The sequence below is a fragment of the Crotalus tigris genome, unplaced genomic scaffold (genome assembly GCF_016545835.1).
Source record: "Crotalus tigris isolate CLP2741 ecotype Arizona unplaced genomic scaffold, ASM1654583v1 scf7180000017666.379230911805:20528666, whole genome shotgun sequence".
Taxonomy (NCBI): Eukaryota; Metazoa; Chordata; class Lepidosauria; order Squamata; family Viperidae; genus Crotalus; species Crotalus tigris.
The window spans coordinates 18,225,859-18,514,216 of NW_024096552.1; the positions used below are offsets into that span (position 1 = coordinate 18,225,859).

Here is a 288,358-nt window from a genome sequence, read left to right on the forward strand (position 1 = left end):
AATATTAATTATTCTTGGTTTCAGTATAGACAATTATTAGAAAGGTGGAGGATAGATCAAAAAGTGGGTTTGATTAGGGAGGATGTGATTTTGTTGAAACAAATTAAAGACCAAAGTCGAACTCATATAAAAAGAATTTATGGTGTTCTAGTGGAATTGGATTCAGAAACAGAATTAGTTAAAGATTGTATGGTTAAATGGGCTCAAAATTTTGAAGAGCCGATCTTATTAGACACATGGGAGATAATTTGGGTGAGGAATGTTAAATTTACACAAGCTCAAAATTTACGAGAAAATTTTTACAAAATGTTTTATAGGTGGCACCTTGATCCACAGAAGATGTCTCGTATGTATCCAAATTTGCAGCCTAAATGTTGGAGATGTGGTTGTTTGGATGCAACGTATTATCATATTTGGTGGTCATGTAAAAATATAAAGGCTTTTTGGATTAAGATTTGGTGGAATATTCAAAAAATTTTTAATAGAAGGATAAAATTTACACCACAATTGTTTTTGTTAGGCGTTATTGTTGATTGTGATGATAAAGAAATTATTTTAATGTTGAATTTAATTACAGCGGCAAGGCTGTTGATAGGGCAATACTGGAAGAAGGACTCTTTGCCTACTTTAGAGGAATGGTTTCTTAAAGTTTCTTATTTATCTGAAATGGCAAAAATTTCGGCTTATTTGAAAGATCAATCACAAGAGAAATATTTTTGGGTGTGGAAAAGATGGGTGAATTTTATACAGCACAAATATGAGATTAAAAAGTATTGTCTAGCTTTTGAATAATTTATGTTTAAGGTAATGATTAGAACTATTGTTTTGTTTTGTTTTTATATATTGGAGTTAAAGTATTTAAAATTTTGTTGTTTTTTTTTAATGTATTTATAATTGTTTGATGTTTATTTAAGTTGTAAGGGTTTTTTTTAGTTTTTATTAACCCTGTATTCAGCTCTGGGAAGAAGGGGGGAGGATGATGGGTGGGAGGGGGGGTGGGAGAGGGGGATTATTTTATTGTAAAACTTTAAAAATTTTCAATAAAAAAATCATTTTTTTCAAAGACAATTGGATGAATTTTATGTACACAGTTTTTTGTTGAACCAAAAACATAACCTTTACTGCAGCTTAAATCTTTGCAACAGAAAGTAGAATCTGCTGCCAATTAGTTTCTAACTGGAGAGGGGGCAAATCTTTTTTTTCTTTTCCTCTCTGTTTCCTACTTACTGAATAGCAGACAGTTGTAGTCTTGGTTGTACTAGTATATTACCAGTTTAAATAGGTAAGCCCATTGCTCCTTTTTCACATCTTGTGGCAATGTATCTAGTTGTAACTATTTGTAATAATATCTGTAGTAATGATCAGTTTCATATTAGTAAATATTTCATTTGATAACAATAAATTCTAATTGAGTTAGAAGTGTCTACTGTCCATTTTTTCCATCATCACAAAATGCCTGTTGTTTCCAAATATCCATATGTTTTTGATGTTGCCTGCACAACCTATATTACAAACAAACAAAACCAGATGATTTGCTCTGGGTTGTTATTTCCTCCCTCTTGCGCAACAGGGAAGCCGTGCAAGAATCACTTCAAATGCACATCTTCTAATAACATCCTATCCCATAACCTTACTTGGGAGAAGTAAGTAAAAGAAATCACCACCCTTCCTTCAGGGAATCTGATTAAACTGAATGTAGAACAGGCTCTGCTCTGTGGGAGCAGAAAAGCAGCTAATGAAGGTGGCAAGCAGAAACCTGTTACATGGAACAGCAGCTGAACCAAGACCTTCGTGGTTGAGAGAAGTAAGTGTGCTTCCTGAAACAGTTTCATTCTTGATTTCCCCAATGAATTCCTCAGTGGTTTTATTGATGGTAAACAGGATAATATTTAGGGGTATTACAGGTAACATCAAGAAGTCATGCAGGTTTTCTGAAGCAGTTTACCTGATAATTTATACTCCTCTTGGGTTAGTAATTCATTTAGGCTGTGATCATACATTGCATTACATCAGTGTTTCTTGATGTTTTTTTTTCCCTCTCAGGACTCTTTTTCCACTACAAAAGAGCTTTTTTTTTTTTTACACAGTTTATATTTATCAATATATACCATATTAAAAAAATTGTCACTACCGATTCCCATGATTGTTGGATGGAATTTTAATATTGTATTATTTTCAATATTTAATCCTAAGAGAGTTTTGGGAGATGCTCTGGAATCCTCGAACTACACCATAATGTCGTTTCTTTGATTTGTTTCAGTGGGATGGGTGAACTCAGTACTTGTAATTGGTTAACTCCTGCTTATGTGGTAGCAAGTTTTGTGAATCTGATCAAATGTGGTATATTCAGTAAATGATGGATAAACAAATCAGGGTTAGCATAATGAATGAACCAGATTTCAGTGATCTTAGTTTGCAGATATAGTAGTAAATCTTAGGGAATTAAATGGAACATACTTCTTTAAAAACTTTTATTGCTTCACATTCCTCATGAAAACAAAGCTTGCTTACTTACCTGTTCATTTATCTTAGCAATTTCTTGGAAGCAGAGGTGGAAGCAATTATGGTACAGAGTCCAACAAGAAAAAGAAAAGGGTGTTGGAGGAGGGGAGAGGTGTGTTTGCATAACATTTTGAAACAACCCACATAACATTTTAGCAAAACACGGTGTACAAATTCAGCACAGGTGCTTTGTTTCAGATAACACTGATGCTTGTAGAATTATTAAACCCCAACTTCAAAGTTTAAAAAGTGAACATTTTGCTGCCATCTAGTAGTTGCTGGATTTTTACAATCTTGACTTGGTGACTCTAATTAGTATCTTACAAATTCAAAAAATTGAACTGAGTACACTATGAGTAAACTAGGTAGGTGTGTTGTATAAACAAAATCAAATTCTTTAACTAGGGAGGAAAGAGAACAAGATAAACATAGCTGTAGAGAAACCATGTATTTGTATTGGTGGAAGCATATTTTCATAAGTGGTTCTTGTAAAATGGTAAGGAAAAATATTCATTTCATTTATATCTACCCCTAGTAAACCTTATACAATTCATATCCATCTGTTTTCAGTTGGTATAAGTTTATTCGCTAGCAATGTTCACATGGCATATATACCCTTACTTATCTTAGCCATAATTTCTGCAATTACATGAGGCTCATCAATGCAAATATATCTATCAAAATGTGAACTAATAAACTTATATTTGTTTTTTTGTTTGCATTTTTGTATACTTGGAAGAATGTATCGTCTAAAACAGAAACTCATAAATCTATTTTTTGTCAGATTTCTCTGATATGAAATTTAGTAGCTAAACATATGTATTTAGATTACATAGATAATTGAGCAACATATGATGTCTGCAAACATTTAAGACAATGATTTCATTTCCTAGTTATGCCCAAATATCATCCGTGGGCAACCAGTATAATATTTTATGGCTATTTTTGCTTTAGGTACCTAGTCACGATTAATACCATAACTATTAATCATTATGGTTTATCTAATGCAGTGGTTCTCAACCTGTGGGTCGGGACCCCATTTGGGGTCGAATGACCATTTCACGGGGGTCGCCAAACAAGGCTGTCCGCCATTTTTCCCCCTTTTCTTTGGCCAGGCCCCTGGCACCCGGTGATGTATAAGTGTTTGGGGGTCACCACAACATGGGGAACTGTATTATGGGGTCACGGCATTAGAAAGGTTGAGAACCACTGATCTAATGCAATCAGTTTCCTGGGTTCAGACTATAGGGTCAGAAATTAGACATGTGAGCTGGATTGGCACAATAACCTAGGCTAAAATGTGATCACCTAGATTGTGGGACAGTGTGCTGTGTCATGGATATAAAACACTTCAGAGGTTTGCTCTATCAATACATATGAATCATATAACAAGAAAACTCTGGCAGGTTTCTCTTTGGGACTTCTTATACTTTCTTTCTCACATTATTTTTTAGTATTTTTAGAATTAAAAATCTTAGCTCATTTACCTTTTAATCCTCACTAGTATAGCTGACAGTGTTTTTTATTGTAGTTAGAATAATAGAATACCTTTAAAAGCACAGTTGTAGCAATTGCAGCTACAAATACTGTTGACAGTAGGAGAGTATATTGTGTGCATCAGAGACACGGATTGAGTTACATACGTTATGGGAAAAGCAACTGATTTGATGGATTGCAAAGCCATAAAATAAGGATAATGATGAAATTAAAACAGGCTAAAATATAATTAGCTAGTCTGTAGTTCACTGAACTCACTCAATTTTAAGACATGATTAGAAAATAGAGGCTATAGGCACTGTTTGAAATAAGAAAATTAGCTTTGGTAAAATGTTCATCTTAACTGTCGCTATTCTACTAAGAATTTTTTTGATGATTTAAATGCAATGATTCTAAGATTTATTATATGGCAATAAAAGAAAGCGAGAATCAAATGTAAATTGTTACAAGAATCTAAGGATAGAGGGGGCTTTGGACTTTCAGATGGGAGACTTTACTATCAAGTGGCTATTTTGCTTTGGCTTAAAGAATGGATTCTATTGAGAAATAAAAGATTGCTTTATTTAGAGGGATCTGACCTTCAGCTAGGCTGGCATGCTTTTATATGGTATGAGAAATCTAAAGCACATAAGTACTTTCAAAATCACGCGATAAGAAATGTACTACTTTCAGAATGGGAGAAAATTAAACATAAAATATACATGAAAATACCTGAGTGGTGGCTTCTGGTTTTGGTTTGCGGCATCACTAGATGCATGGGGAGATTTCTCTCCTCGTCGACTAGGTTTCCCTCTGTCGGTGGAACCTTATACGGGTCCAAAGTTGCCCTGGAGGGTGCGACTTCTGTCGAGGAGGCTGCTATCCAGCTATGGAGGAGCGGTGGCTCCTCCAGCTGTCCGGATGAAACTCTGAGGACTGACGGAGAAGAAGATCGGCCATGAATGGCCAATCGCCCTGCCACTTCAGACCGTAAGTCGAACAACATCTAAGCTTTTAGTGCCCCTGTGGTGAATCCAGGTGAGAATTTTTTTATTTTTCTCTCTTTTCCGTTTATTTTTTCAATTGTGTGCCTGTAAAGAGCTTTTAAAATTATTTCCCTGGCTTGGAAAGGTGGCTTCTGCTTTTTTATGGGAAGAAAGGCATTTCACAAACACTGAAAGGCTATAATCTATTTTTATTGGGACACTAAAAAGGAAAAAAAGGAAAAGGTTTCTCTCTCCTTTCTTTTTAAGAAATTTACTATTTCTACTTTTTTATATATATACATTACCTTAAAAGAGAGGGAAAAAAAAGAATTGATTTTTGGAAAGGACTTTCTTAACTTACTGAGGACATCTAGTGGCAAAAATTTAATACTTCAACTTTGCTTATTTTTTTCTTATGAACTTTAAAACACTAAAGATAAGCTGTGCACCTGTGAAGCTGTGGGGGTGGATGTTTCTATATTAAATAAAGTCTCTACACAAAAGAAAAAGAGATCTCCTTTTAAGCATTAGTATTAAAATAGAGAAACCTCAGATACAACTGAATTGTGCACTTATATTGGAAAAGATTTATGAGGCCACTGCAGAAATTTGTGCTACATTTAAAAACTGTACTTTAGAATTAAGATCTAGAGACTCTACTATATTTGTCCAAACTGATGTCCAGGTTACACTGATTATGACATAAATCAAAATGTGCCAGAAGAGGAATTTACAGAGGTAGAAGTGGAATTTATTTCATCTGACAATCCCTTCTCCAGCAACTTAGAGAACCAGAAGAAGCAAAGACGAAGACTTCAAAATACCAAGCAACTACATCGCAAAGAGAGCAGAAAAAGATGTTTACTGCAGGGGAAGAGAGTTATACTCTCTCAAAGATTATTACAAGCAATAAGAATTGATCTATTGCTTAAAAGAGAAAAAAGATGCTTACTACAAAGAAAGGGACATACATTTCCTCAAAGACTACTACAAGCATCGAGAATGGATTTACTGGTTGAAAGGGAAGTGTCTTCATGGAAGCCGGTGTGGCAGAGAAAGAAACCCAGAATTAGATTCAAAAACAAATTTAAAAATGTTTAATGGAGTAAAAGGCAATGTTGATTTCATGGATTGTTTTAAGGATAATGATTTAGAGCTGAAAAATGCAATTACACACATGCGTGTTTAAATCAGTAAAAATTGTTGAATGGATTAAAAGGCAATGTTGGTTCTATGGATTGTTTTAAGGATAATGATTTAGACTTAGAAGTAAGAAATATACAATTATATTCGTATGTGTTTAATTTAGTTTGATGACTTTTTTGTTTTATGGAAGTTTGTTTGGTATGGAAATATGAAAGTTAAATGTGGAATGAAAAAAGAAACTTGACTTTACAGAGACTAAGAATGCATTTCTTGGCGTAATAGATTGATTTAGACTGGAATTTTGAAATGTTTAATTACTTAGGAGATTTTTGTGTATAATAATATGTTTCGATATGGTAATTAAATGGATGGAATTTGGTTTGTTTAATGAATGGAAATGAATTAAGTCAATTACGATAAGCAACAAAAATGGACTTACTGGCTGAAAGGTTAAAGATAATGATCTAGATTTAGAAGTAAGAAAATTATAACTACATATATGTGTAATGTTTAATTAATTAAGAGATATTTATGTATAATAATATGATTTGATAAGATATGATAATATTGTTTTTTTAAAACTAAATTAGCTATTATTGGAAGAAGAAATAAATAAGATTGGTGATAAGAAAGGGATGAGAGAGATTAAGAACTTGAATTTATTTGCAAGAGATATTTGAAGGGGTAATATGTTGATGTAAAACATTATTTGATTATGGTAATTGAAATTGATAAAGTTTTAATAAACAGGTTTAGTTGTAATTGAAATTTAGGATAGAAATGAAATATATTAAATTTATTATGTTACTTGAGGGAAATAGAGAGATGATAGCGAATGTATTAAGTTGAGCTGTTATTGTGTGATTTTATGTTGGGAATCTTTGTTTACCCAAACACCACACTGTGTCTCAAACACTTTTTGTTAAAACTATAAAACCAATAAAATATATTTGAAAAAAAGAAAGAAAATACCTGAGTGCTTTCAACAATGGAAGCATTTGCTTATCCAAATTTGATTAATTATGACAAACTGGTTAGTTATAAAGACATTTTAGACAAAGAGGGGAAACTTAAGGACAGGCAAACTTTACAACTACAAGGTATTGACTTGTCGTGGTGGTCCTATTTGCAAATTCAAACAAAATACGAAAAAGATATAAAATCGAGAGGTTTTTACAAAGAACAGACTCCATTGGATAAAATTTTGTTAAAGACAGATGAGAATTTGATTAGAAAACTCTATAAATTTCTTTTAAACTGGAAGATGGAAGAAGAACAAGTGAAAGAAACAATGATAGTATGGGCAAAGAACTTTGGATAGTCTATAGATTTGGAAGACTGGCAAAAACTTTGGGATAAAAATATTAAGCTTACAAAAGTGGTAGCATATAAAGAAAACTTATATAAGATGTTTTATAGATGGCATATGACACCAGTTCGCTTAGTGAAAATGTTTAAAAATCTTTCGGATATTTGCTGGAAATGTAAACAACAGCCAGGCACTTATTACCATGCCTGGTGGACATGCCCTATCGCTAAGAAATATTGGTCTAAGATCCATAGATGGTTGGAAAAGATGATGAAACTACAAATAAAATTTAAACCAGAATTGTTTTTGTTAGGAATATTAAGACCTAATTATGGTAAAGAGAATGACTATTTGATATTGCATGTTTTAACAGCTGCAAGGATAGTATTTGCCCAATTTTGGAAAAATGAGAATCTACCATCTGACCAGATTATTATTACCAAAATTTTAGAGTTTGCAGAAATGGATAGACTACATTAGAAATGAAAGAAAAAGATGATTCAATTTATTTTAGAATTTGGGAAAAATTTTATCAATGGTTAGAGACACGTTAGAACATGAAGATTTAATATTTTAGAATAGATGACTGATTTTTAATCTAGTTCTAACTAACATTTTGATGATATGATTACTTTTCCTGATTTACTGATTTTCATTTGTTATTTGATTGTTGGGATTTTTTTTTAGATTTTATTAGTAGTGTTTACTTAATATATTAACATATTTGTTTACTCATTGTTTTTAATATGTTACACTTTAAGCTTTGTTAAAAAGGGTTGAATATGATATTTACTCATTATTATGATCCGGACGGTTGCTTGTTTGTTGAAATATATGATTGTACCTTTCCTTATTTTACCCTAATTCCTTATTTCTTTCCCCTCCTCCCTTCCTTTTATCCCTCCTTTACCATACCCGTATTGTTCCTATTTTTCCTCACCTATATAAATTTAATAAAATTTTGTTTTAAAAAAAGAAAGAAAATAGAGGCTTTGACACTACAATAAATATACCATACATGAGTTCCATTACTGTAAAATATACCTAAGTATACATCTAGAAAATTAATATGTAAATAGAATGAAGTAATGTCATAGACAGAAATAGTTGGGGCACACCCAAGAGTTATGCACACTCTGTGGGATTTCCCTCTCTCCTATTCTTTCTGAACTGATTTCTGTACCAGCTTACAAAATGCTTTTGGAACTTCTCTTTTTTCAAAAATTATCTGCAAAAGTATATGCTATTTGGCATGTGGAAGTACTTACACAGTACTTAGGACATCACTTGTCTATTGTCTATTGTTTTTTGTTTATTTTTTGACATCCCTCTTCAGATTTCACATAATAAAAGAATCCCAAAGTTGAAGTGTTTATTTATATGTTACATAGTAATTTACAATAGCAAAAAAAGATAAAAAAATATTGGGGCACATGAAAGACTAACTAAAAAACTAAATATAATAATAATAATTCAGAAGCATTGTTGAAAATAACATAAACATCTTGGTGTGTGGAAGCTAATTAATACCTGTAGCACACTAAGCCAGGATGTTTAAATTATCACATTGTTTCATGCATGATTACTGTTACTATTTTACAAGTGCTGTATTTGGACCTTTAAGGTAATTATCATAAATTTCCTGTCTTGTATTTAATATCAATATCATCAGTTGCTAAGAATTTCCCCTCTCTTCAACCAGATAAATATATTGGTCAACATGACATTCCATTCTTTGCAAGGCAGCCTCTCCTACACACGTTTCTGCTGTAATGGTTTGGTTAATCTAGTTAATCTTTAAGGCACTATAAGAGTCTTTGTGGTTTTGCTGCAGCTTCCAGGGTCATATGCAATTAATCTTTTAAGAGGTACAAAAATGTATTACTGTATTATATATATATAACCATTCAGTGGAATAAATTGTTTACATCTAATTACAAAGATTTATTCAATGATATTGCTTTAAGACAATCTCCATCTCAAATATCTTTGAAGATCTTTCTAAAGTAAAAAAAAATCACATAATCATGTATTCATATGTTCAAATATTCATATTTTAGGAAGTGTTTAATAGTGGTAAACCTCAAAAATATATATATATATATTTTAAATAGTAACTAAAAGTACCTTTTCTATACAATCATTCAAGCCACAAATGATCTTTCAAGCCTTCTGAAATATGAGTATTAAAAATAGTTGGCTGAGTTTTTCTAGTTTTCATAATTTTGCTTAAGAGGAATGTTGGTCTCATGACGCAAGAGTTCCTTTTGCTTAATTCTGTAGATGAGTCATTAATTCTGGAATTAGGAGTTCAAAATCTCCTGCCACAGATACATTAGTAGTGTTATAAACATGGTGCTTTGCTGTTCTTATTGCACGATGAGCAAGCTGACAGTATGCTTTTCTGTTCATCTCAAGTACATCGCGCAACGTATCGGGACAGTTTTGCCATTGCTGGCAATGGGGTGGGTGTGGCTTTCAGATGACACATCTGGCCCGTGGCTTGGCAGTTTGACACCCTTGCTTTAAATAATGTTTAAATAAGTACTACTACTTAATGCAGTTTTCAAAAGAGTTCAAATCATTATCATTAAGGGAGTTAAGCTTATGAATTATAAATTAAGACCACACCAATAGCATTTTACAAATTTATTTTAGTTTGCACTATGCAACTGTATCATGAATGTTCTTAATATAGAAATAGATACAAAATAGAATGAGCTCAATTTTATCTGAATCAAATGTCCAATTAACCAATGTATATTGTGGATGACAGAATTTAAGATTGCTTTGATTAGGTTACCAATAATATTCTTGAAGTATGATAATCAAAAGCTCTATTTAATTCTGATATTTATTTTTAGAAAGAAATTCAGATATATTAAATTGGGCCACTGAGTGGCATTCTGGGGATGCAGTAAGAGCAGTGAAGAACTGATGCTTCACCACTCTTGCCACCCCAAGCTAAATCTCAATAGTAGCCTTAACTCATATTTGATTAAGTTCATTCCTCATTTTTTTCCAGTCATGCTCTAGGCCAGGGGTAGGCAACCTCGGCTCTTTTATGACTCATGGACTTCGACTCATGGACTTCGACTCATGGCTCAGGAATTCTGGGAGTCGAAGTCCATGAGTCATAAAAGAGCCGAGGTTGCCTACCCCTGCTCTAGGCATCTCTTGACCCTTTTCAGCTTCACAACTCCTCCATAAACCACAGGGAGTAACAAAAGTGAAGGGCCAAAAAAGATCAAATAGGGAAAATTCTGTCTAAGATTCCTTCTGACGGAATGAACAATTTGCCACATCCAACTCACCACAGTAAACTCACCACGGCCAACTTGCCACTGCCAACTAACTACAGAATAATTCGCCATGTCAGTTTGCCACAGGACAACTTGCTGCAGGAAAATTTAACAATTCAATTTAATTATTTAAAATAATTTAAAAAATATTTTATTTTTTATCATTCACATTTTCTTTTGCCTCTCCGTTGGCATCCTTTCTTTAATGATTCTTTTCCTCTACTTCTTCGATATTAGTGAAACTCTTGTCCTGCAATGAATTGTCTCGCAGCAAATTGGCCATAGTGAGTTGTCCTGTAGTGAGCTGGTGGCAGTGAGTTGGCCCCAGCAAGTTGGATGCATAGGCAACCAAAAAAGAGGCTGTCAGAAGATAAGATGACTAGATGGTGATTAGATACCATCATTGATTGTATAAATATAGATTCTGCTGAAAACTGGCACTCTTAATCTTGTCCATAAATTATTTTGACTTAAAAGGAAGCAGTGAAATGATTGACTTTGCAAATAACTTGGGTGATAAAAATCTAAATATGAAATGGTCCAGAATGCTCTATTTAAGCTAAGTGAATAGTCAATCAAATTGTAAATTGGTTCATTTGAAACAAACTGAATGATTCAATTTAAGTAAATGCAAAATGAAGTATACTGGTACAAAATTCACATATATACTGTTGGGAACAGAGGTATCTGTAGCTACTCAGGAAAAAGATATTGTATTAGGATTATATTGCATAACTTAATCAATTGTCAACTGAAGCATGTGGCAGCTGTAAAAAAAGAAGACAGAACTCATTTGCTATTTGAAAAAGGACTGAAAATAAAACAGCCAACATTGCAATGTCCTCCTACTGTTCTGGTACAGTAGAAGGACATTGCAATTGTTTGGTACAGATGCATCTAGAATACTTTGTACTATCCTAAATGCCACATTTAATAAAATATATAGTAGGTTCAAAGACTTGCCTTACAAGAAAAAACTATAATATTTGAGTGTTTTTAGGCTAGAAAAAAGTAACTTGGATTTGGGAGAGACATGATTAAAGTACATAGTGTTGAGTCCTTGGCGAAAAGCAGACGCGAGAATCAGTTGTAGTTCTCAAGTTTCTTTTAATCTGTGTTCAGCTTATAGATGAAGGCTTCAGCAACGCCCAAAAGCTTCCAGCCTCTTATATAGGCAATTCCCGGGTTAATGTGTTACTTTTCCCGCGCCAGCACCCGCACATGCGCACAGGCGCTGGCGACAGCCTGTCTGGTCCCGGGCAGCTTGCACCTGCCCGGGACTGCCTGCAAACGCCCCGAGCCCGTTTGCAAGGCTCGGGACATAACACCCCTTTCCCCCGGGCTAAGACTACTACCAACATACAATTATTTCTTGATGCAGTGTTCTACTCCCCAGTGCTCCTACTGTTTACTGGCTTTTGTTTGGCCAGCAATGTTATGTAATCCTCTAAGTAATTTAGGAGATTTCCTTGCTCTCTGTGACCTTCTCAGCTCTGGGTTTCTGACAGGTGTTCCCTGACTGAGGGGAGACGTGAGCCTGTTCTCCTTATCATGCCTTGGTGCCTTCCAAGGACTGTGCCCCAATGCCTGGCCTGCTTGCTCGCCCACCGGGCTCGTCAGGCCAGGGCTTCTGTCACTTTGTGACCTGGTTGACCTGCCTAGCTGTAGGCCCTCGGGCCCCTTGAAGTGATAGCCACTGCTGGGCATCTCTGTAGAACCTCCTAGGTCCGTCCAAGACCTGTCAGGAGGCTGTCCATTCCCTAAACCCCGTTCTGTGTCCGGGCTCGTGTGGGTTTCTGTACCTTCCCAAAACTCAGTTACTCCCTGATTTGGGCTAGAGGTGTTGCGGTTGGGACTTGGTTCCTCAACCACCTCCCTGTATGTTTGACCCCCTGTAGGACTTGGGGTAAGGTCAGGCCAACTCTGGGGATTCTGTGCCAGCTCTTTTGCGGGGTATGATTTATTGGGATGCTCCCAGGTATCTTCCCTGACTGGAGTACTGTGCTGTGCAGGTGAATAGTGATTGTACCCCCGGGGTGACTCCCTGGCTGGAGTAGGCGTGAATGCCTGGTAGTTGGATAGGCTCTTAGAATTCCAGTTTGGGGCACTCGCGGAATCCTGGAATGGGCCGTTTGTGGCTCCATCGTTGGAGGTGGGCAGCAGCTCGTGCCCCTCCCTTTGCTCTAAAGGGTCCCCCTCCCCCCTGGAAAAGACCCAGGAGTCTCATCTGAAAGATCCCGCCTAGGGCAGAGTTGGTCGATGTGCCAACACAGGACACGACCATTATCCAGGGCTACCTCGTAGGATAGAGGACCTGTGACCCTGGGAATAGAAACAGGGACCCATGTATGACCAGGCCCGTAATTGCGAGTCCAAACCAGGGCACCCACAAGTAGTTGTCTAGGTGCCCTAGGATGTGAGGTAGATGAAGGCAGTCTGTCCGGATGCAACCGGTCAAGCTTCGTAGTAAGTTTGCGCCCCCAGCGAAGTTCAGCTGGGCTTCTCCCTGTAGAAGTGGACGGTGTGGTGCGGTAAGAAAGGAGAAAGTCAGCCAACCTGTGATGCCAGTCCCCATAGGTGAGTCTTTTCAAGGCGTCCTTTGTGATGCGGACCATGCGTTCAGCCATACCGTTGGTGGACGGGTGGAAGGGTGCAGACGTGGCATGACGAATCATGTTAGCCTGTAAGAAAGCTTGGAATTCGGAGGAAGTAAATTGCGGGCCGTTGTCAGACACGATGACATCTGGGAGCCCGTGTGCAGCAAAAATCCCCCTCAGTACCTGAATAGTCTTTGCAGTGGTGGTGGATGAGACAGGTACAACCTCAAGCCATTTTGAATGACTGTCAACGAGGACCAAGAAGAACTGGCCCTGAAAGGGCCCAGCGTAGTCAATGTGCACCCTAGACCATGGGGACTGTGTATCCTCCCATCTATGCACAGGAGCTTGGGGCATCTCTGGGCGAGAGCGCTGGCACAGGTGGCATGCATGCACCTTAGCCTCAATGTCCTTATCTAAACCAGGCCACCACAAGTGGCTGCGCGCAAGGGCCTTCATGCGAACAATGCCAGGATGACCCTCGTGGAGGGACCTAAGATCCTAGTCCTCATTGAGGTGGGAATGACAACTCTGTTTCCCCAAAGCAGACAACCCTGAGAAGTGGACAACTCGTTCCTTTTGGACCAGAAACTCTGAAACTCAGGACTAGGGCAGTGCTCAGGCCATCCAGACAAAACCCAAGAAAGGACACGTGAAAGTATGTGATCTGTGCCTGTTTCAGCGGCAACATCCCTGGCATTCAGAGGGGACTCGGGCAAGGCTTGGATGGATAGAATGTTGACAGCTGGCGCATGGTCAGCTTCTACTACTGGCAGGGGCAATCTACTGAGGCCATCAGCATGGCCCATTTCTTTCCCAGGCTTGTGGAGTAAGGAAAAATCATATGCAGACAGAAAAATAGACCACCTAAGCATTCTAGGGGAAATGATTTGGGGAGTTTGTTTACGTGTGGTAAACAGTCCCAGCAGAGGCTTATGGTCAGTGAAGACCGTGAATTGCCTGCCATACAAGAAATCATGGAATTTTTTAATTCCAGCAACAACAGCCAGAGCCTCCCTGTCTATCTGAGCGTAGTTGCGCTCAGCAGAAGACAGTGTTCTGGAGTAATATGCAACAGGAACCTGAGTTCCATCAGACCTGAGGTGGCTCAGGACGGCTCCTACCCCGTAAGGGGAAGCATCACAAGCGATGCACACAGGAAGGGACTCATTGAAGTGTGCAAGTACACTGTTAGAAGTGAGTAAAGCCTTGACCTCATTGAAACTAGCCTCATGTGTTTGTGACCATTGCCACACTGCTTGTTTGTCTAATAGCCTGTGAAGAGGCTCAGCTACACTAGCTTTATGTGGAAGAAAGGAATTGTAGAAATTCAGGAGGCCCAGAAAGGCCTGAAGTTCGGCCTTAGACTTTGGCCTAGGTGCTTCTAAAATGGCAGTTAGTTTGGATTCAGCAGGGTGAATCCCAGCAGCATCAATTTTGAATCCCAGAAATTCAGTAGAAGGCACCCCAATTTTGCATTTGTCTTTTTTGAGCTTGAGGCCTGTTTTCCTGAATCTTAACAGAACAGCCCTTAGCCTTTCAGCTAGAATGTGTGTGGAGTCTCCTGCAATTAAGACATCATCAAAGTAGGGGCAAACCCCCGGTATGCCCCGTAGTGTGTTTTCCATTACGCTTTGGAAAATCCCAGGAGCGACATTCACTCCAAACTGTAGCCTTTTTACCTTAAAGGCTCCCCTGTGGGTCACAATAGTCTGAGCTATAGCAGCATCATCATCAACAGGCAGCTGTTGATACGCTTGAGCTAGGTCAAGCTTTGCAAAAACGCGCCCCCCCTTGAGGAGGCCAGAATATGACTGACCACAGGAACAGGATAGGCATGTTGCTGCAATGCCTTATTAGTGTGCATTTGTAGTCAGCACAAATGCGAATGTCCCCATTTGCCTTTAGAGGCGTGACAATGGGGGTCTCCCAAGGGCTGGAATCAACAGGTTCTAGGATTCCCTGTTGGATCAGTTTGTCTAACTCAGTGTCAATTTTACTCCTTAAAGCAAAAGGGACCCTTCTTGCTTTAATTCTAATGGGTGTGACAGCGGGGTCTAGTTTTAAGGACACAGGAGGTCCCTTGAATGTGCCCAGCCGGGGGCTGAAGACATCTGCAAATTCTTTGCAGACTTCCTGTAGGTCGAGTGTTTGTAAGCTGTTGAGCCCCGTGACGTGTATCCCCAAGGCTTCAAACCAATCGAGTCCTATGAGACTCGTTCGTTCACCCCCTACTACTAATATGTCTAGTGGACCTTCAAAATTCTTATACTGTACGTTAAGGGTGGCCTCCCCCTTAACACACACTCTCGAATTTTGAAAGTCTGTTAACACAATGTCAGAAGGCCTTAATTTAGCCTGAGTTCCACTGCCGGAACAAATCTTCCTAAATGTATGTAAGGATATGATTGAAAGGGCAGACCCCGTGTCTAGTTCCATAGTTAATGGAACCCCTTGTAGCTTCACCTTGAGTGACAGCTTTTTCTTGATGGGCTTGTGTGTGCCTGTCCTGAAGATGCTTCTTCGCGAAGCGCAAAAACCTACCCTATTCTGGCTGGGGACCCTGGTACCTTTCAGGCGCAGTTCTTCCTGAGGTTGTACCTTTCGTCGGCCCAGACACACAGCTGCAATATGTCCTTGTTTCCCGCACGCCCGGCAGATAACGGAGCGGAACTTGCAGTCGGTTCTCCTGTGGCGACCTCCACAGCCAATGCACTTGAGGGGAGCTGCAGAGCTTCCTTTCTGATTCCCTTCCTTCGTGGGGTGGAGACGGTCGACTTCCTCGTCCGGATCCTCCTCGGAGTTCCCTTGGACATCCTCTTGGTGCACGGATGCAACATCTGGACTGTTCCTGATCGGCCGCATGTTTTTGACGGCGCCGCCTGCTGCTTCTTCTGCGGTGACCTCTCTTAAGGCATCTTGGAAGGACAATTCTTCTTTGGCGAAAAGCCTCTGTTGTAGATCTCGATGCCTTAAGCCGCACATGAATCGGTCCCTCAATCGTTCTTCGAGGTCCTTGAACTCGCAGTGCTTGGCGGCCACCCTCAATGCGGCGATGTACTCTTTGGCCGACTCTCCGGATCGTTGATCCCTCTGCTCGAAGGTGTGGCGCCATGCGATGACGGACATCTTGGGCTGGAAGTGCTCCTTCAATAGCTTCTTTAGATCTGCGTAGCTGACAGACTCTAATGGGACAGGTGCTGCAAGGTTCTCTGCGATTTCGAAGGCGTCTTGACCGCAGACATAAAGCAGGGTGGCAGCCTTCAAGCTATCTTCCCTCACTTGGTTTACCTTGAGGTAATTTTCCACCCTGGCTACGTAGGACTCCCACCGCTCTGGATGTGAGACGTCGAATTCCGAAAGCCTTCCGACTTTTGCCATTTTCAGCAGACGCGTCTATCAGCCAGCCTACCCCCGAATGTGCACTGGATTGGCGGGTAGCTGCCGAGTCAACGCCGCTCCGCCGCTCAGGACTCACTTGGGTAAGCTTACACCTCTTCCTTTCCAGGCGATGTAAGGCATCCCACCCTCGTCGCCAGTGTTGAGTCCTTGGCGAAAAGCAGACGCGAGAATCAGTTGTAGTTCTCAAGTTTCTTTTATTCTGTGTTCAGCTTACAGGTGAAGGCTTCAGCAATGCCCCAAAGCTCCCAGCCTCTTATATAGGCAATTCCCGGGTTAATGTGTTACTTTTCCCGCGCCAGCACCCGCGCATGCGCACAGGCGCTGGCGACAGCCTGTCTGGTCCCGGGCAGCTTGCACCTGCGCGGGACTGCCTGCAAACGCCCCGAGCCCGTTTGCAAGGCTCGGGACATAACACATAGATTTATCCATGGCATTGAAAAAGCCAGCAGGGAAAAGGTTAAAACACTGTAACAAAGTCATCCAGTGAAACTGATTGAATGGAGATTTATAATAGACAAAAAAAAGCACTTCTTTACACAGTATATAATTTACCTGTGGTATTACAATACAAGTTGATGATCACTAACTTAAATAGCTTTTAAAGGGGGGGAGGGCTAGATAAATTCATGTGGAACAAGGGCTAGTCATTTCATCCACCCCCACTTTAATTCAAAGGGACACCATATAAAAGCATAATAATGACAATAATAGAAATAAATTTTAATGGCGATCATAAGTTTCACATTTCATTAATACATTATGTAATATAGGCACTGATGCCTTCACAATTAATACCAAAAAGTTTTCTGAAAAAACAAGTTTTTAATAGCTTCAGGAAAAGCATAAGATTTGGGGCATTTTCACCGGGGGGGGGGGGGAAACCAGGATCTTTCTAGGGGGAAGTCCCTCCCAGGGAATGCTGGTACTAACTCCTGGTAGAGAAGAATTTCCAGGAATTTCCTGTCTATCCAGGTTGAGTGAACTATTTCTTGTAAAGATTCAGTATTCTTCCAGTTTGGGCAGCATCTTCCAAATGTCATTTATTTATAAGATGTATATTCTGCCCTTCAGTCAGGAAAAAAGCTGTCTTTCTTCCTATTTTTTTCCCATAACAACAATGCTCTGAGGCTGATTGGCATAACTGAGAGAGATTGAACCACTGAACCTTTCATAGCCAAAGGTAATTAGAATCTGGTTGCTCCTAGCCTAACATCATGACTGGCTCTCAAATATTTGAAATATATTTCAAATATTGACTCCATGCTGGCCACGCTGAAAAACTACTAACTTAAGTAATGCATGCTTGGCCTGAACCAGCAAGGCTATTTTATTGGTTATTCTTTCTGGATGTGTTGAATTTCAATTCTCACAATGTCCAATCAATACTGCAATAGCATCAATTGTAATACATGGAGAGCACTATACTAAAGAAGTCTGGTGTATATAGCAATCTTCGATGTTGGAGGTTTCAGTTCTTGGAAGGTAATTCTTTAGCCAAATAGTTTAATGATAAGACCACTCTTTCAAACATAGATAGGCTTCTATAAATAGAGCAGTGACCCAATTCTCCTTTGCTCTTTTTTTTTATTATTCAGACTTTCTGGTACAAATGAGTAAGTGATATGATTTGGCAATTTATGTCAATCTGTTCTAGGTTTTCTGGAATTTAGCAGGGTAATTCTGTATTCATAGGTCTTGATTTGCTTTCAGAGAATTGAATAGAAGACCCTGTCACTGAATTGGCAGGATATGTTTACATCCTGTTCACTAGCTTAAATAGATTTCTGGCAATTAAATGTTAGCAGTTAAATGATGCCTTTTATTGGCTTGGTTTCTGCTGATTTATGTTTTAATATTTTGTTTGTGTTTTCCTTTTTTCCTAGAGAAGATAAGAAATATCTTCCAATGCTTTTGAATTTTTCAACAGTTTTCACTTTTATTGATACACTTCTGAATTATTTGTCAATGATGAAACAGGATGTTTTCTTCAGTTTTTTTTAATGCTACCTAAATGGGATTTTAAAAGTAGAAATTTCAAAATAAAACTTCTTGTGAAAGGAGTTTCTCTTTTACATAATGTGTTCAAGTATAAGCTAGTGAGAATGATGGTGATGCCTTAATTTGGAGAACCAGGCTTTTCATCTTTAAAAATAGTAAACCCAGGAAACCATAGACCAATCAGTATCTAGAAAAATTCTAGCAAAGATAATCAGTCAGCTTGCAAGAACAATTTTAACAATTGTTAAGATAGCCATGCCAGAAAAATCTTATTGATTCTTCTTTGAGAAAGTGACTAGTTAATAGACCAAAGGGGATATAGTGTACATTAATAATATATTTTATAAAGTAGATTATAGTCTCCTTCTTGATAAAATATAACGAGGGATGGCCCCATTGCAAGACTGATTTATAGTTGTTGAACTATACAAAGCATGTGTTTCTTAATGTGCAGAGACATCTAAAGGTCTACCCTGCCCACAGTCCTCAACATTTATTATAAATTATTAGAGAAGAAGATAGGACATATGCTCATAAAATATGCAGATGATATATGGCTAGGAGGATGGTTAACATCTTGGAACACAAACTCAAAATTTGAAAAGATATTAATGGATTTGAATAGTGGCTCCTATCGATAAAATGGCTCTTCATTGGTGAGAAAAGTAAGATTCTTCAGTTAAACAAGAAAAACCAGATGCATAAGTATAAGATACGCAATATCTGGCTTGGCAGTAGTACTATCTGGAAGCATGAAGATCTGGGATTTTCAGATTAAGTGTGACCCGACATTGTGCTGCAACTGCCAAAGAGTCAATGCAAACTTGATTTAGAGTGGTATAACTTGAAGGTCATGGGGTATAATATTCCTATTCAGCAGCTGTAAAACTGTCTGGAGTACAAAAAAGATGCTTAAGAATTGGGAAGGGTGCAGAGATTAATAGTAGAGATGGTGAGGAGCTTGAAGGCTATTGTCTATGAAGATCAGTTTTAAAAAATTGCATATATTAGCCTAAAGAAGGGACAGCTAAGAGGACCCATATCAGCAGTCTTCCAATTATCGAAGGGCTGCCCAAAGGAATCTGATGTGGATTCATTCTCCACATTCTGGAAGATACTACAAGTATCTTGAAGCCTTACAGAAATACACCCAAGCCTGAAATGAGGATGATTGACCTTGAGAGCTATTAAACAGTGGAATAATCTCTCTGAAGTTGTGGATGCTCCATTTCTGAAGGTTTTCAAAGATTGGACAAACATTTGCCTGGGAGGGGCGGAGGATTATTGCCCTGTATAGGGACTAGAGGTCAGTAGAAAGCAAAATATGTTCTCTATAGTTTGGTAATACTTTGTTGTGGATTTAGTTTCAAAATGAGGACCAATTTCTAGGATTAATCTTATATGATGTGACAATATGAAAAAAAAATCTCAGAATCTCTAATTTCACGATTCATGTTGAAGAGACTTTTTGATCTGTGTTTTGAGATAATTTCCTTTTTTAAAAAAAACTGGAATTCAGTGGATGGAAAATAACTAATTCTGTGGGAAATATATGCTTTGTGTTCTTATGGTTTTTATGATATTTTCCATAAAAATAAAGGATTTAGATTTTATTTTTGTGATCAGATTTTTATTCAGACCTTCTCTGAACCGTCTCTACGACTGTAAATTTCCTTTCTTCATTTGCGTAAATTACTGACAATGTCACTATGGTCTGAAAGAGGGATCTGACACGTAATGACAGCCGCAGGACACATATAACGACTTCCATAGGTTTTGCTGACCCAGCGAACAAGAGAAATTTAAGATGCGCAGCCTGCAGCAACACCCCAAACAAAGAAAGCAAGCTCGCCTCTGGTTGTCAATCTTGCGCATGCGTTTTCCTTTTATGGGCCCGCCTCCAGGAGAGAAGTTGCGCATGCGAGCTGCTGTAGGATTTTTTTTTTTTTCCCTGCTGCAGCTGTCGAAGCTCGTTGGTGACACTGCGGGCGCTCGCTGGCAAGAGTGGCCTGAGAAGCGACGCCGGGAAACAAAAGGGAAATAGGCGGCGACACGGGCTCCGCGGAAAGTTTCGCGCGCCTCGCGCTCGTGGACAGCGCGCGGTCGATTTGGAGCCTATTATATCCTACGAAAAAAGACAAGATCCTGCGAGGGACAAACCAGTGAAGCCGGCTTCCTTTTCCCTTTCCAGAAGCAGCTGAGTCCCAAGGAGAGCCCGGCGCTCCCTCGTCCTTGCTGCGCCGAGGATCCGTCGTGGCTCCGCCCTAACCGGCTTGCTCGGAGTCCCTAGCCTCTTCGTTCGGACGGAGCTGATCTTGGGCAAGAAAACTCAGAGCCGCTGGCGCTGGGTGAGAACCGGAATCGGGGAGGGAAGCTGGCAGCCTCTCCTGCCAGAAGGATGGGCGGGGACCCTTCACTTCTCTGGGGCGGATAGTAGGCGGGGAAAGGGTTTCTGATGTCTCAGGACTTGTCGGAAGGGGTAGGCCGGAGCGCAGGAATCTCTGGCCCTATATGGGACGTTTATGTGCCCGTACTTATCACGACTCCCTGAATATTATTGCTCATTTTGAGAGATGACTTTTGTGTTACTTGATGGTAACATAGGGAGTAAAATCTCCAGTAAATCTCAAATCCCCATGTTAGCATATAAATAAACACTATGGGAAAGTCAACCTACATTCAATGTCTGTGACAAAATGTTGCCTGGGATTCAGAGGTGCTTCTCAGGGTCTTAGGAAGTATGGTTTGAGGGTGAGTCGGAGAAAAAAAAAATGAAAACTAGCCTGCTTGAACTTTCCCTGGTTGGGGAAAGAAACTGGCCCTTCTACTGTACTTTATAACAAAATATGAAAATTCAGGGTATTTACTGTACTGATGGATAGCTTAATAGGTAGTTAAATTAAGAAAGAAAATTCTGTTAATTATTAATACTGTACTTATAAGCATGTTTGTGAACAAACAGCTTACATTCAAATGGTAATCATCTCTTTCAAATACATTATTTTAAGTGATACATAGTACTTTAAAGAGTTTAATAGGCAAAAAATAGATTGCTGCCCAAATATGATCTAAATATTATGCTTTAGGTTATGTTTGAATAATGACTTTTTAGTGATATTCGTTTCCATGCCTATTTCAATTTGAGAGCACTATTTGCATTCTTAATCTGTTAATTTCAGTATGCTGAATTAAGATGAAGTTGATTTAAAATTCTCTTAAAATCAGTGTGGGAAATTAGTTATTGATTTCTTCAGGAATCAAATATGAGTTAAGCAAACTACTGGAGTACTGTTTTGATGCTCTTAAAATGGAGACAGAGACATGAGTTGTATGTAGGCAACCTGTGAAATTCCGAAACTACTGGCAGATATTTTTGATGGTAAACTCTTAGCTAGTATGGTCAAGGAGGCAAGGAGTTGTATTTCAGCAGTCTCTGAAATTGCCAGAGCTTCCTCATTTCTTGCTTTAAGTTTTTGTGGATGAGTACAGGTAGTTCTCGATTTAAAACAATTCATTTAGTGACTGTTCCAAGTTATAACAACACAGAAAAAAAGTGACTTATGACCATTTTTCACACTTATGAACATTGTGGCATCCTCATGGTCGCATGATCGAAATTTAGACACTTGGCAACTGACTCATGTTTATGACAGTTACAGTGTCTGGGGTCCTATGATCAACTTTTGCAAACTTCTGATAAGCAAAGTCGACAGGGAAGCCAAAGTCAAATGACAACTGTCTTTCTAACTTAACAGCTGCAGTGATTCACTTAACAATAATGACAAGAAAGATAATAAAACTCACTTAACAAATGTCTGTTAGGAATAGATATTTTGGCCTCAGTAATAGTCAAAAGTTGGGGACCACCTATATCTACTTTGTCAGCTATATGATTTGAGTTCTAAGAATTCATACAATATACAGTTATTCCAGAAATAAATGAAATGCAGATATTTATTTATTGAATAAAATGTATATGTTCCCTCATCAAATAATACTAGTCAAACTATAGCAACTATAAAATGGGATACATTTTAACCAATTTTTTCTCCTTAGTTATTGTCTTCTAGAAAACAATGATTTAATTGTTGATTCCACAGTAGGCTACTTTTGGGGGAGAATGTGTTTTAGTATTAGATACAAAACCAAAGGTGCCACACTCCTGAGATAGCATATTATTGTTATTTCAGTGACTTTAGGTTGCTTACAAAAATAACCCAATATGAAAATAGAAGAAAAAAAACTCTTCATCCCCCTGGTGACAATAAGCCATCAAACAAGCCACTTGGTGGATTCCATCCCCAGGCCTGTTGGCAAAACCAGGCCTTCAGGCCTTGCAAAAGAGTGTTAAAGTGGAGGCCAGTTTAATTTCTGTAGGAATGATGTTGCAAAGGGAGGGATCCACCACAGAGAAGCCTTTCTTCTGGGTCTCACCAAATGTACGTCCTTAGGAAAGGAGACCCACAAAATTCCCTGCCTCCTTACTAATGCCTGGGTCAAGTGGATGTAACCAGAAGAGACAGTCCTTCAGATAATCTGGTCTCAAGCTATGTAGGGCTTTAAATCAGCACCTTGAATTGCACCCAGAAGCAAATCATAGCTTTTGTAGAAAAATGACATATGCACCTCAGGTATGCACAAAACCATGAAAGTCATTTTGAACTATTTGGAGCTTCTGAATGTTTTCATGGTGCATGTTGCAATAATCAAGTCAGGAGGTGACTAGGGCATGAGTGACTATGAATAGAGATTGTTGATTCAGGAAAGGGCATAACTAGTGCACAACCCATAGTAGCGCAAAGTCCCTCCTGGCTACAACTGCCACCTGCTCCTCAAACAGGAGTTGTGAGTCCAGGAGAAACTCCAGATTACATACTGGGTCTGTCTGGGGCAGTGCCAGCCCATCCAAGACCAGAGATGGCAATTCTCCATGGACCATAGAACCCCAAACCCAGAGCCATTCAATCTTGCCAGGGTTCAGTTTCAGCCCACTGCTCTCTATCCAGCCCTTAACAGCCTCCAATACTGCGAGAGAAAGGTCATGGCATTGCTGAACACACCGTGGGCCAAGACAAATAGCTGGGTGTCATCAGCATATTGATGATATCTCAGTCCACGGTGGTGGATGGTCTCACTTAGTAGCTTCATATAGATGTTACATGGAAGCAGAGAGAATACTGACCACTGCAGGACCCCGCAGAGCAGGGGATGAGGGCTAGACCTCTTGCTCTCTATCAACACTGACTGAGAATGTCCATAGAGGAAAGAAGTAAATCAGAACAACATAGAGCCCCCACTCCCAACTCCTGAAGCTGCTCCAGGTCGATGGTATTGAAGGCCTTCTGAGAGAGCAAGTAGAGCAAGATTGAATGCACTACCACCATTCTGATCCTGCCAAAAATCATCAAAAAGGGCAACCAATATTGTTTCTATTCTATATCCATACCCGAACCTTAATCGGAAATGGTCTAGAATCTAGACAATCCATTTTATTCTGGAACCTCTGGAGCTGCCACAAAATCACATTCTCAGTGATCGTCCCCAAGGGAAGATTGGAAACAGGTTGAAAATTTTACCCAACAGGGTGGAATATAGTGATGGCATCTTAAGAAAAAGGCAGACAACAGATTCCTTAAATGCTGGAGCACAAAGCCCTCCCACAAGGAAGCATTAATCACCACCAGAACTCACCTGCATGTTGCCTTCTGGGAAACTTTGACAAACCAAGAGGGTCCTTGATCTAAAATACAGGTGTTTGCACTCAGATTCCCTAGGATCCTGTCCACTTCATCACGAGCAACCAAGTTAAACATTCCCGTGGTAGTGCAATGGTTAGAATGCAGTATTACAGACTAACTCTCCCTACTGCCAGGAGTTCTATCTTAATTGGCTTAAGGCTAACTCAGCCTTCTATCCTTATTTGTTATGTATATGTAGGTCTATACATATGTTGTATATAGTATGTTTTTAGGGCGTGTCATGTACGTGTTTCACTTTGAGAGCGGGCAACTAAATTTCATTTTTGATGTGTGCCGTTGTGCCCACAGTAAAAAAATGACAATAAAGGTTATCTATCTTATCTTCTGAGGTCGGTAAAAATGAGGATCCAGATTGTTGGGGATAATATGCTAACATTGTAAACTGCTCAGAGAATGCTATAAAGCATTATGGAGCAGTATATATGTTTAAATCCTTTGCTATTCCCAGATAATTGGGCAAGAACCTGCTCCAGGTACCTCCACTTGACTAGCAACCACGCCAGCATCTAATTGTGAATGAAGCTGAGCGATATTGTTTTCCAGTAAATCAGTAAATTCCTCAGGGCGCCTCTTCAGATAGACCTCTTTCTTCCCTAGAAGAAGATAGTTCACCTTAAAGAGGGTCACTGGTAAATTATCTGCAACACAATTAGTGCAGAGAAGATTTTGGGTCATTCTGATGTTTAGTATTATTCCTATAATGCTTTTTTGGTTTAAAAGGTCCAAATAAATGCTCTCTTCCTTCTGTAGTAAACAGGTTATCTCGCCTAGTTTACTCCTTTCATGATAGCCATTCAAGAAATTATAAATGTTCTGTCCAATTTGGATCCAGTCCAGTGAAACTTTATTTTAAATACACTTAGGATTGCAGTATAACAGGTAAAAGAATGTTATTGATGTCTAGTCTTGTCAATTCAACTTAATATATGTTATCTACCTCTTTACAAATAGTTTAAATACTCCATTAGAGTATTTAATGGAAAGTTATCCTTTTGTTGTCTTAAACCTCTAGTTGCATTCTCAGTCAAGATGTTTTTTTAAAAAGGACAGGGATTTTCTCCCTTATAGTACCTGCTTTTCTTTGCACAAGAAATAGTTAATTGTTCTAGAAATAAAAATAAATGCCAAGTAAACAAATATAAAAACTCTGTAAATATGCATGCAGAAAAATGAACAGTTATATAAATTAATAAAGTTGAGTAGTGGATTAATAGTTATTTCAAGTTAATTAGATTATCATTTTTGGTGATATTTGTATGATCTAATGTAATGAATTTCTGGAAAAAAAATGAGCTTATTCCTTTTCAGGTTTGTTTTTAGTTTACTTCTTTTCTCTTTGAATTCCAGAATACAGTAGTCAGGTTTATTTATTTATTTCCCAGAAGGTTGGACTGATATCAGAGAAATGATATGAAGGTATATATAACTGGGACAAATGGAGATTAAAAATTTTTTGAAATGCAGAATACCTGTTTTCTTCCCACTTCAGTTATAAGCTTCCTTCTGCTGTTCTCAGCTTGTTTCCTATATAAAAGACATCTGTCCACAGAAGCAATCAGTCAATCAGATTCCAAACTCTCTACCATGGCCAAGACTAAAGAGCCATCCAAGGATGTCAGGGACAAGATTGCAGACCTACACAAGGCTAGAATGGGCTACAAGACTATCGGCAAACAGCTTGGTGAGAAAGTTACAATAGTTGCTGTGATTCATTGCAAATGAAAGACACATAAAATAACTGTCAATCTCCCTTGGTCTGGGGCTCCATGCAAGATCTCACCTCGTGGAGTTTCAGTGATCATGAGAACAGTGAGGAATCAGCCCAGAACTACACGGGAGGATTTGGTCAATGATCTCCAGGCAGCTGAGATCATAGTCACCAAGAAAACAATCGGTAACATATTATACCATGAAGGACTTAAATCCGGCAGCACCCACAAGGTTCCCCTGCTCAAGAAAACACAGGTATAGGCCCATCTGAAGTTTGCCAATGAACATTTGAATGATTCAGAGTAGAACTGGGTGACAGTGTCATGGTCAGATGAGACCAAAATTGAGCTCTTTGGCATCAACTCGCCATGTTTGGAGGAGGAGGAATGCTGCCTATGACCCCAAGAACACATCTCCACCGTCAAACGTGGAGGTAGAAACATTATGCTTTGGAGGTGTTTTTCTGCTAGGGACAGGACAACTTCACCGCATCAAAGGGACGGTGGACAGGGCCATGTACATCAAATTTTGGGTGAGAACCTTCCCGTGGCCAGAGCATTGAAAATGGTGGTGGATGGGTATTCCAGCATGGCAATGATCCAAAACACATGCCCAAGGCAACAAAGGAATGGCTCAAGAGGAAGCACATTAAGATACAATTATATATGTTTCTATCTTAACACTAGCTTATAACCGAACAGTCCTCATTGATTCACACCAATAGTAAAAGTTGTCCTAGATTTCAAAATAATCTGACTCTGTCCTTCATTTCCATTGTGAGCCTATCCATATCCGCACACGATAAAATTTTGTATAGAATCTCTTCTTCTGTTGGAGTTTCTTTATGCCTCCAGTTTTGTGCATATGCCAGTCTAGCAGCCGTGAAGATGTGTAGCATCAAATAAAATATCCCTTTATCGTATTTCTGTGTAGTTATGCCTAATAAGAAGAGTTCTGGTTTTAACTCTATCTCCATCATTAATATTTCTTCCAGCCATTTTTTTATCTTGTTTCAAAAGTCACAGGTTTTTGAGCACTCCCACCACATATTGTAATAGGTCCCTACTGCCAATTTTCATTTCCGGCATATGGAAGAAAAATTTGGACCCATTTTACCTAACTTTGTGGGTGGGAGGTACCATCTATAGAACATTTGGTAGAGATTTTCTTTGTAGGATGTGGCCAAAGTAAGCTTCCTATTTCTTGCTCATAATTCTTGCCAGATGTGCAGATCAAAGTTGAGATCAAGATCCCTGCTCCATGTTAACATGGTTTCTTTTACCTGTTCCTCATACATTGCCTGATCTAACAAAAAATGATATAGTTTTTTAATCATTTTGTCCTTGGTTCCTAATAATATTTTGTCCAGCCCTGTTGGCTCTATTTTTATGCCTAACTCTTTTTTATCTTTCCAATACCTTGCTTGTAGTTGAAGATATACCCACCATTCTAATTCTATCCCTTCGTCTTGAAGGGTTTTCCTGGATTTCAATCCCCCTTTCTTATCTAGTACATTTTTATATGTTATAATTTCCCTAATTGTATAAATTTTGGGTATATAGGCATTTCTGACATAGAGATCCAGTTGGGACTTGTATATAATTTGGTTGCCAAGTTTTAGCCCATACGTCAATTAGAGCTTGTCTGATATAATGCCTTCGAAAATATTTGTGTGTTTTATATTTCCGATCCCATAGCATAGCATGTCATTCTGCCTGTAAATTATAACCTTCCAAACATAATAGTCTTCTATTCTTCAATAATATCCAATCTCGCACCCATAATAATACTATGGCCTGATAATATTTTTCCAGGTCAGGGAGGCCAAGTCCACCCCTTTTCTTCGCATCCTGCAATAATTTTAATTTAATCCTTGGTTTTTTTCCTTGCCACTCTGATTAGTATCTCCAGGGATAGTATAAACAATAATGGCGATAACGAACAACCTTGCCTTGTACCTTTTTGAATTTGGAAGCTATCGGTTGTTTCTCCATTAATTATTACTTTTGCTGCCTGTTTAAAATAAACTGATTTGAACATATTTATAAAATTTTCCCCAAAGTCCATATACAACAATTGATTAAACATAAAATCCCATTTCACATTGTCGAATGCTTTTTGTGCATCGAGGAAAATTAAACCCATTTGCTTTTCATTATGTACCTCATAATACTCCAATACATCCAGAACAGTCCTGACATTGTTTCTTATATATCTTTTAGGTAAGAAGCCATTTTGATCCAAATGTATAAAATCTGCTACAAATCTTTCAAGTCTTGGGCCATTATGGCCATAAAAATCTTATAATCCAAGTTTAATAATGAGATGGGTCTATAGTTCTTAATATGCGTCAAGTCCGAATCTTCCTTAGGAATCAGGGTGTTTTAGCCTTTATTAAGACCTCGTTAAATAATTCCAACAATATTGGGCTTAAAGATTCTTGTACAATTTTATACATTTCTACAGGTAAACCATCTGGCCCTGGGGCTTTGTTATTTTTTTGTTTCTTAATTGCCTCCAAGAATTCTAAAGGTGTTATCTCTTTGTTCAACAGATTTTTAAACTCTTCTGGCACTTTCGGTAAATCGGCTGTTTGTAAATATTTTAGAATATCATCATTATTTCTCCATTCTTCACCTTTGTATAAGTTCTTATAGAACTCATATGCCACTAATTTCATTCCTTCATTCTGGTGTACCATATCACCTTCTGCATTATAAAGTCTACTAATCCTCTGCTTATTATTATGTTTTTTTATTTTGTAGGCTAGCCATCTCCCCGGTTTATTAGCTTTTTCAAAAAAATTTTGTTTAGTACGTTTTATCTGCTGTCCTAATTCTTCCTTCCCAATGATATTCATCTTATGTTTAATTAGATCTATCTGTTGCTTCAAATCACATCTTTGTGGTTCCTTTTGTAAATTTTCCTCAGCTCTACTTAGTTTTTCTTCTAAATTTCTTTGTCATTGTGTTTTAATTTTGTTTTCCATGGCCATATAAGAAATCGCAACCCCTCTCATATAAGCTTTGGCTGTATCCCATAAATTTTGGCAATTCGTATCTTCCTTTTTATTTGTCTAAAAAAACAGGTCCATTTGTTCTTCCAATTTCAATGTGAATTCTTTATGTTTTAGAATTGCTCTTTTCAGGGTCCATCTCATTCTTTTTTGCCCTTTCCATCTGATTCTAATTGGGTTGTGGTCAGCCCAGGAGTTCGTATTAATTACAATATCCTCTATCTCCAAATTTAAATCTGCTGACATCCATACCATATCAATTCTGGACCATGATTGGTGGCGTCCTGAGTAGTATGTAAACTGTTTTTTCCCTAAATTCCTCTCTCTCCAGGTATCCTGAATATTAAGCTCTTCTACCATTTTTAGGAATGTATCAGGTAATGTTCCTTTAGTTTTTTTCCTACTCTTTCCACATTTATAGTCTAGGTGTCTATCCACGATTACATTATAGTCTCCCATTATACAAATGTTGTCGTAGTTTTTTGTAGAATTGTTTCTGCCCCTCATTCGGGGCATAAATTCCCAATAGGGTAATTTTTGTTTTATTTAGGGTTACTTCTATTATTAGGATTCTACCCTCTTCATCTTTATAAATTAGATTTGCCAAAATTTCCTGTTTAATATATGCTACAATTCCTTCTTGTATTGTGAAAGTGCTGTGGACATGTTTCCCAATTTAGGGCAATTTAATAGATATTGATATTGTTTTTTTATATGAACTTATTGTAGCATAATTATATCTAAGTTCATCTTATTGAGTTTGTTTAGGAATTTTTTCTTTTTTATTGGAGAGTTGAGACCATTAGCATTGATGGATATGGATTCAACACTTTCCCCCCCCTCTTTATCTGTATTTGGATCTCGTTATTATTGTCAGTCTAGACTCTTGAGTTTGTAAATCTTTTTCTCTTTCCACTAACGATCTTGTCAGTCTAGCCCAGTGTTTCTCAACCTTGACAATTTTAAGGCATGTGGACTTCAACTCCCAGAATTCCACAGCCAGCATTGGTGGCTGTGGAATTCTGGGAGTTGAAGTCCACATGCCTTAAAATTGTCAAGGTTGAAAAACACTGGTCTAGCCTCTTTAATTTCTTTAAGTCTATTCTCATCATGTTTCCCTTCATTTTCTCCCATTATCAATATCCTCTCTAATCTCAACTCCCTTACCTTTAGGTTGTATTTCCTTTCCTTCAGTGACCTGGGTTAGTTAGTATCTCTCCTTCCTCTCTTATCTCTCTTTCAACTAGGTCTTCCTCACTGCCAAATTTTTTTCTATAAAATTCCTCTGCTTTATCTATTGAGTCTAAACGGAACTTTTTCTCCTGCCAGGTGACCAGGATCCCTTCTGGAGACAACCATCTAAAATTAATATTTTTTCTCGTCAATTTAAAAGTTATTTGTTGACTCCTCAAGTCTCTAACTCTTCTAGGTACTTGTTTAAGTACAGTCAGTTGTCTACCTCAGTACTCCAATGAATCATCTCTGGCCCTGAATAATATTTCGTCTCTGATCGATTTCTTAACAACTCTAACGTGTACTTCTCTGGGGAGATTATGTCGTCTTGCATAGTTCGTGTGAATTCTGTAAATCTCATCTATCTCGCTAGCCATCTCTTCTCTGCTGGACCCCAGAGCCCACGCTAGTATATCTGTCATTATTACTGGTAAATCTTCACTTTTCATCTCACAGACATTTTGGAACCGTAAGTAATGAGCAGCCTTCTCAAGTTCCAGGGAAATTACTGTTGATTCTAATTCTTTGTTAGCCTGAACTAACCTCTCGTTCATTTCATCTACTCTCTGCTCTTCTTTACCCATCCTTAGTATATAGAGAAATAAATTAGATATTGTATTGTATAGAAAATATATATATATGTATATATAGAGGTTAAGAATTATATGTATGAAGAGGAACACATTGTTAGAAATATTTATACTGGAATGTTACGCTATGTCCATTTTTGTTTTAACTGTATTATAAATAAAAAGTTAAAAAAAAAGAAGCACATTAAGGTCCTGGAGTGGCCTAGCCAGTCTCCACAACTTAATCCCATAGAAAATCTGTGGAGAAAGCTGAAAGGTTCGAGCTGCCAAACATCAGCCTCAAACCTTAATGACTTAGATAGAATCTGCAAGGAGGAGTGGGACAAAATCCCTCCTGAGATGTGTGTAAACCTGGTGGCCAACTACAAGAAACGTCTGACCTCTGTGATTGCCAACAAGGGTTTTATCACCAAGTCATATTTTGCGAAGGGGTGAAATACTTATTTCACTCATTAAAATGCAAATCAATTTATAACTTTATTGGAATATGTTTTTCTGGATTTTTTGTTATTATTCTGTCTCTCACTATTAAAATAAACCTTCCATTAAAATTATAGACTGAGCAAATATACAAAAATATACAAAATCAGCAGGAGATCAAATCATTTTTTCACTCACTGTAATTGCCATCTTTCTTTAAAATGTTTGTGAGTTCATATTGAGCTCAAAAGCCCTAAGGTTAACAAAGTTGACAGAACAGAGCACCCAGATATATCTAGATTTTGATACAATTTTCTCTTATCACCTGATAGGGTTATTTAAGTCAGCCTGTTAAGGAATCCCATGCCCATCTCATGAGTTGTTAAGTTCAAGACAAGCAGACTTTTTAATTCTTTGTAATTATTTGTAATTCCCCTCTCTACATTTGAAATATAGTTCATCTCCAAGGTTCCTTTGGCGTTTTTCTCCTTCTATTTTTCAGGACTTTTAAATGTATTTTATTTCATCATGCTATTGATTTTATAGGTCCTGAGTATGCAATATAATTAGATTTATTGATTGTTATGTTATTTAAAATTACTCCTTATTGTCTTTATAGATCAACAAACAAAATGGCTTCCAAACTTTTGATATATCCAAGTTAGTTTGGCAACAGTTGAGGGAGAGTCATCATACAACACTGGAGGTCTTTAAGAAGAGACTGGACAGCCATTTGTCTGAAATGGTATAGGGTTTCCTGCCTGAGCAGTGGGTTGGACTAGATAACCTCCAAGGTCCCTTCCAACTTTTTATTATTATTATCGATCATCGCACAGTCAGCCAGATGTTCAGACTGGATTTGGCATTTTGTCTATCTATCGAGTCCTTACCCAGGACCTGGGATAGGCAGATGTGGATGTTTGATGGTATTACAGATATCGTCGCAGGATGGAAGCAGTTCCTAATAAGGCCGCCTTTTGTAATTGACTAATAGCGAATTTGTCAATGCCAATGGTGTTCAAGTGGTGCTCCAGTTGTTTTGGGATTGCACCAAGGAGCCTATGACTATTGGTACTACCCTTGCTTGCTTTTGCCACAGTCTTTCTATTTCTATTTGTAGGTCTTTGTATTTTGTTATCTTCTCCAGTTCTTTCTCTTCTATTCTGCTATCTCCAGGCACTGCCACGTCCACTATCCAGACTTTTTTGTCTTTCTTATCGACAATTGTTAAGTCTGGGGTGTTATGTTGCAGGTGCTTGTCTGTTTGAATTCTGAAGTCCCAGAGCAGTTTAATTTTATCATTTTCTATGACTTTCTCTATTTTATGATCCCACCAGTTTTTGCTTACAGGCAAATGATATTTTTTGCAGATCTTCCAATGCACCATTGTTGCTACTTTGTCATGCCGCTGCTTGTAATCAGTCTGTGCAATCTTCTTGCAACAGCTTACCAAGTGGTCCACTGTTTCTTCAGCTTCTTTGCATAGGCGGCACTTACTGTCTGTTGCTGTCTTCTCAATTTTGACTTTGTATGCATTTGTCCTTAAGGCTTGGTCTTGTGCAGCCAGAATTAGTCCCTCGGTCTCTTTCTTCAATTTTCCTGCTCTTAGCCATTGCCAGGTTTTATTATTATCTGCTTTCCCAGCTATTTTTTTCATGTATTGGCCATGTAGTGCTTTGTCTTCCCATGCCTCTATTCTGTTCTTCATTTGGTCTTTCTTGTAGGCCAGTTTGGTCTCTCCAGTAGTTAGTAAGCCTTCCTGATATACTAATTTCAGGGCATCTTCATCCTTGTTCTTCAGATATTGTTGTTGTTGTTGTTATTATTATTATTATTATTATTATGATGGGGGAAATATAAGAATGCTGATTATATAAAGTACTAAAGCCAAAACTAAGCAATAATATGAAGTAAGAAATTATAAGTATATCAGATTAGAGGACCAAATAAAAACAGTTTGACAACCACAAAAATTTAATAATTTTAATTTACAAGTATAAATTTTAGGTAACTTTAATTTACAGGTTATAATTTTAATTTCGAGATAGTCCTTAAGCTGTGACTACAGTTCGGGCTGGAGTCTTGGTTGTTGAACAAAGCAGTCATTAAATGAGATGTCATGTGGCCACTTTGCTCAGTGACCACAATCACAGGATTCCCAGTTGTGAGCAGTCTCATGGGTCTAAGTGGATGAAATCTATTGTAAGGAACACAGGGATGCCTTGGCATTGGGAGGTCCTGTGCATATTATAGAGCTCACTGGCACACGGAAACCTGCCATGCCCAGGAGGCCTTGACCTGTTCTCTACCCCACTGTACCTGAGAGGTCTGAAAATACTTTTTTTTTTTTTCAAATTAAATGCTATCAAATCAAATCCCCGGGTTAAGTAAAAGCAAACTAACTTGGTGGTAGAAAAGCATAAGATAGAATAGATTTAACAAAAGAAAGAATGTGATAATCTTACAGAAAAGGTTTTCTCACTTGTTTCCACCAGCTTTTCTCATTTTATGATGGGAAGTAAGGAAAATTGTTCATTATAGGGATTCAGTATAATAGTTATATTGATGATCTTTAAGGCATCTTGTTCCCAGATCATTTAAGCAATTAAAGGTCATAATCATATAAACACATACTATATTTAGTAATAAAGTATCTGCAATAAAAGTGGCAGAGAAGAGTAAATGCATGGTTTTTTTAAAAAAAAACCCCAATATTCTAATTATAAATGTGGTTCTTCCATAAGCTCAAAGCCCACCTCAGGTTTTGTACACTGTTTTGAAGGTAGCTAGGACCAAGATCAAGTCTTAGAAGATATAATGAGTGAGAGGAAAGCCTTAAGACTTTGTGCAGCTTGAAGCACTAATTTTGCTCCTTAACCCCCTTCAAAATGGAAAAAAAATGCAAGTGAACTTTTAACTTTACCAACTCTGGGGTTCTACAGGAATGATTCTGGTATCTTGAACTTTTTCACTTTTACCCTTAAGTATCTGCATCAAGGTCCAGATCTTACTGCTTTTGGGGGCAGGGGGGAAGAAATGGGAAATCTACCGTACTGATGGATTGTCAGTTGGATGCTGCAAGTCAGTAGTAACTGAAAGGCAAAATTACATGCAAGTACAAGCCACTTTAGTGATTAAATTGTTGGACTAGAAATTAGAATCATGAGAAACTAAAATCAAACTAGAACCATAATTAAGTAACGCAAGCCTACATGGTAACAATTTGTACATATAAAAGCATGTAAATAACTGTTTTCGTGGTTTTTAAAAACTATTTGTGCTTTAGGAAAAAAAGATATGCCCTTTTTATTTATAGTAAATTTCAAGTAGACACTTCAATATATTGCAGGCATTTGATATATTCTATTTTGGCACAGGCATAAAGCAGATAGAAATACATGAGATTCTGAATGATATGCTAGGGCTATTAATTTATTTATAATTTTTAAATTTATTTAATTATAAAACTGTAATCTCTTCCCCATGGAATAGGAGTTCAAAGGTTTCTCACAGAGAATTTTTCAGATGAAAATAATTTGTTTTAGTGATTTATAAACTGTATTTAGAGGTGAGTGAGCCTGGAAGAAATCTGCGTTTATATACTTTTTATATCCACTTTTTCTGCAAATAATGATTTTCAGTTCCTGATCTTAAGAATATTGAAGCAGTATATCTTGTTTCAGTGTTTGAATGGTTAAACTCAGAAGTGCAAGAATTTGCAGAATTTATTTATAGTTTTTAACTTTAAATAATCTTTTCATTGCATGATAGTTGTTTAGCTCTTCATTTTTTAAATTTTCCCTATTGGAATGAATGCCTTTCCTCTGCTCATTCATGTAATGAAATAAATGCTAAGAATATTTATTGATTGTAAAATGAATTACTATATCATTGCACTGATGCTGAATCATCCACTGTAGCAGAATTGAGCACAACAATGTAGAAATAAGAGATTGTATTTGCCTCAAAGAAAGATGCCTCTGAACTTAAGAAGATCTAAAAAAAATAAAGCTAGAAGAAAAAAAATAGGCAATGACAACAATCCTATGCAGTGCCAATTTTTTTTTATGTTGGCAACTTAATGTTTCAAATTCTGAATGAAACTATTCTAAAGATGTCCAGTGCATAAATTGGTACATGCTTGTATGTGTGTACAGTATGAATATTGTATATGTATGATGTTTGCAAATCATGTCTGCCATGGGCAACATTATGAAAGAAGATGGAGCTAGGACTAAAAATAAATACATACTAATGAATTAATAAGTACAAATTGAAATGTTAATAGGATAAGATGTCCCATTGCTGTTCATTTGCAAATATCAAGCATTCTTATACACTGAAACACTAGACTCACAAATACATTGTTTCTTTTGAGCAGAAATATAAAAAAATAAAAATAAAAATGAGATGAATAATGGAAAAAATAGATGAAACAATGGAAAGTAGGAAACAAAACTGGATGGAGAAAACAGGAAAAAAAATGAATTAAGTCACTTTTCCTTAATGGAAAACTTTTAAAAGAGATGTATATGAAGTATTTCTCTTCAAAGCTTTAAAGAATTATTTATTTGCAAAGCTTATATATGCATGCATGCACCACTTCTTGGTGGTCTCTTGGGAAACATCTATGTGTGAATGTTTGAACAGCCACACAAGCCTGGCAAAGAATATACTATTTCAGTGGTTTGAAAAGTGGGGCTTCATCTTCTGTAATCTGCTTCGTGAAGCTCATCTCTCAATCGCTTTGCATAGACTTACTATTGAGGACTTATCTTATTTCAAGCTTTCAAATAGTCCTTTCCAGACAACTAAAGAATTTCAGGCTCTTCTCCAGGATTTTCATGCTTTGCAACATCGATATCAAGAGGCATTTCCATTTCACCTTCTCCCTTTACATGCAGATTGTTTGTGAAAACAATATAGTACTTTAAGTAGATGTTAATATGTTTCAGAAATGATGTTCATATTGCTGTTCTTCTTTTGACGTGGTTATGGCATTCATTTACTATGGTATAGATAGATAGACTCAGTTCAGTTGTGTTTACTGTTTCTTAATGAAATTCAAGAAGGAATTATAAATTCTCAGATAGCTTCTGTTGTGCTATATTCAACTGTCCAACATTTCCTCAAAACACATGAAAATGGGATTTCATTTTTTTAAATTTAAGTGCTGTTAAAAAGTAAGAGATAGTATATATGCTTTTAGTATATAGGATGTAACTTAGATTGAATTGTAAGTCAACAACTGTTTCATGGAAAAACACGTACAGGACACAACCTGCAAGTTGTGCCAAGTTAGATTGGTAATACTATTTTTAGGCATGTGCTTTACAATCATTTTGACTTAGAAAGACTTTTAAATCATAGAGATTCATCTCAAATATCTTAGGTTATTTGATAAATTGTGTAATTTAACCATGCCCACTTGTTAACATCTCCCTCTAAATTTCTTTGAGAATGAAATTTAAAATTCGTTTTAAAATTATCATTAGTATCCTTTGTGAATGGAAACATGCCTTGTAATTTAAAGAAAATATCAATCATAAATTCTCATAATGAATAGGCTTTTTAGTAAGATGAAGAAATTAACTTTGAATGATAGAGCAGCTAGGGCCCAGCATTTCTCAGGGTACAGATATTGGTTATGTCAGTAATCAAAGGCTTGGCTTCAGGGCCATGAAGGTCTGGTCAAAGTATCCATTTTAATGTGGGAAAAGCAAGAGGAAGAAGAAATAGATTTAAATTAACAGAGCAATCAGCTATTCAGTATGACTTTGTTCTAATTTGCAGTAAATGTTCTTATATAACCATTCAGCATAGAAGTTTTTAGAGTCAGGTTTGAATCCTAGTATCACATATAAAAGGTATAAAATTTGGAAACAGAGTTACAGAGATTGTATTGGGAAGCAAAGCAAATCATTCCATTTTGGGTCATGTGGCATGATCCCAGGAGTGATTGCAATTCAGTATGGATGCTTGGAAAATGGCAGCCACTTCTGGGATTACACCACACAGTCCAACAATTGAACAGCCTATTCTTCTTCCCTAACCGAAGCTCTGAAAATCTTTGAAAGGTTGTTGCGTGATGAATGACACAGGATGAGGAGAAGAGTGTGGAGCCTGATAAGGTGGGAAGCCAGTCCAAGGCCAGCAGGGAGCTGATAAAAGATTAGGGGGGAAGATAGGTAGGGGCGCTGCAGCATTCCTATAGTCAGGTGTAAAGAAAAATGATCACAGATACTACAATCATAACTTTGGGATTGGTTCTAAGTAGCTTTTAGTGAGTCCACTGTAATTTTGAATGGTTGCTAAACAATCCGTTATAAGTTAAGGATTTACCTGTATTATTTCTTGCTGCTAATTGTGACCATCATAAAGAGATTAAATGGTATGTATTGATTACATAAGCATATTACAGTAGTTTATCTTTACATTTTCGTCTTAAAATGATAGGGCTTCTTTTCAAAGAATTTTTCTTTATTTCTGTATGATACATTATCTCATATTCTCTAGTCAAATTGTGTTGGTAATTCATTTTAATTCCTATATCAATAATTATTTCATACATTTAATAAAATGTTTAGATGGCATTGCGGATAAATATTTGGGGCATTGGCCTATTGACCTAAAATAAATACTGTCAATAAAATTTAAGAGAATATAAATATTACGGCAGAAAAGCTTAAAAATATAAGGATTTTTTTAAAAACAAGGTAGGAACAGTTGATAAGGCAAAATTCAGAACATAGTTTTACTAAAATAATTAAAATGCAGGGGATAATTCTGTTAAACTGCATGGTATACAAAATGTTTAGATTGTTTAGAAAACAAATTTTGCAAAATAAATGTGTGGTTCCTAAAATGTGTATTTAGTTTTGAAAATAAATTATGAAATACTATTCACCACTGTGAACAATCTCAGGAAATTGTTGAAAAAATGTTTTCAAGCTATAGGCACATGTATATCATAAAAGTAATAACGTGATACTTTTTCTTTGTTTCAGATTTAGGCTCTTGGATTTAAGACAATACTGTGAGAAACTATCTGAGATTATATATAAGCATGGGGACTCCTGGCTCAGGAAGGAAAAGAACTCCAATGAAAGACAGATTTTCTGCAGAAGATGAAGCCCTAGGTCATATTGCTAGAGAGGTTGGTAAATTTGTTCAAACCTAAGTGTATAATGTGGGAATCGGTATGTTATTACAGTATAGGTAATTATTCTTACTTGAATTAAGTTCAAGAACTTATGCAATAGTATATTCAGAAAACATACTGTAACCTTTATTGGCTTGCTAAGTAATTCAAACATAGAAATCTTTGCTCTCCTAATGATGTGACTGTGGACTGCTCATCTAGTGCAAAGTTTCAAGTAGCTATTGTATGAGACATTTAGCAAATCTGCACAATGGTATCTACTAGTTAGAGTTAAACAAAGAAAGAACTTATGGCTTATTAGTGGAATAACTAATCCGTGTGTGTGTGTGTATGAGCAACTAAGTATGAGACTAGTGTTATGCAAAGAAATGTAAAACACCTTTCTTTCTTATTTAATTATTAGTTTGTTTATTTATTTATTTATAAAATTTATTTGCTGCCCATCTTACCATAGGGCAGACAGCCCGCGAAGTGGTTTCATGTGGCCCGCGAAGCCATCCTGGAAACAGTGAGGGAATGCCCCCGCTGCCATGGCCCTGGCTGGCCGGGAGCCAATGTACAATTTTGTGGTGGCCATCTATGCTGAAACACATTCAGTCATAGTTCCATAAGCCAATGGGCCAATTCCAGAGGGGTGAGATGACCCTCAAGTAACCTGGAGCCATGGCATGAAGTGCTCTAAAGGTGATCACCAACCCCTTGAATTGCACCCAGAAGCAGATGGTAACCAATGCAGCTCATGGAGCAGTGGTGTTACAGGGACCATTCTTGGGAGACCCAAAATTACCCACTGCTACATTCTGCACCAACTGTAGCATCTGATTGCTCTTCAAGGGTAATTCCATGTAGAGTGCATTACAGTAGTCCAGTCATGAAATGACTAGGGACTGAATAACTGAGTGCAGGGAATCCTGATCCAAGAAAAGCCATAACTGGCACACAACATGAAGTTGTGCGAAGGCTCTCGTAGCCACAATTGTCACCTGTTCTTCGAACAAGAATCATGAGTCCAGAAGAAGCCCCAAGTTGCATACTGGGACAGCGCCATCCTACGCAGAGTCAAAGATGACAAAGTCCCACATCCTGGAGCCCTGTGGATTCAAAGCCATTCGGTCTTACCAGGGTTCAGTTGAAGCCTGTTGTTCCTCATCCAGGCCCCTAAAAACTCCAGGCACTGTGAAAGGGCAGTCACAGCATCACTTGGATCACCAAAAATGGAAATATAGAGTTGGGTGTCATCAGCATGCAGTATATACAATATGATGTCAATTTCTTAACAGTTAATGTTATCATCATCTATCTTTACCACAAAATCTAAGCCTATTATTGAAAGATAGATAGATATTTTGTATTGTTATTTTAAGATTTTTCATTCTTCTTGTCTTCCTCCCTTTTAATATTAACTTTTTTTCTATAATCCGAAAATAGTTGTGGAAAAGTTGATTTTGTACTGCATTTTGGTGATGTTGGATTTTTTAATTACATCTAAGTATTTTCAATATAACAGGCAGAGGCACGCCTTGCAGCCAAACGTGCAGCCCGAGCAGAAGCAAGGGATATACGCATGAGGGAATTGGAACGCCAACAAAAAGAGGTATGTACCATCAGAAAAAAATATTACTATCTTAAATTAACAGACTTCTTTTTTTGTAAAGCAATATAGAAAGCATTTAAAAGAAAATATTATTACTAGATATATTCTTCAACCTTTGGCTATAATGGAGCCTGCCCTCGCAAATGGGGATGATCATTAAGTGAGACAGCTTCACTTGACAACCCCCATCCCTAATCTCCCTGATGGCTTGTTATAAACAAACACACATGGATTGTTAAACAGAATATGGCATGTCTCATGACTGCAGGAGGCCCTGGGAAGCCTATTACCCAGCTGGGTCTATATAAGAAGCAGACAAGCAGCAAAAAGCTTTGCATACCCTAAAACAGGTAAGTGGGGGGAAGACCCCAACTAGATTGGGTCCAGCATCAAGTTCTAGTGCCAGACAGACTTCTAAACAAGCCTCTGTGCATGGCTGATGAACCACACTTTTGGACTGGGCCTATGTCCTGCTCATCTGGCGATTGGGAGACTGCAAACAGCCAGCTGCAGCAGGAGCTTGGTCCCAAAAGGAGTCAGACAAGCAGCAAAAAGGTTTCCAAAGAAGGCTTCCAGGTTTTTTGCTGCTTGTCTGACTTCCTTTAGCACCTAGCTAGGATTTCTCTAAAGGGAGTCAGATAAACAGCAAAAGATTTCGCAAGAACCATGTTCTGCCATAACTGGCCATTTGTAGCATGTGTTGTGCTGTAACTGGCTGAAGTTTTTGAGCTGAACTTTTTCTTCAGCTCCTTAATGCAAACAAGCTGCAGAAAGATTTTCCTTCCTTCCTTCCTTCCTTCCTTCCTTCCTTCCTTCCTTCCTTCCTTCCTTCCTTCCTTCCTTCCTTCCTTCCTTCCTTCCTTCCTTCCTTCCTTCCTTCCTTCCTTCCTTCCTTCTACTCTTCAGCCTGGCAGTCACTCATCAAGGTAAGTAACTTACAGATTTTGTCACCCTGTTTCAGGTATGCAGTAAATTTAACAGATGGGGTGATTAAAAGGATAGAAATCAGAAGGGAATAGTGGAGAGCTTTAAGCACCTAATGGGGGGTAGGAGATAAAGAATAACAAGTTTCCCCAACTTTTTTTTCCTGTTTTCTTTATTGAAAACGGGTATGTGTGTGTGTGTGTTAAGGGTGTAAGCAAAAAAAAGGGTTTGGGAAGTTCCTCCTGAAGCTGCTGTTTTTACATGGTGGCAGCTGGCTTTTCCAAAGTCTTGCAAGGATTGGGAGAGGTCTGCAATCTCCTGACAGCCAGCTGATCAGGGCAGGAAGTTATGAAAGCAGCTGCCATTTTTGCAAGGAATTGTTGGCATGCTGAAAATGGCAGCTGTTTTTAGGAGGCATAGAGAGCAGGCTCAAGCACTGTGGGGTCCCACTGAAGTTGAGTGGGAGGGGAGAGAGGCGGGAGGGTGCTGCAGCATCCTTGTAGTCATAAATAAGGGTGAATGATTATGGAGGGGCTGCAGCAGCGGTAACTTCAAAACAAGGTCATATGTAGCTTTTAGGGGGCATGTTGTAATTTCAAATGGCCATTAAGTGAGCAGTTGTATCTCAAGAACTATCTGTATAGATATATTTATAGTATATTGAATATGTTACTCTGTAGCAGAGATGTGCAGTGTTTTCAGTGTATATGTTACGTAAGATGCCATATATACTATTAGGTGAATGCCTGTTTGTGGATAGACATATACATGACATCCCCATTGTGTGATAGAAGAGGACAAAGAGGATGTTTGTACTACAATAATTCTAAGTTGCTATAATAGCTATAAGATTGCAATACCATAGAAGGAAACTCTTTATGCTAGAGAAATCAAGAGAAGCAAAGACAATCTATGCAAGAAGCTACTGGGAATCATGCAGAGTATAGGTTGCCTCTCATGATTTAGAACAGTGGTTCCCAACCTTTTCTATACCCCGCAACCCTAGAACGCTTCTGATATATTCTCACACCCCTTACAAAAGTTTGAAATAATGGCAATGAATTATGTATATACACTATAATTTTTAAAACCCAAGTTTTCACACCCCTGGAATATCGTCTAACACCCCCAGGGGGTGTTGGGAATCTCTGATTTAGAATAATATTTCTGTATTGTAAAAATAATTTATTGTATTTGTGCAATAAGTATTCAGAATCTGGGATAATACATGAGGATGTGTGGTAGTTTTAACAATGGTTTCATTATTACTAATGTATTGGTATTGGAATTTCTGATCAGCTATAGCTTATTTTGTCCTTGCAGTATTGAATTTAAATAATCTTTAAATTGCTAGATGAATTCCAGACAGTATTGCAAAATAACCTGTATTTTGTATGCAAAATTATGAAAGATGACATCTATTGTTACTAAAGTACTACCTTTTTAAAATAAAACTTTCTACATTTTTGTAGCTTTCTCAGCGTTCTTATGATAGAAAATGGGGACATATCCAGAAGTGGATGGTAGGCCAGGATTGCGTGTTTTGTGTGCTTTTGTCTTAGAAAACTAATCTGATTGCGGTGTTTATTTCCTAATATTTTAGTATATAAAATTTCATTAAAAATAATGTGTCTTGGTGAAAACATTTAAAATGCATAAATATATGAAAAATACATAAACATGCACATTAATACAAATATGGTTATAGAAGAATCATCATAATTTGCCTAATCTCCTGTTTAAATTTTAGAATTTTAAGCGCATATACTAGAGAAATGCATTGCCAAAACTATTATTTAGAGTTGTTGGATCATGTCCAAAATTGTATATATTGTTTCAGTATGGGATAAATGGAGGCCAAAAAGAAGTGACTTTACCATACAACTTTCTTATGTAAACTTAAGACAAAATAAGCCTGATTTTCTGTGGCTACTCTTTATTTAGAGAACGATTTGGAACATTACAACAATTTCCCAGTATTATATGTAAGTTAAATTATGTTGTATGTTAATAAGAGCCTTCTAAGATGTCAAAAGGCCCAAAGTAAAGACTTATTTTGTGTGATCTAATAATTGGATCAATGTGATTCTTTACCAAAAAGTCATATATAACTATATGTCATCTATATCCTTTATAATTTCACTCTGAATTTTAATGATAAATGTATTTAATTTTATCATCATTTATTTTCATGTTTATATTATTATCTTTAATTATTTAAAAGTAATACTCCTTAGGAGTCACACATTGGTAAAATAAATATTCTAAATTATAAAATATCTGACATTTATAATTAATATATCATATTATATTGGATAAAATACATTGTTTATACTATATGATGCAAATAATAGCAATGGTTTTCTAATACTATTTTGTTTTTAGTTTTCTAATTTTGTTGTGTCACAGTTCTAACATAACTGTTGAGTATTTTATTACCATTTATGTAGCAAGTACATGAGATAGCTGTAATCGGGTAGGCAGATTGCAGCCTTCTGAATCTATTGTGATTATGATGACTGAAAAATTAAAACTTCTTCTAAATAGGAAACATATGTATAATGTCTGAAATACTTCACAGTTTAAAAAAACAACAACTTTCCAATAGGTCTATAGCCTATTTAGTGAAAAGTTGTTTATCTCTGATTGACTCAAATCCAGCATCTTTTAATCTAAAAACTAGACATAAGTACTATACTCATTTCTTTAATTATAATTTTAAGAGAAAAAAGACAAATAATTTTATGCTTGAAAATTGCTATCCAAGGCGTATATAGAGAAATGCATTGCCAAAACCATTATTTATATTTAAATAAAATTATATTTAGATAATGTTTTCCATATATATATATATATATATATATATATAAATATATGTAGGTCTTTGGTTGTTCGGGTTTTCTCCCACGTAAAATTGGAAGTGTCTTGGCGACGTTTCGACGAAGTCCCATTCGTCATCTTCAGGCTGGTGCTTTCAGCTTCGTGCCTCGAGCTGCAGTGTGTGGTCTTGGCTGTTTCTTCCTTTTAACTGCCAGTGGAGGTATGAACTGATTGGGTGGGAGCTTGGCTGTGTTCTGATTGGGTGGAGGTGTGTTTTGATTGGTTAGGGGCTTGGCTGTGCTCTGATTGGCTGGGGGGTTGGCTGTGCTCTGATTGGCTGTTGCTCTGATTGGCTGGGGGAGTGTTCTGTTTGGTTGTGCTCAGGTTAGTCTGAGTTGCAGAGGGATTCAAGATTTTGGGCTGCCCTGCCATTCCTTGGCTTCGCGTTCGTGGTCGTGCTTCCTCTTCATGGAGGGTGTCAGTTTGCTTCATGTATGGATTGGGGGGGTTTAAAGTGGCTAATGATGCAGCTGTGGTCTGGCTTCTGGTTTGTGGTCGTGCCTCATAGTCAGTGTGGCTTTGGGTTTGTTTTTTGCGTGGATGTTTGGTGGTGACATCCTGTGTGGTTTTTGTGAGTGTGGGTCTGGTATCATTTTTTGTGTTAGGGAGTCGTTTGTCAATGAGGGCGGGTTTCCAAATGGCTGGTAGGCGGGAGGTATCATCTCGCTTGTTCATGCTGTGTGGGCGTTTTTCTATCTCGATGGCTTCTCTGATTATTCTGTTATTAAAATGTTCACTTTTGGCAATGGTTCTGGTATTTTTAAAGTCAATTTCATGTCCTGTGGCTTTAAGGTGTTGGACCAGGGAAGATGTTGGTTCCTCTTTTTTGACTGAGTTCTTATGTTCTTCAATGCGTGCACTTATTCTTCTGTTGGTTTGTCCGATGTATGTGGTGGGACAAGTGGTGCATGGGATTTCGTATACTCCTTGATTTTCTAATTCAATTTTATCTTTGGGGTTTCTAAGGATGGTGGATATTTTTCTGTTTGTGCAAATATTGAACCTCTACGGGGAGGAAATCCACCATCTGACCAGGACCTATGAAAAACTTGAAGTCCAAAGAGCTTCCATTTTATGCGACCTCGCATTCCTACGCAACTACCGAGATCAAAATCTAATCCCCACATGTTTCCAACTGAAATTCCACTCCAACTCTGCAGCCACCAAACGGATCCTGAAAAGAACAGAATTGGCCCTAATCAGAAATGAACTTCACACAAAAAGATTCCTCCTAGACCGAATTAACAAAGATCTCCTCACACTCCACCTCAAACTCAGCAACAAGATCCACCCCGCACTTTGGGACAAATCCAAACAACTTGCCGTCTGGAGAGCCGAAACACAGACCACCTTCAAGACAGATACACACACCAACAAACTCCGAAGACTACAAGAACGCCAGAAACAAACCCCTCCTCCCTCACAGCCACACATGAAGCAAACAGTGCATAACATCTCAGATAGGATCCTCACCAAAGCCGAAACCAATGTCCTTTCCAAAGGATTCAACTTTGCAGTCGCTCCCAAACACATCCCCACTGAAACCATTATATGTGGAGTTGAAACCAGCCTGACTAAAATCAACCCCGACGACGCCAACAGAATCAGACTCGAAATCACCAACATCCTCTGCACCAGCAAGCCACCCAAAAGCAACTTACCCAAAGAGGAACAGACAGCACTACGTAACCTTAAAGAAGACACCAGCATAATAATCCTACCAGCAGACAAGGGCAACGCCACGGTGGTTATGAACACATCTGACTACCAAACCAAATTAACCAACCTACTCCAAGACTCCACATACAAACCCCTAAATACAGATCCCACCACCTACCTGGAAAAAACCACCAGATCCAAAATAAAAGCCTCCCCCATTAGCGAAGAGATCCAGCAAAGAATCATTCCCAGAGAGAAATCATCCAGATGCCCCAAACTCTATGGTCTCCCCAAGATACACAAGGAAGGAACCCCACTCAGACCTATAGTCAGCTCCATAGGCTCACCTCTACAAAACCTAGCCAAATTTCTCGCCAAACAACTACAGCCCTATGCAGAATCCATCACCTCACACGTAAAAAACTCATTCCAGTTTATAGAGATCATAAAGAAACAAAACTTACAGCCCAGCGACCTACTAGTGAGCTTCGATGTCATATCCCTCTTCACCCAAGTGCCTATCAAAGAAGCCTTGACAGCTATTCAAAACAAATATAACCCCCCAAACACATCTTAGATCTGACCAACCACTGCCTATCCAACACATACTTCATCTATAATGGACAAAAATACAAACAAACAGAAGGAGCACCCATGGGATCACCCCTCTCACCTGTCATTGCCAACCTCTACATGGAACACTTTGAAACCCAAGCTCTAGAAAAATCGGATCACAAACCCAAACTCTGGCTCAGATACGTAGACGACACCTTCATAATCTGGCCACATGGGAAAGAAAAACTGGACAACTTCCTCACACACCTCAACAGCCTACACCCCAAAATACAGTTCACCATGGAAACAGAAGCTAACAACCAACTTCCCTTCCTGGATGTCTTAGTCTACAAGAAATCCAATGGCTCCCTAGGACACACCATCTACCAGAAGAAAACACACACAAACCGCTATCTGCACGCTCTCTCACACCACCACCCAGCACAGATCAACTCTGTAGCCAAGACACTCATCTCCAGAACAAAACGCTTAGCTGACGAACAACACCTAAAACCCGAACTACACACTCTCACCAATGTACTAACATCCAATGGATTCCATAGAAATAAGATTACAAACCTAATCCAAAAAGAAACCCCCACTAAAATCCAAGACAAAGAACAAGAAAACGGCAAAGCCATCCTCCCATACATAAAAGGCACCACAGACAGAATCAGTAAGATCCTCCATAAACACAACATCAAAACAGCATTCTGCACAAACAGAAAAATATCCACCATCCTTAGAAACCCCAAAGATAAAATTGAATTAGAAAATCAAGGAGTATACGAAATCCCATGCACCACTTGTCCCACCACATACATCGGACAAACCAACAGAAGAATAAGTGCACGCATTGAAGAACATAAGAACTCAGTCAAAAAAGAGGAACCAACATCTTCCCTGGTCCAACACCTTAAAGCCACAGGACATGAAATTGACTTTAAAAATACCAGAACCATTGCCAAAAGTGAACATTTTAATAACAGAATAATCAGAGAAGCCATCGAGATAGAAAAACGCCCACACAGCATGAACAAGCGAGATGATACCTCCCGCCTACCAGCCATTTGGAAACCCGCCCTTATTGACAAACGACTCCCTAACACAAAAAATGATACCAGACCCACACTCACAAAAACCACACAGGATGTCACCACCAACATCCACGCAAAAAACAAACCCAAAGCCACACTGACTATGAGGCACGACCACAAACCAGAAGCCAGACCACAGCTGCATCATTAGCCACTTTAAACCCCCCCAATCCATACATGAAGCAAACTGACACCCTCCATGAAGAGGAAGCACGACCACGAACACGAAGCCAAGGAATGGCAGGGCAGCCCAAAATCTTGAATCCCTCTGCAACTCAGACTAACCTGAGCACAACCAAACAGAACACTCCCCCAGCCAATCAGAGCACAGCCAATCAGAGCACAGCCAACCCCCCAGCCAATCAGAGCACAGCCAAGCCCCTAACCAATCAGAACACACCTCCACCCAATCAGAACACAGCCAAGCTCCCACCCAATCAGTTCATACCTCCACTGGCAGTTAAAAGGAAGAAACAGCCAAGACCACACACTGCTGCTCGAGGCACGAAGCTGAAAGCACCAGCCTGAAGATGACGAATGGGACTTCGTCGAAACGTCGCCAAGACACTTCCAATTTTACGTGGGAGAAAACCCGAACAACCAAAGACCTACATACAAATACCCGCGAAAACCTCAGAAAACATATATATATATATATATATATATATATATATATATATATATATATATATATATATATATATATGGAAAACATTATCTAAACATTATCTAAATATAATTTTATTTAAATATAAATAATGGTTTTGGCAATGCATTTCTCTATATACGCCTTGGATAGCAATATATATATATTCCTTCTGATGCTTTAAAAAATACAGTTCAATAACAATTTAGGAAGATCTCTACAGGTTATACCCAAAACTTTCATGGGCTGAAAATTATATGCTTCTAATCTATTTTATTATAGAGCTAGTTATATATTTAGTGTAGACGTTTTAAAATGTCAATTTTCATGTTAATTATTGTGCTATTCCTCTGAATATAGCTATCAAACTTTGTAATCCATGTATGTTTTCATAAGGCACTTATCTGTATCTATATAATGTAATATTTATTTTGTTTACTTCTAGTTGTCAAATATTTTCATCTGTTTGTATAACTCCGCATAATACTTCATCAGAAGAACAGATTAGATTGGTTAATTTAATGCTTTAATTAAAATAAAAAATTTTGATTAATCAAATAGAATTTTTGCAGATACATTACTACTACAAGGGCTAATAAAAAGCTAAAAAAACATTTTAAAACAGAAATTGTTAATTCTCTAACAAAAAATAACACATATGCTTAATCAGTGAACAAATATGCCTTTTTATGTTTGATCAATATTTTTATTATTTGTAAAGTAATGCATGTTTAAATTATAAATTTAAAACATTACATTTAAGCAATTAAATTAAAATTAATATAATGGATTGTTATAATATATTGAGAAATAATTAGATAAAGTAGTGTTAGGTTGTAAATTGAAGCTTGTAATGTGCATTTTTATGAAAACCAGCTTACATCATTTTAGTAACCTCTTCCATTTTAAAATAATTTTCTTGGTTCAAATATTCTTTCATTTTTTTAAAAAAAAAATAATATCTGATGTTTCCCTTCTTAGGAAAATTCTGAAAATGCTAGCCATTCATACCGGTCCAGCCGGCAGCCATACCTGGTTTGTACTATAGCTAGACTTATTTTAAGCATAAATTCAGTCTTACTTTATCTGTTTTTGATTTTCCTTTTTATCAATGTTGCTTCATTATTTAATTTTTTTGATTAGGGAGCTGGTGATTTGGTATCTTCTCAAAACACTGGTAGTCACAGGGTTAGTATTAAAATTTATTTCAATAAAAATAATGCAGCATTTGTTTTTAACAAATATAGTTTATAATTTGAGAATGCTATGAGATTATTAATATATTTGAAATGCTAGTTATTATGCAACATAGAACTGAATATATAATGAAATTTTAAAAAATTTCAAAGAAAATTCTTTAAATAGAAGAATGTAATTTCCTAGAATAAATATTAAAAAAAAATTATAGACTTGTGGATTGAAATATATAATGATGTTATTTCTTCATTAAGTTAAAAATATCTTCTGAATTCAAGATTTTGTCAGCACCATATATATGTCTTGCATGGTTTTTAAATTTCCATGGGTTAAATACTGAGCTGCAGTTTGAAGTGCAGTTGGAAGAATATTGCTTAAAATAATTTTAGTTAGCATAAATGCAGTTCTGTAGTTAAAGGATATCAAAGAAATTAAGAGGAGTAGGGGATAAGTTAATGAAATATTCTCATTTTTAATAATAAACTGAATTATTATAACTACATTGGGGTCTTTGTATTGTAATTCACATTTTACATTAAACCATAACGTGGTATGAACCGATTATTATAGTTTGTAAACTATAGCTTACAGCTTAATATGTTTGGACCCATTACATTAGTTAACAATCATGGATATTCATACCATTGGCTTAATGTGGAAACTAGAGCTATGCTTAAAAAGAGGTGCTTTGCAAAATATATTAACATGAATAAAGTGTGTGTATACCTGTGAAAATACACTCTTCTGAGGCTTTGCCTACATACAGAGACAGTACTAATACAGTGAGGGGGGAAATTATTTGATCCACTGCTGATTTTGTATGATTAGTCTATAATTTTAGTGGTAGGTTTATTTTAACAGTGAAAGACAGAATAACAAAAAAAAAAATTCCAGAAAATCACATAAAATAAGTATTTGATCCCCTATAAATCAGTAAGATTTCTAGCTCTCAGGTGTCTCTTATACAGGTAACGAGCTGAGATTAGGAGCACTCTCTTAAAGGGAGTTCTACTAATCTCAGCTTGTTTCCTGTATAAAAGACACCTGTCTACAGAAGCAATCAATCAGATTCCAAATTCTCCACTGTGGCCAAGACCAAAGAGCTGTCCAAGGATGTTAGGGATAAGATTGTAGACCCACACAAGGCTGGAATGGGCTACAAGACTATTGCCAAGCAGCTTGGTGAGAAGGTTACAACAGTTGGTGTGATTATTCGCAAATGGAAGAAACACAAAATAACTGTCAATCTCCCTTGGTCTGGGGCTCCATACAAGAACTCACCTTTCCTGAGACCAAAATCCAACTCTTTGGCATCAATTCAACTCGTTGTGTTTGTAGGAGGAGGAATGCTCCTTTGACCCCAAGAATACCATTCCAACCGTCAAACATGGAGGTGGAAACATTATGCTTTGGGAGTGTTTTTCTGCTAAGGGCACAGGACAACTTCACTGCATCAAAGGGATGATGGATGGGGCCATGTATCATCAAATCTTGGTTGAGAACCTCCTACAGGGCATTGCAAATGGGTTGTGGATGGGTATTCCAGCATGACAATGACCCAAAACACAGGACCAAGGAAACAAAGGAGTGGATCAAGAAGAAACACATTAAGGAGGGGCCTAGCAGTCTCCAGATCTTAATTCTATAGAAAATCTGTGGAGGGAGCTGAAGGTTCGAGCTGCTAAACGTCAGCCTCGAAACCTTAATGACTTGGAGAGGATCTGCAAGGAGTGAGACAAAATCCCTCCTGAGATGTGTGCAAACCTCGGGGCCAACTACAAGAAATATCTGACCTCTGTGATTGCCAAGAATTTTGCCACCAAATACTAAGCCATGTTTTGTGAAGGGGTCAAATACTTATTTCACTTAATAAAATGCAAATCAATTTATAACTTTATTGAATTGTGTTTTTCTGGATTTTTTTTGTTGTTATTCTGTCTCTCACTGTTAAAATAAATCTACCATTACAATTATAGACCAATCATTTCTTTGTCAGTGGGCAAACATACAAAATCAGCAGGGGATCAAATATTTTTTTCCCTCACTGTAGCTGGAAATAATTTTCAGTACAAGTGTAAAAGCCTTCACAAGGATGTATCTATGCAGAAGGGGCTCTTTATCCTAACATGCTTTGCAAATCACCTCTATTAAATGCTTTGCAAAGCCAAATTTACTAGTGAATTTGTAATCCTTTAATAAGAGAAAGAAAAACACTCTGGTTAAAAGGGTTCATCATGAAAATATTCTGTGAATTGGAAAGAGAATTGTAATTTTTAATTAGACTTTTTTGATAAATTAAAATAGTATATTGTTATAGTAGATGACAAAGACAATAATTCTGTATACATTTTTTATAATTAATTCCTTTTGAACTTATTAAAAACTTAATTCTCAATAGATAAATTTTCCAGATGTTGGAGTTCCTTATAATGGAACTCCAACATCTGGAAACTGTGAAGGGCTAACATCTGTGAAGGGCTAATGAGAATGGAAGTTTAAAAAAAATGAAAGGCATCAACTTTCATGTATAAGATATAAAACTGTCTGCAAGGTTAATATATTATATAATATACAGCGGGGACAGGGAGTTAATTGATACGGAACAACCCTGTCCCCGGCAATTTAAAAACTATAGGGCTATCAGTGCATGTAGCACAGATGTGTGTGTGGACAATAATACCAACCTTGCTACCAATCAAAATGAAGCCTCTAATAGCGAGTGCCATATAAAGTGCACTAACCAAATAGGTGGTAAGACAATAGGGGAACTCAGGCACCACACAGGTTATGTAGAAAGGAAACACAGGGCAACCCACAAAGGACTCAAATGTTTATACACCAATGCACAAAGTATGAACAGCAAACAGGGTGAACTAGAAATTCAGGTTAATGAGGGCAGATACGATATTGTTGCCATTACGGAAACATGGTGGTATGAAACTCACACATGGAACACACAGCTAGAGGGATTTAAATTATTTAAAAGAAACAGACCAAATAAAAGAGGAGGTGGAGTTGCTCTCTATATAAGAAATAACTACATCTCCACAGAAATAGAGTACAACAATGATAAAAACTGTCTTGAATGCATTTGGGTCAATATAAAAGGGGGGGGGGAATGACATTGCTATAGGTGTATACTACAGACCACCCAACCAAACAGAGGAAATAGATGAACTTTTTGCTAGTCAGCTAATTAAGGTATGTAGGAAGCACATCACAATAGTATGGGGGACTTTAACTACCCTGACATCAACTGGGAGACAAACTCTGCACCAAGTGGAAGATCAAACAGGTTCCTGGCAAACCTAGCAGACAACTTTGTCTCCCAAAAAGTAGAGAATGGAACTAGGGGATTAGCCATTTTGGATCTAATTCTAACTAACAGAGATGAAATGATAGACGGTGTTGGAGCCATAGGAACCCTGGGAGGAAGTGATCATGCAATATTAGAATTCAACATTATAGAAGCACAACCAATAGAACACAGTCCAACTAGAGTCTTGGACTTCAAGAGAGCTAATTTCAATAAACTTAGAGAGGGCTTGGGAAGGATTCCATGGATGAGAATCCTCAAGGGGAAAACAACTCAAGAAGCTTGGGAATTTTTGAAAAATGAGATAATAAAAGCACAGTCTAGCACAATACCAACAAAGAGGAAAAATAACAGCTCTCAAAAGAAACCAGCATGGCTGCATAAAGAACTCTCTGACAAATTGAAAAATAAAAAGGACAAGTATAGAAAGTGGAAAGAGGCGAACATAACTAAGTCAGAATATCAGCAAATAGCCCGAGCCTGCAAAGATGAAGTGAAGAAAGCCAAGGCTCAAAATGAACTGAGGCTTGCGACCAAAGTCAAAAATCACAAAAAAAGCTTCTTTCAACATGTAAAAAACAAGAAAAAAGTGAAGGAAATGATTGGTCCATTCGTGGGTGGAAGTGGCAAGAAGGTGACAAGCAACAGGGAGAAAGCAGAACTATTTAACTCATTTTTTGCATCTGTCTTTACACAAAGGGAAAAAACAGACCAACCTATCAAAAATAGTGCCACAAAAAACAAAACAGAAACACAAGTTAAGATAGGCAAGAAAATCGTTAGTGAGCACCTGTCCAGCCTAGATGAGTTTAAATCGCCAGGACCAGACGGATTACACCCCAGAGTTCTCAAGGAACTGGCAGATGTGATATCGGAGCCACTGAACTATATTTTTCAAAGATCCTGGAACACAGGGGAACTACCATAGGACTGGAAAAGAGCTGATGTAGTTCCCATCCTCAAAAAAGGAAAAAAAATGGATCCAGGAAATTACAGACCTATCAGCCTGACCTCAATACCTGGGAAGATCCTGGAAAAGATAATCAAACAACGAATCAACGAACACCTAGAGGCAAACAAAGTCATTACTAAAAGCCAACATGGGTTTGTCAAAAATAGATCATGCCAGACAATCTTATTGCATTCTTTGACCAAGTGACAAAATTAGTGGATCAGAGGAATGCTGTGGACATAATTTACTTGGACTTCAGTAAGGCATTTGATAAAGTAGATCACAACCTACTACTTGATAAGATAGAAAAATGTGGGTAGACAGAATCACCACCAGATGGATCCATAGCTGGCTGACCGGCCGTACTCAGCGAGTGGTCCTCAATGGAACTGCATCTATATGGAGGGAAGTGTGTAGTGGGGTGCCCCAGGGCTCTGTTCTGGGCCCAGTACTCTTCAACATCTTCATCAACGATTTTGATGAAGGGATAGATGGGGAACTCATCAAATTTGCAGACGACACCAAGCTGGCAGGAATAGCCAACACTCCAGAAGACAGGCTTAAGATACAGAAGGATCTGGACAGACTTGAACACTGGGCACTAACTAACAAAATGAAATTCAATGGTGAAAAAAGCAAGGTTCTACATTTAGGCAAGAAAAACCAAATGCACAAGTACAGCAAAGGTGGCACCATGCTCAATAGTAGTAACTGTGAGAGGGACCTCGAAGTCCTAGTAGACAATCACCTAAATATGAGCCAGCAGTGTGCTGCAGCTGCCAAAAAGGCCAACACAGTGCTAGGCTGCATTAACAGAGGGATAGAATCAAGATCACGTGAAGTATTAATACCACTCTTCAATGCCTTGGTAAGGCCACACTTGGAATACTGCATCCAGTTTTGGTCACCACGATGTAAAAAAGATGTTGAGACTCTAGAAAGAGTACAGAGAAGAGCCACAAAGATGATTAGGGGACTGGAGGCTAAAACATATAAGGAACGGTTGCGAGAATTTGGTATGTCTAGTTTAACGAAGAGAAGGACAAGGGGGGACATGATAGCAGTATTCCAATATCTCAGGGGCTGCCATAAAGAAGAGGGAATTAAGCTATTTTCCAAAGCACCTGAAGGCAGGACAAGAAGCAACCGGTGGAAACTAATCAAGGAGAGAAGCAACCTAGAACTAAGGAGAAACTTCCTGACAGTGAGAACAATTAATCAGTGGAACAACCTGCCTCCAGAAGCAGTAAATGCTCCAACACTGGAAGTTTTTAAGAAGAGACTGGACAGCCATTTGTCCGAAATGGTGTAGGGTTTCCTGCCCGAGCAGGGGGTTGGACTAGATGACCTCCAAGGTCCCTTCCAACTTTACTACTATTACTATTAATTTAAAGCAAGTTAGTTTTGGCAATACCTCCTATATGGAGAAAGGTGAGGAACTGACTAGTAGTTGTAGCTGTCAAAAACAAACACTGGAAACATCAAAGATGTAAGGAATTTGATTATCTGTATTCTTATGTGGCCCTTAAACCCTCAGGTATATGTTTTTAAAACAAAAAACATCTATCATTCAATTAAATCATTTCATAATTTCCAGCTAAAGAGATAAGGAGCTGTGTATTTCCTTTACATATTCTCTCCTTAACAAATTAAGGGATTATCCTTAAATAGCTTCCCTTCATCCTACCTGGATTCCATTTCTCTGGGCAGTCAGCTGGTTCAAGTCCAAGCCACATTGAAAGTTTAGGACCTTTGTACAAATCTAAATAGAGAAATCCAACAGCAACTCTTTCTGTTGTCCTTAGCTTTCCTTTCAATCCATCATCACAATCATCCTTCTCCTACAGCCATGTCTTCATCAGGGAAATTTTTAAGTTAGCATAACTTAAGTCTGAAACTACTCTGCTGATGAGCTCTATTTTCAAGGAGATAGGTATTTTCCTTTCACCACATAAACTTTGAAGTAAACATTAATCTTGAAATATTAAGTGGTTTAAACTTCCAAAGAAAAGATTAGTATGGAAATGCATTATGTTGGAAAATATGATGGAAATTAAAATGAGGAAAATTGAAATCATGAGCATAATGCTTTAGGTTAGCATAAATCTGCTTAAAAGATTGTTTAGAATTACAAGGAATTTTGTTCTGTAATGAAATCAATTTTTGAGATTCATAATTTTTCATAACTTTGTTCTTAAGAACCTTTCCTTGGATGTCAGTGAGTCCCACAGGAATAGATCAAGTAAATCCAGGAAAAGAGATCTAGTGGTTTGTATTCCAAATCAGCATGATATGGTTTGGTCATATAAACCTGTTATGCACTAATAATAATGACATAATATTTTAATAAAATTTTCATTGTATGAACTGTGTGCAAATGAGAGAGAAAAAACAGAATTTAAAATTATTGACTTTAAAACCAGTGGTTATTGCATGAGATATGGAGATATTGATTAATCTAACTAAGTCACTAAAAAATAAGGAAATAGGTATGGACTAAATTTTTGGTTATACACAACGTTTTTGAAATATTAGTGTCCATAAAATATCTGTAAAGTTGAATTATGGTGTGTGCATGTAACGTAAACTATACATATGAAAATAAGAATTTTTTTATCTCTTTATTTACTATTTCTAATGGATTGTAGGTGGTGACACCTTCTTTCCCAGGCCTTCCTGCACTTGTGCACGTGTCCATGTGGAAACACGCACATACAGAAATATGCATCCCAGACCTTCTATTTGGGTCTTGCTGCCCTTGCACTCTGCATCCTTCTTTCTGGCCTTCCTGTAACCCACACACATGCATATGCCCTTATTCCCGGGCCTCCAAGCATGAACCCAGAGACGCACACTGCACCTATGCCCCCAAGCATGAACACACAGACACAGAGACATACACTGCACCCATGGGTCTTGTACATTTTCCCAGCCTTCCTGCACTCCATACATTCACATCCATCCATCAGCACCTTCTTCCCTGAACACATACATAGCCATGCATCATGGTTCTTCTTTCCTGTGCTTCCCTGTACCCCTCATGCTGTTTTCCCACCTCTCTGCACTCTCACACCCAGAGATGCATCCTATACTCTCTGGCCTTCCCAGCACTCTCACCCCATCGTCACCTACCTGGCCTCCCTCACCTTCCTATGGAACTCCTGCACTTTTTCCCTGGGACTTCCTTTATTTCTTGCTTATATATATAATTTAAGTTACAATATCACAATGAACAGAAAAATTAAATCTCTAAAGTACCTTGAAATATTTCAGAGTCAATTCAGTTATAATTGTTTCTTCAAAGCAAATCACCATTTCAATTCATAAATCTACATCAAAGGAGTGATAATCAAGCTTTGTCAAATTGAAACAAAATTTAGATCTTCACAGAGCCTTAGAAAATCACCCAACAGCATGTTCAGTTTTAAAAATCTTGATGTTAGCACTGCCTTCATCTGTGTTTGCTCTTCTGTGCAAAGACATAATAAATATATAACTCTTAAACAATTTCTTCTGTTTTGCAACAGTTGGGCAAGGCAGTTGGTGTTCCAGAAGTAAAAGAATTTTGTAAATCAGGAATCACAAGAGTGCTAGAAAACCTACCTGATGAGAAAGTTAACATTTGACAGACTTCTAGCAATACTTACACACATTCTCTTCCTTTTCTTATATCTTCCCTACTTTGATGAGGATGCAGGTTTTTTGCTGTGAGAGATTATAAAGTTCTGGCTAGAATAGTTGCATTTCTGGATCAACTACCTTATGTTTTACATCCAATATGAAATTGTGGATGTGTATTTTAATAGAATTCATTGCCAAATATAATGTGGGTTGGCAAGCTTGTCTACATATGTTTTGTGCAAATCTTCAAAACCAGTTCTATTAAGAGTGTTCTATGTATCGTGAGCTATCTTGATAAACACCTATAATTTCTGCAAACTTGCAACTTTTAATGTAACTATTAAATGTTTGTCAGTATATTATTATTATTATTATTAAATAATACCCAAAGGAAAAAATATAACAATTCATTATGTTAATTAACTTGATTTGTTCTTAATTGTGTTTGCTTATAAATATTTCTTTTTCAGATGACCATGTTATAATTTAAAATTCTTTATATGGATAATACCTACAGTCAGGTCCAGAAATATTGGGACATCGACACAATTCGAACATCTTTGGCTCTATACACCACCACAGTGGAGTTGGAATGAAACAAACACAATGTGCTTTAACTGCAGACTGTCAGCTTTAATTTGAGGGTATGTACATCCAACTCAGGTGAACGGGTAGGACTTCCTGCAGTTTGCATATGTGCCTCCCACTTGTTAAGGGATCAAAGGTAATGGGACAGAATAATAATCATAAATCAAACTTTCCCTTCTTAATACTTGGTTGCAAATCCTTTGCAGTCAATCACAGCCTGAAGTCTGGAATGCGGAGACATCACCAGACGCTGGGTTTCATCCCTGGTGATGCTCTGCCAGGCCTCTACTGCAACTGTCTTCAGTTCCTGCTTGTTCTTGGGGCATTTTCCCTTCAGTTTTGTCTTCAGCAAGTGAAATGCATGCTCAATGGGATTCAGATCAGGTGATTGACTTGGCCATTGCATAACATTCCACTTCTGTCCCTTCACAAACTCTTTGGTTGCTTTTGCAGTATGCTTTGGGTCATTGTCCATCTGCACTGTGAAGTGCCGTCCAATGAGTTCTGCAGCATTTGGCTGAATGTGAGCAGATAATATTGCCCGAAACACTTCATAATTCATCCTGCTGCTTTTGTCAGCAGTCACATCATCAATAAATACAAGAGAACCAGTTCCATTGACAGCCATACATGCCCACACCATGACACTACCACCACCATGCTTCACTGATGAGGTGGTATGCTTAGGATCATGAGCAGTTCCTTTCCTTCTCCATACTCTTCTCTTCCCATCACTCTGGTACAAGTTGATCTTGTACCAGAGGATCTTGTTCCAGAACTGTGAAGGCTTTGTTAGATGTTGTTTGGCAAACTCTAATCTGGCCTTCCTGTTTTTGAGGTTCTCCAATGGTTTACATCTTGTGGTGAACCCTCTGTATTCACTCTGATGAAGTCTTCTCTTGATTGTTGATTTTGACACACATACACCTACCTCCTGGAGAGTGTTCTTGATCTGGCCAACTGTTGTGAAGGGTGTTTTCTTCACCAGGGAAAGAATTCTTTGGTCATCCACCACAGTTGTTTTCCGTGGTCTCCCGGGTCTTTTGGTGTTGCTGAGCTCACCGGTGCATTCCTTCTTTTTGAGAATGTTCCAAACAGTTGTTTTGGCCACACCTAATGTTCTTGCTATCTCTCTGATGGGTTTGTTTTGTTTCTTTAGCCTAATGATGGCTTGCTTCACTGATAGTGACAGCTCTTTGGATCTCATCTTGAGAGTTGACAGCAACAGATTCCAAATGCAAATAGCACACTTGAAATGAACTCTGGGCCTTTTATCTGCACATTGTAATTGGGGTAATGAGGGAATATCACATACCTGGCCATGGAACAGCTGAAAAGCCAATTGTCCCATTACCTTTGGTCCCTTAAGAAGTGGGAGGCACATATGCAAACTGCAGTAAGTCCTACCCCGTTCACCTGAGTTGGATGTACATACCCTCAAATTAAAGCTGACAGTCTGCAGTTAAAGCACATTGTGTTTGTTTCATTCCAACTCCATTGTGGTGGTGTATAGAGCCAAAAATGTTCGAATTGTGTCGATGTCCCAATATTTCTGGACCTGATTGTATATTAATAGTTATTTATGTGGATGACAATGGCAGTATGTTCATAATTGTAACTTTTATAATTTTTACAGAGCCATGTTTACAATGATTCTTATGGTGGGAAGAAGTCTTCTAGCTCTCGTAAAGATTTGTTGGTTAGTGTTCTCAATTGGGATTTGTTACCTCTTAATTTTTTTTTTACAAAATGTAGCCCATGTTTGCTTTATTGTTTTTAACATATCTCAGTAAAGGATACAGTTGACTTAAAAACCAGGAATAATCTGTAAGTCACAACCTAGGGCAGTGCAGTGATTTTGGAATCAAAGAGGAGAAGAGTGGAGGCAATGGAAACATAGCATCTATATTGACTATATACAGTAGTAACTCTGTAAAGCAGTTGTATCTTTTCCCAGTATTGCCCTCTGTAGTTGCAAAATGGTTTTAAGAAAAAATATATTTGATTAAAGGAATTGCCCAACAGTACTGCAACATGCCTGTACATGCTCAGAAGCATGTTTTCCCTTTGAATGCAAAGTACTGCATAACCATGCTATTCTGAAGATGGTAGCAGCTTCAAGGCAGTACTACGGAGGAAAACCCCTCTATGCTAAAGTGAATAAAACTGCAGTTTATGAGCTAGATGCTTACCTGCTATCAAAATAACACTAAGATTTGTCCTAGCCCAGCATCCAAGAAAGATATTTCTCTAAAAGCAAAGAAAAGTTTATTTCCCTTTCCCTGACACATAAAGGTCTCAATAGGATGTAAGGGAATCCCCTTTCTAGGTTTTAATACTTAGAGAGGTTTACATAAATAGAAACGCTTTCTAAAGTATTATTTGCCAATATAATGATAACTTATAGAAATATTAAATGAAATATGTATGATGCTAATGATATCATGCTGAATCCTGACCTAACGCTTTTTGGAAATCAGGGCAGTTCCTATAAAACCAATGTACCTTTAAGTTAGTAATTCTCTATCTTTCTCTAAAAGACATATTTTGTTTTAGTTACAACTTTTATTATATTCAAAGAAAAATGTATTTTACTAGATAGATGGGAAGTTCTAGGATGTAAATTATTGGTCAAAACCATTTAAACAGCCCAAGTGGTTGAAGCATGGAATCAGCAAAGCAGAAATATCTAGAGCAGGGGTGTCAAACTTGCAACGTCACATGACGTGTCGCGATGTATTGTGACTTTTTTTCCATTGCCAGCAATGGGGTGGGCGTGGTTTCTCCATGATGCATCTGGCCTGTGGGCCGGAGCTTCCAATCCTCTTTTAAGAAAGATGACAGTAAGAAAATTCTCAAGCTATGTGGTGCTTCAGATGGAATATGATTCTATCTACGTCAAGACACTTATCTGGTTCTCAAGCTTAGAACCCATATATCCACAAGTTTCATCCTAATGGTTTTCTGGTTACTGATTCTCTTCTAACTCATTAATGTCCAGTCCTATGTTTAGTAATAGTTGTTGTTTTATTTATTATGCGCTTGTCCCCTTTAGTCTATAATTTTAGTTTTAATATTAAAAACTTACATAGAATTTACTATTTTAATTTTATACTATTTTGTTAGCAAACCAAGCTTTTAGTTCTCTTTTATCACTTATAAATTTCAGTGGAGTTATTGAAGTAGATGTAATTTTCCTTGTTTGAATTTTATGCTGCTCTATAAAAAAACTCACTGTTAGAAAAATTACAATGTGAAACCATTATTGGCCCTGCTAAAATTTTGATTCCTCCATTCCAGCTTTGTTGCCTTGTTTCTAGTATGTGATTGCTGCTCTGAGTTTTTTCTGAAATGTTGCAAATTGTTCATGTTGAATCATGAAAATAAATGTTGCTTCTCACTGTATATTTAAATCATCATAGAAATTTTCTTTATTAAGCCTCTCAATAGTAAATGTTTGACATTCCACCAGAGCACAGTTTATATAAGGTAATAAATATCTGTTAACACTTTAATGAATTATTGCAACAAAGCTTACATACTTTGATATTTTAAAGAGCATTAGTGAACAATTTCAGAACTTTTAAGTTTGTGAAATTTTGTTCACATATGGTAATTGATTAAATCTGAGAAGTTATCTATACAGCAGGATGAAGTTAATATTAATTTTCTCAAACATTCCAATTACAATAATAAATTTAAGTTATTACATTCTGAAGTTAGCAGATATGGTATATTTGTAACAGTTGCAGAATTCTGTATAATAGGGAAAATATCTTATTTAGTAGACATATCCAGATAATCATATAAAAAGGTAGACAGAAAGTTTGAGCTTTTATATGAAAAGATTACATCACATGTAATATAATACCTTCAGCTGAATCAACTGAAATTGTTGACTGTACTTTGGAGCCTCATAATATATTTTGAATACTAAAGATAATATCATTATTTGCAGGATCTCGTGAGTTAGTGTTTGAGTATCTTTTATACTCTTGTCATTTTAAACAGAGTGGATTTTATCATGACCACCGAAATTACAGCAGTCTTAGACATAGCAAAGCACTTCCTTCTTATCAGCCTCGGGTGTGTTGCTTTTTTTTTTTTAATGAATTATTTTGCTAAATAGATTTTTGTCTTCAGTAAAGCATAAAAGCATGAGAATTAGCACAAAAGCTTTGCTTCATTTGAGTGTCATTTGAATTAACAATTGGCCAAGGATCCAGTGATGGTTTTTTTGGTCCTATGTTAGTTGATGAAGCATGAATCAAGTTAGAATTTGAAGTAGAGTAGGTTCAGGAATTTAGATTTCTTTTCACTTTTTGACATGCAACTTCCTGATTTAAATTTGCCAATATGTTAACAATAGATCTGAGACATTTTAATATTATAGACAATCATTCTAAAGAGGTTTGTTCTGAAAGATAGGACTACTGTCAACTTATGGATGGCAATTTTTTTTATTAACTATCTAATGGAATGCATAATCTATTATTGCCAGCTTTGGGCTGTGAATGCACTGTTTCTATTCTCTAATTTTATGACAATACTCATACTGTTCCTTATCTGCATGTTTGATGTACAATGTGCATCATTTATTCAGCATTCACTATAATTCAGTGCTTTATTCTTCTCACAGTCATCATCTCTATACAATGAACCTCTGGCAACAACTAAGAATTACAGGGTTAGTAAAATATAACATGATAGACAATGTTTAGGTATTGCAATATTCATGTATACAGGAAATCTAAAAAAAGTACTCTGTTCTATAGGCTTCCCCAGATGTAAACACTGGTTTGATAAGAAGTACCAGTTTGGTTCGTATGTAGATCTGCATGTGACTTTAGCCTGCTTTCTGAGCATACTGTTCTCTGAGAGCATTGTGTATCATTATTTTGTAAATATTTAGGTTAAGTTTGCAAAAATATAAGAATGGAGAATATCAGAAAACTATTTTGAGAAGACACAAACTGTATGTAAAGTGTGGGCTCTTAAAACTGTAGGGATTTTCTTAAATGAAAACATGCTAAGTGGTTGGTTGCTTGGTTGTCTTTGAAACTGCACTGTAAGAATGAAAATATGTGGACTAACTAAGCTTTTCTTTTGTAGTAAATGGTTTTGACTTGGAATTTTAAAATACAACAAATTGCTAGGTTTGCAAGATTCTTAATATCTTATTGGAAAAATTCTTTGAATAACAAGATGTTAATTTTATCTATAAAAATCAATAAGCACAGTGAATGTGGTTGCTGCAAAATATAAAATATTCTAAGGATTGTTTAAGAGATAGGACAAGCTATGTTATAATGATGAACCCTTTTGTTGATGTTGTTGAGAGCTAAATTACCAGTACAGTTAGTCCTTGAATTATATCAATTTATTTAGTGACTGTTCAAAGTTGCACTAAAAAATTGACTTATGACTGTTTTTCACACTTATGATCTTTGCAACATCCTCATAGTCGTGATGAAAATTCAGGTGCTTGGCAGCTGGCATGTATTTATGCCGCTTGCAGTGTCATGGGGTCATTGATCACCTTTTGCAATCTTTGACCAGCCATCAATAGAGAAGATTCACTTAACAGCCATGTTACTAACTTAACAACTGCAGTGATTCATTTAAGAACTTTGTCAAGAAAGATCATAAAACGGGAACAAAACTTACTTAACAACCTTCTCAGAAACAGAAATTTTGGGCTCAATTGTGATTGTAATCTGTGTCTGCATGCTGGTAGTGCATTTTAAAAAAACCCTAAAAGACTTGTTTTCTGTTTTTATAAGACCTAAACTACTTATATCATAACTCCTACCCCATCAATATGTCCATTTACCTGTTTAAGTTGCCCTTCCCCTTCTCCGTTTCACTGTTCTCAGTAAATGAAATAAGAGGCATTAGGTTGTATAGCTGTTCATCCATGTTGTATCAGAAAGTACTTATGGGTTTATTCTGTACTTTTATATAACAACAAACACTATTTTCTCTGTTATCTAGGCATCATTATATGATGATGGATTGCATAAATCGTATAGTAATCGTACTGTAAGTCTATAGGAACTTCATTTTACAAGTTTGGCATATGTATGTGAAAATAAACAGCTGAAAAAGTATTTCACAACATTTGTTTTTTAGCCTTCAGAATATAGTTATTCAAGAGCAAGTTCAGCACGAAGTAGTCCAGTGGTGAGATGTCTCTGCATGTCTTAAAGCCTTCTATTTTTATGGATAACTCTGATATTAAATAGATATAGAATATTAATTTGCATTATTTAAGATAATGTAAATGTAGAGTTGTTGGCTGTCCTTCTGGGAACCTCCACTTCTTCAATTATATACTTTTGGAAGAAGAATATTAATTATTTTTAGCAAGAAATGTAAACTATAGTTGAAAGAATGTAATATTCTAAAATCATTTTTAAAAATTTATATTTAACAAATATTGAAATTTTGCATGCTTATCATATTGTATTTGTTCTGTAGCTAATGATAAGCAGAGAGAGTACTTAAAGTTTTCAGTTAAATCTTCCTTTCATATTCACATTCTAATTTTATATGGCCATTGTGTCAGGAACTGATGTAATACAATTTCCACCACTATTGCATTTAATAAAAGCTCAATTGTTCACTATCACAAGTTAACACTATGAATATAATTTGATTTTATGATAGCAGATAGCTTTCTTTACCCAGTGTCAGAATGGGGAAACTTTGATGATCAAGGATTACATTTCATGTTTTCAGAGGGAGGAAAGTTGTTGTGAATAAGTTCAATGTTGCCAGGATTGTATGTATTTGTTTAGGATGTGGAGTTTGCAAAAATAGATTCAGGGATCCAAAATTGTCCATCTATCCATAGAGTATAATAAATGCTATTTATTATACTACTTTCTATGCTACTTAAATATTAGGAATGGAAGAGCTGAGAGGTTTTGTATTCTATCTTCCAGGCAGAATTAAAATATACCAAGTTGGTTGTTGATTATTTGTAATCTCACATAGTTAGAAGTTAGAAAAAACAGCTTGAGCATAACTAAGAAAAAAAATTGAAGATGGGACTATGTAGACAGCAGTAGTTTAATTAAGCCAATTATGTCTTCAAATTAGTCAATTATTTTGCATAAATACTAGTTTGAAACACTGTTAAGACACTGAAGTGAAAAGTTGCAGGTTATCTTCTCTCTGTGCAGTCTACCTCTCATACTAGAATCCAGCATCACAAAGGTATTTCTTCACAACACTGCTCTGGTTTATTTATTATCCAGTTAAGTCCTTAACGTTGTAGAAAGTTCTTAATATTGATTTATATAAATATGTACTGTGTATAATAGCAACCTAGTTAATTATTTATTTCCAACTCTTTTAGTTTACAGATGATGAATCAGGCAGCATTGCATCCTCTGACCATGCTGTACGAGGTTATAGGGATAGTGTGGTGAGCAATGTTGCATGATAGATATAGGTCTGCTGTGTTCTAATTTTGTCAATTCATAACGTGTGAAATTTTACAGTTCCTAATCTTGTATAATAGATATTCCTATTTGTATTAGATATACTCATTAGATTAAAAGTATTTTAGTTTATAACCCCTCAAGGTAGAATTGCACTACTTTTAAAATACTCTTATTTTTTTATCCTTAACATGTTTATTAAATTATGTCCTAGCTTATGTCGTAGCCTAATGTTGACAGTATTATTTTAAGTGTGTAAAATGAGAACAATTAATTATACATATATAATAAATGTATATGCAAACATGTATTAATATATAGTCATTGCATGTGAAAGGATAAAACAGTAAAGGAAATGAATTCTTGATTCCTTTAGAATTAACAGCTATACTATTACAACTATACCATTTTCAAATATTAAAAAGCCCTCCTCATATTAAAGTACAAGCAATCATATCCAAATTCATTTATATAGATTATGTATTAACATTTATATATTTCTAAACAACAATGTCCATGACATGTAATTTGCAATGTATTTTATATTTATTATCTAATAAACTAATAGATTTAGATTAGGCTTTAGAAGGAATAAGTTGCTTAAAAGCCCTCAGTGTTAGATAAATTCAGTGTAGTTGAGTTCCAAATCTAATAATGACTACAAAGATATTCTGCACCTTACTAAATGGACTATTTTTTTCTTTCTTTAAAAAAAAGTCTCTCCATTTATTTCACTTTCAAGTAGTTTTTACGAAGTCTTATAAATGCCTAAATGCCTCATAATGTTTTTTAAAGATTGTGAAATGTAAAGATTATATTTTTTTAATAATGAATAACTTCTTTTTAATCATTGAATTATACGTAACAGATAGAAACTTGCCAGGCTAAACCTTTATGACTCCCAGTTTAACAGATATACTCTGGGAGATTCTAGGGAGTGACTGTCCTTACATTCTTCCTCTGATTCCATCCTCAGGCTGTGCTGTCTCTTAGGTCTCCCCCACCTCCCTTCTCAAATGTATCCCCCCTTCCTGGGAAACTGCATTTCACTTTGGTCTATCAAATAAGCTTCCGGGCACCCTCTTTTATACCATGATCCAATATAATGCAAACTTATATTCATTTAAGAGTTCTGCTTTGTACATTTGTATTGTGCTTGTTTGTAAAATTTAACACTGGCTATTGATTTGTATAAAACAAGATTTTTGTATTTTCTATGGGCAACATGTCTGTTCCCTTGTACTAGAATCCAACTTTAATCTAGAACAGTTAAAATAACAGTAGATTGTCTTAATGTTTTAATTGAGAATCAAACCTTCATTTATTCTTCTAATGACTTGAATTTGTAAGTCAATTTACAATTCTAGATTGTTCAGAGTCCAAATTTGGATATAACATTAAGCATTTTTTCCTAATAATTTGTGAAATAAGAAACAATTATTGTGAGGGATTTTGAAGAATAAGTATATTAAATTTTTAGAATACTCTAGGCATGTAATTTATTCCAGTTTAATTAGCCTGGCCTTGCCTTGTTAACAAAAAAATGGATATGTTTTTGAGCTTTAATTTTAAAAATGGATCTGAATATGCAGTGTCTTTTGAGTTATTTCCACAGTGAGGGAAATGTTTTAAAGATCAATAGAGAAGAGAGAGTAACCCGTATACTAGCCCTATACTAAGAAAAGATGTGGAAGAAAATTATGTAATAGGAGAGTTATATACAGGAGCATGTTTAGAGATCTGATCACAAAGAAATGATAACACCAACTAATATTTAGAAAGATTGATGTTTTGGAAATTTTAACCACATTTTTTAACAGAATGAGGTTAGAAATATATAATACCATTATTACTTTACATATTAAAACTATGTAAATGTGATTGATTTGAAAAACACTACTAGATTCTGCAATTTTTGTCAGACTTATGAGGCTTTGTTGTTGTGAAACTATTAATAGTAGCCTTAACATTTTAAAATGAAGATTAAGAGAGACCTCATTATTCAAAAGAAACTCTCAAAACAATTTTGATTAAGAGAAAAGAATAGCATGAACAAATTATATATATTTTTTGTTTCTGTTTTTTTCCTATCATTTTCTTGCCATCTGTTTTGTTTGTTGTTTGTTTTGATTACTGAAGTCAAGTGATTTTCATCATCATGGGGAAACTACAGCTGATTATTTTAGCCGCACTAATCGTAGGGGAAGCATTGTTTCTGACTTGGATGATGTCAGCATTCCAGACATGAACAATGTGAGTGTGTTTAACATAAAGTTGATGACATTGCTGCAAATTTTTCTTGGTAAATATGTTTGTTAATTTCATTAATGGCAATAATGTTAATTTATTATCTTGCATATACTTTTATATTTTTATTTTAAGTTCACTATTATGATTGGAGTCTTATATTTTGTATGACTTTAAAAATTACATTTGGGGATTAGGTAAAGTGAATATGATCTAATCATAATACTTATTTGTATTTGAGTTAAATATGCATATGGCTCTATAACATTTACATTAAATATATTGATGGGGAAGAATATATTTCTTCCCCATCTATTTGTCAGGAATTGAGAGGGCCTGATACCATGATCTTGGTTTTCTTAATATTGAGTTTCAAGCCAACTTTTGTACTTTCCTTTTTCATCAAGAGGCTCTTTAGTTCCTTTTCACTTTCTGCCATTAGAGTGGTATCATCTGCATATCTTAGATTGTTGATATTTCTCCTGGCAATCTTAATTCCAACTTTTGATTCATCTAGCCCTGCCTTTCTCATGATGTGCTCTGCATATAAGTTAAATAGGCAAGGCAACAGTATACAGCCTTGCCGAATTCCTTTCCCAATTTTGAATCAATCAGTGATTCCATGTCCAGTTCTCATTGTTGCTCCTTGGCCTACATATAGGTTTCTCAAGAGACAAATAAGATGGTCTGGTACTCCCATCACTTTAAGAACTTGCCACAATTCGTTGTGATCCACACAATCAAAGGCTTTAGCATAGTCAATGAAGCAGATGTTTTTCTGGAACTCCCTAGCTTTCTCCATGATCCAGCATATGTTGGCAATTTGATTTCTAGTTCCTCTGCCTCTTCGAAATCCTGCCTATACTTCTGGAAGTTCTCAATCCACATACTGCTGGAGTCTAGCTTGTAGGATTTTAAGCATAACTTTACTTGCCTGTGAAATGAGTGCAATAGTGCGATAGTTTGAACATTCTTTGGCATTGCCTTTCTTTGGAATTGGAATGTAAACTGACCTTTTCCAATCCTGTGGCCACTGTTGAGTTTTCCAAATTTGCTGGCAAACTGAGTGTAGCATTTTTACTGCATCGTCTTTTAAGATTTTGAATAGCTCAGCTGGAATACTGTCACCTCCACTAGCTTTGTTGTTGCTCAGCTTTCCTAAGGTCCATTTCACTTCACATTCTAGGATGTCTGGCTTGAGGTCAGTGACCACCCCATCGTGGTTATCAGGGATGCTAAGCTTGTTTTTGTATAGTTCTTCTGCGTAATTTTGCCACCTCTTCTTAATCTCTTCTGCCTCTGTTATGTCGCTGCCGTTTTGGTCCTTTATCATGCCCATCTTTGCATGAAACGTTCCCTTCATATCTCCAATTTTCTTGAAGAGATCTTTGGTTCTCCCTATTCTATAGTTTTCTTCTATTTCCTTGCACTGTTCATTTAAGAAGGCATTCTTATCTCTTCTAGTTATTCTCTGGAGTTCTGTATTCAATTGGGTTTATCTTTCTCTTTGTCCCTTGCTTTTCGCTTCCCTTCTTTCCTCAGCTATTTGCAAAGCTTCCTCAGACAGCCATTTTGCTTTCTTGCATTTCTTTTTCTTTGGGATGGTTTTAGTTGCTACCTCTTGTACAGTGTTGCAAACCTCCATCCATAGTTCTTCGGGCACACTGTCTATCAGATCTAAATCCTTAAATCTATTTGTCACCTCTACTATATATTCATCAGGGATATGATTTAGTTCATACCTGAGTGGCCTAGTGTTTTTCCCTACTTTCTTCAATTTAAGCCTAAATTTTGCAATGAGAAGCTCATGATCTAAGCCATAATCAGCTCCTGGTTTTGTTTTTACTGCCTGCATAGAGCTTCTCCATCTTTGGCTGCAGAGCACATAATCAATCTAATTTCTGTGCTGACTGTCTGGTGATGTCCATGTATAGAGCCGTCTCTTGAGTTGTTGGAAAAGAGTGTTTGTTATGACCATCGTATTCTCTTGACAAAACTCTATCAGCCTGTGCCCTGCTTCATTTTGTACTCCAAGGCCAAACTTGCCTGTTATTCCGGTTATCTTTTGGCTTCCTACTTTAGCATTCCAATTTCCCAAGATGATAAGGACATCATTTTTTTGGTGTTAATTCTATAAGATGCTGTAAGGCTTCATAGAACCGGTCAATTTTATCCTCTCCAGTGGTTGGGGCATAGATTTGGACTACTGTGATATTGAATGGTTTGCCTTGGATTCGAACTGAGATCATTCTGTCATTTTGGGGATTGTATCCCAGTATTGCTTTTCTTATTCTTTTATTGACTATGAAGACTACTCCATTTCTTCTGAGGGATTCTTGCCCACACTAGTATACCTGATGGTCATCTGAGTTAAATTCACCCATTCCTGTCCATTTTAGTTCGCTGATTCCTAAGATGTCGATGTTCAGTCTTGTCATCTCTTGTTTGACCACGTCCAATTTGCCTTGATTCATGGATCTTACATTCCATGTTCCTATGGATAAAAAATCTTTACAGCATCGGACTTTCCTTTCACCACTAGATGCATCCACAGCTGAGCATCCTTTCGGCTTTGGCCCAGTCGCTTCATTCTTTCTGGCACTACTAGTACTAGCCCTCTGCTCTTCCCCAGTAGCATATTGGATACCTTCCAACCTGAGGGGCTCATCTTCCAGCGTCATATCTTTTTGCCTTTTACTATTGTCCATGGAGTTTTCATGGCAAAGATACTGGAGTGGGTTGCCATTTCTCTCTCCAGTGGATCACATTTTGTCAGAACTCTCTGCTGTCCATCTTGAGTGGCCCTGCATGGCATAGCTCATGGCTTCAATGAGTTATGCAACCCCCTTCGCCATGACAAAGCAATAATCCATGGAGGAGTTTCAAAAATTATAAATTAAATTTACATACATAGCTTCGTATTCTGATGCCATTGATGGCTATTAGAATGTTTTGTAATGTTTATTACCTGCTGTATTCATAGTTGGGTGAAATGAATGAATGAAATGAAATGTTTTTCACTTCCCTTACCAACTTATGTTAAAGTTCCTGCTACCAAAAAAACCACATTTTTTTTTGTATCTCAGTGAATTAAAAATAATTAAATTATTAATCAGATGTCTGCAAACTTGAATTTCTATTTGGCAAATATTATTATATTTGATAACACAGACTTTTTATGAAGGAAGTGCTGCAGGGAGAAAGGTTAAATTATATTATAATAAACTTTGAATAAAAGTGGATTTTGAGAAAAATGGATATGGAAAGAAATGAAGTCAAAGTGAATGTAGAATCACTGCAAAAATGTAAAAGGTATTAGACTTGTGTGAAAAAAAATTAGATTACTCTTCCAATTTAATGAATAGAAAGAGGATACAGTGGATGTTATATGAAACAGAGTTAAGTGAAACATTTGCAAGGAAAAAAACAAAGTCCAGTTACTTTTTGAAAAAGCACTTTTGGGTTAACCATGATCTCGATGACTGAAAATCTCCATACATATTTCCCAGCTGGTTGGAATTATCCAAGAAATCAGAGGAAGATCAAGATAAAAAAAAAAAAAGAACTTTGCAGGATCCAATTTGGGTCATTCACCAGGACCAGAGATTTAGTCTTCTGGGCTTTCAAACTTGTCCTGGAGGCCATCCTTAGGGAATTTCTCTCTACCAGAATATATGCTGGGCTATTCTATGCATTATATTTATGTGGGTCCTGTTTAGATGTGACTTCCTATTAGTTGACCCGGGTATGTGGCTCCTGACAAGATCATGGTCTCTTTTGATGTAGTGTTCCTATTTATATCCATCCCTCCTCTCTTAGCATACGAAGTAAAAGATAAAAAAACTAAAAAAAGAGTATGACACAGATCAGAACAACCTAACCAGGACACAAATCGTGAAGCTACTTCAGTGGTGCCAATATACCTTCTTCACTTCAAAACAGAAATGTATGAGCAAATAAAAGGGATGCTCATGGGATCCCCAATATCAGGAGTCATTGCAGAAACTGTCTTGCGTGAACTAGAACACTGCATTTCAAAACTACAGATCTAAATTTTGGGGCCACCATGTGAATGACACATTGGTCATCAGAAGAAGAAATGCAGTGAAAGACTTTCATACCCTACTAAGCTCCATCTTCCCACACATACAATTCATAGTGAAGGAAGAAACAGCTACGCAATTATCATTTTTAGATGTGCTTGTCAACAGGCAAGAAGATGGAAGCCTAGAAATCATGGTTTATCACGAGACCACCAATATTCCATACATTGTTGGTTTCAACAGTAACTATCCACTGTCACACAAAAGAGTTGCATCAGAACACTCTGTGGCAGAGTGAGAACCCATTGTGGTACCTTGCAAGCTAAATAACTGGAGAAAAGGTACCTATGTGAACAATTCAGGCAGAATGGGTACCTACAAAATGCCTGTGCAACACTTAAAGAACAGAAATGAACAAAGAAGGTATAAGACCAACTATAGGGCACACCTTGCCATACATCAAAAACATTTTGGAAGTAGAAGAACGCAGCTTCTGAAATCTGAAAGTGGGCATTGAACACTGCCCAGAGGCTACCATACAAGGAGAAATCATGCATTGCAAAGATTGCTTGGAAGTGGGAGATACTTCTAATGTAATTTACTGATCCCCCTACATGGATTGCCCCTGTGACTACTTAGGACAGACATGGAAGAAGCTAATCACCAGATTGCAAGAAGACAAGCAAAGCAGTCAGCAAGAAAACCTGAAATCATTGTGTTCTGACCCGGCTCCCCAAACACAACAGACACGCCAAATAGACTCTAATGTTCCTTTTATTTCAGGAACGCCAGCAGTTTTACACAGCCTCCAAACAACAGAGCTCGCTCCCTTTTCCCCTGTAGGAATCACCCAGAGTTACTCTCGGTCTCACCACGTTTGCAACCAAAAGTCCTTCAAGCAAGCTGGCTATTTTTCAACATAAGGCATGCCCCTGCTCAGAAGGTACTTCGACTCCCAGCACCACAGGATCTGCGGAAAACTCCAGCAAAATTCCAATTAGAAGTGCCAGGAGTTCCAAATATATGTGGCTGACCAGCAGGAAGATGAATAGTTGTCTGCCACACCTATTCGTCCCCTCCCCTGACTTTTATTCACATCTGAGGGTGGGGCTCCGTTAGCAGAATTGACTCTTCCACCCCGAAGACCGTCCCATAGCCTCTCGCTGTTCTCCTCTTCTCAGCTTCCTCTGCACTCAATGCATTAATCACTGGCCCCATGTGATCTTGCTCTCCTGACTCACTTGTCTCAAGGCATGGAGGTCTCAGCCTTTCCATCTGAGAGCTGGCGGCAGTCCAGGCTCCACCTCTGTCCCTGGTTGCGACAGTTCTATTCCTTCGTCAGAGCTTTCAGATGATCCTGACGCTGGGCCCGGTGCCCATTCCTGTGCTTCCTTCTCTGAGTGGGCTGTTGAGTTTTTCAGCGGCTGACAGGCCACAACAATTGATAGCTTCACATTGCAATGAATAAGGACATACATTCAATTTCGCAGTTACTAAGATTATTGAATAAGCAGGTACAAAGATAGCCACGGAAATTATTGAAGTCTGGGAAACAGGTCCCTTGTCAGTCCACAGGAGTGCTGATTTACCACCAGCTTATCAGGTACTTAGCATCATAAGGAAACAACAGCCAATATCTGGCCATCAACACATCGATCAACCAAGAGGTAGTCACACCTAACCAGGCACCGCATAAATACAAAACATAGAATAGCCTAAAGTACATATTCTGATAGAAGTTCCCTGAGGATGAGTTCCACCACGAGTCCAAAAACTCAGAAGACTAAACCTCTGGTCCCAGTGAATGACTCAGATTGGATCTTGCAACATTATCCTGAGCACATATATTTGCCTTCATTCGTAAAAGAACTTTGTTTTGGAATTTGAGTTATTATTAAGAAATAACAATAGATAGTAGATTACAGTAGATTATAATAAATTGATTTAGCTAGAAGCTGCATTAACTTTTAACTTTTATCTGTTACTTAAGGGTACTTCAGTATGTAGAAACTATTGGGATGTTGACTGAGGACTCAAAGGATTTGCAACAAATATTAGATTTTATGATGCAGTATGGAGCTGAAAATTAATGTATCGACAATCATAAGGCATGCCCCTGCTCTTGATATAAAAAATAAATGACATATTTATAACTTATATATAAATGTCAAATAACTAAATTTGACATTTATATATGTCAAATACAATTTGACATTCTATATAAAAATCAAATAGTATAGTTTGGTAGAATCTATATTAAAGATAGGGAAATGGATGGATAAGATTTAAAAAGCACACAGGTTGATAGAAAGGCAGTAGCATGTTGTCTATGGGATTGAATCCTATCTTTTTATTATTTACCCTCCCATCATTTTCTTAATCTTTCAACTATCTATTACATTAGGTTCTCAAAAGAAGCAAAAATGGTTATGTAGAGATGGGTACTTATAAAAATGAGAATTGAGTATGTCAAGAGAAACAAATATATAGAAAAAAAGGGAGAGAGGAAAAATGCAGATGAGGAGAGAAGTTTAAAGAGCCAAGAAATTATACATGGATCTATTTGGAATGAGGTTGGTTTGAAGCAGTGGTGGGATTAAGCCGGTTCGCACCACTTTGGCAGAACTGGTAGCTAATTTTTTGTTGCCCAGGCCCAGAATGGACTTCCGGAAGCGGCATCCACGCACAGAACTGGTTGTTCACATATTTGAATCCCACCACTGGTTTGAAGGATATAAGAATATCAAGTAACAGAGATGTAGGTCAGAAAATTCCCTACTTCAAACAAATTAGGTGGTTTCAAAGTTGTATGATAATTGAATTTCAAAAAATTATTCTAAAAAATGAAGAAGTAGAGGTTTCATAACCCCCACCTTCGGCCCAATCAATAGTGCAATTACTTATGAAGTCTTTGAATTGAGAAGAATTTGATGATTTGCATAATATATATTTTATGTAAAACTTTTTCTTGAAAAGCCATATTTCTCTTTTTAAATGCTTTTCTTTTTCTTATGCCTTTAATTCTTCTGTTATTCTGTGCTCTTTTTCTATGCTTGGATAATGGTGCTTATCAAATAAGGGATGCTTATATATTTATGTATAATGAATAACGTATTTTTTAGGAATATCCATATAAATAATTTTGATCTTTTAGCTTTGTGTTCCTTTCTTGGTTTTAATTTTCAAATTTTCATCTGAAGTTTTGATTAAAATTGAGCCCTTATTTATAATAAATAGGTTTGAAGTAGTGTATTAAATTCCTAATCAATTTGTACAACTATGAGTTTGTTTTCTTTTTTATTTGTTTTCAGGTGATAGCCATTAATTTTTAAAACTGTTAATACTCTTGTTAAAATTAAAAGGCTACAGGTAAGTAGCTGTAGGATTATAGTTTTAATTTGTTTTGTGACATCTATTTATAATGAGTTTCATAAAAGCATATATTTAGAGACTCCTTGTTGTAAGATAGAAAAAAGACGAAAATCAATACGCTAATATTCTGGTTATATCCACATTGATAAAAAGTAATCTTTTCAACTCAAATATATCATTGAAATTAATTTAAAACATTAATTTTTAAAATATTTTTCAGCTTGAAGAGAAGACTGACAAACCATATTCTGATTTATACACAAGGGTGAGTTATTGAACAGATTGATTTTCAAATTATAGGTTTTTCTTAAAAACGTATCAGTACACATAACAATGTGAATCAAAATATATATTTCAGGTCCCCAGCATGCAGAAAGGATGTATCAGCAGTTGTCTTTATTGTTTCTTCACATCTTTACAAATAGAGTAATTTACATTATGATGTATGCAACTAAACCTATGCAAAATATTTTGCAAAATTAATTAGCATAAATTAAACGCCTGCCTGAGAAGCACTAAAGTGGCTTCAACCTTTACAAAATTTGTGCAGCTTTTTCAAAAGCTGTTCCAATTGTGTAGTTTGCATGCGCATGCACAAGCAGAATTTTTGCTTAGGGGTATGATGAACTAGAGCTAGCTTTCAAAACAATCAGATAAGTTATTGAAATAATGAATCAGTTTTAATATTCAGACAGAATTGTTTCATCTGGGCCAATGTAATTTGTGAAATATCTCTTCTGAATAATTTGCACAGCTCCATTTACAACTTTCCATTTTTCCTTAAAAATGTAATATAAAAAAGTGGAAATCAGTCTGAAAAAAAATAATAAACCACATAGTGGATTGAATGGAGAAGACATATGTTTAATATTTCCTGATACGATTCAGTAAAATCATTTAACATTACAATAGTCTATATAAGAAAATATTTTTCAAAATTATAATATTCTTCTTGGATTGATATATTATTTACATATTTAGCTAAGAAAACTATTAAAATATAAAGGAAATTTAAAACAATTGTCCTCTTTAGCCAGCATCTCGCAATTCAGCAACTCCTTTAAGTGGAAATTCTTCTAGACGAGGAAGTGGAGATACAAGCAGCCTAGCTGATCTTGATACTTCGTTAAGTGAATTGCGGGTGAGCAATTTTTATTGGTTAACAGTAAAAGAAAAGATTTATATATTTCTATCAATCAAATCTTTGTTACAGTCATAGATTAGCATAAGAAGGATAACTGTATATTTGCAATATGGATGGATGGAAGGAAGGAGAAGAAAGAAAGAAAGAAAGAAAGAAAGAAAGAAAGAAAGAAAGAAAGAAAGAAAGAAAGAAAGAAAGAAAGAAAGAAAGAAAGAAAGGAGGATTAGATTTGAAACATTTAGATTTTCTCCAGTTTTTTTCTTGTACTAACAGGTTATAATCTCTTACTGTAAGAAGAAAGCAGAACATTACTAAAAGTGTAATATAGTTTAGTGTAGTTCTAAAATTCTATAGTTCTTGATAGTTGTATGTTGTAATGGTTTTAAAATGGGTTGGTTATGTGACTGACCTGATTTTATAATCTTTTTTCTGCGATCATTAAGTGAATCCCAAGGTTATTAAGTGAACCAGTGGTTCCTTTTGGATGTACCAAAAACTAGAAATAAGTGCAGAATTTGGCCAAATTGACAAAAAATAAGGTGAGATGACCATGGGATGCTTTAAATGGACATAAAAGTGGCTGTTGCCAAGCAATTGAAGTTCAGTCATGTTACTGCAGAAGGGGCTTACCTATCGGAACTTTGAATCTGAGTTGTAGTTCCCTGTTTTGGATTAGTGGCAACTTTGAATGGTTGCTAACCAACCAATCATACGATGACTACCAGTATATAGAACTCTGCTGTTATAATATTTTAGTTTGCAAATGTGATTATGCATCTTTTTAGATTTGCATTTAAAACAAGAATGTGAATAGTTTATGTCTGAAATTGGTTTTCTCAAAGATTTTGTATTTTAAATGTACTTAAACCTTAAGAAACATAGAATTAAATTTATATCATCTTCAAGTATCAAGAATATATTATTAATTTAATTTAATCTGTAATTTGTTAAGTAAAACATACCTCAAATCACATGATTTTTAAGTCATAGAATTATATAATCAATCTTTATGATGTTCTTATGCAATGGTTCATTCCTATGTCCTGCAGGATATCTATGATCTTAAGGACCAGATACAAGATGTAGAGGGGAGATACATGCAGGGACTTAAAGAACTAAAGGTATTAGGGTTTCTCCCAAGCATGTACTCACTATGGTAATACTTTGGTAATGGCATTTTTACAAATTTCATTAACAGAGCTTTACTAACATACTAATTACTCTTTTTATTAAGTATGTGTCTAACCAGTAAATTGGAGAATGGGTTTTGTACATATAGTTACTAGTATATATTACCTTTTACTTCAATAGTGTCAATGTATATGTGAAAAGCAGTTTGCTGAATATTTTATTTAGCAAATGTTGTATTAATAGTATGTGCTATCAAGTTGATGTCAATTCTTAGTGACCACATAGATAGATTTTATTCATAATGTTCTATTCCTAAATTCATCCTTCACGTCTTCCAATGGTGCATCTATTGCCATTATAACTGTGTCCATCCACCCTGCTCCTATATGTCCTTTTCTTTCCCTCCACCTTTCCCAGCATTAGAGCCTTCTCCAGAGAATTATCATTGCATAATGTGTCTGAAGTAAGATAATTGAAGTACTTAATATTGTATAATGTAATTTCCTTTCAATAATTTGAATAATATGAAATTTTATTTTTCTTTTTACATGAAAACCCACATTGCCAAGTAAAAAATTTGTAAGACTAATAATTGGAAAACACTCTGTTAGAGATTGATAGTGAAATTAAAATTAGAATTCTGTTTTGAAGTGAAGTAATAAACCACTAGATAATTTTTAGTAATGCTTTAAGTCACATGGCGAGTGCACAAATGCTTAACACTCTTTGATTCAGATTACTGTATTACTCATAAGAAGAGCTCTGCTGGTTTTGACCAAGAACCATCTGATTCTAGTATTTTGTTTCTGAAGTGCTCATAAACAAGAGTTGGAGACATCTTCCTATTAGTGTTGACCTGAAACTAGAATTTGAAACCATGTCCTTAAATAGAAGCTGATATTAAATCTTCAAGATAAATTGTCATTGGTGTCCTCTGTTTTTCATAAATTTTTCATCTTCACTTAGAAAGCTCTTTTAAAAATCTGATTCTGTAGATTTTATCCCTCAAAAGTGTCACTGTATATGAGTTGCCCAAGGTTTATTAGATATTTAAGCATTTTTTTTCTTTTTAATTTGCGATATACAAAAGGCAATACCATTGTGGGGGGGGTTCATGATTCATTTCTAACCCAGTACTCTCAAACCACTCAGGTATAGGTTTAGTCAATAAGGGGTACTATTATATATATTTGTAAAGCTATATTACTGTTCAAAAATTTCCCTAATTCCCTTGATAGAATTAAAGTAATTTCTTATTAGAGGAAAGCATAATCTTAGTGATGAATGTGAAACTTGAAGGAAGTTAAAGTCAGGAATGTGCTATACTTCAGTTTATGAAAAATTTTGCTGTGATTATACAATGATGATTATACATTAATATAAAAATTACAAGACTTGCTAATTCATTTTGCTACATCAAGCTAACATAACCGTGTTCTAGCACTACTAACTTGCTTAAATTGTTGCCATTTGCCATTTGCAAAGAAAATAATAAAATAAATTCCATAAATGTCTGTGTGCAAGTTCAACTTTCATTGATTTTGCACTTTTAAACAGACTTAACTTAGAAAAATAACACAGTTAAGTATGGAACATTCTGTGTGCTTCTATTTAAATAATACTTAATAAATAAAGGAATAAAATGTTTCTAGGAGTCACTTGCTGAAGTTGAAGAGAAATACAAGAAGGCCATGGTTTCTAATGCCCAACTTGATAATGAAAAAAACAATTTAATCTATCAAGTGGATACTCTAAAAGATGTCATTGAGGAAAGAGAAGAGCAATTAGCAGAATACTATAGGGAAAATGAAGAAAAAACTAAGGTACTTAAATTTATAATTTATTATATGCAGAATGTACATTTTAAATGGAATATTAAAAAATATCTGTGTGTGTACTTAGGCATATTTGTACTTGAAAATAATGTTGCATATTTTTAGTGAAGACAAAGACCTTACTAAGGTCTATGATGGCTCAAACATGGGAAAATTAATTGGTTCTGGCAGCAATTTCTCCTCTTCCTTTATTTGATTCTAAACGACTCTTATTCTTAGAAATTGGACAACCATTCATCTGCAATGGTATAGGATCTCCTGCCTGAGCAGGAGGTTGGACTGGAAGACCTTCAAGGTCCCTTCCAACTCTGTTATTCCTTGCCCATGATGATTACAGTTTTACTAAAACAGATTTGAAAAATGTTGTCACATATAGTGGAAAATTGAAAATCCAATACTGAAACAATATTGATCTAATGTCAAGCATTGAAGACAAGCAAGAAGTCTGTTCAAAATTGGGTCTTGATACTGTATAGTAGAGTGAGATCTACTACTCAGAAATTGTGAAAAATGATTAAGCCAGATTTCATAATTTGGTTCCTTTAACTGAGTAGTTAGTATTCCTACCTTTATAATAAATATTAAGAGTACCCACTAACTAGCCCACAGAATCTTGAAATTAGTTTACTTCATTATAACAAGTTTCAAAATGTTATTTGAGAGTAGCCAAAGCCACTGAAACAAATTTTAAAGTAATCTAATTTCTACTTTTTTTTTTTGGTTTAATATAGGAATTGGAGAGACAGAAACATATGTGCAGTGTTCTACAGCATAAAGTAAATGAACTCAAGGAAAGCCTTTGCCAAAGAGATGAACTTATAGAGGTATATGGTTATGCTAGAAAATAACTAGTAATATTGTAGTCAAATGAAATGTCTATAATTTATTTCCTTTATTTTGACACATACTATACTGTTTGCGCTTTTCTTCCAATGTTATAAGAGGAAATAATGAAAGACTTTTGTCTTTATGAGGGGCTCCAGATAGCAAAAATTCTTAATACAAATTGTGTCTATGTCTATTTGTGTCCAGAGAGGATTGCAGTGCTTAGATATTCTATTGATATATCATTTATCTTGCTGCCAAACACTTTTTCTTTCTGAGCCAGCTGGGTTCGTTTCCAAATTGGTTCTAAATTATTGGATTACTTGTTTTGTTAATGCTAAAGCTACAGAAGCTCACTTAAAACTTCAATTTCATGATTCTTTATTTATTTACTTATTTTACATGCTGTTAAAACAATTCCAAAATAGTTTTCAAACAGATTCAATGTTTAAACAATGAAACTAATTGATAAACAATAACATTATTATAATAAAATGTAAACTAGACATGATTAAATTAACAACAACATATTAAGACAGTATAAATTTTATGACAGTAACATGGCTACTCTAGTTAGTAACTTTGTCCTCACATGAAGCAATTTCATCTTAGCTTAACTTTGCTCACGTGAACATGCTGCTTTGAAAAATTGATGGAATTCAATTTTTAATTGAATTTATGGGATTTTCTTGTTCATGGATTGAAGCCTTTCTGATTAATTCTGATAGAATTGGCATGTATTTTCCTCAATCTAGGATCTTCTACGAGAGGCCTGGGAGTTTGAGAGTTCTGTACTTCCAGTGGAACTGGCCAGATTTGAAGAGCACAATCTTAGAGTGTTATAGACTCGCCCAGAATTAAATGCTTTAAAAAGTTTTCTAAGGCAGAAAAAACCTCCCTGGAGAAAAGGGAAGTTCTGGAAATTAACCCTTTTGCTCCCTTGGACAGCTGGGTGCTCTCAGAAAGCTTCTGGAAGAAGAAGTGCAGTGAGTCTCTAGCTGGGGGCTGGGCAACCAAGACACAAGTTCACTGTAGAGGAATCAGCCGTTTTAATATGGACATAAAAATCTGTCTCTGCCTCTTAGACACTAGCCTTTGCATATTTACCTTTTCTGTTTAAAAGAGGCTTCCTCTGGTTGCAACATGCCTTTTCCATTTTGTGGAATCATCATTTCTGTGGCTTCAGAATTTCAATATAGTGAGGGGAGGTATTTGAATATCCGAGCCAAACTAAAGAAGCTGGTGAACATGGTGGATTTTATTTTGAAACTTTGGATTTAAAAAACTCTTGGAGAAGTACTTATCTAGCAGACTCTGCTGAACTCTTTCTTATCTCTAAATTAAACCTTCCCTGAATGGCATTTTACTTTGGCTGGAAGGAGAGGGAGAAATAGTTTTGATTTCACTTCTCACCACTGATTGCTCTAATACAGTGGTTCTCAACCTTTTTAATGCCGCGACCCCCCAACCGGTCGTAAGTTGAGGACTACTCAACTGGTGCAGCACCGTTTGCAGAATGGGACTTTTGGCGGGCTCAACAGGGCAGAGACAGCCTGGACAATTCCTATTGGCTTTTGAAAGTCAATAGAATTAGACTCCATTCAAGAGAGTCTATTCTATTGGCTTTCAAAAGCCAATAGAATAAAAGGGAGTAGCACAGCTAAGGAAAAGGGGGGAAAATGGCGGACTGTGTTGTTTGGCAACCCCCGTGAAATGGTCGTTCGACCCCAAATGTGGTGGCGACCTACAGGTTGAGAACCACTGCTCTAATAGTAGACAAAGAGAAACTGTTCTTATTATATTGTTTGACCATACGAGGGAGCCAAAGACTACAGAATGATGGTGACTCGTAAAAGAACAGAGAAGATACCTGGAGATGTGGAATCTTCTATATCTTTTATGGATGAATATACAGCCAAAACACATGAAGCTATACAGGCAATGGGAACTAAGCTTGAATCAAAAATTGATACATTGGTAAGGGAACTTTGTGATGAGATACAAGGTTTGAGAGGAGATATTGAGCAGGTGAAGGCCAGTGCTGAATTGTTAAACACAAAGTTGGTAAGCAAGATAATTTTCTGGAAACTGAAGCAAATGAGAGGATTCTCCTGAAAATTCATGCTAAGGAATTTCAATTAAGATTCAGAGCAATTCCTAAACAATCTGGAGAGGATATCAGAGCAAAGATGTTTAAAGCTTTGGCTGCATTAATAGATTGTGACAAAAGAAGTCTCGACTCCAATGTAGATAAGGTGTATCGACTGAATTCGAGATTTGCTGCCATGAGGAAATTACCAAGGCATGTTATGGTTCACTTTGTGAGAAAATTGTTCTCAATTGTCAGTTCAAAGCAAAATCACAAATGGAAAATGTTCACATAATTATCTTGAAGGAAATTCCCATAAGAATTTTGCGAAAAAGGAAACCCTATTCATTCCTTACAGATATTTTGAAGATGAGAAAAAATCCCTTTCGTTGGGGTAAGTTTGAAGGGGTAACACTTACATACCAGGAACAAAGATTTTGACTGAACTACATAAATAAAGCCAAGGAGTTTTTGAGCAGACATAAATTAATTTCAGAACTAGATGATGAGATGGAGATGGATAAGTCTTTGGGGGCCGACCAGCTTCGAAAAAGGACATTGAAAAAGAGATGACAGGTGTCTGTACAGGAATCTGATGCTTCATTTAAAGATGGAAAGTAAACTCATTACATGGAATATCAATGGGGTTAATGTCCCATCTAAGCATAAAAAAGTATTTCATCATTTGAAAAAATGCTGGCATAATCTGTCTTCAAGAAACACATATTAAAAATATGAAGACAAATAACTAATAAATAAAAGGCTAGGGGAGGAATTTGTATCTGCTGGGAAAAAAAGATAAATGGAGTGGTTTTATACATAAAACCCCAATTTAAACCTAGGCTTTCATCAGATGAATACGGTAGACTTGTAATAGTAGAAATTAATTTTAATGGAATAAAATCAATAGTGATTGGACTATATGTGTTAAATTAGGGGAAAAGCAATTTTTTTGAGTACCTTATAGACCTTGCCTTTTTCATCTGAAAATTGGCTTATGCTGGGGGACTGAAATGGAGTGATTTCGCCACTTTAGGATAGAACATCTACTAAAGGCATCAAATCATCCAAGGGTAAACTACCAAAGTCATTTTTTGAAATGATGGACAGTTTCACATTAATAGACTCATAAAGGCATAAAAATGGCTCCGCGAGAAAATATATCTTTTTTTCAGAAAGGCACAATTTTTTTTCAAGGATTGATATGATATGGACCTCTAAAAATTTAGCAAATAGAATTTTGAAAGTTGATATCCTACCTAAATCCTTTTCTGATCATAACCCAGTTGTTTTGGTCCTCAGAAAAAAGACCTTGAGTTATAGATTGAGATTGAATGAATCTATTTTACAAAAGAAGGAAATTGTAAAGGAATAGAATGAATAGAATAGAATAGAATAGAATAGAATAGAATAGAATAGAATAGAATAGAATAGAGAAGAGAAGAGAAGAAAATCTGGAAGGGACCTTGGAGATCTTCTAGTCCAGACCCCTGCTCAAGTAGGAGAACCTATACTATCTCAGACAGGTGAATGTCCAGTCTCTTCTTAAAAATCTCCAGTGATCGAGTACCCACGATTTCTGGGTGTAAGCTGTTCCACTGATTGATTGTCCTCACAGTGAGGAAGTTTCTCCTTAGTTCTCTCTTTGATCAGTTTCCAGCCATTGTTTCTCCTCCCTCCCTTTGGTGCTTTGGTGAACAACCTGGCCCCCTCTGCCTTGTGGCAGCCCCTCAGATACAGGAACATTGCTATCATATCTCCCCTATTTCTTCTTTTCTTTAGCTGTAGCTGTTCTTTGTATGTTTTAGTCTCCAGGTGACTAGGAGTGCCGCAACCCAGAACCGGAAGTCAAGTTACCTCAATCTTTCATTGTATGGTTTAGCTCTGGGCTCTATATCATCTTTGTTGCTTTTCTCTGCATTTTCTAGGGTCTCAACATCTTTTTTGTATCGTGGTGATCAAAACTGGATGTGGTGTTCCAAGTGTGGTCTCACCAGTGTAGTATAAAGCAATACTATCACTTAATATAATCTTGAAACTATCCCTTTCTTGGTGCAATCTAGGACTTCATTATCTTTTCTGGCATCTGTAGCACACCCTAGAGCTTCAGCTGGAGTTAGGCTTTGTATGTTTTCAGTAGCCAAATTGACATACCCTTCTGTAATTCCAGCAGCTGACTAACTTGTCAAATTTATTAATTTTTTATGCTGCCCATCTCCCCTATAAGGACACTTTGAGTCATCTTGATCTTAGCCTCTAACATTTTTTGGGGGGGGTATGTACTGCTGTACTTTTTGATCATATACCAAGATATTAGGCAGCCATTTGTCTGGAATGGCCCAGAATTATAGTGGCTTCAGCCTATACCAGTTCATTGATTATGGTGATAGTAGAGATTGTCACGAGGGCTCTATTGGCATCTTTTAGCATCTCCATCTCTAATAAGCTTTGATAATAGGTTTCAAGGATTGACTCTAGCTAGTTTATACATGATCTTATGTTTCATATCAGCTGCTGTGCTCTGAAATGTGGCAGTGATGTTCCAGGTGTTGGCTGTACATCCAGTTGGTCTTCCTGGTTTTGTTGTGTAGTTGGTGTTTCTCAAGTTGTGAAAGCAGCTTTCTCTTCACTTTGTTGAAGTATTGGGTAACTAACCATTTCCCAGTTAATGAGGATGCAGGTCTTCGGCCCAGCAATAGGTCATTCATATATTTCATATACAGTATCCTTTCTCATTAAGTCTACTGTTACAGTAGCATTCTGTCAAACCAGATTCTTTTGTTTCATCCATGTATTGTTTTTTTGATAGCCCACTTATTGTCAGATTGTCCTGGTTCCTCAACATATGACGTGAATCTTGCTAATCCAGATAACATCTGGCATGACTCTACTTGTTTGTGTCATTCTCATATTTGAGGTAGAGAGCCCAACAGATTTATAGCCCAAGGACTCCTACTGGTCTTCTACATTAGAGGTGACACTGTAATTGCTATCCTATCTAGTCACTTCTTTTTGTTTTTATATATCTCAAAAGGGAGACAATAGCAAAATCTTTACTAATGAATTTTTTCCTTAATTGACTAGATTTGTGTAAGTACAGTTATACAATTATTATTAGTTTGGTATAGTGATTAAGATGGCTTGCCTGGAACCAGGTTAACTGTGAGTTTTACACCTCTCTTAGATATGAAAGCTGGCTGGAGTGCCAGTCACTCTGTCTCAGCTTGACTTACTAAACAGGGCTGTGGCTGTGGGAAAAATAGGAGACAGGAATATTAGGTACACTTACTGGCTGAAGTGTGTGTGTGTGTGTGTGTGTGTGTGTGTGTGTGTGTGTAAGTGAGAATGAGAATATATTGCAGACTAACTCTGCCTACTACCGGAAGTTCAATCTTGACCAGTTCAAGGTTGAGTCAGCCTGCCATCCTTCTTGAGGAGCCAGATTGTTGGGGGCAATATGTTGACTATGTAATAGCAATAGCATTTAGACCAGTGGTTCTCAACCTTTTTAATGCCGCAACCCCAACTGGTCGTAAGTCGAGGACTACCCAACCGGCTGTAAGTCGAGGACTTTCCCTGCCCGGGATCGCCGCGCATGCATGGTGCCACCCCCTGCTTCAGCCGAGGTGTAGCTGGCAAGCGGTAGAGATGGGGCAGGCCGACCACTGGCTGGACCACCAGCTGGCCCCAGCCCAAGGGAGGTAAGGTACCCGCCGGGCCCCACGCATGCCAGCAACCCTCCCTGCGCCCACCAGCCTCCCACTTCCCAGCCCTGGCCCTCTTTTACTTACATTTTTAGTAGTTGCTCAGCAGGGAGGGGTGGAAACTTCCAGACAGCTCGCCTTCGCTGCAGACAACTTGCAGCACCGTTTGCAGAATGGGACTTTTGGCGGGCTCAGCAGGGCAGAGACAGCCTGGACAATTCCTATTGGCTTTTAAAAGCCAATAGAATTAGACTCTATTCAAGAGAGTCTATTCTATTGGCTTTCAAAAGCAATAGAATAAAAGGGAGTAGCGCAGCTAAGGAAAAGGGGGGAAAAATGGTGGACTGCATTGTTTGGCGACCCCCGTGAAATGGTCGTTTGACCCCAAATGTGGTGGCGACCCACAGGTTGAGAACCGCTGACTTAGACTTATATCCAGCTTTACAGCCCTCTCTAAGGAATTTACAGAGTCAGCATATTGCCCCCAACAATCTGGGTCCTCATTTTACTGATCTCAAAAGGATGGAAGGCTGAGTCAACCTTAAGCCAATCAGGATTGAACTCCTAGCAGCCAGAAGAATTGGCATGCAATACTGCATTCTAACCACTGTGCTACAATGGCTCTGGCTGTAAACTTCTTAAAGAGTCTGAGGGGTCTATGACAACTCACCACAGTCAGCTCGCCACAGCCAACCCCCTGCAGCCAACTTGCTGCGGCTAATTCACCACGGCCAATTCCCCATGAGACAACTCCTCATGGGACAAGAGTTACACTAATATCAAAGAAATGATGGAATAGAATCATTAAAGAAAGGATGCCAAAGGAGGGACAAAATGAAATGTGAATGACAAAATTATTTTTAAAAATTATTCCAAATGATTAAATTAAATAGTTGAATTGTGTGATGATGTGGGGCACGGTGCTCTCCTCCCGAGTAGTTGGGTCAGCTTGCGCTGTTCCCGCCTTCTCTCCACTCCCCATGCTCGAGAATCAGGAGGGGGTGGTCCTTGCTCATCGCCTGAGCTCTGTCTCTCATGTTCATTGCTTAGCTTGTCTTGGTCATCCTGCCCATTCCTTCTTGCCTATCCCAATCCTGAAAGGCCCTGTCCTGCCTCGGCTTGCTCTTCCCATATTCCTCGAAAGCCAACGACCCCTCCCCCTCGAACTCTGTCAGCTCCAGTTCTGGCTCATCTTCCTCTGCAGATTCAGGCTCCAACGGGGGCATGACAAATTGTCCTGCAGGGAGTTATCCTGTGGCAAGTTGACCATGGTGAGTTATCCATGGCAAATTGGCCACGGTGATTTGGCTATGACGAGTTGACCATGGTGAGTTGGCTGCAGCAAGTTCTCCCATTCCGAAGTCTTAGTGCTGTTGTTGAGTATGTATACACACACACACACACACACACACACACACACACACACACACACACAAAGGCATACACACATACAGATAGTCCTAGATTTATGACCGCAATCAAGCCCAACATTTCTGTTGCTAAGCAAATTTTGTCCTGTTTTATGGCCTTTCCACTATAGTTGTCAAGTGATCACTGAATTTGTTTAAGTTATTAACATGGTTGTGACGTGAATCTGGCTTCCCATTGGCTTTGCTTGTCACAAGATTGCAAATGGTGATGACATGACCCTGGGACATGGCAACCATCATAAATATGAACCAGTTGGTCAAGCGTACAGATTTTGATCACTTGCTCATGGGAATGCAGCAGCGGTCATAAGTATGAAAAATGGATCATAATTCACTTTTTTTCAGTGCCATTATAACTTTGAATGGTTATAAATGAATGGTTGTTAAGTCAAGGACTATACAGGCACACACAAACACACATGAATATATGTCTGTATGTTAAAATAAGTAAAATATAAAAGTAAAATGTGATAAAAATCTAATGATAATCTAAAATATCTCTGAGTATGGTGTTTGTGGAACAATTTGGAATAGTGAGCTATCTGCTCTCAGATGTGAATAGAAGAATGTTACAAGTGAAGGCAAAGAGTGTTAGTTATATTAATTTGCCAGGCATTCTTAATAGAATTTGATATCCTTCAGGATTACCTTACAGACTTTGAATCAGAAGATCACTCTTTTGGTCCTTTTTGTCAACTAATATCCAAAATCTGATTCTGAAGACTAATCGTTAATAGCAGAGCCTTTGATCTGTAATGTCCCACAGAAGTCTCCTTAGATCCTCTATTAAAAGATCTTTTCAAAATTGGTGTCATCAGTGTTGTACGTATGTGTGTATATATCTATTTCATTGTGTTTTTTATTACCAAGAAAATAATCTGTTGATCAATTTGACAATCTACTAAATGATTAAAAAAATAGAAACTGTATTCAGATAAGGTAGATAAGCTTTGATCAGTAAAAAATATGGCTTAGATACTTGAATTCAGACTCCAGATGGTCAGTTTTGTATGTTGTATTTGCTCCTCCTTTTTTTGATATTCCTAGATTTTTAGCTGATTATGATAGTAAGAGTTGAATATGCAGAATTATTGTACCTTGGATTGGTTGGATTGAGTAACAGCTACGTATAATGTAATAATATAATGTTGGGGATGTGGCTATGTTGTCTATATTAAAAACATGGAAGAGCCCTTAGTATAAACTATAGCAGCCACACTGAACCAGTATATGGTATAAAAGTGACATTATACCAATATTTTAAAATTGGATACATTTCAAATGTAATTAAACTCTTGGTCAAATTATATGTTTATACATAAATTTGTGGTAGTCCTTGAATTACAATCACAATGGAAGCTGCCAATTATGTACACAAATTGTGACAGTCATTATATGAGGTACTCATGTGATCACCTTACTTAATGACCCCAATCACTGCTCTCCCTGTTACAGTTATTAGCAGAGCCTGAGGTGCCACAGATGTGGAGGAAGCCCTGGGAGACCTAGTGCATGCCCAGGTTTGCACTGAAGAACCTTCAGTTCAGATGCAGCCTCTGCTAGGCCTCCCAGGACCATCTCCACTCCCTGAAGCACCCCATGCTCCCCTTCCTGCATCATTGGAATTATGGCAACTCACAAAATGGTGTCCACTTCTGGGATAGTGAGTGCAGGCACAACTGCAGAATGGCCATGTGGCAAAGTAGCTGCCTCCCAAGGGAAATCTATCCAAAAAGGTAAGTGATCAAGCCATGATGGGGGTGGGGAAGACAGTGTAGAACCAAGGGGAGTGGGAAGCAGGACCAAGGCCTGCAGGACCCAACAAGGCAGGATAGGGGAGGGGGGAAAGCTGCAGCATTCTTATGATTGGTCATAAGGATGGGTGGATTGCCAAGTGGAGTACAAGGTGCTACAGTGGCCATAAGTTTGGATACGAGTCCTAAATCCCATTTTTCAATGCTATCTTAATTTTGAATGGTTGCTGAACGAATAGTCATAAATCAAGGACTGTCAGTAATATAAGACAGTTGTAGATTATTTGAGCATCAATCCTAAATCTGTTTGTAATTCTACCCTTCAAGTCTTCGTTCATAATACCTCTGTCTTTCATGTTTCTTTGGCTTATTTACTCACTTCTATCTTTTTGTAATTCCTTTTACTTGTTTTTCCTCTTCTTTTATTCTTTTCCCTGTGTTTACTGCAGGAGAACCAGCGCATGCAGCAGAAAATAGAATCTATATCCAAAGAGGTGTTTGACCTCCAGGAAACAGTTAATTGGAAAGATAAAAAAATTGGGGTATGAGATTTTTCTGAGGTGAAAGTGATTAGGAATAGAATGGCAAATGTTGACAAGATTGTTAATGGTTTCAGTATGCAGAGGATCTGAATATAGTAACTACAAATACAGCAATAAATTAGATTAAATAAATTAATGCTGGATACTAGATAATAAACAAATGCCATTCAAGAAGATATGCTGCATGCATGAATACATTTATGATAAAGCAGAATGATTGCTCAGTACTTCCAGTGTTGCAGTTAAGTTTTGTATTTGGATGCTAGTTGTTTATGAGTAAAAATGAAATATAGATTTGAGAATGGTGGACATGAGCCACCTATTTAGTGACTCTGTAATATACTGTGGGTGCAATTCTCTCTTCACTCCATAGTTTTTAGGAATCTACTGATTGATGGACTGCTGGGGAAACTATTTAAAAGCTTACCAATTTACTAACTGATTGGCTTCTGAGAAGTAGGTATCCTATAAAAATCTAGCATACAAAGCAGAATCAGGGCCCTGAAGAGAAATAGGAAACTATATGGTTTCCTCTTTTTCTTTAATATTCTTCAGTAAAAACTCAGTTGACAACATTGTTTCATTTAAACTGAAAATCATAATACCATACATATAATTTTGTAGGCCTGCTATCAAATCCAAATGTTTATATCTGAAAATCTTAGTGCATCACAGAGAATTATATTTTCTTGCTCTAGGTTTTGGATAAAAATTTGAATAATGTGGTTTGGTACAGATTTAATTGCAAAGTAGAATTACACAAATTCATGGTTTTAATTTAGTTGCATTGATTTTAGTAGGTCTGAACTGCATATGACAAATTCAATTCAACCCTAATTTATGCGATATATTTCATATTTTATCAATTCCACGTTGAATCCTAGCATCGGGATTTATTTGTGAGAATGATAGGCTTAGTGTGGAAGAAATACTACACCAGAATTTTATTTAAAGTTTATATGTAATATAATGAACAAGACTAGATACATATTTGACAGATCCATTATAACTGAGGAATTCTTTGGCTAAATATGGCAAACACAGGATTTTTTTGTGGCAAACACAGGATTGTGTAAAGCTTTATTTTCTTCTTTTTGTTTAGTACTCTTCTTGTAAATACAAGAAATCTCTCTTATCTATCACACATTCTTTTTTCTATACTATTTTCTTTGTGCTACTTGGCTGTAACCAGGCTCTAGAGAGACAAAAAGAATATTTTGACTGCATTAGAATTGAGCGGGATGAGCTCAGAGATGAGCTGGCTGACCTGAAGGAAACAATGAAGAGAGGAGAGGTATGTTAGCAGTAGTAGTTTTTACAAATGTAGATTGGGGAATCAGGCCATAGGTAGTATAATGGAAAATACAGCATCATTACCACATCATTTTCTCCTTTATACTAATTCATGTATGGAAACAATGGTGTTGTGACTTTTGATTATGTTAGCTAAGTAAATAGCTTATCTGTAAAATAAAATTTTCTGATAAATATTGTTAATGTTGCTTTTCCCCCACCCAGAAACATGGATTAGTAATAATCCCAGAAGTCACTCCAAATGGTGATATTAACCATAAACCAGTAATTGGTGCAATTACAGTTGTATCACAAGAAGCTGCTCAAGTTTTGGAGTCAGCAGGGGAAGGACCATTAGGTAAATAAGCATTTTCTTAAAAGATTAACATTAAATTGGGGCTTCAGCGCATATAAATTTAAAAAATTATACCAAAAGAATTGTACTTTTAGACAGATCAGCCTTTTAGTTCTGTGTGATTAATTCCAGCACTCCATAAATCTTTTCAGGTTTACAAAATGTCTATAAACATACAGTAAATTTTTGCTTTTAAATATTTAAATTTAAGTCGCTGTGTATTAGAATACTTCCTGTAGAAAGTATTCCAAAAACAAACTGCTGCATTGGGATAGCTGGCTGGAAACTGACAAGACTAATCAGTTTCACATCTTAGATTTGTGTTTGTCTTCTAACCACACCCCTCCTCTTTGGAATTTTCACCTTGGCGCTGGGATAATTAACCAGAAGGGAATTAATATTACATTCATAGGAGAGGATCAAATTACAAAAGAGTAAGCAGGCACTCAATGGGGAATACACTGGGCTGTTTGTTAGTGTCCTCACATCTGCTGAAATAAGCATATTCTTTCGACTATATTCCCCATTGTGTGTTTGTTTACTCTCTTGTAATCCGTTCTCTCCAACCTCTCCACTGGCCAATGGAGGGGGGGGAAACAATAGATACAATCTATACTGACTACAATGGTGATCACATGACTGACAGGTATTGCAAACGTTATAAATACAGGCATTGGTCGTAAAGTTATTTTTCAGCACTGTTGTGACTTTGAACAGTGCCTGAACAAGTAAGGTAAGTGTGGATTACTATATTAAGAGTTAATTAATCTAACTGCTTAGTTGGGCCCCATGCCTTAAGTGACAATTTTTAAAGTGATTTTGCTGTAATTCAGTGATGGTTTGCTCAAGTCACCCTCCTCAAATTTTATTTGTACTTGCAAGTTAAAGATAATAGCCTTAATCCAGTGGTTCTCAACCTTTTTAATGCCGCGACCCCCCACCGGTCGTAAGTCGAGGACTACTCAACTGGTGCAGCACCATTTGCAGAATGGGATTTTTGGCGGGCTCAGCAGGGCAGAGACAGCCTAGACAATTCCTATTGGCTTTTGAAAGCCAATGGAATTAGACTCTATTCAAGAGAGTCTATTCTATTGGCTTTCAAAAGCCAATAGAATAAAAGGGAGTAGCACAGCTAAGGAAAAGGGGAAAAAAATGATGGACTGCGTTGTTTGGCGACCCCCGTGAAATGGTCGTTCGACCTCAAATGGGGTCCCGACCCACAGGTTGAGAACCACTGCATTAATCCATCTTTTTTAAAATTTTGTGTGCTAAGTTTTGCTTAAAAAGATCCTACTTGTCTTATTGTGAATTTTTAGGTGAAATTCTAACCACATAAAATTATTCCTCAAAAGCCTTCCAATTTGTGAAATTAAGCTATTTGTTTGTTCTAGATGTTAGACTACGAAAGCTAGCAGGAGAAAAGGAAGAGCTATTGTCACAGGTAAGTCTCCTGAAGGTTTCTAAAGCAATAATGAGATAAACAACTTCCCATAATGAAGTTCTAATTAAATAACAGAAAATACTGTTGCTTTATGACCTCCACAGTTAGCTTTGTTTGTTTAGGCCAGTGGTGGCGAACCTATGGCACGGGTGCCAGAGACGGCACTCAGAGCCCTTTCTGTGGGCACGCGCACCGTCGACCCAGTCCTAGGCCTTCAGCTGGGTTTTATAAAACCTTTTTGCTTTAGGCCTCTGCCACCATGTGCAAAAAAAAAAAAAAAAGGTTCAATCAGTCAATTTCAACTTCTCACAGAAAAAAAAAAGATCTTGCAAAGTTGGAATTGATTGATTGAACTTTTTAGTCCCACTCAATCTGCCGTTACCACCGCAGCCATGCCCATCCAATTGGCCACACCCACCAATTGGCCACACCCAGCCAATGGGCCACACCAACCCGGCACTCAACGATGCATAAGTGGGTTTTGGGTTGCAGTTTGGGCACTCAGTCTCTAAAAGGTTCGCCATCATTGGTTTAGGCTATAATTCTGTTGCTTCAGCAATAATCCAGGAACCATAGGATTCATGTTTTTTTTCTCTATTCTCTTCTGACTGTTTATTGATTGAGAATGATCCAGGAGGAGCTTTATATATGTTGAATTCTAAGCTTATAATGGGAAACTTGTAGGAAAAAGTTAAGCTGGAGATTTCTGCGTTTTACAGGTGAAAGATCAGATTGCTGTACATTCTTTTAAGTACAGCAATCTGATCTTTCATCTGTAAGACAGTTTTCTCTAGCTTAACTTTTTCCTACAAGTTTCCCACTATAAGCTTAGAATTCAACATACATAAAGCCCTTCCTGGATCATTCTCAATCAATAAATAGTCAGAAGAGAATAGAGAAAAAAAAAACATGAATCCTATGGCTCCTAGATTATTGCTGAAGCAACAGAATTATGGCCTAAACAAACAGAGCTAACTCTGGAGTCATAAAGCAACTGTATTTTATTATTTAATTAAAACCTCATTACGGGAAATTGTTTAGCCTTTGAATAGTATGCTTAGTGCCACATCCATTTAGTCTTTGAATAGTATGCTTAAAGCATATCCCAAAAAATGGTGGGTATAGGCAGAACAAATGTACATTTGTAGTGATGTCATATAGACTTTAAGTTTAACTCAGTATAAGAATATGTAGATATCTACTTCTTAATCATGCATTTATTTATTTTTTCTCCTTTTGTTACTAAAAATTGCATTTTGCTAGCAATTTTGGAGATTGTTAAGGGCCATTGCAAAATCTTTTAAGAGCAACAGATTGTGAATTTCTGCGGTATATAGCAAATATTTCATAATATGTATATGGCAAAACTTTTGTTCCAGTTAAAACCATTCATATAACATGGCAGTTTATTCAGTGCAGATATTCACAACTATTTTTTCTATAATCTTAGCATTTTAAGGGATATAAATATCCATAACTTAATTGCCAATTTGTTGGAATAGTAGCATCCTGTTCAGACAAATCTTGTAGATTTATTTAAAGCTGAAAACAATCAACTGAATTCCTGATTATAGCAGTAGATGCTAATTGTTAAATATGATATCCATTCATTTTAGATAAGGAATAAATAAAGTTTGAAGTGAAATACTGAAAATATTGTTTTATTTTAATTTCAGATTAAAAAACTGAAATTGCAGTTGGAAGAGGCACGGCAGAAATCCTCTAGACCTGAAAGCATAAATGCTGATTTAACAGGACTGGAAAATGGTTCTGATTTGCAATTAATTGAAATGCAGAGTATGTTCATTCATTCAGTATTCAAAGAAGATGCATTTTGATGTAGTCATGTCTTGATTTCTATGCAAATTTTCAGTTTGTGTTTTGCAATTTTATACCAGATGATAAAACATATTTAATGACAGTATTGTATATAGTTTTAGATGTATAAGGTAGAATTTAAAATGAGGGAATATTAAGGAAAACAGGCAAAGTTTGGTACCAGTTGTGTGAAATTTATAGAGTTCTTGTCATAACCAGAGAGAATGGAAACTGCAGAAAGAAAACTTGTTTCTTACATTCTCTCCTGACATGGTGAGAAATGTCTTGACAGTTAATTTGTATAATATCTTTTGATCTACCATTCACAATTTTTAAAATAACTACATTTCCATTGTATATAAGATTAAAATATTATTACTCAAGTCATTCTGTTTTTTATATTCCAATAAAAGTGTTGACTAAACTCCTGAGATCTTAAGCATTCACCTCATAAACTTTCAGGAATATTGAAAAATACCAATCTCCAGAGTTACCTAATTGTCACATTTAGTGCTCTGTTTTCCTCCACAACAAAAATTTGCAATAAGTAAAGGTTTGATTTGAAGTGAATTCGGAAGTTTGGTTTACAATTCTTAAATTCTAAATTTTCTTGTCTCTAGGAGATGCCAACAGACAAATAAGTGATTTCAAATTTAAACTTTCAAAAGCTGAACAAGATATAACTACTTTGGAACAAAATGTAGGTATCTTTTAAGATGTTGATATATTCCAAACTTAAGGGCCATACACCATCCCTCCCCCATTTTTTTCCCCTACTTCATCACATAATGTGCCTCTTTTACACCACTAGTATGGGAATCCTATCATCTGTTATCAGGCCAATGATGTACAGGATTTGATATTTTCTTAAGAGGATCTTTCCTCAAGCAATAAGCACTGTATATATGAGTTGATGGCCAGGAAAGATATTTGGGCATCTCAAGTTAAAAGAAATGAAAAGAGGACTATGTCTGATGTAGAAACAGTGCACATAAACATTTACATTGGGAAAATCTTCACTTATAATCAGTGATAATATCAATGCCATGTTTGTATTTCATTTGAATTAATTAGTATTCTGTTGAGTTTCTGGGTATGATTATATCATTTGAATATGTATTGTTGACATATTTGTATTGATTCCTTGGAAGGAACAATGAAAAGTAAATGCTTTTCATTTAGTGCTTTTAAAGAAAGGTCAAAATTACATTGAATCTTCCTTGCATATGGGAAGATAAACAAATCATTGGTCTTTTAGGTTTTAAGACTTGAAGGACAGGTGGTGAGATATAAAACTGCTGCAGAAAATGCAGAAAAAGTAGAAGATGAACTGAAAGCAGAAAAGAGAAAACTTCAGCGAGAAGTAAGTGTCTCTTTTTTCTTTCAGTGAAAGCAGATTAGTAATAGTATAGTAATTGAGCTGTGAATAATGTATGCTATATTTAAAGGTAGCTTGAGATTGTTATTTCAAAGTAATATAAATACTCTGTCCATAGGTTTCTTGCAATTTTAGTGTGAAATTGTGTGTTCATAGGACAGCCAGAAACCAAATCATTCGAAGAATTCAGCATCCAAGATCAGGCTTATTAACATCTAGCAATAAAATAATCCTTTTCCAACAATGCAACTTTCCTCCATCGCCCCCTTGAATCCTGCAAATGGGAATATGAGGTCTCTGGGAGGCAGACACTTCCAGTTTCTGCCCTTAACATCTCTCATTCATATAGGTAGTTTCAAAATGACAAAATTGATTTTGGCTCAGTTTTGGACCAGTTGGAGGGAAAGTTACGGGTGAAAATAAGAATAGTTTACTTCCCAAAAGACATTAAACTCCCATTTTTATCCTTAAAAAAGCAAACAGTATCTACTACTTGGCATTTATCATTGCTTATTCAGGTAATGATACTATATTGTCATGAGACTTTTCTATAATCCCCTGCTGGTTTGGAAAATGAATCCCTTGTTTTAAAAATTGGAAAGAGTAAAATATACAGGAAGGCAAATGTTCATTTTATATTCAGGAGCTACCTAGACTAGGAAAGGCCTTTTCTCTGGTTGTAAAGGTACTTTCCACTTAATTTCCTAAAGGAGTTAGGAGCTGCAATAAGAATCTTAAGTCTATTTTTTAATAAAAGACCTCATGAAAAATATTAGAAAATCAGAATTTGGAGCTATTTACCTAGAACATCAATTTATCCCATGGCTGATGATGCAGGATTTACATAAACTGAGAAGAAGGTGCTTTCTGAAAGCATATATCAGATCATATATATGATGAAACTGCCATGCCATTTCAGGAACCAAAATAAAATTATATTATCCAATACATAATCAAATATTTAAGATTTCAAGTTTCATCTGTCTAGTCTTCTGAAACATCACATTTTCATTATCATATTTCAAATAAGATACTAGGAAGAAATTATAGAACTTTTATACAAGTAGTCCTCATTTAGTGATCACAATAGGGACCAGCAGTTTAATCATTAACTTTGCAACAGCATTTATGATTTCACTTAAGCTTTCCTGTGCTGTACAAAACTGCAAAAGTTATAAATGCGAGGATTGGTTGCAAAAGTTACTTTTTCATCATTGTCACTAAATGAGGACTATCTGTACTATTGGGTGACAGAATGGTCAAAATAATAATTCTATGTTTTATTTCTATTCCATGGAATCCTAAAGGATCTTGTGAATCAAGGATAACAAATGAATTTACCAATTACCAGTGGGATTATTTTTCTTACTCTTTGTTTTAACTTTCTTGTCCTTATGAACATATTCATAGCATGACTTGTCCACTTCCAGCTTAAATGGGCCAACTAAAGCTGGATCCCATATTTCTTTTGAACCCTAGGCTACTTGTATTTAATCTGTACTATCTAAATAAGAATTAATTAGCTTATGTTATTTTGATTTAATAGTATTTATTAGACTAATATCTAGAATGGCATAGCAGGTCTGTGAGTACATCTGGAGGTTTATCATCTTGAATCATTTAAGAGAATTGCCTTATTATTATTCACCAATCTCCTAATCAGTGAGAAGGATTTCTTAGTTGACCTTAAGTCAAAGCTGTTAGAATTATATATCTATGGTCTCAAGTGTGTTAAGAAATCTGGATGGAAGTTTGTAAGATCAGTCTATTTATTGGATTCCTCAAGCATGCATTTCTGCTTAATCTTGCCATAGTCCACAGATTTTCCCCAATCTCTTTTCTAACCTCAGCAGCTTCCTTCAAGATTCTGGTATTGTTGAACACCTGTTTCGGAATGACAGGTTGTGAGCGCTTAACAAATTAAAAGATCTCTTTAGTCCATTGTGGTTCTTAAATTAGATTCAGATTTATCCCAAATACAAACGAAAAGCAAAACGTTCAGCATATAGTTCTAATGCCATCTCACTTTTCTATCTTCTTTGAGAAGTGATGCATGTTGGATAATCAGATACACAATATGTAACATGGACTGGAACATCTGAGATATTACAGTCTCTTTAGCTCCTTTGTTTATTCTCCAAGAGCAAAGTTTCCAATAACACCTGTACCATATTTAAGCAGAAATACATAAACTATATCCTATTCCTTTAGTGAGGCTAAAATCATTGAATTAAATACTATAAAGTTTTTCAATCTTAGTATGAAAGCATTCCTATCCTGAAAAGGGTACCTTTGAGGGTATTCACCACAGAATATTAGAAAGTTACAGGTAAGCTGAGTTACCTGTACAGGTAATCCTCGACTTACAACAGTTCATTTAGTAAATGTTCAAAGTTATAACAGCACTGAAAAATGTGACTTATGAATGTTTTTTAGAGTTACAACCTTTGTAGCATCCCCAGAATCATGTGATCAAAATTCAGATGCTTGGCAATTGATTCATATTTATGACCTTTGCTGTGTCCCAGGGTCATGTGATCCATTTTTACAACCTTCTGACAAGCAAAGTCAATGGGGAAGCCAGATTCACTTAACAACCAGGTTACTAACTGCAGTCATTTATTTAACAACTGTGACAAGAAAAGTTGTTAAATAGGGCAAAATTCACTTAACAAATGTCTCACTTAACAACAGAAATTTTGGGTTCAATTGTGCTCATAAGTCAAGGACTACCTGTATTTGGGATATGTTTTGCCCACTCAGTGATTTTATTCCCAAGCTAGCACATTTCTTGAAAACAGAGTAAGAAACACAAAGGGAAAAACCAACCTATCAAAAATAGTGCCAACCTATCAAAAATAGAAATACAAGTTAAGATAGGCAAGAAAATGGTAAGTGAACACCTGTCCAGCCTAGACAAGTTCAAATCACCAGGACCAGATGGATTACACCCCAAGGTTCTTAAGGAACTGGCAGATGTGATCTCAGAACCACTGAACTATATTTTTCAATGATCCTGGAGCACTGGGGAACTACCAGAGGACTGGAAAAGAGCTGATGTAGTTCCCACCTTCAAAAAAAGGGGAAAAAAAGGATCCAGGAAATTACAGACCTATCAGCCTGACCTCAATACCTGGGAAGATTCTGGAAAAGATAATCAAACAACGAATCAGCAAACAACTAGAATCAGAAAACAAAGTCATTACTAAAAGCCAACACAGGTTTGTCAAAAATAGATCATGCCAGACAAATCTTATTGCATTCTTTGACCAAGTGACAAAATTAGTGGACCAGAGGAATGCTGTGGATATAATTTACTTAGACTTCAGTAAGGCATATGACAAAGTAGACCACAACCTACTACTTGATAAGAGAAAAATGCGGGTTAGACAGCATCACCACCAGATGGATCCGTAGCTGGCTGACCAGCCGTACTCAGCGTGTGGTCCTCAATGGCATCGCATCTACATGGAGGGAAGTGTGTAGTGGAGTGCCCCAGGGCTCTGTTCTGGGCCCAGTGCTCTTCAACATCTTCATCAACGATCTGGACGAGGGGACAGATGGGGAACTCATCAAATTTGCAGACCACACCAAGCTGGCAGGAATAGCCAATACTCCAGAAGATAGGCTTAAGATATAGGAGGATCTGGACAGACTTGAACATTGGGCGCAATCTAACAAAATGAAATTCAGTGGTGAAAAAAGTAAGGTTCTACATTTAGGCAAGAAAAAACAAATGTACAGGTATAGTATAGGGCAGTGCTTCTCAACGTTTGTGTGATGGCGCCACCCCCATGTGCGGCGCACATGCGCGGCGCCGCCCCCCGAGGGGGAAAAATGGCGGATCACCTTGTTTGGCGACCCCGAGAAATGGTCGATCGACCCCAAATGGGGTTGCGACCCATAGGTTGAGAACCGCTGGTATAGGGGGTACCTTGCTCAATAGTAGTAAATGTGAGAGGGATCTCGGAGTCCTAGTGGACAATCATTTAAATATGAGCCAGCAGTGTGCTGCAGCTGCCAAAAAAGCCAACACAGTGCTAGGCTGCATTAACAGAGGGATAGACTCAAGATCTTGTGAAGTATTAATACCACTTTACAATGCCCTGGTAAGGCCACACTTGGAATAGTGCATCCAGTTTTGGTCACCACGATGTAAAAAAGATGTTGAGACTCTAGAAAGAGTACAGAGAAGAGCAACAAAGATGATTAGGGGACTGGAGGCTAAAACATATAAGGAACGGTTGCTGGAATTGGATATGTCTAGTTTAGCAGTGTTCCAATATCTCGGGCTGCCACAAAGAAGAGGGAGTCAAGCTATTCTCCAAAGCGCCTGAAAGCAGGACAAGAAGCAACGGATGGAAACTAATCAAGGAGAGAAGCAACCTAGAACTAAGGAAAAATTTCCTGACAGTTAGAACAATTAACCAGTGGAACAACCTGCCTCCAGAAGCGATGAATGCTCCAACACTGGAATTTTAAAGAAGAAACTGGACAACCATTTGTCCAAAATGGTATAGGGTTTCCTGCCTGAGCAGGGGGTTGAACTAGATGACCTCCAAGGTCCCTCCCAACTTTATCATTATTATTAAACATAACATTTTTAACTTACTCTTGAATTTCGACTCTCCTTGGTTTAGTCTTAACCTGTCATAGCCAGTCCAAAGCCAGATACTGATAGATGGAACCACTGCTATGGTTAGGATCCATTGAATAATGGTTTGATTAGAAGCATCTTCCAATGTTTTTAGAGAAGACCATATCTCCAGAAAAGAAGTGGAGATGTCTTCTGAACCACACGTAGGCCTTTCTGAAGCTAGCTGACCATCTTCATTTGAGCAGAAAGGGAAAACTTATGAATAAATAGTGAACTTAAGTTTATTCTGAGAAAAAGGATGGGTTTCTTCTTCATCTATAGATAACTGGACAGTGGGATTTCTTTGAAGCTATTAAATGTAGTGCTGCTCTATTACCATTAGAGGTCCTCTGAAAAGTTTTTTTTTAATATATATAGTCACTTGAATTGTATATTTAGTCAAAATGATGGCACTGCAAGTCTAGAACTTTTGTAGGAAATGAACTACTTAAATCCTTTCTACTGTGGGTCTTGGTAGCTTTGTTGCAGTTGCCTTCAATGGATGATAGAGAAATGCAATTTGTTATTCTTGCAGTTTCTCAGTTGCTTCTTACAGGGTTGACAGTGTCCTACTTTTTGTTTCAGTCTCTCAGAAAATGGCATTGGAGCATTTTTGCTTTGACTTTTGGGGATTACTTTGGGAGACCTAAAGGTGCTTTTCAAAAGGCAACTGGACTTTAGTTTTTCCTTGAAGATGTTTTGCTTCTTATCCAAGAAGCTTCTTCAGAAGAAGCTACTTGGATGAGAACTGAAATGTCTTCAAGGAAAAACAAAGTCCAGTTGCCTTTTGAAAAGCACCTTAAAGGATAACCATGACCTGGATACTCCATATACTTGGGAGATGTTAGAAGGCTAATTCTTATGTCCTACATTAGCATCTGAAAGAATGGGAAAGTAACAAACATAGACTTATTTTCCATAGTTTGACATGAGACAAAACTGAGTGATATTTTTTCCCAAGAAGCAGGTTGGACATCTCAAAAGCCTTTGAATATCTCCAAGTGCATGAGGTATCATTGGTTTTGGGCATGATTTGCTGCCAATTCTGGGGATTGGAATTTGGATTTGGTGATATTTTATCTGAAGAGTAAGTTTCCATCCTGGAGCTCATCCTGGATTTGGCATGGGCAGTTGAGTAGCCTTCATAAGTGGAATTTTTAACCAGTGTTGGCAAATAAGAGAGCTTCTATTGATAACAAATGTGACAATTTCAAGATTAGATTACTGCAATTTAGTTTTTCATGTGTGGCGCTTTCGAAACTACAGCTGGCTCAGAATGAAGTGGAATAGTGAATGAAAACAGGTGGCTTGTGTGTATTGCCAAAAAGCATACCCATATGCCTCCCCTTCTAAGTGATTTCTTTACCTTTGGGTTTGATAGTGGACATTAAAATAGTGTAAAGAAAAGCAACTGAGTTATGGCTTACATGAAAATTTCAGTATTTGTCCATTTCATAACTTAGCTGCTGCTTAAGTTTATCTTGTGTCACCCAGTTTAGTTGTAGTTTAACCTGATGCTGCTAAATGTAGGGCTAAAATGCTTTCAAACTTTTGTAAGCAAAGAGTGTTTTCGATTTGCTAAATTACTTGGGGACTTTAGTTCAATAAAAAAGCTATAACAAAATATTTTGTTGTTTTATGATATATTTAGATGGTACATTGATTTTCTCAAGTCTAACAGTTTTGTCTCTTTTTTTTTTTTCAGTTAAGAACAGCATTGGATAGGACAGACGAAATGGAGATGACCAACAGTCACTTAGTGAAACGGTTAGAGAAAATGAAGGCAAATCGAACTGCACTGCTATCTCAACAATAGAAAGGAAACTAAAGAATGCACTGCTCCTGGAAATGCCTGAGCTTATTTTATATACAGGCTTTCCTTGGCATAAATTTTAAAACAAAGCTGTTCAGTGAGTTTAGTTTCATAATATTTTAACTTGAGCAAATGGGAAAAACAGCTTACATATTTATGCAAGTGATGAGTTCTAGCCGCTTAATTCAGGAATCTGATGGAGCCCAATTCTCTATAGTTGACTTATTTTATATAAACTATTTTCACATTTGTGAAATCAAGTTTATTCTCTGAGTTATTTTCAACTGCTTTAATGCTTGGTGCTTGGAAAGAGATGCACGAATTCAAGAGTATTTGCTGCACAACTAACTAACCAATTATGTGCTCGAGATCATCACACGGCACAAGTGCCTTTTAATACAGTGCAATGAGAACTTCAGAGATCAGAACAAAATATAATGTGGAATCAAATACCATTTATTTTAAAACACAATTGGAGTCTTGTTTGCTAAACTTTTTACATTTTGATGGAAAACACTTTTGTAAAATATTTAAATTTATATAAAATAGAAATGACTTGTATAAAATCTGCTTTATTGCATGGTGATGCACACTCGAGATTTCAATTTTAAACAGTACCATCCCTATTTTTAATGTAAGAATAGTGAGCAATATTTGTTATCGTACAGTGATGTGTATGCTGCTTAAGTGTGCAGTGAAATGTGGGTGGGAGAAATGTGGCAGATATAAAACTATTAAATGGACACTTTGCATAGCATGGGTGTGTCTTGTCTTAATGTTCTCTGGCATTTTCATCGTTGAGCTTTTCATTGTGCTGATTCTGAAAATTTTGATCCTCCCACATAATTCAAAACATTACAGACTGAAAATGTTTCAGTTATTTATTTTGAATGATAAACTTGACAGAATATAATTAAGTAAAAACTATGTCAGCAGAAGCTGTTTATAAACACTGTGATATTACTAATAGAAAATTGCTAATTTCTATTACAGGTGGTCCTCAACTTACAACAGTTTGTTTAGTGACCATTCAAAGTTGTAATGGCCCTTAAAAAAGCGACTTATGACCATTTTTCTTATGAGCATTGCAGCATCCCCATGGTCACATGATCAAAATTAAGATGCTTGGCAACTGACTTGTATTTATGATAGTTGCAGTGCCCCAGCATCATGTGATCACCTTTTGCAACCTTTGGACAAGCAAAGTCAATGGGTAAGCTAGATTCACTTAGCAGCCATGTTATTAACTTAAATGCAGTGATTCACTTAACAACTGTGGCAAGAAAGGTCATAAAATGGGGCAAAATTCACTTAAAAACTGTCTTGCTTAGTAGCAAAAATTTGCTTTCAATTATGATCATAAGTTGAGGACTATCTATATCTCTATATAAAATTTGAGTGATCCTTTACATTCAAAAATGCTCTAATCATCTATTTCCAAACTATCTGCCAACAGAAATACTAAAACAGCATCAAGTAGAAAAAGAATTGTGATCTTCCAATTTGTTCAATATACACCTTCATCAGTTGTATGATTCATTAGGAGTTTAATTAAGTTTTCTTTATTTGCTCACTATACAATATGTGGATATTGTGAAACATTGAACAATAGTTGATTAATTTTCTGACCATTCAATAGTTATTTTTACGCAAAAGTTAAAATACAGTACTATTTAATGATTGATTAAAGTTATAATGATGAGAAAGAAAATAGATTAAATAGTCCTAGAATAAATATTTGTATTTAGCACCGCTCAAAAACTTTGTACAAGTCAAGTAGATTAGCAAGTTGCAAAATATTGCCATCTTCTCTAAAATTTGTAGGAGGTAAAAGGTATGACCGAAAAGCTTTGTAGAGTATATGTTCTACTGTCCATTTCCATGATCTCATACTTTTTCCAGGCTCTTCAACCTGTAAGAGCAGTGTTAATAATACCTCAGAGTTCATAGTAAAGTTTAAAACATATGCATTAATGAGTAACAATATAACATGTCTTTTTAAATTCCTAGTTGATAATTCAATTTGTAAAAGTCATTACACTAATGCAGCAATAATCAGAGATATGCCTGTGTCTAACAGTTAATTTGTTCAATCTCTCTTCAATTTTCAAATCGTTTATCGTTTTTGCAATGATTATAAATTATAAATTAATTACAAAAATCCATGCAAAAATGAACATTTTGCAAGTTTCCCCTTTCAAGTGTTACCTATATTGTGATACAAATGAATGACAAATACAAATATTCAAGGATAGGGTTTTTTTTTTTACTTTACGTAACAGTTTAAGCAAAGTGGGTAGACTGAATAAAATGCAGAGAACAAAATTCCCATAAGGTCTAACAATTGGTTGCTTTAGTACTGTGGTCCCCAACCTTTTCAGCACCAGGGCCCAGTTCCATGGAGAGAGGTTTTTTGGTGGACTGGGGGAAGGATGTGGTTTCGTGTACTGCCTTGCATCTTGTATGTGCACAGATGGGGCTTTGCTTGTTTGAATAGCCTGGTTTCTGGTGTGCCACAGACTGGTGGTAGTCCAGGGACCCCTGCTTTAATATATGAGTAATTCTCAACTTGCAACATTTAGTGACTGTTCAAAGTTACAAGAGCACTGAAAAAAGCGACTTATTACCATTTCTGCCACTTAACAGTGGTAAAATGGAGTAACCCATTTAGCAACAGAAATTTTGATGTCAGTTGTAAGTCAAGGACTACCTATACTTGAATTCATCTGTAACATGGAAGTGCTAGACATCTTACAATAAAACATTTAGCATCCATAAAAATTAAGAAGCTATATGTTCATTCTTTTTCACAGCAAATATGTATAATAAATCTTGTTATCCAAGGCCAAGAAATGAAAGATCAAATTATAAACTTCTACTGAATGATACTGGATAAATTTAATTGCTTGCATTTCAGCAACAGTCAGTATCCATATACTCCTAAAATGTTTGTTGCCATGACTTTTAACTGGCTAAATAGTGTATTGTAGGACAACAGTTTTTTACTTTCTCACCGCAAGCTTCACAAGTAAATGGGGAAGCTAGCAGGAATTTGAAGGAGGGAAGAAGAAAGGGAAGGAAAAGGGGGAGGGAAGAACCAAGGAAGAGGGAAGAATGGAAAATTTCTGATGCTCTTTATTGACTTCGCAAAATAAAGCTCAATGGAGAAACTGGCAGGAAATGGGAAGTTGCTCCCACTCCCACTGCTTTTTTTGCCCACCCATGGTTATTGTTTCTCTTGTTTAGATAACACAAGAGGAAACACCTCTGAATCAATGATCTAACTGGGTTGTCTAGTGAGGTTCTAAGCATAAACTTTAGCCATCATACATAGGTGGTCCTCAGTTCCCAAATAGCAACCATTCTGTATTACAAGGGCAATGAAAAAGTAGGTTTAAGATGGCCATTATAGCATTTCTATGGTTACATGATCACAATTTGGGCACCTCACTACTGGCATACACAACTCATGACTCATGGCCACATGATCATCATTTGTAACCTTCATAGCTGGTTTCTGACCAGCAAAGTCAAGGAGGAAACTGGCAGGAAATGTGCTGTCACACTATGACTGCAGCAGAATCAATATAAATCCAGTGCAGTTACAAGATGTTTCATTTAATAACGCCACTTAGCAATAGACTTATCAATTCCAGAGGACTACCTCTAATCAAACCTCTAGTAAAAAAATTCATTAGCAAAAATATACCCAATATTAGTGTCAAGTATTCATTTCATTTCTTAAAGTTTCTACCCAGTACCCTTTTTTGACATGAGTATATAAGGAACAGGAAGCAGCAAATGAAGTTAGGGAAAATCACATCAAATACCTGTTCAGTTAGCACAGGAGTTCCCCCCCCCACCAGGGTTATGTGCTCTTTCCATTACTCTTATCTCTATATACCAGTTACTGCATCTCAACGGATCCCTCTGTTAAAGTACTGAAATTGGCAGATGATATAACAATCATTGGTCTCATTCGAGACAATGAGTCTGCATATAGACAAGAGGTAGATCAACTGGCCCCATGATGCAACTGGAACAATCTAGAGCTGAACACTCTTAAAACTGTAGAGATGATAGTAGATTTTAGAAGCTCTCCTATTCTACTTCCTCTTATAATATTAGGCAACACAGTATCAACAGTAGAGATCTTCAAGTTTCTAGGTTCTATTACCTCCGAGGACTTGAACACCTAACATTAGAAATATAATTAAAAAGGCAAAACAAAGAATGTTCTTCCTGCGTCAACTCAGAAAGCTCAGATTGCCCAGGGAACTGCTGATACAGTTCTACAGAGGAATTACTGAGTCTGTCATTTGTATCTCAATAACGGGTTTAGGGCGTTTAGGCAAGGACCTTTGGCTGCACTTCCTTCACCCCCTGCTGCCCGCCTCAACCCATTTACAGCCAGCTTTCCTCCTCTGCTGGCCCTCCCCCAGCCATTCTCCACAGTCAGTGGGCCCCTGGCCCTCTGTCTTGGGCCTGGCCCATTCACCCAGACACTGTTTGACCTAGGTGTTCGGCTGCATGGGACAAATAGCCTCCAGCCAAGCAGGTGGCAGGCAGAAGTAATGGTGCAGCGGGGACAGTGTGGAATTGGCAATGGGCAATCATAGGGACTGTGAGAGGGCAGTATAAGATGCAAGGATATTTTGAAAAGTACTGTGGCTGCTCCGCAAGTTTTGGGGCCTTGCAGATCTGTGACCAGGACCAGAGGAAGGCGGAGTGGCGGCAGTAGTAGCCGCCACTGGGGGGAGCAGAAAGGGAGGGAAGGAGAGGTGCCTCAAGGGGCTTGACAAAGACAGTTTGGCTTGCAATTCAAATGAGGAAGGAAGAACAAAGCCAGTGCGGTTTCTGGCGTTGGGGAGCATGAGGGTGCATGCAGGCAAGCAGCAAGACAGGCTTGGCTTCTGCAATTGTGAGAGGGTGTACAGGCCAACAGCAAGGCTGGTGTGGCTTCTGCAATTGGGGGGCATGCACAGCAAATGGCAAGGCCATTAGAGAGCATACAGGTAGTCCACAACTTACAACAGTTCATTTAGTGAGTGTTCAAAGTTGCAACAGCACTGAAAAAAGTGACGTATGGCCATTTTTCACAGTTATGATCATTACAGCATCCCCATGATCATATGACTCCATGATTCACTTAACAACTGCACTCACTTAACAAATGTGGCAAGAAAAGTCATAAAATGGAGCAAAACTCAACAAATTTCTCACTTAGCAATATACATTTTGGGCTCAATTGTGGTTGTAAGTTGGAGAATACCTGTACTTGCAAACTATCCTTTTCTATATACGTCAATCCATATATTATCTTTGTTCTTTAAAATTCTAACATCTCTTTGAGGATGTCATCAACTATATCCAACAGCAACTTTCTCAATCTTCTTCCTCTCAAATCACTCGCTATTTTTTTTTTGTATCCTACCTTTATTACTTTTACAAATAAGGTGATGAATATATCCAATATACCTTCTTCCTCCTATTTTCTCCCAACAATCCTCCAAAGTGAATTGGACTGAGAGAGTGTGACTGGCCCAAGGTCCCCAGCTAGTGTTCAATATTAAGGTAGGAATAAAACTCAGTCTTTCCATTTCTATCCTGGTGCCTTAATCACTAGACCAAATTACTCATACACTCCTCGTTTAGGTACAGGGTGCAGGTTACCTTAAAGGCACATTTAATATTGGAACTGCCCAATATATTGATAGGGCTACCTTTGAGACATCTTTGCAAGGACGTAACTGTATGGATGCAGTTCAAGCTAGGAAACTCATTTTCTCAGTAATTGTCTCAGGTTTGGGGAGGGGGGTTATTTGGTCATGCTACAAATCCAATGAACATGAAAACAGTCATCGGCCACTTACAGATGTGAGTCATTTGGATATAAGATGGCTCCACAAAGAAAATCAAGGAAGAATGGGATTGAAGGGGCTGCCATTAGAGGCATCCTGATTGTTCCTCTGGGCAGAGAAAACGTGACACACAATTTGGCTGTACCCTAATTAAATAAACAATTTGTCTAGACTCAGAATGAATATCCAGAGATGTTTCAGAAAACCATGAATCAGTGGGGAAGCATCTCCAGTTCACATTTTTGCAACAAAGAGCATGAAAATTTATCTTTTCTTGTTTCTGCCATTTTGAGTTCAAAAGGTATGATGCTCTAATTCAGTGGTTCTCAACCTTTTTAATGCCACGACCCCCAACCGGTCGTAAGTCGAGGACTACCCAACTAGTCGTAAGTCAAGGACTTTCCCTGCCTGGGAGCACCGCGCATGCGTGGTACCACCCCCTGCGCCGGCCGAGGCGTAGCTGGCAAGGGTCAGCAACAGCGCAGGGTGACCACCGGCTGGGCCAACAACTGGCCCAGCCCAAGGGAGGTAAGGCACCCGCCGGGCCCCACACACACCAGCAATCCTCCCTGCGCCCGCCGGCCTCCCACCTCTGGCCCTCTTTTACTTACATTTTTGGTAGTTGCTCAGCAGGGAAGGGTGAAAACTTCCAGATAGTTTGCCTTCACTGCAGACAACTTGCAGCACCGTTTGCAGAATGGGACTTTTGGCGGACTCAGCAGGGCAGAGACAGCCTGGACAATTCCTATTGGCTTTTGAAAGCCAATAGAATTAGACTCTATTCAAGAGAGTCTATTCTATTGGCTTTCAAAAGCTAATAGAATAAAAGGGAGTAGCACAGCTAAGGAAAAGGGGAAAAAAATGGCGGACTGCGTTGTTTGGCGACTCCTGTGAAATGGTCGTTCGACCCCAATTGGGGTCGCGACCCACAGGTTGAGAACCGCTGCTCTAATTGTTGCTTAGTCACAAGGCCTACTAAATATAAGGCAAGGATGACATGCAGAATAGGAATGCCATGTGCAAGGATAATGAGAATTGCTCCGTTTTGGCACAGGCAACCTTGCGTCTTGAGGCTAATCAAGATTAGGATTGAGGAACATCTTCCAGAGTGGCCAAATCTTCTGAGTAAGTTCAACAGGAGAGATTTGAGATGGTGGCACAGCTACAGTCTTTTATGACAAGCTCTGCCGAAAAGCCTTTCATTTTATCTGTATTTTAATTCCCAGCTTATTTTTAAGTCTCTTGATTTTTTTCCCCACCAGTCATTTTTTATTTTATTACTGCCATTCTTGAGCCAGGTTTTGTTTACAAAAAGTACATGGGGAAAAGGAAGAAGCAAGTGGACATCTTCTTGAATATAGTCTTTACCTAAGTCCCTGAAACAAAGTTGATGGATATGTCACAAGCAAGTAAGCCACCTTATTAGTGATCTATCCAACAGATGTGACTCCCTAGAGTGGGACCTACTCTGAGATAAAGAAACTATAACCGTTGCAGTTTCCTCCTCTCTGACAGAGAATACTCCCTCCCCAAAGGCAAAGGCTGTTTGCTCAGCCACATAAGGGCTCACACAGGAGAGATGAGAGCTCTAAGTTTAAATCTTTGGAAGAGCAAAATATGCTAGACTTTATAACTGGACATAGTCTACTGATAGCACAGACTTCAATATTTGACTTGCTGACTAAAGTTAAAAATAAAATAGTCAGGTCCAGAAATATTGGGACATCGACACAATTCGAACATCTTTGGCTCTATACACCACCACAGTGGAGTTGGAATGAAACAAACACAATGTGCTTTAACTGCAGACTGTCAGCTTTAATTTGAGGGTATGTACATCCAACTCAGGTGAACGGGGTAGGACTTACAGCAGTTTGCATATGTGCCTCCCACTTGCTAAGGGACCAAAGGTAATGGGACAGAATAATTATCATAAATCAAACTTTCCCTTCTTAATACTTGGTTGCAAATCCTTTGCAGTCAATCATCCCTGGTGATGCTCTGCCAGGCCTCTACTGCAACTGTCTTCAGTTCCTGCTTGTTCTTGGGGCATTTTCCCTTCAGTTTTGTCTTCAGCAAGTGAAATGCATGCTCAATGGGATTCAGGTCAGGTGATTGACTTGGCCATTGCATAACATTCCACTTCTGTCCCTTCACAAACTCTTTGGTTGCTTTTGAAGTATGCTTTGGATCATTGTCCATCTGCACTGTAAAGCGCCGTCCAATGAGTTCTGCAGCATTTGGCTGAATGTGAACAGATAATATTGCCCGAAACACTTCAGAATTCATCCTGCTGCTTTTGTCAGCAGTCACATCATCAATAAACACAAGAGAACCAGTTCCATTGGTAGCCATACATGCCCACGCCATGACACTACCACCACCATGCTTCACTGATGAGGTGGTATGTTTAGGATCATGAGCAGTTCCTTTCCTTCTCCATACTCTTCTCTTCCCATCACTCTGGTACAAGTTGATCTTGGTCTCATCTGTCCATAGGATCTTGTTCCAGAACTGTGAAGGCTTTGGTAGATGTTGTTTGGCAAACTCTAATCTGGCCTTCCTGTTTTTGAGGTTCTCCAATGGTTTACATCTTAGGGTGAACCCTCTGTATTCACTCTGGTGAAGTCTTCTCTTGATTGTTGACTTTGACACACATACACCTACCTCCTGGGGAGTGTTCTTGATCTGGCCAACTGTTGTAAAGAGTGTTTTCTTCACCAGGGAAAGAATTCTTCGGTCATCCACCACAGTTGTTTTCCGTGGTCTCCCGGATCTTTTGGTGTTGCTGAGCTCACAGGTACGTTCTTTCTTTTTGAGAATATTCCAAATAGTTGTTTTGGCCACACCTAATGTTCTTGCTATCTCTCTGATGGGTTTGTTTTGTTTCTTTAGCCTAATGATGGCTTGCTTCACTGATAGTGACAGCCCTTTGGATCTCATCTTGAGAGTTGACAATAAACCCCAAATGCAAATAGCACACTTGAAATGAACTCTGGGCCTTTTATCTGCACATTGTAATTGGGGTAATGAGAGAATATCACACACCTGGCCATGGAACAGCTGAGAAGCCAATTGTCCCATTACCTTTAGTCCCTTAACAAGTGGGAGGCACATATGCAAACTGCAGTAAATCCTACCCGTTCACCTGAGTTGGATGTACATACCCTCAAATTAAAGCTGACAGTCTGCAGTTAAAGCACATTGTGTTTGTTTCATTCCAACTCCATTGTGGTGGTGTACAGAGCCAAAGATGTTCGAATTGTGTCGATGTCCCAATATTTCTGGACCTGACTGTAGGTTCTTTAAAAGAATCTTTGCAAAATTTATTGAATCAAGTAAGTAAAATTGCTCACTCTGCCAAAGCAAATGATTTTGTTTGTATAATGTCTCCAGACACTGGCACAGGAAAGGAAGACTTTAGTCCTGAGGTTTAAATGGTTTTTTTAAATGAAAGTCAGAAGAAAAGCAATTGTACAAAAAAGGGCAAGAAGGGCAAAAAGCTTCTAAAAAGCAGATGTCTCTTACAAACCAGTAAGATAACTACAAATCCTAAACAACAGAGTAAACAGAGGCAGATGGGGATCTAAAACATCTAACATTCAGTCCTTAAACCACCTGTTACACTGTGAAAGACAACTGATGGACTTGGAAAAGATAGAACGGCTTTAACAAAGGCAGTTGCAGCCAGGCCCTGCTTACGTCCGGACAGCATGTAGTCTCTAGCATGTTTTTTAAAATAAATATCCTTTTTTCTAGAATTTTTTCTATCTTCTATCTTCCCAATTAAGTATTTTCCATTTTGACGAAGTCAATGCAGCCAAAAGAGTATTGGTACCAGTAATAAAGTATCCCACTTAGACAACTTCATCTTATCAAGAGTCTCTATGAGGGCCCAAAAATCTAAGCAAACATGTTTTAACACTAATACGATTTCATATGATCCCTGACAATTTTTCACTTTGTTTCAAGCACTTTCACTAATAAGACAAAGCCAAGAAGGTGGCTTCATTCTGGCATTATAAATTTGATCTACAGATGGAAGAAGAAGAAAAACTATTAAGACACTATTATTCATTCCAAGTCTTCAAATCATTCAATTACTTGTGCAGTCTTATATCCTGTTCTCTGATCCCATTGTCATTAAACAAAATAATATTCCCACTGCATCACATACTGTAAACTCAGAACTCTGCAGGTTTTCCCCCCAAACCCATTCCTGATTCTTCAATTATTACCATTTAGTGGATCATAACATGCAACTGTTATCCACTTATGTATTCCTACCTTCAGATGCCTTTCATAACAACACAGATCATGACTTTTTTTATTCTTGAGATACATTCTGGCCTTTTGTTCATTGTTAACCTACACCTTCATTTCCATATATGTGTTGATCAACTTCACAAGATAGAGTCATTTTCTTTCAGATCTATTACATCTTTCCATAGTCTACTGTATTTCACAAAAACACAGGATTTCCACATTCTGTTTCACAAACAAACAGCACATGTATTTCTTTTATTTCCCTATTAATTCAGGCTCTTTACTACTCATATACTTTAACTTGCAATCTTGTTGTCATGGTCATCACTAGATAGATCCACAGATAATGATTTGTAACTGCTCCTCAAAGTCTTCACATAAGCTAGATTACACTTTCTGTATCTTACTGTAAGAATGTTAAATAGTTTTTCTAATATGTCACCTCAACATTCGTTACTAATGGTAAGAACAATACTGTTTACCTAGTAAGCTACAATTGCAACTGAAACCCAGTTTTACCCCAAGCACATTATTCTATACGCAAGCTAAGACAACATTTTGCAATTGACATACTAACATATGTACTATCACAGCACAGGATAACATTAATGCTGAGATAGTGAACATGCTTACTAGTTTTAGAGTAACAGTAGGGTTCTTTCCTACAATTGTACTACTCTTTAAGACAAGCTGTTACTGTTACTATATTTTACTAAACCTAGATCAGTAAAACACCAAATCCATTTTAGTTTCATAGTGGACTGTGTTAACTTTACCAAAATTATTTATAGCATTTTGATTGTTTCTGAAAAAAATCCTTCATAATTATTTTAAAATTACAATAAAATCTGGGTTCTCTGAAATTCATTCAATAGACAAAATTTTACTTCAGACGTCAATCCCCCTATCCAGACGTGTCTCGTTTAAAAGAAATACTTTCAGGAGCTTCTGCATAAAATTAGCTCAAGAAGCCACTAATTATTCAGAGTGCTGTCAAAGGACAGAACAAACACAGAAATGTGTGCAAAATTGTCTTGAATGTGCAGGCAACTTAAGATCATTTGATTATTAAAATTTTCAATGTGCAAGATAGAAAGAATATTATAAAAACTATTAGGTAACAGGAAAGTTTTGCCACAGAAGCTGCCACTACAGTAATGAGAAGCTTTGCTCCGATTTTTCTACAGTCCAGGTAAAAGATTATCCTGTTTAGTTCCTAGGATGGTATTGAGTACTGACTTAATCAGGCTATAAGGCCACATTTCAGTGGTAGATTTATTCACTAGGATTTAGCAATCCCAGTAAGCTAATTTCAGTTAATGTTTCAGTCAGCAGGATCTCATATGACATTTTACAGAAACAAGGCAAGATTTCAGCACATCAAGGAATATGCAGTGTAGCACATACAAAGTAGACAAGTTGTTTCCAATATAATGTGTTTATAAACAAATGCAGACTGTCTTCAGCACAGTGGCACAACTGAGATATTTTAAATGATTTGGGTCATTTGCATAAGCACACAAATTATATTAATTACATTAATGATACAAATTTGGATTTGACAGAAACTTCACCACTCTGCTAAACTGAGTTTCACTGCATGTTTTGTTTCTTTTTACTGAATGAACTAACCTCCTTGCTGCTCTGTGCACACCTCTTCAGGAGAATGATCAAGCAAGCTACTCAGGTAACATCATGGCAATTACTTTAGCAGTATTCTGTGAAGCTTTTCCATAACTAAATTTTTGACCAAGAACCAATTCAGCTAAAAACGTCTTAAGATTACATTGCATGAACATGTTATTCAGCTCTTAAATCAAGAGTGCATACTGTGTTTTCAATGAAATAAAGGAGACCTACATGTGAAATGAAGGACACCAAATTCTTACCCAATGGGATTGGCCTGCCCCACTTACTCCAGCAGAAAAGGCCTTCTATGGAATCCGTCAGCCAAGTAATTTTCGTTAACAGGATTCAGAACAGCTTTTTCTGCCATGCCCAGGCCTCCTGTGACATCTTGCAACTGGACACCTATCTCCACCCTCCTGGACTTCCAGAAGATTTTTAAAACCTAGGTCTGTAGTTGTTGGCTTGAGGCCCCAAATGGGGAGCACTATGCTGGAAGTGGTTGGCTGAGTCAGAGACAGATGCCTGCCTCTGCAATATCTACGCTTTTGATTTTTAACCTTTGCTTAAATGTAATTTTCATGTTTTAATGTTTTTATATTTATGCTTTTATGTTGCTATAAGCTAGCCAGAATCACTTTGGATAGTGAGATGGGCAGCATTTAAATTTAATAAATAAATACACAAATGATAATACTCTAGATCAGTGGTTCTCAACGTTTGTGTGACGGCGACCCCTGTCACACAAACGTGCCGCGCATGCGTGGCGCACATGCGCGGCGCGCATGCACGGCGGCGCCCCCTGAGGGGGAAAAATGGAGGATCGCCTTGTTTGGCGACCCCCGAGAAATGGTCGATCGACCCCAAATGGGGTCGCGACCCATAGGTTGAGAACCGCTGCTCTAGATACAGAATTTACAAATATAGATTTTTATGCTCTTGCCTTTCCAAATTTGGTGTCTTCTAAATGTACACTTCCCAAAATTCTAAGACAAGTGGCTGGGAAATTTGGAAATTTTAACTCTAGTACATGATGGCTACAGGTGAAAAATGATCTTTTCATTCTTTACAACTATAGACAATACCTGTTGAGTAGTAAGATCAGAATCTTCCATTATATACTGCTTTCTAATAGAGTAGAATATGGCACATTCTTTACTAAGACTATCAAAACACTCCTTTTCTTCATCCCAGTTTATCTGGTAAAGAAAATAAATAAAATGTATAGTTCTAGCTTTGGTGAAATGGTCAGTTACAAAGACAAGTTATGCATGAATAAAGAATACTTTAGTTTTAATGTTTTAGTGGGGGTAGGGGTGGGGGTATAATTGGTAACTGAAATGCTCCATTCTGAATTTTTTAAATTATTTTTATTAGTTTAGATTATGTTTGTATATATCTATGTAATATTAAACTTTATAATAAGTATCCATCATACACAGACTAAGTAGAGAATATATAAAAGATTTGAGGGGGGGAATTAAAAATAAAATATTTGCAGATTCTACTTCCTGTGAATGGAGATATCCCAAAAGCAAAGAAAGCAATCCAGTATGGTATACTGGTTAAAGAGTTGGACTGGGACTTGGGAGAGCCAGATTCAAGTCTACCCTCAAGATACTTCACAGGGTTTTGTGAGAAAAAAAACTGAAGAATGGATTATGTACATTGGCTTAAGGAAAGGCAAGATATCATTTAAACAAGCAATCCTATCATAACCTTTCTAAGGATAAATTGCAGAAGATTGTAGTGATTATAGTTATGTTTTACAAAATCTATCTCAGTTTTAACTTTTTTAAAATGGAAAGTATATTAATGAAACTATGTTTGATAGAGATTTGGCAACCCATTGTAATTTAAGAAGTTGGATGAATAGTTGGAAAAAGATATTAAGGTCTTCCATAACTTTTTAAATTTTTCACAGAACTGGTAATATTAAAATAAATTATAGTCAATTAGGTCTCAGTTCAGAGACATTTTTTTTAAATTTTATTAATTTTCTGTTATTACAAGTCATACATGCTTAGTAAACAGCATGTTGTCTGGGTCCCTTTGTTACTCAGTAATACATATTAACTTCCTCAACATAGATCTACCCAATACTACACCGTCTGGTATTTTCTTGATCCTCTCTTCTTCTAATGGTATTTTCATTTTCCCAACACTGAGCAAATACAAATACAAGCCCTTTTTTCTATCTTTTCTCATGCTGAACATTACGAAATAAAAATGAACTAATCATGACTGCAAATAGCAGTAATTTGTGCTGAATGTCAACGTACCTCTGTGGCCAAACGAAGGATAAACATAGGTAGCCCTTCCAGTGGAGGAACATAATTATCTATTAGAAGAGGTAGTCCAGTAAGATTTCCCTCCTGTAAACAGAAAGTTTTTAATGATGTCATTACATTCCATAAATTAATTTGTTTAAAATGATTGTAAACAAGATAAATAATAGTATGAAGATATTAAATATAAAAGAACAAGTGGTATATATAAAAATCCACTGTAAACTATTTCTATTGGATCAAGGGTTCCCAACTGGGGGGGCTTGATGATATTCCACGGGGTGCAAAAATTTAGAAGTTTGAAAATTATAGTGTCTATGCATAATTCATTGCCATTATTTCAAACTTTTGTAAGGGGTGCGAGAATATATCAGAAGTGTTCTAGTGTTGGGAACCACTGTATTAGATCAATTAAAATTCCAGATTATGAACATATTTCTAGCACATTACTGTTTTAGATTTATTTTGATGGTATTACTAAAGGTATTATCTTATTACTGCTTTTGAATTCTCTCTTGAAGGTTTACTATAGGTATCCATAATTTCAAAAGGCTAACTCATAACTTGAATGCTATCAATTTCTTCATTTACCACTAAACTTAGCGCTATTGCTTTGTACAGCTTACAATTATGATGATCATGAAAAAGCATCTTTGCAACCAATCCTCACATTTACAAGCTTTGCAGGTCAGTAAAGCAAAGCAAAACTGAAGTAAGATCATAAGCACAGTTGTTTTCATTTTGCAATCACTTTGCTTAACAACAGACTTGCCAATCCCAATTGTCATCATTAGGGAAGACTACATATACTGGAATTACTAATCTAAATAAATTGGGTATATTCCTAATAATCATGAATTAATTATTTAAAAGCCAAATGCTATAGTAATACATCAATTTCAAGGGAGAAATAGTCTCTTAGCATTTCACTCTTCTTTGATAGGAAGTCAACAATATATTCAGCAAGGCCTTCCTTTGAACCATCTTCTTCTGTCCAACCACTTTCAGCACTCTCCAAGGCCAACATAGCGAGATCAAAGAGAGGAGCTGGTTCCTAGATGTACAGAAGAACATAAACATTATTGTTTATGAAAACAATATACTATTTAGAGGTATCCAAAAGAATGATTGAGAACATTTCTTTATATGAATTATATAAAGACGGGATATCGAAATTATTAACTGCATGTCACCCTCCCAGAGATTAAATACTGTGGAAGGCTGCAGTAACAGACTTCTACAATTTAACTGGGAAGACAATTTAACAATTCTGAACAGCTCCAGCAACTATGCAGCTAAATATAAGTAGTAATTAATACAACATAACAATTATATAAAAAATAAATTATAAAAAACAATTTGACAATTAAACCACACTTTGGCTCTTAATATCAGAATGTTCTGCCTGTTCTACAAGATACATGTATATAGGTCCTGTGGATTTCTGGGAGCAACATCTTCTACAACGATGGAACAGCATGCAAACACACCTTTGTTCAGTTCTACTTTTAATTTATCAAGCATCTACCAAGGATCCATCAATGGATTGAGAACCTGACTATAATTTGCCATCTATGAATGGAATCTGGTAGACACAGATTTTGTATGGGTGAATGAAATGAGGAGGTGATAAGCCGCCTGGGAAAGCTAAGGGAAATCATCAAAACAATTAAAAAACGAAAATTAGAATATTTCGGACATGTGATGCGACACCCAGAAAAATACGGCATACTCCATTTAATCCTCCAGGGAAAGATTGAAGGCAAATGAGGTCCAGGCAGAAGAAGAACATCGTGGCTTCCAAATCTAAGGGACAAAACTCAGCAGCACTTTTTCATACGGCAGCTGATAAAAACAGGATCGCCAACATGATCGCCAACGTCCAATAACGGATATGGCACAAGAAGAAAAAGAATGAAATTAAATAGAGGACTCATGTATAGGTTAAAAAATGACTATGATATAAATGTATTAGAAATGTGTATGTATTTGAATAATAATTGTATTAGATAACTATATATATATAGCATTGTTACTAGTGTTAAAGTGATGTACAGTATTATGCTTTTTCTGTTGTACTGGTAGTGCTCAACTTACCACTACAATTGAGCTCAAAATTTCCATTGGTAAGCAAGACAGTTGTGAAATGATTTTTACTTCCTTTTTTCTGACCTTTTTGCTAGTTTTTAAGTGAATTACTACAGTTGTTAAATGAATCATGTGGTTGCTAAGTAAATCTGGGTTGAATTTTGATCACATATAACTATGCAGATGCTGGAACGATCGTAAGTGAAAAAACGATCATAAGTCATTGTTTTCAGTGTTGTTATAATTTTGAATAGTCACTAAACAAATGATTGTCTAATAGTAATAAAACATTGGGATAAACAAGTGAATTGTCATTATTTATATTATTTATTTAAATTTCAGTTTCTGAACTGCATATCACCCTCAAAGAGGGACTCTAGACCAGATACAATACAAAAAGTATATTAAACACCCAAAAGTTATTGTATCTAGAACAGTGGTTCTCAACCTTTTTAATGCCGCAACCCCCCCAACCGGTCGTAAGTCAAGGACTACTCAACCGGTCGTAAGTCGAGGACTACTCAACTGGTGCAGCACCGTTTGCAGAATGGGACTTTTGGCGGGCTCAGCAGGGCAGAGACAGCCTGGACAATTCCTATTGGCTTTTGAAAGCCAATAGAATTAGACTCTATTCAAGAGAGTCTATTCTATTGGCTTTCAAAAGCCAATAAAATAAAAGGGAGTAGCACAGCTAAGGAAAAGGGGGGAAAAATGGCAGACTGCATTGTTTGGCGACCCCCATGAAATGGTCGTTCGACCCCAAATGGGGTCCCGACCCACAGGTTGAGAACCACTGATCTAGAATAACATGAATGATATGATGGAAGCTATTGATAGATAAGCAAGAAGCTTATTTCACAGCCCAAAGAAAAAGAACAAAAGGAAGCACAAACTAAGATGCTTGCGGGTGTATGCACACACATTCATGCACACATATGCAAGCAAGACATGTATTGAAGAAACGGAGGTTGTGGGGGAAGGGAGAAGCAATCATTACGATAGTTAATTGTTAAGAACAGTAAAACTGGACTGGAAGATTGAACAACAAGTAAGTTAAAATACAAAAAATATTAGGAGGATGAACTTTGCCCTTTTTCACTGGCTAGGAGAAAATCTGAACATCAATTCATATTTTCTAGAAGGAAGTCTGAGGAACTCAGGCAAATAGCTAGAAGTTATATACCTTACCAGCCCACTGTAGTGCCAATCTCAGAAATGTTCCATAGTTGTTTGTTTATTTTTAAGTAAGCTATCCCTAAAATCAGCATTTGTATCAGATTCTCCTAGTAGAATGGTGAAAAATATTCTTAAACAAAACATTATCGGAATTGGAAATCTATGGAATTTCCAGTACTTTTTGCTATTACTCAAGCTGTTTTAGCAAACAGATAACGGTATCTGAAAAATAGCAATTTCCTCTCCCCAAGCAGAAGGAAAAATCTTGTTAACCCATTAAAAGATTTTGTATCACCTTTAGATTTCTACAAGAATATGAGTAAGAAAAATCCAGTAAATTCTGTACTCTTGATCTTTCAAAAATATTTTAGTAAAGATTTTCATAAATTTCTGAGTGAATTTGATAGGAAAAGAAATTTCTATTTAGATCTTAATACTAAAATTTGAAATCATCAAAAAAAATTGAACTACAGATTTGGGGACAGACAAGAGACCATATGTATTCATACATTGTATGGATTTAAAAATAGACCATGTAAATATTCAGAGTATGAGGAAACCACGTTTCTCTTCCACAAATTGCTGGAATGTAAGCCCCTAGCCTAAACATTTGCTATATTGATAAGACTTGATGAAAATTGGGAAGGTAACTCAATGTCAGCACTTGAAACGGGTGACCATTACTGTATGCTTCTGTGCCTCTTGCCATAGGTCCCTTGGGAACAGATATCTGAACTAAATAGATCTCTGGCTGTTTTTTTTTTTCTGCTTTACAAAATTAGAATGTCTTATATGATAGCCTAAAGAAAGAATTACTATTTTTAAAAGGATTAGTAAAGTATCAAATTTAAATCCTCCCCCCAGTATACTCACTGATAATCTTAAAATTCCAAAGTTTCCAAAGTCATAAATAAGGATCTGATAGAACATTTCTTGACTTGAATAAAAAGAAAATAAAAATCAGTTTCTTAAATGCACATCCTCTCTTATATATTTAACATTTGCAGAATATTAAGCTTTACTGAAACATTATTAGATTACAAATTAGATTCTAATTTATGAATTAGAAGTGATGATCAAATGGTCAGCAATATATAAAATCAACCTATTTTAGCAGAATGTTGAAGCTAATATTTGTCAAATACATACCTATAGGAAAAAATGCTGATAATGTCCTTCAAGTGCTAATTATATATTATTTCAAAATATCATTATCACCTGCAAATTGCGCCAAAGAGTGGTATATTCTATCACAAATCACATGCCAAACTTGTGCTTAAACTGGAGCATGCTTTCTCCCAACTTCTGGACTATGAACAAAATGCAAAAGCTAAGCTGCAGCCCAGAACATCTGTTTAAGATTTATTTTCTATCTCAAGTAATTAAATCAATTTTGTTTTGACAAAAATAACAATATATTCAGACTACCTGAGTTTTGTGGTATTCAGAAGATAAAGTTTCGTCTGATACTGAACCAGTGCCCATTGAGGACTAACACTTCCAACAAACGAATGATCACGAAGCATCTCCTGCAGACCTGAAATAACAAGTTTATTTACATTTAAGATATCATACAAAATTAATAAGATCATTGCTCTTTAAAAATCACTATGGATTTAGCAATTCATTCCTGACCTACTTTTATTACTTTTAAAACTATATGAAACCAAGAACCCAGTTTTAATTGTCCCATTTGTACAATTGATTGCAAATTTAAATTTTTTCTGTTCAAAAGTAAATATATTTATTGTGGCCAAATGAGAATTTTGTTCCCAAAAATCTGAAGATTAGCAAATATTTAAGCCCATTTCTAAATTCAACTCAACTCAAACAATATCTATTTGTAAATTTTTAAAACCCAATCCAGATTTTTCAAAATACTTGACAATGGCTATTTATACTAGGAGAAAAATATGAGAGACAAAATAATACATCATTAGCAGGTGTATATCAAAATATAACATTAGTAATCGACTGAATGCTAGCCCAGCTTGAGTTATTTCTATCACATGGATATTCTGTTCTGAAACCTACAAACCTACAGCTAAGAAGAATCTATTCATATGAAGAAGATACAAGCTATTTTTATTTCCTTCAAAATATTTAAAGTACCTGATCATAGAATTTCCATTGATTCTCCTAAGTCAAAATTTTTTATGTTCAAAAATTTATTACAACATTGATAATATATTGAATCTAAAAATACATCATGAGATTGTTTTCACACCAACATCAGCATTAACTGCAATCTAGTTATGAATTAAAGTCTTACTATACTGCTCAGAAATACACAACTTGTCAACGCTGTTACTTCATCAGTAGTTCAAGTACATGAATCAAATTTTGCTTTCTAGGCTGATGTTTTGCAGGTCTTAGTAATTTTAATAAAATAGTTTATAAATGATTTATAACCATTATTTATAAACAAACAATGAATAGATAATTCTGTTAATTCAGTAAGGATTCTGAAAAATAAACTTGTGATGAAGACATAAATAGACCTATCATTCTGTAGCAGCAGCTAGTTGGGGAAATGAGTGTCTAGTCCAGAGTTTTTCAACCTTTTCATCCATTGTAACACTTTTAGGAGATGGCAATATCTGAGTCGCCTAGCAAGGTGTTAAAAACTTGATAACAAAAAAAAGGGAAAAAAGTGATAAAGTACAGGTAGTCCTCGCCTTACAACAGTTCGCTTAGTGACTGTTTGAAGTTACAATGGCACTGAAAAAGTGCCCCCCAAGCCACAGCCGAGCAAGACACCTGCCTGCCCACCCAGCAGGTGCTCTTTCTCCTGCCCGAGGTTTCCATTGTTGTGAGCATTTCTGTTGAGGATTGGCAGAGGGGGTGGGGTGGGGGTGTTTGGTTTTTATTCCCCTCATCTGCTGGGTGGTTGCAGCAGGTTTTGGTCACTTCACATGACCCTGGAACACTGTGACTGTCATAAATATGAATCAGTTGCCAAGCATCTGAATGTAAATCACAAGACCCTGAAGATGCTGCAACATTCCAACTGATCAGCGCTTCTTCTGGGATCAGCAGAAGCGCCAGGATCAGCGCCGACCTCCAGCTGGATCCTGGCATTTCTGCTGAGCCCTGACACTCCCGAAGAAGCGCCGATCAGCTGGAAAGCGGCACTGATCCTGGTGCTTCCGCTGAGCCCTGATAGCCCTAAAGCTCCAGCCATCTATCGTTCAGGCTTGTGCGGTGCTGCCACCGGTTCAGCTCAATCCCTTCCCCCACTACTTTTCTAGGATGGTCGCGTACCACCTGCCAGGTGCCAATGTACCACAGGTGGTACCCGTACCACTGGTTGAAAAGCCCTGGTCTAGGATATGGGGGTAGGGATAGGCTACTGTTAGGCATTAAGGCTCAGATCAAGGAGCTGGAATATGGAGCTGTTATAAAACAATGGTCTTGTGGTCCTGTTTCCCATCATATTTCCCTCTTCCCATTACAATCATAATATTTTGACCTGCCTCCAATCCTCAAATTGTTGTTGTTGTTGTTGTTAATTGCGAAGTCGTGTCCGACCCATCGCGACCCCATGGACAACATTCCTCCAGGCCTTCCTGTCCTCTACCATCTTCTGGAGTCCATTTAAGTTCACACCTACTGCTTCAGTGACTCCATCCAGCCATCTCATTCTGTCGTCCCCTTCTTCTATTGCCCTCAATCTTTCCCAGCATTAGGCCCTTTTCCAGTGAGTTCTTCCTTCTCATCAGGTGGCCAAATTTGAGTTTCAACTTCAGGATCTGGCCTTCTAAAGAGCAGTCGGGGTTGATCTCCTCAATCCTCAAATAGTAGCCCTTATTCTCATTTTCCAGGCCCTGACTACCTCAATCGGGGAACCACCGTTCTCAGCAGACATCCTTGGAAGGGGAATCTGGCTATTCTGAGGCATTATTTTTACCAGCTCTCATCGCCAAGAGAGTACATGCAACACCTCTCCATTCAGCACAGCACATTCACACATTCTACAAGCTAACGAGTCCTCCCTTGCTGCTGAATTACTGAAAAAAGTTAAAGGCAGTGTAAGAAACTAGCAGCAAAAAGAAATAAACAAACTTACTTGCATTTGCCCTTTTATTAATTTCTTCTTGAAGAGTCAATACACTGGTTAGGTTAATAATTCTTCTTCTTGGAGTGCAGGCAGCAGTCATTTCCTGTTGTGGATTTTTTTCCATTTCAAGATCACAATCTGTTCGCTGCCTTTTTCTGCAAGAGAAATTAAACTGAATAACATCTCTTTCAAAGAACACATTTAAAAATAAATAAATTGTGCCAGCTGGTTTAAAAATATTGCCTACTCCAACATTACTTACAGTGAGGGAAAAAATTATTAGATCCCATGCTGATTTTGTATGTTTGCCCACTGACAAAGAAACAATCAGTCTATAATTGTAATGGTAGGTTTATTTTAATAGTGAGAAACAGAATAATAAAAAAAAATCCAGAAAAACACATCTTGAAAAAGTTATAAATTGATTTGCATTTTAATGAGTGAAATAAGTATTTGATCCCCTATCAATCAACAAGATTTCTGGCTCCCAGGTGTCTTTTAGACAGGTAAAGAGCTGAGATTAGAAGCACTCTCTTAAAGGGAGTACTCCTAATCTCAGCCTGTTATCTGTATAAAAGACATCTGTCCACAGAAGAAATCAATCAATCAGATTCAAAACTCTCCACCATAGCCAAGACCAAAGTGCTGTCCAAGGATGTCAGAGACAAGATTGTAGACCTACATAAGGCTTGGAATGGGCTACAAGACTATCACCGAGCAGCTTGGTGAGAAGGTGACAACAGCTGGTGCGATTATTCACAAATGGAGGAAACACAAAATAACTGTTAATCTCTCTCAGTCTGGGGCTCCATGCAAGATCTCACCTTGTGGAGTTTCAATGATTATGAGAATAGTGAGGAATCAGCCCAGAACTACACAGGAGGATCTTGTCAATGATCTCAAGGCAGCACTGAAAATGGGTTGTGGATGGGTATTCCAGCATGACAATGACCCAAAACACACAGCCAAGGCAACAAGAGTGGCTCAAAAAGAAGCACATTAAGAAGGGGCCTAGCCATTTTCCAGACCTTAATCCCATAGAAAATTTGTGGAGGGAGCTGAAGGTTCAAGCTGCCAAACGTCAGCCTCGAAACCTTAATGACTTAGATAGGATCTGCAAGGAGTAGTGGATAAAATCCCTCCTGAGATGTGTGCAAACCTGGTGGTCAATTACAAGAAATATCTGACCTCTGTGATTGCCAACAAGGGTTTTGCCACCAAGTACTAAGTCATGATTTGTGAAGGGATCAAATACTTATATCACTCATTAAAATGCAAATCGATTTATAACTTTTTTGAAATGCATTTTTCTGGTGTGGGGGTTGTTGTTATTCTATCTCTCACTGTTAAAATAAACCTACCATTACAATTATAGACTGATCATTTCTTTCTCAGTGGATAAACATACAAAATCAGCAGGGGATCAAATAATTTTTTCCCTCACTGTATCTAAGCTCCAAACCAAATCAAAAATTTAAAAATGCAACATACCGTTAATATATCCATAAGCAATTATATGTATGAAAGGAAGAAACCCTATAAAGTTAAACTTTCACTGAAGGGACTAAACAGTTACTATAACCTAAGATTATAAATAACACTTTTGCTAGCTCCTAGGTTTTAATTAAGGCTATAAGTAAAAAATTCATTTCTACCTGGATTTTAGTTAGCTAATAAGAATATCTCAATCTCCCGACCTTATAAAAATAACATACAGGGACCATTATTTACTGTAAAAGAAGGAGTACTACAAAAATACAACACAACTAAAAATACATGCTTTTAGGAAGCAAGATGTATTTACATTTATCCATGGTTGGAAAAAAAGAATGCAATTAAGTTACATCCCAACTAGGCAGGAACAAGTGTGGGCACAAACTACTTTTCAAAATAATATTAAATACAAAATATTGGTTGGATGATAGAACAACATATATGACAACATGAAGTAGAACAGTTCCCCCACTCAGGAATGCAGGAACTATAATAAACTCATATAAAATAGATTTAATAGAAAGCCAATTTGATGTAGTGGTGAAGATACCAGGCTAGAAACAAGAGTTCTAGTCCCACCTTAGGCACAAATACAACTGAGTGACCTTGGAACATTCACTCTCTCCCAGTCCCAGGAAAAAGGTAATGTAAACCACTTCAAAAATCTTGCCAAGAAAATTTCTTCGGTCAGTTGACAGGAATTGATACTGATTTGACGACACAAATAAATAAAAATAAAATACAAAAATATTTAAATAAAATAACTTCCCTAAAAATAATCTATTTCCCAAATCTAAGTTGCCTATTTCAGCAACTATTGCTTAATATGAAAACTTTACATTAATACTGGATAGGCTGACAAAGAAATAAACAGCAGAGCACATATGAAACAAACTATGTACCTAATCCCCTGTATGGATTACTGCCTTGTCGTGGCGAAGGGGCTTGTGTAACTCAATGAAGCTATAAGCTATGCCGTGCAGGGCCACCCAAGACGGACAGGTCATAGCAGAGAGTTCTGACAAAATGTGATCCACTGGAGAGGGAAATGGCAAACCACTCCAGTATCTTTGCCATGAAAACCCCATGGGCAGTACTAAAAGGCAAAAAGATATGACGCTGGAAGATGAGCCCCTCAGGTCGGAAGGTATCCAATATGCTACTGGGGAAGAGCAGAGGGCTAGTACTAGTAGCGCCAGAAAGAATGAAGCAACTGGGCCAAAGCCGAAAGGACGCTCAGCTGTGGATATATCTGGTGGTGAAAGGAAAGTCCGATGCTGTAAAGATTTTTTCTCCATAGGAACCTGGAATGTAAGATCCATGAATCAAGGCAAGCTAGATGTAGTCAAAAAAGAGATGACAAGACTGAACATCGACATCTTAGGAATCAGCGAACTAAAATGGACAGGAATGGGTGAATTTAACTCAGATGACCATCAGGTATACTAGTGTGGGCAAGAATCCCTCAGAAGAAATGGAGTAGCCTTCATAGTCAATAAAAGAATAGGAAAAGCAATACTGGAATACAATCCCCAAAATGACAGAATGATCTCAATTCAAATCCAAGGCAAACCATTCAATATCACAATAGTCCAAATCTATGCCCCAACCACTGGTGCTGAAGAGGATGAAATTGACCAGTTCTATGAAGCCCTACAGCACCTTATAGAATTAACACCAAAAAATGATGTCCTTATCATCATGGGGGATTGGAATGCTAAGGTAGGAAGCCAAAAGATAACTGGAATAACAGGCAAGTTTGGCCTTGGAGTACAAAATGAAGCAGGGCACAGGCTAATAGAATTTTGTCAAGAGAATACGATGGTCATAACAAACACTCTTTTCCAACAACCCAAGAGACGGCTCTACACATGGACATCACCAGACGGTCAACATAGAAATCAGATTGACTATGTGCTCTGCAGCCAAAGATGGAGAAGCTGTATACAGTCAGTAAAAACAAGACCAGGAGCTGACTGTGGCTCAGATCATGAGCTTCTCGTTGCAAAATTTAGGCTTAAATTGAAAAAAGTAGGGAAAAGCACTAGGCCACTCAGGTATGAACTAAATCATATTCCTGATGAATATACAGTAGAGGTGACAAATAGATTTAAGGAATTAGATATGATAGACAGAGTGCCTGAAGAACTATGGATGGAAGTTCGCAACATTGTACAAGAGGTAGCAACTAAAACCATCCCAAAGAAAAAGAAATGCAAGAAAGCAAAATGGCTGTCTGAGGAAGCTTTGCAAATAGCTGAGGAAAGAAGGGAAGCGAAAGCAAAGGAGAAAGAGAAAGATACACCCAATTGAATGCAGAATTCCAGAGAATAGCTAGAAGAGATAAGAATGCCTTCTTAAATGAACATTGCAAAGAAATAGAAGAAAACAACAGAATAGGGAGGACCAGAGATCTCTTCAAGAAAATTGGAGATATGAAGGGAAAGTTTCATGCAAAGATGGGCATGATAAAGGACCAAAATGGCAGGGACCTAACAGAGGCAGAAGAGATTAAGAAGAGATGGCAAAACTACACAGAAGAACTATACAAGAATGAGCTTAACGTCCCAGATAACCACAATGAGATGGTCACTGACCTCGAACCAGACATCCTAGAATGTGAAGTGAAATGGGCCTTAGAAAATCTGAGCAACAACAAAGCTAGTGGAGGTGACAGTATTCCAGCTGAGCTATTCAAAATCTTAAAAGACGATGCAGTAAAAGTGCTACACTCAATTTGCCAGCAAATTTGGAAAACTCAACAGTGGCCACAGGATTGGAAAAGGTCAGTTTACATTCCAATTCCAAAGAAAGGCAATGCCAAAGAATGTTCAAACTATCGCACCATTGCACTCATTTCACATGCTAGTAAAGTTATGCTTAAAATCCTACAAGCTAGACTCCAGCAGTATGTGGATCGAGAACTACCAGAAGTACAGGCAGGATTTCGAAGAGGCAGAGGAACTAGAGATCAAATTGCCAACACACGCTGGATCATGGAGAAAGCTAGGGAGTTCCAGAAAAACATCTACTTCTGCTTCATTGACTATGCTAAAGCCTTTGATTGTGTAGATCACAACAAATTGTGGCAAGTTCTTAAAGAGATGGGAATACCAGACCATCTTATTTGTCTCTTGAGAAACCTATATGCGGGTCAAGAAGCAACAGTGAGAACCGGACACGGAACCACTGATTGGTTCAAAATTGGAAAAGGAGTCCGGCAAGGCTGTATACTATCGCTCTGCCTATTTAACTTATATGCAGAGCACATCATGAGAAAGGCAGGACTAGATGAATCAAAAGTTGGAATTAAGATTGCCGGGAGAAATATCAACAACCTAAGATATGCAGATAATACCACTCTAATGGCAGAAAGTGAAGAGGAACTAAAGAGCCTCTTGATGCGGGTGAAGAAGGAGAGTGCAAAAGTTGGCTTGAAACTCAATATTAAGAAAACCAAAATCATGGCATCCGGCCCTCTCAATTCCTGGCAAATAGATGGGGAAGAAATGGAGGTAGTGACAGATTTTATTTTTCTGGACTCCAAGATCACCTCAGATGGGGACTGCAGTCAAGAAATTTAAAGACGCTTGCTCTTGGGGAGGAAAGCTATGGCAAATCTAGACAGCATTCTAAAAAGCAGAGACATCACCCTGCCAACAAAAGTGTGTATAGTCCAGGCCATGGTTTTCCCAGTTGCAATGTATGGCTGTGAAAGTTGGACCATAAGAAAGGCTGAGCGCCAAAGAGTTGAGGTCTTTGAAGTATGGTGCTGGAGAAGACTCCTGCGAGTCCCTTGGACTGCAAGGCATTCAAACCGGTCAGTCCTAGAAGAGATCAACCCCGACTGCTCTTTAGAAGGCCAGATCCTGAAGTTGAAACTCAAATACTTTGGCCACCTAATGAGAAGGAAGGACTCACTGGAGAAGGGCCTAATGTTGGGAAAGATTGAGGGCAATAGAAGAAGGGGACGACAGAGAATGAGATGGCTGGATGGAGTCACTGAAGCAGTAGGTGTGAACTTAAATGGACTCCAGAAGATGGTAGAGGACAGGAAGACCTGGAGGAACGTTGTCCATGGGGTCGCGATGGGTCGGACACGACTTCGCAATTAACAACAACAACAAATGTACCTAATATGTACTCCTACAGCTGATATGGGCATTTTACAGCGCATGAGCCACATCTAGTTTTTTTACTGTCCCTGAGCAGCCCATGGCAATGGGAGGGCACTGGGGCAGCAGTGGCGGCCCTCTACAACTGTCCCAGTTTCTCATGCATCCCTTTGGGAATATTAATTGTCCACCCCAGTGTGTAAAGCTTTCTCCATGGGAGTATATGGAAATTTTACTTCACCAGAAAATCAACACAAGAGGGCCTTAGAAATAAATTATATTAGAAATCAGATACTTATTAGAATAGATCAGGGGTGGCCGGATGCGTCACGTGGTAGCCGCGCCCACCCTATTGCCAGCAATGGCAAAACTGGACCGATATGTTACGCAGCGTCACATGATATTGCGAGTTTGACATAATGCTAAGCAGCCCAGGCAAATATTAAAGAATTTTAAAAAGCACTTAAAAATCTAAACCAAGAGTTCATCTTTTTTTCTATCAAAAGCTTAAAAGCATACAGATTCTGATTTTAATATAACTAGAAAAGAGAAGTTTTTAAAAGAAATAGAACGTTGTACAAAAAAACCTTCTTACTTTTCAGGTACTGCCTCAATAGGCATTGATTGTCTTTCCATTGATCCTTTCAGTGTCTCTTCAGCTCTTGAGACACTTGTATTCAAATTATCACATTCTTCCATTTCAACATCTTGTACACCAGTAGTTTTGCAACTTTGCATGTTGCTGTTGTCTTCTGGTTCTGTCACAGCAAGTTCCACAGTCTTAGTTTTATTAACTGGTTGAAGAAAAGCATCCAATTTTTGGTCCCGTGAGTCAATGCGGATCTTCTGATGAGCGTAAACCTTCTCATTTCCTTGAATAGCTGAAGATTTTGTTGATTTAACAATTTCAGTGGAAGGGGCTGTAATGGCTGGTAACAATGTCTTCATTGCAGAAAAACAATGATGAAAGAATATTTTAATGTTTCTACAAATGTAAAGTCCTTTTCCAAGCTCTACCTTATATGAAACCTACCTTAACTTTATATCACACAATTAAAATTATTAAAAATCCTCTCAATAAAGAATATTTGTAGCTCATGGTTGAAATATTTGGCCCTTTCTGCTCTCTGAGCTTGCTTGTTTTCTTGCAGATGTTTCATTACCCAAACTAGGTAACATCCTAGCTTGGGTAATGAAACATCTGCAAGAAAATAAGCAAGCTCAGAAGGCACCGAGGACCCCTCAAAGAACCTTCTCTAAACTGAACCGTGCACTCAGCTATGCAAATATCCAGCAAGAAGAAGTGCTTCTCATACACAACATACTATAATCTAGTTTGGACTAATAATAGGATTATTATTAATAAAGCATACATCATTACTCCACTTACTTGAGTGAAATACATCCTTGATGAGTTGGAACCTAACAATTTGCACTCTATATGTTGTTGTACACGTTCCAGGATGCTGTCTTCATGCAGGAAATGAACTTCATGCTTTGTAGGATGCACATTCACATCCACATTCTGAGGTGCAATCTCAAGGCTATAAAACATTTTGAGAACAATAAATGCAAGTTGATCAGAGTTGTGTTCAATTACAAATTTACAATGTAATCAAAACTGTGGTGCTATGTATTTTTTCAAAAACAGAAGTATACAAATCCTTTAAGCACATGACTGAGAGACTTCTACTGTATAGCTTACTGTGCATTTTGAAACAAACGCAAATACAACATCAATACTATAATATTCATTTACTGTAATTTATTTCCTGCCCTTTTTCCTTAAGGAAATCTGAAAAGAACATACAAAAAGATTAAGCACTATAAGCAAGCAAAGATACAGAAAGTTCATAACATTTGATGTTGAAGTTTAATTTAAAGATAAATTTTAAGACCTGCCCAAAATACAGATTTTAATGTTTATTAGATTTATATTTTGCATTGAATTCATGAGCTAAAAGTGGTATACTTCCTATAAAAGGAATCTACATAAACTGGAAGTTCACACAGAAAAAATGTCTTCTGAATGATTTATTCATAAGTACCGTGTTTCCCCGAAAATATGACCTACCCCGAAAATAAATCCTAGCCCGATTTTCATGCCTGCGCCAAATATAAGCCCTACCCCAAAAATAAGCTCTACTTAAGAGCCTGTGCAGCTGGCCACCTGCACATTCTGTCTGCTTGCTGCCGACATGAGGAGGGGGAGATGCTACGGCCAAGAAGCAATGTAGTGGGGGGGGGGGTTGAGGACAAAGCAAGGCAGTGAGGGGGTGGAGGACAAAGCAAGGCGCTGCCCCATGTGTCCCGCATGGGCTGACAAACGGCCGCCAGGCTATCAACATGCTGACAATTGCCTGGCCTTGCAGCGGTGGCCTCAGCAGCCTGATGCAGGATTACCGGCCCCCGTCTTCTCCTTACTGCCGCAACAAAGCAGGAACAATGTATTGGTGTCACGGCCACCAAGTGAGGCGGTGGGAGGTGAAGGACGAAACTTCTTCTCCTCCTTACTCACTGCTACAACGAAGCAGAAGGCTGAGCGATGCACCCATGCCGCAGCCACTAAGCGAGGCGGGGGGGTGGAGGCAAAGCCTCAACAGTATCCTCGGCTGCCCGGCCTGCAGAGGCCTGATCCTAGCAGAGCTGGAAAGGAGATTAGTGAAGCAATGTGGTTGCCCTGGGATGGGGGTTAGGATTTGGCATTGTGGATGCCAAATCCTAACGCCCACCCCACCACAGGGCATCCAAAATGCCAAATCCTAATCCCTACCCCAGGGCAACCACATTCCTTCATTAACCTCTTTTCCAGCTCCATTCTGCATGCAGGGCAACAAAAGAAGTTTGTTGGACTAAAAAAGATCAATCCGACCTTCCAACTTCTCGTGAAAAAAAAATCTTGTAAAGTTGGAAGGTATGACTGAACTTTTTTTTTTACTGGTAGTCTGACAGGCTTCTTTTGTTGCCCTGCACACGGTGGTAGAGAACGAGATGGAAAGCAGGTTAGTGAAGGAATTCTTTGGGAAAGTGAGGAGAGACAGGGAAGGGGCTGCTCCAGCCGCTGCTGCCTCACTCTGCCAATATCAGGCCTCTGGACGTCAGGTGGCCAAGGATACTGATGGGGCTTCGTCTTCCAGCACCCACCACCATACTTACTGGTTGCGGCACCGGTGCATCGCTCAGCCTCCTGCTTTGTTGTGACAGTAAGGAGAAGAAGCAGGCCGGAGATCCTGCATGGGGCTGCTGGAGCCACCGCCATGAGGCCAGACAATTGTTGGCACATTGATGGCCTGGCTGCGGGGCCCTATCAGCCCGTGCGGGGCGCGTGGGGCAGGGCCACACCCCCACCTTGCTTAGTGACCGTGGCACCAATGCATCACTTTGTCCTCCACTTCCCCATCTCGCTTTGTCTGCCACCCCTCACCCCCTGCTCCATTGCGGCCACAAAAAAAATAAGCCCTGGTGCTTATTTTGCTGACCAAAAAAAAAAAAAAAAAAAGACCAGATCTTATTTTCAGAGAAACATGGTAGTAGAATAAAAGAACTGGCAGAAATATTCACAATACAGTAGCAAGTTATTTATAACTTTATAGATTAACAATAAATATTAAATTGTGTTTTAAAATGGACAGACAATAGATAAAACTTAAGCCTGACTATAGCATTTTGAGCCAATGAAATTTACAAATGGCATTCAAAGAAAAGATCATATAAGATCAGTCTTATATTTTTGGGGGCTACAAAAGACACATTAGGGATTATTTTTGGGAAACAACATATCAGGGTGTTCAGCATGGCTGGGCACCCCATGCACAAGACACAGCAAGCACGCAAGGGCCAATGGTATCTGGCAGCAGCCATAGCCGGCCAGCTCCTTGATGCAGCACAGGTAAGTCCGAACATGGAGATAGGGACAGGGGGAGGCAGGCAATCTGGATGTGCTACACAGCCACCTGGCTTGTGGGAGGCTCATGCAGCGGCACAAGAAGTAGGTGGAGGCAGAAGCACGGGGTTGGACAGAAGATCTGGGCCTCCTCCCGTGCCTCTGCCTCCGCCTGCTGCTGCCACATGAGCCAGATTGCTGTGAAGCGCATCCAGATTGCCTCCCTCTCCCTGCCTCTGCACTTGGACTTACCTGAACTATGCAGGTTATGACTGCTGCCGGCCACCATCAGCCCCCATGCAATTGCTGCCTTCTGTGCTGGCCACCCCTACCCCCAGGCTTATTTTTGGGGTACGGCTTATATTAGGAGCATGCTAAAAAATCAGGATAGGGCTTATTTTCTGGGTGGATCTTATTTTCAAGGAAAGATGGTATTTGCAGACCTTACAATAATCAAAGCAATAGATAACCATAGCATGAACCATCACAACTACTAGGGAGGTTCCAAAAGGAAAAAGTGCTGGTCCAGCAATCCTAATTGGGCAAAGAGGTTCAGATCATAGCTGAGATCTGAAATTCCAGGTTTAAATCACAATCTAGAAAAGACTCTTAATTACATTTATTTGTAAAGGAAACACAACTTCTTCCAACGTTCTTGAACATTCAAACAAAAACCCTCTCATTGTTCAGAAGCGCTCTCTTCTTATGCAGATTTAATTTCCATTCAGTAATCCTTATACAGTCAAATTTATATATCAAGCACTGGTCCTGAGCACCTACATATTTGGATTGTTAGGAAGGCGAAGTAAGTCTCCTCTTCCTGCTAAGTCAAATTTCAATGGCAAAAAGTATTTCTCAGTGTTACCTTATATATAAAAATGGATACGTGCTTTTGGGTAAATAAGCAGCATATACAGTCTCTATCGCTCTACGAAGGGCAGTTGACTCTACCAGTCGACCTGGAAAGAGAACAGAAAAAATTGTTTCAATTACCTTTTTCAAATTATCACTTTTAAATCTATTTCTGAATAAGCTTAGTCTTTATATTAAAAAAAACCTATACTGGCTTCCGGTGGTTCCAGCGATGACGAATGGCGGCGTTTTACAAAGCCGCCCGTTCCTGGTGCGTGTAAAAGCTGCGGGACTTTGACAATCAGCTGTCCCGCGGCTTGAATCTCCTCCCTGGGAAAAAGGGAGGAGGAGAGCTCTCAGGTAGAGGTAAGAGCTCCCCTGGATTCCTGTTATTTTGGGGATCGGAGGGTAGAGCTCCCTCGGAGCCTGAGCAACTCCGCGTTCCAGGGAGACTTCATTCTGAAGTTTTTGGGATGAAGCAAGTTGCCGCTTCCACATCTGCTTTTTTTTCCAGCTGCTTGTGAGTATTTGAAAGCAGACGGAGCAGACCAGGAGAGACTGTGCTTAAGTTTGATGGTGCCTTTAACTTCAGCAAGTTTCCTCTTCCTTTTCTTTTGTTCACTTTCCCTTTAGAAGAAAGGGAAAGTGAAAACTAAAATGGCGATCGTCTTTCTTGCCTGATTTGCATTACAGAGTAAAACCTGGATACAGATTAACTCTTTAAATAAAGAAGTAAGAATTTGGCTTTTATTCTTTCCTCTTTTTTTCTCTATTTTTTTTTCTCTTTTTTTTAAGAACACTTAAAAGAACTGTGCCCTTTTTTTTTTTTCAATAAGAATCTTTCTTCTTGGAACTTAAGAAAATGGCTTCAAAACGTCTGCCTCCCGCCCCTAAGGTTCCTATTTCTTATCCAATGCCTCAGCCTGCATCTCAGAAACCAAAATCACCTCCACCTTCTCCTCCTCCTCCTGCAATTTCTCTTAATGATTTACAAGATGCTTTAAAACAGCATGCCTTGGATATTAAGGAGGAGGTAAAAGATCTTATAATTGCAGAGAGGGCTAATACAGAAGAATTATTGGAGAAAAAGAATAAACAAGTAAGAGACCATATCCTTCTGGCCTTTCAGGGCCTAGCCCTGCACATAGAAAGGATTGATGACCAGATGGAAAAGATTACTGAAAATGCATCAAGGATGGAATTTAGAATGCAGGAGGTAGAGAACAAGATAGAAATTACACAGGATGAACAAATCATTTCACAATATAGAGAGATGGAACACGCATTGCGTATCAGAGGCCTGAGGGAGAACCCTCAGGAAGACTTAAAGATGCTTATTGTGAAAGATATTGCTCCTAATATTGGTTGGCGGCCTGAAATAATTGAGAATGAGATAGAAAAAAATTTTAGAGTTAATTCACGGGTTGCTAGACAGAGAAATCTACCAAGAGATGTGGTTATTTATTTTTCTAGAAGATCTATCCGTAATGAAATTATACAGGCTTTTTACAAACAAAATTTTCAAATTGCTGATCAAGACGTGATAATTTTAAAAGAGATACCTCCAAAAATTTTAAGAGCCAGAAAAGTTTTTACTTTCTTGTCTGATGAGTTGAAACATCGTCAAATTCAGTTCAGATGGGAGATTCCAAGAGGAATAATAGTAAATTATGAAGGGATACGTCACAGATTAACTACTGTTTCCAAAGCAAGAGATTTTTATCAGTCTATCTTAAAAGCAAGATTGTCACCACCTCCACAAATAAGGATGACGGAAGAGTCTCTTATGGCAGGAGCCTCATCAATGATGGTTATGGAACAAGCTGCACTGAATTCTGACATAAAAGAGCAAAGGATGACACGAGCTGCCCATAAATGTAAAGAAAAAGAGCAGTTGCAGAAGAGTGGTGAAAGTTTGGTTGTTACAGAGCCTGTGGGAGGGGCAAGACCAAAAAGATCTTCAACAGCAGATCTGCAGGCCATGCTCCAGAGGCTCCAGGCCGGTGGAGATGGTCAGGTTCCTGACCTGGAATGTTAATGGCTTAAACGTGCCCCAGAAACGAAGAAAGATTTTCCATTATTTGAAACAACATAATAATGATTTGATATGTTTGCAGGAGACTCATATAACTTTAAAGGATTCTAAATTTTTGATGAATTCCCGTCTGGGCACACATTTTACTGCTCCAGCCCCTGGGAAAAAAGGGGGAGTGGTAATTTATGTGAAGAAAACTTTTTCAGCTAAACTAATTGAGGCTGATTCTGAAGGAAGATATCTTTTTGTGGAATTATTATTACAAGGCCGAAAGGTTCTTATTGTTGGACTATATGCTCCCAATCAACAACAGAAACAATTTTATAAGTTGCTGCATGGCAAGATATCTCAGTTGGATTATAAATCGGTAATTTTGATGGGTGACTGGAATGGGGTTTTAGACCCAACTAGAGACAAAAGAAGTTCCTCTAAAACTTTTATTCAAACTAAATTACCTATGACTTTCTTTGATTTGAAGGAAGAATTGGAGCTTATTGATATTTGGCGAGAAAGGAATACAAGTGATAGAGACTTTACCTTTTATTCTGATAGACACCAGTCATTTTCAAGGATTGATTTTTTTTTGATTACTAGTGACTTCCTCCCTAGAGTGAGGAAGGTGAAAATTTTTCCTAGAACATTGTCAGATCATAGTCCGGTGTGGATGGAGTTATATTCGGAAGACGGGAATAGAAGATCCTGGAGATTGAATGAGAACTTATTTAATCGGGAGGAGTTCGTACAAAAGTGTAAAGAACATTTAAAGGACTTTTTTACTATAAATATGAATAAGGGAACATCGATGTCTATGGTGTGGGACGCTAGTAAAGCATATATGAGGGGAATTTTGATTCAATTGAATAAAGTTTTTAGGGAAAAAGGGTCACAAAGACGTAGAGAAATAGAAGAAGAGATCAAATCAAAAGAACAAGAGTTGGTTCTTAACCCTACTGATAATAATTTAAAGGTATCTATAAAGATGCTTAAGGAACAATTTAACATGTTGATGGCAGATCAGATGGCTACCAATCTGTCGTATATGAGACATAATACTTTTTGCAATGCGAATAAGCCTGGGAGGTGGTTGGCTTATCAGTTACGAAAGAAACAGAAAGCTAGAATTATAGAGAAAGTAAAATATAAAGGTACTGAGGTTTTTCAGCAAGATTTGATTAAAAAAAGCTTTTTGGACTTTTACACAAAATTATATTCAAGTGATAATATAAGGGGTTTGGATATAGATAAATATTTACAATCAGTACATTTTCCTAGACTTTCAGAGGAACAACAAAATGGGATGAATAGTTTAATTACTGTGGAGGAAATTGGCTTAGCTATTAAGCAGTTAAAGGTTGGAAAGTCTCCTGGAACAGATGGACTGACTTCTAGGTATTATAAGATTTTATCTGAAGAAATGATAGAGCCACTAAAGGAACTCTTTAATAGTATTTTGTTGGGTATGCAAGTTCCTCCTTCTTGGAAAAGAGCTTTTATATCACTGATTCCGAAGGAAGATCAGGATCTTACAGAGCCTAAGAATTATAGGCCAATTTCATTATTGAATGTTGATTATAAGATCTTTACAAAAATTTTGGCAAATAGATTAATGCAGGTTATGAAAGACTTGATTCATAGTGATCAAGCAGGATTTATAACAGGGAGATATATGAAACATAATGTTAGACAAATTATTAACTTAATTGAGTACTTGGATAAGAATAATCAGATTCCTGTGGCTTTTATCTTTTTGGACGCTGAAAAAGCTTTTGATCAATTGGACTGGCAATTTTTATTTTCTTTGGTAGAGAAAATGAATTTTGGGGATAATTTTTTACATGCACTTAAAGCTATATATCAGCAGCAATCTGCACAAATTGTTGTAAATGGGGGATTGACTGAGAATTTCAATATTCAAAAAGGGACAAGACAAGGATGTCCATTATCCCCATTGTTATTTGTTTTAACATTGGAAATTTTATTGATTCAGATTCGGGAATCGAAGTTAGTTAAGGGTGTAAAGATAAGGAAGAATGAGTATAAATTGCGGGCATTTGCGGATGATTTGGTTTTAATTTTGGAACAGCCGAATCAGGCGATTGATGGTTTATTAGAACTTATAACACAGTATGGGAATGTTTCTGGTTTTAAAGTTAATAATTATAAGACTAAGATATTATCTAAGAATATGTCAGTTAAAGAAAGGGAAAGTTTGATTAAAGCCACAGGTTTTCAGATGGTAAAAAAGGTTAAATACTTGGGAGTATATCTAACTGCTTCAAATGGAAAATTGTACAAGAACAATTATGAACCACTATGGGCAAAAGTCCAAAAGGATTTAATAGATTGGAAAAAATTGCAATTGTCATTGTTGGGGAGAATTTCAGCTGTAAAAATGAATGTTCTACCAAAGTTTCTTTTTTTGTTTCAGATGATACCTATTCTTAAAAAAGAGGCAAATTTGGAGGAATGGCAAAAGGGTATCAATAATTTTATATGGGCCGGGAAGAAACCAAGGGTTAAATTTAAGATATTACAGGATGCTCGAGAAAGAGGGGGACTTAAGGCACCCAATTTGAAATTATATTATGATGCAGCCGCCCTAACTTGGTTAAGTGATTGGCTTAATTTAACAAATATGGATATTCTTTTTTTGGAAGGTTGGGATTTAATATATGGTTGGCATGCATATTTAATTTTTAATAAGAAAGTTGATCGGACTTTTAAATCACATATTTTGAGGAATGCCTTACTTCGTGTTTGGAAGAAGTATTATTATAGATTAAATTATAAAATACCTATCTGGGGGATTCCCAGACATGCAATTGAGGGAACCTCTAAGGGGACAAATTTTGATAAAATTTCATATAAAGAATTGTTAATTTGTTCTGGTTCGAATTGGCATTTGAAATCCCTAGATGTATTAAGGCAGCAAAATATTCTACAGTCATGGTTTCAATATTTACAAATAATGGATAGATGGACTGTAGACAAGAAAGAGGGAATAACACTAGAAGATAGACAATTGGTTATTCAGATTAAAAACCAAGGTCCGGCTCATATAAAAAGAATATATAATGTTTTATTAGAGTTAGATTCGGAAACAGAATTGGTTAAAGATTGTATGATTAAATGGGCTCAGAATATACAGGAGCCGATCTCATTGGATTTATGGGAGATAATTTGGATAAGAAATGTTAAATTTACACAAGCTCAAAATTTGAGAGAAAATTTTTATAAAATGTTTTATAGATGGCATTTAGATCCTAAAAAATTATCTTGTATGTATTCCAACATACAGCCCAAATGTTGGAGATGTGGCAATAATGATGCGACATACTTTCATATTTGGTGGAATTGTAAAAAAGTAAAGGCTTTTTGGATTATGATTTGGTGGAACATTCAAAAGATTTTTAGAAAGAAGATAAAGTTTACTCCTCAACTATTTTTACTTGGTATTTTTGTTGACTTAAATGAAAAAGATACTACTTTGATGTTGAATTTATTAACTGCAGCAAGGTTACTAGTAGGTCTATATTGGAAGAAAGATTCTTTGCCTACTTTAGAAGAATGGATATTTAAAGTATCTAGTTTTGCAGAAATGGCAAAAATTTCTGCTTATTTAAAGGATCATACACAAGAAAGATATATTACTGTATGGGGAAGGTGGATAGATTATATTCAGAAAAAATATGGAATTAAAAAGTTTTATTTATTTTATGAATGAATATCAAATATTATAGAGAATTGTTTTATAAGTTATGGAGTTAAAGGTTAATTATATTTTTTTTTCTTTCTCTTTTTTTTTAATTATTATAATTTTCTTTTTCTTTTTTTCTTAACCCTGTACTCTGCTCTGGGAAGTGAAGGGAGGGGGGGTGGGGGTAGGAGGGAGGGTAAGGGGGGGGTTCTCTATTTTAAAATTTTATTGTATTTTTATAAATGATTGTATGTTTTAAAAAATAAAAATTTTCAATAAAGAAAATTGTTTAGAAAGCAAAAAAAAAAAAACCTATACTCAATATATAATAAAATTTTAGATTTTTGATTGTAAAAATGTTCTTAACAATCTTATGTAATCATGACATCACATTCAACAAATATTCTTAAAGACAAACTCAATGACTTGGAACCAAAATCAGTTTGTTTTAATGACAGTTAAGAACCATCATCATGAAACCTATGCATAAAGATTTACCCAGTGAAAGTATGATTAAAAAGAATTATCTATTTTGCCAAAACATATATTTTAATTAAGATCTATTTATTTGGTAAACAGGTTATATTTCTTTCTAAATCACCGAACATAGTGATTCTGCCATGACTGTGATTTTCTTTTCTTATTTATGATTTCTTTGCCTGGATGCATAGTAAATCCAGTGTCCTTAGGCCCTCCTTATGCTAGAGCAATATTAATTAAATATTCATATTAGAAATGTAATTATCAGCCTATGTTGGTTTTCCTCAATATTTAATATGGTTGAACTTAATTGTATTAAATCAAATCAACTTATACCTCGATTCAAGACCTTGTTTCCTTAGACCAGTGGTTCTCAATCTTTTTAATGCCGCGACCCCAACCGGTCATAAGTCGAGGACTACTCAACCGGCTGTAAATCGAGGACTACTCAACTGGTGCAGCACTGTTTGCAGAATGGGACTTTTGGCGGGCTCAGCAGGGCAGAGACAGCCTGGACAATTCCTGTTGGCTTTTGAAAGCCAATAGAATTAGACTCTATTCAAGAGAGTCTATTCTATTGGCTTTCAAAAGCCAACAGAATAAAAGGGAGTAGCACAGCTAAGGAAAAGGGGGGAAAAATGGCGGACTGCGTTATTTGGCGACCCCCGTGAAATGGTCGTTCGACCCCAAATGGGGTCCCAACCCACAGGTTGAGAACCACTGCCTTAGACCAAAGTTGCATAATTAGCTGAAGACTACACTGGGCGTTCAGAAACACATCAAGGGTCATATTCCAAAAATGTATACACTTTTTTCTTTTCCTTTTTTTAAAAATTGTATTCTTCTGGAGAGGTTCATGGTTGTAATGCAAAAACAGGAATTGGAGCTTTCTTCCTCACCTTCAAATCATGTTATTTCATTGAGATTCAGTGCTATAGTTATTGCTATTTTTTTTTAGAAAGTTTAACTTCATACAGATGAACTATGTGGAAGAAAAAAATATCCAGTAGTTTCAGGATGGAGTTAATAACAAAAATTGGCCTTTAATGAGTGAAAATATCCCTTAAACATTCAGTGAAAATAGGAAGTGAATATATTTGTACTTACCATTTATAAAAAGTAAAAAGATACACTTCTTCATGGAATAGTTTGCATTCGTTACAAAACCTTTCATTTTAAAAGCCAATGTTGCATCTTCACAGCCCACTTCAATCAATTCTCTAAATATATTTAAATAGAAATTAGTCTTCCTTTTGTTTTTTCAATAAAACATCCTTAAGAACATACTGAAACTATTGTAATTAATAACTATTAAATATGTAACACATATTCTGCTCATGATTCCACTATTTTCTATAGTCTTTAATCCCAAATAAGTGATTACTAATTACATCTTCTATATCTTTAACGATCAGGGGAACAACTTTCCTCCAGAAGCTGCGAATGCTCCAACTCTGGAAGTTTTTAAGAAGAGATTGAACAACGATTTATTTGAAATAGTATAGGGTTTCCTGCCTGAGCAGAGGGTTAGACTGGAAGACCTCCCAAGTCCCTTCCAACTGTTATTTCATTCTAGATTATTACTACCACTAACCAGTAATTAACCATTTTAGATATAATAGAGTAATTAAGATCACTCTGCACACTCTGTGAGTCAATGTTCCTTACTCACAAAATAAACCTACTTTCAGATACATCTTTTTATTGTTATTTTCATACCTCCATAGAAGTACAAATGGAGTACTTTTTTTCTTTGTGATGTACAATTTTAGGGAATTACCCTAAATTGTTTTTAGAAGCATACAGTAGCCCACTTAAATTATAACCAGACTATAATGATCTAGCCTTTCATAGGCTTCAAAGTGACCTTCCCTTCCACCTACTTTTGCATATGCAAGAAAACCAAAGAATTACTTGTTTTAGAATAGTCAATTCACTTTATCAATGAAGAAAAATAAAAATTATTCCAATCATGCTCAAAAAAATCAGTTAACGAAAGATAATTAGTATAAATCAGTGATCTCAAACTTCAAATCCTTTTGTACTTATTGAAACATTTATATATTATTATAAAACATTTGGGAGAACTGCAAAATAATGTTGCTTTGAACCCATAACCTGTTTTATAAACAGCCAAGCCAATTGTTCCAAATGGTCTTAAATAAATTAAACTAAAATTAATTTGTTTACTCTTAAATACAAATTTGCTGTTTGGTTGGCTGGCAAACAACATAGTTTTGGACTTCAGTAGCTGCATTATTTTCCTATGGCAGAAAAAGAAAAGGGAAAAGGATGAAAGCAGGGAAACTAGCCCGCTATTTTCCAGCAAATAAAGCTTTCTTTAAAAAAATTAAAAAATAAGTATTTTATAAACGTGGGAAAAATAAAAGGCTTTGCAAACCCCAGAACGATTGCCTGGTGATACATTGTACCTACAGACAGTATGATTCTGATCTCAGGTGTAGATGATAGTACGATCAGGTCCAAACTAGTGAATATCAGAACAGCGACAGATACAAGGAGCCTTATTTGAGTCTTAACCAACTATTATTTACCTATTTATATCTCACTTTTATTATTTTTATAAATAACTCAAGTGGTGAACATTCATAATAGTCCTTCTTCCTATTTTCTCCACCTATGGGGTGGATTGGACTGAAAGTATCTGGCCCAAAATCATCAGCCAGCTTCCACGCCTAAGGGAGATATAGAACTCAGTCTCCTGATTTCTACCTGGTGCCTTAACCATTAAACCAAATTAAAAGTCAGGAGACTTTTCAAGGGAAAAATAGGGCCAGATTAAGCATTACAAAAAACCTCAAATGATCAAATTTACTAAGAACAAGTCAGTCTGCATAAATAAATAATATATTCTATTTAAGCCTACTTCTGTTAGCTTAACAGAAATAGCAACTGTTTAGCCCAAAACTATAACTACCATTTCAGTAATAAGGAACAGTCTCACTCTGATCACTAGAATAATTCTACAGGAAAAAAAATAATAAACCTTGTTTTCTGTGTTATCTGTTTGATTATGGGAGTCTTCCAATTACTATAAAGAAAAACTTCAAAGAATTGAAAAGTTAAAAGTTAAGGATGTTTTGTTTGAAATAGATCCAACAATTCATGAAAGGCACATCTGCCTGATTTTTTTAATCTAATCATCTCTTTCAGCACAGCCGAACAGCTTTCTCCAGAAAAGAGACACAATAGAAGAAATCATCTTTAGCTATCTCAGCAGGTGGCATGTACTAAAACCTGATTTTCTAAAAAAATAAAATTGAATTATATCTCATCATTTCACCAGGACCTGAGATGGCATAAACAATACTTTCCACTATTTCCAATACATTTTTTGATTGCTCATCTATTGTATTTTCCACAAGTTACCACTTTTCAACATTTTTAGCTCTCAGGATTATTTATTTTAAGTGGTAGAATTTATATGCCACCATTCTTCCAGCAATTCTTATGGCATAGAAAACATTTCTTCCTCCAAATTTCCTCACAATGGCACCCTTGAGAGATACCGTATGTTAATAGCTAATGCCTGGTCCTCTCGTGAATTTCTAAGACTGAAGATGTCTTGAACTTACGTTCCACCTAGTATAGCATGTGAGCCAGTACATCATGCTACACTCAATTTATGGGCATAGTAATAATTATATTATAATAATTAGATTAATAATTAGATTATAAGTTAGACCACTTTTTATGGTAACTATACCTGCTAACAACATTTCCAAAGACACACCGAATATTGTCGATAGTTGTATTACTTGACAGTGTTCTTATATCTGCAACTGTATCGCCTTGCTACAAAGCAGAAGATAGCAATGTTTTTAATATATATGGAAAAAGTAGATGAACAGAAATTCACAGAATTTCCCTGGGATTTTGTGCATCCTCTACAACCATTTTACTTGCAAAATCATCTTTTTCTGAGAAAGCAGTTTAAGGATCCCTACACTAAAAAAAAAGCATCATATATAACCTCTCACACGAAAGCTTAATTTTTTTCTTTCATTCCTAATTTTATCAAAGCAATGTCATCATTATTCTTGACTTTGAAGAACCAACTTTCAGCGTATCTTGTTAGAAATGTTTTTATATTACCTAAAGCTTACTCTCTTTCTGTAGCTACTGCGCTTCTCCAAAAATAAGAGCCAACCGGAAAATAAACCCTAGCATGATTTTTCAGGATGCTCCTAATATAAGCTCCACCCCAAAATAAACCTGTTAAGATTGTCAGCCAGACAGACAAATTTAGTACCGTATTTGCTAGAATATAAGCCCTAACTGGAAAATAAGCCCTAATGTGTCTTTTGGAACAAAAAATAATGTAAGATCCGGTCTTATTTTGGGGGAAACACGGTATTAAGTACAAGAGAATTAATCATCTTTTATATTATGTAACAGAAACAAATCACCCAGGAAACATATATCCTTGAGCTTTCTTTAATACAGTTTAAGATGACAGCAAAAAATTTGGAATAGTATCTGTGCTTTTAAATGTCAACCATGTACACATATACCACATATATATAGGCTACTCAATACAATTAATGTATCTCTTTCTGTCACACTTTGGGAAAATATTGGGTGCAATCTTTTCCTTCTAATATGGCTTACTCTATTTATAAAATCCCTTTTTATATGTGTAAATTCACTCTCCCATAAGATAGCAAAGGACTTAAGGCCTTTTTCCCTCCACTCCCAAACTTGTATCAATGGCTAGTCTTTCTGATACTTGGCAATTTTGAACGAGTAAGGATGGGCATGTGGTAGAAACCAGAATAAATTACAGGTAGTTCTAGATTTACTATGATTCATTTAGTGACCATTCAAAGCTATAATGGCACTGAAAAAAGTGAGTTATAATCTTTTTTCATACTTACAATTTTGCAGCACCCCATGGTCATGTGATCAAAATTTGGGGACTTGACAAATGGCATATATTTATGATGGTTCATGTGATCATCTTTTGTGACTTTCTGACAAGTTAACGGGGAAGCCAGATTCACTTAATAACCACATTACTAATTTAACAATTGCAGTGAAATACTTGATAACTGGGGCAAGAAAGTCATAAAGTGAGGCAAAACACATTTAACAACTGTTTTGTTTAGCACTGGAAATTTTGGGCTGAATTGTGGTCATAAGTTGAGGACTACCTGTACATTGTTACTGAAAACCAGGAGAAAAAACTGGCAACAGATGCTACTCTTTTGATTGTCTGAAAACAATCAACAATCAAACTTCTGTCATTGATTTGCTCATTCACGTCCCTTTCCCTGGAGTCTTTTCTCCTTTTCTTCACCCAACCTTTGCTCTAGCATTATTTTTCCCTTTCTCTTTTCATACAGGATCTCATCTGTTAAAAAAATAAAACCAGTAAAAGATAAAAATCACCTCAGTGGTTTCTGAGCTGCTTTCAACTAGAACAATTAAACAATCTGGTCACAAGCTTCAGCAGGTTTCTTCTCTGGCCAATGAAGTGTCAATCAATAGATTTGTATATATCTGATTTAGGGTACTTGAGCTATGCAATTCCTGTAAATATCCCCATTCTTAATATAAGGACTAAAGTTACTCAGTTCTATAGCATTTCTATTGTAGACTTGGCAGCATTGTGCTTGCTTTTTTAAATATACTTTTTGTCAGAAAACATAATAAAGAGGAAAAATAAGGTCTTTCTGAATTATTTTGGTGATAAAAGCTTAGAAATTGATATTTTTTAATATTTTCCTTTCTAACCTACCTGGCTGTTAATTTTCAGTCCAACTATTAAACAGCTCTTCCTCTGTATGCTTCAATGAGTACTTTATATCTACAGGTAGCTCTCATCTTATGGCCACAACTAAGACTGCAGTATCAGTTGCTGAACAACACAATAATTAAGCAAAACACCCATGCAACCGCTTTGCACTCCTGATGGCAATCTTTAAGTGATCTCCCAGAACATTAAATGGTTGCAGTGAAAGAAATGCTTGCCAAATTCAGCTCCTCTCTATGTGTGGAAAGGAACTGTTTTGGTGGGCTGAAAGACCTTTGGGATATGAACTTTTCTGCACCCACCAAAGGAGTTTAGCTCCACTCATCAGACAACTCTTTCAGCCAATCCCCAGAGACAAGAGGGTGTTGTTTTGGCAGATGGCAGCAACTTGCAATATTGCCTGCCGTTTCCCCACATAGTTTCTGGGGAAGCTGGCAGAGAATATTGCAAATAGTGATCACGTGTTCATAGGGTACATAGCAATTGATTGTAATTGCCAATAGGTTGTAAAGCACCCAAATCGCAATTACATGACCACACAGGTGGTAGTAGTGCAATATGCCTTATGGGCCATAAAGTACCCTTGCTGAGGACATTGTAATTCTAGACCATCAAACAGTCATAAATCTGTACTTAATACCAGAGTACTAAGTACTACAGTATTAAGTTGTACTCTCTAATCAATTATAGAATTTGTTGTGGTCGTAGGTTGGTATGTTTTTAGAGTTGTCTAAGCTAGATTTGGGGACTGCAAATGTTTATTATGCTAGATAACTCCATTAGTACAGGAGATATGGAGGAAGTTGACTGGTTGGCAAGGACTTTGTGAATTCAAAACAACCTAGTTCTGAGAACATTAACATGACATCCATGTACGTACACATGCAAGCTATTAGAATCATCTATCTATATTCAGATTTTGTTCCTACACGTTTACTAGAATGTAGATTTAAGGAACCTTAATAAATAATGTTACTTGAAATAATTAAGCTCATAAAGACTCTGAAATCAAAAATAATCTCTTATACTTTTTAAAATGAGCTTGACCTACACATTTACTCACTAGAGGTTTTTTAACTATTTTATTAAACATTCAGATATAATACTATTTTAGCAATATTGAAGAAAAAATATGTTTTACCTTTTTAACAGAAAAACTGATGCCAGAGTTGTGAATGGCATACCTGGCGTGCGGAATACATAAAAAGAAAAACTAATGTAGATAGCCAAATAGACATTGAAAAAACTATTAGTGAAGCATGTGTAAACTGATCTTTATTTATGAAATGAATTTGAGTAAGGCCTAATCCATAAAAAGTGGATGGAAGATACATGGCTGACATAGAATGGAATAGAACATCTTTTCCCCATGTTTGGTAATATATGGTAAACGTAAGCAGGTATCATAGCATCAAATACTGGATTTCACTGCCTACAAAGCAACAATCATGAAGTGGAACAAGTAATTTTTTAACATAACATAAGATCTAAAACTAAATAAGCACATTCTGAGGAATGTTTAATAACTTGTAATCAACTATATGATTCAGAACAAATGTTCTATTTTTTTGGGCAGTCTTTGTTGGCTTTACAACTATGAAAACAGAAGAATCTCACTGGGTCAATTAGTGTTAATGCTTTTACAGTTACTTTAGAATGTTTGTACCAATTGTTTTTGAGTTCTCCTCAACAATTAGAGACTATCTTCTCAAGCTTATGATCCAGCTATATATCATAAAATCATCTCACTTACTATATGGATTATTAATTTATCAAAGATATAATTCTTAGCTAAAAGAAAAAAAAGTATTCCAATCGAACAAAAAGCAAGACACAGATAGAATATGACAATCTTCATTTTAAATACATCACCTGCTGACAACATCCAGTATTTTTGCATATTCTTCACTAGGATTTTTAAAAGCTTTTCTCCTGGTGGCTACATTGTAAAATAGATCCTCAACCTATGGAAAGAAACAACAGAGTTTAATACAAACAAACAAATAATTCAAAACCAAAGTAAGGGTTACATAATAGTATTTTATTGTGAAGCACAAGAAAGGTAATTCTGCCAAACACATAGGGTATTCACCTAATTTATCTTGCTCCATTTAATCCTGTTCTGTCTTCTCTATTTGCCCCAATGTTTTCTAGGACCCCAGAATATTGTTTCTCCCTACAAGGTCCAGAAAAAATAATTGAATGCTGTCATCAAGCAGCCTATCACTGTATTTAAATTCAGTCTCTGATTTTACATGGAACTTCTATATTACTACAAATACCAATTGCAATACACTATGAATACAAGATGATATAATTTAATTGAAAAAGTTTCTGGTTGTGGTGTAATAAAAAGCAGGAAGTTTTTTCAAATAATAGTTTAATCCAAATTACACTCAGCATTGCCTCTCATAAAGAATAATGGATTAAAGTAGCTATCACTAGTCATTTATATATTTTTCTATTCAAGTTCTGATTTAAGATTACTTTTCAATATTTGGCATAATCTGTTTTTGCTGCAATATTTATATAATCTCAGATATTTCAGTGCTTGTATTTTTAGTATACTCAATAAGGATATATGTACCTTTCTTCAAAAGTACTATCAAATATTGTTATTTTCCTGTTTCTTCTAGAAGAGTTCTAGAACTTATTTCTGTTTAGTTATCTTAAGTCAAAATTGTTGGAGTTCAATATTCCACAATTTATCTGCTATTTCAACTATTATCCTATACCAGATTTGCACTTATTATGAAATCTCACTATTATTCACAAAGCGTATCAGTCTGAACAGTCTGAGTAAAACAGTAGTTAATGAAATAAATACAGCATGCATTTTAACATTCTCTCATATTGGATCCTCCAGTATCACTGGCCTGCATTGTTTGAACTAAGATTTTTAGGGTGACAATGCTGTGACAGATAAACAGTGTGTGTTTATACATACATACATGTGTGAAGGGAGAAAGAAGAGTATCACTTTCTATTACAAAGTCCACAAAGAACTGTATACATTTTGTGTTTGAGATATTTTGTACCAGATGGAATTAGTCAGAAATTAGGCATTAATTCAAGTTTATAAAAAGATCAGATTCCGATAAGCGATCTGCACATCATTTTTTTTGAATATTATAATTTAAAAGGTTTATTACTGAAAAGGGATACTCTTATTAGCCACCATGGTTTTCAGTGATAACAGCTGCTTCAAAAAACATGTCTGAGGCTAACCAGAGCAAACTCTCCACTCCCAGCTGTCTACAATGATGCCTTCCTGCTGTGATAAACTACAATAAAGTTGGTACTGGAGTGTAAAGATATTGGACAAGGTGGGAATGTGGCTGCTCCAGAATTATAAAAATTAAAAATGGAAGTAACCTACTGTGATCTGGGTTCCTTGGTTTCCTGCACATGGTTTTGGAACACTCTTCATTTTTCCATCAGAGTAATTTGCCCTGGTAGTAAAATAAAACAGAGTTATCTCTCGTATTACAACTTTCAAGAACAATACAACTTTCACCACTGCTACTTTCTAATCTTTGTAAGGCCAAAGAGAAGCAAAACTATATCTTAGCAGCTTTATTAAAAACAGAAACAGTTTAACTGAGCTAATATGAGTCACAAAGCTCCTGGAAAAAATAATTGTTACCACTAATAGATATAGCTATTTATTCTCAAATTAATTAAAATAATATTAAATGGGCTGGCAGGGAAAAGGAGAATTCTTTAAAAGAAATTTGTATAATTGGCTCAGAGAATAGATATTAGCTATAGCTTGGACTACTTTAGAAAGTACCAAAAAACCATTGTTACCAATAAGCTTTACAAACAACATCCTGAAAAAGTTTAACCTAAATATTACATGCCGCTAAAAGGAAATAAAGTTGTTTGAAAATAGTTGAAATGTTAAGGAATCAATATTTTCTGTTTTCAAACACTGCTACACACTTTAACCACACCTTTCAGGACATGTGTTTTACAACTGCCATTTTTATTAATGCAATATGCTCTTTTCAGTACAGGTTTTTGTCCTTAGATTTCTGTACTGTTCAATGACAAATGCATAACAATGCAAAATGATGTATTCTTAGCCAAACACCCAATAACATTTATTTATTTACTTATTTAAAACCTTTAATAGTTGTCCATCTGCCAGCCAACTCTGGGCAGCTCAAATTTTAATCAAAATTTTTAAAAAATCATTTTAAAAACTATAAAACGTTTACAGTTAAAACATAAAACATTAAAACAATAAAATCTTGGTACCAATCCATGTCAACCTGTCATCATCTAATCCTCTCCCAAAGCTGGGGGGAAACCCAAGACTTTAAAGCAGGAGTGTCAAACTGCCGGCCCATGGGCTGGTTTTATCATACCGAAGCTGCACCCACCCCATTGCCAGCAATGCAAAAAGAGTCGCAATTATGTCGCGACACATTATTTGACGTGGCGAGTTTGACAGCCGCGCTTTAAAGCTTAGGGAAGGCTAAAAGTTAAAGGGCTGCTGCACACCAGGGAACAAGGTATTGCATAGAAAAGGAACTACCATGGAAAAAGCACACTTCCTACCTCACATTAGATTGTACTTCAGGGAAGGGGATAGGAGTGTGCCAACCCTATCTGACCGGGTAAGATGGGCAGATGTCCTTAGGGAAAGATGAACTTGCAAAAAACCCATATAGAGCTTTAAAGGTGATGACCAGCACCTTGAATTGCACCAAGAAATTGGAAGCCATGCAGCTCATATAACAGATGTGTTATCTGGGCCAACCTAGGAGTCCCATTACTGTGCACACTGCTGCATTCTAGAGTAGTATAAGTTTACGGATGGTCTTCAAGGGCAACCCCATGTATAGAATACTGAAGTAACCTAGACAGCAGGTGAGCAAGACATGAATGACCATGAGTAAGGCCTCCTGGTGCAGAAAAGGACACAACTGATGCACCAGAAGAATCTGTGCAAAGGAGTTGTGGGTCCAGGAAGATCTTTAAAGTGCCACTCATGGCACTCAGAGTCAAAAAGATAAAGAATTTGGGGTGGAGGTCCAGTCCCAAATATCTCATTTTGGTAATGGCCAGATCTAGTATTAGGTTGTTTATTTTTGACTGGGTTAGCTCTATCGGAAGTTATAGTAACATGAACAATATGACTTATACTAGCCAACACCTAGAGCAGTGATGGTGAACCTTTTAGAGACCGAGTGCTCAAAAACTGGCCCTGCTCCCACTCCACCCCCTGCCCCGACCCTGCTCCACCTGCTCACAGGGCCACTTATTGCTTCCAGGGCCCACCACAGATCGCCCAGACAGTGCCATGGTGACCATGGCCTCTGTCCACGCCCCACAGCATCAACTGTGTGTGATGGGGTGTGAGGGCAGAGTCTTGTCTACGCTGCCTGGCTGCCATGTCCTTGGCTGTGCTGCTCTGTATGGGCCACGCTTGGGGCCGACTCTCCTCCAGGGGGTGGTGGTGAGGAGGGGGTTGCGGGGGAGGCAAAGCTGGGGCAACGGCATGTGTGCCCACAGAGAGAGCTCCGAGTGCCGCCTCTGGCACCCGTGCCATAGGTTTGCCACCACTGACCTAGAGAAAAGAATAAACCAGACATGTCAAACACAAGGCCCAGGGGCCAGATGTGGCCCGTGAAATGGTTTCATGTGGCCCATGAAGCCATCCTGGAAACAATGAGGGAATGGCCATCTCTGCCTTGGCCCTGGCCCAGACCAGCCGGGAGCCAATGTACAATTTTGTGGTGGCCATCTATGCTCAAATGCTTTCAGTCTTAGCTCCACAAGGCTGTCTGGAAACAGCGAGGAACCAGGAGAACCTTGAGCAGCAGCCTTGAGGAAGTGGGGCTGGGCTTGGTGCCGCGGGTGCTCAAGGGCCAGGCTGGGCATTTGACCTCTGCTGCCCAGGGCTCTGGGCAGACCGCACCACCATCCAGCCCCCCCCCCCGCATGGCCTGAGAGGAACAGTGAGGCTCCTCCAGTGGACCATGCCTTGGCACTTGCCCTGGTCCCACCCCCTTCTGCCAGAGTCCCTCTTATCTGTCCCACTCCTGCCCAGGCCCCCACAGGCACCCTTGACATGAATGATGTAGAGCTGGCCATAGCCACCCAGTAGGCCACACCAACTCCATCCACACTCACCCAGTAGGCTGCACCCACCCTGGCCACACCCATCCAGCCCCCTGAGGGCAACCGCAATGCTGATGCGGCCCTCAATGAAATTGAGTTTGACACCCCTGGAATAAACTCTCCCATTTAGTCCATTTCTCTATGTATGAGCAGTAATTGTAGTTAATAACCATTTAGAAAAAGTGTCTTTCTGCAAAGGCTTTCTTTGGCAAAGACAACTGAATAGGTGGGATAGGAATCAATAGATGGAATAATTTCTTGGATTTTAAAGTCCAAGTCCAGATATAGATAGAGGTTGTTAGAAATGTTTAATAAAATATATTGCTATTAGATTTCAAATTAAACAATAAAGCAACTTCAGAAGACCATACAAGCATGAAGTCAAATTCAAAGGTATTGAAATAGATCTCTAAAACTGAGTTTCTATAGTAGTGAGAAACTGCTATTGTTAAACACTGAACCGGAAACATTCCTCTTCTGTCACAATGTATCTCAGGATTTTAACATTCTATGCACATACATTAGCATTTTTAGAATCTTTTGTTTTATATTATTTTTTTCTCAAGAGTCTCCTAGATTTTCAATGGTACTATTAGTGGTGTTAATAAATTGTTTTATTCATTTTATTTAAATACTAATACTTCTCTTAGCGCTTTAAAATCTGATTCTTCCCCAAGCTTTAAGCTAGACTATATGATATGCCTCTTATTCAACAATTCTGTGTTTCAGGGGCTTCCGGTTTTTCATGTGGCTACCATGGACAACTGAGAGATTTGCTCTCTACCCCCCCCCCCCCCGTTCAATTTCGCATTGCTGGAGGCCCCTGAAAAGGGCCGAAAGTCATCCCGAAGAGGCAACCAGCAAGGAGGGGCTTTCTCTGGATCGTGGGAGAGCAGCAACTCTCCAATTAGAGCTGGCAATCCCTTCAAATCAGTGGACAAAAGGACCAGCCATAGAAATATGGCTTGTCCCTAGGCTGCTAACAGCCGAAGTCGCATTTACTATTTGGCAACTTTAAAGCAGCATGGAAGAGACTGAGTGAGATCTGCCTCTCTTACATCCTAATTACTTAATTACCTGCATAAGCTGCTAAAGTACTTTCTCCCCTGTGGTGAGGGAAGGGGGATTTTAGCCCTCCTTTCAGAAACAGCTGCGATCAACCACTCAAGAGTTTAAAACGTTGGAAAAATACTGGGATCCTAATTGGAATTCTATTTCCTAAAATTGGTGGATTATAAGACTTGTAACTTTCTATTCTCTATTTTTTCTCTCTGATTCTACTCTATTTATTATTGAAGATTTGGGGGGGGGTTCCTTAAAATAGAGGGGGGGGGACTGAAAAGATCCAACTAACTCTGAGATGACATCTGGTGGCTAAATTTGAGACTGTAACCTGCTATTCTTTAAGAGAGACTTGTTGACAGGTTTGAAACTAGATAAGATATAAAGCAAACTTGAAGCACCAGCTGCAAGAAACTTAGCTCAGCTCCTGACTTGGTGGACTTTCTGACTGTAAGTTTTTTTTTACTTTAATATACTACAATGGAAGAAGAACAGGAATGGATTTCTCTTACAGAGGAAGAACAGGAACAAATTCTTTGTACGTTAAAAGCGATTATCCAAACTCTCCGTATAAGTCTGCATATGCAAACTCAAACTATGACTTCAACCAAAGAATCATCTATACAGAATTCTATAGAGAAAGTGAAACAACCAAATGCCATAACAGAAGACTTAGATACTCAACGCTACTTTTCAAGTAAATGTAATATTGGAAAATAAAAAACTTGGGAAGTAAAAAAAATTCTGTGTTTCAGTTTGTGTATTTAATTGCCCTCTCTTTTGTTGGCTATGTTGCTTTGAACTATTTTTAATACTATAAGCAGCTCAAAGTAACTCTGGAGTCAGGCAGCTTTACAACTTTAATAAATAATACATAGTCCAGAGTGATACAATTGAGTGATACAAATGAAAAGTTAAATATTAATTATACCTACCTATAGGCACATTTTCCATCAGCTGTTTTAGAAGTTATAGTAATATGAGCAATATGACTTATACTAGCCAATGCCTAGAGAAAAGAAGTTCAGTTTTAAAAGCAATATTACTCCATATAAACATGACACTTCACTGCTTTCAACCAACATTCTCTATGCTTTATCTGTTATATTTTTCAAATAATGGCTAATAATTCTATATCTATTTCATAAGGAAATATAAACAACTTTTTACTTAATGAACATTAAGTTAATCTTTGAATTACCTAAATATGCAGAAAAGCCAAATCACAATGGAGTTAGATTCCCTTAGTTGTGGATATTGTGCAATGAGTGTGTATGCAAAACTATGTTCAGCAAAAGTTATGAAGACAGAAGGAATGATTTCTAAAATATTGGGATTCTAAATTTTTTCAACTGGCAGCTAGCAATATTAACTCTGAATTCCTGAAGGAGAGTCAGGAATTAAATCTATTTACAAGTAGTCCTCAACTTATGACAATTGGGATCAGAAACTCAATCATTGAGTTTAAAGCCAAAATTAAAGCCTAAATTAAGCAAGCAGCCCAGATGACTGCTTAGGTAAAGAATTACAATCCCTGTACTGTCAGTTTTGCTTATTAAGCAATATCATTGGTTGTTAAGCAGATGGAGTCCCAGATAAGGAATCTAGGGTGGGAGAGACCATTGGAGCCTCCATTCAGGTGCTGACAATCGTCCCTAGTGAAATCCAAGCAGGATTTTCAGGCCTTGAGCAAAGACATGTTAGCATGAGGTCTGTGCTGATCCTTTCCTGCCTGAGGCACCTACACTCCTTCTTCACACTCCCTCTCTACTCTCGACATAGATTTTGACTTCTCCTCTCTAAGGGCTGGTGAAAGAGCTGTCTGCTGAAGAAGTTCAGCTTCCGTCTGTGTATGTATTATAAGTCCTTCAGCCAGGTGCAGGAATGGAGATGAAATATTCATAATTTCAGCTCCATTTCTGCATTCTGCCAAAGGAATTCAGCTCCCCTTGGCAGGTGACTTCTTCAGCCAGCCCCCAAAGAGAAAGTTTTCCTTTCAGCAGGTGGCAGCATGTTGCAACATTCCCTGATGGCTTCTCCAGATTTTTCTGGGTAAACAGGACAGAAGATTGAAAATAGCAATCATGATTATGGGGAGCTTGCCAATCGGTCATATGAGCAAACAGATTGCAAAGCAACCAAATCACAATCAAGTGAACTATAAGGATGACAATGCAATGTTTTCCAATGACTGAAAATGCTTTATGGGCCACAAAATACCCTTTTAAATGGTATTATAATTGTCCATAATTCTGGACAATAGTTAAAATGGCTGTAAGTTGATGGCTAACTATAAAGAAGCCAAGGAGTTATTATGCATATCATTACATCCCTACTCCATCTTTTTGACAAGCCACATATAAGTATTTGTAACTATTTCTGGAATCTCTTAGGAACCAATATATTAGATTGAAAGGGAAAAAACAGAACCACAAAAATTGTGGATTGTAGTATCCATCTCAACATACCTCACCTCTAAATCCATATGTAGAAATACTAGCTAGATCATCAAAAGTTTGCAGTTTACTTGTAGTGAATCTTTCACACACAATATCCAAGTCTTCCTTCTATAAAAGAAAACCACAAATCAGTGTTTTTTAAATATCTTTTTATATAAAGTTTAGTTTCTAAACAATCAAGTACTTTACTCACCCTAATTCCAGAACCATTGTCTTGTACCTGAATAAGCTTTAAACCACCATCTTTAATTGTCAGCTGGATGTTGGTGGCTTTAGCATCTAAACTAAAAAGACAACCAATATATTGTAATGAGACACTGCCGGTCCTATGACATTCTATGTGAATGTTTAGAATAGGTGCATGAAAATTCTAAATAGGGTACAATCTATTCTCCCCCAACCAGTAGCTTGTTTTAGGCCTCTCGCTGGAATGTGCTGCAGAAAGTCACAATGCTGTTGTCACCATTACCCCAGCCCCTCTGCAATTTTTCCATCTCCACATTCCATCACATTCTGAATGGTTACTGGACCTTTTTTCCTTTTCAGTAACATAAAGCTATACACACGTATTTATAAATTTATTTTGAATGAAACCTTCTTCCCTAATACTTATGGACCACTTAACAACTTATATAAGTGTAAGGGAATTTAGAGCTGACCTTGGGCAAAGTATGAGAGAGCAACCGAGTGAAGGAAAGAGCTTTATTTATTTACTTACATCTTGCCTTTATTATTTTTACAAATAATACAAGGCAGAGAACATATCCAACACACTTTCCTTTTCCTATTTTCCTCACAACAGCATGTGATGGGTTGAGTTGTTAAGAAGGGATTTGGAAAAAATAACAGTTCAGAAATAAAAGAAAAAAGGGAGAAACTCGAAATAATTCCACCTTGATTTTGTTCAGCATAAAATGGGCCAGAAAGAAACCTGGATAGGCTTCTAGTTTCAGTTAATGTACTGAGCACAATAAAATAAAATAATAAAATAACATTCCTGGAATTTGTGTCTCTTTTCTGACCTGCCCCATCTTGAAGGCCTGACATGACTCTTGAAAGCCTGTTCAAATTTTTCTGTCCCAACAAATTCAAGGCGGGGTTATTTTGAGTTTCTTTCTCACACTACCTGCTACCTCTCGTACTTTTTCTATGGGAATGTAGGACAATTTTTATTTTTTTTTCAGTAAGACAGAACGTTCTATACTACCCTCAAACCCGCCCGAAAACAAACAAACATACATACATACATACATAGTGCAATAATACAGTAGATGTAATTTAAATATTCCACGATAAGAACTATTTTTGCCAGTGTAGGATAGTATGCACGCCTTGCTTCCCTACAACTATTAGGAGCAACCAACCCCAGGACCCACTGGGCGCATTACCAGTTCTCGATCATCTCTTTAATGGCATTCGAGGGTCGCTGGATGACCTCTCCGGCTGCAATACGGTTCACTACCGTCTCATCTAGCCGACGGATGACACCAGCTACCAGAGCCATGACAGGCCCGAGCACCGAGATTGAAGCGCGAGTACTGAATTGGAAGGAAAGGAGAACTCACAGGCCCAAAGGTTTCGGTAGCTTGAAACTACGGAAGGGGGCGGGGGGGACTGAACAAATGAGAAGAACCCAGGGAGAAAAAAAGAACGGTGCCTTCGCATAAGGAGCAGCGGGAAATAATTTTAAAGCCCGAGGAAGACGAGACTTCCAACAACTTCTTCTACGGGACGCCAAAAACACCAACAGACCATTATTGTAATAATCACGCGCCAAAACTCCGGATCGAACTCATTGTTGATTGGCTGCGAGCATGCCAATCAAACTTTCTGGTTCCTTTTTTAAGGAACGCTCTTCCGTCGAAAGGAAAACAAAGGCATAGAAAAAGGTAGAGCGGCGTTTCAAGCGTTTCCTGTAGCTTTTTTTCAAAAATTGAGGTGGGAGTGTCGGCGTACTCAGATACTAAAAGTAAGGGCTGTGCAAAACTGCCAGATTTATTTGCACTAGTCTAGAGGAAAGGTTTTTTTTTAGTACTGTATATGCATAGGGAGAAATGTATTGCTGAGCGGTCTTTTATTGCAAAATATCAAGACAAGTTTGTTACATCTGTGTAACCCAAGCACGCATAATTAATTTAAAAAGACTTAGATAATCCCAGTTCGCTCCTTCGTCTGTCTAAACCAAGCAGTTGCAATCAGATAAATAACGACGCTTTCAGGTTACCAGGAATCAGTTTGTCTTCAAAAAAATCATCTCTAATTGAGTTCCATTGCAAATTCGGATATGCATAGTAAATTGCTTGCCGCCATAAATCAATTAAATAAACTCTTAATAAAAACAATATCTGCCTCTGCAAATATAGCAACATCTTTGTCACATCTAATTATCTTTACCTTATTTTTGTTTCCCCAAATTACTTATCCTAAAATTTCATCTTACAATGGCCCCTAATGTTAATTATTGAAGCTTTTCAGAAGTATTTTCACATCTAGAATATAGCAACATGTACAATTTTTATTGACATGTACAACCTTTACTGGCTTGCTTACATTTGATATTTTACCTAAACAATATATATATATATATATATATATATATATATATATATATATATATATATATATATATATATATATATTCATTTCCACTCTGGTTACAATGTATGTGGGAGAGCACCCATTTTATATGCAGGAAATTTGATGTTCTCTAAAAAGACACTTGAAACTTTGAAGAAGTATTTATAGCCACTTAGTATTGATGATACTGGTTTAGGTGAAGTAATAGCTTGACTAGAAATGCTTGAAGGCAACTGTAGCATTTCTAGGAAAGAAATACAGCATGATTCATTTTATCCCTGATACCTTATGAAAACAACACATGTACTACATTAACCTGAGTCATATTACAGGTAATCCTAAACTTGCAACCATTTGTTTAGTGACCATTCGAAATTACAATGGTACTGAAAAATAATAATAGTAATAATAATAATAATAATATTAATAATAATAATAACCATACTGGACAGGTCTCATCAGAGGAGTCAGACAAAGAGTGTCTCTCCCATAAAAAATATGGTGAGATGTAAATTTCAGAATGCCATACTGGCTTGGATGTCGCCCGGGTTAACAAGGTCCGCGCTGGATATTGGAGTTCCTGGATATCTGGTGAAAAATGGGTTACAGGACTCAGGACTGTTGGCTGAGCAACCAGGGCCAGCAGCTGCAGAACTAGTGGAAGAAAAGGTGTTTACCCGTTGCAGATACACAGTGATTAAAAATAAAGAAATAATGATTTGTTACTACAGATCAAGTCCAGGGCAAAGAAATCAAAGCCTTACCAGAAGTAATTCAAAATGTAGAGGCAAACCAGGGGGAGTTGGCAGTGAAGGATTCCAGCAGAGATATACAACTGTTCTCATTTGGAAACCTCAGGAAGAACAAAACCCTCTAACTAAAGAAATAAAAGAATTGAAACAAAGAATAACTGAGCATCTAGAACAGCACAAAAACAACAGAATAAGGCTGCCTACATTGAAACTTGTTCCAAAGAAACAGCTAGCACAAGAATTAAAAGATACAAATACTGCAATATCAAGTATAAGCACCAGTTCACTGCAAGAAACAAACCAACTAATGTACAGCACAGCTGCAGTTATAACTGAATACCTGGGATGCAAAATCAACAAAGAAAAAAAAAACAAACAAATAGTGCACCACAAAAATGGAAAGTTAAACTAGAAAATAAGATCAGCAAGTTAAGATCACATGCAAGCAAGCTAGAACAGATGAAAGAAAAGAAGCTGAAGAACAAGAAGACCAAAGAATACCTAATCAAGAAATACCACTTAGAAACAAGGAAGATCAAGGAAGCACTGGAAATAATAAAGCAACAAATAACAGCTATAGCCAGGAAAATCAGTAGATATGAAGCTCGAATTGCAAACTATAAGCAGAACCTCCAATTTCAATCCAATCAGAAACGTTTCTACCAATCCATCAATGGAGAAACTGCAAAGAATCAGTCAGTACCTGACAAGGAAGAAACAGTGCACTTCTGGAAGCAGATATGGGATAACCCAAAGAAATACAACAAGGATGCGGCTTGGTTAAAAGAGGTGGATGCAAATAAAACAGAAGTTGAAATGAAAGAACTAGTAATACCAACAAAAATGGTAGAAAAAAGAGCAAAGAAAATCAAAAATTGGTCAGCACCAGGTGAAGATGAACTGCATGGGTTTTGGTTGAAACATCTAACTGTTATACACCCACTCATTGCCAAGCAGTTCAACAATATACTACAAGGAGGAGAAATTGAAAAGTGGCTAACAACTGGGAAAACCTACCTAATAATGAAAAATCCAGCAAAAGGGGCAACACCAGGCAACTACAGGCCAATTACCTGCTTACCAACAACTTTCAAATTATAACTGGTGTGGTAGCTGATGCAGTACAACAGCATCTAGTTGAAAACAATCTCTTTCTACCTGAACAGAAAGGAAACTTCCCCAATAGCAGAGGAACAAAAGATCAACTCCTAATAGACAAAATGATCTTGGAAAACTGCAAGAAAAGGAAGACCAACCTGAATGTGGCATGGATTGACTACAAAAAGGCATTTGACTCTCTGCCACATGACTGGATAATCAAGTGCCTAGAAATAACAGGAGTCAGTAGAAACATCAGAAAATTTGTGCAAAGAATGATGGCACAATGGAAGACACAGTTGAAGATCAATGGTGAGAGACTGGGAGAGGTTAATATCAAGAGAGGAATATTTCAAGGAGATTCATTGTCACCATTACTATTTCTTATTGCACTGTTTCCTCTGTCAACAATACTGAATAACTCAAGACATGGCTATCAAATATCAAAAACATCTACCAGACTATCCCATCTCCTTTACATGGATGATCTGAAGCTGTATGGAAAAACATCATCTGAAATAGAATTGCTGCTCAACACTGTCCATATATATAGCCAAGATATTGTTATGGAGTTTGGCTTGGACAAATGTGCCACACTTACTATCAAACAAGGAAAAGTAGTGAAAACTGAAGGAATCAAGATGCCCCACGAAAATAACATTAAGAGTCTGGATGAGGAAGAGTACTACAAATACTTGGGTATCCTTCAAGCTGACAACATTAAGCACACTGAAGTCAAGAAAAAGATTAGAGGTGAATACATCAAGAGAGTGAAGAAGATCTTAAAGTCCAAACTCAATGGAGGAAATACCATAAAGGCAATCAACACCTGGGCAATTCCAGTCATTAGGTACACAGCTGGAATAGTGGACTGGACTCAAGCAGAACTAAAAGCAATGGATAGGAAGACTAGAAAAATAATGACAATGAATCATGCCCTTCATCCATGCAGTGACATTGATAGACTTTATCTACCAAGGCAAATAGGTGGGTGTGGAATGCTACAAGTACATCAGATGGTTGAAGAAGAAAAAATGGCTTTGGAAGAATATCTGAAGAACAATGATGAAGATGCACTGAAATTAGTATCTCAGGAAGGCTTACTGACTACTGGAGAGACCAAACTGGCCTACAAGAAAGACCAAATGAAGAACAGAATAGAGGCATGGGAAGACAAAGCACTACATAGCCAGTACGTTAAAAAAAATAGCTGGGAAAGCAGATAATAATAAGACCTGGCAATGGCTAAGAGCGGAAAATTGAAGAAAGAGACCGAGGGACTAATTCTGGCTGCACAAGACCAAGCCTTAAGGACAAATGCATATAAAGTCAAAATTGAGAAGACAGCAACAGACAGTAAGTGCCGCCTATGCAAGGAAGCTGAAGAAACAGTGGACCACTTGGTAAGCTGTTGCAAGAAGATTGCACAGACTGATTACAAGCAGCGGCATGACAAAGTAGCAACAATGGTGCATTGGAAGATCTGCAAAAAATTATCATTTGCCTGTAAGCAAAAACTGGTGGGATCATAAAATAGAGAAAGTCATAGAAAATGATAAAATTACACTGCTCTGGGACTTCAGAATTCAAACAGACAAGCACCTGCAACATAACACCCCAGACTTAACAATTGTCGATAAGAAAGACAAAAAAATCTGGATAGTGGATGTGGCAGAGCCTGGAGACAGCAGAATAGAAGAGAAAGAGCTGGAAAAGATAACAAAATACAAAGACCTACAAATAGAAATAGAAAGACTGTGGCAAAAGCAAGCAAGGGTAGTACCAATAGTAATAGGCTCCTTGGGTGCAATCCCAAAACAACTGGAGTACCACTTGAACACCATTGGCATTGACAAATTCGCTATTAGTCAATTGCAAAAGGCGGCCTTACTAGGAACTGCTTCTATCCTGCGACGATACCTGTAATACCATCAAACATCCACATCTGCCTATCCCAGGTCCTGGGTAAGGACTCGATAGGTAGACAAAATGCCAAATCCAGTCTGAACATCTGGCTGACTGTGCGATGATCCATAATAATAATAAAGTTGGAAAGGATCTTGGAAGTCATCTAGTCCAACCCCCTGCTCAGGCAGGAAACCCTATACCATTTCAGACAAATGGCTGTCCAGTCTCTTCTTAAAAACTTCCAGTGTTGAAGCATTCACTGCTTCTGGGGGTACCACTTCTGTTCCACTGGTTAATTGTTCTAACTGTCAGAAAGTTTCTCTTTAGTTCTAGGTTGCTTCTCTCCTTGATTAGTTTCCATCCGTTGCTTCTTGTCCTGCCTTCAGGCACCTTGGAAAATAGCTTCACTCCCTCTTCTTTGTGGCATCCTCTGAGATATTGGAACACTCGTCCTTCTCTTCATTAAACTAGACATACCCAATTCTAGCAACCGTTCCTTATATGTTTTAGCCTCCAGTCCCCTAATCATCTTTGTTGCTCTTCTCTGTACTCTTTCTAGAGTCTCAACATCTTTTTTACATCGTGGTGACCAAACATGACCAGTTTTCGCACTTAATGACCATTGAAACTTCCCCTTGTTTACGTGATCAAAATTCAGGCACATGGCAACTGGCATGTTCTTAGGATGGTTGCAGTATTCTGGGGTCATGTGATCACCATTTGTTACCTTCCAGCTGGCTTCTAGCAAGCAATATCAATGGAGAAAGCCAGATTCACTTAACAACCACATGATTCACTTTACAGCTGCAGTGTTTTGCTTAACAACTGTGGGGAAAAAGTTGTAAAATGAGTCACGACTCACTTAACTGCTTGCTTGGTGTTGGAAATTCTGGGCTGCATTGTGGTCATGTCAAGAACTACCTGTATTGTTTCTGAACTCTATATTCCTTTTAATAAACTTAACTTTTACTGATACTGAGGTGCATACCCACCTACTGTCTAAAGATTTATACTACCTATTTCAACTTTTATTACAAACAGATAGGTGGCATCAAAAGGGGAAGGTACATGGTATCAGCCAAGAAAAAGCACCTTTCAGAAATGATCCCAGCAGGCATCTCTAGCTACTAAATCACTCCTTCGCTTATGAATCAATCAACTAGTCAATTTTTTATTATAATCACAAACCAGAATAAAAAATGAAAATACTAAATAAATACAGGTAGCCCTCGACTTATAACTATTTGTTTAATGACCATTCAAAGTTGCAACATCACTGAAAAAGTTGACTTATGATTGGTTTTCATACTTCATACCATTGCAGTATCCCCTGGTCATGTGATCCAAATTCAGGCACTTGGCAGCTGACATGTATTTATGATGGCTGCACTGTCCTAGAGTCATATGATCATTAGACTGCTTCCAACAAGCAAATTCACCTGGGGAAGCCAGATTCACATAGCAATTGCATGATTCACTTAACAACTGCAGTCATTCACTTAATAACTATGGCAAAAGAAGTCATAAAATGAGGCAAAACTCATGTAACAACTGTCTTGTTTAGCAATGGAAATTTTGGGTTAAATTGTGGTCCTAAGTCAAGGATTACCTGCAAAATAAAACAGAATAAGACATAATCATGTATTATAGTCAGCAGTGAGATATCAACGGGTAGTCAAAGTCTGTCTAATTTTACAGGCACTAGAGCAGAATTTAGTTATGTCTCATTTACAAAAATTTAATTTAAGCCAAGAGAGGGTGAAGTGAAAATTTGAACCAGGAAGGTTTGACATGACAAGTAATAATGAGAAGGCTCCTTCTGCAGTCATTTTGAACCTTCTATTTGCATAAGGCTTGATTATGTACATATTCTCTTATATTACTTCAATAAATCTCTGCCCTCTTTTTTTCTGATGTATTTGTCTTGAATCCTAAAGAACTGTTACCTAACAGTGGCCATTGGTTGTCAGAATATACAGCAACTTCCTAAATAATTTTGATTTATTTTTAAAATCTTTCTCAACTGTCTAGTTTCCACATCAGCTTTTACCAATTAGATGTAGTGAGAGTACCATTTCCAAAAGTCCTGAAATTGTCTAAAATCTCCGTTGCCACCAGCTAACACTTTATTGTAGCTGGAAACATATCCATATCTCATAAATCCCAAAGTAACTATCATTTAATTCAACAGAGCATGTATCCAAGACTACAGTATATAGTAGCACTTCTATGTTCTTCTAAAAATAAGCCTCATTATATTAAATGAAACCTCTTTGTGGATAATTTTATTTTATTTTAAATATTCATCTCAAGTAGTGTATATGAGGTGGTCGATAAAATACTTTTTAAAAAATAAACAGCAAAATACAAGATAAAACGTACAAAATAGTTTAACAAAGGCAACATTAGATTAAACATGGATTTTTAAATCTTGAGGCAAATGAAAATATTTTGAACAAACGGCTAAATTGCAGAAATAACTTAAGTAGTTCTTGACTTATAACAGTTTGTTTAGTGCAGTGGTTCTCAACCTGTGGGTCGGGACCCCATTTGAGGTTGAACGACCATTTCACAGGGGTCGCCAAACAACGCAGTCCGCCATTTTTCCCCCCTTTTATTCTATTGGCTTTTGAAAGCCAATAGAATAGACTATCTTGAACAGAGTCTAATTCTATTGGCTTTCAAAAGCCAATAGGAATTGTCCAGGCTGTCTCTGCCCTACTGAGCCTGCTAAAAGCCCCATTCTGCAAACGGTGCTGCACCAGTTGAGTAGTCCTCAACTTATGACCAGTTGAGTAGTCCTCGACTTATGACCGGTTGGGGGTCGTGGCATTAAAAAGGTTGAGAACCACTGGTTTAGTGACTGCTCAAAGTTACAACAATTCTGAAAAAAGTGACATGGCCATTTTTCATACGTAGGACCGTTGTAGCATCCCCATGGTCACTTTTACATTCGGATGTTTGACAACTGACTCCCATTATGATGATTGCAATGTCCGTGGTCCTATGACCTTTTGCAACCTTCTGACAAGCAAAGTCAATGGGGAAACCAGATTCACTTAACAACCATGTTACTAATTTAACAACTGCAGTGATTCACTTAACAAATGTGGCATAAAATGGAGCAAAACTCACTTAACAAATTTCTCACATAAAAAACATAAATTTTGGGCTCAATTGTGGTTGTAAGTTGAGAACCACCTGTACTGCATTCCAAGGATTGGGCTCTTCAAAGAATGGATATTGCAACAGAAAAGACGCTCCTCCTCCATGATACAAATTGATATCTATAGCAATATTTTCCATTCTTGATGGCATATCACTGCTCTGGTAAGCATTTCCCCCCCAAATGGACACAAAAAACATGGTGATAATTGTTGTCAGTACATCTAGAGCACAGGTCGGCAACCTGTGGCTCCGGAGCCGCATGCGGCTCCCAACCTCCTCTGCCTTTGCAGAGAGAGACAGAGATAGAGAGAGCAATTGCGCTTCCCTGCTTCTCTCTCTCTCTCTCTCTCTCTCTCTCTCTCTCTCTCTCTCTCTCTCTCTCTCTGTGTGTGTGTGTGTGTGTGTGTGTGTTTGTGTTTGTGTGTGTGTGTGTGTGTGTGTATGTAAAAGAGAGTGGACTCACAGTGTTTTCCGAGGAGCTGAAAAGCTTACTGGGCGGAGCTCCTCCCTTTGCTGCGTCTCTGCAGGAAGCAGGAAGGGCAGGAGAGAGCTAGCTAGCCCAGCTAGGCTGACTCAGGAATTCTGGGAGTTGAAGTCCATGAGTCATAAAAGAGACGAGGTTGTCTACCCCTCAGATTGTTGGACAACAGCTTGAAGCTTGTCAGGTGAGCAGCAGATAGGAGGGGGGGGAGAAAGAGAGAGAGAGAAAGAGAGAGAGAGAGAGAGAGGGAGAGAGAGAGAGAGAGAGGAAAGAGAGAGAGAGAGAGAAAGAAAGAGAGCGGGGGAAGAGGAGTGGCAGGCAGACCAAGGGCAGATAGAGAGGGAGGGAGGGAGAGAGACAGAGAGAGAGAGAGAGAGAGAGACCCTTTTGACATCTAAAATGAAGATAACACTGCATATATCCTTTTTTTACCTGTGTGTGTATGTGTGTGTGTGTGTGTATATATATATACATACATATACATATGTATACACACACACACACACACACATACATACACACACAAACACACACACACAAACACACACACACCTATAATAAAGGTAAAAAAGGATATATGCAGTGTTATCTTCATTTTAGATATCAAAATGGTTTTGCGGCTCCCAGTGTTTTGTTTTTGGTGGGAAACGGGTCCAAGTGGCTCTTTAAGTGTTTTGGGTTGCCTACCCCTGATCTAGAGGCAGAGCAGGGTCTTTTCATTTCTCCTAAAAAGGACTTAAGGGCAGTGATAATTTCCACTATCTTAAGCAATCTGTTCACTATAGAAATATATAAGATTGTACGACTTTATGAAAGTGAGCTTCACAAACTCAGATTTATTCCAGAGAACAAATGCTTGTATAGTTATGCTGTAAAATATCCTTGGGAACAAATACGCCATAAATTAGCATCCTTCAAGCTGTCAGTATCTTGAAAAGTTTTGCTTAATATAACTATTTTACTTCATTATTTATCCAATGCATTTGTATTTCACACAATACAGAAGTGGTTTATAATAATCATTAAATAAATACTTCAGAATAAAACTAATCTATTAAAAAGATGGCTGTTGGGAAGAATTCCTGTTTTTTTCCTTGTTTCCTAAATTCTAAAATGTTATAACTTTTTCACTACTTTCTTTAGACATACTGTCTAGAGCCAAGGACTGTTAGCAAAGCATTTCTTCATGAAGCAACACATTATCTTCATTGCTCTATCACTACTGATGTACTAAAAGTATTTCAATTCTAGCATGGAAAAATATGGTTATAAAACTTACAAATCATTTAGCACACAACCTTGACAATTTTACACATTCAATATATTCATTTGGATATTTTTTTCTAGTACCAAAATCATTCCTTATATATTTTAATATGAGGAACACAAGAGAAATGTTCCATAAGCCACTGCATTCACAGTAAACACTAGAACAATAATGAACTTTAAACTAAATGGAAAGATTGGAAAAGTTCAGTACTGCCCAATTTGTTTATAACATTTGCGAAGTCAACATGATAGTCATATCAGTCCTTGGATATATGAAGGACAAGAAAACCACTGCCTTTGATAAGATGACATTGGAAAGAACACAACATACTTGATTCTGTTTTGAAAAAATATTATGAAATTTGTTTATGTGACTACTGAGAGAATTAATGTTGTGAGCAGGGAGGAGATTACAGTTTCATCTGAAAAAATGTTGTATTTAAAAGTGAATAAAGTACAATTTTCCCAACTTTCCCAATTTCAAACACATATAAAGAGTTAGTCTCAACATTATGAATGTTTATGCATTACACTGACACAGCATTTTTCCTCCAGTGCTCTCAACTCAAAATCAAAGTTTTTTTCGTACTTCCATTCTAGCTATATATAAGATGGTTTGGTAGAGTAGCTAAAGGAATAATGATGATACAAGGTAACTTAATGAGTTATTGTTAAGGAATTTGAACACATTTGCCCTGATCACAATCTGAATTACAGTGCACACAACTTACAAGTTGCTTCTATCTCCAAGGCAGTAGAGAATTCTTGTGATATCTATAGTGAGAATCTTAATCTCATAACTGTATTTCAGCCACACATTTTTGCATACACTACATGGAAGGGCAAGTTGCCCTTTCTGATTTCAAGGTATGGTTTCTCATATGCAGTGTTTATGTCCATGCAATGAGTCATTAACATCTCTGCATCAATCAGTATATAAGTAAACATACATAGTATGTCCTGGATTTTCTCCAGAATTGCTTACCAAAAAGTTTGTGAACTCATGGAAAACTGAATTAACACTGCACAGATCTTTTACTAGAGAGTTATTTATGTCTTAGTGAATATAACTCCCTGAACAACAAAAATAGTTCTTTTTTCTCTAAATTTCTAATTACTTTTTTCTAAAATCTAAGGAATGTGCTTTTAAAAATAAAATCATGTTTATGTACAGTAAAACTAGCTACCCATTATGTATATATATCACCCAATCAATTCAACTAGGAGACCACTATGAATTGTTATACTAGATTAGAAAGTTGACAAAACATCTCACAAAGCTACAATGATCAGCCATATTATAATATGATTATAACAAACCGTATTGTGATATGGTTATAACCATATTATAGAAACTATGGATTGGTGACTGGCTGACAAACTGCATCAATGTGTAGTCCTTAATGAAAGTACATCCACATGGAGGAAAATAAGTAGTGGGGTACCCTCAAGGTTCTGTTTTCAGTACTCTTCAACATTTTCATAAGCAATTTAGATGAGGGAATAGAAGGGGAACTCATCAAATTTGCAGACAACACTTATAGCAGGAAGAGCCACCACCCCAGAAGATAGGCTCAAGAGCCAGATGAATCTCAACAAACGTGAACACATAAATACAAATTCTTTATAATGTAGAGAAAAGTCAGATTTTACACTTAGGCAAGAAAATCAAATGTACAGGTATAGATTAGGTGAAACCTGGCTCAATAGTAATAACTGAAAGAGGGATCTTGGATTTCAAGTGGACAATCACTTAACTATAAGCCAGGAAGTTTGGGGCAGAAGCTCAAAACCCAGTGCAATACTAGGCAGCTTTAACAGAGGGATAGAATCAAGATCACATGAAGTACTAATACCACTTAATAAAGCCTTAGTAAGAATACTGCATCCAGTTTTGGTCACCATATTACAACAACAATGTTAGACTCTGGAAAGAATGCAGAAAAGAGCAACAAAGATAATTAGGGGGCTGGAGACTAAAACATATGAAGAATGGTTGCAGGAATTGGGTATATTTAGCCTAATAAAAAGTAGGACTAGGATGATGTAATAGCAGTGTTCCAATATTTGAAGGGCTGTCACAAGGAAGAGGGGGGGTCTACCTATTTTCCAAAGCACCAGAAGGCAAGACAAGAAGCAATGGGTGGAATTTAATTAAGGAGAGAAACAACCTGAAATTAAGGAGAAACTTTCTAACAATGAGAGTAATTAACCAGTGAAACTGCTTACCTTCAGAAATTGTGAGTGCTTTAAGAAGAGACTGGACAGTATGGAATGGTATAGGATTGCCTGCTTGAATAGGGTGTTAGTCTAGAAGACCTCCAAGGTCCCTTCCAACTCTTTTCTTCTATTTTGTTATATTTTTGACTATACAGTTAATCCTCAACTTATAACTAAAATTGTGCCCAACATTTCTGTTGCTAAATGATACATTTGTTAAATGAGTTTTGCCCCATTTTATGACCTTTCTTGCCCCAGTTACTAAGTAAATCACTGCAACTGTTAAGTTAGTAACATGGTTGTTAAGTAAATCTGGCTTCCCCATTGACTTTGCTTGTCAGAAGATTGCAAAGGCAATCATTTGACCTCAGGACACTGCAACTGTCATAAACATGAGTCAGTTGCTAATTTTGATCACATGATCATGGGGATGCTGTCACGGTCATAAGTGTGAAAAATAGTCATAAGTAACTTTTTTCAGTGCTGTTGTAACTTTGAATGCTCATTAAATGAACTGTTGTAAGTTGAGGACTACTTGTATGCTCTGTAACCCAAAATGTTTTACCATATGTTTACTAGAAAAAGCATACTTTTTATAGGTGCTTGTTGTACTTCTAAAGCCAGAAATATAAACTCAGCTCTCTAAATCAGCCAGAACAGCACGATTGAAATAATTCTAAAGAGTACAAATTTATCAGGTAGGGGTACAACTTCTGACTGCATAAAGACTATCAGTTATTATAGCCTGACCTACCACCAAATATAGAAATCTGATGAATAGTAAACTATCCACAAAGAGGTAAAAAGGTGAAAAGCATTGGGGAAAAATCATACAGAGTACAAATGTAAACAAGAAACAGCCATCTAAACATACATATTTTTCTCTGTCATTTTTAGTAACAAAACAAACCACTATGAAAGTTTATGAATCATTGGTTTAATTTCAAATGTGGATTTATTGACATTAAATTAGGTTTCAGTTTCCTCAGTAGTTTTAGTTTAAATGCACAGAAGGTTATGTACACTTTACTGAAGTCACAATGGCCTTGGAACTGTAAAGTACTGTGCAGAACTAGCAATTAGACTAAAGGTTGTTTCTTTTATTTATTTATTTGTTCAACAGAACCGAGAAATGATTATGCTGCTCAGCTGCTACAATCCTCACAGAGCCCTAGAAAAAGATCAGGACACAAACCAGGATTGTTAAAAGAAACAGATCTATCCTTATAATTGGATAGTTAAATCTAAATACACATAAACCACACGTTATGTATCAGTAACAAAATCTAACTATTATACTCCAGATTTCAAATACTCAGATTATTACACTGGTCTACTTACCTTATATTAAAAAAAAAAAAGGATGTGAAGACAAACTGGATATAGCATGGCACCTTTCTGATTGCTTGATCTTAGCCAAAAGGCTAAGACTTGGGTAGTCCTTGAATTACGACTGCAGTTACGAGCCCAACATTTCTATTGTTAAGTGAATTTTGTCCCATTTTTTTACTTTTCTTGCCACAGTTGTTAAGTGAATCACTGCAGTTGTTAAATTAGTAATATGTTTGTTAAGTGAATCTGATTTTCCCACTGACTTTGCTTGTCAGAAGGTCACAAAAAGTGATCACATGACCCAAGGACACTGAACCATCACAAATATGGGTCGGTTGCCAAATATCTGAAGTTTAATCAGGTGACCTTGGAGATGTCCGTAAGTGTGAAATACAGTCATAAATCATTTTTAGTGCTGGTGTAATTTCGAATGGTTACTAAATGAATTATTGTAAGTCAATGATATACAAATCTTATACTACCTATTATATTACATATAATTATTACTAGCTAATAATAGGTAGTAATAAAAATACTATATTATTGCTCATGTGATCTTAAAGAAACAAATAGCTTTGTTTCTTTAAGACCACATGATGAAAATTCTTCTTCTTTGTGATCAATTTTCAAGTAACTCCAAAAGCTATTTTTATTAATAGCTATGGCTTATAGAAGCCATTTGATGCTTCTTAATAATATTTCAGGACTTGTTTTTAAAAATCTTTAATCTTCTGCATTTGATGCATTTTTAATAATTGATCTTGAATGGTAAATAAATTTGAAAGAAATTCTCCTGATCACTAGCTTGATTTAATAAAATAGTGATTGAGGCAACCCGTGATTCAACATTATTCTGTAAATGTTTTTTGCCTCCTGAATAATACTGAAATTTTTCAAACATTTTAAGATGACTTAAAAATTAATTAACAAAGCATTTCCATTTAAAATGTTTTAAATAAATATGTGCAATTCCTGGGCTCTGAATAATTTTAGTTTGTATTTATTTTTTAAAATTGGTATCAGCTTTCAGTTTGTTTGTTTTTTGTCTCTTCCAGTTCTTTCTCATTTTTCTTTGTTTTCTTATGTGACTATGTTTTCAGAGCTGGAGGGAGGCATGGTCTGTTTTCTTAGTGTATTTGGCCATGGGAATTTTTTTTATTGAACAGATAATGTTGATTAAAATAAACAACTAAAATAGTATTTGTAAATAATTAATAGTTTTAATTGATTTGTCCATATTATAGCTGTTATAACCTATTTGTAAAGTTTTAATTACAAACTATAGCAAAGGAAAAGCATCAAGGCTATTCCTAAGAGCTTTTGTGCCATGGAAAAAATATACCGTATTGATGTTACTTTTTGCCTCACTTTGAGCAGCAGCCACTGTTATTTCTGCTTCTTCTCAACTGTTTCTTTTATACAATTACATAATAAGAATGAAACTGCAAGCTATCCTCAATAAAGTAAATTCCACTGGGACTATATCAGGGGTGGGGAACCTTGGTTTTTTATGACTTGTGGACTTAAACTCCCAGAATTCCTGAGCCAGCTGGCTCAGGAATTCTGGGAGTTTAAGTCCACAAGTCATAAAAGAGCCAAGGTTCCCCACCCCTGGACTATATAGCACCTCAGTCTTCCACTGAATTCAACAAAAACCTGCTTTAATGTGGTATTAAAATAGGTACACCTTAAGAAATCTCAATGAACCCTTTCCTCAACAAGTATCATGGGACAGCACAGATAGACCATTATTTTCAACATAATAGCTGAGAACTGTATCTTCATCTCCCTAAATTGTCATTATTAAATAGTGTTGAGTCCTTGGCGAAAAGCAGACACGAGAAGCAGTTGTAGTTCTCAGGTTTTCTTTTATTCTGTGTTCAGCTTACAGGTGAAGGCTTCAGCAACGCCCAAAACTTCCCAGCCTCTTATATAGGCAATTCCCGGGTCAATGTGTTACTTTTCCCGCGCCAGCACCCGCGCATGCGCACAGGCGCTGGCGACAGCCTGTCTGGTCCCGGGCAGCTTGCACCTGCCCGGGACTGCCTGCAAACGCCTCGAGCCCGTTTGCAAGGCTCGGGACATAACACCCCTTTCCCCCGGGCTAAGACTACTACCAACATACAATTATTTCTTGATGCAGTGTTCTACTCCCCAGTGCTCCTACTGTTTACTGGCTTTTGTTTAGCCAGCAATGTTATGTAATCCTCTAAGTACTTAGGAGATTTCCTTGCTCTCTATGACCTTCTCAGCTCTGGGTTTCTGACAGGTGTTCCCTGACTGAAGGGAGACGTGAGCCTGTTCTCCTTATCTTGCCTTGGTGCCTTCCAAGGACTGTGCCCCACTGCCTGGCCTGCTTGCTCGCCTACCGGGCTCGTCAGGCCAGGGCTTCTGTCACTTTGTGACCTGGTTGACCTGCCTAGCTGTAGGCCCTCAGGCCCCTTGAAGTGATAGCCACTGCTGGGCGTCTCTGTAGAACCTCCTAGGTCCGTCCAAGACCTGTCAGGAGGCTGTCCATTCCCTAAACCCCGTTCTGTGTCCGGGCTCGTGTGGGTTTCTGTACCTTCCCAAAACTCAGTTACTCCCTGATTTGGGCTAGAGGTGTTGCGGTCGGACTTGGTTCCTCGACCACCTCCCTGTATGTTTGACCCCCTGTAGGACTTGGGGTAAGGTCAGGCCAACTCTGGGGATTATGTGCCAGCTCTCTTGCGGGGTATGATTTATTGGGATGCTCCCGGGGATCCTCCCTGACTGGAGTACTATGCTGTGCAGGTGAATAGTGATTGTACCCCCGGGGTGACTCCCTGGCTGGAGTAGGCGTGAATGCCTGGTAGTTGGATAGGCTCTTAGAATTCCAGTTTGGGGCACTCACGGAATCTTGGAATGGGCCGTTTGTGGCTCCATCATTGGAGGTGGGCAGCAGCTCGTGCCCCTCCCTTTGCTTTAAAGGGTCCCCCTCCCCCCCTGGAAAAGACCCAGGAGTCTCATCTGAAAGATCCCACCTAGGGCGGAGTTGGTCGATGTGCCGACGCAGGACACGACCGTTGTCCAGGGCTACCTCGTAGGATAGAGGACCTGTGACCCTGGAAATAGAAGCGGGGACCCATGTATGACCAGGCCCGTAATTGCGAGTCCAAACCGGGGCACCCACAAGTAGTTGTCTAGGTGCCCGAGGATGTGAGGTAGATGAAGGCAGTCTGTCCGGATGCAACCGGTCAAGCTTCGTAGTAAGTTTGCGCCCCCAGCGAAGTTCAGCTGGGCTTCTCCCTGTAGAAGTGGACGGTGTGGTGCGGTAAGAAAGGAGAAAATCAGCCAACCTGTGATGCCAGTCCCCATAGGTGAGTCTTTTCAAGGCGTCCTTTGTGATGCGGACCATGCGTTCAGCCATACCGTTGGTGGACGGGTGGAAGGGTGCAGATGTGGCATGACGAATCATGTTAGCCTGTAAGAAAGCTTGGAATTCGGAGGAAGTAAATTTAGGGCCATTGTCAGACACGATGACATCAGGGAGCCCGTGTGCAGCAAAAATCCCCCTCAGTACCTGAATAGTCTTTGCAGTGGTGGTGGATGAGAGAGGTACAACCTCAAGCCATTTTGAATGACTGTCAACGAGGACCAAGAAGAACTGGCCCTGAAAGGGCCCAGCGTAGTCAATGTGCACCCTAGACCATGGGGACTGTGTATCCTCCCATCTATGCACAGGAGCTTGGGGCATCTCTTGGCGAGAGCGCTGGCACAGGTGGCATGCATGCACCTTAGCCTCAATGTCCTTATCTAAACCAGGCCACCACAAGTGGCTGCGTGCAAGGGCCTTCATGCAAACAATGCCAGGATGACCCTCGTGGAGGGACTCTAAGATCCTAGTCCTCATTGAGGTGGGAATGATAACTCTGTTTCCCCAAAGCAGACAACCCTGAGAAGTGGACAACTCGTTCCTTTTGGACCAGAAACTCTGAAACTCAGGACTAGGGCAGTGCTCAGGCCATCCAGACAAAACCCAAGAAAGGACACGTGAAAGTGTGTGATCTGTGCCTGTTTCAGCGGCGACATCCCTGGCATTCAGAGGGGACTCGGGCAAGGCTTGGATGGATAGAATGTTGACAGCTGGCGCAGGGTCAGCTTCTACTACTGGCAGGGGCAATCTACTGAGGCCATCAGCATGGCCTATTTCTTTCCCAGGCTTGTGGAGTAAGGAAAAATCATATGCAGACAGAAAAATAGACCACCTAAGCATTCTAGGGGAAATGATTTGGGGAGTTTGTTTATGTGTGGTAAACAGTCCCAGCAGAGGCTTATGGTCAGTGAAGACCGTGAAATGCCTGCCATACAAGAAATCATGGAATTTTTTAATTCCAGCAACAACAGCCACAGCCTCCCTGTCTATCTGAGCGTAGTTGCGCTCAGCAGAAGACAGTGTTCTGGAGTAATATGCAACAGGAACCTGAGTTCCATCAGACCTGAGGTGGCTCAGGACAGGCTCCTACCTCGTAAGGGGAAGCATCACAAGCGATGCACACAGGAAGGGACTCATTGAAGTGTGCAAGTACACTGTTAGAAGTGAGTAAGGCCTTGACCTCATTGAAACTAGCCTCATGTGTTTGTGACCATGCCACACTGCTTGTTTGTCTAATAGCCTGTGAAGAGGCTCAGCTACACTAGCTTTATGTGGAAGAAAGGAATTGTAGAAATTCAGGAGGCCCAGAAAGGCCTGAAGTTCGGCCTTAGACTTTGGCCTAGGTGCTTCTAAAATGGCAGTTAGTTTGGATTCAGCAGGGTGAATCCCAGCAGCATCAATTTTGAACCCCAGAAATTCAGTAGAAGGCACCCCAATTTTGCATTTGTCTTTTTTGAGCTTGAGGCCTGTTTTCCTGAACCTTAACAGAACAGCCCTTAGCCTTTCAGCTAGAATGTGTGTGGAGTCTCCTGCAATTAAGACATCATCAAAGTAGGGGCAAACCCCCGGTATGCCCCGTAGTGTGTTTTCCATTACGCTTTGGAAAATCCCAGGAGCGACATTCACTCCAAACTGTAGCCTTTTTACCTTAAAGGCTCCCCTGTGGGTCACAATAGTCTGAGCTATAGCAGCAGCATCATCAACAGGCAGCTGTTGATACGCTTGAGCTAGGTCAAGCTTTGCAAAAACGCGCCCCCCCCTTGAGGGAGGCCAGAATATGACTGACCACAGGAACAGGATAGGCATGTTGCTGCAATGCCTTATTAAGAGTGCATTTGTAGTCAGCACAAATGCGAATGTCCCCATTTGCCTTTAGAGGCGTGACAATGGGGGTCTCCCAAGGGCTGGAATCAACAGGTTCTAGAATTCCCTGTTGGATCAGTTTGTCTAACTCAGTGTCAATTTTACTCTTTAAAGCAAAAGGGACCCTTCTTGCTTTAATTCTAATGGGAGTGACAGTGGGGTCTAGTTTTAAGGACACAGGGGGTCCCTTGAATGTGCCCAGCTGGGGGCTGAAGACATCTGCAAATTCTTTGCAGACTTCCTGTAGGACGAGTGTTTGTAAGCTGTTGAGCCCCGTGACGTGTATCCCCAAGGCTTCAAACCAATCGAGTCCTATGAGACTCGTTCGTTCACCCCCTACTACTAATAGGTCTAGTGGACCTTCAAAATTCTTATACTGTACGTTAAGGGTGGCCTCCCCCTTAACACACACTCTCGAATTTTGAAAGTCTGTTAACACAATGTCAGAAGGCCTTAATTTAGCCTGAGTTCCACTGCCGGAACAAATCTTCCTAAATGTATGTAAGGATATGATTGAAAGGGCAGACCCCGTGTCTAGTTCCATAGTTAATGGAACCCCTTGTAGCTTCACCTTGAGTGACAGCTTTTTCTTGATGGGCTTGTGTGTGCCTGTCCTGAAGATGCTTCTTCGCGAAGCGCAAAAACCTACCCTATTCTGGCTGGGGACCCTGGTACCTTTCAGGCGCAGTTCTTCCTGAGGTTGTACCTTTCGTCGGCCCAGACACACAGCTGCAATATGTCCTTGTTTTCCGCACGCCCGGCAGATAGCGGAGCGGAACTTGCAGTCGGTTCTCCTGTGGCGACCTCCACAGCCGATGCACTTGAGGGGAGCTGAAGAGCTTCCTTTCTGATTCCCTTCCTTCGCGGGGTGGAGGCGGTCGACTTCCTCGTCCGGATCCTCCTCGGAGTTCCCTTGGACGTCCCCTTGGTGCACGGATGCAACATCTGGACTGTTCCTGATCGGCCGCATGTTTTTGATGGCGCCGCCTGCTGCTTCTTCTGCGGTGACCTCTCTTAAGGCATCTTGGAAGGACAAGACTTCTTTGGCGAAAAGCCTCTGTTGTAAATCTCGATGCCTTAAGCCGCACATGAATCGGTCCCTCAGTCGTTCTTCGAGGTCCTTGAACTCGCAGTGCTTGGCAGCCTTCCTCAATGCGGCGATGTACTTTTTGGCCGACTCTCTGGATCGTTGATCCCTCTGCTCGAAGGTGTGGCGCCATGCGATGACGGACATCTTGGGCTGGAAGTGCTCCTTCAATAGCTTCTTTAGATCTGCGTAGCTGACAGACTCTAATGAAACAGGTGCTGCAAGGTTCTCTGCGATTTCGAAGGCGTCTTGGCCACAGACACAAAGCAGGGTGGCAGCCTTCAAGCTATCTTCCCTCACTTGGTTCACCTTGAGGTAATTTTCCACCCTGGCTACGTAGGAGTCCCACCGCTCTGGATGTGAGACGTCGAACTCCGAAAGCCTTCCAACCTTTGCCATCTTCAGGAGATGGGTCTATCAGCCAGTCTACCCCCGAATGCGCACTGGATTGGCGGGTAGCTGCCGAGTCAACTCCATTCCGCCGCTCAGGACTCACTTGGGTAAGCTTACACCTCTTCCTTTCCAGACGATGTAAGGCATCCCACCTTCGTCGCCAGTGTTGAGTCCTTGGCGAAAAGCAGACACGAGAAGCAGTTGTAGTTCTCAGGTTTTCTTTTATTCTGTGTTCAGCTTACAGGTGAAGGCTTCAGCAACGCCCAAAAGCTCCCAGCCTCTTATATAGGCAATTCCCGGGTCAATGTGTTACTTTTCCCGCACCAGCACCCGCGCATGCGCACAGGCGCTGGTGACAGCCTGTCTGGTCCCGGGCAGCTTGCACCTGCCCGGGACTGTCTGCAAACGCCCCGAGCCCGTTTGCAAGTCTCGGGACATAACAAATAGTATCATGAATGAGAGACAGAAAAATGTTTTATTAATATACTGTTCTAGATCAAACTCTTGATGAAAGAAAGGAAAAAAATCTCTTACAGTTTTATCCCTCAATCATAGCTGGCAATTTAATTGCTACTCTAAACTTATCAAGACATGATAAGCAGATCCTCAAGTTACCACCACACAGAACCTAAATTTAAAAAAAACCAAAGAAAAGTTGAAAATAACCAGCCTTTTCCAGTGTCATCATGGTGTTACTGGATAGCAATTTGCAGTCCCTCTGAAAAGCCAGGATGAAATGTGGTCCCTGACCCCTTAAACATTGTCCAATCCTACTATAATAGGATTTCTCTTGTTTTGGTTTAATGTAATAAACCCAGATATTATATCAGATACTGGATTGGTCACCATGCTGCATCAAATCTAATATTGTTTGTCAAACTGAGATGGGGAAAAAAACAGAGAACCTGTTTCCCTCCCCTTCCCATCACCAGGATCTTTATCCTCCCAGAGCACAATCACCCAAATATGTAACAGTACACAGTATAACAACTACTGAAGTTTATTGAATCAGAATCTGAATGCAATCTTCCGTTTAATGTATTTTTCAACACAGCATAAGAAATTAGAGGTAGATTGCTGATCATGACAATTTCCCCAACTAATGCATCTAAAAGGTTACCTAAATTGGTAAATCAAACTGTCCTATAGCCCCTTAATTCTTATTTTATAACCTAAACATGTTGCACTTTGACCAGATAGTTTTCATCAGTTTTATCATGGAATATTACTATTTAGAAGAGAATTTCAGGAGAATTTTAGATGACTTTTGATCATAGAAGTTTAGGACCTGACTCTTGATACACTCATACATCAGTCATGCTTTAAATTATTAAATAATTTATCTTTATTTAAATATAAATATTTAATATTTAAATATTATATATATATTAAATGTATATTTTCATAGTGCCATCCATTTCTCAACAGCCATTCTGGGTGGCTAATGTAAAATAAATCTCAACAGAAAACAACCAATTAACAATAAACATATAAAAGCAACTAAGGATAACTGTTAAGTCCTTTGTTTAATGGCGAATGAAGATCACACATGATTGAATCAACAACTCTTTATTTCTCCTTCTGCTCACTCCAATAACAACTGTGAGACTCGCAGGTCTCTGCTTTTGTGTCTGGATCCCTGAGCAAAAATGGTTAGAGATAATGGTGCATTTTCATGCCTTGCGCATGCGCGCAAGGCTGGCGCCGCTCAGTCTGGTCCCGGGCAGCTTTCAGCAACCCCGGGACCATAGCAATGTCCTGAGCCTGCTTTTGCGCACTATACTCTCAGACATACCATTGGTGGAGGGGTGGAAAGGAGCTAAGGTCGCATGACGGATCATGTTGGCCTGAAGAAAACCCTGGAACTCAGAATAAGTGAATTGAGGACCGTTATCTGAAACCAGAACATCTGGAAGGCCATGTGCAGCAAAAATGCATCTCAACACCTGGATTGTCCTGGCAGTAGTAGTGGAGGAAACAGGAACAACCTCTAGCCACTTTGAATGGCTATCAATGACAACCAAGAAGAATTGCCCCTGAAAGAGCCCAGCATAATCTATATGCACTCTGGACCATGGTGATTGAGTTTTCTCCCACCTATGAACTGGGGCCTGAGGCATTTCTGGCCGTGACTGCTGACACAACTGCACCTGAGCTTCTATTTCCTTATCTAGCCCAGGCCACCAGAGATGGCTGTGTGCAAACGCTTTCATTCTGACAATGCCAGGATGTTCCTCATGCAGAGAGACCAAGATTCTATACCTCAATGAGGCTGGATAACTACCCTGCTACTCTACAACAGGCAACCCTTAAAAGTGGACAACTCGTGCTTCTTGAGCCAGAAGCTTTGGAACTCCATACCTGGACTTCTGTCAGGCCACCCTGACAATACCCATGATAGCACACATGTAAGAGTGTGATCTGTGGCAGTTTCTGCAGCCACAACCCTGGCATTGAGGGAAGATTCTGGCAACTCCTGAATGGAGAGAATATTGATGGCAGGAGCAGGGTCTGTTTCTACCAGCTTCAGAGATAGTCTCCTTAGGCCATCAGCGTGGCCCATCTCCTTACCTTGTTTGTGAACTAAAGTATAATCATATGCTGACAGGAAAATGGACCACCTCAGCATTCTAGGGGAAATAATGTGAGGGGTTTGTTTGTTAGGTGTAAACAACCTCAGCAGAGCCTTATGGTCTGTGTAAACCATGAAATGGTGGCCATATAAGAAATCATGAAATTTCTTAATGCCAGCCACTATGGCCAATGCTTCCCTGTCTATTTGAGCGTAATTATGCTCAGCAGAAGACAGAGTCCTAGAGTAATATGCCACAGGAACCTGAGTTCCATCAGCCCTGAAGTGACTAAGTACAGTTCCCACCCCATAAGGAGATGCATCGCAGGCAATGCAGACAGGTAATTGTTCATTGAAATGTGCAAGCACATCATTGGACATTAGCAAGGCCTTGACCTCATTGAAGCTCTTTTTGTGGACTTTTGTCCACTGCCAAGATGTCTGCTTGTCTAAAAGCCTATGTAGTAGTTCTGCTACAGCAGTTTTGTGAGGAAGAAAAGCACTGTAAAAATTCAAGAGGCCGAGAAAAGCCTGCAGCTCACTTTTAGACTTGGGGCTAGGAGCCTGCTGTATAGCCTTCAATTTATATTCAGCAGGGTGAATACCTTGGGCATCTATTCTGAATCCTAAGAAATCAGTAGACATAACTCCAATCTTATACTTATCTTTCTTCAACTTAAGGCCTGCTCTTTGAAAATGGAGCAAGACAGCCCTTAACCTCTCTGCTAAGTTTTGAGAAGATTTTCCAGCAATAAGGACATCATCAAAATAGGGGCAGACTCCAGGGATACCCCTAAGTGTACTCTCATTACACCTTGGAATATGCCAGGGGCTACATTTACCCCAAATTGCAGTCTCTTAACCTTGAATGCACCCCTATGCGTTACAATAGTCTGTGCCTCAGCAGCTGCTTCATCAACAGGTAATTGTTGATATGCCTGTGCCAGATCTAGCTTTGCAAAAACTCGCCCTCCTTTGAGGGAGGCCAAAATATGGCTGACTACTGGTACTGGGTATGTGTGCTGTTGCAGCGCCTTGTTTAGTGTGCACTTGTAGTCTGCACTTATGCGTATGTCCCTATTAGCCTTGAGAGGCATTACTATGGGAGTTTCCCATGGACTTGAATCTACAGGCTCTAAAATGCCTTGCTCGATCAATTTATCCAGCTCAGCATCAATCTTGCCTTTGAGGACAAAGGGTACTCTCCTAGCCTTAACCCTAATAGGTGTGATTGTTGGGTCCAATCTCAATGAAACTGGAGGCCCCTTGTAGGACCCAAGCTGTGAACTAAACACATCTGCAAACTCCTCGCAGACTTCTGCTAGGCCCAACGTTTGCAAATTTTGCAGTCCAGTAACCTGGATTCCCAAGGCCTCAAACCAATCGAGTCCTATAAGACTGTTCGTTCACCCCAAACAACCAACACATCTAGTGAACCCTCTAAATCTTTGTGTTGCACTGTAAGAGTAGCCTTCCCCTTTACACACACCTTGGAATTTTGAAAATTTGTTAATATTATGTTGGAAGGCCTAAGTTTGGCCTGAAAGCCACTGCTGTTGCAAATTTTTCTAAATGTATGAATAGAAATAATTGAAAGAGCGGACCCATTGTCCAGCTCCATGGCTAAAGAAACCCCTTGCAACCTAACCTTAAGTGACAGCTTTTTCAAAAGGGGTTTGTGTGTGCCTGTTTTGCAAATACCCCTGTGCGACGCGCAGAAACCCACCCTATTTTGGCTGGGGACCCTGGTACCTTTCAGACTCAATTCTTCTTGTGGTTGTACCTTCTGGTGACCCAAACTGACGGATCTGCAGATGGCGGAACGGAACCTGCAGTCGGCTCTCTTATGGCGACCTCCACATTCGAAGCATTTGAGTGCTGCTGGGGCTTCTTCTTTGCCTTCCTTCTGCCTTCCTTCTGCTGATTGGTAAAGCCGATCCACCTCTTCCTCAGGATCTTCCTCCAATCCTTCTTGGACGCCTCCTGGTGCACAGACACCACCTCTGGATTGCTTCTGATGGACCACATGTCCTTGACTGCCACACCTGCTGCTTCCTCAGCCGTCACCTCTCTTAGAGCATCTTGGAACGAGATATCTTTCTTTGCAAAGATCCTCTGTTGTATGTCCCTGTTCCTTAGACCGCATACAAAATGGTCTCTCAACCTTTCTTCCAGATCCTTGAACTCACATGGTTTGGCTGCTCTCCTCAAGGCCACAATAAACTCCTTGGCTGATTCACCTGCCCTCTGGTCCCTCTGCTCAAATGTGTGTCTCCACGCAATAACAGACATCTTGGGCTGGAAATGTTCTTTCAATAGCTTCTTTAAATCTGTGTACATTACAGATTCCAGAGGAACAGGGGCTGCCAGATTTTCCGCGATTTCAAATGTGTCCTGACCACAGACACACAACAGAGTTGCAGCCTTCAAGCTGTCTTCTCTGATCTGGTTTACTTTGAAGTAGTTTTCTACTCTAGCAACATAAGACTCCCATCTCTCTGGGCATGAAACATCCAACTCAGATAATCGACCTATGATGGAAAATTTTAATTTCTCTATTGGTGAAAAAATAAATCAGAAGCTCTCACAATTGACTGCATTTAGCTGATTCAAAATAACTTCTTTATATTTATATAAAAATATTTACAATACCATACATTCTTCTTTACAGCAACATAACTCAATTGAAGACTTCTTACAGAGAGATACAGAGACAAACCTGAGACTGAAAATTCAGCTCCTAACTCAATACTCTTTTGCACAGACTCAGTAGTACTTTCTTCACATTGGCTGACTGAGTTACCACATGATTCTTCCTGCTCATGAATATTCCAACACTCCTCCCGTTATGACAGGAAGAGACATCAGACCTATTGACTTAACACATTCTCCATAGTGAACACTACCCAATGGTTTAGTCATCATGTCTGCCAAATTATCCTCAGAAGAACAATGATGTAGACCAGTGCTTCTCAATTATTTTCTGTCATGTCCCCCTAGGAAGAAGAAAACATTTCGCGCCCCCCGCGCGACTGTAAATAGTATCATTTGTCTATAAAATTGTTATAAATAAATCTCTGCATAACACTGTATCCTTATTAACGTATAGGAGAATAAAAAAAGAAAGAAATGTGGATCAATTTACAACAAAGAATAGCTTTATTAACTGTAGCAGAAAAGATTTAAAGGAGCACAATATTAAAAAAAAACTTTAACCTACAAAACAAAAATATATAAAATAATTTGAGCTGATTTTTTAATCAGAGTTGATGTCTGGATTAATGGCTACAATGAGCACGTTTTTCAATGCATAGCTTTTCGAAGCGGGGTTTGAAGCAGGACACAGCAACTCTCAGCTCCTTCTCAATGTGTAGCCGAGACCTGTATTTGCTTTTCAGAACAGCAACAGCAGAGAAGCCTTTAAGTGACGACTTAATTTATTTGGCTTCATGCTGTCCGCTGCCAACATTTTTAGACATAGTAAGCACACCGGTCTTTCCTCGTCTCCCACCATAGTCACAGTGAAGCCAAGCGCTACATACGCCTCGTCATATTTCCTCGTCTTAGCCTTCGGAAGATTTTCTTTTATCTCCTTCTCTCCTTCTCTCTCCGCCTGTCTTCTCATCCCTGTTAAAAATTTTTTTTTCTGTACAGAGGATCGATTTCCGGGTCTAAAAGTCACAAGGGCGGGTTTGGCCAATCAGGATAGAGCATCATGTCTATCCAATCGGGTCCTTTGCATGTGTCACGTGCGTTGGCGGTCATGTTGTCCTCCGTGTCGGGCTGCTACTGGGGCTGTGCTGGGACAATCTTCGGTGTTCGCGCCGCGCTGCTCCCTCTCTTCAGCTCTAGAGTTGCTAGGCAACCAATGCCGTGTGGGACGCCGCTTGCGAGTGAGTCGGATGATCCGATCTAGAAATCCAATATGACAGTATTTGCCGAGGTCAAACGAGCCCCCCTTTACGGAGCCTCAGGGGGGACGCGCCCCACTATTTGAGAAGCACTGATGTAGACTAATCAATTTTCCTTTTACAGCTTCTCTGACATTACAATACTTAATGTCTACATGTTTACTTCTATTCTTCACCCTGTCACCAGTTGCCATTTTTATACAGGCAGCATTGTCTTCAAATACCTTTACAGATTCTTTTACATTAATATTTAAATCTTGCAACAACTGTACATCATTATTTGGCAATACCTTTTTCTTATATACCCACTTACAACCCACAGCTTTGGTTCCCTGTGGCAAAGTCACTGATTTAAATACTTCATAGTCTTCCATGGATTTCATCTCTTTATCCATGGCCTCCTTCCATCTTTCTTGTTCAGCTTTTGGTAATGCCAACACTTTTTTATAACTTCTTGGCTCATACCACACATTGCAAACCTTTACCTTGCTGGCAGAATACCTGTCAGGCGGAATTCCTTTATTACATCGCTCTGACCCACGTGGTATTAACTGCTCCTGTGTCTCAAGTCTATCTGGCTTCATGTCTTGTTCAGCCTCTCCTCCCTGAACATTGACACCTTCAATAATCATTTTTTATCATTAGATGAGTTATTGTCATTAAATAGATCACCGTCATTAAGTGAGACATACCCAGAATTTGCATTAATTCTGTCCCAATTTTGTTCTGCAAAATTAGCAGACCTTGAAATTACAAACCTGGGCTTTCTTGCCTTTTGCTGTCCCTTTCTTCTGATTGCTTTCGGAATATGTATCCATGCAGTACTTCCAAAAATTCTCAAATGTGCCAGTGATGGCTTTCTCCCATATAGAATGGCATATGGAGTATTATTAATGGAGGAACTCCACAGCCTGTTAACTATATAATTGGCAGTCAATATGGCTTCTCCCCAATATGACCTGCTCATACCAGAATCCTCTAATAATGAATCTTTCATTGTTTGCAAAACACCATTCCTTCTTTCAGCTACACCGTTCTCTGCTGCTGTGTAAGGATTTGTACGTCTGTGTCTTATCCCCAACTGCCCCAACCATTGTTGGAATTTAGTTGACATAAATTCAGTACCTCTGTCAGTTTGCAACTGACACACTTTTTGTCTGTACCTTCTCTCTACAAAACTTACCCACTGTTTGAATTGTTGTAGCACCTCTGTCTTATCTCTAAGCAAGTAGCAAAACGAATACCTGCTATAATCCTCAACAATTACCAGTGCATATTTTGCTCCTCCCAAACTGACTTGCATAGGTCCCACCAGATCTGCATGGACCAGCTCTAGAGCTCTTTTTGTTTGTCTTGTGCTATATTTACTAACTGGGAATGCCTTTGACTTCGATGCTTTGCATACTGCACAATCCAAATATGTTTTGCATCCCTTCAAATTTAGCCCTTCTGCAAACTCTTACATTTGCTGCAAAACCTTAAAGCTTGCATGGCTAAGTCTTCTATGTAGAAGATGAACACACGAATCATGCTCTGCAACATTCTTAAATATATGGGAACATTGAACCTTTTGTCCCTGCAATACATATAGATTATCTTCCTTTATGCAATACATATAGATTATCTTCCTTTATGCCTTCTGCACAAATATTCCCATTCCTTTTGATGAGACACTTCCCATTTACAAAAATGACCTCAAAACCTTGTTTGTCTAAATTAGACACACTTAAAAAATTATGTTCCATCTAAGGTATACAAAGCACATTGGTAAACTTTGATTCCAGATATGGAATTTTTACATCGCCTTTTCCAATGACTTTTGCTTTCTGGCCATTTGCCAAAGCCACAGCTTCTTGTGCTACTGGAACAAACCTGCAAAATAATTCAGAGTCATTAACAATTGTTTGACTTGCCCCACTATATATTAGCCACTTGTCTCTGTTGTTGCTATAGCAAACTTTTGCAACACCCAAATGTTCGTTTTGCAAATCAGTCCTTTTTGGTTGCACAAATGTCCTTTGCTGCAAATTGTTCCTTTGCAAACAGTTCCTTTTCAGATGTTGTTTGCTCCACAAATGTAGCAATTCTTTTCTTGCTTAGATCTCTGCCTGCAAAATGTTTCTTCTTCGGAGACTTGCAGTCTGGACCCCCTCCTCAGGAATTTCACCTCCTCGTGGCTGCTTCTAAAATGGCGCTTTTCTTGTTCATTAAGCAAACATGCCTTTAAAGCCTCAAAATTTAAGTCTTGCTCTTCTTTACACTCAAATATGGCAGAAACTGTGTCCCAGGTTTTATCTAAATTGTTCAACACCAATAAAACCTTCTGGGACTCAGGGAATTTAATCCCACATTATTCTAAGTCCAAAAATAAACTTTGCATTTTATTTAAATGCTGTTCCACAGATTCACCTGGTTGTAAACAGGCCCTGTAAAGTTTTCTTGACAATTGCACTATATTGCATGCAGAAACATTCACGTGCACAGCTCTCAACTTCAACCAAATCTCCTTTGCAGTCTTTAAATTTGCAACATTTAGAAATTGTTCATCATCTAAATTCAAGATGAGATAAGCCATTGCTTGATCATGACTCTTCTGATCAGCAACTGCAAATACTTGTGGTGGATTTTCTACAATATACCACAGCTCTTTAGCTTTGAGCAAACATTCCATTTTAGCAGCACACAGCTTTCCTTAAATTCCATTGCAGCCATTCTGCTAATTCTGCCTTGTTCTTATACTTTCTAAACACAGGCAATTTCTTCCAGCTTTAAATTACAATGCAGTCCTTAGTAAGCTCTGGGCCCATAACCTGTTAGAGAATTTTAATTTCTCTATTGGTGAAAAAATAAATCAGAAGCTCTCACAGTTGATTCCATTTAGCTGATTCAAAATAACTTCTTTATATTTATATAAAAATATTTACAATATCATACATTCTTCTTTACACCAACATAACTCAATTGAAGACTTCTTACAGAGAGATACAGAGACAAACCTGAGACTGAAAATTCAGCTCCTAACTCAATACTCTTTTGCACAGACTCAGTAGCACTTTCTTCACATTGGCTGACTGGGTTACCACATGATTCTTCCTGCTCATGAATATTCCAACAACCTATCTTCGCCATACTTGCTTCTTGCTTGGGAAAGAATCTATCAGCAGAGGTTACCTCCAGCGATGCTGTACTGGCAAGCTAGAATGCTGAGTTTAACACCGTCCCCCCTTCTTCAAGGACTCCTTGGGTAAGTCTTACAGCTTTTCTTCTTTAAGCTTGCAAGCAATCCCACCTTCATTGCCAGTGTTAAGTCCTTCATTTAATGGCGAATGAAGATCACACAGGGTTGAATCAACAACTCTTTATTTCTCCTTCTGCTCACTCCAACAACAACCGGGAGACTTGCAGGTCTCTGCTTTTGTGTCTGGATCCCCAGGCAAAAATGGTTACAGATAATGGCGCGGTTTTGCGCCTTGCACATGCGCGCAAGGCTGGCACCGCTCAGTCTGGTCCCGGGCAGCTTGCAGCAACCCCGGGACCATAGCAATGTCCTGAGCCTGCTTTTGCAGGCTCAGGACACAACAATAACAGTAATTACTACATTTCAATTTGTTTCATTGGCTTTGTTAAACCTCCCAAACCTATATCTGGAAAGCAGCATGTTTTTAAGACTTTCTGGAATAATAGTTGAGTCAGGATCAGCCAGATCTTAGGTGATGTGATACAGAGGGCAAGTGCTGCCAGAGAAAATTCTTATTTTCTTGATCCCAGTAGACTAAATCCCGATTGATGGGACATGCGATATCATTTTAAGAGAAAGGGGAAAAAGTGCTCCACAGTTAAATGAAATGAGGCCAATAACTCTACAACATCTGCAATTATGAGACCAACCAGTGCCATGCATATACCTATCAAAATAAGTCAACAGATATTCTACACCAATGCTATAGTGACTCTGTAATCTCACTCAGCCATCAGTGTAGTTATGTAAAATTTGTCCAGCTTACTATTATTTTTGCACAATGGGACTATAAATTCCAGTACAGGAATGACTGGTTTGGATCTAACCCATTGGTTCTCTCCACATCATATGGCTTATGATGAGCATATCACTCAAGGCTTATTCAAGTTTGCTGCCTTCCAACTACCACTCAACCTCAGACATTTATTAGGATAGATTTTCCCAACAGATTAGGCTGATAGTTATGATTGATTCATTTGTGTTTCGTGTAAACCCAGCCTATATAAACATCCAATATGTCAAAGAAAAAATACATTCAGGATAGAAAGTTCTTTTTCCTCTTGTATTCCTTTATGAAAGCAACGAAAGGGCATCAGACTGGAAAAAGGAAGTTTGGGTTAGTTTCGTTTTTGCAAAGAAAACGCCACTTGGCTGGCAGCAATGGCAGGCGAGTGCAGCAAATTGGAAAAGACCCGCCTGTTTCCTCAAAATGACGTTGCTATGAATGGGGCGGCCAACGTCAGCAGCTGATACTTTTATGCGCGGAAGGGAAACCTGCGCGATTTTGGCAGTAAGTCGATGTGGTGGACGGACAGCAGCTGATCAGGGACTGCGGTTTATGCCGCGCACTTGCGGATACCTGCCCTGTATGCTGCCTCTGCAGGCAGCTTTGGTGGTGTGCTTTCAGGTAAGAAGGTTGGAGGGAGTGGGATGAAGACGCTGTCCCGTGTCTAGTTAGGGTCCTTAGGGAGCAGGAAACGGTGGTTTGCAGGTAGGTTGTGCGTGTTCTTTGTAAGGGAATTCTGGCGTTTACTTTTGCTGCCTTCTTTCTTTAAAGTTTGCTGTATTAAGCGCCTCTTATTAAGAGTGGAATGCGCATTTCTGAGTTCAGTTGAGGAAGTTTGATTAAACTTGTGGAATTTACAGCTGACGCATCTAGAATTGAGTACTAGATGCAGTGGCCACCGAAAACTGTCCTGGGATTCTCTGGAGTTTTAGCTCCGCTGAGCGCAGTAATGAGGTGGGATGAATTTCTGGAGAAGGGTATTTAAGTTAGAGTTGTATGAGGTGTATTGTCTGGTCGGCGGGGGGGGGGGAATACAACTGTCTTTGAGCAGATGTACCCGAATAGAGCAAAACTCCTGCGTGGGAACCAAGGATTGTCCGCGGTGTGCGGGAGAAATTTGACCAGTACAAAGCGAGTAGAGTTGCTTTTTACACAGTTTAAAAGACGGCAAACAGCACAGTGCTTTCTGCAGCGAGTGGAATTGAATAGGCGTTTTGCTTTGGAACAGAAAGATACGCCCAGAAGGAAAGACAGCGGAATATTTAGCACTTGCCAAGAACCTCGTGGGTGACTTTTGAAAAATATGGCGTTATGTCTGCTTTTCAAACTACCCTCTTCAGAAATGTAATAATTATGGTAGGTGGGGAACCGTTAGCTTGATTGCTTTGGAAAACGTGAATTGCAAAACCCCGATCCAAGTTTGCAGACAAGCAAATACGAGTTCTGTAAAAATTAAAAGCTTTTCTCTTTTTACCCGTATCCGTGTCAGACTAATTACCGAGCAAGTGACTTACGTGCACACTTTCAAATGGCTTGGATTTGCCATTTTGGAGAATAATTGGGTTATGCCCAATACTGAGAGCCAGTGTGTGGTTCGTTTGATTTTGGTTTAATAAAAAACGAATGTAGCATAACCTTTGCTGAGCCGGACTTTTCTTGTCCAGACACATAACTGGTCATCAGTTTCTTTTATTTCTGTGATTATTTGGTATTTTAATCAAATTTAATATGAGTTTATCTCAAGTCTTCATATAATTGCCTTTTGTCGTTCTTCTAGATGTGACTTTTATTCTGCCTCGTTCTGGGAACATTACCACTTTATTTAATTTGTCAGTGTTATATCTCAATTTTTCAAAGATTTTGGTTTGAATCACATACAGAGAATTATGCTTTCATTTATTTGTACAACCATCATCTTGTGGGTTGTTGGGCTATAAAGAAAATGACTAGTGCAAAGTCATCCAGTGACTCTATAACTGCAGAGAATCTGAATCTGAATGTCTCAATTTGTAAGTTTTGTTTTAATTTGAATAATTATACTGTCCTTAAGAGGAAAATCCATATATGCACATATACATACCTGCATAAATACATGCATACATAAACTTACTGTTTTAATTATACCACTAATGTACATTTGTAATTACATATATATATATATGTAATTACATATATATATTATTTTTGTGCCTTTTATTTTTAACCACAGAAAATCATTCATGAAGGGAGAGCTAGTGCAACTGTGTATTGTTTTTTGAATGATGGTAATACCTGGAAGAAAAATTGGCAGAGAAATCTGATCCCTATTCCCTTCTCAAGATCAGACATCATGATGTAGAAAGCCTATATAAATCTTGGTCTGTATTTCATAATGTACTTTGTATTGAAATGATAGTGACCTGGTTGCAACAGATTGATATATAAGATTAGAAAAATGTTGGAAATTTGGGAAGCAACTCTAAAAATGTACACTGTTTGCCTTCAAAACTAAGCTAAGTGTTAAGAAACTTCTTTTCTAAAGGAAATTTCAAACCAAATGTTGAGTTTAACTTGGGATATATCATTTATAATTTGTAGTATCAAAATAAAACCTATACTTGTTTTTTGTACAAAATTATAGTATTAATAATTATATTTGTATTTCTTATACAGAAGTGACAGGTGTTCTTTACATTATTTCAAACTATAATTATTTGTTGCTTATAATTAATGCAATGAAGCCAAACAGTGTAAGTAATATTGTCTAGAGTTGGATATTATCTAAAATGTCTTAGAAGCCATAACTTGTATCGTTTTAAAAATTTATTGTTATGCTATAAAAACAAGAGCATTTAAAAATTTTTATACTCTTTCATTTTTAGTATTGACTGTGATAGCAGCAGGGCTTTTTTTTGTCATAGAACGCCCAGAACGGAGTTCCGGCACTTTTTCTGAATGGAACCTTGTAGGATAGGCAAGGCGAGTTGTATGACATGTATGAGTTCTGGCACCTTTTTTTTTTTTTTTTTTTACAAAAAAACTGGATAGCAGTGTCTAGAAACAACATTTTCTGCTGATCTTCCAATATACCAGCAACCTTGCCAGAAACAAAGGTTTACAAATGATTGCATAAATCCAAGGAAAAGGAGGAATTGTAGAATAAGAAAATGAGCAATGTGCATCATATAAAAACTATATCATTTATTTGTTTATTAAATTTATGTAGTCACTCATCTCACTTCTGTGACTCTGGCAGCTTAAAAGGTTTTTTTTAAAAAATCATCCCCAATTTAAAAAATAGCCAAAAAAGCTCTCTATTATACCAAGAGTAATTAAAGTATTAAACAACTATACTTAAAACAACAATAAACCTGCTTTAAGCTGCTGCCCAAATTCTGTATACAGTTATTGTATAGGCACAGCATTCAACTTCATGAAAATCTCTACTTCAAAAAAGATTGATTAACATGATTTACATTAGATAATACTTTTTTCTAATCATAGAAACCTGTTCCTTAACTTTTGCGGACTGAATTTGAGCAAACTAAATGAATCTATGATCCAAAATATAAAGAAAAACTATTATGCACAAGATTATTAATATATTAATTTCAAAATTTAAAAGATTGTATGTTATCAAATTTTTACATTATTCCAAAATGTTCTTCCTTTACTCCTTAGGACATTTTAAACAAATCTATATGTTTATAAGCAACCCATATATCAACAATTTATTGCTATAAATATGTAGATTCCCTTTCTTAGCATTTAATTATTTCACTTAGTTCCAGTGCCTAAAAAAAACACCACAATTCCTCATTTATTGGTAGATTCCAAATATTAGGGATATAATCAACGAAAAAAACAACCATTTTTAATATACACCAGTGATGGCAAACCTTTTAGAGACCGAGTGCCCAAACTGCAACCCAAAACCCACTTATGCATTGTCGGGTGCCAGGTGAGTGTGGCTGGGTGTGGCCCATTGGGTGGGCATGGCTGTGGTGATAATGGCAGACTGGGTGGGACTAAAAAGTTCAATCAATCCCAACTTTGCAAGATCTTTTTTTCCCTGTGAGAAGTTGAAATTGACTGATTGATTGAACCTTTTTTTTTTTTTTGCACACGGCGGCGGAGGCCTAAAGCAAAAAGGTTTTATAAAACCCAGCTGAAGGCCTAGGACTGGGGCGATGGTGCATGTGCCCAGAGAGAGGGCTCTGAGTGCTGCCTCTGGCACCTGTGTCATAGGTTTGCCACCACTGATATACACTATAGAGCTAGAGTCATAGGACTGTTCTTGATAATCAGCTCAATATGTAAAATATTAGGGTTAGTTGCTGAATGATTATAAATAAAACACTACATACTTATGCATGTTTAAGGGCTGAACATATCATATCAATCCCAAACAAAACTTCGTAGAAGCCAAAATAAACAGCTTCAGAAATTTCCAAGTAATCATACCAAAGAGTTATTCAGCCTCTAATGCAGTGGTTCTCAACCTTTTTAATGCCGCGATCCCCAACCGGTTGTAAGTCGAGGACTAAACCCGTCATAAGTCGAGGACTCAACCGGTTATAAGTTGAGGACTTTCCCTGCCTGGGAGCACCATGCATGCGTGGTGCCGCCCCCTGCGCCGGCCGAGGTGTGGCTGGCAAGCGGCAGAGATGGAACAGGCCGACCACCGGCTGGGCCACCAGCTGGCCCAGCCCAAGGGAGGTAAGGCACCCGCCTGAAAAGGGGAAAAAATGGCGGACAGCCTTGCTTGGCGACCCCCGTGAAATGGTCGATCGACCCCAAATGGGGTCGCGACCCATAAGTTGAGAACCGCTGCTCTAATGGGGTTTATACTGCTGGATTTTATCTATTTTGACTAACAATAGAAGATCAGCTAAAAAATTTATATTATCACAAACTTAATATAAGCATTATTATTATTAGCTAAATGCACTATAGATGCATGAACTTCTTTTTCCAGATATTAAAATTAGAAGCCAAATTTTGAAGATTCCCTTGTTTTTTTAAATCTGTGTTGCTTTTGTGATGTGAGCAGAATTTTCCTTGGGTAGATTTTACCTTACAATTTTATCTGGCACAGAATTTTTTACTGCTTTTTATTAAAGTACATATTAAAATTGAGAAAAATAGCTCTGAATATCTGAAATTTGATCAAAGGAAGCAATTCTGTGAATGTATTCAAATATTATTCAGTAATATCAGTGGATTATCTTATTGTTTAAAAATATGGAAAAAGAGATTAGCAGGATTCTGTTTTTGTTAGCTTTCTTTTCAGCAAAGGACCTTAAATTATTTATATTTAGATAAACTAGTGAAAAAATAGCTGTTCCTAGCCCAAGCCAGCTGATGGCTTTGTAAGTAATATGGCCAATTATTTTATTTTTTAATTAAATGCTGAAAATACTGGTATTTTGTAAAATCTCAAAACATTTGAGTACGTTTGGTTGTATGTTTGTGGACTTCAGTTTTATTATAAGGAGTAATAGGGTTAGGGTTATAATAGGGTTAGGTTATCCTATTACTGAAGCATGACTTTAGGTTTTATAATTTATTCCATTTATTTGGCCAGCCATCTCATATTAGTGACATTGGGTGGCTAACAATATTTAAACATTAAAAAAACCAGAAAAACAAAGGCAACACATAAACAGCAGCTGGAATAAAATATGCAGCACTCAAGAGACTTATCAATTCAGAATATGTCTCCCTCTCTATATTTTTGAATGGGCTCCTATGTTAACATCTCCCAAAGATACTGTTAATTTTATGTAGAGATTCACATGTGGCAGTAGTTTGATTTGGTTTTTTTAGATCAGTGTGTGAACTAAGTCCTCATTTGTTATAAAATTGCATTATTGTAGTATATGATAAAAGTTAGCTTATTATGATTTCTTCAGCAAAGTACGCAATGTGTAAACTAAGTCCTCCTTTGTAAAAATGTTTTATTATAGTGCATAATAAGACTAAACTTATGGTTCCTTCAGCAAAATATAATTAAATAAACTATGGCCTAAAACAATGTGAATAGTCAGTACATTTAGAGATAAGTCATTTAGTAACTATATCTTTTGTAGAAATCTGCCTGCCTGCCTACCTACCTACCTACCTACCTACCTACCTACCTACCTACCTACCTATGCCTTCTGAATAAATCAAAACTTATTTTATTTTTGAATTCAAAAATTGTCCTTATTTAAATAGACTTTTTGACATAGTTTTCAGGAGCAAATGCAATTATACTTTGATTTCAAAAGAAATTAGTTATTCTAGTGTACTGATTACTGGATTCGTATTACTATTCAGTCTTATTAGGAAAGCATTGCTTTTATGTTGTATCTGGCAAATTATGTCTATATTCTGGTGCCTCTGTTGGTAATGGAATCACTTGTTAAATATAAGTGTGTTGCTTATAAAAGGCTGCTTCTTCAGTTAACTGAAAATTGTCTTTTCTCCCTCTTTGTCAGAATGGATTCTCTCAACCCTGGAGATCCCCTCACTTATGCAGAATATCTGAAAGCTCAAGGAAATCATGATTTCAAAAGTGGAAACTATTCTCTTGCCATCAGAAAATACGATGAAGCAATACACATAATACTTCATTTCTTCAGTGCCACGGGGTATTTTTTTCTTTAAATAATTAACAGTTCTGTGCTGAGTCCTTGAGCTGATATCTCTTTCATTAATAAAATTATATATTAGAGAGTTATTCAGATGATTGCTGTTAATTGTTTAGCTATTTGATATTTTTTTATATATTCACAATAAGGTTAGATTATCATTTTGAAAACATTCTTACTAATATATAGAAGAATTAATTAACGCATTTGTCTATTTGATATAAGCAAATCACAAGACGATTGCCAGTTGTGTAATTCCTTGAAGAGTTTTAGGCAAAGTATTTAGAAATCAGAGTAGTGTCTTCTAGAAGATATTTTAGCAGGTTATGTAAGCAGGTTATACGAAATAAAATTTATTTTTCTTTATTTAGATAGTTCAATATTAAAAGAAATTGCAGGAGGGCAAGTGGCATGATCCTTCTATATTATTGCCCAGGAAACTACAGGATCAGTCCATGATAACAACAGGAGTTGACTTGAAGGAATCTTTGCTCTGTTTGTGTGTGTGTGTGTGTGTCTGTGTGAGAACACCTGCCTGGCTAATGATTTGTATGTCCTTACACAGCATCCCACTGGAAAGCAAGGTTAACTCCCTCCTACAATGAAAGAGATAATACATGGTGCTTTAAGTTTGAAATTTGCTTTATGGTTATCCAAAAAAGGGGCCTTAAAGGTGCATTAGCTGAAGATTTATTTTTTCACCCATTTTGCTGAATTTGTAGTGCTGCTTTTCTTATTTGTAGTTTCTGTTACAACACTTGCTATTCTGTAAAATAATATTAGTTATAATTCTGTATATTCCCATTTTGGAATTCTTTTTTAATAATGAAAAAGTCAGGTAATATAATTTATAAATATATAATTACTTTGGTCATTCTTTGGAAATAAATCAAATACTTTAATAAGATCTTAGACTAGAATGTATCTAGAAAGATTTTTCCAATTGTTTGAGTTTTATGAGGCTCTATTTGAAATATATAAGGAAGATATAAAATAATACTACTGTTTTCTTAGATTTTTTTTTTATGTAGAGAGTCTGGAATGCCTATGGAAAACAAATTTCCATAGTTTTTTGCAGAGCTTGTGCAGTAAGTGACTGGGCAAAAGGTTTTGAACTTTGAACTTGGAAAGAAAGGCATTATAAAGATAGCACACAAAGCCTTATTTATTTTAAATGTATTACATTTAAATTATTCTTTACTCCAAAGTAAGGAGATGGAGTCCGCTTCTGAGAAGTGATTTGACAGACCCTTGCAGTAGTGACTTTGTCTGCCATTTAATTTGCTGCATAATCTGGGATGCCTCTGATGACCAATTCCCAAAGCTCTGCTTTCACAGTGACTACCATTAGAAGGGTTCTGGTATTTTATATGTATATCCTCAATTGTATATCTTCTGATACAAAGACTTGCTTCTGATGGTGCAACTTTTCCCTTCCTGGGAAAACATTTTTCCTTTAGACAGTCCAAGCAAATTCAAAGATCTTTTTAGAATTGAATTGATGCTCAGAGAAGTGTAATCAGTAAACTTAGTACATCTCATTTAAATGAAATATGTTATATCAGTTTATACAAATTAGTATATATATGAATGTTCAAACTATCGCACCATTGCACTCATTTCACATGCTAGTAAAGTTATGCTTAAAATCCTACAAGCTAGACTCCAGCAGTATGTGGATCGAGAACTACCAGAAGTACAGGCAGGATTTCGAAGAGGCAGAGGAACTAGAGATCAAATTGCCAACATACGCTGGATCATGGAGAAAGCTAGGGAGTTCCAGAAAAACATCTACTTCTGCTTCATTGACTATGCAAAAGCTTTTGATTGTGTGGATCACAACACATTGTGGCAAGTTCTTAAAGAGATGGGAGTACCAGACCATCTCATTTGTCTCTTGAGAAACCTATACGCGGGTCAAGAAGCAACAGTGAGAACTGGACACGGAACCATTGATTGGTTCAAAATTGGAAAAGGAGTCCGGCAAGGCTGTATACTGTCGTCCTGCCTATTTAACTTATATGCAGAGCACATCATGAGAAAGGCAGGGCTAGATGAATCAAAAGTTGGAATTAAGATTGCCGGGAGAAATATCAACAACCTAAGATATGCAGATGATCCCACTCTAATGGCAGAAAGTGAAGAGGAACTAAAGAGCCTCTTGATGCGGGTGAAGAAGGAGAGTGCAAAAGTTGGCTTGAAACTCAACATTAAGAAAACCAAAATCACGGCATCCGGCCCTCTCAATTCCTGGCAAATAGATGGGGAAGAAATGGAGGTAGTGACAGATTTTATTTTTCTGGGCTCCAAGATCACCTCAGATGGGGACTGCAGCCAAGAAATTAAAAGACGCTTGCTCCAGGGGAGGAAAGCTATGGCAAATCTAGACAGCATACTAAAAAGCAGAGACATTACCCTGCCAACAAAAGTGCGTATAATCCAGGCCATGGTTTTCCCAGTTGCAATGTATGGCTGTGAAAGTTGGACCATAAGAAAGGCTGAGCGCCAAAGAATTGAGGCCTTTGAACTATGGTGCTGGAGAAGACTCCTGCGTGTCCCTTGGACTGCAAGGCGTTCAAACCGGTCAATCCTAGAAGAGATCAACCCCGACTGCTCTTTAGAAGGCCAGATCCTGAAGTTGAAACTCAAATACTTTGGCCACCTAATGAGAAGGAAGGACTCACTGGAGAAGGGCCTAATGCTGGGAAAGATTGAGGGCAATAGAAGAAGGGGACGACAGAGAATGAGATGGCTGGATGGAGTCACTGAAGCAGTAGGTGTGAACTTAAATAGACTCCAGAAGATGGTGGAGGACAGGAAGACCTGGAGGAACATTGTCCATGGGGTCGCGATGGGTCGGACACGACTTCGCAATTAACAACAACAACAACATATATATGTATATGGACATCCATATATATTGAAAGCAACATTTATTTGCCAAATTACCTGATTGACCTTTTGACTCCATGAACCTATTTATTTATTAAATTTTAAATACAGCCCATATCATTCTCATAGTGACTTATATAGCTGAAAACATAAAAGCAGTTAATTTCCCCCCCTTTCTTAGAAAAGTCTTCTAGATAGATGTGTTTTTTCTATACCATACAATTATTGAGTGCTGTATAAACTATTACATAAAACAGTTTCCTCAAAGCAGTTGCATTTAAAATCTTCTCCCATTTCCCCTTAATAGGGTTCCGTGCAATCGAGACATAGCAGTATTGTTCTGCAATAGATCAAATGCTTTTTACAATTTGGGTAAATGGCATGAGGCTTATTACTCAGCAGAAGACTGCCTGAAATGGGATGCAACTTATATTAAGGTATATTTTAAAATCAGTGCTGAATGTTTCTTTTAAAAAGTCCAGTGTTTGAATATTGGAATAGTAAGCATTTTACAGCATATTTTGTTCTGTTTTAAAATAAAATATAAGAATAGATGAATTTCTATGATGTTTGACAAAATGGAATAAATAAGGAAGAATTTGTGATATTTATTGGTATCTTGGATCTTAAAATAACTGGTTAAAGTAGCCTTTGATTTACAACCAGTTGCTTAACAACCATTTGGAGTTTCAACAGATCTATCTGAGAGGTGACCCAGCTTTGAAGTTCTACCCAGTCACTTGGCTGCACTTTGGGCACTTACATTTGGGCTGCATTTACAGCTGTTTACAACATCCTGCAGTCAAATGTCCCTTCATAGCAGTTTTGTAGAAAACTGGCATTTTCTTAACAGTTTTCGGAAAACTATGCCCACAGTGAATCATTAGTTCACTCATTGCTTCGATGTTGGCTTAACAATTGCTGTAAAAAATGTTGCAAAATTTTAAAATTTGGTTGGTCACATGGCTAACCTCAGCCTCACAAGTTACAATTGTAATGGGCAGGCTCCATTATAGATGTAACTCTAGGGCAGCGGTTCTCAACCTGTGGGTCGCGACCCCATTTGGGGTCGAACGACCATTTCGCAGGGGTCGCCAAACAACGCGATCCGCCATTTTTTTCTCAGCTGGCGGCACCGCGCATGTGCGCTGCGCATGGGCTGCCGCGCATGCACGCCGCGCATGGGGCACCGCCACGCATGTGCGCCACACACAGGGGTGCCACTGTGCATGCGTGCCATGCCGTGCATGCGCGGCGCGTCCTTATGACCGGCGTCGCCGGTATAAAAAGGTTGAGAACCACTGCTCTAGGGCTACCTTTAAACAGAGCTGGCACACTTTCTTATATAATTCAGAACACAGAAACTTCATAGTGGAGTTTCTTTATAACTCAAACTACTAATTGTAAGGTTTAAAAATATCTTAATGATACATGTGTATGTGCTACAGTATCTAAAGTTTGGTATGGGTCTGAAAATTTACAATATTACCTTGAAATTTGTAGAATTGTTTTGAACAATGTAAGTTATAGAAAGTGACTTTTGACTTAACTATCTTTAACTGTAGTATTTCAGTTTTACAAGCTATTGATTGGCTAAGAGCTTGTTTTTGTTATTAGTGTAATACATTAATATGGTTTATGGGAAATTGTTCTTCCTAAATTGTTTGGATCTGTGTTACTAAAGACGAATGCTGACATTTGAATTCTCTTTTTCCTTTCTTTCTAGGGATACTACAGAACAGGTTACTCTCTGATTAAATTGTCAAAACCCCTAAAAGCAGCAGAAAGGTTTTACCAAGGTTTGACTGTTCTCCAGACTTCATCAGATCAAATTCCAATCAATCAAATTTCTGATTTGATAATCGGTACTTTCTCAACTATTAACAGTAAGTAATAGGAAGGATATTTTGTTTTGAGAAATGATAAAAGTATCAGCTTTGGAAGGGAAAAGGTATAATAGATATTGCCTTTATTGTTAATAACAATCTAACTTTTATAATACAGCTTTATATCTATTCATAGAAAATAGTATGCCTTTTTTTAAAAAAAAGCATACTTTATACTTTTATGCAAAACGCACATATCCATACCAAAACTCACATATCCAGATATGGAATTTGCAGCTTTTTAGTCCAGAATGCACCAAACATCACATGTGAAATAGTACTTCCTGTTGTAGAAAATATGTTTCCATACTAACAAACAATCCCTGAAATAGCAGAATTGGCATGTTTTGGTGGGAAAAAAAGCAGACATTATAATGGAACTTTCTGTCTCCCAAATAGTGATTTTCACACACTTTTTATATATTTGGTAATTCCATTTCCATTGTTTTGTGAGTAACTCACTTTGATTAGAAATCAAGTCCTAGGTCTCAGGTTGACTGTTTACTTGACTATTTCAGTCTTCTGGCTAGGGATCTACCGGTATGTGCAGAAATGCTTTTTTAGGATCTGGATCAGAGAGGCTTCGTCACTCTGATCTAGCACTTCGAAAGATGCACCATTTTAATTAATAGTTTGCTTCAAAAGCTTCAGACAGCTCCTTTGAAATTTACACAGTCCTAATCTGATTTTACCTGATCCTAGATGAGCTACCGTGCAGTAGTAATTTCAAGGATGTGTATCTGCATTGGAAAGTTTTTTCAAATTGGTGACTTTGTAGATGGTTCCATTTTACATTTGGTGCATACTTAGAAATGCTGTACATTGCTATGTACATAAGCTATATATGAAATGGAAAAACATATTTTTGCTGCTTAAGGTACTGGAGATTATATGAGCCCTAAACTCATATCTTCCATGAGTTAGTTCTGTCTCTCTTATAAGTGAAGTGTTGAATGAAGTTATAGAATTGATACCATTTATGTTCATTTAAGTCCTGGACTTAAAACTGGTTGTTATCATTCGAAGTTACAACAGACTTTAATTACAACCTGTCATTAAAGTTACAACTCCTGATAACACCCCCCTCCCCACAGTCATATGGTGGCATTTGGGGCAATTGGTATCTAGGTCCCAACAAAAACAATAAAAAATGTCCATTGGATATGCTAGATTTGCTTAGCAACCAGGTGGTTTGCTTAACGGTTACACGGTTTAATGGTCATGTGGTTCACTTAATGATTACATAATACATTGAACAGCCATGTGGTTAACTTAACCAGATGATTAACTTAATGATCACAGAGACTTGCTTCACAACTATCATAAAAATGGTCATAAAGTCAAATTCAGTCCCGTGATGCCTCAACTTATAATCACAGTGACTTACTATCAAAATTCTGGGCTCCATTGTAGTCATAAGTCAAGGACTATATGTAATCATGTTTTCAGTGCTCTCCTACTTCAGTAATTTCTTATGATTAGAACAGCAACAGACACAAACTGCAATAGATCTTGTCTCTCTATCATTGCTTGTTTCCTTGTTTGTAGCTATTTCTGTATGAGAAACATTGAACATATAACTGCCATTGTATGTTATAGTCCTTCAATCATCATATTCCTACTTTATTCTGCTACTTGTAAAGAGAATTGAAATATGGGTAACAATTAAGCAGATTTTGTTTCTGCATTAATCTACGATTAGGCCTAGTGTGAAGACACTTGCCTCCCACTCGGAAGACTGAGAGTTCAATCCTAGGTAGTGGCAGATGTTTCTTGGGGCACAAAGAAAATATCTGTTGTGAACTCCATGTAGACAATCAAGAAGGGCATCCAGCCAGTAAATGCTCAGGTCTATTCAGTTGTTCTAACTCCACACTGCATTAAGGGATTAAGTAAACAAAAAACAAAAAAACCCCAAAACCCCACAATTTACCATGAGAATAGCAACATAAAGATTCTTAGACAAAATGTGCAATCCTGTGTAAAGTCTAGCTTGTTTATACAGTATAACTTTTTTATCTCTAGTTTTTAGCATTTTCCTTCTCTCTAAATAAAACCTAAATCTACCATTAGTTTAGGTTATGCTTTTGATATGTTTAAACTTCTTTTATTTCATTTTCCATAGATGAAAAGACTATTAACCAGAAAATGGTATCTATTTGTAAAAAAATTATGGATACTTTTGTCAGTCCACTGCTTTGGCAACAAGTAATTGAAAAACTGGTAAGAAAAAGTTTATGGCAGGTAGGTATATTTCTGTTTAAGTACTGATATTCTTCCTTTCTCAAGTTCATGCTAAAGTGTTTCCATATATTTTCTAATCTTCAGTATAAATACTCAACCAATGTTTTATTTATTACTTGTCAAATTTATATACCCACCCATCCCACAAACAAGTGACTCTAGGCACCATACAACAGTCCTTAAAAACCAAATTATAAATAGTAAAACAGTCATCATCATCATCTTCATCGTTATCATTTTTTAAGTTTTAATCTTCGATTTACACTGGAACTGTTAAAACCATAACAATTCAAGTTCTAACTGTTAAGGTAATATCTAAATATATAGGCAGTTCCAAGTAAGATAGTTTTTTTGCAAAGTCAGAATATTCAGGTCTGATAAGTTCAAAATTTCCATATATTTAGGCAGTCCTTTGGGTATTGCTTCAAGGGCTCGTATTACTATTGGTACAACCATTGATTTCTTCTTCCACAATCGCTCAACTTCAATTTGCAAATCGCAGTATTTTGTTATTTTTTCCTCTGGTTGTTTCTTTTCAATTCGTGCATCACCTGGTATTGCAATATCAATGAACCAGACTTTTTTCTTTTCCACAATAGTGATGTCAGACATGTTGTGGGTCAGATGTCTGTCTCTTTGGATTCAAAATTCCCACAAGATCTTAATCTATTCATTTTTAAGAACTGTCAATTTGGTGTTCCCAGTAATTTTTGCTGCATTCAAACCCAAACTTCTGGCAAAGCTTCCAATATAATTTTGGCAACTTAATCATTATATTGTAGATAATCAGTTTCTGAGATTTTGCTGCATCCACTGATAAGGTGATCCACTGTTTCATCTTCCTCTTGCATAGGTGGTATTTGCTTACTGATGTTGAATTTTTGCTTTCATGGAATTTGTCTGCAGGGCTTGTTCTTGGGCAGCCAAATTGAAACCTTCAGTTTCTTTCTTCAGCACCCCTTATCTCAAATATCTCCATGTAGCTTTGTATCTACCTTTTCTTCAATGTCCTTCAGTTATTGACTGTGCATAGGCTTCTTTTTCCAGTTAGAGACTTGATGATCAGTTGTTTCTTTTTGATATTCTGCTTTCAATCTCTTTGTTTTCAAGAGGTTTCCCTTGTTCACCTCCCTCAGCAGAGGCTTTTGCTTTTTTATGTAGTCATTTAAGCGGTGTTTTTCCTCTTCCACAGTTTGTTTTACCTATAAAAGTCCTCTGCCCTCCCGAGATCTAGGTAAGTACAATCAATCAATATCACTTTTTGGGTGCTGAGCATGGTGCATTGTCATTAGTTTTCTTGTCTTTTAATACAAGTTATCAAGTTCTAACTGAGTCCAATCAATTATTCCAGCTGAGTATCATATTACAGGTACTGTCCAGGTGTTAATTACTTTTATAGTATTTCCTCCACGTAGCTTTGATCTCAAGATTTTCCGGATTCACTTTATGTATTTTGTTGAAGTAGCTTCCTTGACTTGGTTTTGCAATAGGTCGGAGGCTTCCAAAACTCCTCAGTAATTGTACCCTTCTTCTAGGTATTTCTGCTTTTATCAACTCTTCATTATCAAGTACGAATTCATCATTTAAAACAATTTTTCTTGCCTTAACAGCAATTGTTGCACATTTGTCAATGCCAAATTGCGTTTTAATGTCTCTGCTAAATTCCTCAGTGTTTTTCAGCATTGAGCTCAATTCAGCTTTCGTGTTTTAAATCATCCATGTAGAAGAGATGGGAAATTTCCAACCCTTTGTTAGCCAATTCAAAGCCACAGTTTATTTTATTCAAAACGCTTGTTAGTGGTGCCATCGGAAGTTCAAATAACAGAGATGACAGTGAGTTACCTTGGAAGATTTCTTGTTTGATTTCAAATTCATGAAGTTCTTTTCCATAGGCTATCAACTCAGTTTACCATAGCTTTATGGAAGTCTTCAGGAATTTCTGGATGTTGCTGCTAATTCCAAAAACGTCTAAACATTTCATAATCCAGCTGTGTGGAATAGAATCAGATGCTTTCTTTTTTTTTTTATTGAAAATTTTTATTTTTTAAAACATACAATCATTTATAAAAATACAATAAAATTTTAAAATAGAGAACCCCCCCTTACCCTCCCTCCCACCCCCACCCCCCCTCCCTTCACTTCCCAGAGCAGAATACAGGGTTAAGAAAAAAAAAGAAAAAGAAAATTATAATAATTAAAAAAAAGAAAAAAAAAGAGAAAGAAAAAAATATCATAATTAACCTTTAACTCCATAACTTATAAAACAATTCTCTATAATATTTGATATTCATTCATAAAATAAATAAAACTTTTTAATTCCATATTTTTTCTGAATATAATCTATCCACCTTCCCCATACAGTAATATATCTTTCTTGTGTATGATCCTTTAAATAAGCAGAAATTTTTGCCATTTCTGCAAAACTAGATACTTTAAATATCCATTCTTCTAAAGTAGGCAAAGAATCTTTCTTCCAATATAGACCTACTAGTAACCTTGCTGCAGTTAATAAATTCAACATCAAAGTAGTTTCTTTTTCATTTAAGTCAACAAAAATACCAAGTAAAAATAGTTGAGGAGTAAACTTTATCTTCTTTCTAAAAATCTTTTGAATGTTCCACCAAATCATAATCCAAAAAGCCTTTACTTTTTTACAATTCCACCAAATATGAAAGTATGTCGCATCATTATTGCCACATCTCCAACATTTGGGCTGTATGTTGGAATACATACAAGATAATTTTTTAGGATCTAAATGCCATCTATAAAACATTTTATAAAAATTTTCTCTCAAATTTTGAGCTTGTGTAAATTTAACATTTCTTATCCAAATTATCTCCCATAAATCCAATGAGATCGGCTCCTGTATATTCTGAGCCCATTTAATCATACAATCTTTAACCAATTCTGTTTCCGAATCTAACTCTAATAAAACATTATATATTCTTTTTATATGAGCCGGACCTTGGTTTTTAATCTGAATAACCAATTGTCTATCTTCTAGTGTTATTCCCTCTTTCTTGTCTACAGTCCATCTATCCATTATTTGTAAATATTGAAACCATGACTGTAGAATATTTTGCTGCCTTAATACATCTAGGGATTTCAAATGCCAATTCGAACCAGAACAAATTAACAATTCTTTATATGAAATTTTATCAAAATTTGTCCCCTTAGAGGTTCCCTCAATTGCATGTCTGGGAATCCCCCAGATAGGTATTTTATAATTTAATCTATAATAATACTTCTTCCAAACACGAAGTAAGGCATTCCTCAAAATATGTGATTTAAAAGTCCGATCAACTTTCTTATTAAAAATTAAATATGCATGCCAACCATATATTAAATCCCAACCTTCCAAAAAAAGAATATCCATATTTGTTAAATTAAGCCAATCACTTAACCAAGTTAGGGCGGCTGCATCATAATATAATTTCAAATTGGGTGCCTTAAGTCCCCCTCTTTCTCGAGCATCCTGTAATATCTTAAATTTAACCCTTGGTTTCTTCCCGGCCCATATAAAATTATTGATACCCTTTTGCCATTCCTCCAAATTTGCCTCTTTTTTAAGAATAGGTATCATCTGAAACAAAAAAAGAAACTTTGGTAGAACATTCATTTTTACAGCTGAAATTCTCCCCAACAATGACAATTGCAATTTTTTCCAATCTATTAAATCCTTTTGGACTTTTGCCCATAGTGGTTCATAATTGTTCTTGTACAATTTTCCATTTGAAGCAGTTAGATATACTCCCAAGTATTTAACCTTTTTTACCATCTGAAAACCTGTGGCTTTAATCAAACTTTCCCTTTCTTTAACTGACATATTCTTAGATAATATCTTAGTCTTATAATTATTAACTTTAAAACCAGAAACATTCCCATACTGTGTTATAAGTTCTAATAAACCATCAATCGCCTGATTCGGCTGTTCCAAAATTAAAACCAAATCATCCGCAAATGCCCGCAATTTATACTCATTCTTCCTTATCTTTACACCCTTAACTAACTTCGATTCCCGAATCTGAATCAATAAAATTTCCAATGTTAAAACAAATAACAATGGGGATAATGGACATCCTTGTCTTGTCCCTTTTTGAATATTGAAATTCTCAGTCAATCCCCCATTTACAACAATTTGTGCAGATTGCTGCTGATATATAGCTTTAAGTGCATGTAAAAAATTATCCCCAAAATTCATTTTCTCTACCAAAGAAAATAAAAATTGCCAGTCCAATTGATCAAAAGCTTTTTCAGCGTCCAAAAAGATAAAAGCCACAGGAATCTGATTATTCTTATCCAAGTACTCAATTAAGTTAATAATTTGTCTAACATTATGTTTCATATATCTCCCTGTTATAAATCCTGCTTGATCACTATGAATCAAGTCTTTCATAACCTGCATTAATCTATTTGCCAAAATTTTTGTAAAGATCTTATAATCAACATTCAATAATGAAATTGGCCTATAATTCTTAGGCTCTGTAAGATCCTGATCTTCCTTCGGAATCAGTGATATAAAAGCTCTTTTCCAAGAAGGAGGAACTTGCATACCCAACAAAATACTATTAAAGAGTTCCTTTAGTGGCTCTATCATTTCTTCAGATAAAATCTTATAATACCTAGAAGTCAGTCCATCTGTTCCAGGAGACTTTCCAACCTTTAACTGCTTAATAGCTAAGCCAATTTCCTCCACAGTAATTAAACTATTCATCCCATTTTGTTGTTCCTCTGAAAGTCTAGGAAAATGTACTGATTGTAAATATTTATCTATATCCAAACCCCTTATATTATCACTTGAATATAATTTTGTGTAAAAGTCCAAAAAGCTTTTTTTAATCAAATCTTGCTGAAAAACCTCAGTACCTTTATATTTTACTTTCTCTATAATTCTAGCTTTCTGTTTCTTTCGTAACTGATAAGCCAACCACCTCCCAGGCTTATTCGCATTGCAAAAAGTATTATGTCTCATATACGACAGATTGGTAGCCACCTGATCTGCCATCAACATGTTAAATTGTTCCTTAAGCATCTTTATAGATACCTTTAAATTATTATCAGTAGGGTTAAGAACCAACTCTTGTTCTTTTGATTTGATCTCTTCTTCTATTTCTCTACGTCTTTGTGACCCTTTTTCCCTAAAAACTTTATTCAATTGAATCAAAATTCCCCTCATATATGCTTTACTAGCGTCCCACACCATAGACATCGATGTTCCCTTATTCATATTTATAGTAAAAAAGTCCTTTAAATGTTCTTTACACTTTTGTACGAACTCCTCCCGATTAAATAAGTTCTCATTCAATCTCCAGGATCTTCTATTCCCGTCTTCCGAATATAACTCCATCCACACCGGACTATGATCTGACAATGTTCTAGGAAAAATTTTCACCTTCCTCACTCTAGGGAGGAAGTCACTAGTAATCAAAAAAAAATCAATCCTTGAAAATGACTGGTGTCTATCAGAATAAAAGGTAAAGTCTCTATCACTTGTATTCCTTTCTCGCCAAATATCAATAAGCTCCAATTCTTCCTTCAAATCAAAGAAAGTCATAGGTAATTTAGTTTGAATAAAAGTTTTAGAGGAACTTCTTTTGTCTATAGTTGGGTCTAAAACCCCATTCCAGTCACCCATCAAAATTACTGATTTATAATCCAACTGAGATATCTTGCCATGCAGCAACTTATAAAATTGTTTCTGTTGTTGATTGGGAGCATATAGTCCAACAATAAGAACCTTTCGGCCTTGTAATAATAATTCCACAAAAAGATATCTTCCTTCAGAATCAGCCTCAATTAGTTTAGCTGAAAAAGTTTTCTTCACATAAATTACCACTCCCCCTTTTTTCCCAGGGGCTGGAGCAGTAAAATGTGTGCCCAGACGGGAATTCATCAAAAATTTAGAATCCTTTAAAGTTATATGAGTCTCCTGCAAACATATCAAATCATTATTATGTTGTTTCAAATAATGGAAAATCTTTCTTCGTTTCTGGGGCACGTTTAAGCCATTAACATTCCAGGTCAGGAACCTGACCATCTCCACCGGCCTGGAGCCTCTGGAGCATGGCCTGCAGATCTGCTGTCGAAGATCTTTTTGGTCTTGCCCCTCCCACAGGCTCTGTAACAACCAAACTTTCACCACTCTTCTGCAACTGCTCTTTTTCTTTACGTTTATGGGCAGCTCGTGTCATCCTTTGCTCTTTTATGTCAGAATTCGGTGCAGCTTGTTCCATAACCATCATTGATGAGGCTCCTGCCATAAGAGACTCTTCCGTCATCCTTATTTGTGGAGGTGGTGACAATCTTGCTTTTAAGATAGACTGATAAAAATCTCTTGCTTTGGAAACAGTAGTTAATCTGTGACGTATCCCTTCATAATTTACTATTATTCCTCTTGGAATCTCCCATCTGAACTGAATTTGACGATGTTTCAACTCATCAGACAAGAAAGTAAAATCTTTTCTGGCTCTTAAAATTTTTGGAGGTATCTCTTTTAAAATTATCACGTCTTGATCAGCAATTTGAAACTTTTGTTTGTAAAAAGCCTGTATAATTTCATTACGGATAGATCTTCTAGAAAAATAAATAACCACATCTCTTGGTAGATTTCTCTGTCTAGCAACCCGTGAATTAACTCTAAAATTTTTTTCTATCTCATTCTCAATTATTTCAGGCCGCCAACCAATATTAGGAGCAATATCTTTCACAATAAGCATCTTTAAGTCTTCCTGAGGGTTCTCCCTCAGGCCTCTGATACGCAATGCGTGTTCCATCTCCCTATATTGTGAAATGATTTGTTCATCCTGTGTAATTTCTATCTTGTTCTCTACCTCCTGCATTCTAAATTCCATCCTTGATGCATTTTCAGTAATCTTTTCCATCTGGTCATCAATCCTTTCTATGTGCAGGGCTAGGCCCTGAAAGGCCAGAAGGATATGGTCTCTTACTTGTTTATTCTTTTTCTCCAATAATTCTTCTGTATTAGCCCTCTCTGCAATTATAAGATCTTTTACCTCCTCCTTAATATCCAAGGCATGCTGTTTTAAAGCATCTTGTAAATCATTAAGAGAAATTGCAGGAGGAGGAGGAGAAGGTGGAGGTGATTTTGGTTTCTGAGATGCAGGCTGAGGCATTGGAGAAGAAATAGGAACCTTAGGGGCGGGAGGCAGACGTTTTGAAGCCATTTTCTTAAGTTCCAAGAAGAAAGATTCTTATTGAAAAAAAAAAAGGGCACAGTTCTTTTAAGTGTTCTTAAAAAAAAGAGAAAAAAAAATAGAGAGAAAAAAAGAGGAAAGAATAAAAGCCAAATTCTTACTTCTGTATTTAAAGAGTTAATCTGTATCCAGGTTTTACTCTGTAATGCAAATCAGGCAAGAAAGACGATCGCCATTTTAGTTTTCACTTTCCCTTTCTTCTAAAGGGAAAGTGAACAAAAGAAAAGGAAGAGGAAACTTGCTGAAGTTAAAGGCACCATCAAACTTAAGCACAGTCTCTCCTGGTCTGCTCCGTCTGCTTTCAAATACTCACAAGCAGCTGGAAAAAAAAGCAGACGTGGAAGCGGCAACTTGCTTCATCCCAAAAACTTCGGAATGGGCAGCTTCCGGTATGAGGCGACGGCGATGGCGGCTATCTTCTAGCCGTCCAGCTGGGGAAGTGTCAGAGCCGCGTAGCACAGCGTGCATCAGCTGGCCCGCGGCTCGGAATTCCCTTCCTGGGCAAAGGGAAGGGACAGAGAACGCAGGAATAGAGGTAGAACCCCTGAACCCCCTCTGGATTTATTTCTAGAGGGGGTGAAAGGAGTGTTCCCTCGGAGCTCCTGCTGATCTCCGCCTCCCAGCTGTTTTTGCTTCCTAGGAAGCAAAAGAAACCGCCGCTTCTATCTCCGTGTTTATAGTATTTTGGTGAGTAATTTTTAAACGGACAGAGCAGTTTAAAGGATTTTTGTTATATAATTTAGGTGTTTATTTTTTTTATTATTTGATTTTGACTATTTTTCCTCCTTTTTTTGTTATATTAGTGAAAGGATTTAAGATGGCGTTTTGAAAGTGTCGGAGTTTTTTTTCCTTTCCCTTTTGTTTTACTTTCCCTTTTTAAGGACTGGATTTTGCTTTTGTTTTTGGTATAGAACTTTTTTTTTTTTTTTGAATTGTTTGCTCTTTTATCTTTTATTCTTTGGATTTTCTCTGGATTTTCAAGGACTATAGTTTGTCTCTTTTTAAATTCTTTTTCTTTTTCTTTCCTCCTCCCTTCTTGTGTGGAGGGGAAAGGGAAGTGAGAACTGTGCCTTTTAAAATGGCTTCAAAGAGGCAGCAGCCTTCTTCAATACCCAAGGTTGTTTCTTCTCCTATAACTTCTACTGCACAATTACAACAACAATCTAAACATGTACCACCGGCTCAGCCACCACCCTCCCCCCCTTTGCCTGGACTTTCAGCACAAGAGGTTAGAGGCATAATGGGAGAGATTGTAGTCCAAATGAGAGAGGAAATGAAGCAATTTGCCTCACAGATTAAATCAGAAATTAAATCTGATCTTAAAGAAGAGATAACAGGGATAAAGACTAAATTGGAAGAAAATAATAATGATTTGCGACAAGACATACTTGCAGCAGTTTCAGGTTTGGCTAATGTGGTGGTTAAGCTCGATGCAAGGCTTGAGGAAGTGGAAAACAAAGTTGATTCTTTTGATGATAAAATTTAAGACGTGGAAAGGAAGGTGGAGTCCTCACAAGAAGATATCTTGATGTTTCAGTATAGACAGATGGAGTATGCCTTGAGGATTAGAGGCCTCAAGGAAGAAATGAATCAAGATTTGGTGGAGGTGGTCCTTACTGATCTGGCGGTGGCCTTGGATATGGATAAAGGAGAATTACATAGAGAAGTGGAAAAAATTTATAGACTCAACTCCTGGATTGCTAAGCAGAAGAATTTGCCTAGAGATGTGGTGATTTATTTTACAAAGAAGTCCCTGCGGAATGAGATTATACAAGCTTTTTACAACAAAAGATTTCAGATTGCTGCCCAAGATGTTATCATTCTAAAGGAAATCCCATCCAAAATTTTAAGAAGCAGGAAGGACTTTGCTTTTTTAACCAATGAGCTTAAAGCTAGATTGATGCCATTTAGATGGGAAATTCCGATGGGTATTGTCTTGAGCCATGCGGGGACACGCTACAGACTGAATACAGTTGACAAAGCTAGAGAGTTTTATACTTCGGTCCTGGGTGCAGGCTCAACTCCATCTGGTCAGAAATCTCCGAGTGGCAAGGAAGTCGACCAGCAATCTGAGGCATTAGGTTTGGTTTCCGCTGGAATGATACAAGCTGAAAGGCAACGCCAGATGGAGGTTAAAGAGCAGAGGATGACTCGTGCAGCTTATAAGTGTAAAGAGAAGGAGCAACGTAAAAAAGAGCCCAAAGAGAATTCTTCTGGAAATGCATCACCGCCGGTGGGGGGAGCAAGACCCAAGAGTTATGCAACACATGCAGCTCTTTCAGATCTTGATGGTGTCTTCTCCAGGCTGCGTGCCAAGGGAGATGGCAAAGTTTTTGACCTGGAATGTTAATGGATTGAATTCTCCTCAGAAACGGAAAAAAATCTTTTATTATTTGAAGGGTTCCAATATAGGCAACTAGTAGAAAAATGGAAGGTGGATTGTAAATTGGGTTTTCTTAGAGAAGATGGAAATCTTATTAAGCAAGTCAAGGATCAAAGACAAACCCACATCAAGAGAATCTACGGGGTATTAGTTGAAATGGACTCAGAAACGGAATTAATTAAAGACTGCATGATTAGATGGGCGCAGAATTTTGGTGTCCCAGTCTCATTGGACATCTGGGAAACCATTTGGGTGAGAAATGTCAAATTTACACAAGCACAGAACCTTAGGGAGAATTTTTATAAAATGTTTTATAGATGGCACCTTGATCCACAAAAAATGTCTCTTATGTACTCTGACGTACAACCCAAATGTTGGAGATGTGGTTATACGGATGCTTCCTATTATCATATTTGGTGGTCATGCAGAGAGATAAAAGCATTTTGGATCAAAATATGGTGGAATATCCAGAGAATTTTTAGAAGGAGGGTAAAATTTACTCTGCAATTATTTCTGTTGGGCATTGTTACAGATTGTGATACAAAGGAGGTTGTATTGATGTTAAATTTGATTACAGCTGCGAGGCTGTTAGTTGGACAATATTGGAAGAAGGAATCTTTGCCTACACTGCAGGAATGGTTTCTTAAAGTGTCCTATTTGGCGGAAATGGCAAAGATTTCGGCTTTCTTAAAGCAACAAACGCAAGAGAAGTTTCTTGCCGTTTGGGACAAATGGATAAAATTTATACAATTTAGACTGGGTATAAAAAAATATCACATAGTTTTTTCATAAGTTTTATTTTTATATATAGAGAATGTTATATATAGATATTTTTTATATATATATAAATATAAATTTTTTAATTTAATTTTTATCTTTATTTGTTAATTTTTAACTAAGCCTATATTCTGCTCTGGGAAGCTCGGGGGGGGGAAGGGAGGGTGTTTGTGAGGGGTGGGGGATGGGGGTTTTTTTATATGTTTAGTTTTTTATTTTTATTTTTTTGTATATGTTGTTTTTTGTTTTGTATTGTTTTTGTCTTTTTGTAAAATTTATAAAACTTTCAATAAAAAAAAAAAAAACTTCGGAATGAAGTCTCCCTGGAACGCGGAGTTGCTCAGGCTCCGAGGGAGTTCTACCCTCCGATCCCCAAAATAACAGGAATCCAGGGGAGCTCTTACCTCTACCTGAGAGCTCTCCTCCTCCCTTTTTCCCAGGGAGGAGATTCAAGCCGCGGGACAGCTGATTGTCAAAGTCCCGCGGCTTTTACACGCACCAGGAACGGGCGGCTTTGTAAAACGCCGCCATTCGTCATCGCTGGAACCACCGGAAGTCAGAATCAGATGCTTTCTTATAACCAATCCAGGCATGAACAAATTTGTTTGTCTTTTCTTTGAATTCTTCAAAACCAGTTTATCAATTATCAGTTGGTCTTTGGTTCCTCTTGAATTTTTGCAACACCCATTCTGTTCTATAGGCAGCAAATCCTTGTTTTCTAGATATCCATAAATTTATTTGCAATAATACCTGTAAGTAATTTGTATATTGTTGGCAGGCAGGTGATTGGCCTGTAATTTTCAGATTTATTTCCCTTTTTTGCATCCTTCTGAATCAAAACTGTTCTTCCAGTTGTTGGCCATTTTTCACTTACTGGTGTTTCCAGAACCCAATTCATCTGGTTTGCTAAACTTTTATTATGTGAACATCTTCTATTTAGTCACTTTTACGATGCTTTCAACATGCTTGATCTACTTTACATTCCCATTGTGCTTCTTGCTGTTTTCCCACAAGTCCTTCCAAAATTTCAGGGTATTTTCTTTGTTAGGTTTTTCAATTGTGGTAGCACCATGTCCACTTTCAAGGGTCTTATAGAAATGATGCTGGTTCACTTGAAATTGTGAATTTTGCTGAAACTGCATTAATCAGTTATCATTCAGTTATTTTCTCTGCAATAGCTACAACTCTTTGTTTTACTTCTTCAATAACTGCAATTTCTTTGTTTTCCAGGTCATATCTTGTTGTCAGGCTAATTCTTTATTTATTTTTCAGGTTTCCTTCCTCAAATTCTTCAAATTACTTAAGTCCAATTGAATGGTCTTTATTTTTAACCCCAGATGGATTTTCCACTTTGGTTTTCCTTTCTTAACTGTTTTATTCTTTACAATTTTCAACTCTAATTCTTCAGTAGTAACGTAAGCTGCTGCATACATTCGTTGGTTTGTTTGTTTCTGTTGGAATAGTCTGTGCAGCTTCATTCACATTCTTCAATAATTTAGCCAACTTCTCTTACTAGCTTGATTTAGTTTTGGCAATATAATTCTTTCCATGCTTTCCATCTGAGTCTTAATTTCCTCAGCTAGTTCGGCTTTGGCTGTTGGTTCTTCAAGAGCTAATCCAGCTCTTGCTTCTTGTTCCTAATCCACTTTTCTGATTTCCTTCCTCTTCTCCACTACTTTTTGCTCCACTTCTAAATTATCTCTATTATCAGTTATACTTTGAGCTGCTTTGCTTGAAATCTCTTGTAATCCTGCATTAGTGAAGAATAACACACCTCTGGTCCATAAGTCTTTGTTCATTGATTTCCATATTCAGATGATTCTCTTTCCAAACTTGAAAATGCACTTTTGAATTCCACGTTTTGTTGGCTCGTATCTATAATAAGATTCCATAATTGAGTAATTTTCTTCCTTTGTCCAGATTTTTAGTTTTTTCATTTGTCTTCTCGTTGCCTGTCAACTCCATGCCCTGGTTGGCTAGCAGAGGGAGCTGAACCTTGTGGCATATTTTTCTCTGAACACCCAGGAGCCATAGTATCCAATATGAGTCTGGTTGAACCAGGCAACACTTGATCCGGCATAGAATTGACTTGACATGTTTTCATCATAGTTAAATGGGTTTAGAGCAAGTTTAGTCTGGTTCTTCAACAGAACATAACATTAAAAAACTATAACATTAAAAAACTATAAAAACAAAGTTAAAAAAGAAGAAATATTAGGCAAGGAGATGTTAATAATAGGAAAGCCACCCCAATAATTCTCCACTCTCTTGGGTTCTCCAGACCTTGAAAACCTTTAGAAGGTCAAATGTGAAGAAGCCTGCCTTACTTTGGGAGACAGAATATTCCGTAAAGCAGGCATCACAATGGCTTGCTCTCTAGTTTAGTCCATTTTTATATAACTTGCAACTGTTCAGTTTTCTCCACTAAGCACAATCTCTTAGATCTTTGGTACATTCATTTTTAGATTCATACTTTTCATTGTGTAATACAGTCTAATCATCATTCAAGTTTCCAGCCAACCATATTGCACTGTCTCCCTACAAAGTATGTAAAAATTTATATGCCCAGTATAGCTGTAATGTCACCATAATTTTTGGGGGGAATTATCTAGAAATACATTTTATGTATTTATGCCCCTTGAATAAATAAACACTTGATTGAAAAACTCCTGTCTTACACCTTAGTATTTATTGAATACTAAGCATTCTGTTTATTCTGATGCACATTTTCCTCTGTTATTCACAATTGTTCTATTCGCCCATAATTTCCAAGCTCCGTAAATATGCAAAATATTAATAAATCAGGCCTTTATAATATTCTGCCTCTAAATAAGCACACACATATAAACTACCTTTATCATTTATATATTTCTCACTGATCTCTACAGAGCAAAAAATATTTGTATTCTGCTTGTCAAAAAGTATTTCTAAAATGTAGTTCTGTTCCTCTTGTATGTGAATCACATGGATGTGGAGATGCAATTGCCTCTGTCCTATAAATTTTCGCTTTCATAATAATCATGATACTCTAAATCACACCAAATTATACTTTCTGTTGTCTGAGCCCTTTCATTAAACTCATACCTGCATTCATCAACTCTATTCATTCTGATCAGGCTGCATTCAATCAGATCATATCTTTCCCATTTCTTCTTATATCACAAGCATTTTATTCATTAATTCAATATATTTAAGTTTGTACATCTCTTACATTCCAAGTTAAAAACAGTTGATTTCAATAACCTTATCATTTATCATGTTTTTAGTCAATTGAAGCCTTTCTATAACATTTTAGAAAGTTAACAAAGGATAGAAAGAGTTACCAACTTTGATCATGCCCATGTATCATATAGAATTTTTTTGCTAATGATTAGTTCAGTTCCAATTAGTTTTGGCATATTTTGTCTAGTATGATATAAGCTTAGTTAAAGCCATTTGAATTTTAAGCCTGCTCATAACATTGCTCTTTAAGGCAAGCTAGGATCTTTAATCAAAAAACTATTTTGCAAATTAATATTTTGTTCTGACAATGCAGCAACTAAGAAGTATAGCAGTGTACTGATACTCAAGATGTAATGTATATCATATTCTAAGGTAGGGCTTTTCAACCTTTTCACCCACTGTACCACTTTTAGGATACGGCAATATCCGAGTACCACCAGTCACCTAGCAAGGTGTCAAAAACTTGATGACCCCCCCCCCCAAAAGGAAAAAAGTTATAAAGTACAGGTAGTCCTTGACTTACAACAGTTCACTTAGTGACTGTTTGAAGTTACAATGGCACTGAAAAAAGTACCCCCCAAGCCACAGCCGAGCAAGACATATGCCTGCCCACCCAGCGGCGCTTTTCCTCCTGTCCGAGGTTTTCATTGTTGTGAGCATTTCTGTTGAGAATTGGCAGTGGGGGTGGGGGGGTGTTTGGTTTTTATTCCCCCCATCTGCTGGGTGGTTGCAGCAGGTTTTGGTCACTTCACATGACCCTGGGACACTGTGACCATCATAAATATGAATCAGTTGCCAAGCATCTGAGTACAGAGAAGAGCAACAAAGATGATTAGGGGACTGGAGGCTAAAACATATAAGGAACGGTTGCTAGAATTGGGTATGTCTAGTTTAACGAAGAGAAGGACAAGGGGGGACATGATAGCAGTATTCCAATATCTCAGGGGCTGCCATAAAGAAGAGGGAATTAAGCTATTTTCCAAAGCACCTGAAGGCAGGACAAGAAGCAACGGGTGGAAACTAATCAAGGAGAGAAGCAACCTAGAACTAAGGAGAAACTTCCTGACAGTGAGAACAATTAATCAGTGGAACAGCTGCCTCCAGAAGCAGTAAATGCTCCAACACTGGAAGTTTTTAAGAAGAGACTGGACAGCCATTTGTCCGAAATGGTGTAGGGTTTCCTGCCCGAGCAGGGGGTTGGACTAGATGACCTCCAAGGTCCCTTCCAACTTTACTATTATTATTATTATTATTAATGTAAATCACAAGACCCTGGGGATGCTGCAACATTCCAGCTGATCAGTGCTTCTTCTGGGCTTAGCAGAAGCACCAGGATCAGCGCCGAGCTCCAGCTGGAGCCTGGTGCTGATCCTGGTGCTTCCGCTGAGTCCTGACAGCCCCGAAGAAACGCCGATCAGCTAGAAAACAGCACTGATCCTGGCGCTTCCGCTGAGCCCTGACACCCCAGCTCCAGCCATCTCTCGCTCAGGCTTGTGCGGTGCTGCCACCGGTTCAGCTCATTCCCCTCCTCTGCTACCACTTTTCTAGGATGGTCGCGTACCACCTGCCAGATGCCAATGTAGCACAGGTGGTACCCGGACCATTGGTTGAAAAGCCCTGTTCTAAGGTACATAATAGCCTTGCAGAATTCTGATGGGTTTTGGGAACACTGGCATTTTAGAGAACAAGGAAAGAAACCTGTCTTTTTAATACAGTTGGATGCTAATGTATAAATACCAAAAATTCACAAATTTGTTTTCTCCTAGTCCTGTCTGTGGCTGGCTACTGAGCAAGAAAAATTGCCAAGAAATCTGCAAGTTACTGATTTATCGCTGAAGGACCTCTTTGAGGTTAGTGTAACTCTTTCATTAGAAATTTTTATCTGGGCCAGAATGAGTAAAAGATAGTCCAATCCAGAAAGACAATCCAATCTGGAAATACTGGCATGCACACTAGATCATTCCCTTACACTAGCATTTCAGTGTAACAATCAGCATTTGTGGATAGGAGCAAAAGCAGGGATTTTGTACTAGGCTTGAAGAAGTGGTTAGCTTATTCTTTCTCCCTTTGTGTACAAGTGATATTTCACAATAGTTCTTGATTTACAACTGCAGTTGGGACTGGAATTATGATCATAAGTTATGATCATCATAAGTCAAGAGACCACATGGCCAGACCTGGTTTTATGACCATTTTTATGATGATCATTAAATGAATCACATGGTCATAAGTCTGAATCACAGTTAAGCAAATCATGTAGTTATAAGTGCAAACCTATTTTCCTGAACTGGTGTATTTTATCCAAATTGCAGCCATGTGATTGTAAGACACTGCAACCAGTCATACACGTGAGTGCCTAAGATATGGTCCTGTGATTGCCGGGGGGGGGGGGGGGAATTGTGCAAGATTTTATGAGAGCCAAAAGCATTCTACAGTGTGAATCACCCTTTGTGAGGCCATTGTAACTCTGAACGATTGCTAAACAACTGATTGTTGGTCAAGGATTACTTGTATACTGGTGAATATAAAGTCTCTGTTGTTTATCGTTTCTGCTTCTTTCCAACCAGAAGCATATTTTTGAGGCCCATTTTAAAAATATACGAAGATTATCCATATTAGTGGAGTGGTTGCTCTCTATTGGAACAAAAGTAGAAAGCATTGGAGACTATCCTCTTCATGCTGTCATCATGTTTTGCATCAAAGCAAGTAAGTTGTTCTTCTTCCAGGGAGGAAAATAAAACATAACCTTAAGTGATAATACATATCTTCTTAATGAGAATTTGTAATTAAAATGACTACAGTTTGATTAGAATGATGTATTGAGAGTTGTATATTGCAGTTTTAAACTCCATCTACAAGATGGGATGACAAATGTCTGGATGAGAAACATGAGTGAATGGCAATTCTAAGTAGAGAAGGTTCCACAGTATAAAACTATTTCCTAGGTTACTATGCTAGAACATCCCAAAGTGCTTTTCAAAAAGCAACTGGACTTTCTTGGTTTTTTCCTTGAAAATGTTTCACTTCTTATTCAAAAAGCTTATTCAGTTCAACTGAAGAAGCTTCTTGCATGAAAAATAAAATGTTTTCATGAAAAAAACACAAAGCTGCCTTTTGAAAAGCTGCCTTTTGAAAAGCACAACGATAACCTGGATGATTGAGAATCTCCACAGACTTTAGGCTAGTCAAATCTTTAGGAACATGAATGGAAGCACCATAGATTTTGGACAATGCCCAGGAGACATGCTATATAATGGTTTGGACTTGATTTTTGTTGTATAAATTTAGAAGGATGGTGATTTCTATTCTGCAACCTTCTCTATTTGGCATAAAATAAGTTAATCCAAATAGGGAAAAAAAGTATAAGAAAAAATACTTACTCATATGCAGACATTCTGTAAGTTTTGTTGGACATTTTTCTTTCTTTAAATGTGTATGCTTCTGCATTTAAATATTTAGATGAAAACAATCTTTTCAAATGGTTACTGAATTATAAGCCTGAATTGAAGAGCCTTATTAACCAACAAAATGAAGATGGGTCCACAGTTCTTCATCTAGTAGCATCTCAGACTAGTAGATATTCATGGAAAAGTAAGTTTAAATGCACAGCTTGGAATATTCCTGCATTGTAACTCTGTTGCTTTCTGTGAAATAACACTATTTCTGTTTTTAGCCGTCTTGTCCCCAAATTCAAGATAAGAAACAGTATTTGTGAAAAAAAATTATCTCTAAGAAGCAGTCTTTTTCTTGTTTATTATTCTTTCAAGTCATGGGAGCCTAAAAAGGATCATTTTATCTGTTCCTAAGTGGAAAGGAAAAATAAATAACCAGTAAGCATTGATTGAGGATTTTCTGATAAGCTAATTGCTGAAATAAATCTGGCCCTAGTCTGCTCAGAAAATTTATATATAAATGTACTAAAAGGCCAATCCCATTTTTTTTTAGAGTAAAAGCTGCCAAGAAATATTTGAGAGTCATGGGTCACTAAAGCAATGTTTAGAAGCAAATGGCTTCTATATAATTTATATAAAATAAACTGTCTGTGAGGCCCAACTTGGTCTGTGTCTGACCTTTGGTATACGTATATGATTTTATATTTTCTTCTGGCAGTACTGTATAGGAATATGTTCATTCATTTATTTTTCAGTGAAAATTAGATCAATCTAGTATCTCTAAAGGTGTGGACCCCGTCTCATTTCTGAGTGAACACAATCTTTGTAAGAAGAAATTTTGTAGCATTATAGGACTGCACTTGGAACACACACTGAGTTACAACAATATCGTGAATAACTATGTTACACTTTCAACACTGATTTTATTCACCTGGTTTCTCAATTCTATAATAGTTACTTCAATTATTATTGTTCCATTTCTTTTTTAATGTTGATATAGCATTTTTCAGTGGGTTTAAATGTATGGCATACACACTTAGTCTTTTTTGGGACTGAGATAATTATAGAAATAAATATCTTTGAAGAGATGACCAGTGCCGCTTTGCATCATTTGTGCTGGGAGGAAAAGCACTAGCCCTGTTTGCACATTATGCTAAAACTATAATAAAATTCTTTGGCTTTGTAAACTATATCTGTTTGTGTTGTGTAAACTGAGTCGTTTTGGGTTTATTCAGTAGTCCATGGTTAAAGAACCATACCACAATGCAGTGTATAAATAACTGGATTTATGAATGTTTGAATTCATAATGAATTGGTTTGGTTTTAGTTTGTTGGAAGTGATGTAAACATAATTACAATTTTATTTTTTATTTCCCATGAATTTTCTGAGATTTCTAAAATGAACAGTTTGCTGAAAATGTATGTCTGTTCCTGTTACTTATTCAACAAATGCCAAAAGTGAATTTTATATGTTCCCTTATGGAGCTTTCTACAGTTATAATTAACACTTGCAACATATTAGAGTAGATAAGAGGCTTGTGTCATGAAGTGCAGATATATTGCTGAGATAACATATTGTTGGATACTTATATTGCAACTTGTCTTTGTATTAGATCAAAAGGAAGATATTATGATGCTTCTAAATGCTGGGGCAGATCCAAATATCTCTGATGCGCAATCAAGATCACCTCTGGATATCTTGAAAAAAAACAGGAAGTTCACAGCTGTAGACCTAATCAACAACTACTCAACTAGCAGCAAATTATACTTGAAGGAATTACCAGGTACTTCCCAGAGGTCTACTCAATCTAAGAAACAGTTTAACATTTTTAAGAATTTGAAAATCAATTGCTGCTAGTTTCCTGCAGTTGTCATTTAGGATTGTATTGGCTGTATTTTTTTTCTCTTTTTTCTGGAGCAGTATAGCTGCTATAGCATTATTGCTGTCAGCATCAGGGAGGGTATGAATAAGGGCAATTGGACAGCTAGATTTGAAACTTATGGATGCTAGTATCACTCATTTTTAAGTACTTTGAGTACAGCATTATAGAAAAGCACAAACACCTTTAAAGAAACTGCACAGCATAACTACAAAAACAAAGTCAGGTTTTCAACCTGGAAATATAAGTAAATTATAAAAGAGAAATTCAGACTGATTCCACCTTAATTCTCTGGGATATAAGACAGAGGGAAGGAAAAACATAGTAACATTTTCAAGATTCTATTATTATAGCTTATATCAATAATGTAGAGTGGGTTTTTTGACCATGAGCTTGTCGCTCTTCTTAATAGTAACTTTTTCCTGTGCTTTCTAATGCAGGGGCGATTGGAAGTGAAGCATCTGCAGATCTAATTAATTCACTTCAAGAGGCTTTTGAACAATTTGTGGAGTTTTGCTGCTTAGTACAAGGGGAATACAGTCCCAAGATGTTGAAACATGACAAAATCCAAAGGCTTTTGAAGCTGTTGTCTGCAGTATCGGGTACAGTATGTGTTCTACTTCCCAAACGCATGGATACTGATAGTATGTTCAGAGTGTCCTCTGCAATGCAAGGATAATTTTGATTTTTTTTCAAGAATACATATGATTGCAAAGACTGATGCTGAAGTTGACATTATTATTAATATAAATTTATTAGCCAATCAACTCCAAAGGACTCTTAATTAGCCCATGTAGATAATTGCTTGAGCTGTACATAACACTTCATATTTGTTAAGCACTTATGCTTAGCATCCAAATAGCATAACATTATCTAGATAATCTTAGTAGCTTTTATCATATCTATATAATATCTGGAGAACTCTTACTTGAAGATTTTAAAATAGAAGCTTCTTTAGTTGAAATAATATAAGGGTTCACTAATGTGATCATGCCTACGAGTGAGTTTTAGGATTTAAGACCCATTTAACCCTTTGAAAGTGCTGTGTAATATTTATATCCTTCTTGTGCCATATCCATTATCGGACGTTGGCGATCATGATGGCGATCCTGTTTTTATCAGCAGCTGCACAAAAAAATGCTGCTGGGTTTTGTTCAAACCAGTCCCTTAGATTTTGAAGCCAGGATGTTCTTCTTCTGCCTGGAGCTCATTTTCCTTCAGTGGAGTATGCCGTATTTTTCTGGGTGTTGCATCATGTCCGAAATATTCTAATTTTCATTTTTTAATTGTTTTGATGATTTCCCTTGGCTTTCCCAGGCGGCTTATCACCTCATTTTTGATCTTGTCAACCCAGCTTATACGTAACAGCCACCTGTAAATCCACATTTCAAATGCTTCTAGTCTCTTCAGGTGGCCTTCTGTCAGAGACCGACTCTCTACTCCATAGAGCAAGATAGAAAAAGTATAGCATCTGACAAGTCTGATTTTCAGTCTTAGGCTTATGTCATGACTGCAGAAGATCTTTTTCATTTTGAAGAATGCTGCTCGAACTTTCTCTATCCTTTTCTTTACTTCAGTGGTCACGTCCCAGCAAGCAAAAATGGTGTCAATTTGCTTTTGGGAAGATCTCTTTAAACTCTTCTAAGTACTACCAACTATTTTTTTTAAAGAACAAGTTTTATTAGTTTTTTTAAACGCTTACAACAAAGTGCTCAAGACATACCGTAGTGATGGGGGAATCAAACATCCAACAACAAAACCTCATAAAATAACCCAAGTAAATACATTAAATATTCCCTCTCTATTTCTCTCAAACAATATAACATATTTAAAACAATCCATTTCTACATTAAATTTCTATAAATCCTAATCCTGTTTTTAAACTTCATTAATTTACAATTAACATAATCCACTTAAGCCTTAAATAAACATATTATCACTTCGGGTATCCCTTCCAAATATATTCTAGTTCTTAGTCTCCTAAACTTAATTTTATCACACATCTCTCTTGTTTCTTCACCCACTACTCAATATTTGTCCTAATTAAAATAAAATATAATTCTAGCTTATACATATACAATCCATCAATTAGTCTATCCCTAACAAAACAAAGTAATATCAAACCTTAAATCATTTCAGTCTGTTAAGCAAAATTCAAATCTTATCCCAATAATTGTTATGTCTAAAAACATGCATATTATTACACAAAACATCATCTTACTAATTTAGCATACTCACTTAATTATTAAATCAATCCAAGTCACTATAAAACCTCTTCCATTTTCATTCATTCCATTACAAAATAGTTTTCATACAAATAAACCTATTATTCCCAAAAATTACATTCTTAATCTATTTAACATATATATTCTGGTAATCACAAATTTTACTCTCGCTTCTAACTCTAAATCTTAAACCTTAAATCAATCCATATTTCTACAGTACCTTTTAATCTATTACATATAGTTTTAAATTTCTCTTTTCAGTCTTATTCTGGCTTTCTTTTTGTGCCAGGCCGGTTTCCATAACCAGGCTTCCATCTCAGCAAGTAGATCTCCCTTTGTCTATTGTAATATTATTTGAGTCGATAGAAAACACCACATCCTCTGTATTGGGCATCTGGATCTTTTGCCATTAAATCCTCGTTGCTTCAAAAGTTAAGTCTCAATCATTGGTTCTTCTGATCCTCAAGAATATAGATGGAATACTTGTAAGGTAAAAAAACTAATCTCAATTAGTTCTTCTAGTATGTTTGAAGGTTTGGAGAATTTGGAGCAAGGCTTCTGGCTCTAATTTCTGTACTAATCTCTTTGATTTTAGCACATACTTCTTCACTGAATTTTTTACAATTTAAGTTTACAGTTCCATCCATCCCCACAATTTCCCACAGCTGGATCAGCTTATCTTTTCTCTTCAAGAAGTTTGAAGATCAAGCCCACCTCATCTCCAAGGAAAAACAGACAGGTTCGTTTTTCCAACCATTTGTTAAATAGGCTCATTAAAAGTGTTCATTTTGTTTGTGAACAACTCTTTGATAGCAAGCATTAAGGGTTGCAGGGTCCAAAGGTACTGTAACCTCCTCATCTTCCTCCAATCCTTGTGAAGACTTTATTTCTTTGAAAAATCAATGAAATTTTCTGTCGGCCAAAGAGATCCTTAGTCTGAACTCACATTATAGGGATAGAGAGTAAAAGGATAACCCTGGTGGAGATACATACATGGAGATTCTCAATCATCCAGGTCATGCTTGTCTCAACGGAGCTTTTTCAAAAGGCAACTGGTCTTTCTCATTTTTTTTTTCTTGGAAATAATTTCATTTCTCATCCAAGAAGAACAGGAGAAGCTTCTTGAATGAGAAGTGAAAGGTTTTCAAGAAACAAAGAAAGGAAGTTCAGTTGCCTTTTGAAAAAGCATCTTTGGGGCTTGATGGAGATATACAGGAATATTACCAAGGCAAAAGGATTGAATCATTTATATAGTCCAGAACAGCAAAACAACATTCTGAAGTAGCTAAGGCAGACACCTCCCTGAGTCAGTAAACTATAAGGAGGAAGATGCACAACACAATTGGACTTGCAATATTCTATTGTTATAGCTAAAAGTAGTTTTAGCTCTCTTATGGAATTGATTATTTGGTCTGATCTACCAATTGAGGCTAATAATAGACCCCGAGTAAATCATCCATAGGTTCAAAGTTTTCTAAAAGCTTTGCCTCATGAGCACAATTTAAAAAATGAAGAAGATGAAAGATTGTTATGTCTCCTGAATTTCTGGTCCAGAAGCCTTGAAGTTTTCTTCACAGTTTGTCTTTAAATTTGGAGCCATTGATGCCAATCCTACCATTAATGGTGTTCAAGTCCTCAATGACTTTTCTTTAGATTCAATAACCAATGTCTGGAGAAGGTATTTAGGCTGGAACACCCTTGAATATGTGCTTTTAAAGTCTGGGAGAGGGGAAACAGAGATTTCCTCTTCACTTGTCTCAGGTTCATCAAGAACTCAGCTGGTCATTTGATTTCTATTTTGCTTTTGAAAGCATCTCTGTTTTCAGTTGATTGAAGCTTTTTTAAGGGCAGATCAATCTTTTCATAGTGCCAATCATTGGATCCCTATTTTCTAGAAAAACTGAAGGCATACTGAAGTGATCATAAAATGTGTTGATCCACATTCGTCTCATATTTGTTGATTATATTTATAAGTTGTTTGACTTACAAATTATTCTAGGTAGTATTGTATACAGTTCAAAGCACTTCAATACAATCTAAAAAACAGAGGCAATAGCTCCAGAGAATAAAAAATGGAAACCTAATAGAATTCCCAGAAGGCACATACCCCTAACACAGCAGCTGGAGAAACAGCCAACAATTCTTCAAGACCAATTTGAAAGAGGGCAGAGTGTTTCTGTTCCCCAAATGTCCCTTGGACTAATAATTTGACAAGAAAGCTTTTACAAGCATCATTTTTTTGTACCCAGGACTTTTCTCTAAAAGAATCTTGCATCTGAGTTCTAACTTCCTGCCTAAACATCACTGACTTCCCTTGAGTTAGGACTATATCTTCTAAAGTCCTGGATCTCAAGTTTTTGTCCAGTGGAAAACCTGCCCTGGTCACTCCTTTGGAGAACTTGTGCTAATTTCTTCAGTCTGATGATTATGTCTCTGATGTCTCCTGGTCAATTTGACATCTCTGCATGGTTGAGAACGAAATGCCTAGCTCTCCTTTTGAAGGGCTTTATTCCTACAATAAACAAATAATAAAATCTTTTGGCATTGCTTTACCAGTATTACCTCAGTGTTGCTAGTCTTGTTAAAAATAATGTAAGAGATTGCATCCAGGATACTACGATAATTCTTTTTTCTAAGAACTTGGTATTCTCATGGAAACAACAAAAAGGAGATAAAAATCTTTGTTGCAAATACAAGTAAACTTAGCTATGATCAACATCAGTTTCTACAAAACTCATATATTTATGCCACATTTGAAATCCTAAACCTCTTTCTTTCACTTTTCATTTAGTTGCACTGGGCCCATATTTACAACTATACTGTATTTGTAATATATTTAGCCTACAGCTTTGGTCCTGCATGGTATGGCATTACTTATTTCCCATTTTGATCAGCTGTAAGTCTGACTATAAGGCTTAGAACCAGTTTTCATTCCACGGACTTCTTAGTATGTCAAGAAGGGAGGTTCTAAATCTATTGCTTAATTCTGTTAATAGCAGAGAGAGCACAAAGACCATCAGCGTTCTACGCCTGTCCCAAGCTGGTCAGAAAATAAATCTCAGATGCAAGTTCAATATTTTGGTAGTGCAGTCTCTCTCCCTCCCTCTATATTTCCAGTTATCAAGTATAGTTAAAAAAATGTCAGAAAGATATTTCTACTTGAACATCATCTGCTAGAGGGCAAGAGGCAAATAGTCTCTAGATCAGTGGTTCTCAACCTGGGGTCGGGACCCCATTTGGGGTCGAATGACCATTTCACGGGGGTCACCAAACCATGCTGTCCGCCATTTTTTTCCCTTTTCCCTAGCTGTCCTACTGCCTCTTATTGGTGGCCACACCCACTTGGGGGTCACCGCAACCTGGGGAACTGTATTATGGGGTCACGGCATTAGAAAGGTTGAGAATCACTGCTCTAGATTTTTTTAGACAGACATAATATGATTTGCTGTGCTGGAGTATGATTTAAGTTGGAGTCTGGCATTTCTCTGAGTTGCCATATCCGGCTCTGGGATGTGGGTTATAGCTAAAGAACTGGGGTGTGGATTTAGCTATAGAACTGAAGGCTTCCTTTTTAGTGAGAATTGATTATTCAACAATGACTGATACCATTCTGGACTATTACAACCATATTTCATTTCCTACCAAAACCATCTATGGTCCCAGGTACTGCCAATCTTTCAGATTAAAAGAACCATATGATTCTGTGATTACCTACATGCCTGAGCCATAGCTTTAAGATGTCAAACATTTGACCTTCGTGGTTCCAATACTGGTTAATCAGGGACACTCTAGCTGATATTCAAAGTTCATGGACTAATGTAGGTAATGATCTTTGGATTGCTTTGTTATTTCTCAGGGTAAACATATTAAGTTCTTAGATAATCCTTGCCTAACAGTTTGTGGCTTCTAAGAAATCTCCAGAGCTATATGAGGAGTACAGAGTTACACAAGATGGGATGTTCACTGTCTCAATCATTTTGGAGGTTTTCTCAATTTAGAATGATATTAGCAATAGCACTTAGGCTTATATACTGCCCCATAGTGCTCTACAGCACTGAGTGGTTTACAAATATCAGCCTATTGCCTCCCAGCAACCTGGGTCCTCATTTTACCAATCTCGGAAGGATGTAAGGCTGAGTCAACCTTGAACCAATACTGCACCATTGTGGCTCTCATCAATTTTCTTGTTTATTGATTGCTCCCATCAGTTTTGCTTGTTGAAGTAGAAATTGTTGTAGATTTGCAGCATACAAAGTTTCACATAGCTGTATTTCCTTATCTTTTTTTCCTTTTCCATTTAGTAATATTTTCTAACTGTATGGGATCTATCTTTCTCTACCTCCAAAGTATTATTTTGTTGCCTTATTAAGCAACTGACTTTATTTTTGTGCCAGGCTATTTTACTACATAGGTCAAGTTCTTTTGCTTCTGTATTATTATCTTGGTCTCCAAAACAGTTACAAGAAATCTTTGTACCTTCTTTTGCAGGTTATCAATATCTTTTTCATTTAGGTTTTATTTAGGATCTTCTTGTTATCTGTTATAGTCTGAAATTCCCTAGTGTTACAGAGATTTGAGGCAATGATCTATTCCATTAGTTATCAGGAATATTACAATTTCTTTTTTTTTTTCTTAATTTGCCTTAATTTCTTAAAAGTTATCATATTACGTATTTGAGTATAACTGCAATTTCCTTCCACATTCAATATCTGGATTTTAATTCTTAGAGAAAAAATGATGGAGTAGGTAGTTATAATTTATTCTTTTAAAAATGTTTGATTTTGTTTACATTGATTTAACACTTTAGGGAGATAGGGACTAGACTAATCTTCTAGTAACTGTGTCTCTATGCTACATAGCCAGCAGTTTTTCCAATTTGAATTTCTGATTATTAGAACAGCAGCAAAAAATGTGAGAGCCCTTTCACACACTAAGGGCGAGAGTAAGGTGAGATGCGCCTTAGATTAGGAGTCCCCAACCCCCGGTCCGTGGACCGGTACTGGACCGCAGCATGCCCACAACCAGTCCGCACAAACAAGCAAAGTCCCATCTGTGGGATGCAGGCAGCACACAAAACCACGCACTCTCCGGTCCACAGAAAAACCTTTCTCCACAGAACAAGTTCCTGGTACCCAAAATGTTGGGGACCTCTTCCCTAAATGATGTGATATTAGTAGGAATTGCCAAGCATACAGTGATAGTGAGACAAGTATAGGATGACCAGGAGACTTTCAGGATAGCAGATTTGGGACCTTGTGCTTTCCATCTTGTAGGCTTCAGCATTATTGTAAATAATGCTTATTTTTGGTTCATATATTTTATTTGTACTCTTCACATACTAATCAAACAAATCTGTCTTTGCTGTTTTAACTATTTTCACAACATAATCCAGTCCTATTTATCTTACAAATAAGATCCCACTTTTCCCATTTTCAGGTATCAGTGGAATATTTATGGAATAAAATTGCTTTCAGCTAGTTTTAAGCTTTATTCCCTTCTTCCATATTTATTGTATATAATTGTATTGTTTTTTTTCATCAAAAAAGGATAGAGGAGAATTAGAACTAGAGTATTAGTCAGTTGAATAGTTAGACCATGAGTATCAAACTCGCCACGTCATGTGACATGTCATGACGTATTGCGACTTTTTTTGCATTGCTGGAGCTGGGGTGGGCATGGCCTCCATATGATGCAACTGGCCCACGGGCTGGAAGTTTGATACCCCTGAGTTAGACACAATTTTAGGAGAAATCTCTATGTTTGCAAAGGTGATTTGCCATTTTCTGATGACTTTTGCTTTGAGTTGGGATTCTGAAAGAAAATATCCAGTAAGTAATTTCATCTAAGCTATCTATCTCTTGTAGTGTTCACAGATAGTTTTATGATTCCCATTCTTTGTCTGTACTTGTTGGGCTTATTTGTATATAGGTGACTCTTTCCTGGCGTTACTCTGTAGATCTAAGTTTCATGTATGCTGTTTAGTATAGCAGTTATTTTGCTATAGTTATTGTATGGAGTAGGCCTCTAGAAATGAGAATGTTCTCTGTCACATCCCATTCATGGAATTCCTTCCATAGAGGATCAACTAATCCCCCTGTTGGCATCATTCAGCATCAACTGAAGACATTTTTATTTTCCTTAGTTTTTTAATTGACTTTTAATCATATTTCAATTCAAGTTATTCCAATTTTTAATGACTGCTTTTTATTTGCATAATTTATATTGTGTTTTAATTTTGTTTTGATTGCATTGTATACATTATATTCAAATTGTATTTTTAATGTTCTTATTGTAAACAATCCAGAAAGCTTCAGTTGTTGGACACTTTTTAATAATAAATTTAATAATAAATTTTAATAATAAATTAATAAACATAATATTAAAAAAAACTTTTGCTCCAACTATATTAACACTACATTCTACAAGTCTGATTGGACCTAAAACTTTGGTTAAAAGGGGAAACAGGAAACATTTATTTAAAAGCCTAGAATTCTGGGAGTTGAAGTCCATGCGTCATAAAAGAGCCGAGGTTGCCTACCCCTGGCCTAGGCATGAAGATTCCCTACTCTACCTTAGATTCCAGAGCAGAGTTAAACAGACAGTAGCGCCTTATTTCCAGTTCCAAATTTTCACTAGCATGAATCAGCTACATCTTGGAATTCAGATAGAGGAGATAGGAGATGAAGATCCCAAGAACAGGTTTAGGGGCTGATACATTTGAAACAAATATAACATCCAGCTATATTATGAAAATGTAATACTGAGCTAAACTTAAAGCTGACAGGAAAAGATAAATTGTTACTAAGGCTGACTTGCCTTCATTCGTGAAGGGAATCATGATTACATCTTCACTGTATTATTTGAACAATTTATAGGGCTTCTGCTTTCATTGAAAAACGCTGTTCTGCAATGCATGGTGGGAATCATTAAATAAATAGCATTAAAGCTGCAACCATCCAGGATCACTATATGTGGACTAAATAGAGAATGTATATATTATGCAAGTGAGATCAAATTATCTGTATCTGATAGTTCCTTTTTTAAACGTTAATTTATTTCAGAGATTCCTGAAAACCTTGCCTGTGAGATTTCTCCTATTTGTGCCAATGGCTTTATAAAGTTATTATTGGAGAAGCATATGTGGCATGAAGTTTTGTTACTGTTGACCGGAAAGGCCACAGGGGAAATGACACCGGGAGATAGATTACTTAAGAACTGTTCCCTTTCGGACGTGGACATTGGGACCGTCTTGAAAAATATAAATAAGAATCATAAGCATCGAGTACAGCTCATAAGATGCTTGATAGAAAGAGGAGGTGAGCTTTTAATATATTGAAGATCTAGATCTGCATGTGAAGAAAAATAAAAAATATTTTTTTTAAGGATTTGATATTTTCATTTATGTATGTTGAAAAATTCTTGGTATTTTTCTTTAGAACTCCACATAATCAGGAATTTGCCAAATAAAATAGTTAAGATAAAATATTTTATTTAAGGTCATACAATCAAACTAAGTTGAGTTGTATATATTACAGTGAGCAATTAGTATTGTTAAGAATGGATGACTTGATACTGGTAGTTAAAAGGTTTGAAAATGAAGTTAAACTAATGAGAGAAGATTACTGAGAGCACTTAATTCTAATGAATAAGATTAATCCCAAAGGAGGAATATCAGCTTTTTTCAATCTTTCCTCTTCCTCTCCATCTTTCCCATCTCTCCCAATGTTTCCTTTTCCTCTTAAGATAGAGAATAATCTTTCTTCCCTACTTGTTATTATTCAAAACTTATTGTTTTGAAATTCCTTTGACACCATACCTGTACTCAGAATCAGCTGCAAGGTAGTGTTTCAGCTTCTAAGCATTATTTTATAGAATTACCAGCTCTGAATTACAAAAATCTAGGCAATAACTAAATGGTAACAAAGAATTGTGCAAAACCTGAATCCTTGCTGCCACCTAGTGATTTTCAGTTTTGCAGCTAAGATCTGGTAGCTTTTATCTTCTGCTTGAAAAGTAACTACGGTAGGTTCTTCTGGGGAACAATCGGCATTTTTTTTACAGCTCTGTTATTTAAAGTAAGATACCATATTCATTTCAAACTTGAGTGTGTTAGCCTAAATGCATTGGTAGTTAGCCTAAATGCATTGGTAGCAGTTCACACTGTTGAATGTTTCATGTCTTCTGGAGAATTTTTTTTTTTTCCCCTGAAGATTTTTTTCCCTAACCAGCTGAAATAATGATCTGAATTTATTTTCAGATCTCTGGCATTATAATGTTATGTATTATAAATAAACCAGAATAAAAAGATTTTGAGAATCTAGAAAAAGTGCAGAAAAGAGCAACAAATATGATTAGGGGGCTAGAGGCTAGCAGTCTTCCAATATTTGAGGGGTTGCTACAAAGAAGGGGGAGGTCAATCTATTCTCCAAAGCACCAAAAGGCAGGACAGAAAACTATTCAAGGAGAGAAGCAACTTAGAACTAAGGAGAAACTTCCTAACAGAGAGGACAATTAACCAGTGGAACAGCTTGCCACCAGAAGTTGTGGATACTCCATCACTGGAGGTTTTCAAGAAGAGACTGGATAACATTTATCCAGAATGGTATAGGGCTTCCTGCTTGAGCAGGGGGTTGGACTAGAAGACCTCTAGAGTCTCTTCCAGCTCTGAATCTGTGATTCTATTACAATCAGTGGAATGACTTGTCACTGAGAAAGGGGGAGAGAGTGCCAGGGCTACCGTGTTGCTGCCAGTCTTCCTATCCCTCATGGGGGGGGGGTCTGTCCCAGTGAAAGGAAAGCCTCGTGGCTGCGAGGCTGGTGGGGATGGTGCAACCTGGTTGCGTTGCATCAAAGTCAGAACGTGCTCAGACTAAGATTCACCACCTCTGCCCCGCTCCCTGGGTATGCGCACAGGAGATGGCCAGCACTGGTGTCCTGGGTGAAGTCAGCCTGTGGGACAAGACAGCCAGCAGGGATGCCGGACTCCTCTTGCATGCACACCCAGAAACAGAGCGGGGCTTCCCCGTGGATTTCAGGCTGAACGCATTCTGGTTTTGATGGACACAACCAGGTTGTAGATCAGGGACTGGGCGGCTTGGGCCAGGTTGAGGTGCGGCAGGCCAGTCCTTTGCTCTTTCCAGAGCAGATCCCCGGGCCGGACGGAACCACATATTGGGCCGGATGCGGCCCGCCGGCCTTATGTTTGACATATCTGTTTCATTCTGTTATATCATATATATGTTTATGGTATTTCTTATGCAGCCCCACCTGAAGGGATTGGAACTACTCAGGAGAAACCACTTCTGGAATGTTTAAACAAGAATGATTTCGAATTGGCATATTTGTTCTTGAAATCTGGTGCAGATCCTAGTTGTTTATCCATTTGGAGAAATGACACGCCATTACATTCTGCATTGTCAATTTATCTTGATAAAAAAGGTGAGATTTTGCCTTGAGTCAAAAGAGATGGATTAGATAACTATCAAACATATGTAACATCATCCTGTTACCATCCCCTTCATCATTCCCATCAAGATATCTCATATGACCTGTAGGAAGGGAATGTCAAAAATCTGCGTTTCAATAATAAATTGTCTTGCCTATAGACGTTTCCAGGTTACCTCTCTCTCTTTTGTGTAACAAGGGGATGATAGGCAGCAGGGAGAAAAATGTCTATGGAGAGTCTGGTTCATAATACTTTGGTTTATATTCCTCGTAGTTTAAAGCAATTTTCCTTTCCTGGCATATTTCATATGCATTCCGTAACCCTCTCATACCCTTTGGTGCTATGTGGGGATTAAAAGATAAAAATGCAAAGTTGTTATATTTTCAGTAGTGCTCTCCTGTGTTCTATAAATTTAATCAATCTTTTAGGAGATAGAAATTTTCCATTCCTTTTATGCCATGGTAAAATGGAAAGAAGCATCTAGAAAAGGAAATAAGGCCAAATCCCATCATATAAACCGCTTATATTTTAAGGAAGTGGGAAGCATTAATTCACATTGATTAATATTTCATGCTGATAACATTGTGTGAAGCATCTATTTTAATTTTTTTCCCTCATGCTACCTGCTGCCTAAAATTTATTCCAGATTTTGGGTAGAGGAGAGATTTCAGAATAGTATGTATACCAGAAGAAGCTGTAAGACAAAAAGAATATAAAAAAAGATTTATTGCAAATTTCTAAAATGCTATTTAGCTAAATACTATGAAGCTTGAGTTTTGTTTGTTATTGTTCCTTAATCCTTATCCTGAATAAAATATTTAATTAGACTGGATAGTTATAGTTGAATCCTGTAGCTAACTTAGAGGAGAGAACAGGTTATAAGTAGTGAACTACTTTAAAAGAAATAGTTACGAACTATTGAACATTGCATAGAAGAGAAAATAATTCTCATTTAAATATACTGTAAAAATAATAATTTAAAAAATGCCTGACTTTTTTTCTCTAGATGATGCTGGTATCAGTATCCTGAGTCATCTTCTAAAATTGTACAAATCAAATCCATCCACATTTCCACATCTAAATCCAAATACCCAAAACAAAAATGGGGACACAATATTGCACATTGTCTTTCAGAAAAATCTGACAAAGCAGATTACAAAAGTTCTAGCCTTGCTAGCAAAGTTTGACATTAACTGTAATTTGAAAAATAATTTAGGTAGAGATATACGGTACAAAATAAAAAAGAATGACCCAATGCTTATTGCTTGGAATCATGCTCTAAGTGAAAACAAGAAAAGATACCGATATGATGCAATGGGACAAAAATCCACTGCAGGTTTAAGCAGGTCACAAGCAAAAAATTCTGCCCATTCTTCAAGCACATTATCAAATGCAACATCTATAGAAATATCATTAATCATGGGGCCAAATACAGATAAAGAAAAAGAACATGATTCGTTCAAGAATAGGCTACTAACGCAGAAAGAATGTATTTTGCAGGAAATCACATTGCTAATGCAGAAAGTTGAATTTGGTGAATTTTCAGCAAATATTGATTCAGAGACATTTGAGAAACCAAAGGAGTTATCTTCAGTAGCAAAAACTGAAATCAAGGAGATCAAACATAAAAAGTCCTGTGGCCAGCAGAAGATAGCTTACAGTAAAAAGGATGCTTGCCTGAGTAAAAATGACTTGAAGGAAAAAGCCCAGAAAGAACCCAAGGAATGCAAACAGGAAGGGGAAGAACCTATTCAGGACAATGATCAGTTCCAGGACGTAGAGATGTACATTCAGGACTTTGATAACATGACATGGGAAATTGAGTGTACATCTGAAATGCTAAAGAAGCTGAAGGACAAAAGCATGCCTCGTCAAATAAAAAACAGAGTAATGTTTGTTATTCAGCAACTGGGAAATGGAGAATGGACTCAAAGTCTTCAAAAGCATCTGAAACATTTGAAAGGTGACATTCAGCTCTATGAAGCAAAGTTGTCCAAGGGGTCAAGAATGCTGTGGGAGTTGGCAGTAGATTTTTCTCCTCGTTGCAGTGAAAGACAAGATAAGATAACAGAGAATGATGCTTGCAGCTCAGGAGAAAAAAATGGAAGAGTTTATACAGAAATAATTCGTCTATGGGATATTGTTCTTGATCATGACAAACTCAGCCATGCCATTGACACTGTTTGCATTGCATACAATCGTGGGCTGGATTGTATCCTGAGAAAAAAGCTCAAAGGTATAAATACAGGCTCCATATCTTCTAATCTGAAAACACAAAAGCGTATTCCTCTCATTTATGTGGAAGTCACCAAAACAGAAAAAGTGAAAGATCATGCACTTCTTGAATATTTTCCCCCAGCACGTACAGTTGAAACTGAGTACAATGTAATGAAGTTTCATAGTTTCAGTACTAACATGGCATTTAACATCCTAAATGATATAACTTATACTGTTGAATATCCCTTTAGAGTTGGTGAATTAGAATATGCAGTTATTGACTTGAACCTCAAACCGTTGGAGCCAATAATCTTGATTGGGCGGAGTGGAACAGGAAAAACTACATGTTGTCTATATAGACTTTGGAAAAAATTCAGTTCCTATTGGGAGAAAGCAGAGTTAGCAGGAGGCCCATTGTTAGTCAGACAGAAGTGGCATAGATTAAAATACAGTACACGGCTGGGAAATGAGAACGTAGGAGACATAAATCATGATAAAAGTGAACTCGGTAGTGATCCTGATCATTTGACAGATTTGAAAACCTCTTTCAATATGAATAGTGCTAAAAAAGAAAATGAAGTTGAGTGGGACACTTTGACTTCAGTGGACTCAATGAATTTACTATCTGAATGTGATGAGGGTGAGAAACCTGTTGAGGAAGAATCTGACAAACTAGTGCACCTGCATCAAATCTTTGTAACTAAAAATCATGTTCTGTGCCAAGAAGTTAAGAGAAACTTCACTGAGCTTAGTAAGTCTTCCAAGGCAACCTGTCACTTCAAGCCACTTGAATCGAATATCTACAGACTTCAGGATGTCAAAGATGAAAATTTCCCACTCTTCCTTACCACCAAACAGTTGTTGCTCTTACTGGATGCCTCTGTGCCTGAGCCATTTTTCCCCAGAAATGAAGATGGAAGCCTTAAACATATTGTTGATGGATGGTCTACTACAGAAGACTTGGCAATCATAAATTGGGAAGAAGAAGATGAAGACATTGATGGGGAAATAGATTATGATGAAGATGAAAAGGCTACAGAAAGTTATACAAAAGAGTGTGACCCTCGAATCTTTGTGACTTATAACATATTTGCTGATGAAATTTGGCCTAAAATGGTCAAAAGCAAATGTCCCTATAACCCAACATTGATTTGGAAAGAAATAAAATCATTTCTGAAAGGCTCTTTTGAAGCTCTGAACAGCTACCAAGGCATACTGACTGAAGAAGAATATAAAAATCTAGGACGAAAAAGGTCCCCAGATTTCAAAGAAGATCGTGGTGAAATCTACCGACTTTTTTGCCTGTATCAGCAAATAAAATCACAGGGAAATTACTTTGATGAAGAAGACTTACTGTATAAGTTGTCTCAGCAGCTTTCAAAACTTGGTGAATTGCCATGGTGCATCCATGAACTTTATGGGGATGAAATTCAGGACTTCACTCAGGCAGAAATAATGTTGCTAATGAATTGCATTGAGGATCCTAATGCAATGTTCTTGACTGGTGACACTGCACAAAGCATCATGAAAGGAGTAGCTTTTCGTTTCAATGATTTGAAATCACTTTTTCATTATGCCAGCCTAAGTTCTAGTGACAAGCAGTATTTGGTTAGAAAGCCAAGAAGGATATATGAGCTTTATCAGAACTACAGGTCTCATTCAGGTATCATACTTTTATTGTTATCTTATTATTTGATATACATGTGTCTGTATTTATGGTATGGTAATGGGGTGAGTTGGAGAGACAAAGGCCTGAAAAATTTAGTTATAGTTTTGGAGGAAAAAATAATAATTTAGACTCAGCTTACAATGGCAATTGGAGCTGCAATTGCCATTGCTAAACAATGCAGTTGTAAAACATAATGTCATGTGATTGCACTGCTAGCAACAGCATTCTAGAACAGCAGTCATTAAGTGAAGACACATGGGGGGTGGGTGAGGATCTTATGTAACTACAACTTCCAACTTCCTGCCAGCTTCCCTATTGACTTTGCTTGTGGAAGCTAGTAGGGAATATCAGAAATGAACACATAACCGTGGCTTGCTAGAATCATAATTGTAAGTTGGGTTCTGAGCACCTGGATTGCAGTTATGACCATGGAAGGTGTAGTGGCTAAAATACTGAAGCATAGTTTAAATATCACTCATACAGTGAATTCATAACTTTGAATGGTGCTGAATGAATGATCATAATCTGAGAAGAATCTAGGACAGCTCATTGTGGCCAACTCATCATGGCCAACTCACCACAGCCATCTTGCCATGGGACAACCCAACCGTGGCCAATTCACCATGGAACAACTTGCCGTGGCACAAGACTTAACATTAATACCAAGAAATGGTGAAATAAAATCATTAAAGAAAGGATGCCAAAGGACGGTCAAAAGGGAAAAGTGAATGACAAAAATTAAAATAATTCTTTAATTATTTTAAATAATTAAATTGAATTGTTGAATTGTCCTGTGATGAGTTGGCCATGGCAAATTGTTCTGTGGCAAGCTAGCCATGGCAAGTTGGCTGTGGTGACTTGGCGACAGCAAGTTGGCCACAGCAAGTTGTCCCATTCTGACCTGAGGATACCTGTATTGAAAATGTATATTCTCTTATTTCTTAAAAGCAGATCTGCCTGCAATTTTAAGATATTAGTTTTATAGACTGAAATAACATTACAAACTTAATAATGTATAAACTCTGAACTATGGACTTCTTGAGTGAAATGTAGAAATTCCCAGGTTTGTCTTTTAATATCTCCAGTTTAAATGTCTGAGACTCTAAAAAGCTCCTTCCTATGGAAATAGCTATCAGCAATTTGTGCAGACTAAAGGTCTAATTTACTGCTGTTTTAAGATTTCAGAGCAGCTGAGTGACAGCACCAATTCAGATATTCCCCATTTCTTTGCACTGATATACTCATGGGATCCATGTAATTATAGAAACATTTAGAAATATGGAAAAGAAATATGCAACTCAATACTTTATAGACTCTAGTTCTAAGATTTTTTTTCCTGTTGTGTTTGTGTTTTTAAAGTCAGATATTTATCAAGTTCTCAAAATTGCTATCCATTACTGGTTTTTGTTTTTTTTCCTACATGAGAGAGACTGCGTTGATGTGCTAATTCTGCCTGCTGCTCTTTGTTTGCAGGGATTCTTAATTTAGCCTCAGGAGTTGTTGATCTGCTTCAGTGGTATTTCCCAGAATCTTTTGATCGTCTTCCTAGAGATAGAGGTCTCTTTGATGGACCTAAGCCTACTGTGTTGGAATCTTGCAGTGTTAGTGATCTGGCAATTTTGCTAAAAGGCAATAAAAGAAAAACACAGCCAATAGAATTTGGAGCCCACCAGGTAAGCCTTTGGTGAGGCAGGAAGCATAGGAAATTCTTTAGGTGATTTCTGATTTAATACATATAACAACCATTCACTTTTTCCCCTGTCATCTCTAATATTATCATTACTTTGTAAATTACAACGTTCAGATAATAATTTCATTAATACCAGTTTAGATCTTTTTCAAGCAAAATGAAATATGTGGGATTTTATTATTAATGAAATTTTTTTTATTACAGTTTATCTCCTGTAAACTAGATAACTGTAGTGTACAATATGCACCTTGTCATACAGTTATGGTTTGAAGTCAGAATATTAAAGGAATGGAGGCCAATAAAAATGTGATTGTAATTTCAGTTTCTGTATTCAACCTCGCATAACTTGCATGAACAGTATTTATGGTATTTATGTCACTTGATTGTTCTGGTTCTTTATTGTCTGCTTAATAAGTACAACAAATTAGTTTTCTGTCCATCTGATTACTATTCTTTGACACTCTTTTTTCTCTATTTTGGTATAGGCAATACTGGTAGCTAGTGAAAGGACCAAGAAAAATATCCCCGAGGAGCTTAACTTGGCCCTTGTGCTAACAATTTATGAAGCAAAAGGCTTGGAATTTGATGATGTGCTCCTTTACAACTTTTTTACAGATTCAGAGGTAGGTAAATTACTGAGAATCTGGAGATATCTAATTTTCTTTTACATAGTATAGAAACAGTACTATCTTAATACTATCACATTCTAGTTTGATTTTTGTGACGTACTACTATTTTACACTTTTTAACTATTATAACTTTCTTGAATTGGAAGTCTTAGGATAGTATAGAGATGTGACCTCATATCTCTTGTTTTGGATACTTTGGATACATTAATAAGGGAATAAGCACTTATCATTTGAGACAGAAATGGTATTTATTTCTTCATTTTGCAAATTTGTATACTATCCACACCCAGTGGATCTAATACAGCCTGTCAAAATATAATAAAAAATAGTAATAAAATCCAACATAATTACCATAAAGCTCTAAACGTCAGACATGAAAAGATGTACACTTAGTTTTCTTATAAAATATAATAAGTCAGCAGCCTATCTGATTTCTCATGGTAGTTTCTGTAACTCAAATCTGCCACAGAAAAATAAAATTAATTATTAATCTGTGGCAGTCTTTGTATAATATGAATATGTGGAAAATCCAGCAGATAATTGGGACTTGAACTACTATTCATAAAGTTTTCTAACCTGTAGTAATCATCTGGAATTGGATCTACAATTAATATGGTTTTTTCTTTTTTATGGTAATTGTATTAAATATTACAATTAAAAAGATAAAAACTAATATTAACTAAAAATAAGAAGAAATAGTGCAGAAAAGAAGAGAAAAATAGAAACAAAAACAAAAGAAAAAATAATACAGTAAAGAAAAAAGGAATGACTTCCTACTTTACAAATATAAACAATTTTAATAACTTATCACCTTCCTTTAAAATATAATAAATATTTCCACTCTTATCTATAAATAAATCCTTAAATATTCATCATTCAGTCTGATCAGCAAAGTCTGTTAAGGTAAATCAGAAATAACAATACAGTATATCTATTTTTACTGTGATCAAATAAATAAATTAACTTTATATTTCTTTCTTTTATTTTTATTGTGATCCTTAATCCCTTCAAATAATGTCTTAGGAGTTGATTACTTTCGATTTTATCTTTGTCCTTTCTCACAAAATCCTTCAAAACTTTTACATGTCTCTTGCGAATCCAGTATAGGAAAGCTATCCAGGTGAATAAATGCAGAGTTTTTTAACACAGATAATGTGATCTTTTTAGAAGGGCTGTTCACCTTCTCTGCTGCCAGTTACAGTTTTGATTTTTCTTTAAAGATTATCTCAGTAACAATTTATTATAATAATCCAGTCTTGACATCAATGCTGATGTAGTTTCCATCTTCAAAAAAGGGGAAAAAAATGGATCCAGGAAATTACAGACCTATCAGCCTGACATCAATACCTGGGAAGATTCTGAAAAAGATAATCAAACAACGAATCAGCAAATACTTACAGGCAAACCAAGTCATTACTAAAAGCCAACACGGGTTTGTCAAAAACAGATCATGCCAGACAAACCTTATTGCATTCTTTGACCAAGTGACAAAATTAGTGGACCAGAGGAATGCTGTGGATATCATTTACTTGGACTTCAGTAAGGCATTTGACAAAGTAGATCACAGTCTACTACTTGATAAGATAGAAAAATGCGGGTTAGATAGCATCACCACCAGATGGATCCGTAGCTGGCTGACCAGCTGTATTCAGCGTGTGGTCCTCAATGGAACCACATCTACATGGAGGGAAGTGTGTAGTGGGGTGCTCTGTTCTGGGCCCAGTGCCCTTCAACATCTTCATCAATGATTTGGATGAGGAGATAGATGGGGAACTCATCAAATTTGCAGACCACACCAAGCTGGCAGGAATAGCCAACACTCCAGAAGACAGGCTTAGGATACAGGAGGATCTGGAGAGACTTGAACACTGGGCGCTATCTAACAAAATGAAATTCAATGGTGAAAAAAGTAAGGCTCTAAATTTAGGCAAGAAAAACCAGATGTATAGGTATAGTATAGGGGTACCTTGCTCAATAGTAGTAACTGTGAGAGGGATCTCGGAATCCTAGTGGACAATCATTTAAATATGAGCCAGCAGTATGCTGCAGCTGCCAAAAAAGCCAACACCGTGCTAGGCTGCATTAACAGGGATAGAATCAAGATCACGCGAAGTATTAATATCACTCTATAATGCCTTGGTAAGGCCACACTTGGAATGCTGCATCCAGTTTTGGTCACCATGATATAAAAAAGATGTTTAGACTCTAGAAAGAGTACAGAGAAGAGCAACAAAGATGATTAGGGGACTGGAGGTTAAAACATATAAGGAAAGGTTGATGGAATTGGGTATGTATAGTTTAAATGAAGAGGGGGGACATGATAGCAGTGTTCAATATCTCAGGGGCTGCCACAGAGAAGAGGGAGTCAAGCTATTTTCCAAAGCGCCTGAAGGTAGGACAAGAAGCAACGGATGGAAACTAATCAAGGAGAGAAGCAACGTAGAACTAAGGAGAAACTTCCTGACAGTTAGAACAATTAACCAGTGGAACAACCTGCCTCCAGAAGCGGTGAATGCTCCAACACTGGAAGTTTTTAAGAAGAAACTGGACAGCCATTTGTCCGAAATGGTATAGAGTTACCTGCTTGAGCAGGGGGTTGGACCTGATGACCTCCAAGGTCCCTTCCAATTTTATTATTATTATTATTAATGCATATGTTCTTCAGAAAGGAATGTAATTGGTTTTATAGTCAAAGGTGATAAAAGTCCTTCACACCAAAGTACATTGTAAGTGTGGTTACATAAAACTCCAGATTGTCAACTCTACTTTTTAGGAGTTTGCAGCTCTATACAAAACAGTAATATTACCTTTATCCTCAAGTTCATCCTTTGAAAAATAGTAGTAGTAGTAGTAGTAGTAGTAGTAGTAGTAGTAGTAGTAGTAGTAGTAAAGTTGGAAGGGACTTTGGAGGTCATCGAGTCCAACCCCCTGCTCAGGCAGGAAACTCTACACCATTTCAGACAAATGGCTGAAGCAATATTACCTGCAACCAGATTCAGTTTTAATTCGTTGTTCCTCATATAATCTTTTACTACCAAGTATTGAGCTTCACCAGCATTTGGCAACTATCTCCAAATCAAAAGTTCTCAAAAGTTTCATATAAACATTAAATAACTTGGAAAACAGGATAAATATTACAAAAATCTTTAGGATAATTCTGAAAACCTGGATTTGTCTTCTGAAACTATATCTGGTAAAACTCAGAAAGAATTATTGAAAAGCAATGTTTCTAACTTCCAGTTCCCAAAACGCTTCATCAAGATACTGTGTTCTGTGGTATCAAAACATCTAGAAGATTAACAGGATAGCACATTCTTTGTTTGTCTAAGTACAGATTGCCCATCAGGAGAAGAGGGCTATGTCTATACCAAATCTAAGTTTAAACTCAGACTGTGAAAGATGTAGAAAGGATCTCCTCTAAGAACACCTGGAGCTATAGCCTTCACAATCTTTCTACCAGAAGACAAAAAAGACTTTATTTAAACTTTTTTACCCTGATTTTATATCTTTTATAAATAACTCAAAGCAGAAGACTATTCCTTCATCCTCCTATTTTCCCCACAATGACTTTCTGAGGTGTGTGGAGCTGATTGGCCTTAAATCATCCAGCCAGTTTTCATGGCTAAAGTGGGATTAGAACTCACAATCTCCTGGTTTCTAGCCTAGTGCCTTAACTACTAGAGCAAAATGCACTAGATCAAAATACAGAAAGCATACTATTCCAATGATAGTTTTAAAAATATCAATAAGCAATAAATGGTTCTTTCAACTTTAATCCCTTGTAGTATGTTCTCCATTTTATTATGTAAAAATTATGTCAGAATCAATGGGTGAATTTTAATAATCATTCGTATATACAATAGATCTTTTTAAGGGTGTTCTGCTACAGAGACTAGACAACATTATCTACATTTGGAAGGAAATTAAATAGTTTATACATCTCTTCAAAACTAGTGGCATAGAAGAAATAGAAAAAAATATTGCTGATTAATTTCTATTTATTAAATGGTTTTAATAGAATAGCTATCTTTCAATTGTTTGGGATCCTTTCTAAAATTAATTTGTTCCAAACATCTGTGAGCTGTTGTGCCATCATTGTTTAATTTTTTTAAAAAAATAATCCTTATATTTTTAGGCTTACAAAGAATGGAAAGTAATTTCTTCTTTTATACCTCACACTGATTTGCCTGATCAAGAAATCAAGCCAATAATCGAAGTACCCTTGGAGAAAGATGTTGTTGCAAAAAGAAGACATTCAGTTCTAAATCCAGAAATGTATAAGGTGATTGTCAGATAAAACATCTAAATGTTCAGAATATTCCATATCATGCTGATACATAAACTAAAGTATGGTGTAAGCATGATTGTATGGATTAGCTAGTTAAAAATGTACTCAATATTTATCATCAGATGATTCCTCATCAGATGGAAGAGACATGTTAAATAGTATTTTATTGTTCAGAATGTATTTATTAATTATTTGGATGGAGAAGCGCTTATCGGTTCTGCAACTGATATAAAATTGGATAGAATAGCTAATTACCTTGAAAGATAGAAGTAAAAATTAAAATGACCATAATTTGGAGAAATTGGTTGAAAATAACAGTTTGAAATGTAACAGAAGCAAATGCAAATGTATTTTGTGCAGAAAACAGAAATCAAATACAATCATATCATGCTGCTGATTTGTTAACAGTAATTGTAAAAAAATAACTTTTTTCAACACTGGTGTAATTTTGAATGGTCATTACACAAAGGTTATAAGTCAATGGTGGCGAATCTTTTAGAGACCGAACGCCCAAACTGCAACCCAAATCCCACTTATGTATTGCTGGATGCCAGGTGGGCATGGCTATGGTGGAAATGGTAGACTGGGTGGGCGTGGCCATGGTGGGCATGGCCAACTTGATGTTGCTCTGGCAGGTGGGGCAGTGGGCAGGAAGGCATCTTGCTCAGCGGGTAGGGGGGCATGGGGGAGGCTCCTGAGCCCCGCAGCTCTTCTGAGGAGGGGCTGTGCTGAGATTGGGGCTCTTCGTGCCTTCCACTGCCCGCCTGCGCTCTTTTGCCGAAGATGCTGGCAGGGCAGGCGCACGCTCGTGCATGGGGACGCACATAGGGCTGCTGTCTCGCTTTCCGTGCCTGCTTCTGCTGAAAGTTGCTCCCTTTATAGCCTCTTGCCTATTCCCAGACTGTGCATGTGCAGAGAGCTGCGCATGTGCAGCTCTGCGGAAAGCTGTCCATGCGCAAAGAGGAGGAGGGAGCAGCTCGGCCCAGCAATAGCTCACGTGCCACCAGAGACGGCTCCGTGTGCTGCCTCTGGCATGCATGCCATAGATTCGTCACCATGGTTATAAGTTAAAGATTACTTGTAATGCCCCTTGCAGTGCACACCCATTTTTTAAATTGGTATCTTTTGTATATCAAATCAGCTTATAGTTAGGGTTCAAATAGTTAATCTTCAATTTTAGGGATGGGGCTGAGTTAATTCACTGAAATTAAAGAATAAATATATAAAGCTGAAACCTGTTATGACTGAACTCTGAATGAAACCCAGGAATGCAAAAAAAAATTCTAAGGAGAATCTCTGAATAGTCAAGAAGGTGAATATAAAGTATTGTTTTATTTATTTGTTTATCTAGGATGTTTTAGTTTGTTTTTTAAGAAAATATTCATTGTAGAGTTCTTATTCCTAGGTTATAGTATAAAATAACCTGAAATATAAAAGAAAGGAATGTAAACAGAGCAAAAGAGAAAATACATTGCCAACTTTTAAAGTCAACAATGATCTTACTATCAACTGGCATGAAAAGAATGGCATAATGGAACAGTCCTTAGTATGAGTCAAACAAAAGTCAAACTTTTGTGTGGAAATAATTCTTGTTTACATCCTCTGTTTTGCAGTTTATATAATGGTAACTGATGAGTAAAGATAAGTACAGTGAAATAGTATTTTGATAATATATTAGAATTTAGCTGATATTTGTTCCTTGAATGGAAAATTGTGTCATAAACACACATAATACAGTGTAATTTCTTGTTGCTTAAAGCTTAAAACATTGCGGTGCCCATCTTAAAGTGCCCCCACAGAATTAATCTTGAACTGGAATCATTATTTTTCTAGATGCTTAATGGAGAGCTAAAGCAGTTGTATACTGCTATCACAAGAGCCAGAGTTAATCTGTGGATTTTTGATGAAAACTGTGATAGGCGGGCCCCTGCATTTCAATATTTTATCAAACGAGAATTTGTTCAGGTTGTCAAAAAGGATGAAAATAAAAGTAAGTCCTATATAACTATTTCACAAAACTCTGCACTAGCTTGTCCTTGAAATATACTTTGTTTTTGCCAAAAATATGCAATCACTCTTGTCAATTGTATTTAAATATGTCACACTGAAGCTCAGTTCACTTATTTCTTTGCCAATGGCTGACTCAGTAAGTGAGAACTTCTAGTTAGTTATGATTAATCTCAGAGGCTAAGCAGTCTTGGTCTTACTTAATACTTGAACAGGCAGTTATTCAGGAATTCCAGATTGTTGGATAGATTGTAAAGTTGAAGAAAAGCAATCTGAAAAAAGTACTGGGAAATCAAGAGTCAAACTTAGCTCAACATTGTATTTATCCTAAATTAAGGTTAGTCTAATGATTTTCAAAGAATTTAACTTAATAATTTCAGTTTTACGTTATTTTTTGTGCATTTACAAGAAAACTTTGAAACCAACCTCACTAACTGCATCCCAAATGAGGAGGAATCCCAAACATCTGTTAGGAAGCACTGATTAAGGAAGAGTGAAGCTAGGCCTGTAGTCTCTTGCAATTCCCCCAAGCTCTGAGAATGAACATACCATCAAAATTCACAAATAAAATGCCTGATATTTCATGAAGTCCACAAAAAGCCAAAAAAATGTAGCATGATTGGGGCTGTTTTTCATGTTGGGGAAGTCTTAATGTTTGCCTCTTATTGCCATTCTCGCTCCAAAACATTTTGAAAACCAGATTTGCAGTGAAGACCCACAGCAGGCGTGGGCATTTTATGGCCTATGGGCCACATCTGACCCCAGCTGTTCTGTCCAGCCCCTGGCATTAGCAGTGGGGGGCCAGGGCATTGGGGGCAGGGAGGACATCGGTGTGAGTTGGTGTCAGTAGGAGGGGGGAGCAGGGTGATGGCCTCCACAACTCCATATGCATATGATTTGTATAAGACATATATGTATAAATGAAAACTGTAAAGACCCATATTCTTGCCTTGAATTCCACAATCTGAGGCAAAGGACATACAACAGTTAACATTTCCAGTGCCAAAATAATTGATATTTAAACCTTTTCCAAAATCAAATCTTAAGAGCTGCAGAATTCATTTTTGGAGAACAATTAATCAGATGAAGACTAGACAGCATTTTTGGTAGAAGACCTTCTTTGTTATAATATAATATGAATATATTCACAGAAGATAAATTCTTGGAACCCTCTCTTATACCCAGTTTATGGATTAAGGATTAAAGTTAAGAATATAAATAAAAGTATTCCTCATCCAAGTTGAGATTTCTATTATGAATGAAGGTGAATATATATGTCCCAGGACAATGTTGTAGGATCCAGTCTGGGTCGGTAACCAGGACACAGAGGATTTGTCTCCGTGCTGGAACCATCTTCAGGCTTCTATTCTTTATGTATTCAAAGTTGAGGGATATCTAATTTAACTGAAATACGTCAGATAGTATATAGAGAGTAGTATATACAGTTAATATATATACAGTTAGTAATACATAGTAAACTCATTAATTCTTTTCCTCATGTTTAAACAATTCTTCTGTCTGTACCTTCTTTTTAGAATTTGAGGATAGTATGTTTGTTAAAACATCAACTCCAGAAGAATGGATTGCACAAGGAGAATATTATGCTAGACATCAGTGTTGGAAGGTAAATTCAGAGGCGTTTTTAAAAGACCTTCAGTGAATTGAAAGGAATAACACTAAGTTGAATTCAGACCTTTTTAAATACATAAACTCAGTAATGATGGTTAGAGTCTTTGAAGCTTCCATGGATGTTTTTCACCATATATTTCGAGGGTACCTCTTAGTTTTTGCCATCGGGAGTCGGTGGGTCCATCTCGTTGCCATTTTTGGGATTCAATTGTTCTCCGTGCAGAGAATATTATCTGCAAGTTGGAGTCTTTTGCATTTGATAGTGTTGTATAATTTGCAGGAGAAACTCCTTTGGAGCACTTCTTTGTTAACAGTATGGTGAAAACATGGAATCTTTAAGATTTGGTGAAGGCATCTTTGTTGGAAGACATCAGATCTCTTGTTAATACTTGCTGTACCTTCCAAGTCTCGCTGGTATAAATGATATATATACTGTAGCTTAAGAAAAAACAAATTGAAAGATATGATTCAGCTTCTTGCAAGCACAAAAGAAATTGATTTAAATACTGAATATTTCCCTGTATCCATGGGATATAGAAGGAAGCAATACCAATCATTTCCATTGTCTTGCCAAGAAAAATATATCAAGAATATATCTATGAAATCACCAGGAGTTGAATCACCTTGAAGGTTAATCACTCTTTTTAATCTCATTCAGTGATTAAAACCGTTAGAAGTGTTGAACTGTTGAAGAAGCTTTTGGGGAAATATTTTTGAAAAGGATTACAGACTATTGCTTTATATTTAGTTTATTTAGACAGTATTAATAATTCATCATCTGTATCTATATGTCTTTCGGCCCTTTCATCCATCATGGATGGAACTCTATATATTCAAGTTTTGAGAATTTATATCCAAATACAGCAATTAACCATCTCATAGTTTGAACTCCCTTACAAGTTGCTCATCTCATCATCAGCCTCCAATATTTGCTTCTTTCTTGGCAAGCATCACATATTCCTAAGAGATTCCCTACTTTTCCAAGGCATATCCTGATTTCTCAATGAGCAAGATTTTTGTCATTACTCCGCTATGTAAGCAGTGGAGACTGATTATTTTCTCTCCAGAAATATAGTATCTAATGTCAGTGGTCTAGTGAGAAAATCAGAACAGATGAATTTTCTTCCTTAATAAATGAACTGGTCAACTAGGTTCATTCGCACAAATCATTGAGTGGGAGAGTTTGTCCAGGAAATATATAGAAAGAAAATGGATGTGGGAATGTACAGGTTTCTTAGAAATGCTACTTCATAGCTGCTTGAGCTACATCAGAAGATTGGAATTTGTTATATCTTTATATTGCTATTTTAATTTCAGGTTGCTGCAAAATGCTATCAACAGGGAGGCGCACACGAGAAAGAGAAACTGGCTTTGGCACATGATACTGTGCTTACAGTTCAGTCAAAAAAAATCAACCCGAAGTAAGAGTTTTTTAAAAAAGAAAAAATGTTGCTGAGTTTTATATGAAGTCTTACCTAATTTGTTAGGGGGGGGTGTCTTTGTGCAGTACTGGATTTATAAGAAGTGTATTGATTATTCCTCCCTCAAAAATCACATATATTTATTTATTCGGCATCTTCCTTACTGTCTCTTTCCCTCGTCAGACTTTTACTGCCAGTCTTTTCATCACTGGAGTTTCATATAGCCTATTTTCACTTAAGAAAAAAGAGTTTTAAATGTCCCCTTCTCTCATGAATAAAATAAGTAATGTTGGCTCCAAGTAGATAGATAAAAGGGACAGAACAGAGCAGAGATTTCTGTTTGCTAGACGACAGAATTCTTGAGACAGCAAAAACCTTTAACTGCAGAATGGAAATCTTGTGGGAACGAAGACTAGCATTGAACAGCAAAAGATTTTGCAATATTATATATTTGAGATTAGGTAGTGGACATAAGTAATGTGAGACATAGGATTTCCATGAGCTGCCAGATAATATTGAGGGTAAAATCATGAAGATGTGAAAATTGGGATGATTGGTGGGTTTTGACGTATATCAGTACAGTTCAAATAGATAATAAAACACTGCACATAAATGGTTTAATGAAATAAAAATAAGCCCATCACACAGCTTGTTATTGTCTGTTTTATTGATATGTAGTATCTGATCTCAAGGAATAGGGTTTTTTTTTATTTTCATCTTCCCTGTTTATCAAAGGCAATACATTCACTGCCTTCGTGGCTGAGGATTACAGGTAGAAGTTAAAAGATATTCAACCTCTTTCTTCGTTTTCTGATATTTCAGGAATTTTTCATTTCTGAAGGTGATACCAGTTGGTAAGAAAAGAGATCCTATATTTGATTTATCCAACTACCCATAGGATTGGAGGCAAAGTACATTTCTTAACCAATGTGAAAATGAGCTATAAGGGCCTCTTTATTTCAACCAAGGAATTAAATCTCACTAAGGGAATAAAATGAATTCATTGGTTGGTTGGCACTCTAATTTTAAAATGTTTTTGTTTGTTTTTAATTAATAGAGAGAAGCAAATGGAGTACTTAAATCTGGCTAAAACCTACCTGGAATGTTTTGAGCCAAATTTGGCTCTCAAATGCCTGTTTCATGCAAAAGAATACCAGCATTGTGCAAAAATTTATGAAAAACTTGGAAAGGTAAATGCAAATGCTTCTCTGATTTCTGAATTAAAAATTAGGAGTTGGATGTCCTATTGCCAAGATAGGATTTATATTTCTTGACTGTTCTCTTAGAAGATAATAAGAAATCCAGACTAATAAATGAAGGCAGGTATATATTTATATCTAGTGAAAGGAAAATGCATTTTGGTTCATTGTAACAGAACCACTGTTTTGTTTCTTACTTTCTGCCTTTAAATCTGCTCTTCAGGATTCCAAATTCTCCAGGTCAGATTTGAGGGGAAGTGTGCTAAGAACAGGAGAGAGAGGTTTGATTTTGTTAATGGGTGGTATTTTGTCCAAGAACAATCATAAGAACAGCACAAAAAAGCCATCACACTTCTTATTCAGGAAGAGTGTTCCTCTAAATGTTTCATTATTATTTTTTCTCTGCTTCATAATAGCAAACCTAGTTCATTTTTTATTGCTAACAATTCCATATACCTAAAACATACATTATTATCATACAGATAAAACAGGCAGCATATTTGTATAAGAGATGCCAGTGCTACAAGGATGCATCCAGATGTTTTGAACAGATTCAGGAGTTTGATCTAGCACTTAAAATGTGTTGCTGTGAAGAACGGTATGAAGAGGCAGCAAAATCTGTTGAAAGGTCTGTATTTGTGCAAAGTAGTTAACTAGCATATACTGTAAATGCCGGCGTACAAGGCGACCCGGCGTATAAGACGACCCCCATCTTTATAGCCGGGCCGCATTCCTAGAACGTCGTCTTATACGCCGGAAACTACCAGTATTTCCGGCGTATAAGACGACTCGGCGTATAAGACGACCCCCATCTTTGGCGCCGATTTCAGCGCTCGCGGAAGCCACCTTATACGCCAGCATTTACGGTATTTCCACTTTTGGAAATGTGTAGTTCTGAAATTCTTGGGTTCAAAATTAGGACTGCTATATTTGGCCTGTAAAAATTCAGGTGTAGTTCCATTTATTCTTAATAATAATAATAATAATAATAATAATAATAATAATAATCCACATCTGCCTATCCCAGGTCCTGGGTAAGGACTCGATAGATAGACAAAATGCCAAATCCAGTCTGAACATCTGCCTGACTGTACGATGATCTATAATAATAATAATAAAGTTGGAAGGGACCTTGGAGGTCATTAAGTCCAACCCCCTGCTCCGGCAGGAAACCCTATACCATTTCGGACAAATGGCTGTCCAGTCTCTTCTTAAAAACTTCCAGTGTTAGAGCATTCACCGCTTCTGGAAGCAGGTTGTTCCATTGTTTAATTGTTCTAACTGTCAGGAAGTTTCTCCTTAGTTCTAGGTGCTTCTCTCCTTGATTAGTTTCCATCATAGACTGTTTGTTTTCACTTCAGCTCTCAATTTCAATTCCATATTTATATAAAACATTCTATAATTGAAGCCTATTCATTTTATTATATGCTTTCTCCACAAAAATAGGCATACAGCTAATTTTATCACATTTGTTCATTCCTGAATGATTGGATAAAGAGCAGAAATCTGGTTTGCACCCATTTGTACCTGACATGAATTTCATATCATTTCACAAATGTCGCTTATTATCAATCTCATTCTTTAAGATATGCCAAACATAGTCACAAATTTATTAACGTACCATTTTCTAAAATATAATTTCCAGTATTTATTTACTTCAGTTCTTTTCAAATAATTTTTATTTTTAATTCTGTGCACTCTACTGGAGACCCCTTGTGCAGTCCTTTTCTCTGTGTTTCTGTCTATCTATCTGTCTATCTAATTTTCATAAAAATCATTTTATCTTCCCCTTTTCACCTTAACTGTTCCATGTCTTTTTTGGACTACATGGTTTGAAATTGTTTTTTCTTTTTACATATCGTACAGTATCTTTTTCTCATTCTCATTTTTTACAGCAACCATTCTCTTACATGCATTTCATTCTCATCCATGGCCTTCTTCACTTCATCATTTAAACAAGCATGTTTGTCTTTTGTTACTTTTCATACAGTATTCATATTTTTTCCTTTGCAATGTTTCCTTCATTTCTTTTCTTTCTTATAGCCCTTTTTCCGAAGTTCTACTTATTACATTTTTCAATACATAGAGAACCATTAACACTTCGAGGCATGTACATAATGCAACTCTTTAAAATGAGTGCTTTTTAATATGTGAAACTATGTTATTTCTTCTCTCTCTTTCCCTGTTGTGTTAAAATTTGTGTAATTAGTTCAATTTTGTGACTGACCTTCATGAATAATGTTAATCTCTTTCAGATATGAAGAAATATTACAAAAAGGAAATCAGCCAGATTTCAAACTGTCATACACAGCAGACCAGTTTTATTTGGAAGCTGCTGCAAAATACTCTCGAACAAATAAAATCAGTAAAATGATGGAGATGCTCTCTCACCTGGATGCGGAAGACCAGCTTGCATTCTTGAAAGCACACAAACATATTGAGAAAGCAGCTGATCTGTTGAAAGCAGAAGGCAGAGATGAGGAAGCTGCAAAACTTATGAAACAGCATGGTTTTTTCTTAGAAGCAGCAAAACTTACTAATCAAGTGGACTTCCAAGCATCCTGTTTACTTGGTGCAGCCCGCCTTGGTGTAGCAGGCTTTATTAAGCTTGCAGATGTAAAAGCCATTTTGAATGAAGCTTTAGAACTGTTTGAGCAAACAAACCAGAAATCGGGAAGTGCCGAGGCTACCTATTTGATGGGTGTTATAACAAAAGACTTTGCTAAATTGAAAGTAGCCTTTGATATGTTTTTACATGTGAATCACTGTGCTGGGGCTGTAGAAGCTTTGTTTCAAGCCACAAATTGTATAGCAGAAAATGGAGCCATCTTACAGATGACTGTTTGTGGGACTGAGGCAATTCTGAAGCTGGTCAAAGCTTTCCAAAAAGCAGGCAATAATGCAGAAAGAGAAATGGTGAAATCATGTTTTGAATATTTTGGGATTATGCCAATAGATGGAAATTTTTGGCAAGTCTTCCCTAAAGAAGCAGGATGTATTCTAGAACTTTTGCCTGAAGATAATACAGTAACAGAAAATAAACAAAGTGACCAGTTCAAGCTTAGCTTGAAAGAAGTAAAAAGTGTGCTGAATCAGCATTTATTAAATAGGCTAATTGCCATTATTCGCTATTTATTTGAACTGAGTTTTCCCGGAATTTGCATGAAATTCATTGCAGGCTTGCAGTGCAAGGATAAAACCTGTAAAGATTTTCATAAAGTTTTGGCACATGATGAATTAAAATCTGTATTTCAGTGTAAAATGCACTTGGCTTCAATCAATGGGCTGTTGCTAGAAGCAGAGCAATTGTTCTCAAAATATTTGTTTCACAAATCCAATGGCATCAATGAACTGTTGACAGCTGATAAATATGCATTGTGCAGGTCTCTCATTAATACTTTGTTTCCTAAATGCTTTCATCTGGGAATGGTTTCTGGCAATCCATTGGACTGTAAAGAAATCCTGAATTATGGAATTACTAATTCTTGCAATATAGTGCTGAGAGAATACATCAGGTTTGAGTTTAAAAATGAAACTGCCAGAAACAGAAGAGAATCCACCGATCTGTGGCTAAGAGCAATACAAGTCTTTGCTTTGACATCTAGTTATCCTGCAGAGTTTGAGAGCCTTCTTTGTAAAGAAGAAGATGACTATAACAAAGAATTAGAAGACAGCAGGAAAAAGAGATTCAAAGGAATAGAAGGCAAATTTGGTATGTTGATGACTGACAGATACACAGAAAATGCTGTAAACACCCATTTGTGTTTCATTCGACTGCTGCAGAATTCAATGGATCAGCTGTACATTCATAGAAATCCTGAGCAATGTAAATGGCTATTTTACCGTTTCATGAATGTCTTGGTGAAGAGATGCATTCATCCATTGATTCCAAGCATAGGTAATACAGTGACTTTGCTGGAATTTCAATTTGTTTTGGGTTGTGCCATACTCATGCGTCTCTGTGAAAACATGACTCTTTGTCTGCCCAGGAGCTACATTGCCCTGTTTCATTATTGGGACTTTTTATTTACAAGGGGAGTTCAACAAAAAGACGTATTTTCTGTTATACAAGAATATAAGCCAGAGGATCCAAAGCAAGCTGTATGGAAATTTAAATTTCACCTCATGTATATAGCCAATGTTTTGTGTGGATATGAACATGAAAATTTCAATGTTCTCAGAGATGCTTTTTGTAATCCTGATCTCATCATGTCAGGGGAAGCAGAGCGAACAGTGGTGCTTTGCTTGGTGATGTTAATAAATGCTGATCAAGTGCTTGGTAGGAAGCATAAAGATGCATTAGCTGAGCAATTTCCTTCTATCAAGGAATACCTTGCAGAAATGAAAAAACAGTACCCATCTGAAATACCTGAAAGATTGTTCAAGATGGTGGATTTCATGATTGAAGCATCTGAGGTTAAAGAAGTTGTTGAAGGACTCAAGGAGTTGCTGTTTTGCAGAGACAAAGAATTTTTAGCTGATTGTTCTTGGAGGTGGGATTCTAAAGGAGTCAGAGGCATCTATTATGAAGTTGCTGACTTGGACAGATTTGCATATCACAGGCAGGCAGATTATTTTGAAGATTTAGAAATTGATCTTAATAAAGACATTGATGTTGAAGACACAGAAGATCCATTAGCCGCTATAGCATCAAAACGGCATCAGAAAACTTCTGCCAAGAAAAGGTTACAATCCCTTTTCCTGTTTGTGCGTTGTTGTATTAGATGGAAAAGGATTACACATCCAAAGCCAGACTCCTTGGAAATGGTATTAGGGATCTTTAAAAGAGCAGACATTGACTCAACACAATGTGATCTTTGTGGAGTCAAATTTCCCTCAAATCCTGCAAACTTTGTTTCTGTGGTAGAACGTACAGAAGAATCTAAAGAGATAGTGTCTCCAACAGAAACTGATAGGGAGGAGATGATGGAAATAAATCAAAAAGTTGCTACTGGAACAACTTTTGAAAACCATGTTATCTTGGTTGAGCATAAAAATAAAGAAAAATCCTATTGGAGATACTATGAATTTTTCAAAAATGAGATGGAACCATCAATATGTAGAGGGATGAATATAGTGGAAATGATCAGAGACAAAGCCTGCATCAGAGGTGACTTTGCATCCAAGGAACATTCAGAAGTAGTACAAAGGAAAATCCAAAGTATTATTAAGAAGATTTCTGATACTGTGGAAGACATCTACAAGAGAAAAGCATGGGCTGATGGTAAGCATTTTAATTGTTTCTATTTCTCTCAGCAAATTTTTTTTTCTTTCAGAGTAAGAAATAAAAGGTTGCAATTTAAAATTCTTCGGCATTAAGGGATCTAAATATTCTGACAGTTATAGGGAAACTCATTTTCATCCATTCCAGTAATTGTCCAAACTGGAGTTTCAAGTCAGATGGCTATTTAGCTGTAGGTAAACCACCACCATATGTAGATAGATTTTTCTTTCCATACTAATTGACTTCCACCACCCCAGTCATGGTGTTCCCATGTATATCAGTTGTTGTAAAGATCTGAAATGAGTGATTTTTTTTTCAGCCAGTCCCCAGGAACCAGCCAGGTGGCAGAGACATGCGACCTTCCTTGCTAGCTTCCTCATTGACTTTCTGGGGAAGCCAGAAGAGAAGATGGCAAAGGGTGATGATTGTGGGGCGCTTGGGAATTGCCAAGCACCCAGATTGTAATCATGTGATCTTGGAGGTGCTACTTCCGCTGTAATTTTGGGCACTGTTTGTAAGCCCCTTTTCTTGTAATTTCAAACAGTTGCCAAATGAATTGTCATTTAGGAAGGAGTTCCTATATATTAAAATTTTAATACTATTATTATATTACATTTATATGCCACTTCTTTTAGGAGTTCAGAATAGCTATAAAGGGATTCCCACTTTTGGTTTCCACAACAACAACCTTGTAAGTAAATTGTAATGAAAGATAGTGACTGGCTCAAAGTCAACTATAGCTAATATAATCCTTGACTTACAACCATTTGTTTAGCAATTGCTCAAAGTTACAATAGCACTGAAAAAAGTGACTTACAATTTGGCTTTGCATTTATGATTGTTACAGATCCCCATAGTCACATGATCAAAATTAGGAAACTTGATAGTATTTGCAATGGTTGCAGTGTCCCACGATCATGTGGTCCCTATTTATGACTTTCCCAGCTAGCTTCTGACAAGCAAAATCTATTGGGGGGGGGAAGAAGCTGAATTCATTTAATGACCACTTAATTCATTTATCTTCAGCGATTTGCTTAACAACTGCAGCAATTTGCTTAACAATTGTGGCAAAAAAGTCATAAAATTGGGCATAACTCACTTAACAATTGCCTTGCTTTGCAATGGAAATTCTGGTTCCAATTTTGGCCATAAGTCGAGGATTACCAATAGTAAATGTCAGTGACAAATTAAAATGGAACCTAGATCTCTTGGATATGAGCTCACTATCTTAATAATATCTGAAAAGCCATTCTTCATCTTTGCTATATATGTTACATTTTAATATTCTTGTTATTCCCATTGTTCTAATTTGTTGCACTGATTTGTACTTTAGCTAAGAAAATCATTTCTGAGTTGGCTACCAGTCTGAATTCTAATTTAGACAATGCCATAAAGTTGCTGGAGAAAATGGAATCCTATACAAGGGAAGAAGGTATGTTTTTTGTTTTAAATGGCATGTGCACATCTGTGCTTGCAGTCCTGATGGAAGTGCTACCTGTGCATGCACAGACAATTTGATAAAGATTTTCAAACAGCAACATAAATCCAGCACTTGTATCTGCCTAAGTGCTTTGAGGATGGTTGTTTTGTGAGCATTGTTCTTTTGAAAAGTCCTACCATATAATATTAAATTTGTTCAAGTAGAAATGTTTTCTTTTATTGATTACCCTAAACAAACTTGTTAAGTATTATGTTTTTTTGTGTCTAGTATATATCATATAGTGGTCTTGCTTTACACTATTTTTGATCAGTCATACAGTTTTTCCATTTCTTGTATTAGCCTATCAGTGGAAATCCATCATGGATCAGCCATTAACTTTTTCTGTAAATCTTAGGGAAGCAGCCACTCTGCTGTGTGGCTTTCCTTGATAGGTGGACTGCATGGTGCCATTCCAGACTTGGATGCCATTTTGGCCGCTATGAATTGTGACACTTCTGAAACAATACCATACAGCCTCCACTATACTGTCATATGGAGACCAGAAATTGTATTCGGGAAGGGGAGATGCCAATTCACCTGACTGCCTCTCTTATACAGTGGAGGCTATATGGCACCATCCTGGAACTGGACACCATTTTGGAATGAATTGTAGACACTTCCAGAATGGCACCTGCTTTCAGGATGCAGCCTCCATTATGTGGTAGGGCATGTGGGGGAGTAACTGTTTCTAAAAGATCTATCGAAAAAATAAGTGACTAATCCATGATGGAGTGGGTGAATGGAGAGGAGGGTATGGGATCCAGAAAAGCAGGAAAACAGGCCCAAGGCCTGTGTGGACTCAGTGGGATTGGAGGAGGGGGAGATAAACTGAGGGGCCACTGCAGAGTCCTTGCTGTTGGTCATAAGGCTGAACAAATTGCCAAACACCCATGTTTTCTTAAAGTGACTGTGGGGCACTGCAATATCCATAACCTTGGGTAGGCTTTGTAAGTCACTTTGTTCAACTCTGTCATAATTTCACTGAACAAGCAGTGGTAAGTCGAGGACTACCCTTATGTACAATGGAAACCACTCATTTCTGAATGAAGCCGTTTAAGAAGTGCTAGTTTTACTTCATTTGTTAATGTTTAATGAATATGTCTTGGAAAAAGGGTGATTGGCAGAATGAAGATATCAATTCTATTATAATTTCAAATATCATTGTATTATTGCAAAGGGTTCCCCCCTTTAGTTACAGCCAGATATTGATATATGATAACGAGCATATGGTTTTTGAGATGACAACTTGAACAATTTCTTCTCTTCTTTTAAATTAGACTTTGATCATCACAAAATGGACATTGAAGTAGAAGAAGAGATAACATTCAAAGAACTGCATGCCCAAAAACCTTCAAAACACAATAGAAAGAAAAAGAAAAGGAAGTAAGTTTTAAAATGCTATGGTATTATTTTTCCTTAATTTTCTCTTAAGTTTTGATCCTCTTATCACTTTTCCATCTGTAAATTTTCCTACCCACTCCAATGTACTGAATCGTGTTTGCTTCCTTAAGAGAAAAAAAAATCCCCACTTCTATGTGGTCCTCAGTTTCCAACTATATCTGGTCCCTGCAGCTGCCATTTATTTACCAGTATTGCAGGTTTATAATTCTGTCCACAGCTTTCATAACTATATTCCAAAGGTGTTTTTTTACGAGGCAGCTGGACTTTTTGTTTTTCTTTGAAGATGTTTCACTTCTCATCCAAGAAGCTTTTTCAGCTTTGACTGGATGGTGGGGAATGGAAGGATTTATACTCCTTGCAGACAGCTGGTCATTTGCATTCTTTTAGAGAGTGATTGAGACCACTGGAGGTTTATCTGTGTCATCAGGGTCACCTGAATAATGCAAATGGGTATGGAGCTTTCTTGGAACTGCTGAAAGGATTGTGTTGTAGACTGGAGATAAATGATGTTGTATCCCTCCCCCTCTGTTGAGAGATGTCCACACCCATTTGTACCACAACATCATTTATCTCCAGTCTACAACACAGTCCTTTCAGCAGTTCCAAGAAAGCTCGACACCCATTTGCACTATTCAGGTGACTTGACGACACAGATAAACTTCCAGGTGGTCTCAACCACTCTCTAAAACAGGCATGTCAAACTTGTGACATCATGTGACGTATCGCGACTTTTTCCCCATTGCAGGCAATGGGATAGGCACGGTTTCAGCGTGACGCAACTGGTCAGCATCCGGCAGTTTGACATACCTGCTCTAAAAGAATACAAATGATCAGCTGTCTGCAAGGAGTATAAATCCTTCCATTCCCCACCATCAGAGCTGAAGAACTTCTTGGATGAGAAGTGAAACATTTTCAAAGAAAAACAAAAAAGTCCAGTTGCCTCATGAAAAGCACCTTTGGGATAACTATGACCTGGATGACTAAGAATTTCCATAGACTTTTATAAGTATATATTTCTGTATTTTGTTCTGTGCAAAAATCTTTTTTTTAAAAAAACTTTTATTCTCTCCTTATCAGCTGAGCTATAAAAAGGACTCTGCAAGAAGCTAAGTTTTGAGAACTTAAAAAAGTACATACTCATGTTAAAACCACTGTGAATCCATAAGATACTACAGAAAAGATAATGTACTATTATTTAACACACCTGTATAACCTCCTCAAAATGTTATATGCATTTTAATTGAATAATTTTTCTACAATTAAAGTTTAAAAATAAAGAGTGGCATTGTCTTTTTAAAAAAACATTCTTGATCTTATGAACTGAATGTGTTTAAGTAATTGTAAATGATAATGGTACATCTTTCCCTGTGGTGGAGAAGGGTAAATGATAGTGGATTGCTGCTCCCACTCATTACAGTAGGTAAGGCTTTTGAAAGAAATCTGTCCACTCCTCCAGGCATATGACTTGGGGGAAGATAAGTTTGGCTATTATTGGGAATTAATAGTTTATCATTGGATATGGGGGAGGGAAGGTTTATGTTTGAGAGGGTAGGAAGTTGGTTAGTTTTTAATCTTGTAAGCTGCCCTGAATCACTTCTGTGAGATGGGAGGCCAGGTAAATTAAATAGTAAGTAAGTAGAAGTACAGTGGTATCTCGGTAATTGGGAGGTGCAATGAGTATCAAAAATGATGAGTACTAAACAAATTTTCCCATAAGGAATAATGTATGTAAATTTAACGCATTCCTATACAAAAGACAATGCATATTTTAAGGCAATATGCAAAAAGATAGGGTTGTATATCATAACTTTACATGAGAAATAAACCTAAAAATTAACAAATACTTAGATTAAAACTTCACTTTATCTGCACTAATAAGAAAAAAAGCACAAACATATACAAAATGATCAGAGAAACTAAGACTGCAAGGGGATGTACTCAGGGCAAGTGTTACCACATGACTAAAGCATCACCCTTTGGACTGGAAAGGGTAGCAAGGCAACCGACACTGACAGGTTCTAGTTTGTGCATTGAATACTGAACAAATGACAAGTACTGGGACAAAATATTTCTCATCAAAATTGTGTTGATACCAAATTGATGAGTTTCAAAGCAGTTGAGTACGGAGGTACCACTATACTATGAACCTTTTATCTTTTTTCCCTGCCTCAAGGTGCTCCAGCTGTACCATCATTAGCTCTCTCTAGGAACCAGACCTCTAACTCTGCAAATAGGCATTTCTTTATAGAGAACTGAGGATCCGCTAAGGAAACCATGGAGATTGGCTACAGTGGGTGACTTGTTCTTCCATCATCCATCATTGAAAGGGCTTTTCTACATCTAGAATTCCTTATCTGGAACAGACAGTTAACTACAAATAAGTTCCCTTTTTCCAATACAACAGCCCCAGTTTTCTAGGTATTTCCTCCCCACCAATCATCAGCTTGCAAAGAATTGGTGGGAACTGCCATTTTGACCTTTCCATATAGGGTCAGCTATTGGTCCAAATTAGAGCATTCTATTTCAATTGACATTTATAAAAGCTCTTGAACCTCCTATCTTATTTACTGGATCCTTTTTTTTATTATCAAGGAGAAGGTTCACACAATGGCTGTTTTTGTGCCAGGAATTCCTGAGGACTATCATAAACAACAGAAGCATTTTTCAGGTTTTCATTCTGCACTGTTAGTTCTTGTAATTTTGCATCTCTCCCCAATATCTGACAGGGAGTATGGAGTTATATTTCACCCTACCCTCATTAATTAACTCTAAACTTTCTAGAATGTAGTCTAATCTATATTTTTGAAAGATAATCTGCAGATTTTTGGAACCAAATAATTCCTTAATACCCAACTTTTTTTCCCTGTGGGTTTTAACTCTTAGCCCACTTTTCCAGAGATCTCAATAAAACTCTTAACTTCTAGATAGAAATCTCCAAGTATAAATAAAGCACAATACATTTCTGTAAAATATTTTGGATTTCTTAAAGGTTGCCTCTGTTGGCTAGAATCATTTTTAATAATGACAGTGTAAACCTGAACTCCAGGACCATGAGAACAGTTGCAATCCTCCTTTGTCGGGCCTGCAAAGCTTTAATTATGGAATTATCCCCATCCATCCACCTGGGGAGTTCTTAGTTTTCTTATTGAGGATATTTCCTTTTAGCCTAACTCTAGGGGAACATAAATGCAGAGGATTTTGAATTTTTCTGGCTAAAGCGCACAATTACAAAACCAATAAACTTGTGCAAAATACTACCTTGCGTGACATATGATAGAGTAATTGGAACTTGACTCCAATACTTGCTCATTCCAGGAATCCTTGATTAGCCGGTGACTGTAACTCAGTTTAAAAAGGGGATTTAAAAATAAGCATCCAGCTCCTTTCCAAAAAGAATGTTATAAAAAAGAAAGTTAAATATTTATATTACTTAGTTCTCAATGAATTAAAGACATTTCATCTAAAATGAAATTAAAGACATTTCAGCTAAAAGTAAAAATGATTTTCCTTTCATGTAAATGTATGTTTGTTTGCTTATATCCAGCCTTTTATTATTTTTACAAATAACTCAAGATAGTGAGTATATCCAACATATTTTCCTCCTCCTATGTTCCTCACAACAATCTAGTGAGGTGGGTTGGGCTGAGAGAGAGTGACTGGCCCAAGATCATTCAGCTGCTTTCATGGCTAAGGCAAGATTGGAACTCACAGTCATTTGCTTTTTAGCCTGCTGCCTTCACCACTAGACTAAACTGGCTTTAATAAATTGAATATTAAAAATCAAATAACCCATAAGGATAAAGCCTTGTTGAAAAAGAATCTATATGGCTTCTGAAAAAGTTATGATATAACAAGATACAGTAATGGCAACCACGTTAATAGAAGGTACACTTGTCAGTACTAATGACAAGACAGAATATCTTAGAATCTAATTGCAAGCAGAAAATATAATTGTTAATATCATATTTTTGGCTTTTGTTTATATCTAGTTGTTTGCTATGGGTACAGGATACTGAACTAGATGAATTTCTGGTCTGATTATGTTCTTAAGCAAAGAACTTGCGATCTCTTAGACCTACTAAAGGGATATTTATTCTGTAGTAGATTCTACCATTGTAGTTTTTAGATTACTTTAAACCCTTTTAATGAGATTTTAATTTTCACATATTAACTATATCCAGCCTTTTAGGAAGAAAGAATATATATTTTTCATTTTTTTGTGTTTTTGTATACTGTTGAGTGTTCCCTTTATCTTAGCTTCAGGCTAAATGTAACACTTACATAGCTTTTTTCAGAAATGCATCAATAAATAACTCTCCCTATTGTGACTTAATTATTTCAAGAGCTCAACAGAGGTCAGTGCAAGCTTCCTTTCAAGAATTATTTTCTGCTGTGTATCTTTTCCCTGAGCAACCCTTGATAAACAACCAAAGGAACCACTAAGAATATATATTTATATACTACTGAGCGGAAAATAATGTATGGGATAAGTGTGCTGCATTTCAACCAAATTTTTGAAGGTATTTTTAACTTAACATTTAATATGAACAATCAAGATTTTTATTTCTGCTCACAGAAATAAAAGCTATAGAAAATGAAAGCGAGAAAAATTGGGATAGCCAGCATCACCACCAGATGGATTTGTCACTGACTGAACAAGTAGTCCTTAGTGGCACTACATCTACATGGAAGTAAGCAGTGGGTTACCACAAGGTTCTGTCTTAGGCTCAGTACTTTTAAATATTTTCATAAATGTCTTAGAAGAGGGAATAGAAGGGGAACTTAACAAATTGGCAGGTGATATTAAGCTGGCAGGAATAGCCAATATCCCAGAAGACAACCTCAGAATCTAAAAAGATCTTTACAGACTTGAACAATGGGCCCTATCCAACAAAACGAAATTTAATGTGGAGAAAAGCCAGATCTTACACCCGGGCAGAAAAAAACCAAAGGTCCAAATACAGATTAGGTGAAACCTGGCTCAAAAACAGTAACTGTGAGAGGGACCTTGGAGTTCTGGTGGACGATCACTTAAACATGAGCCATCAGTGTACGGCAGCAGCCAAAAAAGCTAATACAATCCTTGATTGTATAAACAGGCATAGAATCAAAATCACATGAAGTATTAGTAGAGCTTTATAAAGTCTTAATAGAGCCACACCTGGAATACCACATCCAGTTTTGGTCACCATGTTACAAAAAAGATGTTGAGATTTGGAAAAAGTGTAAAGAATAGCAACTAAGATGATTAAAGGCCTGGAGACTAAAACATATTGCAGGATTTGGGTTTGGTTAACCTAGAGAAAAGGATTGGGGCGAGGACATGATAGCAGTATTGCAGTATTTCAGAGGCTGCTACAAAGAAGGGGGAGATCAACCTATTCTTCAAAGCACCAGAGGGCAGGGCAAGAAACAATGGATGGAAACTAATCAAGGAAAGAAGCAACCTGGAATTGTCAAGTCAATTAACCAGTGGAACAGCTTGCCTTCAAATGTTGTGGGTGCTTCATCACTGCAAGTTTTTAACAAGAGACTGGACAGTCACTTGTCTGAAATGGTATAGGATCTCCTGCTTGAGCAGGGGGCTGAACTAGAAGACCTCCAAGGTCCCTTCCAGCTGGACTCTATTCTGATTTCTGAAAATAAAAACTATAGAAAAGCTATATTTTTTTGTTAGAACAGGGGTCCTCAACCTTGGCAGCTTTAACACTTGTGGAATTCTGGGAGTTGAAGTCCACAAGTCTTAAAGTTGCCAAGGTTGAGGACCCCTGTATTAGAGGATGGAAGAGACATTTTACATGTAATCTTAGGCAATTTTTGTTTTGCATCGGAACTTGCAAAGTGTGTGTGTGCTTATGGAATTGTATGAAAAGGATGAATTAAGGTAAGCATAAAGAAATTTCTACTTGAAGATCACTGAATAATTTTCCTCCATTTTGTTTAAAATGTGCATTAATTCTGTACATGGTAAATGTAGATAGTTTAAGATTACACTACGGAGCACGTAACCATACCTCTAAATCTGGTTGGGACAGACAAAAAGTAACAATGATAGAGGAAGCAAACCAATGATCACATTTAAAGGGCAGTTTTGAACCAGCTAGACTTTAGGTATTGCAGCTACTAAAGCCAAGATGCAAAAGAAAAATGACAATTGCATGGTTATGACTGCCCTCTTCAATACAAATTGTTCTTATACAGGAAACAACAATAGAAAAAACAGAAAGATGAGAGAAATCATTCATTAAAAGCAGCCTTACAAATAATGTGATCTACCACCTCTTTTGTAACATATGCCTTTTTTATTTTTAAGAGCATCTTCTGATGGAATAAATGTAAAAAAAAAAAAAAACGCTTCTTGAAGATCACACATTTTAGAAGGAATTCATGTGAAATGAGTTATAATTAGAAGGTTTTAGATTATATTAGTTTTAAATAATGTAATCTTTTCCTAACTGCATCATCATTGCATTATTTTCTTTTCTAGAAAATAAGCTTCCTGGCTAAGCTGCTGGAATTGGCTACTATATTTCCAAATGTCATCATTTACTTTTTTCAGGCTAAAAATGTACTTTTGAGAAAAGAAATTTTTACTATCTAAAAAAAAAATCCTATATATATTTCTTAATCACTTTTCATTTGATGCAAGTTCCTGTCGGTTCTTGTTCCAGTGTCTCTCCCAGTTTTTTTTAATATGAAGTATACATATGAGAAAGACAGATGAGTGGAGTTGTTGTCTTAACTGTTTGAATTTCATTGTAAATACAGATAGTCCTTAACTTACATCCATTCATTTAGCAACTGTTTGAAGTTACAACTGCTGAAAAAAATTACTTGCAATCTGACCTCGCACTTACAACTGTTGCAGCATCCCCACAGTTACGTGATCAAAATTCAGGTGCTTGGCAACTGGCATGAATTTATAACTATTTAGCTAGGGGCATTGTGGTCATCCTCTGCGATCTTCCCAGCTCATTTCGGACAAGCAAAGTAAATGAGGGAATTTACTTATTGGATTTGCTTACTTGACTGTATGATTCAACTTATCTTCAGTGATTTGATTTACAACTATGGCAGAAAGTTGTAAAACTGGACACATTTCATTTAACAATGACCTTGCTTAGCAAGAGAAATTCTGGTCCCAATTTTGATTATAAGTCAAGGACAACCTGTATACCTAAAAAAGACTATCCACAGGGTATTATAAAAGATACTGATAGGTTGCCATAGTAGCAAAAGAAGAGTCTCCAGACTCCTTGCCTAACAAAGTATTCTCCATGGTATGGCGGCCTGTTCCTAATAAACAGAACATTAGCTTCCTACATTTGTTCTGATATTTCTTCTACATTGTTTCATCTTTTGCCTTTGCAGCAAAACAAAGCAGATTTAGTTTCATAAAGGAAAGAGGACAAAATTCCAATTGTGGAATTAAAATACTATAGCACCAAGCTATTTTTATTTTCAGAATATTTTTCTCTTCCTCATCTTGCCTAAATTGGCATCTGGAGTCCATGCAAAGTGTCATAAATGGAAGGTCAATTAAACAGGTGTTCCTGTTTGGTGACACCACAGCATGAACAGTTTTTTGTGAAGAGAGTTTCAGACACTAAGGATAATCAGTGGATTAAAAACTAAGTTTCAAAGTGTGCTCAGCCTTAGAAAAAAGAATAATGGAAAAGATGGTAGCATTCCTCAGTTATCTGAAATAATGACACAATGACACATTGAAGAATGTTAAGACCTGTCTTCTGTTGTTCCAGAGTACAGGACAGAGAATAATGGATTTATGTTATAGGAAAGCATATTCCAACTGAGTATGGTTACAACTAGTAGCAGCTCCATGTTCTTTTCAGGACCCCTTTTGACAGACTTTACATTTTTACATACTAATTACTGCATACTTACACATAGATCAGGGCTTTTCAATCTTTTTACCCATTGTACCACTTTTAGGATATGGCAATATCCGAGTACCACCAGTCGCCTAGCTGACCAAAAGAAAAAAGAAAAACGTGATGAAGTACAGGTAGTCCTTGACTTACAACAGTTTGCTTAGTGACTGTTCGAAGTTACAATGGCACTGAAAAAAGGGCCTCCCAAGCCACAGCCGAGCAAGACACCTGCCTGCCTACCCAGGGGTGCTCTTCCTCCTGTCCCAGGTTTTCATTGTGAGCATTTCTGTTGAGGATTGGCAGCAGGGATGGGGTGGGGGGGGTGTTTGGTTTTTATTCCTGTCTGCTGGATGGTTGCAGCAGGTTTTGGTCACTTCACATGACCCTGAGACACTGTGACCATCATAAATATGAATGAGTTGCCAAGCATCTGCATGTAAATCACAAGACCCTGGAGATGCTACAACATTCCAGCTGATTGGCGCTTCTTCTGGGCTCAGCAGAAGCGCCAGGGTCAGCGCCGAGCTCCAGCTGGAGCCTGGCGCTGATCCTGATGCTTCCACTGCGCCCTGACAGTCCTAAAGAAGCGCTGATCCTGGCGTTTCCGCTGAGCCCTGACAGCCCTGCAGGTCCAGCCATCTCTCGTTCAGGCTTGTGCGGTACTGCCATCTGTTCAGCTCATTCCCCTCCCCCACTACCATTTTTCTGGGATGGTCGCGTACCACTTGCAAGGTGCCAATGTACCACAGGTGGTACCCGTACCACTGGCTGAAAAGCCCTGACATAGTCAATTCCTGTAAGTTACATTTTTCAAATATAGAATTTTTCAAATATATAAATATACAACTACAAATACTATTCCATTCATATTTAATTCCTTAAAAGGAGCAACAAAGACATTTTCTCTAGGGATTCATTACATAAACTGTACTCAAGATATAAATTTGACTTTCTTTAGAAAAGGACTTGATATAAATGGATAGAGAGATTCTAGCACAGTCATGGGAAAAATAAGTATTCTCAGTAGCATCACAATAAGCCAAGGAACTGATGAGCAATAAAATAGTCATGGCAGATTTGTACCATTTAGTGACTGCTTTCCCCAAAACTAAATGAAAGAAGTATAAAATAGAATTGCATAATGCTCTAAATGTCACTCAGCAATAATTTTAATGCAAAATAATGTTCAACTATAAGGCAAACAGCTTATTTATTATATCAATATTTTCCCCCTCTCTGTATTTCAGTTCATTAGGACAGGGGTCCCCAACCCCAGGGCTGGGGCCCACTACTGGGCTATGAGCTGTTCGGAATCAGGCTGCGGAACTCTCAGGTAAGCACGTGCTCGTGTTCATCCTCACTTGTGCGAGCAGCATGCATACACGTGTGAGTGCACGCTCCATTTGTGCAAGTGGTGAGTGTGCATGCTTGTGGCGCACAAAGGGAGGTGTGTACGCACTTGCCAACTGCTTACGCTGAACCCTCCCCTCCTGGGGAACTCTGCATTAGGAAGGAGAAATTTTCCTGAAAAATTGGCAATATCAAAATTTATTTCTGCATAGAGAAATTGTTATAGTGAGTAGTAACAGAGTATTTTTGTGAAATGCAATCAAATGCTTCACATTCTAATGGATTCAAGCAGTAGTAAGCCACAGGTTGTAGATCTGCTAAAGGCACAGAGAAATCTGAGGAGTTTGCTATATGACCCTGTTTTGGGAGCTCCAGATAGCTGAAGTCACACTAGGAAGGACTAAATATGGTAAAGAGGCCAAAGAGATCATATAAGGTAAACAACCGGTATTCCTTCTCCTTTCTTGTTCATTTTCCAATTTGTTGCTGATGAAAGTGGCATTTTTTTGCTCCTCACTTAGTTTTTGTAAGATTTATTGATGCTTTTTTAACCCCAGGAGAGAACTTTTCACAGTAAGAATAAAGCATTGCCTATACCTACGCTGCTCTCTAAACAAAATAAAATGAAATGAAACAGTTCATTCATTCAGTCAATATGCCCTTGAAATACTTCACTTAAAAAAAAAAAAACCTCACTCTTCCAAAACGTTCAGGGAAGCATGCCTGTGAGTTGCTTGTTTTATTTGTGGAAATAAAAATGTGCAGAAAAGATGCCAGGGCTTGATCTGTTAACAATACTTTATTAAGCAAGATACCTTTTTTAAAAAAATGATTTTTTTTTTGAATGAAACCTTCCTGACTCTCAAGGGAATCCAACATTATCACTTCAACCCTCACAATCTACATTCAGGATGACAGTCGAAATCATTGGCATCTGGGGAGCACCAGATTGGGGAACACTGTTTTAAAGAGGAAGTTTGTTCTCACTTTTCTGACTCTGAGATTATTTGATAATTATTGATAGAAGTTAAAAAGCCTCTGATTTGCACTCCCTCCTTTTAACAGCCTTCTGATCTGAAGTCAAACCTGTTTCCACTCATAAAATACAAGGTTTTCTAAAAAGCAACAGAATGCTTACAAGCAGCTCTGGAATCAATCAACATTTAAAAGGCATGTGAGTTTTAACAGTTGTGCCTATTTTCTTTACACCATGTACCTGGCCAGGAAGATCTTTTCTGATAAAGGAAATAACAAGCAAAGTATTTCCTCTAACCATAGAAAGCCATGGGTTTTCTGGTTTTTTTTTAAAATAAAATCATATATTACTCACATTACTAATAAAAGCTTAGAATCCTATAAAAATCTTGCTCATGTGCCAGTCCAGGGTCCCAAAAGCAAACCTTGTATTGTTTTTAGAATAATAATAAACTTCCTTTCCAAAAGCAGCCAGCCTTCACATCTTGATTGCCTCCCTGCCTGGAAGGGACCCAGGGAAATTCTCCCAACACTATCTAAGCTTAATGAACATCTGTGCATCTTTAAGTGTGAATCTTCAGTGTTTTACTGAATTTTTGATTTCTGGAAATAGAAACTGGAAACTCATAATTAACCTTGGGTCCAAGTACCAGTTTCTAGATACCCCAAATGGGTTTGAGCTGAAATGGAAATTAGTTGTTAATAAATGTACTGTTTACTAAACAAGGATGATACTTTCCACTTTTTTGTAAGTATGGTGTTTTCTTCATCAATTTGCTACACTATGAAAATTAGGTTAATGGAAGATTCCCCAACCATCTGGATTCACATATAAGTTTAAAGCTTCCCAATTGCATTATGTCTTAGTGTGAAGCCAACCATGGGTTTCATTCCACTTGTGCAAAAGTACAACAGAAAAAGTCATCAGGAATATGGATTTTTTTTTTTATTTGCACTCACTCTGAATTGTCAGAGACAAGTAACTGGCCTCTCTCTGGTTGCTATGGAGCTCTTTTGCTTGTTTGCTTTAGTCTCTAGTGATCCCATAAACAAATCATGGATGAATCTGTTCATTCTCAGGTTGACAGCAAGCTAGACAAAATGAGAAATTTTTGAGCTGATTGAATGCCCCAGTGGAATGCAAACACAGAGTCCTGTTCATTTGATCTTTGCTGCTTTGGTGCCTGTACTGTAATAGCACTTCGTGATATTTGCAGGAAAATTTTCTTTTCACAGTTGTTAATAACACCAAAAAACAGTATTTCCCAAGAGCTTCTCCCTCAAGACTGTTTTATCCTCTAACTTGGAGTATTAAGTAAACAAATACTAAGCAATTACTTTTTTGCAGTCCAAGTTTCACAATTATATTTTCAAAGTGTCTATATGGGAAAGGACATTTTCCTGGATCCTAAACTTTCAGATATCAAAGTCTGTATTGTATTCTGTAGATACAAAAGGAGAAGAAAGAGGTTTAAGAAATGATCCAAATGTCATGATACCCTTAATGAAAGTGAGAGTTGTCTGTGCAGACTCATGCACTATAAATAATAAATCTTGCAAAGAGCTTGTTACTTGGCTTGTATAAATAAAACATTGGTAAACAACTTTTTCCACGAAGATATTTGATGATCAAATAGCAGAATGGCTGTCATATGACCTCTGGTTATCTGAGAGTCAAGTTATCCAAATGTTAATGTGTCTTCCATTATCCTTAATTTTATTATCCAGGATGGCAGTTCCATGTATAACAACAATATGCTTATGAAAAGCAGATAAAAAAACTTCACTTTGTGTTCTTCAGAATACTCAGAGCTGAGAGATATGTTGGAATTATAGACACCTGCAATCTTTTTTAGGTAATGGATATAAACTCTAATTTACAGAACAACAAAATGAAACATGCTATCTAAACTAGATGTACTTGAGGAATCTAATTAAACTATAAGTACTTGAGGAATTATAACATAGAAAAGGCACTTCAGTAATTGAACGGAAAATGTGCCCTGAGATTGCATTGATAATGAGGAATTAATAGAGAGTGATGTCATCTTTTTCTGCCTTCTGAAAGGTTGTCCACCTGCTCTGGTGGCTGGACCATTTCCATAATTTCTGCTAATTCTTCTTGACAAAGGATTATAAGATGACACATTTACTCTTTTAAAAAATAATCACTGCTGTGACTTCTGCAGCTTCTGTTGTTATTGATAAAACAACCTCAACTGAGAAGCCATTCCCTATCTTTCTGAATTTTCCCAGTAGCCAGAAAGCACACTGGGGTCATAAATCTTCTCAATCCCAGTGGGTCATTTTTCTTCATTTCTATTTACTTTTGAAAATCTTGGATTGTTTGGGCTGCATATGGGTCTGTGTTCAGAGAAATAAACCTGCTAGATCTCACAAAACTGGCATTCCAGAGATGGGCTAAGCAGCAACATTATAACCTAGTCTAGTAGCTGGAAATCGTAACAGTTGTAGTCGTATGCTGGGAGTGTATCACCAGATTAGAAAAAAGTAGCATTATAGGCTATCTGAGCCAGAGGAGCCTATTTTTTCAGTGCCAAAATTCAACCATGAATTATTTGTATCAGTATTATACTGATATATATATTTTTATTTACACATTGGCCATTGAGGAATACAATGTAAACACGCCAACAGGTATGCTACTTTCCCATGTCAGATTTCTGGAGAGAAGCAGATTCCCAAACATGTTTTCTAGTTGCTTTATTTTTCTATTTTTTTTCTAACAATGTAATCTACCTGCCTTCTTTGTTCTTTCCCTGCAACTGGAGGCAAGGGAAAAATGGATTGATCTTAAGTAATTAGTTACTTTTTTCCTTTGAGCATTTTCTAATTTGTAATTTTCTAAGCAAAATTTGCTGGCAACTTAGCCATTAAGGAACTTTTACATTCACTCTGGTCCAAATAACAGTCTCCAAACAACTCCATCAATTTGGACCTTTGCTGTTGTTCCATTACCTGGTCAAACATGCTGCTTATACCTTGTCATATGCCTACTCTATATTGTACAAGATATCCATTCTAATAGACTAACATTATGTAGATGTAATTCTTGAGACTCTAATTCTACATTTTTTTCTTTTTGTAATGCAAAAAACGATTTTAAAATAACACTATTAGTGGGCTGAACCTCAAGCTTTCCTATCATCAGGCATTTGACCTGCTTTTTTATGTGAGATTCTCACATTTTTGTCTCAGCACTAACCTATCCTGAATCATCTTAAAGATGTCCCAATATAAAGCATTGTTTTCTGGTTTTCATTTTCTCCCAATTGTTTTTGCTTTGATGCACTCAACAATAACATAAAGGTAGTCTTCAGATTACAACCATTCATTTAGTGACCATTCAAAGTTATAATGGCAACTTTATAACCAAATCACTAAAAAAGTGATTTACAACCAGTCCTTGTACCCACAACTGTGCAGCATCCACAAAGTCATGTGATCAAATTTTGGGCAGTTGGAAACGCATGTATTTAGGACAGTTGCAGCATCCTAAGATCATTATTTGCAACATTTCCAGCTGGTTTCTGAAAAGCAAAGTCAATGGTTTTGCTTAATGACCACACAATTCACTTAACAACTGCAGTGATTTGATTAACAACAATGGCAGAAAAGTTATAAAATTTGGCATGGCTAACTTAACATCCACCTTGCTTGGCAATGGAAATTGTGGTCCTCTTCGTAGTCATAACTTGAAGACTATCTGTAGTGATTGATATGGTGGGATCTACTCAGTTTGCATTGGTTGATACTTGTTTCTCATACTTATTTGCATCTGGTGGCAGAAATGAATAAAATATCTAGTTCTGTAGAGATTATATGATAGTACATGGAAATGAATTTAAAAAACAGACGTAAATGTCATAGATTAGACAATGATCGGACAAAAGACAGCTGATCTTACAAAAGGAATGTGACCTCTCCTAAGGGACCCTTATTAGTTTTTTGGACTGTATAGCTGAATGGGGAGAAATGTACTTTCAACTGTAACAGAACTGCAAGATTTTGCTAATATAACCTTACAACAGAGTTTGTATTTCTGAAGTTTCTTATCTAGATCACTTTGCAAGTCTGAAAGATGCTTTTCTAAAAGGCAACTGGACATTTTTGGGGTTTTTTCCTTGAAAATGTTTCCTTCTCATTCAAGAAGCTTCTTCAGTTCTGGAAATCTGAAGAAACTTCTTGATGAAAAGCAAAATGTTTTCAAGAAAAAAATACAGGAAAGTCCAGTTGCCTTTTTGGACAATTGTGATCTGGATGATTGAGAACCTGCATAGATATCACTTTGCAAGGTTGACAAGGTATGTCAGTATAACACCTCATTATACTTTCCAAGACTTGTCACATATTTTGCAGATTCCTTATAAGCATGATTAAAATGCTCTTTTGAATGATAAGGTTTATCATTCTTTACAAAGCAGTAATTCTATGCTGCTTAGAAGGGTACATTTAAACTAGGAGACAAATCCATGTTCTGCTAGTTGTGGGTTGCTGGTTAGGTCACCACTGAGTACATTGTAATTTTTATCTGTTGCTTCTAGCAGCAAGGGGACTTATGTGGTCATCCCTTTTATTATTACAGTAGGGTGATCCCATCCTGTCTATTCCATTCTTATTATACTGCAGTCCATGGATATTTTTTGATGTGGTATGTCATAAGCAATGGACCTGCGCTAGTCAAGGACGCGTATAATCTTGCCCGCTATTCTATGGTTATTTCTGGACATGGGTTTAATATTTTTTTCAGAAAAACCCTAAACCAGTGATAGAAATAACCCATTTGATAGGTCATAGTGCCATGTCTGTGACTTGTTAGTCAGTCAACTTGACAGGTGCCTATACACACTGTTCCAAATATTGGTTTACATTTGTCTACCACAGTGGTTCTCAACCTGTGGGTCGGGACCCCATTTGGGGTCGAACGACCATTTCATGGGGGTTGCCAAACAACGCAGTCCGCCATTTTTTTCCCCTTTTCCTTAGCTGTGCTACTCCCTTTTATTCTATTGGCTTTTGAAAGCCAATAGACTAGACTCTCTTGAATAGAGTCTAATTCTATTGGCTTTCAAAAGCCAATAGGAATTGTCCAGGCTGTCTCTGCCCTGCTGAGCCCGCCAGAAGTCCCATTCTGCAAACGGTGCTGCACCAGTTGAGTAGTCCTCGACTTACGACCGGTTGAGTAGTACTTGACTTACAACCAGTTGGGGGTCGCAGCATTAAAAAGGTTGAGAACCACTGCTCTACCATCCCATCCTGAGGTAGAATAACTGTTGGTTCTTATAATCTCTGCCACAGGTTATGAACTGGAGTCTGAACAGTTGTTCATTTTTCGCAAGTGAAAGCAGGCAATCCAATAGAAATCTTACTGGGTTCCTAAAGGACATCTAAAGATGGTTCATGAACTATGTTCAGCTGACAGAAAAACATTGTGAAAGCATGTATGGGTAGTCCTTGACTTAAGACCACAACTGAGCTCAAAATTTCTGTTGCTAAGTGAGACATTTGTTTAATGAATTTTGCTCCATTTTATGACATTCCTTGCCATGTTTATTAAGTGAATCACTGCAGTTGTTAAGTTAGTAATACAGCTGTTAAGTGAATCTGGCTTCCCCACTGACTTTGCTTGTCAGAAGGTCACAAATGGTGATCACAGAATTGTCATAAATATGAGTCAGTTGCCAAGCATCTGAATTTTAATGACATGAACATGGGAATGTCACAACGATTGTAAGTGTGGAAAATGGTCAAAAGTCACTTTTATCAGTGCTGTTGAAATGTTGAACAGTCATTAAATGAACTGTTGTAAGTCAAGGACTACCTGCACTGTCGAAAAAAATAATAATGCTTTTTATCATTTACATCGGGTAGTCTCAAAGCCATAAGTGTGACCCAGAGAACCTGTCTCAAAGTTACTTTTATATGACCAAAGTATAAAAAATATTGGCTATACAGAATGGAGAGTAAATGTATCAATTATATACAATATGTTTAATTTTATTTAAATTTACATTTAAATTAAATAACATTGATTTTGATTTTTTGCCTTGTCCTTTCTACTTTTTGAAGTGTGGCCCCTGGTATATAACTCAAAAAACCTACTTTGAAAAAAGCTGTGCTATACATAGTACTACATAGTACAAATCTTTGCTGCATACATCAGCATGCCTGACAAATTATAATGAAACTACTGGGTTGTTCCCTTTAATTATGAGATACATTTGAGACAGCAGGGAACTTTTAGTGAATTGAGGGCGAGATAGTTTAATTCTCTTGGTTACCATTTTCTTCTTTGCAAATGCCTTCTATCATGCAGTTTCCCCTTAGACTGGTTTCATGTTAAAAGTAAGAATAGTTGAAAAAAAAATGGTATGGAGTGTCCATTTATTGAACAAAGTTGGTGGGCATGGAAGCATCTTTCTTTCAGTACACTAGAAACATCTCCTCCTATAACTGTAACCCTTTCAACAAAGATGAGAATAATGTTTGCTGAAAAATATGATTTTATTCTTATTTTTAAGCTGATTCCTTTTCTCTTGGGATGTTTTGGACATAGTCAGAATCTGACAATCTTCCTCCATCTTTTCAAAATGATCCATATGGCTTACCAATCTATGTTTGGGTAGCAATCTGTTATTATAAATACCGTTCCTTCAATATGCTGTAACATCTGTTGTCAAAGAAACATTGATTTGTTTCATATCTGCTCAAATACATGTTGATTAGAAGGGGACATTTTGACTGTGAGCATCTTGTAGTGTGCCAGGTGAGTTTAATGAGTCATAAAACTTCCCTAATAGCTGCTGTGTCATTACAGGTTGGTATTTAACTTCTGGCAAGTTTAATATCATAACATCAAAAAGAAATACTAATGACTCTGATATTTTATTGCAAATTGGCAAAGCATGAATGTTACATTGAAGACCATTAATAGAAAATAACTGTATTTTCTCCTTCAAGACTTTAATAATATACTAAGCCATGTGTTTACTATTGAAGCTAATACTATGGACATAAAATTACATTTTTAAATATATTCTGTGCTAGGTGTCTCTTAATAAGTAGGACAGATGGCAGTTCCCAGGAGTTGCTGAAAGTAGTCTAGTCTTAAAGAAGCATCTTGAATTATCAGACAGCTGTAATGTGTTTTATAAAGAAACCAAATAAAAATATTTGAACATGGGAGAATCTGTAGGCTTGATCTTGCAAGCTGTTTGCCTCCTGCTCCTGCTCCTGCTCCTGAATAGCTGTTTACAAAATAGCAGAATCAGTGGAATGAGATTTAAAAAGCTTATATTTCTCCAGAGTACATGGCTCTTTGCACAGAAATTCATCTCTTTCTGCTCTTTTGCTAGATTGTAGTGCTTCTTTCCAGTATCTATGTCAGAATTGCAACATTTGAGGCCAATATTTGGTGGCAGATGTAAATACAGTAAATAGAGTGAAATGCAGTCCTGATGCAATTCTGAACAAGTGGGAGATCAGAAGCCAACATTCCTCTCTAATTATAGTGCTATTCCCTTCACAGTGTAATGCAGAATGGGGGAGTAGCAGTGCTATCATTAGTCATACTTGGAAGAAAATGAGAATAACAAAATGCCTATGAAAAAAAAACACATAAAAAAGTAGTGGCAGGTGATCACTATAGTAACCATGTAAACTTAACAGTTACAATTTTTCTCTAGCAGCTACATTATTTTTCTTGATTTTTTTCAATTGTCCCTTTTTTTTTTTTTAACAGTATCAAAACCTCCCCTATATTATGGCATTGTTACAGTCTATCTCAGGCAACTGATATTTGGAATATCAAAAGAAAACTACAGTACTTATAACAGTGGTGCTATTTTGCTAATCTAAAACCCCTGTTAAATCTGAACAGCATCATATTGACACATGTAATTTTTTTAAAAACAACAACAACATATTGTTTCAGGCATTTAAGAGTCTTGAAATGGCTTCTTGGGAGCAATATAAAAGAGAAAACTAATACTTATTTCATTGCTGTACGTATTTATTCAAGTTCTGCTGAACACTAGAATGGATTAAAGAAACACAAAAATATATTGACAAAATGCATTTTCAAGAGTTTTAAACTAGTAACATATTTTTAAAAAATGTTTATAATTTCAGCAGTGGAGAAGACATGAGATCTAAAGGACTAAATAAATGAAAGCATAGTACAGGCAGTCCCTAGGTGAAGGAATATCATTTCTAACTCTTAATCTCAAAAATTTTATGTAAATTGGAACTTGTATTTACAAATCTACTGCTGTCACTAAAAAATAGTGAATGGCATTGTTGGAAATAAAGTCTTCATCCTGGTTTATCCAAGCCGGGAATAAATAAGCAACATGGCGATTGCTTTAGGAAGATGGTTATAGTTTATTGAAGAGGCAGAAAGATGGTTCTTGCAGGAAAGACCAGAGGAAAGAAGGACCTGAGCACATGGGCAGTAGGTTTTTATACCCTCTCTAGCCTTTTGTTTGGAATAATTTCCTGTTCCTGTGGCATGAACTTTGAACTGAGTCTGAATGCTTCTCTAGGCCTTGGTATCTATGGTTTAATCCTATTATGTCCCAAAAGTCATATCCTGCTTCCCTGGGGCTGGCTAATGACTCTTAGAGTTTGGGTAAAGTATGCAGATTTTAAGTCTCTTTGTCTTCTTGAGTTTTCTGGCTCCAACTTTCTGATGGTTTTACATTTGCATTTGTATAGGGCTGGCTCCTGTTTTGGATAGAGAGATTTGGTGGCAGACTTGGCTTCTGCTTTTAAAAATCCTTTTGAGGAAAAATATATTTTTCTGCCCTTTTAATATTTCCTTCTCTGGGGCTCTGACTTCCCACAACACCCCCCCTTTGAGAATGTCACACTTATTGGAACAACATTAAAACTGTTCTGGTCAGGGAGACTTGGTAGACAAGCTTTTAAACTGTTAAGCCAAAAAAATAAGATGTTAATGGAGGCAGCAGAAAAAGATCCCTTCAGTGGCTCCCAAAAGGGGAGCTTGCAACCCATAAAGTTCTAAAAGTCAGGGCAAAAATTTTGTTAGATGGAAAAGAAATTTATAGTGTCCAATATTCTATGCCAATCGTTTCAAATGTTGGATGTCACTTCTAGCTTCCAGTCAGGTTTGCACATCCCTCCCAAAATTCTTCACAGCCATGGTTTTCCTTAGTACATAACCACTGGCCCATTTTCAGGAGTTGTGTCCTGTCTTAGCTCTTAGTTCAGTGCATCCAGGTTAGTATTGTCCAATTAAGCTAATCAGTATGCCAGGATATTAAATTTTTCTTATATTGCACATAGTGAGCTCTAGGACTCCCAATCTGAGTCCACCAGTGCAAGATATTCAGGGCTGAGGTTTGGGGATCTCTTTCCTGCTACTTCCTCAGTGAGGGCATAAGAATTGCAAAATTGCCTGAGGGGGCCTGGTTCCCTCGCCCTTGGAATTTTGCTTCAAGTTGTTCCTACAAAGCTTTGGTACAATAGAGCAAAAATCAGCTTGGGGAACTTTACTAAAGATAGGTGGAGGGGATAGACTCAATGTGATTCTGAATGGTGTGTGTGTGTGCAACTACTAATACAAACAGGCAATACAAACATTCTGGATAAATTTTCCCTCCCACAAGATAGCAGTCCAAGGTGCAGTACATCTGTGTCAACTATTCCCAAATACCATCTCTCCTTGAATACATTTAGCTGGCTTGTTACAATACAAATGGAGCAAGAAAGAGAACTTTACAATGACTTTCCACCCTCCTCCCATAGTCTATTTTTTTTCTGAGGCTTCACGTGGCACCAGTGGCTCCAGGATTTCTTCCTTCTGCTTTATAGTTTTTCACAGGCATCTGGGGGATTGGTAGGGCTTGGGAAGATGTTCCACTCAGGTTGCATGGTGGCTTTTTAGTGGATGGCTGGATTCAAAACCCAATTCCATGGCTCAAATGGATGGAGGCAGCATCTGGGTCTGTGTGCTCTGCTTCCAAAAGTTTTGTGTGTGTGTGGGTCATCTATGCAGGACTGAAAGACATGAGAATAAGATTCTGCCCCCCTTTCTGGGTGGACTCTCCCAGGAGAGGCAGACAAAAGGTATGGAGAACAAAGGATAAGAAAAGAATTGGGGGGGGGGTAGCTTGCAGGCAGTTTGAAAAGGCATCAATACTGCAATTGTTAAAGACAGGCAGACAAAATCAAAGGACAATCACAGATGAGGACAAGAAAAACCTGGATTCAGGTAAGAGAACATACATGAAATGTTTCACTTCTGAACTTGAACATTTACAACATATTAAAGACAAAGACTTGCAACTTGAAGAAAAAAAGCTAGGCAGCTTGAGAATGCTGAAAGCTCCAAATAATTTTAAAAGCCTAATATTTTAAGATATGCAATTTTCCAGGGGCAGGAGAATCTGCCTTTAACATTTATTCTAAAATAGACCACATTGTTTTAGAGATTGAGAAATGCTTATATGTTTCAGGAAACCATGAAAGGCATGTTTGAGGACCACTGAATGGTCATAATGTCTGTAGTTGGTCCAACGGTTTGCATCCATCAAAGAAAGGGACTGAGTTACTTGGCAATAAAATCACAGATTTTCTGGAGGAATATTTAAACTAAACAAGGGACAGTGAGTTAATTGATACAGAATATCCCTGTCCCCGGCAATCAAAAATTACAGGGTTAGCAGTGCAAGTAACATAGATGCATATGGACAAGAATATCAACCTGGCTATCAAGCAAAATCAAGCTTTTAATAGCGAGTGTCACACAAAGTGCGCTAACCAAACAGTGGTAAGAAAATAGGGGAACTCAGGCATCACATTGGTGTCAGTCATAAAGGATTCAAATGTCTATTACCAATGCACAGAGTATGAACAGTAAACGAGATGAACTAGAAATTCAGGTAAATGAGGGCAGATACGATATTGTTGCCATTATAGAGACATGGTCCCACAGATGGAAAACTCAGCTAGAGGGATTTAAATTATTTAAAAGAAACAGACCAATAAAAGAGGAGGTGGAGTTTCTCTCTATATAAGAAATAACTATATATCTACAGGAATAGGGCTAAACAATGATGAAAACTGTCTTGAATGCATTTGGGTCAATATAAAAGGGGAAATAGATGAACTTTTTGCTAGCCAACTAACTAAGGTATGTAGGAAGCACAAGACAATAGAACACAGTCAAACTAGAGTCTTGGACTTTTAGAGAGTTAATTTCAATAAATTTAGAGAGGGGTTGGGAGGGATTCCATGGATGAAAATCCTCAAGGGGAAAACAAGAAGCTTGGGAATTTTTTTTTTAAATAACCCAGTCTAGTACAATACCAACAAAGAAGAAAAATAATAGCTCTCAAGAGAAACCAGCATGGCTGTATAAAGAACTCTCTGATAAATTGAAAGATAAAAGGGACAAGTATAAAAAGTGGAAAGAGGGGCACATAACTAAAGCAGAATATTAGCAAATGATCCGAGCCTGCAAAGATGGGGTGTGGAAAGCTAAGGCTCAAAATGAACTAAGGCTTGTGACCACAGTCAAAAATAATAAAAAAGCAAACAGTACAACTTATCAAAAACAGTACCATAAAAATAGATTAGAAACACAAGTTAAGATAGGCAAGAAAATGGTAAGTGAGCACCCATCCACCCTAGACAAGTTCAAATCACCAGGACCAGATGGATTATACCCCAAGGTTCTCAAGGAACTGGCAGATGTGATCTCAGAACCATTGAACTATATTTTTCAAAGATCCTGGAGCACTGGGAAACTACCAGAGGACTGGAAAAGAGCTGATGTAGTTCTCCTCTTCAAAAAAATAAAAAAGAATAGATCCAGAAAACTACTGACCCATCAGCCTGACCTCAATACCTGGGAAGATTCTGGAAAAGATAATCAGCGAGCACCTAGAGGCAAACAAAGTTATTACTAAAAGCCAACATGGGTTTATCAAAAACAGATCATGCTAGACACATCTTTTTTTTAATTTTTTATTTTTTAAACCAACAAAACAAAATAAAACATAACACACATACACACACAATATATACTCCTCCCCTTTTTTTAACAGTGATTTCGTAACGGTAATCTTCTATTATTTACATTCCCCCCCTTATTCTTCTTTAGAATATTTGTCCTTGTTGCCCCATTGTTTCTTATTTGCATTTTTCTTCCTTCATACTATACTTCATACTAAGAATAATACATATTATTATTACTATACATTATTATACACACATTTTCCACTTTTGACCTTTCCACATTTATTCTCCTCTATTATTTCTAGTCTCCAACCACTTGTTCCATATTAGATAGTACTCTGTACCTTCCTTTTCTTTTATCTTTTTTGTTAATTTATTTATCTCAGCACAGTCCAGGATTTATACCATCACTTCTTCCTCTGATGGTATATTCCCATTTTTCCAGAACTGTGCATATGCTATTCTTGCTGCCATTGTTATATGTAAAATTAAGTACCATATTTTTTTACTATATTTTCTGTTTAAAATACCCAGCAAAAAGATCTCTGGCTTCCAGTCTACGGGTTGGTCTATTATTTCTTTGATCGATCTTATTGTAGTCCAGTATTTTTTCGCAACTGGGCATGTCTACCATAAATGATAATATGTTCCATGTACTTTTTTACATTTCCAACATGTTGGCGAATTGTTCTGGAACATCTTGGCAAGCTTTGCTGGTGGAAGATGCTATCAGTAAAACATCTTCAACTGGTTTTTCTTGAATGCCGCTGACACAGTCAATTTTATGTTTATTTCCCATATTTTTTCCCATTTCTCCAATTCTATATTAAATCCAAAAGTTTTTGCCCATCTAATCATTGTGTCTTTGACAACCTCATCTTCCATTTTATATCTCAATAGGTATTTGTATAAATTGCTAATTAATTTTATTTCTGTTTCATGTATAATTTTATCCAATTCTTGCGGCTCTCTTTGTATTTCATATAATTTTTTGTCCTCTATATATTTAGATTGAATTTGTGTAAATGTCCACCAGTCAATCTCTCTGCCTATATCTTGTTCCAATTCTTGTTTTGTTTTCAGATTTCCCTGTTCATTTAGTAATTCCTTGTATCTAATTACCTTATTTATTATATTTATATTGGGTATTTCAGAGCTTCTGTTGGGGATAACCACATTGGAATTCTTATATAATGTTTTTGTTTTATTTTTCCCCAAGTCTGTAGCAATGCATTCCTAACAATGTGTCTTCGAAAGTATCTGTGTATTTTGTATTTTTTGTCCCATAGGAATGCATGCCACCCTCCTTGCAAGTCATGTCCTTCTATTGTTAAAACTCTAGTATTTTTCAAATCCATCCAATCTTTTAGCCAAGTTAAGCTCGATGCTTGGTAGTATATTTCCCACTCTGGTAATGCCAATCCCCCTTTATCTTTCATATCTTGCAAGAGTTTTAATTTAATCCTGGGTTTTTTCCTTTGCCATATAAATTTAGCGACTAGTTTATTTAATTCTTGAAAGAATGTTTTCCCTAATTTTATTGAAATAACTTGGAACAGAAATAATATTTTTGGCAATATAGTCATTTTGACCGTAGTGGTCCTCCCTAAAAATTAAATTTGAAAAATTTCCCAATTTTCTAAATCTTTTTTTTATCTGGTGTAATATTTTATCATAATTGTCCTCCTTAATCAAGGGACATTTTGCTGTAAGCCAGATCCCTAAATATTTCATTTTCTTGGTTATACTTATCTTTGTTTTATCTTCCAGTTCACATTCCTGTGCCTTTGTAAGATTTTTGGTTATTAATTTGGATTTGTTCTTGTTAATCTTAAGTCCAGCTACCTCACCAAATTCTTCTATTTTTTGAATCAATTTAAAGCCGGTTTCTAATGGATCTTCCAAAATAAATACCAAATCATTAGTGAAGGCCTGGATCTTATATTCTTCCTTCTTAATTTTTAAACCCTTTATTTCTTGGTCCTCTCTGATTTTTGTCAGGAGTATTTCTAATGATAAAATAAATAGAAGAGGGGAAAGTGGGCATCCTTGTCTTACTCCTTTGGTTATATCAATTTTTTCTGTCATTTTATCATTTATAATTACCCTAGTTGTTTGTTTAGTATATATTTTCTCAACCATCTTTCCAAATTTTGTCCCAAAATCCATATAGTACAATTGTGTTATAATAAAATTCCAATTCAGATTATCAAATGCCTTCTGGGCATCAAGAAAAAACAGTGTAGCTTGTCTTTCAGGATGGACTTCATAAAATTCTAAAGTATTCATTATTATCCTATTATTTTTTATTTGTCGTCCTGCTAGAAATCCATTTTGATCTGGGTGGATGAGTTATTCAATTTTTTTTTATCTTTTCTGCTATTATTGTTGTAAATGTCTTATAATCTGTATTCAGTAAAGAAATCGGTCTATAATTTTGAATTTGTTGTAGGTCTAAGTTCCTTAGGAATGAGGGTGATGATTGCTTCAGTCCAAGTTGTCGGTATCTTCGCCTCCTCCAGCACCTCATTGTAAATCTCCAACATTATCCATTGTAGTGACTCTTGTGTATTTTTATAAAACTCAACCGGAATTCCATCTGGGCCTGGTGATTTGTTGTTTTTTTTGTTTTTTCAATGCTGTTTCTAATTCTATTGCAGTTATTGGTCTATTCAACATTTCCTTTTGTTCTTCAGTGATTTTGCTCATTTTTGCTGTCTCTATATATTGTTTGACTTTATCATCTGCTATCTCTTCCTGATGGTATAGCTTTGAAAATAAATTTTGTATTATTTTCTTTTTTTCTTCCCATCTATATTGCACTGTTCCACTTTCATCTTGTAGTTGATGTATTGTTTTTTTGCCTTTTTCTTTTTTTAATTTATAGGCCAACCATCAACTAGTTTTATTCGCATTTTCAAAGTAATTTTGTTTCGCCATCCTAATTTTCTGTGCCATTTCTTTTTGTGTTGACAGGTTAATCTTGTGTTTTATAATATTCCATTTTTCTTTTATCTTTTTATTTTGTGGGTCCTTCTGTAGATCACCTTCTATTTTTTTAAATTCTTCTTGTAATTTTCCTTGTTGAAGTCGCCTATCTTTGTTTTTCTTAGAGTTGTATGCAATTGATGCTAGACACATCTTACTGCATTCTTTGACCCAGTTACAGAATTAGTGGATCAGAGGAATGCTGTGGATATAATTTTCTTGGACTTCAGTAAGGCATCTGATAAAGTTCTTATAGGGTTTCCTGTCTGAGCAGGGGGTTGGACTAGATAACCTCCAAGGTCCCTTCCAACTTTATTATATATTATTAAATGCAAGAGTGAAAACTTTCTAGCAGATGAACTTAAAACATTCCCTCCTGCTAACTTTGGGCTGTTCTTAAAAGTACACAGAGAGAAAGAGGAAAAGAAAAAAACCAAACAAACACATTTTTCTTCACTGTTTGTTGGCCAGACAAACAGAGTGACATATTTCCTTTTTATGGCTTATTTTAAGCAAAATTTCTAGCAGAATTTAAAATTCTTTTCTCTTTGGATTTGAAACAGTTAACAGTCACATTTACCTTACACACAAAGACTTTGACAAACATATATACACAGAGACAAGGAAAACAGAAAAGGAAACAGAAGTCTTAGTTTTACACATCCTAGTCATTCTCACCATAAATTTCAGATAACTCAAATTAGGGAAGGCACACATTTTAAACATACCATGTAGTTGCATAGAGAAGAGAGATAGAGAGAGAGAATATCATTATTTCTTATTTTCCCTTTTAAGTACCTTTATTTAGCCAAATTGGTTTCCCAGCAAAGCCCATTTTCACAAATTTGTCTTGCACGCCTTTTCTTTTTCTTACCATCCAGGACAGGCACTCAGCCTCTCATCCCACACCTCGAGCAAATCTCCAATAAGTGTCCTAATTCCAACCCTCGAACTGCAGCTATCCATGTTCCTCTTCCGATGTGGGGTCCAATCTGGCTCAGTCGGGTTTCTTTCTAGCAGCACTTCCCAGCCGCTCTTAGCAACAACAAACCTGCTGCCCCACCTCAGTTTTTGGGCACTAAAAAATTGCCCAGGAAGACTCCATTTCCTACACGGAGTAAAAGGCCTTCCAGTAGGGAACTCTGTCGCTTTGCAGACCTCAAAAATACGTTGTCTGGAGGACCTGCTGCACAGGTACCTGGCCTTCTTTTACACCCTGCCTGCAGTTTTCAGACTTAGGAAAAATCTGGGAGGACCTGTGCTTTGTGCACTAGTACCAGCACCTCCTATAGGTGGGCTTTGCTTACAGGGCCTTCCAGCTGGTTGCCCAAATCCAATTCTCTCATTCATTCCATTCCATTTTTACATAGCCTCTCCCTTTTCTCTAACAAAAGGTTCTATGCTCTGGCCAAACCCCCATGCTTTCCAGGTTCTGCCAATTAAACAGATCCTTTCTCCAGCTAGGAAAGACCAGAAGGAGCAAAATCCAACTATGATTGGGAAAAAACGGTCTTCTTATTCACACACACAGACATACACTCATTTCCTTTGTTCCCCTGGGCTTTAAACTTAAAATTTAGAGGTACTCACCTTCATCTTCTTTCCAAAGCAGCCCTTGAGCTCAAACCCAAAACTCCCTTTACTACCCTAGCTCCACATGGGCAAGGACTGGGAAACCCATCTACAGACACTAGGGGTCTGCTGCCGGCAAGATGGGGCTGCTCAATCCATTGGAGAGGTTAGCTTGGAGTCCCATCTCTGGAGTGCCAAATTGTTGGAAGTAAAGTCTTCATCCTGGTTCATCCAAGCCGGGAATAAATAAGCAACATGGCGACTGCTTTGGGAAGATGGTTACAGTTTATTGAAGATGGTTCTTGCAGGAAAGACCACAGGAAAGAAGGACCTGAGCACATGGGCAGTAGGTCTTTATACTCTCTCTAGCCTTTTGTTTGGAATAATTTCCTGTTCCTGTGGCATGAACTTTGAACTGAGTCTGACTGCTTCTCTAGGCCTTGGTATCTGTGGTTTAACTCTATTATGTCCCAAAAGTCATATCCTGCTTCCCTGGGGCTGGGTTAATGATTCTTAGAGTTTGGGTAAGGTATGCAGATTTTAAGTCTCTTTGTCTTCTTGAGTTTTCTGGCTCTAACTTTCTGATGGTTTTACATTTGCATTTGTATAGGGCTGGCTCCTGTTTGGGATAGAGAGATTTGGTGGCAGACTTGGCTTCTGCTTTTAAAAATCCTTTTGAGGAAAAATATATTTTTCTGCCCTTTTAATATTTCCTTCTCTGGGGCTCTGATTTTCCACAGCATTGTCCTTCCTCTTGCCAATGAACTACTGAAGCTGTACAATACTTTCAGGAACTGCTGAAAACAGTTAAATATTAAAAATGTGCAGCTTCAGTAATTCCTGCAACATTGCTCAAGAGGCTCAAGTAAGGAGAATATTTTAGTAATAGGCAGCCTGTTCGTTATTTAGAGGTTGTTCTTGAGTAAGAACTTCTTAATCCCTGGGACTGCCTGTATATTGAGAATAAAGAGAATAAAGTCAAACAGGTCAGTCTAAGAATCAGAGCTAGGTTTGTATACACTATTTACCAATAATTAATTCAACCTTGGTTTTATACAACTCAATTTTTTAGACTGATATGGCACACTTAGCCAGAAACAACCCAACCAAGGGCTGGCAGAATAGGCTAAATAAAAGTAGGCTAGTTTGTCACATATACAATAGTGTAAGCAAATAGCCTTGGGAGACAGGAGGAAAATTCACAGACTAGATAACTGTCATGCAAAAGATACTCAACCATAGAAGCAAAAAGGGTGTGAGAAACATCTCAGAAAGGACCCTTATTTTCTGGAAAGCAAAAGTAAAGCAGTGAAATGTCTGTGGAAATTCTCAAGTCATCCAGGTCATGCTTGTCCCAAAGGTGCTTTTTCAGGAGGCAATTGGATTTTCTTGTTTTTCTTTGAAGATGTTTTGCTTCTCATCCAAGAAGCTTTTTCAGCCCTGACTGGATGGTAGGAAATGAAAAGATTTAAATTCCTTACAGATGGTTCAAAGAGGCCATCTATGTCAAAACTGAACAGCCCTCCCTCACCTGAGGGGGAGGGATATGACATCATCTATCTCCAGTCTACAACACTGTCCTTTCAGCAGTTCCAAGAAGGCTCCACAAACATTTGTACTAATCAGGTGACCCTGAGGACAAGGATAAACCTCCAAATGGCCTCAATAACTCAAAAAGAATGCAAATGACCAGCTGTCTGCAAGGAATATAAATCCTTCCCTTCCCCACCATCCAGTCAGAACTGAAGAAGCTTCTTGGATGAGAAGCGAAATGTCTTCAAAGAAAAACAAGAAAGTCCAGTTGCCTCTTGAAAAAACACCTTGAAATGTTTTCAGACTTGCAAGATTGATGTCAGCCCTTCAAGCAACTCCAGACAAGCAACACAAACTCTGAGTACCAATTAATTATTATCAATTAATTATAGGCCCAAGCCTCTATTCTCTTAAGCAGTACAGTATCTTCTCTTTCTTTTTCCCATTTACCTGCTCTTGGATAGGAAAATAGAAGTAGTGCCAAATACAGGAAGACTTGAATTTGACCTTCCCTGCTTTGCCAATTCTACCATAATTGGGAGGCCTCTTCCTGTTGAATTTGCAAGTAGAGCCCTCCATCTCTATTCCAAAAACATCCTGGACTCATTGGGAGGAAGTTGCTTAAGACTCATGACATGCTCAGAAAATTGGCAGAATGATGATAGAAAAGGGAAGAACTCATCATGTCTCTTCCCATCATTTTCCACTCTGACTTAACCATTTTACTAACCTCAAGATGAAAGAAATTTATGGTTCATACAGCTTTGATGTCTGTACTAAAGTTGTCTCTTGATAGTACTAATAAAGCCTTAAAGATACCTTAAAAATCTGTAAGATGACAAAGGCAGTAGAAGAGGCAAGAGTCAAATGAGTACATAAAATAGAATAGAATAAAATCTTAATTATCACTTTAAATGTACATTAATCAGCATACATTAAAATGAAACTTTGTTGCATTCAGCTCTCAATAAAATACCATTATGCATATACCCATATCTATATATACACATATATGACACAAAGAAACATCACAGTATAATTTGAATGTATATATGTACATGGCTAAAAAAAATTCTGCAAATTTACTAGACAGATGGCATAAGGAATAAATCTGTTACAGAATTTAGTAGTTCTGCTAGAAATACTTCGAAACTTCCTCCCAGAGGGGAGCAACAGAATCAGACTGTGAAGTGGGTGCGTGGTGTTTCTAACAATGATTCGACCTCTAAGCTCATAGCACTTGTAAACAGTGTCCCAAATAATGGGAAGTGAGCTTCCTATAATCTTCTCAGCTGTCCTTACCACTTTCTGTATGGACCTTCTATCTGAGGCACTGCTACCACCAAACCAAACAATGATGCAGTTTGTTAACACTTTCAATCATGCCTCTTTAAAAAGTGGCCAGGGCAGAAGGAGAAAAATGTGCTCTCCTCATCTGATGCAAAAAAATGCAAAGGCTGGTTTGCATGCTTCACTGAAGATAACATATAAAGAGACCAAGTCAGATTGTTAGTTATCTGTATTCCCCAGATACTTAATACTATTGGCCACCTCCACAGCTGCAGGCTTGATACAAAGTGGAGTTTAATTATGCAGGCTCTTTCTAAAATCAACAATGATCTCCTTTGTTTTATTAACATTCAAAACCAGGTTATTTTTATTGCATCAGTCCACCAAAGCCTTCAGCTCCTCCCTATAAGAATCTTTGTTAACATCCCAGATAAGACTCACCGCTGCCATGTCATCCGCATATTTCACATATGAATATGTAGTAGACTTAGCACAGCAGTCATGGGTCATCAAGGTGAACAGTAATGGACTCAAAACATAGTCCTATAGGGCAGGGCTTTTCAATCTTTTCACCCATTGTACCACTTTTAGGATATGGCAATATTCGAGTACCACCAGTCGCCTAGCAAGGTGTCAAAACTTGATGACCCAAAAAAAAAGGAAAAAAAAAGTGATGAAGTACAGGTAGTCCTTGACTTACAACAGTTCACTTAGTGACTGTTCAAAATTACAATGGAACTGAAAAAAGTGCCCCCAAAGCCACAGCCGAGCAAGACACCTGCCTGCCCACCTGGGAGTGCTCTTCCTCCTGTCCCAGGTTTTCATTGTTGTGAGCATTTTTGTTGAGGATTGGCAGCAGGGGTGGGGGGGGTGTTTGGTTTTTATTCCTCCGTCTGCTGGGTGGTTGCAGCAGGTTTTGGTCACTTCACATGACCCTGGGATACTGTGACTGTCATAAATATGAATCAGTTGCCAAGCATCTGAATGTAAATCACAAGACCCTGGAGATGCTGCAACATTCCAGCTGATCGGAGCTTCTTCTGGGCTCAGCAGAAGCGCCAGGATCAGTGCTGAGCTCCAGCTGGATCCTGGTGCTGATCCTGATGCTTCCATTGAGCCCTGACAGTCTCGAAGCGCTAATCCTGGCGCTTCTGCTAAGCTCTGACAGCCCTGCAGCTCCAGCTATCTCTCGCTCAGGCTTCTGCGGTGCTGCCACCGGTTCAGCTCATTCCCCTCCCCCACTACCATTTTTCTGGGATGGTCGCGTACCACTTACCAGGTGCCAATGTACCATGGGTGGTACCCGTACCACTGGTTGAAAAGCCCTGCTATAGGGAACTGTGTTCCAAAAGATGGAATTGGAAACTTTTCTTCCAACTCGCACAAACTAGGGCCTATCAATAAGAAAGTCAAGTATCTAGTTACGGCAAGAAGTATTAAAAGCAAATTAAAATCAGCAAACACCATTTGCACGTGAATATTTTTCTCTTCCAGGTGCGCCAAACTAAGATAAGCACACAAGAATCTATAGAATGGTTCTTCTGATAAGCAAACTGTAACAACTCAAATATAGGAGGAAGACATACAGTACATGTTCTATATTGTTCTGGTTTTAAACTATCTTTGATTAATGCCTTTCATTGGATGACCATCAATTAGCTATAAATCAGATTTAAGCAGTAAAATATTTTTATAAATGTTTAATTGTTTGGGATTTGGCTTAACGTTCATCTTAGTAGCTATTGTACTTTATATAAAAACCAGTTTATGGCTGTTGCACATGAACTGGCCCACTATCCTTCAATAAATCTTGACTGAGTAACCTACAATTTAATGAGATGTCTGAGTATTTGTTTTTCTTTCCAGTGTCTTGTAGAATTAACTGATGGACAACCAGCACATAAATATTTGCCATTGTTTATCTTACCAACTGGAAGGGGAGTAACGAATAAGAGAGTTGGAAGGGACCTTAGAGGTATTGGTAGTCCAACCCTTTGTTCAAGCAGGAGACCCTATACTACTCCAGACAAATGGCTATCCAACCCCAGTGATGAAGCACCCACAACTTCTAGAGGTAAGCCATTCCACTGATTAATAGTTCTCTCTGTCAGGAAATTTCTCTTTAGTTCTAGATTGGATTTCTCTTTGATAAATTTCCATCCATTACTTATTGTCCTGCCCTCAGTTGCTTTGGAGAATTCTTCATCCCATTCTCTCAGTGACAGCCTGTTAAATATTGGAAGATTGCTATGCTGTCACGCCTAGTCATTGTTTTCGTTAGACTAAACCAGGGGTAGCCAACCTTGGCTCTTTTATAACTCATGGACTTCAACTAAGTCCACGAGTCATAAAAGAGCCAAGGTTGCCTACCCCTGGACTAGACATATTCAAT

At 37.2% G+C, this 288,358-nt stretch overlaps 3 protein-coding genes across 37 annotated transcripts in view; 2 read left to right on the plus strand and 1 right to left on the minus strand.

The window, feature by feature from the left end:
• The first annotated feature begins 1,590 nt into the window (after positions 1-1,590).
• Positions 1,591-102,692, plus strand: LRRFIP2 (LRR binding FLII interacting protein 2). 23 transcript variants are annotated; one of them, XM_039336865.1, is made up of 28 exons: positions 1,591-1,804; positions 38,454-38,602; positions 40,116-40,202; positions 42,599-42,649; positions 48,945-48,998; positions 49,107-49,151; positions 55,628-55,696; positions 59,274-59,336; positions 61,649-61,723; positions 62,277-62,324; positions 62,413-62,457; positions 63,632-63,679; positions 63,770-63,820; positions 65,001-65,069; positions 67,225-67,338; positions 74,968-75,012; positions 75,781-75,888; positions 76,941-77,012; positions 78,675-78,845; positions 79,589-79,681; positions 89,109-89,201; positions 90,394-90,495; positions 90,720-90,852; positions 92,241-92,290; positions 93,967-94,087; positions 94,729-94,808; positions 95,367-95,471; positions 101,828-102,692. In XM_039336865.1, the coding sequence occupies exons 2-28, from the start codon at positions 38,513-38,515 to the stop codon at positions 101,936-101,938; spliced, it is 2,193 nt and encodes a 730-aa protein (XP_039192799.1). In that variant the 5' UTR covers positions 1,591-1,804; positions 38,454-38,512; the 3' UTR covers positions 101,939-102,692. The 23 variants fall into 23 exon arrangements, with proteins under 23 accessions (XP_039192799.1, XP_039192798.1, XP_039192803.1 ...); XM_039336864.1 differs by lacking the exon at positions 1,591-1,804 and adding an exon at positions 20,655-21,066; XM_039336869.1 differs by lacking the exons at positions 1,591-1,804; positions 63,770-63,820 and adding an exon at positions 20,655-21,066.
• A 506-nt stretch (positions 102,693-103,198) lies between these two features.
• Positions 103,199-157,064, minus strand: MLH1 (mutL homolog 1). Of its 4 annotated transcripts, XM_039336890.1 has the most exons (19): positions 156,674-157,064; positions 155,479-155,569; positions 155,295-155,393; positions 153,762-153,835; positions 149,012-149,084; positions 147,505-147,596; positions 146,774-146,816; positions 143,584-143,672; positions 140,964-141,076; positions 133,658-133,751; positions 130,300-130,453; positions 129,505-129,851; positions 123,310-123,455; positions 120,669-120,777; positions 120,114-120,177; positions 116,869-117,030; positions 115,971-116,063; positions 114,774-114,887; positions 103,199-103,847 (listed from the first exon to the last, which is right to left on the minus strand). In XM_039336890.1, the coding sequence occupies exons 1-19, from the start codon at positions 156,787-156,789 to the stop codon at positions 103,680-103,682; spliced, it is 2,241 nt and encodes a 746-aa protein (XP_039192824.1). In that variant the 5' UTR covers positions 156,790-157,064; the 3' UTR covers positions 103,199-103,679. The 4 variants fall into 4 exon arrangements, 3 of the variants coding, with proteins under 3 accessions (XP_039192824.1, XP_039192826.1, XP_039192825.1); XM_039336892.1 differs by lacking the exon at positions 155,479-155,569 and having other exon boundaries at positions 155,300-155,393; positions 156,674-156,694; XM_039336891.1 differs by lacking the exon at positions 156,674-157,064 and having other exon boundaries at positions 155,300-155,393.
• Positions 157,065-187,717: 30,653 nt separating this feature from the next.
• The window catches only part of TRANK1 (tetratricopeptide repeat and ankyrin repeat containing 1), a 101,193-nt gene continuing 552 nt past the window's right edge, over positions 187,718-288,358 (plus strand). For 2 of the 10 annotated variants that reach the window (XR_005555998.1, XR_005555999.1), the window contains exons 1-26: positions 187,718-187,956; positions 193,797-193,949; positions 197,149-197,278; positions 198,568-198,727; positions 200,853-200,971; positions 216,334-216,417; positions 217,135-217,273; positions 218,027-218,158; positions 219,573-219,743; positions 220,280-220,441; positions 229,126-229,380; positions 231,326-231,502; positions 232,516-235,389; positions 236,869-237,068; positions 237,571-237,708; positions 241,850-241,996; positions 243,836-243,992; positions 245,545-245,633; positions 246,956-247,059; positions 248,117-248,249; positions 248,741-248,886; positions 250,514-253,482; positions 254,816-254,914; positions 256,240-256,345; positions 265,503-265,588; positions 287,833-288,040. Coding sequence is in view for 7 of the 10 variants with exons in the window: in XM_039336894.1 (XP_039192828.1) it covers positions 193,798-193,949; positions 197,149-197,278; positions 198,568-198,727; positions 200,853-200,971; positions 216,334-216,417; positions 217,135-217,273; positions 218,027-218,158; positions 219,573-219,743; positions 220,280-220,441; positions 229,126-229,380; positions 231,326-231,502; positions 232,516-235,389; positions 236,869-237,068; positions 237,571-237,708; positions 241,850-241,996; positions 243,836-243,992; positions 245,545-245,633; positions 246,956-247,059; positions 248,117-248,249; positions 248,741-248,886; positions 250,514-253,482; positions 254,816-254,914; positions 256,240-256,345; positions 257,109-257,193 (8,928 nt within the window). In the remaining 3 variants the exon portion in view is untranslated. Of the gene's footprint in view, positions 187,957-187,980; positions 188,041-189,544; positions 189,693-193,796; positions 193,950-197,148; positions 197,279-198,567; positions 198,728-200,852; positions 200,972-206,414; positions 206,446-216,333; positions 216,418-217,134; positions 217,274-218,026; positions 218,159-219,572; positions 219,744-220,279; positions 220,442-229,125; positions 229,381-231,325; positions 231,503-232,515; positions 235,390-236,868; positions 237,069-237,570; positions 237,709-241,849; positions 241,997-243,835; positions 243,993-245,544; positions 245,634-246,955; positions 247,060-248,116; positions 248,250-248,740; positions 248,887-250,513; positions 253,483-254,815; positions 254,915-256,239; positions 256,346-257,108; positions 257,264-257,440; positions 257,643-265,502; positions 265,589-287,832; positions 288,041-288,358 lie in introns of those variants that run through there. The other 8 variants (XM_039336894.1, XM_039336895.1, XM_039336893.1 and 5 more) reach the window with 8 other exon arrangements.

Coding starts and splice junctions, on each gene's coding strand:
- LRRFIP2 (XM_039336865.1), top strand. CDS start 38,513: ATGGGGACTCCTGGCTCAGGAAGGAAAAGAACTCCAATGAAAGACAGA. Junction 75,889..76,940: donor CTTCGTTAAGTGAATTGCGG/GTGAGCAATTTT, acceptor TATGTCCTGCAG/GATATCTATGATCTTAAGGA. Junction 92,291..93,966: donor AGGAAGAGCTATTGTCACAG/GTAAGTCTCCTG, acceptor TTTTAATTTCAG/ATTAAAAAACTGAAATTGCA.
- MLH1 (XM_039336890.1), bottom strand. CDS start 156,789: ATGGCTCTGGTAGCTGGTGTCATCCGTCGGCTAGATGAGACGGTAGTG. Junction 155,570..156,673: donor AAAGAGATGATCGAGAACTG/GTAATGCGCCCA, acceptor TTGTCTTTTTAG/TTTAGATGCTAAAGCCACCA. Junction 146,817..147,504: donor ATACTGGATGTTGTCAGCAG/GTGATGTATTTA, acceptor TCCGCACGCCAG/GTATGCCATTCACAACTCTG.